Source organism: Pecten maximus, chromosome 12 (assembly GCF_902652985.1).
Source record: "Pecten maximus chromosome 12, xPecMax1.1, whole genome shotgun sequence".
NCBI lineage: Eukaryota > Metazoa > Mollusca > Bivalvia > Pectinida > Pectinidae > Pecten > Pecten maximus.
Genome location: NC_047026.1, coordinates 8,462,877 through 8,673,289, shown reverse-complemented (window position 1 = coordinate 8,673,289; position 210,413 = coordinate 8,462,877). Strand labels below are relative to the sequence as shown.

Below are 210,413 nucleotides of genomic sequence, written 5' to 3'. Positions count from 1 at the left end.
AGGTTCTATTCACACGTGCTTACTTCGGGCGAGTTTGACCTTCAACCATTTACCTTAGTTAGGCTGTTCCATCTAATGTGATTACATATGCGGATAAAAAACAACCAATCGCTACCGTGCTTTCAGCGATGCTTTCACAGATGAAGTCTAGTTGATGAGGTCAGACCAAAGTAAATCAGTGGTTGAACCATAGCCGACTTGACATCTCACTATTTGTAACTTCTCATTTTTGTACACGTTACATATAACCAAAGCGAGTTCACTCCCACCCCAGCTTCACCATAGTCTCTATAGTTTCTGATCAAACTCGCCAACAGTGATCATGGGCTCTCTGTGTCCCAGGGGAGATAACTACCGTTTATAAATGAATTTGTTCCACCAAAAAGGTCATACAGCCAATCAATGCACTACTTAACAGAATTCAAAATTCTCCACCAATTTAATTCATATACGACTTTACCTACCAGATCTACATGAACGGCAAGGTGCAGCAACAAGTGAACAGTCCTCATCTCTCCAAGGCAGTGGTGGACACTTTGGACACTGGTCACTCTGTCCGCCTCGGCATCCAAACACTTACCACTAACGGTCCTGTGTCTGTCGTCAAGGAGATCACCTATCGCCCTGACAACAAGAAGGAGGCCGTGGAAGTGGAACCACATGGAGAGGACCTTGTACGTCACCTAAACAGTTCTGATTTCCGGTCAGGAAAGAGACATATGGTACGCAAATGTTTTATCAGTACAAAGTTTTCACTAAAAATCGTTAAAATATCAAAACTTGATAGATACGGCCAACTTTATGTTTACTTAAATTTTCGTAAATATGAGTTATGCTTAAACATCTTACACTAATGACAATTGATGTAATAAGGAATTTATTAAACTTGTTGGATGATTTTATATGCCACAAGCCTTCACCCTTTATTCTTAGCGTAAATTAGCACATATATTGCACACTTGTGTATTGTGTGCAAGTATGTTGAGGTTCATTTTCAGAAAAAAAAATTAATACAAGAATTTTTTTTTTGCGTTTTTTTTTTTAATGTTTAATTTGAAACTCCATTGTAACTTAATACTACAGCATAAGAGGATAGAAATCAGTAACTTTTACATAAAAATATACTCTTATTTCCTAATGAAAACTGGTGAATTTTTCTCAAGAAAAAAATAATTAGAAAAGAAATGTTCACCATCATTGTTGTTATGGTTACAGTTTTTGGGCGTGTATGACTACGATCCCTCCAACCAGTCGCCACGCGATAACTCGAGTTACGAACTGGCTTTCCATGCTGGAGATGTCATTACAGTGTATGGCAAGGAACGTCCAGATGGCTTCTACTACGGAGAGGTAAGGGTCAATGTCGTAGGTCAAGGTCACCTACTGTTAAGCCTATAGCTAGTTACAATTTTTACAGTCATGATACTTTGTGTGTTATGGGCACATGTCCAAATATTTACATTATCAAATGAAAGGAAAAAATGATAATAATCAATGAAAAGATGAACTGTACTGGTGCCTGCGTAAAAATGTCATCCGGTCATATTCACACAAAGGAGATCACAATGTTCACTTTATTGACATTCAAGGGCAGTGATAGCTCAGTTGGTTACCAGCAACGTTACCTCGGGTGAAGGTGCATGGTTCGACGCTCCCTACCAGTGTCGGTTGGTGTTTCTCAGGAAGCTGAGAAACAGACTGGTATGTGCTGTTGTGGTTGAGTCCGTGGGCAACAGTTCAGTGATGTAGTCACCAACTACTACAAGGAGACCCCACCTCAAAATGACTCTGGCTGTTCATGGGGCGATAAACCTCGCAAACAAACAATCGCTGTCATCCACATGTAACATCATAAAGTCAGAGACAGCTAAAATATTATTTAAGAATTAAAACTGAAGATTAACAAGAAAGAGATGAATTGATATTGAAGAGTAGTTTATGTATGACCTTGACCTTTTTGTGTGTTTCAGATAAATGGCCGACGAGGACTGGTGCCTGCCAGTTTTATGGAGGAGATTCCAGTCAACAGTGCTGGTTTAAAGGTATGCTGTGTTGAAAACCTCCTAACCACTCGACCTGTAGTATATCTATATGAGGGCTGTATCTCAGAATGGATTGATACCTTTGTCTCATTAAAGTACGCAGGAAAATCAGTACTTTACATCCAAGTGTCAGGTGTGATCCTAAGTCATGGTTTTGATTTCCTGAATGAGGATCTTCTTTAGAAAGTAGCCTTTTCTGTATAGGCGTAGGGCGCAGGGCCAAGTGACCAGAGGGTTGCTAGTTGAGTCACTGCACAGACATGGTGATGTAGTGGTAGGACAAATGTCTTGTGTAAGCTGTTAGCTCTGAAATGGCAACTCAAGCTGTATGCTTCTCTGGGAGTTGGGAAAAGACATGGACTGGATGCTTAAGTCCGATAAACCATTAATAATGATTTGTGAACCGGTGTGAAAGGGCTGTGTTACTGTGATATAGAAGTATATAAAATATTAAATTATTTTTATGATTATTTTTCAAATCAACCTGTATTTTATATTACCATTCTAATCATTCATTTGGATGTACATGATAAAAAGACCCTCCAACTAGCTCACATTAATGTTGTTATTTAAGCTAATCTTTTTCTTATCAGTGAATACTGGTTCACGGTTTATTGACTGTTTAATGATATAATGCCCCCGTTTTTTTTTATTCCAGTCATCGCCAAAGTCTCCAAGTGCGTACCGAGGAGCGCTGGAGACGAAGCACGCCCACCAGCGGTAACCAGCATTAACGCCAGCTTAGTCTGGCACTCTACGAAGATAGCTGTGATATTTAACATAAATCATGTGAAAATTATGGTGCAACTACCCTAAGGGCAGTACCTATAAAAATCGCAAAATACGAAAAAATTTATAAACAGTTGTGTAAACATGTATTTGCTATTTAATTGTAAAATTTTCGCCGTTATCATTTGTAATAAACATACAAATGGTACGTATATTAACCGTTAATCTAGTGGTTTTTGTATGCATCATTATAACACAGTAGATGTTATATTTATATTAGCATGAATATGTTGTTTTTTTATACTTCCCAAACTCCCTGCAGCAAGTTAATGTAAATCATTAGTGTTTTTTGTCAAAGACGAAATGCCCAAAAGCTCGCATTAAATTAATGTCAATCAAAACAATTATTGTAGTTTTAATAATTCATCATTATATTGTTAGTACAGTATGAAATCTATTTAAACTGAACTTTTCAGAGTCAAACATATTACCCAGCTCACATTTTTGGTGGCAATACTTTTTGACAAGATAGCGAAATTTGAAAATTTGAGGATTACGGCAATTGCACTTTTCAGAATACATTTACCAGGTAGGTTTGTCAGGCCCTGGTCATGTTACACAAACATTTCTAGAGTCTACCTCAAATTCAGACTTAAACTTCACTGTTATATCTGTGAAAAGTCCAGAGGATAATGACTTAAGACGTCTTTGGACTTTTCCTTACCTACTACTGGAGTTTGAGTTGAGGCGACTCTTTAAATCTTTTGTTGTCACAGAGCTGTAAATCCCATAACATTAGATATGGATCTGTCCTGATCTCAACGGTGTGTTTAGTGTACCGAATATTGGTCAGCGATATACCTCTGAAAGTTCAGTTTAAAGAGAGTTCATTACAGACGTTGTGCCAAAATTCATTTTTTATTAATGAAAAAAGGTCAAGGTCATTCTATGGATCACATGGTCAGTAGTATTTGGGTTTTTGGGACTGTTGTCTTCAATGTTAACACGATAAACATTATCGGAAATCATCAGTTATACTAACAAGTAATATGTTTCTGATACATGTAATTATCTGAAATGTGTTCGTATAAAATATGTGAAAGTTTCAGATCCATGCAAGTTTTGGCTAGTGTCTTTGTCCATATACCATTAATAATCAGATTTAGAGAATTATAACTATTGTTAAACTACATGACCCTAGTTAACATCAGTTTGTATTATCCTCATTGTTAAACGAATATTATTGAGGTTTGTTACCTGGTTTACTTGTGATCATTAAAAAAAAATTTCGGTCTAATTAATTACTTGTACAACATTTGTATTTGTTTGTAAACATTTGAGCTGATGAAGAAATCATGGAGTTATCTCCCTTTAAATATATGTCTCCATTACATCACAATTCAAGTTTCCATAGACTTTCACTGTTTATTACATAATGATATTCCTGGTGAATTACACAGCAATACTAAGAGTGCAAATATATTAAAATTTCTACGATGCATTTAAATTCAATATTTAGTCCAACAAAAAATTAAAATGTTTCATTTTACGAATTCTAACGTATAATTTATGTTTGTTATTTATATTTTTGTATAAGTTATTGACAAAAACATGTAATGACACATTAAAATGTCTTATATCATAAACAAGTCTTTGTTTGTTATCTGTGACAAATTAAAATTTTCATTTATATAACTTCCTCATTGCCCATATGGTCTTTGCATGAGCTATTCCAGTTTAATATCTGTTCCATTGATAGGACTCAAGGTAAAAAGAAATTCTGTCCATGGTGGACATAGCAGATAATGTGACAGGGTACTGTTTGACTCGACTCACTAACCTAGGCGGTTCCTCTTTGACAAGCCAGGAGTCCTCCAGTTGGGTATATATACTAGTATTACCCCTTCGCCGAATGAGTGATAAATAAAAAAAAAAAATGAAGAAAAAATGGAGTTATGTAACAACTCTTCCCCAAACTAATCCAGACTCTGAATGGGTATATAATACAAATTTCATTATCATTCTTGTGAAAACGAAAACGGCATCAATTAAAATTACCAAGGAATATTTCACGACATAGATAACTTATGTTCCTAAAGAATGGTTTGTTTGAAGTGAAAGAGTCACGGTACACCTGATTGATGAAATTAGAGCCACGGTACAGCTGATTGATGAAAGTTGAGTCACGGTACAGCTGATTGATGAAATTAGAGCCACGGTACAGACGATGGATGAAATACGATAGAATTACAGTACAGCTTATTGATAAAATTAGACCCACGGTACATTTGATGAAATTAATGCCACGGCACATAAATTAAGCCACAGTACAGCGGATTGATGAAATTAGACCCACGGTACATTTGATGAAATAAAGCCAGAAAAACAAGATGACACAGTAATTGCGGAATTAGTACATTTCATTAGTGCATTTATTGGTCGACATATACTTTACTATCGTCAAGCTATACATCAATATAGCATGTATACAAATATACATGACATCATACACACATAACCCAATACATACACTGGATACAAATTATACAGAATATTCACAGGTTCCAGCACTCTTAAACTGTTATACAGCTTTCATACATACATCTGTATTTTACCCACATTCTTACAACCTCAATAAACTCTGCACCCATCCAAACTACAAACGAAATCACTTGCTTACAAACATGTATACATATAGTATGAACAAACTGCACACTGTAGTATGTTACCTGAAATATACCCAATGTCTAACGACACAGACATACTGGACAGAATATACACTGTTCTACGAACAATCTACCGTTCTATCACCATGTAATACCAGGTAAGGTGTTTTGTTGTATCTTATTGTTTTCAAACATTTTGTTGAAACTGATTTTCAAAGTTGCATGGATTCTTTCATTTAAGAATTTATAACAAAGCTGTAATGCATTTGTATGTCCAAATTTACGTAGGTCCAATTTACGTAGGTCCAATTTACGTAGGTCCATAGCTTATTGTTCATCTGATACAAACATATTTGTAATATCTCAACAGTTCAATGAAACTCCATGACATTTTGAACTTCAAACAACAAAATTTTTCTCTACAATTTTTACTCGTTGTAATGTCTGTCTTGTCGAGACTGTCTGACGCTATACCTGAATGACTTGTGACCTTGATGACATCAATCTCAGGTTTATGTGCCCGGTCAGTAATAAGGCTACCGAGTAATCACTTAACAATCTCTTAGTCATTTTGGTCCCGTACCACGACCTTTACAGGTCAAGGGTCAGAGGGAATACCGAACACTTTGACACTGCCTCTTTCGTCACGATGTCCTTCATACTTGTCGTCGCAGGCGAACGCCAGCAGGTAACGTTTTGGATGCCAGGCAACGGTGAACGTGGGGGATTCGCACGCAATCTCTGTAACCTTCTCACCTGTTATGATAAACACGGAAATGATAATTAATCCTTAAGTATTGTAAATGTTACTAATTAAACACGGAAATGATAATTAATCCTTAAGTATTGTAAATGTTACTAATTAAACATGGAAATGATAATTAATCCTTAAGTACTGTAAATATTGATAGATGTGGCTAATGATATCGAGTTTATTCAGGGATTAACCTTCTTAAATCCTTATATTAAAACTGTATTTGCAGTTTTTGAAAGTTTCCTTTTTTTTCACTTGGGGCTATTCAATTAAAATATCTACCTGACCCAAGGACTCCAGAATAAATCACTTCTATCCATGGTTGGATTTCCTTCAAATTAATTCTATGTATTTTATCAAATAAATTCTATGGGTTATATTTCTTTATATAATATAATTCTATAGGTCCCCTTAACCAAACCTGGAGTCCTGGGGTGGGGTAGATGTTTTACTGGAAAAGCCTTATAGGCTTCCTCTGTTAACATGCTTTGAAACAATAGAACTTTTCATTTTAACTATCAAAACAAATCACTAATCCAATGAAGCTATACTATAGTACATATTTTACAATGACTGCCGAACATGCTATAAGTATATACCTGATGAGGTTGGGCAGATCACCGACCATCCATTAACTTTCATTTACAGACAATGTTTATTTCTAACTTCCTTTAATGAGCGTATATCTTAATGTAGCTGAAGGTCACTGAAGGTCATACGTACCACTTTCCACCTCGGCAATATCTATAACCAGATCTTCAGAAGCTGAAGCCAGCAGACAGCCATCATGGCTGAAACTTAGAGTCCTAACCGGCCAATCCAATCTACAATGACAAAACACACACAGGATATAAATCAGTGTCATTAGCCATGTATCATAGTCATTGTATGGTAAAGTTTATACCAGTATGACATTGTAATATTTTATTAAACTGAGACGATATTTCCACTGACCTTGAGAATGTGCGTACACACACCAGCTCATTCGTGTCCCAGAGACTGACGAGGGCATCAGCACTTCCTGTGGCGAAGTATTTCCCCACGGGGTCAAACTCTATACAAATACAGTTGGCAGGGTGAGCCGTTAACGAGTACTGCAGCTTTAACTCAGGGTAACTGTGGAAAAATACAGATTACAACTAACATCGTATATTTAAGGAAAATAAAACGGTATGGAATATAATTTTGAAAACTTGTCACATTTCACCGAAACATCTTGTCTGGAAGACAGATTAAAAAATAATTCATGAACTGCATAATAATGACAAATTTTTCTGGATAACAATGCTTGTTAATTAGTGAAAAGAAGTCAGAACAAGAGCCCAAATGGGCCTGTACTGATAAGCTGTTATTTATAGGTCAAGTTCATATCTTTTTGAAAACTTTGTAAAGCTTTATTCCAGAAACCTATCACTCATGAAAGATATCATGATTCTAGGATCCATGATTAATAAAAAGAAGCTATTTAAGTGATTGAACAAATTTTACTTGTACAACCTTGAATATGGGTCAAGGTCAATTCTTACAATATTTTGAATGATAAGATGACATTATCAGTACGTACCTTAAGATGTGTATACTGCCTTGACCACTGGTCAGGAAGAATAGATCTCCTTCGTTATTCCATGAAATCTCGTTAACCTCAAATTTGAACTGCTCCTCTGCTCTGGACCTATGACTTCTGATATCAATAAATGTGATGAGATCATCTTTGTTGCCTACAGCTATTGTACTCCCATCGGGTGACCAACAGATGTTGATGTTTTCTCCTTAAAAAACACAATAAAAAATGCTGCACATTTATCTAAAACGCTTCGAAACTCTCTGTACAAAACTATATATAACTATACTTTATTCCTGTGTTTCTCTTCTATTACTCATTACTCAATACAAATGTACTTATACAAGGTCATTCAAGCAATATCATCATCACCTGCATTAAAACAAGCATACTGAATATTGCAATACATATTCCTTACTGGCCTTCACCAGTTATTACACGGTAACGATTTTTAAAGAAACATGGATTTTCCGAAAATAATAACGATGACCTTGACATTGACCCTACAGCCTTGTCCGAGAAATTATGATCCTTTGTAATTGTGTTAAGTTTTATCAAAATTCTTCAAGGAATAAAGCAGGAAGAGAGCTGACAGACTTCAGTGTTATATAGATACAACAATGAACATGGATGTAGGGGAAACCCATATTACCATGGCTAATAGGACAATCTACTGATCAAATCATGAGCTCAAATTCTTTTGTATAAATATAAATTAAAGCATTATCCTCGTCAGAATCGTGTACCTTTGGTGTTGACTGTTGCTACGGATTTGTTGGTCCTGGCGTCCCAGATTCTGACAGTTTTGTCGCCACTTGCGGTGACGAGGTGGTCCGGGTGTTTGGGGTGCCAACACAACTGATCAACACTGTCACCATGGCCACGAAACGTCAAGTCTTTCACCTGGAAAACAAATGTGAAAATGCCTCCTCAGAATTTACCTAACAATAAATCAAATATCCAGGTCTTCACCTGAGAAATCTAGAGAGAGCAGCTCTTAGATCTTCTCCAATAAAAGACATTTATTTACTAGAACTACCCATTATCATTAGAAACATTTGTGTTTTTACTTTATGTACCGAGTGGTTCTTTTTTTTCATGACAGGAACAAACAAATATAATTTGCTAAGAATAATAAAAACATACATTACTGTTGTCTGTTTTACAGTTACTATGTAGCCTTGGATGATTGGAAATTTCTGAAATGTCCCTGAGTTTAGGTTTTATATAGTATAGGCTTTATAAAGAGCAAACACATAAAGGAGATTTTACCAGTTCAAGTCCCCGACCAGCAAGACAATTATATTCCTTTTTAAGCTATTAAGCATCTGTATCACAGGAACTTGATACTTCCTTAGTCTGGAAGTCATAGTTCTATATGTACATGCACTTTTTGCAACTGTTGTTATAATTATATTATTGTTATACCACTCGGCTAGAGAGATCTTCTCTTTATATAAATTAGCTTGATCGATAGAGCATAAGACTAGTAAGCCAGAGGTCTCAAGCTTAAAAAAATTACAGATCCCATGTTTTAGCCCTCAGTTATTGATTTGTAACAGGAGAGGAGAAAATGTAGCGACCAGACTGGGGTTCGAACCCGGGACCCTCCGAACACTAGCCGGATGCTCTACCAATTGAGATAGCTACCTGGTCACCGATGATCGACCCAGTCCAGTCCCGCTACAGATTAGACCTCAGAGCAATACAGATATTGCGGTTCTGTATGACATTTTCGCCATTGTATGACATATATTCGCCATTGTATATATGACATTTTCGCCATTGTATGACATTTTCGCCATACTGATACAGCAACGTTAACTCACACCTGTACCATCACACCACTCAATTCTAAAATAATATAAAATTGCCGATGATCGACCCAGTCCATGTATATCATGTACCAGTAAGTTACAAGCCATAAATTGATGTCTTGAGTGGCCCCCTCGATTGTGTTATTTGTTGTTGTTTTTTATGAGGTTAACCTCTTCACAACAGCCAGGGTTATATGTGGACGAGTGTCAAGAAGACAGGTTATATGTGGACGAGTGTCAAGAAGACAGGTTATATTTTTTTTATATGTGGACGAGTGTCAAGAAGACAAAGCAAAGGAAGAAATAGCATATTAATTGGATTGGTAGACATTTTGTGTAGCCAATTTAAGTTTTAATTTATACATCATACCATGTATGGGGTACTGTATTTGACTGAACTGAATGGTGATAAAATCATCTTAAACGGTTTGCAATTGTCTATTGAAAGTATAGGTACAAACCGGTGGTTACAGAATATTAACACACACACCCCACCCCCTACACCTTTGATCACACGCAACACTATATCCGTGCTTTGTTTCCTATGCTAGCCCTACTGTTGACTCTACTACCAATCCCCGATCACCCTACCCCGATCAAACCATTTCGTGAGTGTGGCTCATGATGATCAAATTAAAGTGATCAGGAATTTACCAGTCGATCCCGCTCCAACATAAACACGCTGACAGTTTTGTCGAATGATCCAGAGGCTAGACGTCTCCCATCACAGTTCCACGCTACTGAGTGAACCTTTGCTGAGTGGGCCTGAGATTCTCTTACTCGGTTGTTATTTTGAAAATGTTTTCGCGTGTTTTCCAAGTAAGTCGCCATTTTGGAATACTAATAACTGATCCGGAGTTCGGAACAGATCCGGCTGTGTCTTTAAATTATTTATTTTTTACCTGTCTCTTTTGGTTATATTGTATATTTAACATTTACACTTAGTTAGTTAATTTTATTTCTGGAGAAAAATGATTTTTTTTAAACAAAAGTGCTGCAGTTAGTATTTTAACAAAAGGCCAAGAGGGCCTGCAATGATCACCTTTTAGTAATTATGACAAAATACTCAAAATCATATTTCAAACATTGTCCTACTTTTGAACTGCCTTTCCCAATAATGGTTCAAACTTCAGGTGGACTAAATCCTAGCTCACAGTCATTCTTGAAAAAGAAAAAAATCATCAAATTCCATTCAGGTGTTCAGGATAAGTTGGAATTTAAAGGATTGATTTGCCTCAATTTCCCATATTGGGCCATGCCCCTCCGGCATCAGGGGAGACACACACTCCATTTATAAAAAGTTGGATCTCCTTGCATAATAATTGATGATCCAGACCAAATTTCATCAAAATCCATTCAGGCATTCATCAAACGAAGTTGATATTACATACTCCAATGATCATGTTCACAACAGGCTGCATTCATACTGCATTTATGCTGTGATCATGCTGCAAATTCATAAGGGATTAAGGTCCAAAAATGATATTATACAAAGGACAATAACTCTGTAAGTTACTGTCGAATGATTCCCATTTTAGAACTCATCTGAGAAATTGTTGATATATGACTGCATACAAAGCTTCATCAAAGTCGTTGGATATTTATTCACAAAATATTGTTGACGGATTGACAGACAACCAGACTAGGTGAGCTAATGATAAAAAAAAAAGACCAAATCTTTAATTGTCCTTGTTCCGAATCTTTAAGTTGGATCATTTTGATTAATTTTTTCATGTGACCAAAATTGTCATATACCATCAAACTACATGCATATAAAACCTGAAGTTTCAAAGAAATTGATAGAAAAATGTAGGAGATATATCTCTGGACAAATTGACATACCGAAATAAGCAAAGGGCAATACCATTTGCGAAAAAAAAATTCCAGGGGGACATAACAACACAACTACATATCATGATTACAAAGCATTATACCAAGTTTCAAAAAGATTGGTCTATAAATGTAGGAGAGTTTATCTCGATACAGACAAGTTTATGTTGATGAGATGAGTAGATGGATGGACATGTACAGTGCCATACCATAATACTCATGTCAAATTTGACTGAGTATAGATATAGCCAAATTCAAATGTTTCTTGGGGAAACACAACTATATATATATATATATATATCATGGTAATTAAGCCAATGAAGTTTCAAAGAAATTGTTTTGAAAAATGTAGCAGGTGAATCTCTGGACATTAACTGAAGTTTATGTTGGACAGACAGTGGCTGTAATATACCATACTACTCCTGTCATGACGGGGCAAATAAACAAGAAAGTCACCAGATCACAGACAATCTACAACAACATAAACTCACTTGCCTTTCTGGTAGGTACTAAGCAAGAGGCCCAAAGGACCTGCATCACATTGATATTTTCAGTAATCACGGCAAAATACTCTCATTTAGTAAATATTTTCCTACTTTTTTGAGCCGCCTCTCAATCCCAGCAATGGTTCAAACCAAAGGTGAACGGAATCCTGTAGCTCTTAAAGAAGGAGAAGGATTTTAAAGTTTTTGCTATATTTCCCCTTTTGGGCCCCATCTCTCTGGTCTCGGGGGAACCACACACCTCATTTATAAAACATTGAATCTTCTCTTTGGTCAATAATTCTCCAGGCCAAATTCCATATAAATCCATTCAGTCCTTCTGTAATAGTTGTGATTTAAAAGATTGACCTCAGCTATTTCTCCTATTTCTGTCCGGCCCCAGGGGAGCCACACCCTCCTTTTATACGTTGGATTAATTCCTGTGCCTAGTGATGCTGCAGACCAAATTTCATCAAAATCCACTCAGTGGTTCAAGAAAAGTAGTGGTTTAAAGGAATCGTTGACAGGTGTCAGACAGATGGATGACAGCAGGATGTACGAGAGACGCTGTGCTATGTCATAACTTCACCGGTCCTTCAGACCAGATCAGGAGTTTAAAACAACAAAAAAGTCAACTTAAACGAATTAAGGCAAGCAGCATATTTATTTCAATGTACAGAAAAAAGGTTGTAAAACAACTCGGTGTAAGAAAAATAAATAAAAGACAGATTGTGCAAACCTAGAAAAAATAACTCTATAATATATATTGTTTTAATACATATATATCGATACATAACCTGTATCATGTGCTAATCACCCAGGACATACACTCAATCACAACCTAAAATGGTTTGACCATTTACTAAATACACAAAGAATACTTTAATAATCTACTGCGAGAAGAAACCAGCTATCTCTATTTCCATGTCTAAAATAAACCTTACTGATGGTGCTTATAACTTCTGACAAAATATTCCCGAGTTTTGTGTCTCTGGTAAATCACCTTGACTTGGCACAGATCCCACACGCTCATCACATCCTCTAGTATATCTCTGGGGAGTTATATCTATAAACAAGTAAATACAGAATGTGGGAGTACATGCATCCAAAATTTATTACATTTGTGCCTACATGTTCACTGCTCAAACAAATTACATGTTTTGATAAAAATATCATATTTTCTTACTAATACAATTATGATATTTTCTTACTAATAAAAATATCATATTTTCTTACTAATAAAAATATCATATTTTTTGTTTTACATGTACAATGTACTAAGAAAAATATGATATTTTTTGTTTTACTAATAAAAATATGATATTTTCTTACTAATAAGAATATGATATTTTCTTACTAATAAAATTATATTTTCTTACTAATAAAAATATCATATTTTTTGTTTTACACGTACAATGTACTTAGAAAAATATGATATCTTTTGTTTTACTAATAAAAATATGATATTTTCTTACTAATAAAAATATGATATTTTCTTACTAATAAGAATATCATATTTTCTTACTAATAAAAATATGATATTTTCTTACTAATAAGAATATCATATTTTCTTACCAATAAAAATATGATATTTTCTTTTTGTACTATTGGCTATGTAGAGGACAGTGGAATCATTTATCCAGTCTGGTGATGGCGCTAAGTGATATAACTGGGTCCCTTACCAGGAACTAGGAAATCACGGAGCAGTGCAAGGATATAAATAGCATATGGTCCCTTATACCTAGAGTTTAATTATACAAAAGTATATGACATGAAAATTGTCTAATCTATGGAACACCAAACATTGGTCAGAACACCAAACATTGGTCAGATTAACTCATATATATGACATTGGAGCATGTCGGTTAACTCGAGACTGGTTTCACTGAACACACATATCATAATACAGTACAATTTAGAAAATACTGTGTTGATATTGACAGAGGCTATACATTTCTATAATACATGTTAGGTCCATTAGCCAAACTGTAACATTATAGCCAAACTGTAACATTAACTTCAAAAGGTCAAATTCAAATTTTTCAACTTTTTAAATGCTAATATTCTTAGCTGGTTAAAAATTATAATACATGAATATTCATTGGTCACATTGTACTTCTATATTGGTCACGTTTATACCTGTTACGAGTTTGATTTGTCAAGTTGACATAGAATCTTAATTGGTGTGGTTACAAGATCAATATGGTTTGATATGATTATAACTATATGTTTTACCAGTGAAACAGGCATTATATATCAACTTACTTAACTTTATGTAATATTAACTTTATATAATATTAACATTATATAGTATTAACTTTATATAATATTAACATTATATAATATTAACTTTATATAATATCAATTTTTTATATAATATCACAATCAATGAATGACTGTGTTTTAAATACATAGACATAAATTTTATTATGATTGCATACTTTTAAGAGAAGTATCAAATGTGAATGCATGATTTTTATAATTGCCAATGAATATGATTTTAAAGAAACAATACTTATGTTGTTTTATATAGATGTATGTTGTAAATAAACAGACCCAAAGAAGTCACATTAATACACAAATTCATACAGAAATATATTCATGAAATTAAAATTAACAATCGGCAGTGAAAGTATACCTATATATATAAGAAAAAGAAAACTATCCTTGCAAAGGTGAATGTATAAAAAATAACAAAAAACAAGACTTTGCCGCTAGGCCTTTCTGCCCTCTCAGGCTTCTTCAGGCGGTGTGTATATATATATAATACAGTTGACATTGTGACTCAAATTTGATAATATCAATATTACACACTTTACCGCCGACATAAATAACCATTATCAGGGTGGTCTAGCTAGTACCACAGTGATAATCATAAAACCTTCAGGTGTCCGGGGCTCGACTCCCTGATCATATGTGAAAAGGTGTGGAGGTCACCTTCCCGACCATGTCGGTTTCTCTAATACTTGATCTGATCTCCTCCAACAGTTAGACCTTCCCTCTAGCCCTACACGTGTGATTGATATGTATTTTTATATAGCTTGTTGTGAAATAATTAGTTTACTGTTGTTTAACACTACACTGAATAATACAATCTGAATCGTACTTCTCTCTCAGAGACATACATGTATAAATCAACACTGTGTAAAAACTGTACATTGATCAGACATTTAGCCAGTGAAATGTACATACCGGTATCTATCAGTCGTCGGATACTCCTGGTCATTTAATTGCTCTACGCTACTACTAGTTTATCTCCGGGTGTAATTGACCATCGTTGATGAATGTAGCATGGTATAATTAATCGTGGTGAGTGGGTATTTATCCCGCTGAGGAGTGTAGTGTAGTGAAATCAACGATGGGTATCCAACGATGATATCTATCATACTCAAGTAAATGACTCATTAAGATTAATACAATTGGCTCTCAAAAATGTTTGAGACAACAATTAAGTAAGATTCAAATCAATTTAACTGAGAAATTAACTTGACAACACTGAAAATATCAAGGCAAGTGTTCACACTACTCAATACGACAAATGAAATGATAATTCAATCAGCTGGACATATGTATATGTAAAAGTATTTAATTTTAAAATAATCTTCACGTCATGGTCGCAATGTATAAAAGTTATAATACATATTGGTCCTATATTAATTTATATATATGGTCCTGAGTGGCCGGTTTCCCCAAAACAATACGAAAAACTTCACAAAAATGGAAACCAAAATTTCAACTTAAGGATATTTGCTATTGGTGGTCGGGTAGATGCACAATGGTTATACAACTTGCATTTCACCCAGGCGACCAGGGTTTGATTCCCTAATCACACATGAAAAGGTATGGGGTCACCTGCTCAATTTCTTGCCAAACAGTGGGGAAATTAAGATTTTAATTACAAGCACACATTTTGAAGTCATCTAGAGTAGCCTTATTGGAAAGAGATATGACGTTATGCGAGTCAATATAATTTTTCTCGGTAAATGTCACAATTAATTTTCACAGCTTTGACGTGACAGATAACATATCCTATCAATGACAGATCAGATATAATGAGGGAGACAAGTATTTACAAAGACAAAATTTCAATGACTTCCGGTCAACATATCTCAACATGTAACAAAATATAGATAAAATGTATTCCTCCTCACAATAGTTTTTATCACAGGAATTTCTTGAATGGTCAATTGTCCCAATCATAATACAATCAACTTATCACAGGGACTTGTCACAAACTCCATGTATACCCCAGTAATACTGTATAATATATAGTGGTGGGGATCACAGAAGTTGTTCTAAGTCCCTGTGGCAAGTCTCTGTACATTGGCAGTGATTTGGAGGACATAAGATCTTCTATCTAAAATTATTTCATTTATCCAGTGATTTTAGTACTAATCTATGTACCATATTTATCTGCCAATAAGCTTAATCTGTACGGTAATAAGCCCACTAACATATTTTGTACCAGGTAGTTCTAATAAGCCCACCCCTACACAGAGTTAAAGCTGGTGTTCCGGCACCCTGTGGTTTTACAGGAAAAATACATTAGTTGGTTTTTCTGGTTCAATCATCAATATGGAGCAAGCATTAAATAAATGCATTCCCATTAGTTAGCGTAGCCCAGAAATTCTTAACTAACCATCTACACAACACAAATATAAGAAGCACTGTTTAAATCTTTTGATCAGCATCATACTAGAAACAACAAAATACTGAATTAAGACAAATATACACAACAATGACACTTTTATATCTTATAAATTCTGTGAGTCATTTATGACTTTTCTTTAGAAATGGAAATGTGTTCTGGAGACACCCTGGAGACACCCTGGTGATATCTTGGAGGTAACCATGTGATGTTGGAGGTAACCATGTGATGTTGGAGGTAACCATGTGATGTTGGAGGTAACCATATGATGTTGGAGGTAACCATGTGATCTTGGAGGTAACCATGTGATCTTGGAGGTAACCTGGAGATCTTGGAGGTAACCATGTGATCTTGGAGGTAACCTGGAGATCTTGGAGGTAACCTGGAGATCTTGGAGGTAACCGTGTGATCTTGGAGGTAACCTGGAGATCTTGGAGGTAACCTGGAGATCTTGAAGGTAACCTGGAGATCTTGGAGGTAACCTGGAGATCTTGGAGGTAACCGTGTGATCTTGGAGGTAACCATGTGATCTTGGAGGTAACCTGGAGATCTTGGAGGTAACCTGGATATCTTGGAGGTAACCTGGATATCTTGGAGGTAACCTGGAGATCTTGGAGGTAACCTGGAGATCTTGAAGGTAACCATGTGATCTTGGAGGTAACCTGGAGACACCCTGGAGATATCTGGGATACCATTGAGACCTTGGAGGATTATTGAGGCCTTTGGGGATATCCTCAAATCCTGGGAATTACTTCAAACTCTCGAATACTAGATAAGTTGTTATGAACAGAAAGTATGGCTGATCACAGCTGGTTAGTCAGGGAGGATGGACCAGATATTTTCATGAATATTAAAAATTGATAGTAATCTTTGTAGATACTTAAATTTCCCCCCAAAAAATTGTATTCATCAATGGATGAACCATTTATGCCAGACAATGGCTCAAGTTTGTATGAACCATTTATGCCAAACAATGGCTCAAGTTTCACCGAGTCTACAATATTTTAAGGATGTGTGGTGCCTTACACAACATATACATTATTAACTTTAAAAAAAATATGCTGAAAACAATGAAATTCTTGTAACAATGATGTACTGATATTCTTCATGACAAGATTAGCTTCACTTTAGATTTTTTGAATAAGGAATAATGACCTTCAAAAATAATATTGTGTTTTTATGTCATTTGTGTTTAAATTATCTCCCTTGATTTTTAAACTGATTATGATCATGAAACTGAGGCAAATGAAAACTGTCTGACCATATCCATTCACGTATTTTCATATCAGTTTTCCTTATGTTATCGATCAAAATGTAATCATATATTAACTAAACAGACTAAACATGGTCCCAATCATCAATTTAACAACAGTAGTTTTACTAGTATCAACTTAATACGCCAGTAATTTATAAGGTAACATACACCCTTAAGTACATAACTTAATCAACATCAACAATTGAACTAAGGTAACATACATCCTTAAGTGTTTTATCCACTTTCAGTCTCACAGACATCAATAATAGTAAGGTAACATGCACCCTTAAGTGTTTTACATTCAGTCTCACTGACAACAAGTTACCAGGTTACGAAATAATCGACAAGGTAACATACACCCTTAAGTGTTTTAACAACATTCAGTCTCACTGACAACAAGTTACCAGGTAACTAAATAATCAGCAAGGTAATTTGCACCCTTAAGTGTTTTAACGACATTCAGTCTCACTGACAAGTTTCAAGGTAACAAAATAATCGGTATGGTAGGTAACATACATCCTTAAGTGTTTTAACGACATTCAGTCTCACTGACAAGTTTCAAGGTAACAAAATAATTGGTATGGTAGGTAACATACATCCTTAAGTGTTTTAACGACATTCAGTCTCACTGACAGGTTTCAAGGTAACAAAATAATTGGTATGGTAGGTAACATACATCCTCAAGTGTTTTAACGACATTCAGTCTCATTGAAATTATTGTTGAATAGTTAGTAAGGACCTTAAGTGATATACCTTCAGTCACACTGACATCAACAAGCTAACTGAATAATCAGAAAGGTAACATACACCCTTAAGTGTTAACTAAATACAAAAATCCTAACTAAAAACATTAGACCATCTTTAAGATATCATCATTGGGTGTGTTAGAGTAGAGAGGGGATTGCGGCGCGTCCACTTCCTGCGGTAGTGATATGAAGGGGATGTCCGAGTTGAGTCTGTTGATTGGTGGATAATATTGTCTGTAACACAGGTAGGCAATACCCATCCCTAGGACTGACCCCACACTCACATCTGTAAACAAAACAACAGTGATATTATCCCTAGGACTGACCCCACACTCACATCTGTAAACAAAACAACAAAGATATTACTCCTAGGACAGACCCCACACTCACATCTGTAAACAAAACAACAAAGATATTACTCCTAGGACTGACCCCACACTCACATCTGTAAACAAAACAACAGTGATATTTCTCCTAGGACTGACCCCACACTCACATCTGTAAACAAAACAACAAAGATATTACTCCTAGGACAGACCCCACACTCACATCTGTAAACAAAACAACAGTGATATTATCCCTAGGACAGACCCCACACTCACATCTGTAAACAAAACAACAAAGATATTACTCCTAGGACAGACCCCACACTCACATCTGTAAACAAAACAACAAAGATATTACTCCTAGGACAGACCCCACACTCACATCTGTAAACAAAACAACAGTGATATTATCCCTAGGACAGACCCCACACTCACATCTGTAAACAAAACAACAGTGATATTATCCCTAGGACTGACCCCACGCTCACATCTGTAAACAAAACAACAAAGATATTACTCCTAGGACAGACCCCACACTCACATCTGTAAACAAAACAACAAAGATATTATCCCTAGGACTGACCCCACACTCACATCTGTAAACAAAACAACAGTGATATTATCCCTAGGACTGACCCCACACTCACATCTGTAAACAAAACAACAAAGATATTACTCCTAGGACTGACCCCACACTCACATCTGTAAACAAAACAACAAAGATATTATCCCTAGGACTGACCCCACACTCACATCTGTAAACAAAACAACAGTGATATTATCCCTAGGACTGACCCCACGCTCACATCTGTAAACAAAACAACAAAGATATTACTCCTAGGACAGACCCCACACTCACATCTGTAAACAAAACAACAGTGATATTATCCCTAGGACTGACCCCACACTCACATCTGTAAACAAAACAACAAAGATATTATCCCTAGGATAGACCCCACACTCACATCTGTAAGCAAAACAACAGTGATATTATCCCTAGGACAGACCCCACGCTCACATCTGTAAACAAAACAACAAAGATATTACTCCTAGGACAGACCCCACACTCACATCTGTAAACAAAACAACAGTGATATTATCCCTAGGACTGACCCCACACTCACATCTGTAAACAAAACAACAGTGATATTATCCCTAGGATAGACCCCACACTCACATCTGTAAGCAAAACAACAGTGATATTATCCCTAGGACAGACCCCATGCTCACATCTGTAAACAAAACAACAGTGATATTATCCCTAGGACAGACCCCACACTCACATCTGTAAACAAAACAACAAAGATATTACTCCTAGGACTGACCCCACACTCACATCTGTAAACAAAACAACAGTGATATTACTCCTAGGACTGACCCCACACTCACATCTGTAAACAAAACAACAGTGATATTATCCCTAGGACTGACCCCACACTCACATCTGTAAACAAAACAACAGTGATATTATCCCTAGGACAGACCCCACACTCACATCTGTAAACAAAACAACAGTGATATTATCCCTAGGACAGACCCCACACTCACATCTGTAAACAAAACAACAGTGATATTACTCCTAGGACAGACCCCACACTCACATCTGTAAACAAAACAACAGTGATATTACTCCTAGGACTGACCCTACACTCACATCTGTAAACAAAACAACAGTGATATTATCCCTAGAACAGACCCCACACTCACATCTGTAAACAAAACAACAGTGATATTATCCCTAGGACTGACCCCACACTCACATCTGTAAACAAAACAACAGTGATATTATCCCTAGGACAGACCCCACACTCACATCTGTAAACAAACAACAGTGATATTATCCCTAGGACAGACCCCACACTCACATCTGTAAACAAAACAACAAAGATATTACTCCTAGGACAGACCTCACACTCACATCTGTAAACAAAACAACAAAGATATTACTCCTAGGACTGACCCCACACTCACATCTGTAAACAAAACAACAGTGATATTTCTCCTAGGACTGACCCCACACTCACATCTGTAAACAAAACAACAAAGATATTACTCCTAGGACAGACCCCACACTCACATCTGTAAACAAAACAACAGTGATATTATCCCTAGGACAGACCCCACACTCACATCTGTAAACAAAACAACAAAGATATTACTCCTAGGACAGACCCCACACTCACATCTGTAAACAAAACAACAGTGATATTATCCCTAGGACAGACCCCACACTCACATCTGTAAACAAAACAACAGTGATATTATCCCTAGGACTGACCCCACGCTCACATCTGTAAACAAAACAACAAAGATATTACTCCTAGGACAGACCCCACACTCACATCTGTAAACAAAACAACAAAGATATTATCCCTAGGACTGACCCCACACTCACATCTGTAAACAAAACAACAGTGATATTATCCCTAGGACTGACCCCACACTCACATCTGTAAACAAAACAACAAAGATATTACTCCTAGGACTGACCCCACACTCACATCTGTAAACAAAACAACAAAGATATTATCCCTAGGACTGACCCCACACTCACATCTGTAAACAAAACAACAGTGATATTATCCCTAGGACTGACCCCACGCTCACATCTGTAAACAAAACAACAAAGATATTACTCCTAGGACAGACCCCACACTCACATCTGTAAACAAAACAACAGTGATATTATCCCTAGGACTGACCCCACACTCACATCTGTAAACAAAACAACAAAGATATTATCCCTAGGATAGACCCCACACTCACATCTGTAAGCAAAACAACAGTGATATTATCCCTAGGACAGACCCCACGCTCACATCTGTAAACAAAACAACAAAGATATTACTCCTAGGACAGACCCCACACTCACATCTGTAAACAAAACAACAGTGATATTATCCCTAGGACTGACCCCACACTCACATCTGTAAACAAAACAACAGTGATATTATCCCTAGGATAGACCCCACACTCACATCTGTAAGCAAAACAACAGTGATATTATCCCTAGGACAGACCCCATGCTCACATCTGTAAACAAAACAACAGTGATATTATCCCTAGGACAGACCCCACACTCACATCTGTAAACAAAACAACAAAGATATTACTCCTAGGACTGACCCCACACTCACATCTGTAAACAAAACAACAGTGATATTACTCCTAGGACTGACCCCACACTCACATCTGTAAACAAAACAACAGTGATATTATCCCTAGGACTGACCCCACACTCACATCTGTAAACAAAACAACAGTGATATTATCCCTAGGACAGACCCCACACTCACATCTGTAAACAAAACAACAGTGATATTATCCCTAGGACAGACCCCACACTCACATCTGTAAACAAAACAACAGTGATATTACTCCTAGGACTGACCCTACACTCACATCTGTAAACAAAACAACAGTGATATTATCCCTAGAACAGACCCCACACTCACATCTGTAAACAAAACAACAGTGATATTATCCCTAGGACTGACCCCCACACTCACATCTGTAAACAAAACAACAGTGATATTATCCCTAGGACAGACCCCACACTCACATCTGTAAACAAAACAACAGTGATATTATCCCTAGGACAGACCCCACACTCACATCTGTAAACAAAACAACAAAGATATTACTCCTAGGACAGACCCCACACTCACATCTGTAAACAAAACAACAAAGATATTACTCCTAGGACTGACCCCACACTCACATCTGTAAACAAAACAACAGTGATATTTCTCCTAGGACTGACCCCACACTCACATCTGTAAACAAAACAACAAAGATATTACTCCTAGGACAGACCCCACACTCACATCTGTAAACAAAACAACAGTGATATTATCCCTAGGACAGACCCCACACTCACATCTGTAAACAAAACAACAAAGATATTACTCCTAGGACAGACCCCACACTCACATCTGTAAACAAAACAACAGTGATATTATCCCTAGGACAGACCCCCACACTCACATCTGTAAACAAAACAACAGTGATATTATCCCTAGGACTGACCCCACGCTCACATCTGTAAACAAAACAACAAAGATATTACTCCTAGGACAGACCCCACACTCACATCTGTAAACAAAACAACAAAGATATTATCCCTAGGACTGACCCCACACTCACATCTGTAAACAAAACAACAGTGATATTACTCCTAGGACTGACCCCACACTCACATCTGTAAACAAAACAACAGTGATATTACTCCTAGGACTGACCCCACACTCACATCTGTAAACAAAACAACAGTGATATTATCCCTAGGACAGACCCCACACTCACATCTGTAAACAAAACAACAGTGATATTATCCCTAGGACAGACCCCACACTCACATCTGTAAACAAAACAACAGTGATATTACTCCTAGGACAGACCCCACACTCACATCTGTAAACAAAACAACAGTGATATTACTCCTAGGACTGACCCCACACTCACATCTGTAAACAAAACAACAGTGATATTATCCCTAGAACAGACCCCACACTCACATCTGTAAACAAAACAACAGTGATATTATCCCTAGGACTGACCCCACACTCACATCTGTAAACAAAACAACAGTGATATTATCCCTAGGACAGACCCCACACTCACATCTGTAAACAAAACAACAGTGATATTATCCCTAGGACAGACCCCACACTCACATCTGTAAACAAAACAACAAAGATATTACTCCTAGGACAGACCCCACACTCACATCTGTAAACAAAACAACAAAGATATTACTCCTAGGACAGACCCCACACTCACATCTGTAAACAAAACAACAAAGATATTACTCCTAGGACAGACCCCACACTCACATCTGTAAACAAAACAACAGTGATATTATCCCTAGGACTGAACCCACACTCACATCTGTAAACAAAACAACAGTGATATTATCCCTAGGACAGACCCCACACTCACATCTGTAAACAAAACAACAAAGATATTACTCCTAGGACTGACCCCACACTCACATCTGTAAACAAAACAACAGTGATATTACTCCTAGGACTGACCCCACACTCACATCTGTAAACAAAACAACAGTGATATTATCCCTAGGACTGACCCCACACTCACATCTGTAAACAAAACAACAGTGATATTACTCCTAGGACAGACCCCACACTCACATCTGTAAACAAAACAACAGAAATTGTATTCCTAAAACTGACCCCACACTCACATCTGTAAACAAACAACAGTGATATTATCCCTAGGACTGACCCCACACTCACATCTGTAAACAAAACAACAGTGATATTATCCCTAGGACTGACCCCACACTCACATCTGCAAACAAAACAACAAAGATATTACTCCTAGGACTGACCCCACACTCACATCTGTAAACAAAACAACAGATATATTACTCCTAGGACAGACCCCACACTCACATCTGTAAACAAAACAACAAAGATATTATTCCTAGGACAGACCCCATGCTCACATCTGTAAACAAAACAACAGTGATATTATCCCTAGGACAGACCCCACACTCACATCTGTAAACAAAACAACAAAGATATTACTCCTAGGACTGACCCCACACTCACATCTGTAAACAAAACAACAGTGATATTACTCCTAGGACTGACCCCACACTCACATCTGTAAACAAAACAACAGTGATATTACTCCTAGGACTGACCCCACACTCACATCTGTAAACAAAACAACTGTGATATTATCCCTAGGACAGACCCCACACTCACATCTGTAAACAAAACAACAGTGATATTACTCCTAAGACTGACCCCACACTCACATCTGTAAACAAAACAACAGTGATATTATCCCTAGAACAGACCCCACACTCACATCTGTAAACAAAACAACAGTGATATTATCCCTAGGACTGACCCCACACTCACATCTGTAAACAAAACAACAGTGATATTATCCCTAGGACAGACCCCACACTCACATCTGTAAACAAAACAACAGTGATATTATCCCTAGGACAGACCCCACACTCACATCTGTAAACAAAACAACAAAGATATTACTCCTAGGACAGACCCCACACTCACATCTGTAAACAAAACAACAAAGATATTACTCCTAGGACTGACCCCACACTCACATCTGTAAACAAAACAACAGTGACATTTCTCCTAGGACTGACCCCACACTCACATCTGTAAACAAAACAACAAAGATATTACTCCTAGGACAGACCCCACACTCACATCTGTAAACAAAACAACAGTGATATTATCCCTAGGACAGACCCCACACTCACATCTGTAAACAAAACAACAAAGATATTACTCCTAGGACAGACCCCACACTCACATCTGTAAACAAAACAACAGTGATATTATCCCTAGGACAGACCCCACACTCACATCTGTAAACAAAACAACAGTGATATTATCCCTAGGACTGACCCCACGCTCACATCTGTAAACAAAACAACAAAGATATTACTCCTAGGACAGACCCCACACTCACATCTGTAAACAAAACAACAAAGATATTATCCCTAGGACTGACCCCACACTCACATCTGTAAACAAAACAACAGTGATATTATCCCTAGGACTGACCCCACACTCACATCTGTAAACAAAACAACAAAGATATTACTCCTAGGACTGACCCCACACTCACATCTGTAAACAAAACAACAAAGATATTATCCCTAGGATAGACCCCACACTCACATCTGTAAGCAAAACAACAGTGATATTATCCCTAGGACAGACCCCACGCTCACATCTGTAAACAAAACAACAAAGATATTACTCCTAGGACAGACCCCACACTCACATCTGTAAACAAAACAACAGTGATATTATCCCTAGGACTGACCCCACACTCACATCTGTAAACAAAACAACAGTGATATTATCCCTAGGATAGACCCCACACTCACATCTGTAAGCAAAACAACAGTGATATTATCCCTAGGACTGACCCCATGCTCACATCTGTAAACAAAACAACAGTGATATTATCCCTAGGACAGACCCCACACTCACATCTGTAAACAAAACAACAAAGATATTACTCCTAGGACTGACCCCACACTCACATCTGTAAACAAAACAACAGTGATATTACTCCTAGGACTGACCCCACACTCACATCTGTAAACAAAACAACAGTGATATTACTCCTAGGACTGACCCCACACTCACATCTGTAAACAAAACAACAGTGATATTATCCCTAGGACAGACCCCACACTCACATCTGTAAACAAAACAACAGTGATATTATCCCTAGGACAGACCCCACACTCACATCTGTAAACAAAACAACAGTGATATTACTCCTAGGACAGACCCCACACTCACATCTGTAAACAAAACAACAGTGATATTACTCCTAGGACAGACCCCACACTCACATCTGTAAACAAAACAACAGTGATATTATCCCTAGAACAGACCCCACACTCACATCTGTAAACAAAACAACAGTGATATTATCCCTAGGACTGACCCCACACTCACATCTGTAAACAAAACAACAGTGGTATTATCCCTAGGACAGACCCCACACTCACATCTGTAAACAAAACAACAGTGATATTATCCCTAGGACAGACCACACACTCACATCTGTAAACAAAACAACAAAGATATTACTCCTAGGACAGACCCCACACTCACATCTGTAAACAAAACAACAAAGATATTACTCCTAGGACAGACCCCACACTCACATCTGTAAACAAAACAACAGTGATATTATCCCTAGGACTGAACCCACACTCACATCTGTAAACAAAACAACAGTGATATTATCCCTAGAACTGAACCCACACTCACATCTGTAAACAAAACAACAGTGATATTATCCCTAGGACAGACCCCACACTCACATCTGTAAACAAAACAACAAAGATATTACTCCTAGGACTGACCCCACACTCACATCTGTAAACAAAACAACAGTGATATTACTCCTAGGACTGACCCCACACTCACATCTGTAAACAAAACAACAGTGACATTTCTCCTAGGACTGACCCCACGCTCACATCTGTAAACAAAACAACAAAGATATTACTCCTAGGACAGACCCCACACTCACATCTGTAAACAAAACAACAGTGATATTATCCCTAGGACTGACCCCACACTCACATCTGTAAACAAAACAACAGTGATATTATCCCTAGGATAGACCCCACACTCACATCTGTAAGCAAAACAACAGTGATATTATCCCTAGGACTGACCCCATGCTCACATCTGTAAACAAAACAACAGTGATATTATCCCTAGGACAGACCCCACACTCACATCTGTAAACAAAACAACAAAGATATTACTCCTAGGACTGACCCCACACTCACATCTGTAAACAAAACAACAGTGATATTACTCCTAGGACTGACCCCACACTCACATCTGTAAACAAAACAACAGTGATATTACTCCTAGGACTGACCCCACACTCACATCTGTAAACAAAACAACAGTGATATTATCCCTAGGACAGACCCCACACTCACATCTGTAAACAAAACAACAGTGATATTATCCCTAGGACAGACCCCACACTCACATCTGTAAACAAAACAACAGTGATATTACTCCTAGGACAGACCCCACACTCACATCTGTAAACAAAACAACAGTGATATTACTCCTAGGACTGACCCCACACTCACATCTGTAAACAAAACAACAGTGATATTATCCCTAGAACAGACCCCACACTCACATCTGTAAACAAAACAACAGTGATATTATCCCTAGGACTGACCCCACACTCACATCTGTAAACAAAACAACAGTGGTATTATCCCTAGGACAGACCCCACACTCACATCTGTAAACAAAACAACAGTGATATTATCCCTAGGACAGACCCCACACTCACATCTGTAAACAAAACAACAAAGATATTACTCCTAGGACAGACCCCACACTCACATCTGTAAACAAAACAACAAAGATATTACTCCTAGGACAGACCCCACACTCACATCTGTAAACAAAACAACAAAGATATTACTCCTAGGACAGACCCCACGCTCACATCTGTAAACAAAACAACAAAGATATTACTCCTAGGACAGACCCCACACTCACATCTGTAAACAAAACAACAGTGATATTATCCCTAGGACTGAACCCACACTCACATCTGTAAACAAAACAACAGTGATATTATCCCTAGAACTGAACCCACACTCACATCTGTAAACAAAACAACAGTGATATTATCCCTAGGACAGACCCCACACTCACATCTGTAAACAAAACAACAAAGATATTACTCCTAGGACTGACCCCACACTCACATCTGTAAACAAAACAACAGTGATATTACTCCTAGGACTGACCCCACACTCACATCTGTAAACAAAACAACAGTGATATTATCCCTAGGACTGACCCCACACTCACATCTGTAAACAAAACAACAGTGATATTACTCCTAGGACAGACCCCACACTCACATCTGTAAACAAAACAACAGAAATTGTATTCCTAAAACTGACCCCACACTCACATCTGTAAACAAACAACAGTGATATTATCCCTAGGACTGACCCCACACTCACATCTGTAAACAAAACAACAGTGATATTATCCCTAGGACTGACCCCACACTCACATCTGTAAACAAAACAACAAAGATATTACTCCTAGGACTGACCCCACACTCACATCTGTAAACAAAACAACAAAGATATTATTCCTAGGACAGACCCCACACTCACATCTGTAAACAAAACAACAGATATATTACTCCTAGGACTGACCCCACACTTACATCTGCAAACAAAACAACAAAGATATTACTCCTAGGACTGACCCCACACTCACATCTGTAAACAAAACAACAGATATATTACTCCTAGGACAGACCCCACACTCACATCTGTAAACAAAACAACAAAGATATTATTCCTAGGACAGACCCCACACTCACATCTGTAAACAAAACAAAAAAGATATTACTCCTATGACTGACCCCACACTCACATCTGTAAACAAAACAACAGGGATATTTATTTTTAGGTTTTCTGTGCAAGAACAGACTGTATACTGTGAACTCCCTAACAGCAGACGTCCTTTTATATAAAACAACTCAAGTCTTAATCAACACTTGGTAGATAAACCTGTTACACTACCCTTGTGGCTTTCCATAAATTCTATGATTACCATGTGACCCAATGACCTATAATCCAGCATGTGACCCAACAATTGACCTTTTGACCCTATGATGTACTTTGTGACCCCATAACCTACCAGTTGACCCCGTGTCCTACTTTGTGACCCCTTAACATACTTTTGGGTTAGAGTTAAGGTTACTCCATGACCTACTTCATGATTCGTGACTTATATTGTAACCCCTTGACCTATTTTGTGACTCACGTACGCCTTACATTGCGACACAATGACCTACCGGTACTTTGTGATTAACAACTTGATATTGTAACTTACCCTGCCAGTGATGGTGGTAGTCAGCAGTACGAGATACAGCGATCATAACAGGCCAAAGGAGGAGGCAGACCACACAACACACACGCCATGTCTGACCCCGTCCCACGACGACTGAAACACTGCAGCTTCCCCGCTACGTACAGGGCCAGAAATCCAAGGCTACTGAAGGCAACTGTAACATACACAGGCAACAGAAATTAAAACATGAGTTACTTTATGATTTTTAGCATGGTTCAACAGCCACTAGAACTCTAGAATAATAACATGAAAAGTGACTATGATGTACTCACATGAGGAGTGACCGCTGGGGAAACTTTTATACCCTTGTATTACATCCAGCTCATTTCCTGTGCATCGCAGCTCGTCGTTGAAATCACCCTCAGGAAAGCAGCGAGCCATGAAGTCTGGACGAGGCCTGTGTAGGAATGGATACACAACTCAATAATATCAGTATTATCCCGGCAACAGGATAACATAATCTTCTGTTGTTTTCCCGATTTTTTTTTCCAGAAATTAGCCTCTAAATTTTCCTTTAAAACATTAACTAAATAAATTATGACATGAAAAATAATCTATTTGGATATAATATTTCCTAACTTTTTTTTTTTTTTTAATTTTTATCTTCATCCTTGGATTTTATTGTCCTGAAATGATAACCTATTACAGAACAGAATAAAAAGGAACCATGCTTTTATGAATTCAGCAAGTTTATAAATTTAAGTGAGGTTGTCAAACTATATAAAATAAACAACTTTTCTGTGATACTATATCAACCATCCATTTTATGGCCTTCAGTTGTTTTGAAATCATTATGTATTTTAATCAAATTGTTGAATTATAGATCTCTGCAGTACTAACCTGCCCACACCTAGTTTGATACAGTTGGTGACCGACCCAGTGAGAAATACAGACAACGCTACACCTGTAATATCAAACATAATCTAGTGTCATTAGTAAATGATGTCATGTTTAAATTTAAATAAAATGTAAGATCATATTAAAAATTCACCTGGCTTAAACAGATAATTACATGCATAATTATATATATTATAAAGATTAAAAGCTGAAACGAAAAATGATTAAGAACCAACAAAGCTAGTCACAGTAAAATTCAACTTGATGTTTACCTGGTATTTGTTATACATGTATATTAACTAAAAATGTTGAAGACCAGTATCACATATTTACCCAGAAAAGCTTGCTTTAGATCGGTGATGTCCTTCTTCCACATATACATCACACCTATCACTACCATTGGCGCCCCAAATACTGTTCGCTGTAAGGAAAAGAGATATCAATGAAACTTTGAGGATAAAATTCGCTGTAAACACGAGAGATATCAATGGAACTTTTAGGATACAGTCGAGTGGAAACACGAGAGATATCATACACATAGTTAAACAAAATGGTGAAGACATGTTTGTTTGTTTGGTTAATCACATCCTGAACAGTTAGGGTTGTTTTGAAGTGGTTTTCCATGTAGTAGCAGGTGACTACCTCACTGAATAACATACAAGAGGTCAGACACATGCTATCATGACCAACTGAGGTAGAGGGTCTAGATAAGGGACACAACCATAACAGCCTATAATGGTTCCTATCTCAGCTTCCTGAGAACCACAAACCAACCCAGACTAGGATCGAAAACTCACCTCCAATATTTATCTGAAGTTACACTTGACTATACTCTGATTCCACTACAAGCTACAGTAACTCCACAAGGGAGAACAAATTTATAAACAATACAAATTTGTCACAGTTGTCTGTCAACAGGAGATACTTACCCATAAATATCTACTGGGGTAGTAACTTGGTGTCCGTGGGAACTGGTACAACCAGTACTCCTCCGGCTGGATCTTCCTCCGGAAAGGGACAGCATCATCGGAAATACTACACAACGACGAAAAGTGACTTATGGTAAACAACATACTGGTTAAATTATTCAACATTAAGCTATCCTATATTATCATTTAATATTACGAGACGATTTTGTGATATAAGGTTGTATCAGAGACACAGCCTGATATTTACATCTCTGGTTAGATAGCATAGAAATGGTACCAGTCACCACTAACTACTGTATATAACTCCTCATACAGAATATACTATTTCTTAGCTGTTTCCCAGTCTGGTTTATAAAATTGAACAGAATTTCCTTATCCTCTCCTCCTTATTCATCATCATCAGCAGATACGATAGACTGTTTTTTCTCCCTCCAACTTCCCAAGATACTAGTACATGTATATAGTTTAAATTGGCATATTACAGCATATACATAGAACAAAATAAACCTTTCATACATTACACTGTCTCAATATTGCAAAACATAAACCCAAGCGCACACGTGTATAAACTGCAGGTGTAAACTGTATTACACTTACTTTGGAAAAATAGCTGGCAGCAATTTGTCATTTCATTAACAAATTATATAATTAAATAATATGTTTGTAACCATATACGACCATGTGACATTTAGATATATCTACCGGTACGTAGTAAGATTATTTTTTTTACAAAAAGTTATCAACTACTTAATAGTATTACTTACTAAAAGAAAATTGCTAAGAAAATCCTCAGACCAATTTCAACTATAAGGGAGGTATGAAGTCTCAGGTTGGTTGTCATGGTTACAGCACTTTCTGTGACCTTGTCATCACCTGTCTTTATTCCACAAGGTCACAAGTATTACACAGACAGAGGTTGGTCACCGATCCATAGGTTCAGCTTAATTCAGATCTTTAAAAAGAAAAAAAAATGTATAAACATATTTTTCTAATTGCATGCTTAATCAGATAAAAACATCACAAAGTTCCTTGAAATTATAGATTTCTAAATAAACTTATATACACATAAATAAATAAATAAACATTTAAAGGATAAATATTCAGTAAACTAGAAAATGTCTGTAAGACCGAAATGCCCCTGCTGATGTCACTTGAAATCCCGAAACACGGTTTAGTGCTATGAAGATCACATTAGCCGTTTTTGAGATTAGCTACTTATATTGCATCAAGATGGGACGGGATGCATGTTGGGATGGGACGGGACAGGATGGGACGCAATGCTGACGGACATGCCCCATTTCTTGGTGGGGGCATAAAAAATGGTCTGAATTAATAAGAAACATCAGGTCTATTTTGAAAATTGAATCGTACCCAAATACTACCTAATCTTATTTCTACCTTATTAATAGAACTTTCAATTTTTACACAAAAAGTAAATTATCAATAAAACTTAATTATAAATATTTTCAAAAATATAATCAATTCTCAGAAGAAAAAGTTCCTGGCCAACTAAAATGGTATTAGTTACATAATTAATAGGAGGCTAGGAATATATTTTTCTTATCCTTGAAATTAAAACAAACGATTCAAGAAATTCCAAGAAGTTATGGTTTAATGTTCCAGTTCTACTGTACTAAATGTGAGGAAATTAGATAATTTTTGATACTGAGTAAAATCTGCGGCATATATAATTCTAATGTATTACACAGATCTGAAGACAAATATAATCTTTAACATTACATATGGTTTGGTTGTTACTATGCCGAAAAATCCTATCACTACATTTCGGGAGGATTCGTTTTTTAATTGGGCAACCTTAAGGTCCAGTTAATCACAGGCATTACTTGTACAACTGCCTGTGGTTTAAGTGCCATTTAACTATGATGTCATAATCATGTTATCATATGGCGATGTTTTCTATCTGAATTGTTCCATTAAAGTGACAAATTAATGGAAGGTAAACACAGGTTGCTAGCTTATACCTATAGTGGTTACAGCAGCGATATTATACTGCATTTGACTAAAGTTTGATGGTCCATGAGTAAATCCTCTCTACATAAGTTTCGATTCCCTCTTCAGTTACACTATTTAATTAATAATATGACTGTGATATAGCGCATGTCCACAATCATGTATATTGTCTTTGACAAACATTATGTATATAATGCCATGAACAATCAATATAATTACAAGAACATACAGGTTTTAATTAAAGTCAATAAATTGTTGGTAGCTCCACATTATTTATCAAAGGAATTGTCCCTACATATAATTAACTGTTTATTATATATGTTTATATTTAATAGTCATTAGATTGGAAACCATGTCATATTCTTCTCCTTTTTTAGGTTCAGTAAAGAAGAATAGCAAGAGATATACGAATATAAATTACAGATACAGTGAAACCTGTCTAATCCGACCAAAACTGTCACTCCCACATGGTGTTGGATTAGACAGGTTCCACTGTCTTCGAAATTCCTGTTGTGTCTCCCACAAAACAAGCATATAGTTTTCTTAACCTGCATGGTCTAACCAAATCACAACTGTATAATTGTATTATCATTTTAACATTAAAGTCTTTTCTATAAGCAGAGACATATAAGCTAATAATTTAACAAACTGTGTTTTCACATAATAGTCAAACGAGCATGCAGTGTTCTTTTTAACCTTAAATATCCTACCTAAAATGTATATGTCCTGTGCCGGTTAAAAAAAGGCAATTTATTTATTTTTTTATTAAAAGATTAAATAGAATTATTTAATAAAAAAATATAATTGAAAGAAAATGAGCTGACAGCTAGCTAGATGATAATCAACACCAGCAAAATTAAAATACAGTTGGTGAAAGAACAAGTTATGTAAAATAAGGTTTAGAAATATAGTTTTGCCATCGGCCTAAATGTAACTAACAGAGGCCACATTGACAAAGCGGAAATGCCTGCAGTCTAGGCCTAATTACCTGAACCACAGTGATTGCAATATATGCCAATATTAATTTACTATAAGTCAAAGCTGTTATTTATATTTGTTCAGCTGCAGACCTCTAAGGTCATCTTGTGTTTACAGTAAACATTTAAATTCCATTTACACTGTTCGCCACGGGGGATTGTCTTAAAGACGACGCCACACGTGTATGATTGTCCAAGCGTGAAACTGACCGTAGGTCAGCTTTGATCTCACCTGTGATGTGATATCCAATTTGTATCACTCGCTTGTATACAACGTGGATGTACATGCGGAAGCTCTCTTGACTTATATTAGAGTACAAATATACGAACGGCTCAGGCTAATATATGCGATAATTTAATAGTAAATAATATTTGATGAAAGATAAAATACACCCATAAGAGACATTATTCTGACTAAATATAAAATAGAAATTGCGAATTTAAAGTTTTATGAAACTTAGTTTACAAGTATATATCTTTAAATAAGTGTTATTATTAATAATTTCATTATTTATCGACTACTTTGTACTTACTTCCTCTGAGTGAAAAAAGTTCGACGACAGGTAGTAAAATGAAGCCATAATAAGTGTTTGTTTATATTCATATTCATGCGACTGTGTCAGCCTTAATCTTGACACGATGAAGCTATCCCCTAAGATAGTGACCGGAGCGTTACATTCACAGAACAAAGGTGCATGTGATTGGTAAGTTTCTTGGAAGTTGGGAATTTTTCATTGCAAATATTGCAGCAGCATCACCCCGCCCCCTGTCACATTAAAAAATAATTTACATTTTAGGTTGTTTTATTCAAAACTCATTTTGATATCCTCCTTCACTCATAAATAAATCGTATTCATTTAACCTTGAAGTTCATTATTCTTCAAATACATTTGTGAGAAAATGACATTAGATGATCATATAGATGAATGCATATGTCGGACTCCAGTTTCAGCAGTATTTGTAATATATTAGATTTAGGAAAAACATAATTCAGTTGTTAAAGAAATTTCTTTGAATTCTGTATTATTATTTTTTAATTTATTAGATTTAGAAATATTGATTAAACTAGGCCTGGTTCACTGATTCATCCTGTGTGCACTCTTTTGTCAGATGATAAATTAAACTCCTCTAGCAAGATCTCAATACAATCTTACATATTTAATAATCATACTGAAACATAGGAAATAATGTATCATGATTCAATGACTGAAGGTGTGTTGCTCATTGAGCGGGAACATGTCACCAACCAGTAAAATATATATATCTAGACTGTTTGGTTCAACTTATTAGGGTCCTGCTCAGAGTTTTAAATTTAAAACAAATTTTGAATCTGGTGTGGGATGCTCCAATACATATCAACTCTGTAACCTTTTATATGTACATAAAATATGAACATTAAAAGAATAGTGCGCTGTACATCATTGTTTGTTAAAGAAAAAAACTCTAGAAAAAATGTCCTTGAAACAGATCCTTTGGCCTTTTTTCATTAGCACATGTGAAAAGTGACATAAATATATATAAAATCTATTTATTTGGCCAGTGTCTCCTGTCACTTTAATATACCTCACCTGTAATACTGTACTATCTCACCTGTGTCCAGACACATCTATACTTGATTGTCTGTATCCATTGCTACCTTTAAGAAATTGTATCCCATCCAAGGTCAACTATGGTAAATCATATGACTCCATGCAGTTTCACATGTACATAGTATACATAATTACCTACATATCTATTTTTAAAGGTAACTTTTGGACTATGTTCAGAGAAATTTTAATGCCATTTCAAAATTTTTAAACTGCTATATAATGTGCAGTAAATACTGGTATACCAACATGTTTAATGTAAAAATTGGCAATGAGCTCGAGCATGATATGGACATTTTAAAAGCCTGGTATATATATATAAGTACATTATTACAGCTACAATAACGCCATTAGTTTGATGTACATACATGTAGGTATAATTGTATGTATACCTACAAATATCAGCACAGATTTTACCTGTGGCAGGTTTTAATTACAAATAATGTACAGGTATATATAATATAAGTGATATTTCTGGCTAGGCGATTGGGTGCCGTAGATCGTGAGTTCGAGGCCCGGTCAGGGCACGAGTCAAAAAGTTGTCTTCCTTCGTCATTTGTGTTTCTAAGCTATATCTATTTATTAGCACAATGTATCATATACACTATGTGTTGGTGATCCGAAGATAAAGATTTGAATTTCCTGTCGTAGTTGTACCGAGAGAAATATATATAATATATGTACAATTCGTATCCATGTATGTAAATACATTGTGATCCAGGTATTCTATATCATCTTATAGACGACTTCCACAATGATCATGTCAGGGTATCGGGCCGACCATCACTGCGCCATTGAAACGTTCTTTTTTAGAACGCCGATGTGGCGCAGCGGTATAGGCTGCGGATATTTCTGGCTAGGCGATTGGGTGCCATAGATCGTGAGTTCGAGGCCTGGTCAGGGCACGAGTCAAAAAGTTGTCTTCCTTCGTCATTTGTGTTTCTAAGCTATAACTAATATAAGTGATATATATACAGTCGCCTTCTAACTTCACACTGTAGGGAATTTCTCTTTAAAGCTATTAAGCGGCGGACGAGTAAGCCGAGGGTTACTGGTTCAATCCCTGATGGAGACACACTGTTCTCTTTCCTGTTACATTTAGTGCTATTTTTTTTTATGATACAAATATTTTATTCCCCCAGCTTGAAAAAACTATAAATGTGTGTATACAATTATGGCTAAGCAATCAATTTTATACACACATCCTTAATTGGTAGGAGTTGCCGGGGTTGGGGAGCCCTAGGTTGATTATCATCTCCCCGAACAATCGTGTTAATGTTATCCTCACACAAGAGGGCTGTCACACAGCAAACTGTACTTGTATTCAGTGCTGTTGATCACATGCACTCCAAGCTTGCATTGCAAGGAAGTGCTGTTAATAGGGGAATGGGAGACTTAATTGGGGATTTTAACACCTGACCATGAGTTGTTGTGAAAAGGTGTGTAAGTTTTAATTGTAAGTAGTGTACATGTATACCATTTAGCTCTTAGTGGTAAATCATATGCTTCCCACTCACGATTAAGAGTTAGACAGAATATTTAGTAGTGTTTGTAAGGTAAAAAAAAACAACGTTCATACATACAGTAGATCTTTTATTTTCCTCATGACTATAAGCCGTTATTAGGATTTTCCAAAACACAATTTTCAAAATTATGATATCAAAAGATTAAATGAATCCCACGTGAAGCCAGGACTGTCTCAAATATCCGAGTCTTTAAACATCACAGAATTTTATGAAGAAATTGAAATTTATTTCCTACTTGCTATAATTAATTCATATTATATAAGCTGATAAATTAAAGCGGTCATGTCATTAATAAGTACATTTGCAGCAGTTGTAAAGATCGCTGCTTAACACCTAGATATTGTTTATCTGCTTCATAACGAATACAGAATCTGTTAATCTCTATAAATTCAACCTCATCTATTTGAAGTTTTACTTTTAAATAATTTGTAGATTATTTGTGTAAAAAATTCTAAAAAAAAAAGTTGTTTTATAGTTATAATAAAAACACCAACTAAATTTATGTATATTGTACTTTTAATGTTGGTACAATATACTTATAAGAATATATACCCCATAACTTACATATCTTATATTTATATCTGGGACTGCCAGTTGACCCTAGACATTTCATAATTTCAAAATTATAAAAGTATGCCGGTAAAAATTGCTATGGTAGTCAGAAACATAATTTTAATGGTCTGCTAATCAAGGGTACCGATGCCCTGTTGATGATATTTTATTATCTGAATGACCAAAATCAACACGGACCCTAAATATTTCATTCTTGTTTCAGGGGATGGCAAGGACTACTGGCCTATGGCTGTCATAGTTTTGTTGTGATTGTCGATCCAAAAAATGTCCAGGTTTGTATAAGCTTGGAATCTGATTGTAGCAGGGACTTGACTGGGTCGATCATCAGTGACCAGGTAGCTCAATAGGTAGAGCATCCGGCTAGTGTTCGGAAGGTCCAAGGTTCGAACACCGGTCTGGTCTGCTACAGTTTCTCCTCTCCTGTTACAAAATTGGCGCCCGACTAAAATACCCACGGTGGTGGTATAAGGGTCTCGTGTGTCTTCGACGGCGAAGACTTGGAAAAAAGGAGGGAGGTGTGTAGTGGGACTGGACTGGGTCGATCATCGGTGAACCAGGTAGCTCAATTGGTAGAGCATGCATCCGGCTAGTGTTCGGAGGTCCTGGGTTCGAACCCCGGTCTGGCCGCTACATTTTATCCTCTCCTGTTACATGATTGAAAATAGATCTTATACTTTCAGTCTGAACAGATACATTACATTTTAGAAAATATTATCTGACAATGGTTTCTGGCCAATTAATGAAGGCCTTGGACATCATTGTGCCTGAAGTAATTGTTCCTAGTTAAACTTTAACTAGGTTTGTGTAAATAATTTTTAATTTTGTCTGTGATGTGATCTTTTAATTGTGATAAGTTTGTGTCTTGATATTTAGGAATCAAATGAAAAAATGACAATTGACTTGTACATACTATTGTATTTACTCTGCTGATCATGATATTCATGCTCATATATTTATATTTCTACCACAATACGCTGTGTTATTCCACTCTCAATTGCAAGCCATTGTATAAATGTGTCGACAGTTGGATAAATATATGTTATATACGACTAGTGGTATATGACCTTCCGGTCTTTTGATTGGTCAAGAATTTGAACTTTGACCGAGCTGCAAATGTTAATGACGTCATCAATAATCGAATGACGTCACATCACAGGGTCCCGCACGCCACCTGTACACCTTATTTGCATGCACGAAATAAGACTTGGTCACGTTTCCCTTTGATTCACGCCAATATATTATTGTGGTAGAAACAGGTCACACGACTCATGATATTTGGATATGGAATTTTTTTCACACGAATAAGTTATTTTTTAAAAGTAACAAATTAAAAGACAATCTCTAAAGCTCGTGTCTTTTGTAACTTTTAAGAAATAACTTAGTCGTGTGAAATAAATTCCATATCCAACAACCACTCGTTGTGTGACCTCTATATATTAGAAGGTCAGTAATTAGCTCACCAGTTACGAGTAGTGTGATTGCTTCCGCCGATGAGCTTTCACAATCATTGATTGCACTTGTTTTGAAATTCCCAACATGCATCATTTCAAATGTCTATCATTTCAGGTGATACAAGTCCTAGACAAACACAGGTCCAATGTAGTTAAGGTAAGTAAGCAGAAAAATCAATATTTAATAAGATGTATATTTTTAAGCCTGTTTAGAGGATATCTCCTGTAAAAATCTCATTCCCCAAAAATTATCCCCTTGGGTAAATTTATATCATATATAGCTGTATCTGACTATTTATATAAAGAATACAAAGAAAATGAGATCCAACGTCCGGTGTAGATAGTTCTATACGTCCGGTAGTCTCCCTAGATACGTCCGGTAGTCTCCCTAGAATGGATTCCTCATGGAATACACGAGTCCGGTACATAAAAAGTGTGTAAACAATAAGTAAAGATGAGCAGACAACATCCGCAGGAAGATCTTCAACTGGTTTAATGGTAACCATTAAACCAGTTGAAGATCTTCCTGCGGATGTTGTCTGGTCATCTTTACTTAATATTTATATAAAGGTAATCTTTATTTATTTTATAACAATTGCAAATCAAATTAAATCAACTTATATCAATCACGCTTGTTGGCCCGGATGGAAGTGCACGAGGGGTCTTACTGTGGGAGGAAACCGTAGAACCTGGGGGAAAACCCACGTGGTCGGGCAGGTGACCCCATACCTTTTCTCGTCCGATCGGGGAATCGAAACCCTGGCCGCCTAGGTGAAATGCAAATGTTTTACCACTGTGCCACCAGACCACCCAAAATCACATCGCCTTTTTACATCCTAAATCTAAAAATATTTTCTAAGAATGTTAAACCATTTGTAACATTAAAATTTGAAGGAAAAAAGAGAAAATTATAGAATTATGGAATGATGTATTTGTTCATTTTAAGGTGAAATGGGCACGGGAAAATTATAATCATGATCCGAGTAGTCCATACAACCTACGTCTCGTCTCTGCGGATGCTAGTGGTGTCATCGTTACTTGGGATGTCATATTGGGTCAGTCTAAAGCGGAGTTCTCCGACTGGTCAGAGACCCATACAAGGTAAGAATTTATTGACAGCATCCAGTGAAAAGATATCGCTTTGATTGGTCATTGTCTCTAAAGCCTGATTTTGATTGGTCATTGTCTCTAAAGCCTCATTTTGATTGGTCATTGTCTAAAAAGCCTCATTTTGATTGGTCATTGTCTATAAAGCCTGATTTTGATTGGTCATTGTCAAATGACAGTAGATTTTGATTGGTCATTGTCAAATGACAGTAGGTTTTGATTGGTCATTGTCAAATGACAGTAGGTTTTGAAGTGACTGGCACAATAATTTTTATCTTTATATCTTGCTGCTAACCTATATACAATATATGTTTAGGAAATTGTGTTGTGGTCGGCAATTAGATCGATGATGTCATAATTGGTCACATGACTAAATGTTGTCATAGTCTCATAACTCATGAGAAGATGGTCAACTGACCAAATGGTGACATTTTGATTATTTTTGGATTATATTCAAGGGTTCTAGATAAATTGTCGGCATTGGAAAATAATTTATCCTTGGAAATTTGGTACATATCATTGATTTTATCAGATCTGGAATGGCTGTCTAACCAGGACGCATCACATGACCTCCTTGTGGCGTTACATCCCCCGTATTCGCTGATATTATGGAATGCTGACACGGGCACAAAACTATGGAAGAAATCGTACACAGAACCACTGTTGTCATTCTCATTTGATCCATTTAACATCAGAAATGTCGCATGTGAGTCCAAACTCAATGATGAATTAATTAATTAATTAATATATGATATGTGGTGTGTATACAAGGTACAGGAAGATTTATTTAGTGTAAGTACATGTTAAACAATGAACAATAGCTCTATAGAGCTATTTCTATGACTACATATGAGAAAAAATACGTAGAGAAAATTGATAACAAAAATACAGTAATATCACAGCGTGCAAGTTAATATGAAATGAATAGAGGAATGAAAACAACAAACGATAAGAGTATGCTCTCCCTCACATGTATGTAATAAAAATAATTATTACATTGAAAAATAGTCAATTCATGTTAAATAAGATAAAATATCATGAAGTCAGAAAAAATATATAGATATCTTGAAAGATGTTATGTATTTGTTAAATTCTGATGAGAGTTTTTGCCTTAACTGTTTGGTTGTAATCAGAAAAGTGAACTCTGTTAGGTAACAAATTGTTCGGAATTATCAGTAACTAAGAAATACAGCTATAAATTAATTTAACATGTTGCATTTTCTCTAGTCCTTGGCCAAGATTGTATCGTGTTTGTGGACGACTTCTCCATCACCAAGACACCCTCTAGTAATGGCAAGAAATTCTACATCTCAAGTCCCTCAAGTCAAGGTAGGAAAGATGTTTGAATATGTAGTCCCTCAAGTCAAGGTAGGAAAGATGTTTGAATATGTAGTCCCTCAAGTCAAGGTAAGAAAGATGTTTGTATCTCTAGTCCCTCAAGTCAAGGTAGGAAAGATGTTTGTATCTCTAGTCCCTCAAGTCAAGGTAGGAAAGATGTTTGAATCGCTAGTCCCTCAAGTCAAGGTAAGAAAGATGTTTGTATCTCTAGTCCCTCAAGTCAAGGTAGGAAAGATGTTTGTATCTCTAGTCCCTCAAGACAAGGTAGGAAAGATGTTTGTATCTCTAGTTCCTCAAGTCAAGGTAGGAAAGATGTTTGTATCTCTAGTCCCTCAAGTCAAGGTAGGAAAGATGTTTGTATCTCTAGTCCCTCAAGTCAAGGTAGGAAAGATGTTTGTATCTCTAGTCCCTCCAGTCAAGGTAGGAAAGATGTTTGTATCTCTAGTCCCTCAAGTCAAGGTAGGAAAGATGTTTGTATCTCTAGTCCCTCAAGACAAGGTAGGAAAGATGTTTGTATCTCTAGTCCCTCAAGTCAAGGTAGGAAAGATGTTTGTATCTCTAGTCCCTCAAGACAAGGTAGGAAAGAAATTGCACATGTTAAATCAAATGACAAATATAAGTAGCTTGGTTTTAACTCAGATTACAAAAACAAGTATTTCCAGTAGCCACAACTAAAGGTCAAGGTCACCCATTCTCACATGTTGATCTTCTAGTCTCTCTTCTTAATCTACAATAGATTTTAAATATCAATGAATCTTAGCAAAATAATGATCCTGGTAATGATATTTCTAAACAGATTTGTAGAAAAATTGCCAGTAAAAGTTTTTGCTTACAAATTTGATTGGTGAAAATAAAGAAAGGAAAAATATTATATTTAATATTGTGTTTTTCTTTTTTGTCTTTGTAGCTACTAACATTAAAACGGAAGGTTCCAGTAGCAGTTTGGACAAGAGATCAACTTCCCGCAACCTCGCCAAACGGATGAGCAAAATGTTGGTGGGGGAAGTGTCAAGTAAAAAGTAAGAGCTTGTTATGAAAATTATAAAGGAAATGTAGAAGAGGGAGGGACCCAGGAAAAAGTAAGATCTTGTTTTGAAAATGATAGGAAATGTAGAAGAGGGAGGGGCAGGAAAAAGTAAGAACTTGGTATGAAAATGATAAAAGAAATGTAGAAGTGTGAGGGGCCTAGGAAAAAGTAAGTCATAGTTTTACTTTTAGAATGAACAAACTATTGGTGTATGTTGTTAATAAGTGCACTTCAAAATTCTGGAATTTTTGCCAATAAATTTCAGTTTACTACTATGATATAGCGTGCCCATATTGAAATTCAAATTCCTGGAAAGAAAACGAAATTTTAATATTTCTCATATAACAACATATAGCAGACTCACAAATAATTAAGAGGACAGGCTATGTTTATAAACAGAAAACTCTTACCTTAAATAGAAACTGAATCTTGATTATATATGTGTACCTATATATTTCACCTGATCTGACATTAAATGATGACCTTGACCTACAGGTCAGGAGGAGAGGAGGAGTCGGTGACCTTGAATGAATGTCTACAGCTTGAGTTCCACCGGGCATGTCGACACCATCTAATCCTGGTGTACCCTCGCGAGATCCTTCTGCTTGACCTTGAGATCAATCAAACAGTCGGGATCATCACCATGGAGAGAACAGGGTCACCATTTGTACAGGTGAGGATGTATGTCACCATTTGTACAGGTGAGGTTGTATGTTACCATTTGTACAGGTGATGGTGTATGTTACCATTTGTACAGGTGAGGGTGTATGTTACCATTTGTACAGGTGAGGGTGTATGGTACCATTTGTACAGGTGAGGGTGTATGTTACCATTGGTACAGGTGAGGGTGTATGGTACCATTTGTACAGGTGAGGGTGTATGTTACCATTTGTACAGGTGAGGGTGTATGGTACCATTTGTACAGGTGAGGGTGTATGTTGCCATTTGTACAGGTGAGGGTGTATGGTACCATTTGTACAGGTGAGGGTGTATGTTACCATTTGTACAGGTGAGGGTGTATGTTACCATTTGTACAGATGAGGGTGTATGGTACCATTTGTACAGGTGAGGGTGTATGTTACCATTTGTACAGGTGAGGGTGTATGTTACCATTTGTACAGGTGAGGGTGTATGTTACCATTTGTACAGGTGAGGGTGTATGTTACCATTTGTACAGGTGAGGGTGTATGGTACCATTTGTACAGGTGAGGGTGTATGTTACCATTTATACAGGTGAGGGTGTATGTTACCATTTGTACAGGTGAGGGTGTATGGTACCTTTTGTACAGGTGAGGGTGTATGTTACCATTGGTACACAGGGCTCGAACTTAAAGGTAGCCCAATAGTCTGAGACTAGTAGATTTTCTACCCGGGCTAGTGGTTTGAAATTCTGGTAGCCCGACTGACTAGTGGAAATCTTGTATAACTTTATTTGATCAAAATGTCGGGCTAGTAAAAATCACAGTGGCACATGCCCGACAATATTTCAATAAACAACTCACATACCTTTGTGTATTATTTATTCGTATGTTCGCTGAAAAACGATCCTCCACTTTCCGTTTTCACTCGACATGTTGCCGTGTGTATACATTAGTAAACGCCCGAGAGTTCCGAAAGCATTAAAATCATAATGAAGTCCGAGGATTCCGATGTTGAGCACATGGTAAGTCTTGGTCATGTTCGCGTTTGTATCGAAAGAATTATTAGCATCTCATTCAGGTTCGTTTTTGACAGCTCATTTTTTGACACATTGTAAAAGCGTTCGTAGTAACTGAATATGGACCACTACATTCAACGTTTTAGGAAACGGAAAGTGGGTGATCGTAATTCTGATGATAATGAGGATGAAAGCAATAAAAAAGAGAAAAAGATCACAAACGTGAACGGCAGTTCAGAGAACAGCGGCAACAAGAATGTCCGTGGGTCGAAATAGACACCACAGGACAATCCATGCAAGGTATGCATGGCCTATCCAGAGATAAGTGATCGTAAGGGTGCCTTTGTTAAGGTTTGTTTTAATATGAGAAAAGACACATTAAATGTTCATGCATTGACAGTTCAATGTCTGACAAACGTGGTCAAAAGTTAAATCCTACTGTACAAAAGAGAGTCAGTGCATTATTTAAGTGCGTTCTATGTTGCAAAGCATGGCCGACCATTTTCTGTTGTTTCTCCAAATTCCAAAACTCATTTATTCATTTTATTAATTTAAGTTATGATGTTATTAATATTATAATTACAGTTTATATTCTGATTATTATCACAACAGATTAGTTAAGTATTTACTGCTGATCTGTTACACATGAGGACACATACATGTACAATATCATGAGAAACATGATAATAAATATGTCACAATTTAACATAGATATTCATTGTTATATTTCCAATATTTTTCGGGCTAGCAACTTTCAATTTTACTAGCCCAACAGGTGAGGGTGTATGTTACCATTTGAACAGGTGAGGGTATATGTTACCATTTGTACAGGTGAGAGTGTATGTTACCATTTGTACAGGTGAGGGTGTATGTTACCATTTGTACAGGTGAGGGTGTATGTTACCATTTGAACAGGTGAGGGTATATGTTACCATTTGTACAGATGAGGGTATATGTTACCATTTGTACAGGTGAGGGTGTATGTTACCATTTGTACAGGTGAGGGTGTATGTTACCATTTGAACAGGTGAGGGTATATGTTACCATTTGTACAGGTGAGGGTATATGTTACCATTTGTACAGGTGAGGGTGTATGTTACCATTTGTACAGGTGAGGGTGTATGTTACCATTTGAACAGGTGAGGGTATATGTTACCATTTGTACAGGTGAGGGTGTATGTTACCATTTGTACAGGTGAGAGTGTATGTTACCATTTTTACAGGTGAGGGTGTATGTTCACTATTTGTACAGGTGAGGGTGTATGGTACCATTTGTACAGGTGAGGGTATATGCTTATTTTGCAAACAATTTGATAATGCCATATACATCCAATCTATATACAGGTACATCGAGTCTATATATAGTACATCGAGTCTATATATAGTACATCCAGTCTATATATAGTACATCCAGTCTATATATAGTACATCCAGTCTATATATAGTACATCCAGTCTATATATAGTACATCCAGTCTATATATAGTACATACAGTCTATATACATCTGATCACCTTTCTGCAGCTAAAGTTACAACATTTCTCAAAATAGGTGTCTACGATGTTAAATGTTGTGTGAAATTATTGTCTGTTTCCTAGGTAATGCCCCTTAGACAGCGGGATGTGATGTTTTGTTTACACGAGAACGGCAGTATTACTACGAGAGTGAGGAGGAAGACCAACGTCATCACCACTCCGGCCTCAGAAGGAGTTGGGGCCTTCGGTAAAAATATTTTTGTCTCCAACTAGAGTCTGTACTGATTTGATGTTATATTTTTATTCTTAAATATTTATTCTTTACTTGAAGTTACATTATTTGATCAAGTTGTTGGGAAATATTTTGAAAATAGAAAAGAAATAGTTGTTTAATGTTTAACTTTTTACATTTCTTGATATGGAGATTTGATGTCTGGATAGAATTTAATCATTTTCAAAATAGTTTTTGATCATAAAGCCACTGATCAACCTTTTGAAATATACAAGCCATATATATAACTGATACTGTATGATATAAATTTAAATATAAATTTGAATTTACATTCCTAAGATTTTCTCCTCTGATTTGTACAGATGACTCCCCGCCCCATGTGTCTATGGATGTGGCGTATGACATGCGGTGTCAGTCCGACAGTCTGCGTGTGACGAGACACAGTAAAGTCGTCGGCATCGCCTGCTGCCCAATGTTTGAGCGATCTGTTGTACTGATCATGACAGATAGTCGTGTGATCTTTTGGGAAATGTTGATGATGGAGCCTATGGTAATGTTACCCTGTACAGCTAGTACAATGTTACCCTGTACAGCTAGTACAATGTTACCCTGTACAGCTAGTACAATGTTACCCTGTACAGCTAGTACAATGTTACCCTGTACAGCTAGTACAATGTTACCCTGAACAGCTAGTACAATGTTACCCTGTACAGCTAGTACAATGTTACCCTGTACAGCTAGTACAATGTTACCCTGTACAGCTAGTACAATGTTACCCTGTACAGCTAGTACATACCTAATTAAAGTAATCATAATGTAACAGAGCGCATGATTAATTAAATGTTGATGATGGAGCCTATGGTAATGTTACCCTGAACAGCTAGTACAATGTTACCCTGTACAGCTAGTACAATGTTACCCTGTACAGCTAGTACAATGTTACCCTGTACAGCTAGTACAATGTTACCCTGTACATCTAGTACATACCTAAGTAAAGTAATCATAATGTAACAGAGCGCATGATTAGTTAAATGTTGATGATGGAGCCTATGGTAATGTTACCCTGTACAGCTAGTACATACATAATTAAAGTAATCATAATGTAACAGAGCGCATGATTAGTTAAAAAATCACTGCCTCCGTTAGGTATTGAACCTGTGACCTCTTTCTTACTTGTCTTGCGTTCAACCGATTTAGCTAAGTGGATGATCTCTCTAGATGAGCGGTATATTGCAACTATGGTATTTACATAAACCAAAAAAAATATTTCTTTTGTGAAATCTTTGTACATTGTATTGTTGTAAATGTTTTGCAGTTAAATTTTAGTTTTAAGTATAACACTTAAAGTGTTAGAGATTTACATGAAAAAAAGATAACTTTACCAAAAAAATGATGTCATGCCCTTGACCACCTGGAGGCTGACAGTATGGACTTGGTGGCCTGTAAGCTGGATGTGAATACTTGATTATTCCTTGTATTTAACTACAATTCAAAGCCCACCTGTATGTGATTTTATCTCGTTAACAGGTGAACACTGGCCGACACAACCACTCTCCTCTCCATACACCAGGATCCTCTATGCCAGAAGATTTATCCAAACTCAGCATAACAGAAAAACTTCCCGTAATTACAGATGTCACTCCGCCAAAGCTGTCACTCTGTGATATGATTGGACAATCACAGGTCATGACCCCAGATAATCAGGCTTTCCAGCTAGGGAAAGGTGTGGCCCTGAAGTTTGTCATGACTGGACTTATGAGTGGGGTCTCGACCCCTGTAACTGTGGTGAGGATGTGTCCACCCCTCACAACAAAAAACTGGAGTATATACCAACCTCTACTAGCTATAGGTAAGTCTATTGTCCCTCCTACATGTATTTAAATGGAAAATGAATGTTGTAAAGGTAAAATGCTGATCCTAGAGATAATTTTTTTTTTTTTTTTTTTTTTTCCAAAATAATTTTTTATTGCCAAGACATTTGAACCTTGAGATGACTGCCAGGGTTGGGACCCTGGGTTCAGCATCTGTACAAATATGTTAAGATAAGTCTCTTACGTACAACTAACGCCATGTTTTACTGCGTGTTACAGGCAGTAACAACGGGACCATACAGATCTTACACGTGTCTAGTGGACAGATCGAACGGGAGTACAGTGTACACGCCGGACCTGTCAGGTAGGTCAGATAGAACAAGATACAGTGTACACGCCGGACCTGTCAGGTAGGTCAGATAGAACGAGGGTACAGTGTACACGCCGAACCTGTCGGGTAGGTCAGATAAAACGAGGGTATAGTGTACATACCGGACCTGTCAGGTAGGTCAGATAGAATGAGGGTATAGTGTACATGCCGGACCTGTCAGGTAGGTCAGATTGAACGAGAGTACAGTGTACACGCCGGACCTGTCAGGTAGGTCAGATAGAACGAGGGTACAGTGTACACGCCGGACCTGTCGGGTAGGTCAGATAGAACGAGGGTACAGTGTACACGCCGGACCTGTCAGGTAGGTCAGATAGAACGAGGGTACAGTGTACACGCCGGACCTGTCAGGAAGGTCAGGTAGAATGAGGGTACAGTGTACATGCTGGACCTGTCAGGTAGGTCAGATAGGTGTATCTGGCATCATTGGCAAAAGTTTTTTATGTTTATTAAGAAATAATTAACGATGATTCATGTATTGTTGCAGGATATAAAACACGAACTCGTATATTTTGCAATTTTGATTAATAAATCAGGCCTGTGGCCTTCATTATTAATTTAATTGCAAAATGTCCTTGTCCTCGTTGCATATCCTGCAACAATAAACGAATCATCGTTAATTATTTCTTAATTAACATAAAAAAAACTTGTGCCAATGAATCAAATCAACTGTTTTCAAAGTACGAAATGTTGAAACACTTGTCTTGAAGTTGTATTCTATGTATAATATTGTTTGGCATTTGATAATTACAGAGGTATCGAGTGGTCAAGTTTGAAGAGTTTTATGTCCTACTCCTATCCAAACCCCGGCCAGACTGGACTGGTCAAGAATGAGCTCTTCATGGTGGATGTTTTATCTGGTAAGATGTGTGTTGTCGTGGCGACCTCTCTCCCACAACATAGCTTTGATAATGGCAGATAGAATATTTCCTTTGGGATGAGTATGCTACCAACAGTTTCTATGTCTACTTATAGAGAAGAAATGATATGCTATATTTAACAGATTTAACAGGCTTTAACTAATTTAAGATTGAAGGCCTTGGCCTGTGGCCTGTCAACATAACATGTACATTTGGTTCACTTAATATGGAGCCAGTCCAGTCATCAACATTTTAGCCCACCATCATCAGATGGTGGGCTATTCAAATCGCCCTGCGTCCGTGGTCCGTGGTCCATCCGTCCCTCCGTCCGTAAACAATTCTTGTTATCGCTATTTCTCAGAAAATACTGAAAAGATCTTTTTCAAATTTCATATGTAGGTACCCCTTGGTGCCTAGTTATGCATATTCCATTTTGAGACCAATCGGAAAACAACATGGCCGACAGGCAGCCATCTTGGATTTTGACAATTGAAGTTTGTTATCGCTATTTCTCAGAAAGTACTAAAGGGATCTTTCTCAAATTTCATATGTAGGTTCCCCTTGTTTGAAAAGTACTGGAGGGATGTTTCTCAATTTACACAGATTAGTAAGAGTAAGGGAAAAATAGAGAAAAGATCAATCTGACATGGAACCTATAAAGATCATTCAATGGTGAGCGCCAAGATCTCTTGTTACATTAGTCAGGCTATTCCATCTAATGTGATTACATATACAGATAAACAACCAATCACTATATACACTGTACTTCACAAATGGTGACAAATGTGCTAATGAAGTCCAGTTGCTGTGGTTGAACCATAGTCGACTGTTTTAATCGTTAATATAAAAAATGTTACCTGTTAATATAAAAACTGTTACCTGTTAATATAAAAACTGTTACCTGTTAATATAAAAACTGTTACCTGTTAATATAAAAAATGTTACCTGTTAATATAAAAAATGTTACCTGTTAATATAAAAAATGTTATCTGTTAATATAAAAAAATGTTACCTGTTAATATAAAAAAATGTTACCTGTTAATATAAAAAATGTTATCTGTTAATATAAAAAAATGTTACCTGTTAATAAAAAAAAATTTTTATCTGTTAATATAAAAAAATGTTACCTGTTAATATAAAAAAATGTTACCTGTTGATATAAAAAATGTTAACTGTTAATATAAAAAATGTTAACTGTTAATATAAAAAAATGTTACCTGTTAATATCTTAACCCTAACATATGTTATTATGAAAAAGGTGACTTATTAATGTAGCGGAACTGGACCAGGTAGCTCAATTGGTAGAGCATCTGGCTAGTGTTCATAGGTCCCGGGTTCGAACCCCGGTCTGGCGATGCACGTTTCCCCTCCTACTACAATAATTAAAAAAATGTTGAAAATATCCGAGCATATTTCTTTTTACCAGTTTATACTTTATAGACTTCCATAATTCCTTTGTTTTACAGGTAAGCTAACGACATTACGAGGTAACCATGACCACGAACCACCAATAGAACTATTAAAAATCTCCTACCTTAAGTAAGTCTTCTATTGAGAATTTTCTTTACCTCATATATATATATATATACATATCAGACTATCTCTGTTACTTTTGTAAACATGCACAAGTTTACTTAATATCTTTCTTGTTTAGAACTAAAAAATATATAATGGTACATGTTGCAAAGTCCCATAAGTGAAGAATTTTAAAATTGAAAAGTAGAAAATTGATTTTCCGTTAGAAATTTCCTTCGCAAATTTTTATCAAATGACTGTAGAAATGATGAGATCTAGGTAAAAAATTCCTATACACTGAGTTATAGATATTTGTACCAGTAAAGCATAAGTCTGTGTTACTGTACAAATCCTGAATATATGTTTAAACGATCCAGATATTTCCAGTTAGTCTCAAAATCAATGTTTTGTTTGTCAGCAACTAATTTCTAAATTACAATTTATCGTTAAATTTCCTTCTGTCTGACCCCCCAACAGGCAGTATTTTGTCATCTGCTTCAAAGAGAAGCCCTTGGAGCTTTGGGATCTGCGCAGTCTGACGATGTTACGGGAAATGGGGAAGAGTATCCCGCGTCCCACTGCCCTCGAGTGGTCACCTTCACACTCACTTAAGATACTTAAACGTAAACTGCTGGCCCAGAACGTGGCCGACTCTGACAAGGAAGGCGACGGGATATTCTCCTCAAAGTCCTCTGATGTCATGTCGACATCCAAAAGTTCAACTGGAGGACCGGAGATGTCTGACAGGTAAGTAGAGAAGCAAAGCATTATGGGAAGGTTCAAAGCATCATAGGGTTCAAAGGGTCAAGATTGTTTGGAGGTATGGTGGTCTATTGGTAGGATGCAGGGCTACGTGACTGGAGGGTTGCTAGTTCGAGTCACAGCACAGACATGGCGGTCTAGTGGTAGAACGCAGGGCTACGTGACTGAAGGGTTGCTAGTTCGAGTCACAGCACAGACATGGTGGTCTAGTGGTAGAACGCAGGGCTACGTGACTGAAGGGTCACTAGTTCAAGTCAGGGTACAGACATGGCGGTCTAGTGGTAGAACGCAGGGCTACGTGACTGGAGGGTTGCTAGTTCGAGTCACAGCACAGACATGGCGGTCTAGTGGTAGAACGCAGGGCTACGTGACTGAAGGGTCGCTAGTTCGAGTCACAGCACAGACATGGTGGTCTAGTGGTAGAACGCAGGGCTACGTGACTGAAGGGTCACTAGTTCAAGTCAGGGTACAGACATGGCGGTCTAGTGGTAGAACGCAGGGCTACGTGACTGAAGGGTCGCTAGTTCGAGTCACAGCACAGACATGGTGGTCTAGTGGTAGAACGCAGGGCTACGTGACTGAAGGGTCACTAGTTTGAGTCATGGCACAGACATGGCGGTCTAGTGGTAGGGCGCAGGGCTACGTGACTGAAGGGTTGCTAGTTCGAGTCACGGCACAGACATGGTGGTCTAGTGGTAGGTCACAGGGCTACGTGTGACTGAAGGGTCTCGGCACAGGCGCTGTGTTGTATCCTTGAACAAGATACTTTACTCCGTTGTGTTCCAGTCAACTCAGCTGTAAATAAGTATGTGGTAGGGCAACACAAATGTATAAGTCTGTAAAGGCTAATTTATGTTACTTAACATAAATGTTTTTAGCGATGATCAATGTGAATTAAGTGTATTTTCAGGAGAAGGGAGGTAACTCGTATTTTCCGATTACCAATAATTTTGTTGAGACACGCATGCGCAGGCAGTTTGTTTACAGTGAAAATCTGCAGTGCATGCGTGTGTAATTGGTAGCTGTTTTTCCCATATTTTTCATCAAAAGCCACCACCCACCCCTTCCTCCTTACTTCGTCTTTTCTATTTATAATAGATGCAAGTTGTATTATTAGTAATGTATATGCTTTAAAATAATGTAATTTGTCTAGTTGGCGCAATTTGTTCCCCATCTTTGTATAAAGGGGTTCTAAATATTGGTTTTCATCTGATGTAACAGATATCTTTGTACAAGTTAGTACAAAAAAGTAAAGAGGAACTTTATGTTGTCATTTATATCTTAAATAAATGACATTGTTTATGTCGTCATTTATATCTTAAATAAATGACATTGTTTCAATTTCAATCTCGGTGTCTGTTATATTTTAACCTTTATACAAACAGAGCACATCCTTGTATATTTGATGCATAGCTAAATAATTTGAGTGTAGAAAATATTTTCATACAAATTTGTAACCTGTGACTCATAGCCTCCGACCCCCTGAACCCTTTAATACAAAAATGCTGATATTAATGATGATTGACATTGTAATTTCTCTCCTACAGCACTGATCCTATTGTTTCTCTCCTACAGCACTGATCCTATTGTTTCTCTCCTAGAGTACTGATCCTATTGTTTCTCTCCTATAGTACTGATCCTATTGTTTCTCTCCTATAGTACTGATCCTATTGTTTCTCTCCTACAGCACTGATCCTATTGTTTCTCTCCTATAGTACTGATCCTATTGTTTCTCTCCTACAGTACTGATCCTATTGTTTCTCTCCTACAGCACTGATCCTATTGTTTCTCTCCTATAGTACTGATCCTATTGTTTCTCTCCTATAGTGCTGATCCTATTGTTTCTCTCCTATAGTACTGATCCTATTGTTTCTCTCCTACAGCACTGATCCTATTGTTTCTCTCCTATAGTACTGATCCTATTGTTTCTCTCCTATAGTACTGATCCTATTGTTTCTCTCCTACAGTACTGATCCTATTGGGGTACAGAAAGTCTCTCTAAAGGAACACTTCGTTTTTACGGACGCAGAGGGAAATGTATACCACTTCGTTGTCGAGGGTACCAGCTTCATTGATGCTACAAAGATCCCCGCAGAGGTAGGCCGATAATTATACTTAGCATACTCATGATTTTAGGCATCAAAACAATTAAAACTTCATTTTGTTGGTAAAATTCATGACTATCATTATTTCCAGAATTTCTTTTTTCCAGTTTGAGAATTCAGTTGAGAACAGACTTCCATTTTAATAGTGAATCAGTTCCAATATGAACAGACCAATAGATAAATAAATAAATAAATAAATAATAAATAAATAAATAAATAAATGTTACACTACAGACTTTGTATTAGGCGACAAGATCTGTGACACATTAACATTTCCCAACACGTCCCCTTTCCTGTTGTATAACACATTAACATTACCGACACGCCCCCTTCCTGTTGTATAACACATTAACATTACCTGACACGCCCCCCTTTCCTGTTGTATAACACATTATCATTACCTGACACATCCCCTTTCCTGTTGTATAACACATTAACATTACCTGACACGCCCCCTTTCCTGTTGTATAACACATTATCATTACCTGACGTGTCCCCTTTCCTGTTGTATAACACATTAACATTACCTGACATGCCCACTTCCTGTGTATAACACATTAACATTACCTGAAACGCCCCCCTTTCCTGTTGTATAATACATTATCATTACCTGACACGCCCCTTTCCTGTTGTATATCACATTAACATTACCTGACACGCCCCCTTCCTGTTGTATAACACATTAACATTACCTGACACGCCCCACTTCCTGTTGTATAACACATTAACATTACCTGACACGCCCCCTTCCTGTTGTATAACACATTAACATTACCTGACACGCCCCCTTCCTGTTGTATAACACATTAACATTACCTGACACGTCCCCTTTCCTGTTGTATAACACATTAACATTACCTGACACGCCCCTCTTCCTGTTGTATAACACATTAACATTACCTGACACGCCCCCTTCCTGTTGTATAACACATTATCATTACCTGACACGCCCCCTTCCTGTTGTATAACACATTTACATTACCTGACACGCCCCCTTCCTGTTCTCTAACACATTAACATTACCTGACACGCCCCCTTCCTGTTGTATAACACATTATCATTACCTGACACGCCCCCTTCCTGTTGTATAACACATTTACATTACCTGACACGCCCCCTTCCTGTTCTCTAACACATTAACATTACCTGACACGCCCCCTTCCTGTTGTATAACACATTAACATTACCTGACACGTCCCCTTTCCTGTTGTATAACACATTAACATTACCTGACACGCCCCTCTTCCTGTTGTATAACACATTAACATTACCTGACACGCCCCCTTTCCTGTTGTATAACACATTAACATTACCTGACACGCCCCCTTCCTGTTGTATAACACATTAACATTACCTGACACGCCCCCTTCCTGTTATATAACACACTAACATTACCTGACACGCCCCCTTCCTGTTATATAACACATTAACATTACCTGACACGCCCCCTTCCTGTTGTATAACACATTAACATTACCTGACACGCCCCCTTCCTGTTGTATAACACATTAACATTACCTGACACGCCCCCTTCCTGTTGTATAACACATTAACATTACCTGACACGCCCCCTTCCTGTTGTATAACACATTAACATTACCTGACACGCCCCCTTCCTGTTATATAACACATTAACATTACCTGACACGTCCCCTTTCCTGTTGTATAACACATTAACATTACCTGACACGCCCCCTTCCTGTTATATAACACATTAACATTACCTGACACGCCCCCTTCCTGTTATATAACACATTAACATTACCTGACACGCCCCCTTCCTGTTGTATAACACATTAACATTACCTGACACGCCCCCTTCCTGTTATATAACACATTAACATTACCTGACACGCCCCCTTCCTGTTATATAACACATTAACATTACCTGACACGCCCCCTTCCTGTTATATAACACATTAACATTACCTGACACGCCCCCTTCCTGTTTTATAACACATTAACATTACCTGACACGCCCCCTTTCCTGTTTATAACACATTAACATTACCTGACACACCCCTTTTCCTGTTGTATAACACATTAACATTACCTGACACACCCCTTTTCCTGTTGTATAACACATTAACATTACCTGACACGCCCCCTTTCCTGTGTATAACACATTAACATTACCTGACACGTCCCCCCTTCCTGTTATATAACACATTAACATTACCTGACACACCCCTTTTCCTGTTGTATAACACATTAACATTACCTGACATGCCCCCTTTCCTGTGTATAACACATTAACATTACCTGACACGTCCCCCCTTCCTGTTTTATAACACATTAACATTACCTGACACGCCCCCTTTTCCTGTTGTATAACACATTAACATTACCTGACACGCCCCCATTCCTGTTGTATAACACATTATCATTACCTGACACGTCCCCTTTCCTGTTGTATAACACATTAACATTACCTGACACGCCCCCTTCCTGTTATATAACACATTTACGTTACCTGACACGCCCCCTTTCTTGTTACAGTCGGGACTGGGCAGTATCTCGTGTATTGCGTGGAAGGGTGAATGTATCACATTCGGGGATAGTGACGGTCAGCTGTGTATCTGGGACCTGAAAGGCCGTACCTCCAGGTAACTATGTAGACATGACATGTTGATGTTAAACCTCAACTTAATTAGTATAGAAATACCCATCATAGATTAATTCAAATCAGATCAAATTAATTCAATTAACTTTAGCATCATTATACCTCAAACTTATTTTCTTTTGACATCTACCATCGAGTCAGGGGCTATAATTTTATGATGTATAAAAGCTGCTGTAATACAGAACTGAGAAGGAACTTTTTTTCACATATAGAGTGGTTGATACATGAAATAGTCTCCCAACATATGTTGTTAATGCGCAATCAATTAATAAATTTGAAAAATTAGTGGATGATCACTTCAGGGATGTAGAATATGATTACTGATATTCTGTAGTATAATATGCTTTTGCATAATGTTTTTTTTGTGAAATATTTACTCATATGGACATAGAGCGATTTAGCCATTAATTCCATTAAATCCCATTAAATTCCATTAAATCCCAATTCCATTAAATTCCATTAAATGTTTTATTTTTAGGACACTGCCAACTCATCGAGGCTGGATAAAGAAGATCAGGTTTGCCCCAGGACGTGGGAACATCAAGTTTCTGATCATGTACAATGACGGAGTGGATATCTGGGATTTAAAGGATTCTAAGGTAAGCTTCAATCAGAGGGAGCGGCCACGTAACCTCAGGTGAGGGGGCCATGATAACTCAGTCGATTAGAGTGCTGGCCATGTAACCTCAGGTGAGGGGACCGTGATAGCTAAGTCGGTTAGAGTACCGGCCACGTAACCTCAGGTGAGGGGACCGTGATAGCTCAGTCGGTTAGATTACCGACCACGTAACCTCAGGTGAGAGGGGACCGTGATAGCTAAGTCGGTTAGAGTACCGGCCACGTAACCTCAGGTGAGAGGGGCCTCGATAGCTCAGTCAGTTTGAGTACCGGCCACGTAACCTCAGGTGAGAGGACCATGATAGCTCAGTCGGTTAGAGTACCGACCACGTAACCTCAGGTGTGGGGACCGCGATAACTCAGTCAGTTTGAGTACCGACCACGTAACCTCAGGTGAGAGGGGCCTCGATAGCTCAGTCAGTTAGAGTGCTGGCCATGTAACCTCAGGTGTGGGGACCGTGATAGCTCAGTCAGTTAGAGTACCGACCACGTAACCTCAGGTGAGGGGGCCGCGATAACTCAGTCAGTTAGAGTACCGACCACGTAACCTCAGGTGAGGGGGCCGCGATAACTCGGTCAGTTAGAGTACCGACCACGTAACCTCATGAGAGGTCAACACCAAAAGGACCTTTATCTTCTGTACATAATATTGTGGTTTTGATTTAAAGTTGACGAAACTTTCAACTGTTCACCAAACTTAACCAAATTGTTTAATTTTCATCCAGCATAAAACAGACTCATTGTCTAGTGTATTACCTTTGTTAGTTGATGTTTTTATGCCTTTGTATTTGAAGCCTGAACTGACCGGGTCGGTGAAGAGTCCTCGGGATATAGCCAAAATCGTGGACACGGAATGGTGTGGGAGTGACCGCGTGGTGCTAGCCACCACAAACGGCTGTGTCTATGTGACAGACCTCAGCATGAAAAACCTTACAAGTCCTGTAATTGATTGGGATCTACCAGGTAACCTATTTAGATATACAGTGTAATAATTATTATAGATTCTGTATATTAATGTATTATGTCATATATCATGTATATAGTAGATGTTTTAGTTTACCAGTGTTTTTTTGTCAGGAAAGTCAGAGATCACATACTGTTCCAACCTCACAAACCAAGATTACTCTTTTGTCACGTGCAGAAAAGTTGAAGAATTAAAGATCAAGGATATTCCTGCAATAGAATCTGGGTTGATTAGAAGGACCCATTCCCCTAAAAAAGATCTTGTGAAAATTTCCGATTTGTCACTGAAAATTCCCAAAATAAAGGTAAATTTTCAAGATTAAATATCATATGCTTGATGTGAAAAGACCTCAGGCAATTTTGAATGAAACAAAAAAGAATGAAGGTAATGTCAATTAAGAAGAACATTAATTTGTTTGAATTTCACTTTTCTCTGTTTTCCCAATTTCACATATTGTTGCTTGGAAAATTCCCAATTCAATGGACCCTAGACCCAGACAAAAAATTGCAGGAAATCCCTTGAAAATAACGTTATTAATACTTTAACTGTATTCTTGCTTTATTATCCAGGAGAGATCTGGTGTCCGTACATGTTAACAAACAAAGCGTCCCTATTACTCAAGTATCTCTTACAACACCAGCCGTGGAATACGGAGTACTCCCTCAAACTCGAGGGTATGATGGAAGATGACGCAGACGTGCAGACAGCCATCAACAAACAACTGAATCTCCTAGACAGGTACGGTCCGACTGCTGGACAAGTGTTAGTTCACACTCCACAAACTGGGATTCCCAGGCACCAGTGTTGGGATGTTTTTATAAACTGGATAGCGATTTGAGCTATACATGTATACAATCCTTTACTGTGGTAAACTTGATGTTTTTTCTCCGTGTTGTATCTACAATAAAGTCTGCTAGTCTAGGAGTTAGTCCTGGGAAAATTATTCAGTTTTAGGAAAGCTTCTAAGTCCAAAAGTATACACCTCATACCCTTCTTATTTGGTTTATGTATTTATTAGAGGTCTAGGAGTGATGTTATGGCAAAATCATGCAGAATAAATTGTGATATTAACTTAACTTTTAACATTAGTCAAGATTTTTTTAAAGATTTTGGGGGTAAGTTTTGAAAAGCTTGTAAGTCCACACCCTTATTTGGTTTATACATCCATTAGAGGTCTAGGAGCGATATTATGCGACGTACAATTTCAAAATGACATGCTTATACATACATAAAAAATGAATGCATAGTGTGATTGTTGCCGTCGGTGAGCTTTTGCAATCATTGATTGCACTGTTGATTAGAGTTGGAAGCACAATAAATTATGTCTCCAACACAGATTGTCTATTGATACTTGTATTGGAACGGTTCTCTTTGGAAACAGGTCTTATATAACCTGTATATGTCTCAGGATTCGTCATCTGTTGGTACTCAAGTATGAATTAAATAAATAAGATTGTGCAATGCTAACAACAGAAACAATTGTATCTTAACTAATGTTATAAATATGTCTTACAAATTCTCACCATGATACATCCTAGTTACTGTTTTATCTACAGCACCTTAGATAAATTAATTTTTTAGAAATGCCAATGGCACAGGGAAGAAAAACAATGGCTTCTTTACATACTCAAGTTGTAAAAGTTCTCATAAAAAAATTTATTGATAAAAAATTGTTGTTGTTGTTACAAAAAAAAATGTTTTGGTTAAAAAATTGTTGTTTTGTTATTCCTAGGGATGTTACACAATACATTGGTAACAGTCGGTTTGGAACGGCTGAGCGCTGTCTGTTGGTGGCCAGGTATGATATACAGTGATCCTGTCACTCCATACACTTCCTAATTCACTCAAAACTATTAATGAGCTTGATAAAATCAGGACCGTGTCAGTATTAAAGATGGCTTCCTGCAAAACTGAATAATTTGTACTCTTAACTTTTTACTTTACAACTTGTGGCATCTACGCAAAGCTCATTACTTCGGCAATCCAGGAAAAATACAATAAAAATATTTTTTACTTGAAACAAAAATTAAGTGGAGAAATGCAGAATCTGATCTTAACATAACGATGATCTCTCTGTAAGGTCCATCTCCATATGACCCTGGCTCTTGTAAAAACATATTCCAGTAACCTTACAGTTGTATATTGTGTGTAGTCTGATACCATACTGTTTATTTCCATTTAGATTGTTCGGAGACGAGTCAGATTTACTTTTCTGGACAGTGGCCCTACATTATCTAAAATCAGAAAAACTACATCCAGTCAGTAAGGTTTGTATTTACAATGTCACATCTATATCAAAACTACTACCAACTAGTTTGTTGTTTGTTACTATAAATAGTAAAATTAAAATGTGAAATAAGCGACTATTATCTACTTTGTCCTGATAAAATTCTCCTCAGAATTTTGTAAAATAATTTTACTGAATACTTCTTACAAATAGTGTCCTTAACAATTGATTTGAAAGGAAATGAAAAACCAAAATAATTAATAAATGACTATAATTCCACAAGGTTTCTTAAACTGGATTTGCTGCCATATTAAAGATATATCTTGGAATTCACCATTAGTTGTTTCACACTTATTGTTAGAAACAATACATACCATATTTGACCTAATAAGGGCGCCCCTACCTTTTTTCAAGGAAATAAATCTTTGACTGAGTGTCAAAATGGTGTTCAAAAGTAATAATTCATGTGAAATATTTTGCTACTTTATGTGTTCAATTTTCTTCAGCAAATTAAGTAACTGGAACACGTTTTCGCCACATTTTGTGTATTCCTAGAGATGACATGTCACTGTCAGTGCAAAGAGCACCCAAAACTAAACACACATACAAATAATAACTTATCATCTTTATTTGAAGATAAAGTAAAGACTTCATTCTTGTTGATAAATAACTTTTGTTCAGAACAGAAAGCTAGTAAAAGACATTGTAAATCAATTATTACATATATATGTAGGTCAAAGAAAACGATGTCCAATATGATCTGGGAAATCTCACCTGTTTCTATAAATAGAACACAAAAGAGTTCCATTTGAACATAAATGGTGGAACACATGTTCTCTGGTCTAAAGATCAGCTTGCATGGTTTACAAGTTTACAGGAGTATTCAAGTGATATTTAAGCTTAATATATGATAATGAATAGATATCTTCATCTGGAATATTTTTATGACTGAATATTTTACCGTTTCCACAACCTTGGGTATTCTGCTATAAGGTATAGTCTGTTTCATAAAACTTCAGAATAACTAATCTTAATAAGGGCGCCCCCACTGTCAATTACCCGCGCCCTGCGCCCTTATTAGGTAGGTCAAATACGGTATTTTAATCGTGATGTTTTGTACATGTTTTAATGGAGATGTTTTGTACATATTTTAATGATGACATTTTGTACATATTGTAATGTTGATGTTTTGTACGTATTACATGTACTATTTTCTGGTATAATCAGATAATGTGGGTACACCAATTCACTGTTGAGCTTATCTGTTAAAATTGATAAAGTGCTAAAAAATTTTGCATTCCAAGCTAGCTACATTAGTCAGCCCTGATATTAAACCAATAAACACTAGACAATAGACTTTCTAGTAATAGACTTTCTAGACGATAGACTTTCTAGACAATAGACTTTCTAGACAATAGACTTTCTAGTAATAGACTTTCTAGACAATAGACCTTCTAGACAATAGACTTTCTATGTGATACAGGGAGGTAGCGGGAGTCGAGAGCAGGGTCGTGACCGGTACATTCCCCCGACAAAGGAGGCCAATGATCTGGTCGTCCTGGACAACCCAGAGGAGGTTGCCAAGCGACAGTTGGTGGAACAGCTGTTCCAGGACCCGCCCCTGGAGAGATACTTCGACACAATATGTAGTAACACCTCCTTCCAGGTAATCTGTTCGTAAAGAAATCTAAATAAATCTGAAGGGTTTCCTCACTGCAAATGTACAATTTTAGCTCTTCAAGGTAATCTTTTAGAAAAGACCTCTTAATATGATATGTTAAAGTTTGCATCACTATAAATATGAAATTAAATGAATGACTTCAGAATTAATTGCCAGTATATAAGCCCAGAAGTCTTTTCTTTAGTTGTATTTTCTATCAAAGGTAAATTATTTGGTTCACTGAAAAATCAATTATCGTCAGATGAAGCTACATGCCAAGATAAAATAGCATTGTGTTAGGAATACATTGATAAATTCACAGAAATATCATTTGATAAATTCAATGTTTATCTCCATTAGAGAATATCTTGTGATATTTGAAGTTCAATTCTGTTACAGAAATACCAGATTAAATCGCGTAGCCCTCAGAGAATATCTTGTGATATTTAAACTTCACTTCTGTTACAGAAATACCAGTTAGATCGAGTAGCCCTCCATGACAGTAAGCGAGCGACGTACGATCACACGAAAAAGTGCGCGGAGAACTATGTTATGTTAGGGTCAGACTGACCGGGCTGTCCAGTTACTATTGGAGACGGAACCGGAAAGTGACCAGTATTACACGGACTGTCTCAGGTAAACGTCTCATTCTCTAACAAAATGGACAGTCAGCATTTTATTTATATTTTTAAAACAATGGAGCATTTTACTACAATAAATCAATTAAATTCATAGCTCAATTATAGATACTTGACTGCTCTTATCTCCTAATGGTGAAAATTTTTCTGCAGAGCCTGCCTTGTGGCCAGTATTCGGTCATCTGGAGCATCACAGAGCACGATTAAACTTGTGGCTACCAACCTTATAGCTAATGGTAAACTAACAGGTATGTATAATCACAAAATGGCACCGATTCTAAATGATATAGCCAATTCAGATTTCTTAGCTGCACAATACTGATGGCATTTTCAAACACCTGACGAAGACAGGAAACATGTTTTTACCAGAGGAAGAAGGTGGATGTCAGACATGTTATTTAAGTAACTATTGACCAATCAAACTGTAGGAATCTGAATAACCATACCAGTTTGATAAACAAACTCCACAGTACTCTTTTTGACTTCATAGTGATAAGATATTTTACCGATTTTTTGGAGGTTAGGTGGTAAATTGTATCATAAGCACACTCAACACCTGGACACTTTGGTTTCCTCTCGTACTGAAAACGTGGTTATTTTCGCAGGGTATTGATTTTGTGATTTCGATACGTAGACTATACGAGCGGGGGTAATCTTTGCGATTGACCCACCTTCGTTTGTAGTTCGAGTTTACTCAAATTAATATCAAAATACATGTAATACATGCGAGGGGAAATTTTCGCGATCAAAACGTATCCACGTAATTAGCGTAAATTTGCCCCTCGCGTAAATTTCCACGTTTACAGTAGTGAGATACCTCACTTAGTTTAATCCAGGTGAACAAGAATGTTTATAACCTGATACGCAGTTTCATTGTTTGGCTTGAGGCAGTCAATTTCTTTGTCTTTTAATTTTTCTTTTTTTCTGCTTCCTTTTACACAGAGGGAGTTCTACTTCTCTGTCTCATAGACAAGGGCATGGATGCTTGTCGTTACTTACAAACTTACGGCGCATGGGACCAGGCGGTGTGGCTCGCTAAGGTAGGAAGTCACGTCAGTATTAGATGAATCATTGACCAACAAAAATCATTTTGAGCAAGAGCTTCTTGTTTAGCGTTTCCATATCACAATTGAGACACATTTCTGTCTTGTCTCAACTAAAGACCTGAAGCAGGATGACATTTTGATAAACCAGAGGTGCCTCGGCCAAGTTAAGAATTTGTGTTTAGATCAGCTTCACTGAAAGATTATTTACAGCTGCAATCAAATTTGGTGTAAAGCTAGAAATTTGAAGAATTGGCAAAAACTTTTTTGACAAATTTTTTGACAAAAAAAATTTGACATGGAATTTTCAAATAAACCATCAATTTGGTAACCATTGTATATTTGTTTGGCTTACTTAATCAGAATATTATAAAAGTATTGTTTGTTATGAGACTATTAGAGAGGCTGTGAGAGCGTATAATTCAGCAGAAATGTTGTTTGTTGTAGGCGACACTTGGTTACACGGACTGCTGTGAGGTACTGAAACGATGGGTGGATTATTTGTGTAGTACACAAGTCAATCAGAAGGTAGGTATTTATCACTAGGGGTAGGGGTGGGGGGGTGGAGGTGGATCTAGAGGAGAGGTGGGGTGAGGGGTGTGGGTGGGGTGGAGGTAAAGGTGAGGTGGGGGTAGGGGTAGGGTTAGAGGGTAGGTTAGTGGGTGAAGGTGGGGGTAGGGGGTGGAGCTAGAGGTGAGGTGGGTAGGGTTAGGGGTTGTGGGTTTGTGCGTGGGTGAGGTTATGGGTGGGGGTAGGGGTATTGGGTGAGGGTGTGAGTGTGGATGGGATGAGGGTTGGGGTAGGGTGTAAGGGTGAGAGTAGGGGTGATGATGTGGGTGAGGTGGGATGAGGGTAAAGATAAGGATAGGGATGTGGGTGTGGCTAGGGTTGGGGGATGAAGATGGGGGTCGGGGTGCGTGTTGGGGTAAGGGAGTAGATGTTGTTTAGGGTTTGATCACGATTGGCACTCACACGTATTGTAATAACTTTAATCCTCTGATTAATCATCTCTCTACAGAGTAAGGCCCCGTTGGTGATGTCCCTCGGCCCTGTTTGTGATGTCCCTCGGCCCCCTATTATAATAACTGTTAGATCGTAATCCTCTGATTAATTCTCTCACTACAGAGTAAGGCCCTACTAGTGATGCTGTCCCTTGGTCACTTCCCTAAGGTCCTGGAGATGTTATATGGTATGCGACAGTTCAACAGGGCATCATGTTTCGCCGAGGCTTGTATGGAGTTTGGTCTACTGGATATGACACCAGACAACAGTAAGTAAATCCTAACACTGGTCATCTAACTCTCTGGTCATCTAACTCTCTGGTCATCTAACTCACTGGTCATCTAACACACTGGTCATCTAACTCACTGGTCATCTAACTCACTGGTCATCTAACTCACTGGTCATCTAACTCACTGGTCATCTAACACACTGGTCATCTAACACACTGGTCATCTAACACACTGGTCATCTAACTCACTGGTCATCTAACTCACTGGTCATCTAACACACTGGTCATCTAACTCTCTGGTCATCTAACTCACTGGTCATCTAACTCACTGGGATGCTGTAGATATTCACTTTTCATGTACATATTTCTTCATCTTCCCATTGTTTTTAATGCATAGGATTTCAGATATTTCCTCACAAAAGCATTGTTATAAAACAAAGATACCTTCTGTATATAATGTGTAATGTAAACGTGTGAAACTCTCATTTACCTTGTACATTACATAGGTAATTAGCAACAATATAAATATGATGGCGGAAAACTACCATCAATATCTCTTAATTACGATTATGACAATGAAAGCAAAACAATGTAAGGTATTTTTAAAATCATTTATTCAGCTTGAGAGGTATTTCCCTGGAAACTGAACGTATATTTTTTGTGTGAATATCTTAGGTCCTATGACTGTAAATGTTTAATTTCGTCTGATAAAATGTAGTTTTGTATGATGCTGTTGTAAGTCCTTGTTATTTTGGTATTTAGAAAATAGTAACAGATGATAGCAGTATCGTAAGGTAGAAATATATTGTCAAATACATCTAGGTAATTTTCTTGTTTTATTTTATCCTTGAGTAAGACAGGAATTCAAGATTATTGTGAGTCAGTGATAGGATGTCATTTGAATAAATTCAAAGAGGATAGGAGAAAGTTTAATACATGAAAATATTTCACATGTACAGACTTTATGTACGCTGTCAACTGAACCTGCCAAATTGTATTAGATTCTCATCACCACAGGTTAAGCCATACACAACCTTACAGTATCTACACCACAAAGGGAGGTAACTGAGGAATTGACCAGTTGGTCCTGTAGGAATGCGGTTAATTTTACACTGTACTTTAAATGCGAAACTGTCTCATGATTACAGAGTCATTGGTGGAAGCCATTTTCCTGGAGTATGCTCGACAGCTGATCAATCTGGGTCACCGGAAAGCTGCAGAACACTACTGCAACCAGGCTGGTGACAAAGGGAAGCAACTCATGAAAGAAGTGGACATTCTTTTCTCCTGACAGAATATCACAGCCAGTTACGGGGAAAGCTACTCTGTAGAAAGTGACTATCTTCTCTCACCCTACTTGAGTCAAAATTGTTATCAGATGAACTAAAGGGAGATAACTCACAAAGGAAGACGGTATTATCCTGTTAGTCTGTATGGTTGTTCCCAAAGGGACATAACTCATCAATGAATCGTTCTTATTTCTTCTCCTGACACAAAGCTAGTCAGAACTGCTGCCATGGAAGGGGCATAACTCATTATTTTGTTATCTTTTATCATCAGAACACTGTGGCGTAATTACCAAAGGGACATAACTCATGTGGAAGGTGGAGACAGCATTGACATACACAGTAATGTTGTAAATAGGAAAGCATAATGCTGTCTATCTTCTGGAGGGATATTTTTTCTTAGTGAATTTCCAAACTATATCAGACTTGGAGGGATGTCCAGACTAATTTATGTATCTGAGGGTCGTATTTCCTTGATATGGGTTATTTCTTGATTCCTTAGTGTATAGTAACAATATTAAGATTTTATTGTAGATTTTCACAGTACCAGGTACATAATGTGATGACTCCAGACCATTGTGTTTGTATTATCTTGACTTATACTATCTTGAGTAAAACTGTATTTTACCGGGGATAGGCCCAGAGGGCTAGTTTACTGAAAATGGGCAGACATGACGTTTGGACTTTTCCCGGATAAAAAAGAGGAAAAAATTCAGCTGCCATCGTGAAATATAATATGGAAGAGGAAAGCCCAACTTACATCAATAATTCAAAAATGAATGCATTCACTGATTTTTCGTCAAAAAAAAAAATTGTTTTCTGAAGTAAAAAAAAAAAAGAAAAAAAATAGGAGTGGGCTTTTCCATTACAAAAAAAAAATTGTTTTCTTAAAAAAAATAAAGAAAAAAATAGGAGTGGGCTTTTTTCTGAGCATGAGCTTATCCCTGCTTATATTTCATAAGTCAACATGTTATGTTACAAGATATCTGACTGTGATGTCTGGGATCTGCTGGGTATGCATTACAATGGTTTAAATAGACTAATGTGAGGTATGGCTTACATTGCGGTGATATCGTTTGGAAAGTGTGACGAGGGAAACAATGTTAAAAGGGTCCATAGGAAAAAGACTGTATAACGTAGATTGGTGTAAATTATGTGTATATAAAGTTATATCTATATGTGTATGTAATTTAAGTGAGGGCTTATGTAAGGTTCTTGTGCAATAGATGTCATTTGTCTTAAAGACTGGAGATGAAATCTGATGTAATCTATTGAGTATTTGTTTGTGGGTCATGCGTCCATACTTTTCTCACTTATTTCCATAAATGCTCAACCCCTATCAGTTATATCGCTTACATATGAATATGGTAATGAATTTATCCTGTATTATCTGCCCTGTATAAGAGGGTCCACACAGGGAACAACTGTATGTATTTAAACTGCCCTACCATAGTTTGATCTAGTTACATCAAGGCCCAGGTTGTTTTCAAAGTGATAAGCTTAATCACATGATTAGTTAAAATTCATTTTTCCATCACTTCAAAAACCTGTCCGTGTGTATTCCTAAAAAATTGACAGGTTGTAGGAGACTGAAGAGCACTAGAGTTTCGTAAAAAAAATTTTTTACCAGAAATGTTTTTATCACCTTTTGAACAACTCGGCCCAGTGATGTACGAAAGTTCCCTTGTGGAACATGATTTACCAATGAGGGTCTTTGTGGGAAAACATTTTTCTTCATCTTAGATTTGTGATACTTTTTAATTAAATAGAAAAAGAAATACACTAGTATAAAAGTTTCTTTTATTTCAGTCTTAAAAATAATGAAAATTGATCTTAAGGAAGTTTTGTAGATTTATTCTACAGAGCTGTTTACTAGGTTGTCTATACTGTCAACAGTGTTCGAATGTATAATGTGCTAATATATGTCTGACATAAACAAGTGCTAATTTATGGCTACAGTACTGGTGTAGATTTATTAAAAGCTGTCTATGAATTACAGAAATCCATGATGTAAATGTTTTATGCTGCTTAGAATACATGTTTGATATTTCTTTTTTTAATAAAAAATGGAAGTAGTACTCGGTTAACATGACGAGCTTGTTTAGTCAGGTGGTAAAATGCTGATTATAGTTTTGTAAGAATATCAAATTTGACAGAGGATATTGAGAATATATTAGAGAATGGCATTTGAAGAAAAGGTGCTTATTTTAAGTGGTTAATGATGTTTGTTTACTATTGATATTTGTCAATAAAGTTTCTTTTTTAATATTTCTGATAACATTCCATTGACTTATGTTTTAAGGTTTTTATTCTCAGTCATGATTGGACCACAATTCAACATATGTTGTCTCCTTAAATCAACTTAGATTAATCAAATTGTCTTCTTTGAAATACATTTGCATGTATTGATCAATTGTACATCAAATGAATTTTTCTTGTATTAGTAGATTAATCAAATTGTCTTCTTTGAAATATATTAATTGCATGTATAGATCAATTGTACATCAAATGATTATTTTCTTGTATTAGTATATACATACCATAAGAATTTCTTAGCATATCTTTTCATTAATGAATTCTCACTGTGATGGCATATGTTGTACCTAGGTGTTGAGGGGTGGTACAGGTCAGAATTATCAGATACAAACACCTTGTATTTAGTCATTACAGAGATATGGGGACATATTTGTTCTATGTTGCAAGAGTATATCTGTATCCTCTGAGGTGTTTAATCATTGCTATATAGAAATGTATTGAAAATACATTCGTCAAACATGTTTCATTTGTTGCGTTGATAATTTGAAAGAATATTTAACAGCTGTGTTCATGTAGTAATGAATGTCACCAAATTACAACCTTACATTTTTTTTTTCGCAAAATTCAAATGGAATCGGACACAACTATAAAAAGTATACTATAATTTGTCATCAGACTGAATGATCAGTTATACTCACCAAAGAATCTTTAATTTGAAGTCAATAGTCTGATTTAATAAAGAAATATTATAGGAGCACTTGTGGTAGATACTCTTTATTCTGTGGAACAGCAGTTAAATCTGTAGCTACTGACAGATTTGTATCCTGATCTCTGTCAACTTTGTATGAACGACGGATGGCATTGTCATCATGATGGGAACTCTCTAGACTGATAGTGAGTGGCTTTATCAGTTAGTCCAGAATGATGATCGACAATTATCACTTTTCAGATTTAACCTCATACAGGACATGCTAACAGTTGTAAACTGTATTTCTTTTACAACAATTGAGAAAAAATTGAGATAACATTCAAACTTGTTGGTCTGGATTGAAGAGTGTGAGGGTCTCCGTGTCAGAGGAAACCGGAGTATGTAGAGAAAACTAACGTGGTTGGACTGATGAACCTGTACCTTTTAATGTCTGATCAAGGAGTTTTACCCTGTCTATTTATGTGAAGTTACTACAGTGCCACCTTTCCACCCTTAAATTTATATAAAACAACTAGATCATCACACGTAAATTGAAACACTCGTTTATCAAGAATATTTAGTAAAACCTTATTTTATCATGAGTTTGTGTGGAGAATTACAATATTCAGTAAAACCTTGTTATATTGCCACTTTGTGTGGAGAATTACAATATTCAGTAAAACCTTGTTATACTGCCACTTTGTGTGGAGTATAACAATATTCAGTAAAACCTTGTTATATTGCCACTTTGTGTGGAGAATTACAATATTCAGTAAAACCTTGTTATATTGCCACTCTGTGTGGAGTATAACAATATTCATTAAAACCTTGTTATATTGCCACTTTGTGTGGAGAATTACAATATTCAGTAAAACCTTGTTATATTACCACTTTGTGTGGAGAATTACAATATTCAGTAAAACCTTGTTATATTGCCACTTTGTGTGGAGAATTACAATATTCAGTAAAACCTTGTTATACTGCCACTTTGTGTGGAGTATAACAATATTCAGTAAAACCTTGTTATATTGCCACTTTGTGTGGAGAATTACAATATTCATTAAAACCTTGTTATATTGCCACTTTGTGTGGAGAATTACAATATTCAGTAAAACCTTGTTATATTGCCACTTTGTGTGGAGAATTACAATATTCAGTAAAACCTTGTTATATTGCCACTTTGTGTGGAGAATTACAATATTCAGTAAAACCTTGTTATATTGCCACTTTGTGTGGAGAATTACAATATTCATTAAAACCTTGTTATATTGCCACTTTGTGTGGAGAATTACAATATTCAGTAAAACCTTGTTATATTGCCACTTTGTGTGGAGAATTACAATATTCAGTAAAACCTTGTTATATTGCCACTTTGTGTGGAGAATTACAATATTCATTAAAACCTTGTTATATTGCCACTTTGTGTGGAGAATTACAATATTCAGTAAAACCTTGTTATATTGCCACTGTGTGTGGAGAATTACAATATTCAGTAAAACCTTGTTATACTGCCACAATGTGTGAAGAATTAATAAGAAAACAATAGTGATGATTATTAAATGTTTTATAGTAGAAACAATCATTGTACCAAGGGAATGGATTCCTAAGAAGTAGACAAGATTGGGAAATCAGTACGGTTTAGATACATAAAGGTCAAAGGTCAAAGTTGAACAACATCCTCTGTATGGGTTAACAGGGTCAATATTGTCAGTCATTTCAGGATTACCTCCCCTTGGTCACTTTTGTCAGTCATAAAGGAATAACCACTGCCCCCCTCCTCAGTCAATTTGGTCAGCCAGTGAGGACATGATGATGATGTCCTGGATTTGAGGCCCCATGTGCACTTATGTCACTGAAGTCAATTTCCAAAAGTTATTGTGAAATTTATCTAACATGTTTACAAGTACATAATGATCCCAATAGCATCTGTCAACAGGTTTATTTCATGACATTGAAACTTTTTTTTCCAAATCTACCTTTTTTTTAAAAACTTTTTTGAAAAAGAAATTATAATACAATAATATATGTCATACTTTTGCTCTGTTGAGAAATGATGTATTGGAATCACTCTGACTTGTGTTGTAACATTATAGAAAGGTGTATCATACAAAAACAAAACAAAGGCAGTCAGATTTTCTATATTTAATTAGTACAGTGTGAGGCACAATGTCCAGCATGACTGTATTATTGCATAGTAATGTACAGAGAGCACTGATTAAACCAAATAGCAAGATAATTCAAACTTCGTACAACACATACACAGAAGGGAGATAACTCATACAAACAAGGGAGACAACTCATACAAACAAGGGAGATAACTCATGCAAACAAGTGAGATAACTTCGTACACACAAGGGAGATAACGCATACAAACAAGGGAGACAACTCATACAAACAAGGGAGACAACTCATACAAACAAGGCAGGTAATAATGTATATATACAACCAAAACAGGTAATTCTTTTTAGTGTTAGCATGTAATGTAATGCCACACAACTATAAATAGCAACAAGATTCAGTCATATATTAGCTGCACTATATCATAACATCCTTTGGGCACCATTTCATGTAATATATGACTAATTTGTAATAAATAAATAATATTTACACACTAGAAATGCATTGTTATCATTGAAGATAATACTGAAGTCGGCTCCATTGTATAGTTCTGACTTACATAGTTAAGTATGTCTCTTTGATGAGTCATTCAACACTTTGGCCATACTATCACAATTTGATTGTCTTTCTACATGGGGGACACCTCACCGTCACTAGACATTCTGTCGTGGGTCTGTCGATGGCGAATCATGTTTCCGGACTGGGCGAAGCTCTTTCCACAGATGTTACAGCTGTATGGTTTCTCTCCGGTGTGAGTACGCTGGTGCTTGGTGAATGTAGAATAATCAGCGAAGGACTTGGAGCACATGTTACAGGTGTAGGGTCGCTCGCCAGTGTGTATCCTCACGTGTGTCCTCAGGGTGGAGCGCTGGTTGAAGGTCTTGCTGCACCACTCACACTTAAAGGGCCTCTCTCCGCTGTGTCGTCGCATGTGCACTCTAAGGTTGGCTTTGGATGAGAAGACTTTCTGGCAGATTTCACAGACGATCTTGGTCGGGGACGAATTCCCTGTTGACAGTCTTGGTGATGGTGGGTGGTGAAATCTCTGAAGGCTTTGGTGGAGTGATGGGCTCGGCTTTGATGGGGACGAAGCCGCTGAGGTCTGAAGAGTCTGACTTGTTGGGCGTGTCGATGCTGGAGGAGGAAGAATCCATGATGATGTCAGCGAGGTCCGGAGAGTTGTCCATCACCTGGTCAATGAGTTGTGTGAGGTACGGAGACAGCTCCATGGCGGGAGAATTGTTCGGTCGGGACAGGATAGGGCTCAATCTATACCCAAGATCTTCATCATCAATGGACAGGCTTGGCAGGAACACACCAGGGGGCGACACGGTCTCTTGACGAGGCTGGTGGGCAAATCGGCAATCTGGGAAATTCTCCGGAGCTGAGAGATTGGGTTTGCTGCTCTGGGTCAACATCTTCTGAAGCTTGGGAAATGTACCAAGGACTCTTTCAAAGATAGCTGCTCTCAGTTCGTTCTTGGTGTTGCGATGGAAGAAGTTGTCCTTGCTCATGAATGGGAAACCCTGCCCTGGCATCATCGGAGGCATGTACATCATCGGTGGGATCCTCTGGTCGGGGAGCTGTGTCGTCAACATGGCAGAGTGCTGGTATGAGGGGAACCAAGGATTGGTCGGAAAGCCAGGCATCTGAGGAGGGAACTGACCATACACACGAGGGTCGGGTCCAGGGTAGGATGGGTAGGCTTGGTGAGCCATCCTTGGAATTGGTGGCGAACTGTCCTGGACCTTAGACCTGAAAGAATAAATAAATAACTAAATAACTAAATAAACTAAATAAATAAATAAATAAATAAATTTGACAATATACACACAAAAAAACTGATCGTGTTTAGCCAAAACAAAACGATTTCTTCTTTTTTTATGTTCACTTTTGGGAAAAAAGAGTTCTTAAAGAAAGATAGACCAATTCTTTTTAACTGCTACCATCACATTCCTTCCTCTAAAAGTTTATTTTTTACAGACAGACCCCGTCTTGCGGTTTGAATGTCGAAACGTTAATTACATACAATTATCATATGTAACAGACAGACCCCCGTCTTGCGGTTGGAATGTCAAAACGTTAATTACATATTATATCTAACGGACAGACCCCCGTCTTGCGGTTGGAATGTCAAAACGTTAATTACATATTATATGTAACAGACAGACCCCCGTCTTGCGGTTGGAATGTCGAAACGTTAATTACATACAATTATCATATGTAACGGACAGACCCCCGTCTTGCGGTTGGAATGTCAAAACGTTAATTACATAAAATCATCGCATGTAACAGACAGACCCCCGTCTTGCGGTTGGTATGTCAAAACGTTAATTACATATTATATCTAACGGACAGACCCCCGTCTTGCGGTTGGAATGTCAAAACGTTAATTACATATTATATGTAACGGACAGACCCCCGTCTTGCGGTTGGAATGTCAAAACGTTAATTACATATTATATCTAACGGACAGACCCCCGTCTTGCGGTTGGAATGTCAAAACGTTAATTACATATTATATCAAACGGACAGACCCCCGTCTTGCGGTTGGAATGTCAAAACGTTAATTACATACAATCATCGTATGTAACAGACAGACCCCCGTCTTGCGGTTGGAATGTCAAAACGTTAATTACATATTAAATCTAACGGACAGACCCCCGTCTCGCGGTTGAAATGTCAAAACGTTAATTACATACAATTATGATATGTAACAGACAGACCCCCATCTTGCGGTTGGAATGTCAAACGTTAATTACATACAATTATGATATGTAACAGACGGACCCCCGTCTTGCGGTTGGAATGTCAAAACGTTAATTACATACATGTAACAGACAGACCCCCGTCTTGCGGTTGGAATGTCAAAACGTTAATTACACATTATGTGTAAAAGACAGAATCCCGTCTTGCGGTTGGAATGTCAAAACGTTAATTACATACAATTATGATACGTAACAGACAGACCCCCGTCTTGCGGTTGGAATGTCAAAACGTTAATGACATACAATTATGATATGTAACAGACAGACTCCCGTCTTGCGGTTGGAATGTCAAAACGTTAATTACATATTATATCTAACGGGGAGACCCCCGTCTTGCGGTTGGAATGTCAAAACGTTAATTACATATTATATATAACAGACAGACCCCCGTATTGCGGTTGGAATGCCAAAACGTTAATTACATACAATTATGATACGTAACAGACAGACTCCCGTCTTGCGGTTGAAATGTCAAAACGTTAATTACATACAATTATGAAATGTAACACACAGATCCCGTCTTGCAGTTGGAATGTCAAAACGTTAATTACATACAATTATGATATGTAACAGACAGACCCCCGTCTTGCGGTTGGAATGTCAAACGTTAATTACATATTATGTGTAACGGACAGACCCCCGTCTCGCGGTTGGAATGTCAAAACGTTAATTACATACAATTATGATATGTAACAGACAGACCCCCATCTTGCGGTTGGAATGTCAAACGTTAATAACACATTATATGTAACAGACAGACTCCCGTCTTGCGGTTGGAATGTCAAAACGTTAATTACATACAATTATGATATGTAACAGAGAGACCCCCGTCTTGCGGTTGGAATGTCAAAACGTTAATTACACATTATGTGTAACGGACAGACCCCCGTCTCGCGGTTGGAAGGTCGAAAAGTTAATTACATACAATTATGATACGTAACAGACAGACCCCCGTCTTGCGGTTGGAATGTCAAAACGTTAATGACATACAATTACGATATGTAGACAGACCCCCGTCTTGCGGTTGGAATGTCAAAACGTTAATTACATACAATTATGATATGTAACAGACAGACCCCCGTCTTGCGGTTGGAATGTCAAAACGTTAATTACATACATGTAACAGACAGACCCCCATCTTGCGGTTGGAATGTCAAAACGTTAATGACATACAATTATGATATGTAACAGACAGACCCCCGTCTTCCTGTTGGAATGTCAAAACGTTAATTACATACAATTATGATATGTAACAGACAGACCCCCGTCTTTAGGTTGGAATGTCAAAACGTTAATTATATACAATTATGATATGTAACAGACAGACCCCGTCTTGCGGTTGGAATGTCAAAACGTTAATTACATACAATGATGATATGTAACAGACAGACCCCCGTCTTGCGGTTGGAATGTCAAAACGTTAATTACATACAATTATGATATGTAACAGACAGACCCCCGTCTTGCGGTTGGAATGTCAAAACGTTAATTACATACAATTATGATATTTAACAGACAGACCCCCGTCTTGCGGTTGGAATGTCAAAACGTTAATTACATACAATTATGATATGTAACAGACAGACCCCCGTCTTGCGGTTGGACTGTCAAAACGTTAATTACATACAATTATGATATGTAACAGACAGACTCCCGTCTTGCGGTTGGGATGTCAAAACGTTAATTACATACAATTATGATATGTAACAGACAGACCCCCGTCTTGCGGTTGGAATGTCAAAACGTTAATTACATACAATTATGATATGTAACAGACAGACTCCCGTCTTGCGGTTGGGATGTCAAAACATTAATTACATATTATTATGATATATAACGGACAGACTCCCGTCTTGCGGTTGAAATGTCAAAACGTTAATTACATACATGTAACAGACAGACCCCCGTCTTGCGGTTGGGATGTCAATACATTAATTACATACAATGATGATATGTAACAGACAGACTCCCGTCTTGCGGTTGGGATGTCAAAACATTAATTACATATTATTATGATATATAACGGACAGACTCCCGTCTTGCGGTTGGAATGTCAAAACGTTAATTACATACATGTAACAGACAGACCCCCGTCGTGCGGTTGGAATGTCAAAACGTTAATTACATACAATTACGATATGTAACAGACAGACCCCCGTCTTGCGGTTGGAATGTCAAACGTTAATTACACATTATATGTAACAGACAGACTCCCGTCTTGCGGTTGGAATGTCAAAACGTTAATTACATACAATTATGATATATAACGGACAGACTCCCGTCTTGCGGTTGGAATGTCAAAACGTTAATTACATACATGTAACAGACAGACCCCCATCTTGCGGTTGGAATGTCAAAACGTTAATTACATACAATTATCGTATGTAACAGACAGACCCCCGTCTTGCGGTTGGAATGTCAAAACGTTAATTACATACAATGGTGATATGTAACAGACAGACCCCCGTCTTGCGGTTGGAATGTCAAAACGTTAATTACATACAATTACGATATGTAACAACCAGACCCCCGTCTTGCGGTTGGAATGTCAAAACGTTAATTACATACAATTATCATACGTAACAACCAGACCCCCGTCTTGCGGTTGGAATGTCAAAACGTTAATTACATACAATTATGATATGTAACAGACAGACCCCCGTCTTGTGGTCGGAATGTCAAAACGTTAATTACATACAATTATCATACGTAACAACTAGACCCCCGTCTTGCGGTTGGAATGTCAAAACGTTAATTACATACATGTAACAGACAGACCCCCGTCTTGCGGTTGGAATGTCAAAACGTTAATTACATACAATTATGATATGTAACAGACAGACTCCCGTCTTGCGGTTGGAATATCAAAACGTTAATTACATACATGTAACAGACAGAACCCAGTCTTGCGGTTGGAATGTCAAAACGTTAATTACATACAATTATGATATATAACAGACAGACCCCCGTCTTGCGGTTGGAATATCAAAACGTTAATTACATACATGTAACAGACAGACCCCGTCTTGCGGTTGGAATGTCAAAACGTTAATTACATACAATTACGATATGTAACAGACAGACCCCCGTCTTGCGGTTGGAATGTCAAAATGTTAATTACATACAATTATGATATGTAACAGACAGACCCCCGTCTTGTGGTTGGAATGTCAAAACGTTAATTACATACAATTATCATACGTAACAACCAGACCCCCGTCTTGCGGTTGGAATGTCAAAACGTTAATTACATACAATTATGATATGTAACAGACAGACCCCCGTCTTGCGGTTGGAATGTCAAAACGTTAATTACATACAATTATCATACGTAACAACCAGACCCCCGTCTTGCGGTTGGAATGTCAAAACGTTAATTACATACAATTATCATACGTAACAACCAGACCCCCGTCTTGCGGTTGGAATGTCAAAACGTTAATTACATACAATTATGATATGTAACTGACAGACCCCCGTCTTGCGGTTGAAATGTCAAAACGTTAATTACATACAATTATGATATGTAACAGATAGACCCTCGTCTTGCGGTTGGAATGTCAAAACGTTAATTACATACAATTATGATATGTAACTGACAGACCCCCGTCAAAACATTAATTACATACAATTATGATACGTAACAGACAGACCCCCGTCTTGCGGTTGGAATGTCAAAACGTTAATTACATACAATTACGATGTGTAACTGACAGACCCCCGTCAAAACGTTAATTACATACAATTATGATATGTAACAGACAGACCCCCGTCTTGCGGTTGGAATGTCAAAACGTTAATTACATACATATAACAGACAGACCCCCGTCTTGCGGTTGGAGTGTCAAAATATTAATTACATACAATTATGATATGTAGACAGGCACCCGTATTGCGGTAGGAATGACAAAATATCAACTAAATCTCACGATATGAAATTCTCACTAAATCTGACCATATCAAATTCTCACTAAATCTGACCATATCAAATTCTCACTAAATCTGACCATATGAAATTCACACTAAATCTGACGATAAAAATTCACACTAAATCTGACGATAAAAATTCACGCTAAATCTGACGATAAAAATTCACACTAAATCTGACGATATCATATTCTCACTAAATCTGACGATATAAAATTTTAACCAAATCTGACGATATAAAATTATCACTAAATCTGACGATATCAGGTTCTCACTAAATCTGACGATATAAAATTTTAACCAAATCTGACCATATAAAATTCTCACTAAATCTGACGATATCAGGTTCTCACTAAATCTGACGATATAAGGTTCTCACTAAATCTGACGATATAAGGTTCTCACTAGATTTGACGATATAAGGTTCTCACTAGATTTGACGATAAAAAATTATATCTGAATCTGACGATGTCAACTTCTCACTAAATCTAACAATATCAACTTCTCACTAAATCTGACAATAAAAAAATCTGAAAATAAAAAAAAAATCTAACGTAAAAAAGTTCCCACTAAATCTGACAATAGAACAAATCTCATTAAATCTGACGATACAAAGTTCTCGCTTAATCTGGCTATATAAAATTCTATCTTATGATATAAAGTTCTTATAATATACATGTCGTCATTAAGATTTAATGACATTTCCAATACTTGTGTGTAGTAATCTAAAATTATGGAGAGAAAAAAACGAATTATATTCAATATATACCGTGATATGTGATAGCAAGAACCCCTAGAACCAGATGGAGCCATGTAGGCGGTAATCCAGTAACTAACTAAATCGGACATATACCTGTATTATACGACACTATATCACTATTCACTATAGATCTAGCGAGCTAATTAATTTGTTTGTGTTTATACATGGCACTGTAGATTATATCTGAGAGAAACTGGGAATGTTTGTATTAAATATCAGACTGATATGCCATGCTATTAAATCACGTTTATATACTTCAGTACATTATCTAATTACTTTTTGTCAATCAATCTCAACCAAATGTTTCTTTGAGACGTTAATTATAAAACATTCCCAGTACTCAGATGTAAAATACAAGTCGAGTTGTTCAAAATCTGATCATTAGATGCATATTTCAATTTTCAATTTTGAAATAGAAGTATGAGCTTCAAAACGGCAGTATACATAAGCTCGAAACATAATATTATAAATTATTTTTACTGCTAATTTTACAGAAACAGAGACTTGTATAAACTGCAGAAACTAATAATTAGGATGGATTGGCGAGATTTTGTTTGTTTTTGTTTTTGTTTTTAATAATTCCGCCGCTATATCATATTCTGTGTTATCGTTTCGTAAATGATTTTAAGAAAAAGTTCATTAAATGAAATAAAATATGAATTATAGGAAAGTGGAAATGATCAGTAACCAGATTTTGAACAACATACTGATAAATAATGACAAATTATCATTGCTCCTGTTATATTTCGGTAACACAGGATGAACGATAGTTTATCCTATAACTAATATTTCCCTACCTGGTGACGGACGTCTGTGTTCCGGGGTACGGCGCGTGTGACGGGGCCAAAGGGTGTCCGATCGGGGGAGTGGTGCCGCTCAACATGGAGGTAGCCATCTGGATAAAACAAAAACACAATGTTATAATAAAATCAATTGATATAGTCTAAAATATAATTAATGATAGATATGACATTAAAGATAAAGAGATAAAGTTGATATGCGGGGAGTTGAATTTACGCGAATCAGGGAGTTTATATATGAGTTTGAATTATCAAGTTTTTTTCTTCAAATTCCTATAAGTCTGGGACCATTATATATATAGATATCGTTGTATCTGTATCGGTGTTTGTTAACAGTATTTTATTTGACAATATGTATACAAAAAGGAATCAGAAACAAGTGTCAAGACACTTATATAATGAATTTTAAGTACAACATCGCAACGTAATTAAAGAATTGTTTTGAATAAAATTACACAAAATATTATACACCAGCAATCGTCTTGTCTAATTTTTTTTTTAAATACATCATTGTATTCGCGATATCATAATTTTATCATAAGTAAAATTCATACCTTTCAATGTGTGACGAAGTTTCTATTTTTGTAAACGAGTCTTGGATTCTTCAGTTGGATTCTATGGTTGCCTTTTGGAGATCAGTTGGTTTATGACTTCAGTTCGGAATAAGTTCATTTTTTAAAACATTTCTTTGCAAAGTTTTAAAATTCCCGTCCTTTGATTGGTCAATGAGTTGACACATATCCCGCCCACATCCAAGCTGAACCATTCGGACAACTTCGTAGTTTTAATAACTCCAAGCGCCGGCAGAGTTCCGGATGTGATTTGAAGCCATGTGATTGGCCGGGGAGGGCGGAGTCATCGTCCGTGAGTCGAGGTGAGTAGATTTATGGCTTATTGAGACGTGATCGATTGTTTTCTCAGCAGATCGATAATCTCCTATTGTTTTATTGTGTCTTTGATCTCTGATCGTGAGTAGATCTCGACTAGAATCATACCACGTTGAGGGAATGTGCCGAAGATGGCTTCTGGTCTGTTTACACAAACAGTGCTGAGTGTCAATGCCGTTCTAATAGTGTTTTTATAATCAAAGATTCATTGTTCAAGTGGATTAAAACACAAACCGATTCCGGTAACATAAAAAAATATCAACTTATGATACAGTCTACACTTAAATTGAATACTTTTTTTTACAACTAAAAAGTGATAATAATTAATGTTTAAAAAATAATGACTGAATTTTGGCAAAAATAGTTTGGAAATAAAAAAAAAAAATCATTAGAATCCCCCTTCGACGAAAAAACAAACAAAAACTAAATCAAAGAAGGAAAGAAAATATTCTATGATGCTCGGGCACCTTGAATAAATTTGAATAAATAACTTTATAATGGAATTGTTTTGGTAATCACATATATAAGGTGGTTAGAGATGGAATCACATAACAATAGTCACATCAAAGTAAATTACAAACTTACATAGCTAATTAACGCGTACACATCTACGATACAAAAAATATATGTATTAACTTCAATTGAGAGAGAGAAAAATGGGAGTGCGACTTGTTTCATATGCTGTATAAGTAAAAAGAGATCTTCAAAATAACTTTAATTTGTGAGAATCCAATATCTTTTACAAAAATGTGTTTTCGTGACAGAATATGTTTATTGTGTTATATATTATATACAATTAGAAATAGTAAACTTTATCGACGATAAAAACCGTGTTTAGTCAATGGTCCTCTGGTGTCAGATTAATATAGGTGTCTTGACACTTGTTTCTGATTCCTTTTGTGTACTTAAAAATAATGTTGTATTTCGTTAAATGGAAATTATCAAATAAAATACTGTTTAAACCAGAGACCTATAGTATATAGGTCTCTGTTTAAACTAAACGAGAATGCATTGTAATTTGACAATAGACACAGCCTAGGAAAACCCTCCCTGACAAAGACAGTAGGTACAGTTGACGTATGTTTTAATGTCTGTTTTTTCTATATCAAAGTATTTCATTGTCAACACAAATAGTAAAAAAACAAGATATTTTTACATAGAATATTATCAAGATTTGGTGTTGGCAAAGGATTGGACAACAGGCTCAGTATTACAAAATTAGTATGTATATTGTAGTAGGAAAATGTTACTGTCTGTATTCTCATATAAATTGCATACATTTTAATAATCAAAGTTTTAATAATTGATAATACAAATTCAACTTGATTACTTTAACTTTTTATTATTTTGGATACATAAATACCAATAATTTTAAACAATGAACATCGTGATGTAATTCAAGTAATCCTTGATTTAGTAAGTAGTAATTAGGTATTTTGTCATTTTTTTTTCTAAATTTCATTCTCATGATAATAGAATCACAAGAAAACCTTCCATAGGGCGTGCATCCTTTTTACTACATTGTGTTTTTATTAAACCAAGTTTTCCCTGGCTCTGGCACCAGACTTGGTAATTCTAACCAGACACTACTGTCAGAATGTCTAAATCTGGTATCGGGCAAGAGGAAACTCGGGCTATTTTTTATATGACCATGTATGTTAGAAGATATCAAAACAGGAGAATCAGAATTAATATTAACATATTACAACTACATATGTAAACGTAGGAGTTTTCATAAATAAAATCATTTTAATTACTCCTGAAACGTGTGGGACATTTTTATCAGATATAAATTATTGTACATGTAGACTACTGCCAAGGTTGGGACCCTGGATTCAGTATCCGTACAAATATGTGCCCTCTTGTAAGAGGGCTCTCATTCATGACACTTTATTCGTTATAATTCCTTAATTTCAGTGTATTCATTCATCCACTCTTTATTCATTCTGTGATACAATGACAGGATTTTATCCTCATAAACATATAAAGTGTAGAGAATGACATCCATACAAAATTTGTACAGGACATATGATATAATACATGGATATATTTGTTAAGCAAGAGATTATCTTAAATATTGTTGAGTCGTATACTTATTTGTTTAATTAATTTCACAAGTGATTTCAATTCATCATCTACTACAAAATTAAAAAGGGTATTAAACTTGAATGTACAGGGTCTATCATAATAGTATGATATATATACATTTTCCTGCTTAATGGTATTTGTTGATCGTTACAATTAAATAAATCATGGAGCTCGTCTCCCACTTGGGAAATACTCACAGTTTTATTAAATGTTTAGTTATAATTAAATATATAATATTTCCATAAATATTCCATAAATATATCATCGTTGGTTTTGGAACTGTGACCAAGGACGTATATATTGATATATATATATATATACCCATGCTGCCCATAATGTATTACATAACACTAGTAAAAACGTAACAAAAAGGAAAAGATCGATGACAGTGAACTATAATGAAGAATAACAAAGAGATATTGAATAAAAATATTTAGTTAAACACATTTTTCTCGATCCGATTAAATACAGTGTAATAGATGGTGAAATGGCATGTATTTCAAACACGGTCAATATTCTCTTTATCAAGTATCGTAAAGCAACCCTGAATTACATTCAGATTCAGATTCTTTTATTTCTTTGTGTTTTTCAACACATCACAGAGACATTACAATTATGGCCAGTCAATTTCCTAGTCGTACATGCCATATTTTGAGCATTATCAGATATTCAAGATGGCCACTGACCACTATGTTCAATTTTGACATTACAAGATTGCTATATGCTATTTCCCGGAATCGCTAAAGTGATACTGTTAAAATTTGTATGGACTTGTTCTGTACGTATTCGAGTTTTGTATGTCATACTCATTCTGAACATGCATGATAGACAGAATATCTCCACTGGCGAACATGTCATGATGCACAGTCAAATTCAGGTTCATGTGACATTCAAAATGGCCGCCATGGATCCCATCTTGGAAAAAAAGTTATTAACACACTTATAAATTGAAATTTGAATAAAGACTGGACTTTCAATTTGAGTTCTGTTCGATCTACAGATGGTACCAGCTGAAAAAAAATCGCGAAAAAATATAGAATTCAAGATGGCTGCCATATTAAAAATCTTTTATCGCGATTTCTCTTGAATGGAAGATTATGTTAATACATCACTTTTGATACAATGTAAATTGGAGAAAACTGAATTAATCATATGGAAAGTTTTCATTAGAAAATAGTATTGGAGATATCTGATATTTAGGACAGATGTGATTGTCCCAAGGACCAGTGTTATTTCCTGAAACACAGAGCGAGCAGTGTGCCTCCACTGGGAATCGAACCCGCGACCCCTATCTTACTGGGCCGCCGCTCTACCGACAGAACTAAAGGTGAATTTCCTCTGGCGCGAAGCTGGAAGGCGATCGTGTAACTTATATGTACAATAGTTACACTTATAACCTGCCACACTCCCTTTTATTTTCATGTGGATATTTTCTATGTAACTTTAACCGATATTATTATTTGTATTATTTCTTATTTCATTTGTTTGTATTTGATATATTTCTATGCCGTGGAAGTCATTTTATTTATTTTTATACGTAGTGTAGTCTTCTGTCGGCCATGTAAAACAGTATATGAGAATATGCTTGGCTGAAGTGTCGATATTGTTGTTGGTGGTTGTCGGTATATTTTGTCAGTACGTTATTTATGATGCTGTACGGTCGGTTAGCTTCAGTGACCCACCTATCGACCTAATACGATACTCTAGCCAAGGAAGTCAGTGCCCCTTCTGAGTAAATCATCATCATCATCACAAGGTGAGTTGTTAGACCCATATATTGTAATACTGCTGATGAGACCGGCGGTAACACTGCGACGTCGACCAGTATGTGTCGTGTGGAATACTTGGCACACTCAACCTAAAGCGATATCCGGGACACACACGTATTTGGCTATGTAGTATCCTATCCATACTTCCGGGAGAACTTCATATCATTCCATTGATATCCAGTTCCCACCATTGAAATCGAATGTTCATGGCTAGCCTGGTTCTGATTGGATCCAGACATGGATTATCTGACCAATCATAAGGCTTCATTACTACGATCGAACACCGGATAAAGGCTGTCGGTGTTTTACCACGTAACGCGGACGATGTTTTGATTCCATTTAAAGTGAGTTCACCATAACGAATGGATGAAACAACTAATTTCAGTGGCGATATGACCTATTCATTGTGGTGATATGACCTATTGACCTATTCTTTTATGCGATATGACCTATTGTTTGTGACGATATGGCATATTCAATGTGGCGATATGATCTTTTGATTGTGGCGATATGACCTCATCATTGTGACGATATGACCTATTGTCATATTCTTTGTGGCGATATGACCTATTAATTGTGGCGATATGACCTATACATTGTGCATGGCGATATGACATGTATTCTTTGTGGCGATATGACCTATTCTTTGTGGCGATATGACCTATTTTTTGTGGCGATTTGACCTAGTCTTTGTGGCGATATGACCTATAAATTGTGGCGATATTACCTATTTTTTTGTGGCGATATGACATATTCTTTGTGGCGATATGACCTATTCATTGTGGCGATATGACCTATTTTTTTGTGGCGATATGACCTATTCATTGTGGCGATATCACATATTCATTAATTGTGGCGATATGGCCTATTCATTGTGACAATACACGAAAGCGAAGGAGCGAAAACACGATATAGCGAAAGGCCGATGGACCCTCGCCATCATAATTTCGCTCCTTCGCTTCTTTGTCCTAAACGCGAAGGAGCGATATTGGAATATTGACCCCAAAGGAACACCATATTTTTTGATACATGGATAATTATGTTACTGGATAGGTTAAATGGTAGAGAGTAACTCGGATATATACAGAGGCTGGGAAACCCCATCTGGAGATTTCCCGCCTTTTTAACCTGGAATCCTTCGTCGTTTTATTTTTAGTAGGAGTGTATGTTTATGATTTTCCGAATCTCAAGACACTATTTATTCTCGTATATAGAATGTACACGTTCCATATGTTATTTACTCAGGAAAACAGCAACAAATCCAGGAAACACATTTTCTTCAGGGACTTGCGAAACAGCAGCTGATTGGCTGAATTATTTGTGCGAGACCTTTTACCTCTAACTAGAGTTGTCGTTCCGCATGTTGTCGTTCGCGTGCACCGAGACTCTCACTCGGCACACCTCGGCCGACTCGCTACGCACCGACACTCTCATTCGGCACACCTCTGCCGACTCTCTACAGTCATCTAACTTTTGCCTTTGCCGAGACGCTCTCTAGGTTTCAGCATGTTTTTCTTTCAGCACAATTCCATCTTCTAAAAACAGAGGGCAATTTTTCGTAGCAAACTAAACAATCCTTGAAGGCTGCCATTTTGTTGTACTCCGTTTTTCCTGTATGTTTACATCTGAGTGAATAGGCAGCCGCATCACAAATGTCTGGCGTAAGCGCGTATCAAAAATCTTACACAGCCGATGTATGATGTAGGGTACCGAAATCGGCCGAGGTTAGCCGATTGCGACACTCTAAGCCTGTACACGCGAGTACCAAGTTCGACAGGAAGTGTATTATTTGTGTAAGAGGAAGGAGTAGAAATACCCTGCCCGCACTGCGGTTCAACCTAGCGACCTTTCGCTCTCAATGCAAACATCCTAACACTAGGCGAAATGGAAATTACCACTAGTCTGAGCTAGTAAGGTGACCTTATACTCTCTACATTTACACTACTCCCTCCTTCACAAAGTCTTCTCCCCCAAAGGCAACCACAACACAGGATCTTTAACTCTAAGAAAGCCTCCCAATTTGCTCTAGCTTACACTTTGAGTGGTCGACATCAAATCTGTAATAGGAAGGAGTAATGAAAAATACCTTGACCGCGCTGAGGCTGGACCTAGCGACCTTTCGCTCTCTAAGCAAACATCTATCACTATAGGCTAAAGGGAAATTCCCCTAGTCTGAGATAGTAAGATGACCTTATACTATCTACTTTTACAATTTCAAGGAACGACAACTCTGTTTAGAGAATCATATGCTATCGTTAAACCGTAGCATCGTATTAAAACACTATTTATCATATGCATGTATAATTTTTTTTAAGGTTTCAGAAACACGTACCGGGGTATAATGGACGCCGATGAGATAAAAGGTTGGATAGGTATGTGGGAGGTGAATACCATACCATGGCACATCCAGCACGTGCACGAAGCCATAGAGAAACATCCCGAAATACTGATGACGTCACCGATAGCAAAGAACAAAATCTTCGTACCTCTTTGTGGGAAGACTGTCGACATAAATGGCTGGCAGACCGCGGGAACGAGGTTGTTGGTTTGGAAGCATCAGAAAAAGCGGTGAAAGACTTTTTTACTGAACAAAACATTGAATACACTTCGGAGGACGCCCCCACTGTGAAAGACAAACTATACCGGTCGACTGATAACAAGATCAAACATTACTGCTGTGACTTGTTTCTATTTTCCGCTGAAATAGAATCTGGATTTAGTGGGATCTGGGATCGAGGCTCCTTTGAGGCTATGTTATCAACAGACCGGACAAGATATATCGAGTTAATGAAAACTCTGATATATCCGGGGGTCGGTTACTTGCTCGAGATGCCAGATCGCGATCCGAGCAAAGGTCCGCCATATTGTGTACCCGTTGATGTCCTGGAGACAGCATTCGGGCCAGGCTGTAGTGTTGTGAAGCTGTTAGAAGTGGTAAACAATCCACAAGGAATTCTTTCCGAGCCTGACGTAAAAGGAGTCAATGTTTATCACCTAAACTTTCAATAATAACAACAAAACAAAAATCACTTACGAACAGAACGTTATACCATCAAATCGTCCATTTTGCTGCAGTGGAAAACTGGGCATAGCATATAGCAACATTTTATTCTCAGAGTTGTCGATCATAACGCTCAGCAACACCCAGACCAAGATCAATCGGACAATCGGATACCGGACACTCTCCACATCCCGAAGAACAAGTCCAAATCCTCTTGCTATGAAAATGCAATACAATATGTTTAAATCCAATCAAACAAATCGGAGAAATAATGTCAAATTTGACCGAAAGGTCTATCCAGTGGGGAAAGATCCCAAACATGGTGACCGTGTAAAAGTCAACATTTTACGTAAACGAGAAAAATTAACTCGTTTACGGAAAATGCCGACCTTTCCCGATTGAGTATTTTCTCGTTTACGGGAAATGCCGACTATTTCCGATTGTATTGTATCGTTTTCCGAAAGTGTGGAGACTGACGGCGTTTTCCGATTATCTTCAGAGGTGTCGGTGAGTGTATAGGATCGACAACTCTATGAATTTGCGTTGATTTTTTTTTTTTTTTTTTTTTTTTTTTTTTTTTTTTATGTTTGTCATGTTTATTATATACTCTGCAGGGTTATCAAATTTCTGAAATTTAAGCATGCTGCTGATTTCCATATAGTTTGTAAGACCGCATCATGTTGATTGTAATTACATTTTTAAACATCAAATAAATAGTTTGGAGAAAAAACCTTATACTTTCAGATATTATCATAAAACATAACAAGAGGCCTATGGGCCTTAATGGTCACCTGAGTGCTGAATATATTTTAGCACATTTGGTCCCTGTGACCTTGAATTAGTGTTGGGTAATCGGTTGAACACGGCAACTGATGATCGGTTGTAATCGGATGATCTCGGTAACCGATTATACGATTATAATCGGTTGTTATTGATTAGTCTGTTTGAAATTAAAAATGCAAACAAAATTGAGCCAGAGAAGGCAACTGGCACTTACTTATTCATTTGCTATTTATATCTATGGGACAAAGAATGTATAATGCCGTTAAAACATCCTATTGAAATTAAATATTAACAAACTAGTGATTATAAAACTTGACAAGTTTATTATGACAAGAAAATCGCACATGATTGCAGCTTGTAAGTTAACACTTATTATCATTCAATGTTTTGTTTTGTTTTGATGTAACATACTGCGTGTATATACATTTGGATAAATATGTTTCAGTAATATCATGGTTCACTGGGCTATGAGTATCAACTAGACAACTACATTGCCTCAATGATTTTTCAATACTGAAGGGCTTAAAGATTAGAGCCAAAAATGCCCTACTCATGTGAATAAAGAATATTGAATTTTAACTGAATAGTGTCTTAAGAAATATAATTATTTAACAATTAGAATAAAAATTCTGATGGCATTATATGTATATAAACATAGGGACCTGATTAATCGATTATGCGTTGATATTGTTAGAGTATCAAAAATAACTAAATGTTACCAGGAAAATTAGATTGACCTCCATTTGACCTCAGTGTTTATCGTATCAACTACATGTACATACATTTGTATGTGTATTTGAAGAAAATAAATACGTTTCTAATAACATGAAATCTCAGTGTTTTTTTTGTAGAACCATGGCATGTCAAATGTTGCATAAATGAATAACCTGATGTTTACGTTCATTGTGTTTTCATTTAAATTGTATATTTGTCATTTGCTGTCTTGCCTGCAACGAAGTCGAAATGTCACGAAAGTAAGACTATGGCGTGACTTTTCCGTCGTCGGCGTCAAAATAATACTTATAGATTTGAATTAAGAATCGTAACCCAAAGCGTTTAAGGCTAACTTCAAATAAATTAGCATATCTATAGATCACGTGCATTGTAGTCACCATGTATAACCGTGCGTACACCGTGCGACTTCTTGGAATTTTCACGTTGGAGACGCACGTGATCAGAAATAAAAGTGTATAGACATTCTGTTAACCAATGTCTTAAAAATTTTAATCTCGCTGTATTTTGAACATATTGATAATTTTGTCTTTATTAAGGGTCCAATGTCGAGAGGTTCCCTCCAATTTTGGAATCTGATTAAGTATAGCTACCGAACAATACACTTGGTAGATGATATAAATGTACTCTACACAGCTCTAATCTACAATAGGTTATCATAATTTGTTTTCAGTTAGGTGTTGTTGAATGGCGTCCGACCAGATCCAGGGATGGCTCAACAACTGGGAGGGCGACTGCACGCCATGGCACATGTCGGATGTCCACGAGGGTCTGGCTAGGTACTACAAAGTGTTGGTAAACAAGCCTTCAGTCCAGAATAAAATATTTCTTCCATTGTGTGGAAAATCTGTGGATATCAAGTGGTTAGCTGACCGCGGTAATGAGGTCGTAGGGGTGGAAGCCGCAGAAATGGGTTTGGTGGAATTCTTCGCTGAACAAAATATTGAATATTCCGTTGAAGCTGCAGCATCTGTGAAAGGAAAACTCTTCCGGTCACGTGACAATAAAATCCGACTTTACTGTTGTGATATTTTCGATTTCTCCGCTAGTGTTGAATGTGGATTCAGCGGGGTATGGGATCGTGGTTCAATAGAGGCTCTCGAATTCGAGGACAGGAAAAGATACATTGAATTAATGAGAACTCTTATTAGTTCGGAGACGGGTTATTTGGCAGAGATTGTTGAACGTGATCTGGGTAAGGGGCCGCCATATTACGTTACTGCAGATGAACTCGAGGCTGGCTTTGGGCCCGGATGTACGGTTACGAAATTGATGACTGTTACTAAACTTCCAGAATACGCGTTTCATGTTCCGGATTTAATTGGTCTCAATGTTTTGTCCATTACGTTTAATTAAAATCTAAAAGTCTGACAACTTTTCCTTGTTTTACTTACAGGGACATTCCTTCGCTCGGACATCAGAAACATGCACGATTTCTATTGATAAAATCTATGTTCGAACAATGATTATATGAGTGTTTGTGTCCACATGTAATGAAATTAACGCCGAAATGCACAAGAAAAAGGCGTATAATGTACAAATACTATATTTCTTTGGGGTAATTAGTGATACTTCGGGTCGAATTAGGATTTTTCAGGTCTTATAATAGGGTACCCGGGGAACTTTGGTTTAGTGTAGCCGGTCGTTTTGAGCCGGGTCTGTTAGTCAAGTTATCTACACCATGACTCCAACGCTTGAGTTCCAATTCATAGTTTATTAGTCCATAAAACACCCTAAAATAACAAATAACAACAAGAAGTAAAATAGTTACAATCTCATAGTGGAATAATCCACCCACAACAACACGACAGGTGTACGCACCTGACGCAACCGGAAGCATACGCTTAGAGCATAATGAGATTCAAGAACACCTACTAACCCAGGCGTAATCATAATGACGTTACAACTACTACTGAACTATGCACATTACAGATCTGACAAAGTAGCAAGTGCGTAACGCTTATACAAACAATGACAATTTCTCATGTACATGGATATTCTTAAAAATGATGCTACCAACACAATATAAATGGAGCCCTATACAAAAAACGTACCTCTTCATTTGACGAAGAGGGCTCGACTCCCGGGGAGACAACCTGTACGATATTACAGCGCATATAAATGCTATAATAATAAAATAAACAATAATTACTAACATGTACTGGAACCGTATACTAACTACAATGTTTAATATAAAAGGCTAAATGCATAACGCCTATCAGTTTAATCAAAACGTTTATCCACACAGAATAAATAATAACAAAATGGCGGGAAATTCAAATTCTGGACAATCTTTACCAATAATTAAATAATTTCAATTAATTTATAAAGGAAATAATTGACACTCAACATATCCAAATATTACTACATACAACACAATATACATTAAACTTAGAAATTATGAAGTACTCACAGTGATGTAGATTGGTACAACACGGATACGCTAAATATATAGACGCAACATATACACGTCCACTCACAACGGTACCTAGTACGGGAGTGACGCTACCCTAAAAAGCGCGGGTGCGCATTGATCCCATGGTCACTGTACTATAAAAAATAACTCTGACCTGTCAAACAGGTTTACTTAAGCATTGAACTGTTAACAAATGGTAGTATAAAGTCGATATGAATACAATTTGGGTGACAGATAAATATAATGTCGCCCGTTAGGGCGACATGAAATATTTATCTGTCATCCCAAATTGTATTCATATCGACTGTATACTACCATTTGGTAACAGTTCAATGCGATATTTACATTCATAATTATATCTTATTTACTGTAGCTTAAGACGCGTTTAAATTTGCCGCTTCCCCTATCACTGACGTCATCAAGTTCAAATACCGGAACAGCCGAAATTTCCAGACGGAATAATATAGTCCCTCATGTCGTTATTAATAACAATCACATGAAATCTTTTTTGCACAAATTTGGCTTTATATTATATTTTATAAACGTTTGTAGATATCTTCAAATTGTTCACAATTGCATAATTTCTGATTGTTTAAAAATAAAGCCGTTTTTCGGCGCAATGATGAACTGTTACCATTTAGAAGTGATGCGGCGTTGGACGGGTATTGCACAGGGACAGACTCGATTCCTCGGAAACACTTATATTTCTATCGACTGGATTTACGTTATTTTCAGAGGAATATCATCTCTTAAATTCTAAATGAAAGTAGTCTTGACAGTAGGTGAAAACGATTCCAAGGATATTTCGTTCGAAACAGAATCCAGTCTAACCGGTCGCATCAGTGTCGCTAACTTAGCAGACGATGTTCAACTTCACAGGGGCTCGATTTTGGAGTAAGGTAGGCCTTGACATCAGTGAATAACCACATAACTATAATTCAGTATGCATACACAACCAGAAACCATGTCGATACTGCCGATTTTTCGCAAGATTTTTTTTTATAAATGCTGGACTTTCAATGTTGTCGTGTCTAGCATTTCTGACAATTCGACAACGAGCCCCTGTGTGACGACAGTGACAATTTGATTACTTCCTATAGATCAGGAATAGAGGTTATAGGCCTAGTAATTTTGTGTCGAGTCGGTCGACTCCATTTTTTCTACTATTAAATTTTACTCTCATAACTTGCGTTGCTTTATTTCTTTGTGGTGGTTTATGTAGATAAATGCTAGCATTAGAAAGCTCTCTAGGCCGAATGTAACTCGGGACCATTGTTTTGAACCTAGCAACACCTGAGGCTGTATTCCCTACATCTGACCGAATCACTGTAAATTGTAGTATACAGTCTCATTGAATACAATTTGGTTAACTAACGACATATAGGCAAATGCAACACAGAATGTAAATATATATATACATGTATAAATATAGCATACAGTACAACTGCATACACATATACATATGATAAATACAGAGCCTGTACATACACAGTAGTACAAAAATAGATAAATCTAAAAAAAATACCCAAATGTCATTAAATAATGACACTGTTAAATCGGTGTAATGATTATAAGTTTTACTACTTGGAGAAAAATGCATATGTTCCAGTAAGTTTAATTTTGACGACCTAAACTTAATTCAAACGAAGGAATGCCTCTTTAAAGGTGACTTATCTACGTCATGCAAATCTACGTTAGGACAAGGCGTTGCACTAAGTCGCAGATTATATATGCGTAAATGTATTACAGATTAGCATCCATCTGATATTGACGATTATGATTTTAATGCAATTCTTTCAATAAACAAGCATAAAAACACTAGGTTATGATCGCAATCTGTGTGATAGATGGTAAATACACACTCACAATCAATAAAATCAATCAATCAATCAATCAATCAATCAATCAAACAAACAAATCATATATTCCTCTGTTAAGAGCTTTATAGAAGGGAAATGCTTGAGTACAATGATGTACTAAAAGAAACACAATGTAGCTACATTTTATTATGTATTTACATCAAATCAAATTATTAACATTAATATTTCTTTCATGCAGATCTTCCCCGAATAATACATACGAGTTGAATTAATTTTACTTTTGTTGGGACAGCGGTGCGGTATAAAATGTCAAAGTCATGATAGATTAATCATTTTATAAGACCACGAAAACAGCACTTCTTATGTATTTGGCACTGTCAAAAAGAAATTCCTGGTATTCATCTATACTTTGTAATATTCCTTCTGGAAGAATTTTGTCGAGAAGAGTCCTTCAATAGTCCTCGTGTTACAGATTGTCAAGATAGACAATTAATGGTATACCATCAGTGTCATATACACAACACGAAAGTCAGGTGTAGCTCGACAAACAGTTTGGTTCGTTTTATTTTGCTTAACGTCATATTTAACAGCCATGGTTATTTAAGGACGTGCCTGGTTTGGAGGTGGAGGAAAGCCGGAGTACCCAGGGGGAAAAAAACAGTGACATAGTGTAAAATAGTATTTATATACAATACTTTACATCATTTCTACTGTTTCTCTATCCGCTGAGGGGAACATGCCACCAGTTTACATATAAACTTGACAATTTTGAGGTCTTTCACAGTTTTCAGTATTTTCCACAGAATGTATGGACACGTGTATGTACTATGAATGTCTTTACATCGCATAAAGTCAAGATCGTCATCAAGTCCATCAAGTCAAGATCGTCATCGAGTCCATCAAGTCAAGATCGTCATCGAGTCCATAAAGTCAAGATCGTCATCAAGTCCATCAAGTCAAGATCGTCATCGAGTCCATAAAGTCAAGATCGTCATCAAGTCCATCAAGTCAAGATCGTCATCGAGTCCATAAAGTCAAGATCGTCATCAAGTCTTTCATTCAAGAGAGCGCCCTCCATTGAATTAATCGTGTAATGTACAGTCCGTTTCCATACCACTTTTGACCGGAAGTACATATGTGTTATGTACACTTACATGAGATAGACCAAATATCGGATATAAATCCAAGCTGGTTATTGTGTGGCTCTTGAATGTACTGATATAATCTTCGCAGAAAGCTGTTTGGAAAGAGTATCTGATCCCAGGTGAATGAGCGTAGAAAGGAAGTTCCGCTTCCTTTTTTCAATTTCAGACGGCAGACAAGGAAGACCAAGCATGGATTCACACATATAGGATCTGGTGAATTTTCGGAATTATTGAATTCTTTTTACATTTGAGTGTTGTAGAACGTTTAAGCCCTGCTGGTCATTTCAGTATTTTTATGCAAAAACTCGGAACCATAAAGAAAACTTGTGGTAATGACCTCGTACACTTCTGTTGTTTTGATGGGGTTAGGCTATTCACAATCCTGTCCATTTGGTTATTAGATTAAAACAGTTCCTGTCGTTAGTACGTCCGTTAACTATGCCAGATTAATGGAGATATTAACACATACATGCTTATACATGAGTTGGAGCAAATGTTTATAATGATCTACAAATAACCCTTTCAAAAATAGACTATAGTTTTGTAGCTCGAAGTTCCTGTGATAATTTGCAGTAAACCGTACACCTAAGAATATGAAATCATTTGTCTGCATACAAGATTGTAAAATGTAAACTTTATTTAAATAACAACATTATATCAACTTATATTAATAACGTTTGTCGTATCCTGCCAAGTGATCTTATATTCTCAAAGGTACAATTTGCTGCAAATTATGAGCTCAATTATGTAGGTAAATATTGCACAATGAATTTGTAACATAATATTTAAGGCAAAAATTATCAAATATTCAGACACATTTTTATCTATGTCAATATTTTACGGAAGTGACACGTCTCCTTTTAGTTCCAGTACTCCAAAATTGTTTTGGAATTATTTGGCATATTGTGTGGAGTAACAATGATCAAGATTTCATTTAAGCGTCAAAATGTGGAAAAGCCTACAATTCTTTTTTTCTTTTTCTTTCTTTCTTTCTTTTTTTTTTATAGAAAAATCCAATAATTATAGTACTATGTGTGTGTTTAATAATCAATGATCAATATTCGGTAAATAACATCACCGGCGGTCATAAAGCGTACACTAGGGAAGGTCCAAATACGCATAGACTGTAACAAATTATCGGGTCCCTGTGTACGTATCTATAAATCGATAAGTCTCGCATTCGGCTCGATATACGCTATAAGGGGACGTAACCAATGATATCCCGTAAAAATAGCTGCATTTGTATGGGGCGCCGTTTTCACCTATTCAATCAGTGATATCACCTATTCGAATAGGTGATGTCACCAATTCATTTTTATTCGAATACTAGTAGGTGATATCACTCATTCGAATAGGTGATATCACCAATTGGAATAGGTGATATCACTAAAAAATATTCTTAAGTGATATCACCTATTCGAATAGGTGATATCACCTATACGAATAGGCGATATCACTTATGAAATTTTATTAGTGATATCACCTATTCGAATTGGTGATATCACCTATTCGTTTCATTAAGTGATTTCACCTATTCGTTTCATTAAGTGATATCACCTATTCGTTTCATTAAGTGATATCACCTATTCGAATAGGTGATATTACTTATAAAAGAGGTATGGTCGTTTTCCACTTATCCTGACCTAGGCCACCGACAGCGATAGTCTGGGCTAAAAATACAGGTAAAATATTATGTGACCCCAGTGATTCCCACACTACCAAAATAGATCGTCATGGTCCATTGGCGCACTGTGTGTTGTGAACGGATTACATGTATGTAGTCAATCAATACCATAGGAAATCAAGTTAAATTGACATGCTAAATTAAACAGAACGTTTACACTACTCATTCATGTATGCCTGTGGTTAACGCTGCAGTTCATTTACATTTTACTTTGAATGGTAAGGAGCAAATCGGTTATGATTTCACTTTTTTTATCCAAGTGAAAATTAACTAACTTAAAACTAAATATTTTATATTGAATATGCATTTAATCTTTAAAAAAAAAAATCTTTCAAATATGACCAAGAAAAATTAAATGGTATAGTTTTTAAACATAACAAAATATGAATAAGATACATCTTGGTGATTCAGAACCTTCTGGTTGCTAAGCGATGGCTCTACCATATGAGCTATACTGCCTTATAAGAATACGATGCTCATGTTATGAATTATAGTCAGTCTGGTAATTGCGAAAATAAAATATTCTATCAACTACGTTTTTTCAATTTTTCGATACCAGCGCATCGGAGGACCATGCACTTTTTAAGAATAGGATTTTAGTTGTTTGAAATATCAATTGCAATGTTTTCGCAAATAAGAAATTTTATATGTTATAAATTTAAAGTTTGTATTCAAAAACTAAGTTTTTAACAATAATTTTTTGATTTTGAAAACGGTCACCATTAGGTCGAAACAGGCCAATATGCGCCATACCTCTTTGAAAAATGTATGCTCCCCAATTCCATCATGTGTAACACGTCGCAGTGAATGTTAGGGATAACTATAGGCATTCAAAATGGAAAATCGAGCCAAGGACGACATTCTGAAGAATGTGCAAGACGTTATTATCCTTGCACAACTTTGTTGTCATACTAACGATGTTGACACCACCAAGATTTTGTGCGACTTGCAGCACTCATTGCGGTCGCTTCGTTTAATAAGAGGTCATTTGAGCGCAAACAACTACAATGATGTGGAATCAACGTTGACAGCACTTGTAGACCAGATAAACATGAAAGTGGGAATGAGGAATGGTGAACATTCATTTGCTCCATCGAGAGACTGTTTTTTTTTGTAGATATATGCATATTAATTGAAACGTTTTATTTAAAAAAAAAAAATCCAACATCTACTGTTATTTGGGAGCAGTCGTTTGTATTGATTCTAAAGTGATATCACTTATTCGAATAGGTGATATCAGATATGAAATTTTGTAAGTGATATCACCTATTCGTTCCATTAAGTGATATCACCTATTCGAATTGGTGATATCACCTATTCGTTTCTATAAGTGATATCACCTATTCGAATGAGTGATATCACCTATTCGAATGGGTGATACTAGGTGATATCACTTATCTGAATAGGTGATATCACCAAATGGGAATAAATAGTAAAACCGCGCCCCATACATTTGAGCTTACTTCAAAGGGAAAATGATGAGTGCATAACAATTAGCCTAAACGGACATAAATTGTACTCTCATATAAATTTCATTGGATTTTAATTTGCTGATTCATGTACTAAAGAAGAAGTAAACTATTAAAAATAGCATGTCTGTTCTAGAATCAATTAAAGATTTTTGAGCTGAAAACTTTTAAAATATGTCCACATTTCCGTAAACCGTGCCAATTCACACCTCATTCTTCATAAAATGTACTTGATAACTAGTAAAAGGTCAAAATAAACATTTCATATGATCCGAATCATATGCTTCTACGTTTGTTTGCTTCAGTAATGTATTTACCCACCAAAGTCAACTCTGTAGAATTATGAGTATTCAATAATTCTATAGCACGTGTAGCAGACGACTTGTAACAGTAGTATTAAAAAAAAATCCTTCCAAGATCTAGATGTCTTTGACGGGTAAAAAGCATAGCTTTAATTTTTTATATTAACATGATTTATTTATTACATTTTGGGCTCAAGGCAAAAAGTGCGTTAATTACGACTTTGTGTTAAGTGTTTTAACTATGCATCCAAATACACACATTCACCACTGACTCGGACACATATCTTACGGTACCTTGTATAGAAAGAAAGCTCTTAGATAAAATTGACAAAATATTGATCAATTCCTGAAATGTTGTTTATTCCAGAATTCTGTGAGGAGAAAAATTAAAATAAATGAATAATAATTAAAAAAAAAAATGTGAGGACAAAAACATCGTTATCGTTCATTACATGTACATTACAATGGGTAAAATCAGAGAGTTTCCGAATGAAAACAATCCTGACAAATTCATTCGCAATGTCCATAGTTTAAACAAAACGAAAGTAGGAAAATCCGTTTTCATTTGATGAAGCGGTGAAGCGGTTTATCATTTAAGGACAGGACTTTGGCCACAATAATACCTCAAGAAGAAACCTGACAATGTTATGTCAACGCTAGACGTAACGGGATAAGCTATATTCGCAGATCTACAGCGAGTTTTCTCTCCGTCAAGGCGTAGTGGCAGGTAAGTGGTGTCAGGGCAAACTCGGGCTAGAGCTACAGATGATCTAGGTACAGGCATGCGGTACATTCTATTGTGTTAATTCTTTAGGGTAATTCAATAACAATACAGGGATAATGACATATATACATGTACGTATGTAATCGTGTGGATCGTGATAGTAATTACATTCGTTACAACAGGAAATAAATCGCTATTTATAAGTGAGATGTTACGCCCCTGAAACATGTATACAAGTACCCTGCACTGCTATAGGTCTTCAGAACAAAGCCATAACTGTACATTAAAATACAGGAAGTATATTTATACAGTTTCTTTTGAAATTTTAGAAATGTACTGAGAAATTTATATGTCATACAACGAACAATAGATGACGTGGATCTAAAAATAACTCGCGACATGTTTACTTCCGTTTTGACAAACATATGTATGCAGTAGCGACATTCAGTTCATAATTAAATAATTTACTTCTAATTGTCATGTTTATATATTTTGACATGTTTTGCTGTATTTAAACACTATTTTGATTTGATTTGTCTGTAGTCTTTGATGGGTCATGAGGGAGGGGAAGGAAATGTCTGTAGTCTTTGATGGGTCATGAGGGAGGGAAGGAAATGTCTGTAGTCTTTGACGGGCCCTGTGGTAGGGGAGGAGATGATTTTGGTCTTTGAAAGGCCCCGAGGGAGGGAAGAAATGTCTTGGTATTATTAATGATTTTTTTTTTCATTTATTATAGGATATTGAATGGACTTATTTTAAAGGATGGATCAGAGGCCGGAGAATACAGGAACTCCTCCTGTGAGTGGTTTCCATGGTGATCAGAGGCCAGAGAGTACAGGAACTCCTCCTATAAGTAGTTTCCATAGAGATACTGCATCCCCTAATCCTTCATTCCAGTCTGGACATCCATCATCTTCTTTAGCCTACACATCAGCTTACCAGGGCCAAGGTTACCCATACTCTCACCACCAAGGTCAAGGTCATCTACAAGGTCAGTCAGTGGAACACCAATACTTTAAACCACAAGGTAGACTGGGTCAGTGGCATCAGAACAATCCACAGGCAGAGGCTGTGAATTATCCACAAGGTCACTTTCAAGGTCAGTTCCAGGGTCAGAATATAGGTCAGCTTCATGGTCACCATGGACCTATCCAGCAGGCTTCTCCCGAGGTTCAACTTACCCAAAGTTCAATACCAGTGTCACAGACAGACAGTTGGAAGCCTCCACCCATGAAAGGAAGAGAAGGTGTTTATCAGATAATACAAGAGGGACATCAATGGTATCCCTACCAGGAAGCACCATTACCACAGCATTCACATCCAGATCCACCAACACAAAGTTTTCCCACACAACATGGTCGAGCCTCACAACCTGTTATATCCTCACAATATGGCCCACCCTCACAACAGGGTCCACCCTCACAACACGGTCCACCCTCACAACAGGGTCAACCTTCACAACACGGCCCACCCTCACAACAGGGTCAACCCTCACAACACGGCCCACCCTCACAACATGGTCAACCCTCACAATATGGCCCACCCTCACAACAGGGTCCACCCTCACAATATGGCCCACCCTCACAACAGGGTCCAACCCTCACAACATGGCCCACCCTCACAACAGGGTCCACCCTCACAACACGGTCCACCCTCACAACACGACCCACCCTCACAATATGGCCCACCCTTACAACAGGGTCAACCCTCACAATATGGCCCACCCTCACAACAGGGTCAACCCTCACAACATGGCCCACCCTCACAACAGGGTCCACCCTCACAACAGGGTCCACCCTCACAACACGGCCCAACATCACAACACGGCCCACCCACACAACATGGTCCACCCACACAACATGGTCCACCCTCACAACATGGCCCACCCTCACAACAGGGCCCATTGTCACAACAGTGTCTTTCCATACCACACAGTCAACCCTTACAAGAGGGTCCACCCTCACAACATGGTCAACCCTTACAAGAGGGTCCACCCTCACAACATGGTCCACCCTCACAACAGGATCCACCCTTACAACATGGCCCAACCACACAACACGGCCCACCCTCACAACATGGTCCACCCTCACAACAGGATCCACCCTTACAACATGGCCCACCCACACAACACGGCCCACCCTCACAACATGGTCCACCCTCACAACAGGATCCACCCTTACAACATGGCCCACCCACACAACACGGCCCACCCTCACAACACGGCCCACCCACACAACATGGCCCAACATCACAACACGGTCCACCCTCACAACATGGTCCACCCTCCCATCATGGTCCACCCTCACAACACGGTCCACCCTCACAACAGGGTCCACCCTCACAACACGGTCCACCCACACAACATGGCCCACCCACACAACATGGTCCAACAACATATCTTGGCTACAACCAGTTTCCTAGGATGTCAGCTCCTGCCAGGTTTCTGTTTGATCAACGATATTTTTATCCAACTGAACAGTACAGGGCTAGTCCTTCTCATAGTGATGAAGGTCAAACATTTCAAGGTCAAAGTTACCAAGACCATGATTATCAAAGCCATGGCTCTCACAGTCAAGGTCAAAGTTATAAAGGTCAAGGTTATCATGGTCAGGGTTATGAAGGCCAAGATTACCGAACTCAGGACTACCAAGGTCAAGGTTATGAAGGTCATCAAGGTCAAATGTGGCCATATCGATGGCAGACTGTTCCACAGGCCTGGGGACCAAACCAGCCACAAAATTATGACTATGAACATCGTCTAAAGACTGAAACAGCTAGTTCTCAGAATGTCCCACCAGAGGGAGCCATGAGATCAGTCCCTCAGCAGTATGACAACCCAAGGAGACCAGTAAAACCCCAAGCTAGTAACCCACCTCATGGGGCAGGGAGTGGACCTGTACATACCCAGCGGCAAGCACCCGTAGAGGAAGTACAGCAGGAGAGTTCCACTGAACAGGCTGAAGACAATGGTTTGTAGTGGTTTTTTTTATCTATTCTTTCCAAGCCAATAATTACAGTCAGCTAGTGCCTCCTATTTAATTCTATTCCTGCTTAACACGTTTCCTCATAGTTTTAGATTTTTAGATATAACAAAAAATGCAAAAAAAAAAAAAAAACGAAATAAAAATTGAAAAAAAAAAATATGAAAAAAAATATTTGAGAGAAGAAAACCCCAAAATTAATGACTAAATGTGATATTTGTTTATATAGCTTTCACAGTAATTAGAAATTATCTCTTTCAGAGAAACAACAGGCCATCCATGTGACCTTCACGACTATTATCAGCGAAGATACCGTGGAGAATTACTTTGAGAATGAGAAACGGTCTGGAGGGGGTGTTATTGACCAGATGGACTACAGTGAGGAAAGACTAGAGGCCATCATCACCTTTGAGGACAGTAAAAGTAAGGTCAAGGTCACATCCAAAGGTCAAGTTTAAATAATCTGGAAACTGGGAACAATGTTACCATTGCTAAATTAGAAAAAAAGATTTTAGTATGGTTATATAGACAAAAGATTCTTGACTTTAATAATTCTTCCTTGAAAATGACCAAAACAACTTCAGGGTAGGCAGAAAAATTTAGAGTAAGTAGGATTTGCGGAAAAACATATTTTTTTTTCCCTTTTTTTTTCCTTTTTTAATTTTTAGACCTTACAGTGATTGGGAAAGTTTAATCAGGATTTCAGTGGGAAATGATTTAGAACATTACTACTTGGATTAGTGGTAGATTGACATGGAAGGTGTTGTTTAGAACATTACTACTTGGATTAGTGGTAGATTGACATGGTAGGTGTTGTTTAGAACATTACTACTTGGATTAGTGGTAGATTGACATGGAAGGTGTTGTTTAGAACATTACTACTTGGATTAGTGGTAGATTGACATGGTAGGTGTTGTTTAGAACATTACTACTTGGATTAGTGGTACAAAATGTAGATTGACATGGAAGGTGTTGTTTAGAACATTACTACTTGGATTAGTGGTAGATTGACATGGAAGGTGTTGTTTAGAACATTACTACTTGGATTAGTGGTAGATTGACATGGAAGGTGTTGTTTAGAACATTACTACTTGGATTAGTGGTAGATTGACATGGTAGGTGTTGTTTAGAACATTACTACTTGGATTAGTGGTAGATTGACATGGAAGGTGTTTAGAACATTACTACTTGGATTAGTGGTAGATTGCCATGGAAGGTGTTGTTTAGAACATTACTACTTGGATTAGTGGTAGATTGACATGGAAGGTGTTTAGAACATTACTACTTGGATTAGTGGTAGATTGACATGGAAGGTGTTTAGAACACTACTACTTGGATTAGTGGTAGATTGGCATGGAAGATGTTTAGAACATTACTACTTGGATTAGTGATAGATTGACATGGAAGGTGATACTTGGATTAGTGGTAGATTGACATGGAAGGTGTTTAGAACACTACTACTTGGATTAGTGGTAGATTGACATGGAAGGTGTTGTTTAGAACATTACTACTTGGATTAGTGGTAGATTGACATGGAAGGTGTTGTTTAGAACATTGTTACTTGGATTAGTGGTAGATTGACATGGAAGGTGTTGTTTAGAACATTGTTACTTGGATTAGTGGTAGATTGACATGGAAGGTGTTGTTTAGAACATTACTACTTGGATTAGTGGTACAAAATGTAGATTGACATGGAAGGTGTTGTTTAGAACATTACTACTTGGATTAGTGGTAGATTGACATGGAAGGTGTTGTTTAGAACATTACTACTTGGATTAGTGGTAGATTGACATGGAAGGTGTTTAGAACATTACTACTTGGATTAGTGGTAGATTGACTTGGTAGGTGTTGTTTAGAACATTACTACTTGGATTAGTGGTAGATTGACATGGAAGGTGTTGTTTAGAACATTACTACTTGGATTAGTGGTAGATTGACATGGAAGGTGTTGTTTAGAACATTACTACTTGGATTAGTGGTAGATTGACATGGAAGGTGTTTAGAACATTACTACTTGGATTAGTGGTAGATTGACATGGAAGGTGTTGTTTAGAACATTACTACTTGGATTAGTGGTAGATTGACATGGAAGGTGTTGTTTAGAACATTGTTACTTGGATTAGTGGTAGATTGACATGGAAGGTGTTGTTTAGAACATTACTACTTGGATTAGTGGTAGATTGACATGGAAGGTGTTTAGAACATTGTTACTTGGATTAGTGGTAGATTGACATGGAAGGTGTTGTTTAGAACATTACTACTTGGATTAGTGGTAGATTGACATGGAAGGTGTTTAGAACATTACTACTTGGATTAGTGGTAGATTGGCATGTAAGGTGTTTAGAACATTACTACTTGGATTAGTGGTAGATTGACATGGAAGGTGATACTTGGATTAGTGGTAGATTGACATGGAAGGTGTTTAGAACACTACTACTTGGATTAGTGGTAGATTGACATGGAAGGTGTTGTTTAGAACATTACTACTTGGATTAGTGGTAAATTGACATGGTAGGTGTTGTTTAGAACATTACTACTTGGATTAGTGGTAGATTGACATGGAAGGTGTTGTCAATGAAGACACATATCCTTCTGAACTGCCTTGTCTCCTTGTACTTTTAAGGATCTTTAGATGTAAATCTTTTCTGTTCATTTCATTGAAGATGAATTACAATAACATGCATGTATATAATCTTTTTTTTTTTCCTTTTTAATCTAGAAAAAAAGTTGTTTTTTAAACCATAATGTAATGAGACCAAACATGGAACTTTGATTGTTTTCAGTGATCAGCCGAGTTTTGGAGAAGTCCAAACATGTGGTAGGTGAAAAGAAATTGTCTGTGAAAGTTGTTACCCTGGAGAAGAACACTTACCTGATAGAAAATATCAGTCCCAGTACTGACGAGGATGTACTGGGTGATTTTCTGGTCAATCGTACAGGTGGTTCGGGTGAGGTGGAAGTGATGGTATTCCAAGCAGGAAGTGCCATTGTAAAATTTGAAGACAAAATAGGTATGATTTACTATATCAAATATTCTATGTTTGACCCTACACAGGCAATATTCCTTCACGTGAAATTCAACGTGAATTTCACGTGAAATTTTTCACGTGAAAAGGGCCAAAAGTGAAATTCACGTGAAATTCACATGAATTTCACATGAAAAATTTCACGAGAAATTCACGTGAAGAAATATTGCCTGTTTACGAGGAAACTTTTGTTGAAAAAAAACCCAAAACACTAGAGGAATGAAAGATTTATTTTTTTAGAAATGGAACGACTTTTAAAATTTTCTGGAGCAGAATCTTTGATTATGGAAGATCAGACTTCATCAGTAGGTCCGTGAGATAAGCAACAGTTTTTAGAGGCTTTAGTTAAATATATCGCCCTTCTTCCCAGAAAAAAGGTTTGAGATATGCATAAAGGCGTGGTTAAAGGTCAAATACTGTACGGTCGTCGAAAGCTGCATGAATTTCACATGAAAAATTTCACGAGAAATTCACGTGAAGAAATATTGCCTGTTTACGAGGAAACTTTTGTTGAAAAAAAACCCAAAACACTAGAGGAATGAAAGATTTATTTTTTTAGAAATGGAACGACTTTTAAAATTTTCTGGAGCAGAATCTTTGATTATGGAAGATCAGACTTCATCAGTAGGTCCGTGAGATAAGCAACAGTTTTTAGAGGCTTTAGTTAAATATATCGCCCTTCTTCCCAGAAAAAAGGTTTGAGATATGCATAAAGGCGTGGTTAAAGGTCAAATACTGTACGGTCGTCGAAAGCTGCAGCTTGGAAACTTACCTGAGGGGCTCTGTAGGAGTTCTCTCCCTTGTCATACTGTTTTGTGAACGGAATGTTGAACATTCATAACAGCTTCTCACAAAATATGCATTTAACTTATTAATACCAACAAATGAGAAAGAAAATAATAACAGATTCCTAAAAATGGTCATTTAATGACTTAAAGTTACATTAAAATAGAGAAGAAGTTAATGTTATAGAACTTCTCTGAGATGCAATTAATTATTTTTTTATTTAAACTTTCGGAGGATGGTAATTGTATAAAGTATGTAACTTTTGGAGGGTGGTAATAGTGTAAAGTATGTAACCTTTTGAGGGTGGTAATAGTGTAAAGTATGTAACTTTTGGAGGGTGGTAATAGTGTAAAATAAGTAACTTTTGGAGGGCGGTAATAGTATAAAGTATATTTGTAACTTACGGAGGATTGTAATAGTGTAAAGTATGTAACTTTTGGAGGGTGGTAATAGTGTAAAGTATGTAACTTTTGGTGGTTGGTAATAGTGTAAAGTAGGTAACTGTTGGAGGGTGGTAATAGTGTAAAGTATGTAACTATTGGAGGGTGGTAATAGTGTAAAGTATGTAACTTTTGGAGGGTGGTAATAGTGTAAAGTAGGTAACTGTTGGAGGGTGGTAATAGTGTAAAGTATGCAACTATTGGAGGGTGGTAATAGTGTTAAGTATGTAACTTTTGGAGGGTGGTAATAGTGTAAAGTATGTAACTATTGGAGGATGGTAATAGTGTAAAGTATGTAACTATTGGAGGGTGGTAATAGTGTAAAGTATGTAACTATTGGAGGGTGGTAATAGTGTAAAGTATGTAACTTTTGGAGGGTGGTAATAGTGTAAAGTATGTAACTTTTGAAGGGGTGGTAATAGTGTAAAGTATGTAACTATTGGAGGATGGCAATAGTGTAAAGTATGTAACTATTGGAGGGTGGTAATAGTGTAATGTATGTAACGTTTTGAGGGTGGTAATAGTGTAAAGTATGTAACTATCGGAGGGTGGTAATAGTGTAAAGTATGTAACTATTGGAGGGTGGTAATAGTGTAATGTATGTAACGTTTTGAGGGTGGTAATAATGTAAAGTATGTAACTATTGGAGGGTGGTAATAGTGCAAAGTATGTAACTTTTGAAGGGGTGGTAATAGTGTAAAGTATGTAACTATTGGAGGATGGTAATAGTGTAAAGTATGTAACTAATGGAGGGTGGTAATAGTGTAAAGTATGTAACTATTGGAGGGTGGTAATAGTGTAAAGTATGTAACTTTTGGAGGGTGGTAATAGTGTAAAGTAGGTAACTTTTGGAGGGTGGTAATAGTGTAAAGTATGTAACTTTTGAAGGGGTGGTATAGTGTAAAGTATGTAACTATTGGAGGATGGCAATAGTGTAAAGTATGTAACTATTGGAGGGTGGTAATAGTGTAATGTATGTAACTATTGGTGGTTGGTAATAGTGTAAAGTATGTAACTATTGGAGGGTGGTAATAGTGTAAGTAGTATAATTGGAGGGTGTAATAGTGTAAAGTATGTAACTTTTGGAGGGTGGTGATAGTGTAAAGTAGTTAACTATTGGAAGGTGGTAAAAGTGTAAAGTATGTAACGTTTGGAGGGTGGTGATAGTGTAAAGTATGTAACTATTGGTGGTTGGTAATAGTGTAAAGTAGTTAACTATTGGAAGGTGGTAATAGTGTAAAGTATGTAACTATTGGAGGGTGGTAATAGTGTAAAGTATGTAACTGTTGGAGGGTGGTAATAGTGTAAAGTATGTAACCTTTTGAGGGTGGTAATAGTGTAAAGTATGTAACTTTTGGAGGGTGGTAATAGTGTAAAGTAGGTAACTGTTGGAGGGTGGTAATAGTGTAAAGTATGCAACTATTGGAGGGTGGTAATAGTGTTAAGTATGTAACTTTTGGAGGGTGGTAATAGTGTAAAGTATGTAACTATTGGAGGATGGTAATAGTGTAAAGTATGTAACTATTGGAGGGTGGTAATAGTGTAAAGTAGGTAACTGTTGGAGGGTGGTAATAGTGTAAAGTATGCAACTATTGGAGGGTGGTAATAGTGTTAAGTATGTAACTTTTGGAGGGTGGTAATAGTGTAAAGTATGTAACTATTGGAGGATGGTAATAGTGTAAAGTATGTAACTATTGGAGGGTGGTAATAGTGTAAAGTATGTAACTATTGGAGGGTGGTAATAGTGTAAAGTATGTAACTTTTGGAGGGTGGTAATAGTGTAAAGTATGTAACTTTTGAAGGGGTGGTAATAGTGTAAAGTATGTAACTATTGGAGGATGGCAATAGTGTAAAGTATGTAACTATTGGAGGGTGGTAATAGTGTAATGTATGTAACGTTTTGAGGGTGGTAATAGTGTAAAGTATGTAACTATCGGAGGGTGGTAATAGTGTAAAGTATGTAACTATTGGAGGGTGGTAATAGTGTAATGTATGTAACGTTTTGAGGGTGGTAATAATGTAAAGTATGTAACTATTGGAGGGTGGTAATAGTGCAAAGTATGTAACTTTTGAAGGGGTGGTAATAGTGTAAAGTATGTAACTATTGGAGGATGGTAATAGTGTAAAGTATGTAACTAATGGAGGGTGGTAATAGTGTAAAGTATGTAACTATTGGAGGGTGGTAATAGTGTAAAGTATGTAACTTTTGGAGGGTGGTAATAGTGTAAAGTAGGTAACTTTTGGAGGGTGGTAATAGTGTAAAGTATGTAACTTTTGAAGGGGTGGTAATAGTGTAAAGTATGTAACTATTGGAGGATGGCAATAGTGTAAAGTATGTAACTATTGGAGGGTGGTAATAGTGTAATGTATGTAACTATTGGTGGTTGGTAATAGTGTAAAGTATGTAACTATTGGAGGGTGGTAATAGTGTAAAGTATGTAACTTTTGGAGGGTGGTGATAGTGTAAAGTAGTTAACTATTGGAAGGTGGTAAAAGTGTAAAGTATGTAACGTTTGGAGGGTGGTGATAGTGTAAAGTATGTAACTATTGGTGGTTGGTAATAGTGTAAAGTAGTTAACTATTGGAAGGTGGTAATAGTGTAAAGTATGTAACTATTGGAGGGTGGTAATAGTGTAAAGTATGTAACTGTTGGAGGGTGGTAATAGTGTAAAGTATGTAACTATTGGAGGGTGCCAATATTGTAAAGTATGTAACTTTTGGAGGATGGTAATAGTGTAAAGTATGTAACTTTTGGAGGATGGTAATAGTGTAAAGTATGTAACTTTTGAAGGGTGATAATAGTGTAAAGTATGTAACTTTTGGAGAGTGGTAATAGTGTAAAGTATGTAACTTTTGGTGGTTGGTAATAGTGTAAAGTAGGTAACTGTTGGAGGTTGGTGATAGTGTAAAGTAGTTAACTATTGGAGGGTGCCAATATTGTAAAGTATGTAACTTTTGGAGGATGGTAATAGTGTAAAGTATGTAACTTTTGGAGGATGGTAATAGTGTAAAGTATGTAACTATTGGAGGGTGGTAATAGTGTAAAGTATGTAACTTTTGGAGGGTGGTGATAGTGTAAAGTAGTTAACTATTGGAAGGTGGTAAAAGTGTAAAGTATGTAACGTTTGGAGGGTGGTGATAGTGTAAAGTATGTAACAATTGGAGGGTGGTAATAGCGTAAAGTATATAAATATTGGTGGTTGGTAATAGTGTAAAGTATGTAACTATTGGAGGGTGGTAATAGTGTAAAGTATGTAACTTTTGGAGGGTGGTGATAGTGTAAAGTAGTTAACTATTGGAGGGTGGTAATAGTGTAAAGTATGTAACTATTGGAGGGTGGTAATAGTGTAAAGTATGTAACGTTTGGAGGGTGGTGATAGTGTAAAGTATGTAACGTTTGGAGGGTGGTAATAGTGTAAAGTATGTAACGTTTGGAGGGTGGTGATAGTGTAAAGTATGTTACTATTGGAGGGTGGTAATAGTGTAAAGTAGTTAACTATTGGAGGGTGGTGATAGTGTAAAGTATGTAACTATTGGAGGGTGGTAATAGTGTAAAGTATGTAACTTTTGGAGGGTGGTAATAGTGTAAAGTATGTAACTATTGGAGGGTGGTGGTAGTGTAAAGTATGTAACTTTTGGAGGGTGGTGGTAGTGTAAGTATGTAACTTTTGGAGGTTGGTAATAGTGTAAAGTATGTAACTTTTGGATGGCGGTTAGAGTGTAAAGTATGTAACTTTGGAGGGTGGTAATAGTGTAAAGTATGTAACTGTTAGCGATGGTAATAGTGTAAAGTATGGAACTATTGGAGGGTGGTAATAGTGTAAAGTATGTAACTATTGGAGAGTGGTAATAGTGTAAAGTATGTAACTATTGGAGGGTGGTAATAGTGTAAAGTATGTAACTATTGGAGGGTGGTAATAGTGTAAAGTATGTAACTGATAGAGACGGTAATAGTGTAAAGTATGTAACTATTTGAGGGTGAGAGTGTAAAGTATGTAACTTTTGGAAATATATATATGTAATGTACAACAGCCTTTAAATGTTTTCAATTAATCATACTTAATGAAATACTGTATAGTATCTTTAGCGCAGTTTGTCATTTATATGAAATACACTCAAACCTGTCTTATTTGACCTTCCAAGGGAGACAATAAAAACTAGTTTAGTAAATAATATCGGGGTAAATATGGTCACATATGAGAGGGAGTCGCTTAAAGAGGCTTACCCGCAGACGGACCGGTAAACGGCACATCTCCGATCACTAAATAAACTTCAGTACACGTTTCTATGTGACAAAATTAGAGGCTTTCCGACTTTATTTCTTGAAAACAATTACAGAATATGTATTTAAAAGACGTTTTAAAACTCAACCTGAGAGGGAAATGTATGGAATATAACGGCAAATCTTCTTTGTAAATCGCCGCTGCCTTTGAAGTTATCACTGTGCGGCACTATGCACGCGCTTGTTTCTTTGATGTGTCAATCAAATTAGACTCCACTTCATAGCGGGGACTTATTGCGGGTTGCGATTAAATAAATAATATTTAAAAAATGAGGTTTTAATATCACTTTTCAGCATTTTATAAGGAAAATAAAATGAAAAACTTAACAATTCCAACAATCTGTCATGCGTAAAAAATCTTTTTCTATTAGCCAATTTTTCTGATCTCTCTGCGGGCAAGCCTCTTTAATTCCGGTGGTCGATAAGGCCAGTTGGACAGTATACTATCGCACATAGCATAATACTTCAGGCCAATGTGGCAATTTGTAGTGTTGTGAAAATTTTTTTGAATTTGATTTATTTTATTATTTCATTATTTTATATTTTTTTTCAAGATTTGGGAAAGCTACAGACAGCCTGTGAGAAAAAGATGTTACACAAATATCTTTTAAAAGTATCTAGAGTTGCTGAGTCAGGCTGTGTCAAGGTTACGGGACTTTCCAAGTCCCACACGGAGGACACCCTGGAAATGTTCTTCTCAAATGAGAGTCGGTGTGGAGGGGGAGACATTGAAGATGTGGAGATGATTGACAGGTTTAACATGTGTATCATTACATACAGCGATCCTGATGGTAAGTGTCACATTGCCAGGTCCCATCAGACCCTGATGGTACATATTGTAAGTGTCACATCAGACCCTGATGGTAAGTGACACATTGTCTGACCCAATCACTTTGTATCTGAGAAACAAATCTCTCTTTTTAGGTCACCTCCGACAAAGTATCAAGTGACCTATTCTAATCTCTTTTTGTCTGTTGAGAGAGAATTATTTGAAAACCAGCCAGGACAAAATCCTAAGTAGGGCAGGTGTTTGAAATTTTTTTAATTGGAATTGAAAAACTAAATTTGCTTTTGACTGCACTAAAAATATACATGTATTTTTCTTATAAATGATATGTGGATTATTTAGTGATTTAGTCTTTATATATTACTAATAATTTGGTAGTGATTAATATTCTGTTTTTGCTGTTGTAGTGGCCAGACGCGTCTGTAAGAAGACACACCTGAATGTTTCTAATCATAAGGTTCATCTGACCTTGTACTACCCCGCCCTGCGAGACCCGGCCTGGTCTGCCCCTGCCCCCCAAAAGCTCCCTGACCCCATTCAGCTACCAAACATGGAACAGGTCATACTGCAGTTTGTGCACAGTTCGTCTGTGTATAAAACACGTCTGGAGGCCGACCTTTGTGAGGTGAAAGGTCAAGTGGTGTGGGGTCATGCTGACAATGAGGTAAAAGCGGAGGTTGAATGTACATTAGACATTGAGGATAAGGATTACAGTGGACTGGTTGACAGGTGGCAGGAAGATATTGATCATGTGACCAGGAAGTTTACTGATAACTTGGATTCTGAAACTCTGACAACTGACAAGGACATAAAACTGTGGGATGCTTTCGTGGCTGAGCTGAGAGATTTACACATCAACAACCCTGAACATGTAGCCACTGTTTTACCCAAAGGAAACTTCAAGGTTATCTTAGTAGGTAGGAAAGACGAAGTCGCAGATTTAAGTGCAAAGGTCGAGGTTATGATTGAGAGAGTAAGGGAAGAAAAAGAGAAAAAGACAGAAATCATGGAAGAAAATCCATCAAAGGTCTGCCAGCTTGTCAAGCTAGGTGTTCAGGAGAAGATAAAAAATGATTTTCCTTTATTGTCTGTTACCATGGATACAGGAAATGGGCAGATAACTCTAAATGGCAGACAGGATGAGATATTGAGGGCAAAGTGTACAATAATGGAGAGGACTGGAGCAATGGAATTCCAAACATTTGACCTTCATACTGGACAGTTAGAAATGATGTCCAAACAGGAAGTTATGGATGAACTGAACAGACGGATAGAGAGTGTCAAGGAAATGGTAGCCATGGAAACCGTGCAGGGCAAACTTAAAATCTGGGGAACAAATGCGACAGATTTTTCAAAGGTTAAAGGATTAATTGAAGATTATCTGATGGAGAAAGAAATTACCTTGGAGGAGGTATATAAACAATGGTGTGTCTCACAAGATCTTAAGGACTGTTGTCAAAATATTGAAGATCAGTTTTCCTGGAAATTCCACCTGGAATTGGAGAAAAAAGATCATAAAATAGTCGTTACAGCCACCAGTGATGTATTCAAAGAGGTCGTAACCATGGTAACCAGGGCAACAGAGAATTTCCAAGAAAATCATGGCATACATGTTGAATTTGTTGATGTTATTGATGAGAAAATGGAGTTTATCAAGTCTTACCTGACGGAACAGTTAGCACACATTCAAGAACCTGATGTTAGTATTAAGCCAAGTCGTCGCGGAAAACGAACTGGTTATGAAATACGAGGGAAGAAAAAGTCAGTTAAAAAAGCTATGGACAATTTTAAGGACTTAGTCAAAACTGAAATTCATGAAGAAAAGCATACGGCTTCAAAACCTGGTGTCAAGCGTTTCTTTGGATCAATGGATGGAAAAAAAGAACTAAAATCTTTAGAAGCCTTTAATAAGTGTATCATTCATGTGGACAAGGAACCGACTTCTGGAGATCACAAAGGTCAGATGTCGAGGAGGTCACAGCTAGTTAAGAAGGCCTCCTGTGAGGTTGAAGGTGTGAAGTTAAAAGTTTTCCAAGGGGACATAACCAAGTTGAAGGTGGCAGCACTGGTGACCTGTGGCAATCCGGGGATGAAACACAATGCAGGTCTGGCCAAGGCTGTGGTAGAGGCGGGTAGGTACATAGGAAGTAATCTCACAACCCAGTCATCTCACAACCCAGTCATCTCACAACCCAGTCATCTCACAACCTGGTCATCTCACAATCTAGTCATCTCACAACCCAGTAATCCCACAACCTAGTCATCTCACAATCTAGTCATCTCACAACCCAGTCATCTCACAACCCAGTCATCTCACAACCCAGTCATCTCACATCCTAGTCATCTCACATCCTAGTCATCTCACAACCCGGTCATCTCACAATCTAGTAATCTCACAACCCGGTCATCTCACAACCTTGTCATCTCACAACCTAGTCATCTCACAACTCAGTAATCTCACAATCTAGTCATCTCACAACCTAGTCATCTCACAACCCAGTCATCTCACAACCCAGTCATCTCACAACCTAGTCATCTCACAACCCAGTAATCTCACAACCCAGTCATCTCACAACCCAGTCATCTCACAACCCAGTCATCTCACAACCCAGTCATCTCACAACCCAGTCATCTCACATCCTAGTCATCTCACATCCTAGTCATCTCTCAACCCAGTCATCTCACAATCTAGTCATCTCACAACCCGGTCATCTCACAACCCAGTCATCTCACATCCCAGTCATCTCACAACCTAGTCATCTCACAACCTAGTCATCTCACAACCCAGTCATCTCACAACCCAGTAATCTCACAACCCAGTCATCTCACAACCCAGTCATCTCTCAACCTAGTCATCTCACAACCCAGTCATCTCACAACCTAGTCATCTCACAACCCAGTCATCTCACAACCCAGTCATCTCACAATCTAGTCATCTCACAACCCAGTCATCTCACAACCCAGTCATCCCACAACCCAGTCATCTCACAACCCAGTCATCTCACAACCGTCATCTCACAACCCAGTCATCTCACAACCCAGTCATATCACAACCTAGTCATCTCACAACCCAGTCATATCACAACCTAGTCATCTCACAACCTTGTCATCCCACAACCTAGTCATCTCACAACCTAGTAATCTCACAATCTAGTCATCTCACAACCCAGTCATCTCACAACCTAGTAATCTCACAATCTAGTCATCTCACAATCTAGTCATCTCACAACCCAGTCATCTCACAACCCAGTCATCTCACAACCCAGTCATCTCACAACCTAGTCATCTCACAACCCAGTCATATCACAACCCAGTCATCTCACAACCCAGTCATCTCACAACCCAGTCATCTCACAACCCTGTCATCCCACAACCTAGTCATCTCACAACCTAGTAATCTCACAATCTAGTCATCTCACAACCCAGTCATCTCACAACCCAGTCATCTCACAACCTAGTCATCTCACAACCTAGTAATCTCACAATCTAGTCATCTCACAACCTAGTCATCTCACAACCCAGTCATATCACAACCTAGTCATCTCACAACCCAGTCATCTCACAAACCTGTCATCTCACAACCCAGTCATCTCACAACCCAGTCATCCCACAACCCAGTCATCTCACAACCCAGTCATCTCACAACCTTGTCATCTCACAACCTAGTCATCTCACAACTCAGTAATCTCACAATCTAGTCATCTCACAACCCAGTCATATCACAACCTAGTCATCTCACAACCTTGTCATCTCACAATCTAGTCATATCACAACCCAGTAATCTCACAACCCAGTCATCTCACAACCCAGTCATCTCACAACCCAGTCATCTCACAACCCAGTCATCTCACATCCTAGTCATCTCACATCCTAGTCATCTCTCAACCCAGTCATCTCACAATCTAGTCATCTCACAACCCGGTCATCTCACAACCCAGTCATCTCACAACCCAGTCATCTCACAACCTAGTCATCTCACAACCCAGTCATCTCACAATCCAGTCATCTCACAACCCAGTCATCTCACAATCCAGTCATCTCACAACCCAGTCATCTCACAACCCAGTCATCTCACCACCCAGTCATCTCACAACCCAGTCATCTCACAACCCAGTCATCTCACAACCCAGTCATCTCTAAACCTAGTCATCTCACAACCCAGTCATCTCACAACCCAGTAATCTCACAACCCAGTCATCTCACAACCCAGTCATCTCACAATCTAGTCATCTCTCAACCCGGTCATCTCGCAACCCGGTCATCTCGCAACCCAGTCATCTCACAATCTAGTCATCTTACAACCCAGTCATCTCACAACCCAGTCATCTCACAACCCAGTCATCCCACAACCCAGTCATCTCACAACCCAGTCATCTTACAACCCAGTAATCTCACAACCCAGTCATCTCACAACCCAGTCATCTCACAACCTAGTCATCTCACAACCTAGTCATCTCACAACCCAGTCATCTCTCAACCCAGTCATCTCACAACCCAGTCATCTCACAACCCAGTCATCTCACAACCCAGTCATCTCACCACCCAGTCATCTCACAACCCAGTCATCTCACAACCCAGTCATCTCATAACCCAGTCATCTCACAATTTAGTCATCTCTCAACCCAGCCATCCTTCAGCCAAGCAATCCACAATCCACCTGTTTCACAACCCAGACATCTACTGACATTTTCTTTTGTTATAAACAAAGATCTCATTGTCACGAATCTAGGTCATTCTGTGACAGAAGATTTCAGTGTGATAAAATCTAGATTTATGGAAAGACCTTCACCATTGATATTTTTTATGACAGCTAAATAATGTTGGTGTTTGATGTCTATGTATGATTATTTACTGTTTTAGGTGGACAGACCATACAAACACAGTGTGACCATCATGTTCGGGACAACGGAAATGTTCAAACTGGTCATGTGATCACAACATCTGGCGGTGACCTTGATTGTAACATTGTAATACATGCTGCTGTCACACCCTGGCAGGGAGGTAATCAAGGTGATCTGGACACCATAAAAACGGCAGTGGAGAAATGTCTACAGGAGGCAGTGCGAGGCTCTCACAAGTCTGTAGCTTTCCCTGCCTTGGGTTGTGGCAGAATTTATAAGTACCCTGCCCAAAAAACCACAGCTACAGTCGTGGACGCCATAAACAAATATTTAATTGTTAATAACAGGAACTCTCCTGTGAAGGAAGTGTACTTATGTGATGTAAATGATGATGCAATTCAGGGTTTCATAAAAGCTTTTTCCAGTGAATGGGGCTCCAAGTATGTCAAGGTGTTTGATGATCATGATCGGAGTTCAGGAAAACCTGGAGTGACAGGTATTATACTTTTATACTCACACAAATGTTGATGGAAGTATTTGTGTTTAATGTCTTGTCAGTTTTTCTTTTTCTTTGACAAAAGGGAAAAAAATCAGAAAATCCTACATCTAACAAAATTGAGGAATTGTGTTACAGGGTCAATTTAACCAAACGTTTCAATGTAGCCAAGAAAGGTAGGTATAGATGATATATACATGTAGGTCGAAGGTCAAAGGTTTAACTATAACAAATCGAAAGTTAAGAACAGATTTCACAATCATACTGCACTGCAAGTCAAATATCAAGACCAAATTTATGGAATGGAACACCACCTATAAAAGCTTCGCAAATACTACAGGTCAAAGGTCAAGGTCAAACTGCGAAATCATACTATGATACATCACCAACATTGACAGTCTACAAATTATGAAGGTTGAATATCAGAGCTAGTTATGGAAAATTACCCAGAAATTCAGTAGATCGGATAAAGGAATTAGATATCTTAACCCCATATTTGTTCTGCATCGAGATTCTCCTAAGTTTGTCAACTTGTTCAGTGGTGTATTTTTGTATCCAATGGTGATGGATGTTTGCTATTCTGGGAGAAAAAGTCTGGGTTGAGTATATTATAATAATACAGTACTTTTTATAGGATTTTCATATCTGTTTACCCTTTCAACCCTAAGAAGCTTTAGTGGACTCTGCCATCCATTCATCATTTGAAGTCCAATATGGTCAGTGGGGGTCAGCCTAGTAGGATACCTTAACCCTTTCACCCCTAATTAACTTTAGTGGACTCTGCCATTCATTCATCATTTGAAGTCCAATATGGTCAGTAGGGATGAAAGGTTTAAACCCAGTCTGCATGTACTGTGGAAAGTAGAAAAAAATTCTAACTACTGCAACACTTTGTTATGTTTTTAGCCCCCAAGGGAACTCATGGTCACATGTCTCATGCAACTGAAGATGATGATTCATGCAGCTCCCACGGCGCCACTGCAGCATCCCATAAAAGGAAGGGATGGGCAGTGAAGCGTGGACAGACATCTGCTCAAGGTCAAACAGGACAACCCAAAGGTCAAGGTCATCCCATCAGACTGGAAATAGGAGACTTGGCAAAAATGAAAGTAAGACTTAATTTAGTTTGTAATTTTAATAGTGTAATCTGACTCAAATGAAAGTTTGTAATTTTATTGTATTAAACTGAATCCAATGAAAATTTGTTATCTTAATGGTGTAAACTGAGTCAAATGAAAGCTTGTAATCTTAATGTTTTAAACTGAGTCAAATGTAAGTTTGTAATTTTAATGGTGTAATCTGAGTCAAATGAAAGCTTAAGATTTAAATTGTGTAATTATATAAACTGAGTCAAACGAAAGTTTGTAATTTTAATGGTGTAACCTGAGTTAATGATAGCTTGTGATTTTAATTGTGTAAACTGAGTCAAATAAAAGATTAAAGATACACTCCATGTAGCGTAATGGATTTTTTTCGTTCGACAGATCATTGTATTAAGGTAATTAACAATCTAAGTCTTGTTGTTCAAAAACAAATAATATAACTCCAATCATTTTGTATAAATAATTTATATATAATTACAGTAATATCATCTAATTGTGAGTCCCCACTGACTGATCTGTTGTGTTTTAGGTAGATGTGATTGTGAACTGTGCTGTCCCGACCCTTGACCTTGACAGTACTGTCATGTCCAAGGCACTCTCACAGGTTGCTGGTCAGTCAATGGAGCAAGAGTGTCAGGACAAATACCCTAAAGGGATCACAGTAGGAGATGTAGCGGTCACCACTGGTGGTCAGCTCAACTGTAAACATGTCTACCACGTCACAATACCAAAGTGGGACGGGGGAACAGGAAATGCTATCAAGGTTAGTGAAGGTCACTTTCATTATAGCTCAAGGTCATTTGGGCATATTTTGGATCTGTTTTATTACACTCATTTTAGTAGGGACCAGTAAAGAAAACTTTTTACGTCAACTGAGACAAAGTCTCAAGTGACCTATTCTAATCGCCTTTTGTTTAAAAAAAACTTCTTCTCAATACCCATATAAGATAGAAACAAATACTTTTCATAGATGGAAGGGTCTTATGGTGCTATACCGAAATTGTGAATTTCATGACCGTTGGGTCTCACGTTTGTCCCTGGGGAGGGGGTAAACTTTACTATAGTTTATGTAGGGAAATCACATTTTTGACTGTTATTTGTTGGATTGTATTGGAATTCATTCTGACTTTCTTAAAATTATCAGCATGGGATGACAACTTAATGATATGCACATGTTGGCCCTGACTGACTCCTTGGACTGATTGGTGGGGCCAAAAAGGGTCAATTAGATTAACTGAAATATTTCAAATCTCAGGTGACTATTAAGGCCCATGGGCCTCTTGTAATTAGCAGTGTTCCAATTAATCAAGTTCATCGCGTATCACTTATTTTAGGTGTTTGACCAATTAATCAGGTAAGAAATCTGTGAATGAGTTATGTCAGAAATGTCTGATATCATGATAAAAAAAGAACATTAGCTGATTGGTATGGCATTTGAGAAAAACATGTCACCATTGATCACTTAATTGTGACTTAAAATTAAATTAAATTAAATTTAAATTTAAGTATCCAGATGACTGGAACGGCAGAGTAAGCATCACAAAGGAATGTAAAAATGTTTAAAACCAATTTAAAAGAAAGATAATTAAAAAGTAATCAATTTTAATCAATCATTGATTGGATAGACAAAACTGATGATCAATCAGGAAATATCAATCGATTCCCATCACAATTATTAATGATATATATATTTGTCAGATTACTTACTCCTGAATTTTTTTTTCTTTAAATTTTCAGAATCTTGGTGATACTGTAACCAAATGTTTAAATTTAGCAAATCGTCACCAATGCGTTTCCATAGCGATACCAGCAATGGGAACAGGAAGGCTGCACTACCCTGCTGACCAGGTGGCCAAGTTGATGTATAGTTCTGTGGATAAGTTCTTCCAGAATACCCAGAATCCCTCACTACAGGAAGTACTTATTGTGGTGTTCCATAAAGACTCCGCAACAATCAAGGTAATTTTACATTAACTTTCAATCACTGTAAATATGTGACCAATTTAATATATTTATAGTACAATGTAAATATCTAGACCTACATGTACATATACATGTAGTTACATGAACAAAGCCCTGTAAGCTCAGTGAATTTAATTCATGGGGTTAAATCACTACTCTAAAGGTGAAGGTCAGAGGTGTGTGGTTTGATCCCTACCCTGAAGGTGAAGGTCAAAGGTGTGTGATTTGATCCCTACCCTAAAGGTGAAGGTCAGAGAAGTATGATTTGATCCCTACCCTAAAGGTGAAGGTCAGATGTGTGTGGTTATATCCATACACTAAAGGTGAAGGTCAGTGGCGTGTAGTTAGATCCCTACCCTAAAGTTGAAGGTCAGAGGTGTGTGGTTATATCCATACTCTACAGGTGAAGGTCTGTGGTTTGATCCCTACCCTAAAGGTGAAGGTCAGAGGTGTGATTTGATCCTTACCCTAAAGGTGAAGGTCAGAAGTGTGTTGTTTGATCCCTAACCTAAAAGTGAAGGTCAGATGTGTGTGGTTATATCCATACACTAAAGGTGAAGGTCAGTGGTGTGTAGTTAGATCCCTACCCTAAAGGTGAAGGTCAGAGGTGTGTGGTTATATCCATACTCTACAGGTGAAGGTCAGAGGTCTGTGGTTTGATCCCTACCCTAAAGGTGAAGGTCAGAGGTGTGTGATTTGATCCTTACCCTAAAGTGAAGGTCAGAAGTGTGTGGTTTGATTCCTAACCTAAAAGTGAAGGTCAGATGTGTGTGGTTAGATCCCTACCCTAAAGGTGAAGGTCAGTGGCGTGTAGTTAGATCCCTACCCTAAAGGTGAAGGTCAGAGGTGTGTGGTTATATCCATACTCTACAGGTGAAGGTCAGAGGTCTGTGATTTGATCCTTACCCTAAAGGTAAAGGTCAGAGGTGTGTGATTTGATCCTTACCATAAAGGTGAAGGTCAAAAGTGTGTGATTTGATCCTTACCCTAAAGGTGAAGGTCACAGGTGTGTGATTTGATCCTTACCCTAAAGGTGAAGGTCAGAGGTCTGTGGTTTGATCCCTACCCTAAAGGTGAAGGTCAGATGTGTGTGGTTTGATCCCTACCATAAAGATGAAGGTCAGAAGTGTGTGGTTTGATCACTACCATAAAGATGAAGGTCAGAGGTGTGTAGTTAGATCCCTACCCTAAAGGTGAAGGTCAGAGGTGTGTAGTTAGATCCCTACCATAAAGGTGAAGGTCAAAGGTGTGTAGTTAGATCCCTACCATAAAGGTGAAGGTCAAAGGTGTGTGGTTTGATCCCTACCATAAAGGTGAAGGTCAGAGTTCTGTGATTTGATCCTTACCCTAAAGGTAAAGGTCAGAGGTGTGTGGTTTGATCCTTAACCTAAAGGTGAAGGTCAGAAGTGTGTGGTTTGATCCCTAACCTAAAGGTGAAGGTCAGATGTGTGTGGTTTGATCCCTACCATAAAGGTGAAGGTCAGAGGTGTATAGTTAGATCCCTATCCTAAAGATGAAGGTTAGAGGTGTGTAGTTAGATCCCTACCCTAAAGGTGAAGGTCAGAGGTGTGTGGTTTGATCCCTACCATAAAGGTGAAGGTCAGAGGTGTGTAGTTAGATCCCTACCCTAAAGGTGAAGGTCAGAGGTGTGTGGTTTGATCTCTTCCCTAAAGGTGAAGGTCAGAGGTGTGTAGTTAGATCCCTATCCTAAAGATGAAGGTTAGAGGTGTGTAGTTAGATCCCTACCCTAAAGGTGAAGGTCAGAGGTGTGTGGTTATATCCCTACCGTAAAGGTGAAGGTCAGAGGTGTGTGGTTTGATCTCTTCCCTAAAGGTGAAGGTCAGAGGTGTGTAGTTAGATCCCTATCCTAAAGATGAAGGTTAGAGGTGTGTAGTTAGATCCCTACCCTAAAGGTGAAGGTCAGAGGTGTGTGGTTAGATCCCTACCCTAAAGGTGAAGGTCAGAGGTGTGTAGTTGGATCCCTATCCTAAAGATGAAGGTTAGAGGTGTGTAGTTAGATCCCTACCCTAAAGGTGAAGGTCAGAGGTGTGTGGTTTGATCCCTACCATAAAGGTGAAGGTCAGAGGTGTGTAGTTAGATCCCTACCCTAAAGGTGAAGGTCAGAGGTGTGTAGTTAGATCCCTACCCTAAAGGTGAAGGTCAGAGGTGTGTGGTTAGATCCCTACCATAAAGGTGAAGGTCAGAGGTGTGTGGTTAGATCCTATGGCTCAATTTTTGTTCCTGAGGCTTCAGGTGCTGTCATAGTTTTGTCCTTGGGTAAAACCTCATCTTGTCTGATTTACATGTGTGATGAGTCACCTGTATGTTGTAAGTGAGGTAGACACCAGCTACTACAAGGAGACCTGTCTCCGTCATGATTAACCTGTGCAGTAACTCGGTACACAAATCTGTTTATGACCTCGTTCTAGGTTTGTGCATGTTCTTCCTCAATTTTGAATGTTATGTATCTACATACTGTTGTAACTATATCAGTTTGATTTAAGATTTCTGAGATGATAGCTACATAGTAACTTGTTTTGCTTTCAAACTTACAGTGTAATTTCATACTGTTGATGATAATTAGCATATCCTAGACATCAATTACAATATAAATTCATTTCTCTATTTGTATTTAACATACATGTATCTAAGATTAATTTTGAAATTCAAATTGAACCTTCATGTAACATATGTTGATGCTTTCTTTGTGACAGGCGTTCCAGAACGTATCAAAAAATTACAGTTCATCAGGTGCAGCTGCCTTGTCATCTGGTACGTTCTCCTAATTCTTCATTATTACGTCAGCTGACCGGACAGGTCAGGATTACCTATAGTCATTCTGCTTTGTCCATCGTCATGATAAACTTTTCACATTTCAAACTTCCTCTCAAGTTCCACTGGTTGGATTTTGCTGAAACTTGCCTGAAATGATCATGAGATGGTCCTGACCAAGTATTGTTATTTTTCGGGTCAGTCTGAAATCCAAGATGGCCGCCATGGCAGCTATCTTTAAAAACACATTTAAACTTCTTCTCCAGTTCCACTGGTGCCATTGAGCTTGAAATTGGTGAGGATGTCAAGGAAGGGGTGCCAATAAAGTGTTGTTATTTTTTCAGCCTTGTAGAATCCTTGACATTGCTGCCATGGTGATTATTTGTAACATAATTGCGCAATCATGGTTTTCCTGAATAACACCTATTTCAAACTTCTTATAAAAAGTTCCAAGAGATTCAGCTGTATGGTTGTAACTAACCAGAAATCAAAATTAAGATTTTAATGACGATGGCTAATTTTATTTGATCGCATTTTCCTGAGTTAAATTTTGGTCCTGGTTGTCATTATTTAAAAGGAGTGTTATGATAATGTTAACAATGAATCAATACACGAGGACAAACAGATCATGAAAATAATTCAGTTTAAGAGGGCTGGTTGATACAGGCCCTCTGAACCTCCTGTTATTAGGAGAGTGGTCTATACAGGCCTATTGGACCACTGGTTAGAGGGGTGGTTGATACAGGCCTTCTGGGCCTCTTGTTAGAAGAGTGGTCTATACAGGCCCTCTGGGCCTTTTGAAAGATGGTTGATATGTACAGGCCCTCTGGACCACTGGTTAGAGGGGTGGTTGATGAAGGCCCTCTAGGCCTCTTGTTAGATGTGTGGTCTATACAGGCCCTCTGGACCTCTTGTTAGAGGGGTGGTTGATGAAGGCTCTCTGGGCCTCTTGTTACAGGGATGGGCAAATAATTAATGAATGACTAACATGCCTTTCATTTACAATAGGTGAGGATGATATACAGGAAATGTTTGGTAAGGTCAAGGTCACAGTCAGCAAGGGTGACATCACCAAGGAGACGACTGACGTCATTGTCAATGGTGTTGATGAGAGTTTAGATCTAAGGAAAGGTAAGAGTGAATTACATGGATTGTTGTGGCCTTTCTGTGTTAGTGTAATATATATATACTCTGTGGACAAATATACATGTACAGGAATAAACAATTTTTTAGCACCAGGTTGAATAAATTGAACATGTTGTGAATATCAAACAAATGTAAGGACTGTTGGAACCATTGTGTCATATGATGGACAAAAAGAAAAAAATGAAAAAAATAAGAATGATTGTATAAGGGAATTGCTTTTGTTTATTTTAAGGAAAACTATCGAGAGCTGTGCTGGCTGCTGCTGGGATTTGTATACAAGACGAATGTAAAGACAAGAGTAAGTCACAGACGAATAACAACTGCTTGACCTTGAACTCCCATCATTGCATGAACTTTTTCCCTTTGGTGCATAACCTTGACCTTTTCCCTTCATTGTACAACAAATACATGACCCTGTACTTTCCATTTATTGCACAGCATTAACATTTTTTCTTCCTTCCTCCTCTTCCTCTCAATGTATGACCTTTTTCAGTGTATGCCTATGACTTTGACTTCTTTCTTTCAATGTATGACCTTCAAGTCTTTTGTTTAGTGTATAACCTTGACTCCACCTCTCAATGTTTTAATTTAATTTCAATGTTATCAAAATGCAAATTATTTCTGTCTCTCTAGCAAAGGTTTTTTGCAATTGCCTTTTATCTGGTTGCATGCATGGATGAAGGTTTACAAATCAAAGTTTGTTGAAAACCTTGCCTACTTTCACTTGACAGAGGTCAAATGTGTATATCTTTTTTTTAATTAATAACTTCTTTTTAACAACTAAGAGGCCCAAGGCCATGATATTGGGCCAGTAGCTTGATGGGATAAGGGATTACAAAGTTTTTTCTGAAATGAATGTTTTTGACCACCTTTCAAGGTCACTGGGGTCAAACGTATCAAAATTTTGAAAAGACTTCATCTCAATAACCAAAAGGCCCAGGGTCATCAAATTAGGACTGTGGCATGCTATGATAATAGATCGAATAATTGTTCAATTGAATGACCTTGACCTGTCTTCAAGGTCACATTGGTCAATTGTGTTAACTTTTAAATTTAAAACCAAAACATCAACTATCGTTATATATCACTATGTATTTCATAACTCAGGTGACCAATAAGGCCCATGGGCCTCTTGTCGCTATAAAAATGATATTAAATTCATCATTTTTATTCTGAAAATTGAAATTAGAGATTTGATTATTTTGAATTCCAATCTGCAGATTATGACATGTACCATCATGGCCTTGTACAAACATCAGCTGGTAACCTCAGTTGTAAGGCCATCTTCCACATCAAGACGGAGAAGCAAGCCGAGGCCTGGGAGACTGCTGTTTCCAAGTGTTTAGAGGAAGCAGATGTGCTGAAATATACATCTGTGTCATTTCCAGCTCTTGGAACAGGTATGTTAAATTTGATGCTTGCATCACTAACAAAATCACATAAATCTGACCCTTCTGTATGGCTTCTTGATTATAGATTTTTTTTTTCATTTTCTTGAGAAAAGCCTGGAGTCCTTGACTCCAACAGATCTAAGAAAAATATTGGTACCTATAATGTACATCCTTGATACAAACGTTGATTATGAGTATACTTGTAATGTCGTGTTATGGGTGTCAAATGGCAGCAGAGGTATTAATGTCTTACAGACATTGTCTAGTAAATTTACAGAAAAAATGCAGTTCACACACAACAAAGAAAAAAAAATGGTTCTTAAATATAATCAGGTCACAGTAGCCTTTGATTATTTCAAAACCAAAAGTCAATACTGAGTGGAAAATTTCCAATACATTTTGTAATGGACATATCTTTTCACCATATAAAGTTATCAATAGATATCAAATCTCTGGTTCTGTTTTTCAGGTCTCCAACACTGTCCCCCGCAGGATGTTGCAGCCTCCATGATCAAGGCCATCAAGACGTTTTCCTCAAGTGCAAGTCATGTACAAGAAGTCAGGATAGTTGTCTTTCAGAAGAGCATGATCAATCATTTCCTGTCTGCCCTAAAACAGAAGTCCGGATCTGGTGGAATGTGGAATTTGATAACGAACAAACTTCCAGGTATCCTTTTATCCGACTCCAGTCACCCCAAAAATATTAAGTGGTGTGGGTGGTATGTGTTTAAGCCTTTTCCGGGATATGTCCATTTATATTAGTTAAATTTAACATGTGTTTTTTATCATTCTAATACCTTGTTTGACAGAATTTAAGTCTACCCTATAAGAACACCCAAATCTGAGAAAGTTGACGGGTGCTTTATTAAAGTGCATTTAAAAATTTCTTACCTGACTGATCTTCCTTTTTTTTTCTCTCTCTAAAAAAAACCCCCTCCATTATAATCATTTTTAATGTACCCGAATTAGCATGTAGGGTTTAAAACAACACAAACAGTGGTCAAGGGACCCTGGCATGTCTGTGTATTACCCGGGCTTTCGTCGTAACCAATTCGTATTAAGTGGGTAAACAATATAAGCATATTGCACACGGTTTGCAGGGGATTTGATTTTCATTTGTATAAAGCGAGTTTTTGTATTATCAGAGTTTGTATTAAATGGGTTGGACTGTATTTACATAATATTCTTTAGTTTAAAAATGCTATTCTACTATTATTTCCCAAAATTTATACTACATTATCACATTTGGATGTATTTGTTCCAAATATTGTAATATTTTATTTGAAGGTCTTTTAAAGAGAAAAGAAGACCACTCTCAAACATGAAGAGCAGGCCCAGGCTGATCAACATGACAAGGTGACCTTCAGAATATGGGCACAGTCCTCATACAGAGCGGAAAGTGTCAAACAGGAACTCGACAAGCTGTGTGACAAAAATTGTATGACAACTGTCATAAAATCCTCTCCAGACATCATTCAAAAGCTCACAGGAAAACAGGTAAAAAGTTATTCATAGTTTACAATGTATTTTTATACGGCCATCAATTGACAGACATATTATGGTATGGCGTTGTCCGTCTGCCTGGAGTAAACTTTGTTTGTTCAGCAATCTCCTCCTACATTATTCGAACTGTCAGATCTCTTTAAAACTTGGTAGGCATTATAAACCTGATATAAAGTTGTGGGGTTTTATTCCACTGTTTTGGTAAAGGTTATTGTCATTTCTTATTTCAGTATTTGATTTTCTGTCCAGAGATCTCTCCTAAATGTACATATTTCGACATATTTCTTTGAAATCTAGTAGGCTTTATAATCATAATATATTGCTGTGTTTCCTTAGAAAACAATTTTGATATGATTTTCTTTATAACAGTCATTGCTCTTTCTGTTATCTGGGTTTTTTCTGAGGTTTTTTTTGGAGCTGTAAATGGGCCCCATAAGTCAAATTCCCATAACTTGCAGTTTACTCCTGAAAAAGTGTTTCTCAATTCACAACATTTTTCCCAAACCAATGAGAAAAAGCCGTACTTATTCCTAGTGATACTGGAGACTGGAGATCTCCTAAAATTTTCTATTGATTTCGTTAAAACTTGGTAGGCTTTTATAATCAGGATATCAATTTGTGTTTAATGAGTTGGAAACTTTTTTTTTTCTTTTTTTCTTTTTTTTTTTTTTTTCTTTCTCTTCTTTTTCTTTTTTTTCTTTTTCTTTTTTTTCTTTTTTTGTCTTTTTCTTTTTCTTTTTTTTTCTTTTTCTTCTTTTCCTTTTTCTTTCTTTTTCAAAAAAAAAGAAGAAAAAAAGAAATAGTAAAAAGGAAAAGAAATAAAAAGGAAAAAAAGAAGAAAAAAAAAAGGAAAAAAAGAAGAAAAGATAAAAAAAAAAGGAAAAAAGAAAAAAAAAGAAAAAGAGAGAAAAAAAAGAAAAAAAGGAAATGGAAACTTTCCGTTAAACTGAGCGCTGACTTTATAGTGAAACTTGAGATTTATAACATTTATGCAAGCTTGTCACTCTGAAGGTGATTTTAATGTTATTTCAATTCAAGATAGTATATAACACTTTATGGCATTGGATTGGCGTACATTGTTCCATCCTGTTGTACTTGTTTAGAAAAAATCATGGAGTACATTGTACTTAGATATTTCAAAAAGAAATTATTGAAGTTTGTTGTGTATAGTGTACTATCCATAAACTTTCTCACAATTTTTGACATTCTCAAAACCCCTAAACTGATTAATAAAAAAACGAAGGAAACCTCCATGCCCAAATGTCAACAAAAGGTCAACTAAATTTGTGAATGTCATGGTCACTCACGGTTCTGTTCCTGACATAGTGGACTTAATCAAATCGGCTGAAATTTCAACAGTTTTCTTTTTCAGACCCAGATAGCCAGATATTTCAAAATCGAATACTATCAAGATACAAAAATGTATATATTGCTCTAGGGCTGCGGCTTCTGAAAATTACTTGTTTATATATAGTTACATTTTGTGTATGTTCAGTTGGAATAATGCAAGCATCGATTAGATTAAGTACATGTATATATACACTGATTTCGACAAAGTATGATACGATGCTTGATACTGTTATTATATAGTTAATAATTTTTCCTTTTTATCATTATTTGAATTTTAACAGAAAGACTTTTTGGAGAAATGTGTTGGTAGAGGTGTTCAGGTGAAAATTGACATGAAAAAAGGGGAAATAACTCTTCAAGGAAATTCTGAGGATACCACACAAGCAAATGTCAAAGTACTAGAGTACCTTCACAGCTCAGAAAAAGACAAACTGAAGAGAGAGAAAGCTATGACCTTGGCCATGTTGGTACAGTGGAGCTACAGTATCAAGGGAAAGAAGAGAAAATTTGACCTGACCTTGAATGAACAACTAGAATCGGCACACAAGGACAAGAAACCAGGGATGGAGGTAAAAGATAGACAAGGACAGAAGTATTATGTCGACTTTAAGAAAATGGAGGAACATGCCTTAAGTAACCCGTCTGAAAAGTTCCCAGTGGAGAGATTAGTTAAATCTGCGGACGGTGGCAAAGGTATTACCGAGGAAACATCACAGCATGTTCTCTCACCGAACCTTGGTTATCAAGGAAACATCACAGCATGTCCACATTCAAATAATTCTCACCAAACCTTGGTTACAGAGGAAACATCACAGCATGTCCACATTTGAATAATTCTCACCGAACCTTGGTTACCAAGGAAACATCACAGCATGCCCACATTTGAATAATTCTCACCGAACCTTGGTTACCAAGGAAACATCACAGCATGTCCACATTCAAATAGTTCTCAACGAACATTGGTTACCAAGGAAACATCACAGCATGTCCACATTCAAGATAATTCACACCAAACTTGGTTACCAAGGAAATACTCTTACAGATCAACTAGTTTATATATATATACTTTCTTCTTTATAATAGGCCCTCGGCGAATTAATAATTGACCGAGGAGATCGTTTTCACAACATAACCATATTTATTGTTGTTTATACCCACTAAATTTATTGAACTGTTCCATGTTCTATGTCTATATGTGATCGTTTGTAATTTAATTGTGTCTTGATAAAGGGGCAGATTGACAATTTACTTGTCTGTACTGTCGCTATTACTACATGACAAATTTATACATACTTCCTTCTGATGTACATTACCATGGTAACAATCATCAGATCAGAGTGTACCTATATATATACTTATAGATAAAGTGTAGCTGATATGACCCTTTGATTTGATTTCAGTTTTTTATGTTCTCAGTGTTCATCAGAATGACTGAGTGTAATCATCGCGTATACGATCTGTAAAGGATCGTGATATACGAAAATATATTCAAATATAAACTTACCTACCCAAAGTAACCCAAAGACAGAAGACCAATTGTTTCATAAATAAAAATCTTATTGTCCAATATTCCAAAAAAGATATTTCTTAACCTGTGATGAAAACTAGTAATTATTACTATAAATCTTTCTTAATTTTTAAACTTCCACTATCTATTTTACAATTTTAAGATGTAAGTGTCACTAATATGTTTCAGTCCCCGATACATGGACGACGATGAGCCAAGGTCAACTTGTTGTGTCCGTTTCTCTTCCAACCACGGACAAGGAGTACATCAGAGTCAAGAGTGAGTTTGAGAAAACAGCCGGCAGAGCTGTCAACATCATTAAGGTAAATGGCTGTATTGTATGTTGTAACCATTTAAAAAAAATGTATAAATGGCATTGTTCCGAATATGTGCTTGACAATCAATTGATATCCAATAGGTTTAATGCAAATTATTAAATTTATTGCAACATTCTCCGCATCAATATTTTGACATTTCCTATATATATTTTGCATTTCTTCGGCCCATTCCTATGTATAAAACACTCAAGGCCCTTGACATTTCTGGTGAGTCCTTTAAAGACGGAACAGATCTATGATCAAGTTTAATCCACTTTAGTTCTTCTTTTACTCCCAATATGTATTAAAAGATGTTCATGTCTTTTGTTTTCGCTTTTTTTTTCCCTTCATTCTGACCTAGGTCTATATCTGTGAACCAATAAGGTTATATAATAGTAAAAGTAATTTTTTTTGTGTAGGAGATACCAATTTAGGTATTTAATGTTAGTTTGTATGAACGAAGAGTTTGACATATTCCCTTTACCTGTGTTGGTTTGTGTTTCTCGGGAACCTGAGAAAAAGCCGGTCTGTGCTGTCATGATTCAATGCTCCCTATACCCTTATGAATTTGCAGCATGATCACAGCATAGATGCAGTATGAATGCAGCATGGAATTGCAGCATGAATGAAGCATGGATGCAGCATGATGCCTAATTTACCTCACTATATATTCTTACTATATACCCATGGCAGTTTGTGTTTTTGGGATGCTAAGACTCCGTCCAGTCTGTGATGTCCTGGTTGTGTCCTTGACCTGCAACGGGCCTCCAGTATGTTATGCAGTGAGGTAGTCACCAGCTACTGCAGGGAGACCCCCGCCTCAAAATGACCCTGATTGTTCACCGGGTGATAAGCCCAGCAAACAAACAAATATTAAAGAAGTAGGATCAGGATATTATTTTGTGTCCTAAATCTTCTTGTTTACCTTGTCCTATTTCCCTGGTATTTGGGGCCACGGTCGGCGAGTGGTTAAGGTGTCCCAACACTTTATCACTAGCCCTCCACCTCTGGGTTGCGAGTTCGAAACCTACGTGTTGCAGTTGCCTGGTACTGACCATAGGTCCTTGGTTTTTCTTCGGGTACTCCGGCTTTCCTCCACCTCCAAAACCTGGCCCGTCCTTAAATGACCCTGGCTGTTGATAGGACGTTAAACAAAAACAAACCAAACCAAACCAAACCCCTGGTACTTCGGTACTTGAGTCTTTATGTAAATCTGTATATCTATTGATATTTTGCCCTCTTTTAATCGATTTTGAATTTGAATGATGGCTTCATTATTATGTTGGTCTTCTCTATTTACTTTACATGTATTAAAATCATAATAGGTCTTAGGGTAATAAAATTTGTTTTGTTTTAAATTTAAGATATGTATTGATGCTATAGCTGTTTGTCGATGTTGTAGAGATTATTTCCTAAAAGTTTGAACAGGTGTTGATTATAAAGTGTTTTTTTTTGTTATAGATACATCGGGTACAGAACAAGGCTCTGTATGTTCAGTTTGCAGCAAAGAAAACAGAAATAACTGCGAAAAACAAGAAAAACCCAGAGAAATGGCTTTGGCACGGCACGAGTGTTGATGTCATCAAGAAGATAATTAATAATGGCTTCAATAGAAGTTACAGCAACATGTGTAAGTATACTGGAGCCACATACTTCCTCTCTGTGATGAAATGTTAATGGGTATGTCAATTATAACTGACCAGTTATTTTGTCATTAAATTTTCCTATAGATTGGATTAATTGGCTTTATTAGGTCATCTGACCCAAAGGGTCAGGATGACCTATAGTCATCGTGCTTCGTCCGTCGTCGTCCGCCGTGCGCCGTGCGCCGTCCGTAAACTTTTTCTTTCAAAACGCTACTCCTCCTTAACGCTTGGGTGGATTATTTCCAAATTTGGTTTGAAGCATCATTGGGAGAGGGCAATCATATTTTATATAAATGAGGCTGGTCTGACCCCTGGGGCCAGAAGGGCGGGGCCCCAAAAAGGGAACTTAGGTGAATATTACTATAAAATCCTACTCCTGCTTTACCCTTGGGTGGATTACAACTAAATTTGGTGTGAAACATCATTGGGGGAGGGCGGTCATATTTTATATAAATGAAGTTGGTGTGACCACTGGGGCCTGAGGGGCGGGGCCCCAAATGGGGAACTTTGATGAAATTTTGCTATAAAATCCTACTCCTCCTTAACCCTTTAGTGGATTTCAACCAGATATGTTGGGAAACATCATTTGGGGAGGGCGGTCATATTTTATATAAATGAGGCTAGTGTGACCCCTGGGGCCTGAGGGGCATGGCCCCAAAAGGGGAACTTTGATGAAATTTTGCTATAAAATCCTACTCCTCCTTAACCCTTTAGTGGATTTCAACCAGATATGTTGAGAAACATCATTTGGGGAGGGCGGTCATATTTTATATAAATGAGGCTAGTGTGACCCCTGGGGCCTGAAGGGCGGGGCCCCAAATGGGGAACTTTGATGAAATTTTGCTATAAAATCCTACTCCTCCTTAACCCTTTAGTGGATTTCAACCAGATATGTTGTGAAACATCATTTGGGGAGGGCGGTCATATTTTATATAAATGAGGCTGGTTTGTCCCCTGGGGCCAGAGATGCGGGGCCCCAAAAGGGCAACTTTGATGAAATTTTGCTTTAAAATACTACTCCTCCAAAACCCAAAAGTAGATTATTACAAAATTTGGTGTGGAACATCGTTGGAGGAGGACAATCATATTTTATTTAAATGAGGCTCGTCTGACCCCTGGGGCCAGAGGGGCCGGGCCCCAAATAGGGCACTTTGGTGGATATTTGCTATAAAATCCTACTCCTCCTTTACCCTTTGGTGGATTTCAACAAGATATGGTGTGAAACATCATTGGGGGAGGGTGGTCATATTTTATATAAATGAGGCTGGTGTGGCCCCTGGGGTTAGAAGGGCAGGGCCCCAAAAGGGGAACTTTGATGAAATTTTGCTTTAAAATACTACTCCTCCTAACCCCCATAGTGAATTATTACCAAATTTGGTGTGAAACATCATTGGAGGAGGACAATCATATGTTATATAAATGAGGCTGGTTTGACCCCTAGGGCCAGAGGGGCGGGGCCCCAAAAGGGGAATTTTGGTGAATTTTTGCTATAAATCCTACTTCTCTCTAACCCTTGGGTGGATTAATACGAAATATGGTGTGAAACATCCTTTGGGAAGGGTGGTCATATTTTATATAAACGAGGCTAGTGTGACCCCCGGGGCCTGAGGGGCAGGGACCCAAAAGGGGAACTTTGGTGAATATTTGCTGTTAAATCCTAATCCTCCCTAACCTTTTGGTGGATTACAACCTAATTTGATGTGAAACATAAGGTGACGGCAATCATATTTTTTAATGAGACAGGTCTGACCCCTGGGGAAAAAAAGATGGGGCAAAAGGAGCGCTTAGGTTAAACATTTCTTAAAAATGCAATTCCTCCTTAATGCCTTAATTGATTACAACCATATTTAGTATGAAACATCATTGGGGAAAGGCAATCCTAATTGATATAAATTTGTCTTGTCTGACCCATTGAGACAGAGGGGCATGCCCCAACAATGGGAACTTGGCTAAAATTTTGTTTTATGATGCTGCTCTTCCTGGATAAGCTAAATGGATAAAAACCAAATTTGATCTAAAACATAACTGGCTGAGATAAATAATTTATGGTAATAATGCTGGATTGAGGGGTGTGTCCCTGCTGTAAGTGTAAGTGTTTGTCAGATGACTGTTAAGGCCCATGGGCCTCTTGTATGAAATTATTTTGTTGTGTTAACTATTGGTTGTCATTGTTTGGAAATTAATGTAAATTAGATATTTCAGATATAATTGTTCATGTTAATATGTATTTTTAAAGACTTATATATTGATTTATAAAAAGAAATAATTAGGCATTAATACTTGGGCTTTAGAATTTTCATTGATTGTTTTGACCGCTAAACAGAATTTTTTTTTAACAATTTACACCCATATAGTCTTCAGTAAATTAATAAATAAATAAAATTACCATTCTTGTTGAGATCAATTCTCACCATTTTTTAACTTAAGAAGATATCTACAATTTCAGTTTCGTTAACAATATCAATATTTATCTGAATAAACTTTTATTGACTTAGATGGATTAATAAATTGCTGTTTACAATATTTGATTGATTGAATTTAAATGATAGCTATTGTTTATTAAATGATTGGTAAGGATATCATTAAACCATTAATAATCAAAATGCCTTATCAATATGGATCTGGTTAAACTATTGATAACTACAATGGTTTATTAGCTCACCTATGCCATGATAGAAAATCTATCGGCTATCAATTTGGCATCAACTTTTTCGTTGAAACAAATTCTTCTTAATAACCAAGAGGCCCAGAGACCTGATATTGAACTTGTAGTAAGATGGGATGAATGACCTTGACCTGCATTCAAGGTCACAGGGGTCAAATATGATGAAATCTGACAACAAAGAAGCCCAGATACCTGATATTGGGCTTGTAGCATGTTGGGGTGATGGACTCCAAAGCTTGTTCAAATGAATGACCTTGATCTTTATTCAAGGTCACAGGGGTCTTTACTTCTTCTCAATAATTAAGAGGTCCATGCAGAGGCCATATGTTGATTAAGATACATGCTGGAATGAATCACTAAATGATTTGTGTAAATAAACAGCCCCCACTAAAAATAGGAACAGTGACCTTGACTTTGACCTGAACACCCTGAAACTCGAACTTGATCTGTAGCTACTCATACTAAAGTTACATACCAACTTTCACCAAGATACCTTGAAGCATGATTGAGAAAGATTGCAGAAAACTGGTAGAATGGACTGACAGACAGACGGATGGACAGATGGATGGACAGACGGACAGATGGACGAGGAGAAAACCTATAGTCTCCCCAGTTTTATCTGTCGGGACCAATTATCACTTTTAGGCTGATATATACTCTTCCAGAACTTGTTCCCTATCATTTAACGGGGTTGGATAAGAGGAACGAACATCTTTCAGATTATATAAACTGTTTTATTTATGTTCAGGATTCTAAAGGGGAAAAGGCATTGAATGTTTAAACTGCTTGCCATAGATCATTGAAAATTTTGCCATGCAAGTCATCAAAAACTTAAAATTCTTAAAAAATGATTATGTACCATTTCAGGTTCAATAGGGAACGGCGTTTACTTCGCGGTGAATGCATCTTACTCCCTTGGTGGTTACTGCAAGCAAGACAGCAATGGTGTCTTCCACATCCTTCTGACTCAAGTACTAACCGGGGAGTACTGCGGGGGCCAGTCAGGTATCAGGGTGGCGCCCTCTAAAGGGGGAGGTAACTCTACAGATACCTATGATTCTGTGACAGACAACCCAGGCTCACCGTTAATGTTTGTCATATTTCATGACAGCCAAGCTTATCCTACCTACCATATTGAGTTCAAGTGACAGTTGCCATTTTTACCGAATATTATGTTGCAAGAGCCATGAACAATATTGAGTGAATTTGTCCCAAGAGAAATTCATTCAGTGTATCCAAAATATTTATAGATTATACTGAATTAAATGTTCTAATTGATTTGTTGAGTTGATAGGCTCTAGTCCATACTTTACAACAATTACCAGTTTATCAACTTGTGATATGTGGGATTTTTTTTGTATGAAATGGTCCATTTGAAAATGGTCCCTGTTTGAAAATGGTCCCTGTATGAAATGGTCCCCATATGAAATGGTCCCTGTATGAAATGGTCCCCGTATGAAATGGTCCCTGTATGAAAATGGTCCCTGTATGAAATCAATATATTTGTGTAATTTCGTGCAGAACTGGACAGAATTTCCTGGTGACCATGTGCAGTTCAGCCATCGGGATGTATGTGTTCGATCATGCATGTGCAATATTAATTAATAAGATACAATTTCTGGATTTCTTGAATTTCTCTCTACATTTATATTTGTTCTTGTAAGGTATAGGAACATTAGAAAGACAAAATTTGAACATCCAAACGTTTTACTTTTTCTCAATTAGACAGAGATATATAAAAAAAAAATGAATGGACTCTCTGCTCCCAATATGAAGGAATAAAATGAATTGATGAAATGAAGTCATCGGATCATGACAATGCTTTATGCAAATGAATTTTGTTTTTTTTAATGTTGTGCCATATATACAAATTTTATTTTATTATCAAGCGGAGCTGTATAACAGTGTAGAGAATTATAACTTTTTACTGAATTTTACTAAATGAATATTTATATCTTTAAATTTTTAATTCTGAAATAATTGAGATGAATTTGGAAATGTTGAAATCAACATGATAAATTCAAAGGAGATTTTAAATTTTTGTAGCATTGTGATCCTTTAAATAAGAAAATTTAATAAAGATATATATATGTATACTGTGTCCATATGTTTGAGAACGCTGATGTTATTAAATTGTGCTCTGTCCGTGTGTTAATACATTCATTCATCCGACTTCTGTTTCTGAAAAGTAATTCCAAAACTGTATAAAATAACTTCACAATACCTGGTGCAAACATTGATCTAGTGGTGCCTTTTTGGTACGTAGTATTTTGTATTTTTGATAATTTTCCAGTAACCTAATTTGGAAACATCTCGTAAAAATCCTTAATATTACCGTTTCCGAAATATAACTCTAATATTGTTTAAAATAACTTCAGGAAACCTAGAACATGCATTACTCTAGTGGTGTCTTTTGATATGGAGTAGTTTGAATTTTTTAGCTCACCTGCAGGTCACAAGGGGTCAAATACGCTAGAATATTTAAACAACTTTTTCACGATAACCAAGAGTCCCAGAGACCTGATATTAGCCCGGTAGCATGCTGGGATGGAAGACTACCAAATTTGTTCCACCGAATGACCTTGCAAAGACTACATTCAAGGATACATGAATCAAATTGGTTAAAATCTTTAAATAACTTCTTCTCAATGACCAAAAGGCCGGGAGACCAGATATTCAGAATTATCATATGAACCAAATAAAATGTGCTGTGATCGTAATTTTACGCAAATATTTCAAATATAGATACAGTGGAACTTCGTTAACTCGAAGTCGACGGGACCACGAAAAAACTTCGAGTTATCCGAGTGTTCGAATTAAGCGAGTTATCGTTTTTGGTGAAAAGTTTGGTCAATATTTGTCAACATTATATAATCATTATAACTTCGCTCTGTCGCTCATCAGTTTAGTGTGAAGACTGGTCAATACATGTAAATATATATGTAATGTTTCGTTATGTCACTTGTAATTTGGTGTAGTTTTGCCGATATAAAGTCACGATAAAGTGTCTTTCACTTAGTCACTTCAATAACGATCTGATGTGCAAGTCATGTTTGCAAAAGGTAAACGATAAAACGGAATTCGACAAAATAACAAGTTATTAATGTCAAAACAAATAACCGTTTAAGTTTAACACAGATTGCATACAAAACGTAACAGAACCATTACCTTTTATTGGACATATATAAAATACTGTTTGATCGGCCTACTTACTTTTTATTGATAACCGCGCCATTTCCATGTGTATTAGCACCGGAAGTTGGGCTGCGCATGTGCGTATAAAATGTTACTGTAACTGAGTTGGCGTTTTATCCGATTTAATAGACAGCACTGACCGTTACAGTTGTACTCTGAACACCTCAGCAGTAATATATGTATACAAGTATTTATAGAATTCTACCAATATGCTTGATGATGTATATACAAATTGGACACATGCTTTGTTTATATTTAAAAAGTCAGTCATGTAGGTAGGATTATTTTTATCATTATGTTATTCTACACTCTTATTATAAAAATACATCGCAGAAGTTTTCTGTGCAGAATTAGAGAGCGTTCTATGACCTATGACTGGGTTGTCTGTAATTCCCTTCCAAACGGGGAATTTTTGTAAGACGAAAATAGTGTTAACAGTTCGAATATAGTATTGGTAGGTAAGATGATATATAAGATGTCTGTATCACAGGGAACGTCCCATACAGGTGTAGGTATACAGGTAGGTAATATATATATATATATATATATGGGGCAAAGAAGTAATTCAATATATATATATATATATATACAGTGTATCTATAAAAAAAACAACAAAAAAAACAGACTTTGCCACAAGGCCTTTCTGCCCTCTCAGGCTTCTTCAGGCGGATATACTATATATCTATATACTGTTATGATATGAGTGTCTAGAAAGATATGGTCACATGTTATTGAATACAGCCGAGTATTGAGAATGCGCTTTTATTAAACATGATGTGAAAAAGATCAAATGAAATAAATGATGATAAAATCAATCTACATGTATTGTTAATGTATTCTGATTTCAGCATGTTTAAATTAGAGTTCTAGAAGGAACACTAATTATACAAGATGGTTTATATTTTCGAAATGGATTTAAAAAATCCCTTGATGTGATGAAGACGCTTATCATTCCTGAACACATGGTCCGATATGTCTTGTACATTTTCCAAGGTCTCCATCCACTTCTTTATTTATGTTCATATCTCGTCCCAGCTTTATCGCTTACCTGTCAGAATCACTGCTTTAATTACACTACAGTATTTCCTCGGTGTTTAAGTTAATTTTACTGACAGTTCCGGTCGTAAAGATAACTTTTAACGTTGATATTCAGTCAGAATATGAAATGTCATTGACAGTCCTAATATCAAATGTCATTGACAGTCGGAATATTAAATGCCGTCGACAGTCATAATATGAGATGTTAACATTTCACACACACAAGATTTGATTCTGACAAACCTGTCAGAGTTGTGTCCCCTAGAACACAAATGCTTACATCAGATTAAACAGCCGACACATGTTCAGGAACCTTTTCGACGTTTAATTGTTCCCCGACCTTGTAATTTATGGACGATTAAATTATCCACGTATTAAATTTGAGAGATATTTAATCATTGTAATTCTGCCACTATTTGCGTTTCGGCTGACGATCCCATAATCCGTTAGGTAAGCGTCCATTTGGATGACAGCGTGATGGTTATCTCAACACACATTGCTTTCCCGAGTCCATTAAAACCATTTAGGATAATTTTAATATTTCTCATGAAGCTACTGTATATCTATAATCCCTTGTATTCATGCTGATCAGACATTTCCTGGCCTCCTGGTGTTGAATTACGAGACTCTCATCTAATTAGATTTGTCCCTGTTTCACAGAGCTCGTTCTTCACGTGATATATTTATTAATTGTGTCAGTTCCGTCATGAAATTACATATGGAACGCCAGTCAGGGATTTATTTCACGAATTTAATTTGATTAAAATCAGATTTGGCGACCTCAGACGATAGTAAAAAAAAAACCTTTAATATAACTTCGGTTGATTTGTTTACTTTTGTATGCTGGATTTATCGCCCCGTTAACAGCCAGGGTCATTTTAAAGCGGAGTCTCCTTGTAGTAGTTGGTGACTACCTCACTGCACAACATACCGGAACCTTGGTTCTCAGCTTTCCGAGAAACACAAACCGACACGGCGAGGGAGCGTCGAACAACTCACCTAGGGGTATTCAGCTTCAAACACGTGGCGCCGTCTCTCTAACCGACTGAATTACAAAATATGTCGGCCTCCACCTGGAATAAAATACTGCGGTGTGTGGTCCGATTCCTATCCGAGGCGGTTGGTATTTGTCAATCTTAGTTCACGGACCGCCTTGTCCTGTTGTGGAAATGTCCTTTGGCAGGACACTTTACCCAATATGCCTCTAAAAATGTGCGACGGACTGCTTATGTGTTGTGAGGTATTCACCAACTACTACAAGGAACTACCCCTCACAATGTCCATTAAGGGGCCGCGGTGGCCGTGTGGTTAAGGTGTCCTGACACTTTAACACTAGCCCTCCACCTCTGGGTTGCGAGCTCGAAACCTACGTGGGGCAGTTGCCAGGTACTGACCGTTGGCCGGCGGTTTTTCTCCGGGTACTCCGGCTTTCCTCCACCTCCAAAACCTGGCACGTCCTTAAATGACCCTTAAATGGCTGTTAATAGGACGTTAAACAAAAACAAACCAAACAATGTCCCATGACTATTAGCGTGACGGTAAGATAATAATAAAAACCAACAAACAAAACAAACAAACTTTTTTTCGTTCCTAAACTAGACATGCTGTGTTACTGAAGGTCCTCAAATACCGCGAGAGTTCGTAAGAACGATCCAGCCAGTTCTATCCCATAATGCTTGTTATTCCAAAATATAATGTAGCTGGAGGTGTATATCAAATGTAGTCCTGTCGAGCGTTCAGTTTGTACTACTAATGGAAATATATTGTGAACACTTAAAGTTAGAGCTTAAAACCATTCATTTTGAATACGACAGGTAGATTTGACGTCTATCAAAGCGAAACTAATTTATAACAACATTGGTACCATAAATTAGTAAGAAAAGTTTCGCTTCGTTCCGGTGACAGATAACTACATCTACTAATTTAAAAAGACTACATTATATGTCACAGGAATATTATTATTTATTACTTTTATGAAGTTGGTAACGGTTTTCACTTGATGAAATTGTCTTCTCTTTACACACGTCTAAAACTTTACGTATAATTTGGATTCGGCATTAATATCTTTATTATAAGTATGGGCATTAAGTGGCGTGCTAATTATGAATGGAGTGTGAATTGTGATGTTTCGTAATGATGCGATCAACATCAATGTACTGAAGTCCCATGATTCTCAACTTCGAATGTATCTTAGGGTTGGGGCAGTCAAAGAAGGAAGCCTTCCACCGGAAGCGGATGTCGCCTTGGGAAGCAACTGATGACATGAAGGTCAATCACACATTGCAAAAATCAAAGGCTCTACGCCTGATATTGTCCATCTTCTTAACAATAAAATCCTTGAAAGACATCATGAGGAAATCCTAGGTTCGGTGTGTGCTACCTTTCTGATCGTGGGGAACAAGTCTGGAAACTTTTTGGAAATGCTCTGCGTGAAGAAACACAACTTAAGTTAAAATGGACACGTGAACTCCTTTGTAACCATCAAAGGTCAAAGGTCATTTCTGGAACTATTGAGTGACAGACCGCTTTTGGTAAACAAAAATATTGACCATCGAGGTGGATAAAAAGATTGGATATCTGTATTGGTCAATACAGGATACGAAGCAACTTTACTACACACGCGACAAAACGAGAGAGAAAAAAGAAGAATAAAAATCCATATGTTCAGTCAAGAGATGTTATGAGAAGAAAAACAACTCCACAATTTTTGAGATTCATTTTTATTGTGATGCAGCAGCACATACGCAGAAACAACATAAATTATATCAAAACTAGATATAAAAATTTATTGGAAAATAAACATAGCCGCTCTGCTGAGGAAAGAAACATCCTCTTAAATTCATCAACAGTCATCTTTGGTAAGTAAACATGGCCGCGATGTACTCTCGTTGGAAGTTCCAGGTCTGGACGCCCGCGATATCAGCCCCTCGAGTTTGTTAATGGGATGATGCGAAACCGCTTATTTTGCGTTGTTTTTGTAGTTTAGAGAGTACTTTACTTGACAGCTCGTTGCTAAGAGAGTTAAAGAGTACTTAAAATGGCGGCCGGTTGATTGTTGTATCAATAGACGGAGTAGATGGCTCAGTCGGTGTAGTCGTTCGTGTGTAGTAGGCGATTCAGCAGGGACAAGATCTCGTGGTCCTCCTTTCCGGAGTTTACATTGCACTTGTTGTTATAGGAACATGCATCTGGAAAACATGGCGACAAATACACTCGTCAGTCTGGTAAAGGGTGGGACGTTACTGGTGAAAAGGTCAACAGGCGGTTACTAGGGTGTGTTCTCCATTTGCCCACTTTTTTTAGAACAAAGAAAAGTGTATACATAGGAGAACAATGGAAAACCAATTATAGTCAGTTCCATAATAATTTTACCTGTGTTTACCTGTATGATTTACCTGTGCTAAAAAGTGGGCAAAAAGAGAGGTATATTAATGTACCCGAGAAGTGGGGAAAATAACACTAAGTTATAGGTTTTTTTTTAATTTTATCATTTATTCGTGAATTTAATTAACATCAGCTTGGATAACGACCGGAATTCTCTTTACATAAACATAGATAGTAGATAGGTAAACGAAATTTAAATGCTGACATAAATTTTGAATTGTACAACATCAAATGAAAATACATCTTATTACTTTTAATATTAAACATTAATAGCTTTTAAACAATTTTTTTTTCATATAAAGTACTGTATATTTAAATATAAATACTTATAAACAGGTACATTGTACATTGCGCATCATAAATAACAACAAAATAATAATACTGTAATCAATGTGTATTTTTTCCTATATAAAGTACTGCATAAAATTATACATGTAGCTACTTATATCTTATAGTTCCTTATAGGTATGAGCCATGTAGCACAGGTAACACAGGTGAAAATCACAGGTAAATCACAGGTAAAAACAAGGTGAACTACTTTGAAATAGACTATAATCCCTATCACAACATTTTCCCCATATTGTGATTTAAAAAGGTGGGCAAATGGAGATACAGCCGTTACTAGGAGTACAATGAGAGAGGAAATTACACGTGGAAGGATTGTACAATGAACTACACATTTCACAGTACCCTTAAATATGAATTAGACAGACTATCTGCCGAATGATAATTCTACAGTTGCACCCCATAGCTGTTAAGTTTTCTATGGCGTGGCAGTGATATTAGGGGCATCATATACATATGTAGTTATTACGGGTTTCTAGAACTAGTCAGTGATGTTAGGGACCCATATAGTTGGTTTAAGCTTTCAAAGACTGACCAATGATATTAGGGACATTATATAGCTGTTTAAGCTTTCTAGAACTCGTCAATCATTTAAGGGACCCAATATAGTTGTTTAAGCCCTTCAAAGACTGGTCAGTGATATTAGGGACATTATATAGCCGTTTAAGCTTTCTAGAACTAGTCAGTTATAGCTATTTAAAGTTTCTAGAACTCGTCAGTAATGCCAAGGACGCCATGCAGCAGTTTAAACTTTTTAGAACTCGTCAGTGATGTTAAGGACACCATATAGCTGTTTAAGGTTTCTAGAACTCGTCAATCATGTAAGGGACCCCATATATAGAGGTTACACAACGAGTGGTTGTTGGATATGGAATTTATTTCACACGAGTAAGTTATTTTTTAAAAGTTACAAAAAGACACGAGCTTTAGCGAGTGTTTTTTGCAACTTTTAAAAAATAACTTACTCGTGTGAAATAAATTCCATATCCAACAATTTCGAGTCGTGTGACCTGTTTCTACCACAATAATATCGGCTTGAATTAAAGGGAAACGTGGCCAAGTATAATTTCGCGTATGCAAATAAAGTGTACCGGTGACGTCCGGGACCCGGTGATGTGACGTCATTAGATTATTGATGACGTCAATAACAATTGCAGCTTGGGTCAAAGTTCACCGTGTTAGCCAATCGAAATGCGTACAGAGTTTATACCACGTGTGGTATAAACAGATTGTTAATCAACGGCTGTAATGATTAACTGATGGTCTGAGAGTTGAATAACACAGGGTATTGTGGTAGAAAGTTGTTTAAACTTTCAAAGACTAGTCAATTATAGCTATTTAAAATGTCTAGAACTCGTAAGTAATGGTATGGACGCCATATAGCTGTTTTGTGATGTCAGTAACGTTCGAGGCTAAATATGTTGAAGTTCAGAAGGAGAGTCGGAAGACTCAGAATGAACAGCTGAACATATGTTAAAGAGGATTTACACGAATTTACCCTCAGTTTTTTCTCACGTGAAATTAATTATTTCTATCTTTCCTGGATTGTCTAAATTATGTGCGTTATTACCAGATTTGTGAAGAAACTCGCAGTATAAGTAATAAATTGAAAAGAATTTATCTCAAATAAGGTACCCGCCTAGTTATACACAATCATGTGATTAACTGATACCCATAATGCATAATGTAATGAAGCATTGACACGTGCACTGTACGTACTACGTGCTTTGTGCAAATCAGGGAGAACCGCCCACCTCACCCCCGCGCAACGTGGCTTTAATTGAAAGGGAAATCCAATTTTACTCCACTAGAAGTTTCGGTAAAAACAAGAGTAATAACATATTGGTCACAGTTGACTCATTCTAAATTAAGTAAAATGAATATTAAACTGTATAAACTTCTTTGTTATTGTCATCATTTTGATGACAAACCTGTTCCTTACATAAGTTTTGTTAGAAGTTAAATGAATGTGGGGTGAGTTACTTATGGGATATACAATATTCTTCTGAATGTAATCCAGTATGGCTAAAACATGTTAAGTTAAGACTTTATGACCAGTACTTACAGAAATGGCAGAGTGATGTGCACAATTCCTCAAAGGCTATATGTTATAGAATTTTTAAGGATAATTGTAATTTTGAAAATTATTTAGATATTTTACCTGATAAAGATAGAGTAACTTTTTGTAAATTTCGCACTACTAATCATAAATGTATTGTTGAAACTGGCAGATGGCACCAGATTGAGTATAAGGAAAGAAAATGTCCACATTGTAATGGTCTACAAATTGGTGATGAATTTCATTATTTACTTGAATGTACAGCGTTATCTGCTCACAGAATTTTATATCTAGACAAATACTATTGGTCAAGACCAAATATTATTAAATTTAACAAACTAATGAATATGACTAATGTTAAAAAACTTATGAAAATGTGTATTTTTATCAGATTAATTAATAACATGATTTGTCCTCCTTGATAATTAAGAATGAAAATATTTTGTTGTGAAACTGTGTCATGTATCAAATACGAACACTACTTTAATTGTATATATTATATTGTAAATATGTTTTTCTCTATACATGATATCAATATGTGAAAAGAGAATAAAATGAATTTGAATTTGAATTTGAATTTTAACTTAAGAAGAAGAGGTATTGTTTCATCTATTTATTGATTTATTTATCAATCTTTGAAGAACAGCATTTCTGGCGATCACTACTTCTGGTTATACTGTTTAAACTATGATTCCTCTTTGCAACACGAACAAAATACAATGGACTCGTTTTTCGTTAAATGTAGGAGCGAACATGAACGCCTGTTGACATATAAACATATTAAACACCCCCTTATTTGAAGGTCAAACATAAACTCACATGCGTCACAACAAAGGCCCTCTGACACACAGTTGCCTTGTCCCATACTGCCACACGACGATCCTCGTATTAAGCATGGCTCGGTACTGTCGTCCTCTTTCGAACATACTCGGGATTCTTCAGTGCCCATCAAACATCCGAAGTCACCACAACAGGTACTCGGACCGACACATTGTCCCCGCATACCCGGTCCACAGGAGGCGCACTGAAAACCGGAAGTAAAGAGACAACTGTAAATAACGGAAGTTACTTTACATTAAACAATTTTATTGCCAAAATAGAGACAAATGATTAGGCACAATTGTTTTTTTTTCAACTTATAGACGCCCTCTCCGATCATACAAATACATAACATGAAAACATTGAGATAGGTTTAAACATATAGAATATCTGATATAGACACAAGTTCGCAAGAAAGAGTACAAGAATACACATTAAAATATATTGCTGGATTCGATGTTTTTTTTTGCACGTGTCGGAACACAAGAGAGTTTAGGTCTACAGAAAGATCTGAATTTCCAAACAAGATATGTTCTAAATCTAAAACCAAAACAAAGGCGTTTAAACTTTGAAACATACTTAAATCTTTCAAATTCATACAATTTGTATTCAAAGAAAAAGTGAAAGGCATTTTCGCAAGGATGTCCACAGGTGCAAAACGGATCAGTAATAAGATTTACTTGATACGGATCATATTTGAGAACACTACATTTGTTCCTCAATCTAGTATGTAATGAACTATCAGAAATAGACAGCATAATGGCCAATACTAACAACTGGATCAGAGGTTTTTCATAAGGAGACATGGCCAGATAGACAAAAAAAAAAAAAAACCCCAAAAAACAACTATAGAACAACTATCGGTACCAACATATATCAGATAAAATAATGATTTGGTTTTGTTTTATTTTGTCTAACGTCCTATTAACAGCCAGGGCTAGTTAAGGACGTGCCAGGTTTAAAGGTGGAGGAAAGCCGGAGTATCCGGAGAAAAACCATCGGCCTACAGTCAGTACCTGGCAACTGCCCCACGTAGGTTTCGAACTCGCAACCTAAAGTAATGCATTTCACGCGAAAATTGTTTGGAACTCTTCATTTGGAGGCTCAAAAGCTGACATACCATTCTACAAGTCTACCAATCACACATGAATACTATGTTCGGTCATTTCAATCAAGCAACGATGGTAAGATACCTGAAAAATATCATTTACTGTGCCTTTCGCTTTGTTGCACTGTTAGACTACTTTCAGTATTTGACCATTCCTGTTCACTAGACCGCGCATCGGCATGTCGATATCACAGTCTACATTATCCGCGCATGCGTGACATATCGAAATCCTTCCGTGAAGTCGTACATTTTGATAGATCATGGCCTTCATTCTGAACTTCATAGCTCCACGGAGAATACACACAGAACACATCTCTTTATAAATTATAGAACAATGGGACTCCGGATCTTCTGATAACAAAATATGTAGGATCAATTTATGCAAAAGCTGATTACAGTGGAACTTCGTTAACTCGAAGTCGACGGGACCACGAAAAAACTATCCGAGTGTTCGAATTAAGCGAGTTATCATTTTTGGTGAAAAGTTTGGTCAATATTTGTCAACATTATATAATCATTATAACTTCGCTCTGTCGCTCATCAATTTAGTGTGAAGACTGGTCAATACATGTAAATATATATAGGTAATGTTTCGTTATGTTACTTGTAATTTGGTGTAGTTTTGCCGATATACAGTCACGATAAAGTTTCTTTCACTTAGTCACTTCAAGAACGATCTGATTTCCAAGTCATGTTTGCAAAAGGTAAACGATAAAACGGAATTCGACAAAATAACAAGTTATTCATGTCAAATCAAATATTATATGTATATTACTATCTATGAAGCATGTCCACAAACAATATTCATTTTTATGTATTATATAAAATAGATTAAATATGTAATGCTTTAACATTCGAAAATAATGTGTCTTACAGTTGAAAAATCAGACTGTACTTGTGAAGATGACTGCTACAGAATCGGGAAAGGAACACACCCATGATGGCTGCATGTCGTATGAGGCAACCGTTTGTGCAGTAGGAGATCAAGAAAAGGTGGTTTTTCAGGGGTTTCCCTCAATTCATCCTCATTTTTACCTCGGATCATTGTATGTATGCCTATTAATGTTTAAAATAGTCACCAAAATCCATGCTGACCTACCCAACCACCATCCCAACTTAAGTCCAGGACCTGCCTCTCTTTTGTCTTACTCTAAGGCAGAATCGGATATGAATAAGCAACCAAGCTGACAGTACATGTATTTTGATTTTTTGGGGCGAGCCAAGGCCAAATGACGGGTTTCTTGAAATTCAAACTACGGTTAACTACGGCTAACTACGGTTAACTACGGATAACTACGGTTAACTACGGCTAACTACGGTTAACTACGGATAACTACGGTTAACTACGGATAACTACGATTAACTACGGATAACTACGATTAACTACGGATAACTACGGTTAACTAGGGATAACTACGATTGACTACGGTTTACTGCGTCTAATTAAGGTTAACTACGTGATATGTACTCTACAAGGCTGTGACCTCGTAGCTGGCGAGATGCGCTCTACAAGGCTGTGATCGTATGATTGCCGAGATTCGCTCTACAAGGCTGTGACCAAATGGTTGGCGAGATGCTCTCTACAAGATTGTGACCCAACGGTTGGCGAGATGCGCACTTCAAGACTGTAACCCTATGGTTTGCTCTCTACAAGGCTGTAACCGTATGATTGCCGATATTCGCTCTACAAGACTGTGACCAAATGGTTGGCGAGATGCTCTATACAAGGCTGTGACCTTATGGTTGGCGAGATGCTCTATACAAGGCTGTGACCGTATGGTTGGCGAGATACTTTCTACAAGACTATGACCGTATGGTTGGCAAGATGCTCTATACAAGGCTGTGACCTAATGGTTGGCGAGATGCACTCTACAAGACTATGACCTTATGGTTGGCGAGATGCTCTCTACAAGGCTGTGATCTTATGGTTCGCGAGATGCTCTCTACACGACTGTGACCTTATAGTCGGCGAGATCCTTTCTACAAGGCTGTGACCTAATGGTTGGCGAGATCCTTTCTACAAGGCTGTGACCTTATGGTCGGCGAGATCCTTTCTACAAGGCTGTGGCCAAATGGTTGGCGAGATGCTCTCTACAAGGCTGTGATCGTATGGTCGGCGAGATTTCATTTCAACAAATTTTATTTCTCAAAGAAAATAATTCTGAAAGAAAAAGGATTGAACAACAGGCATAGCCTATGTAAGTTCTCTCCATTTAGTAACAATGAGTATATACATGTTAACATCATTCATATAATATATAATATAGTGAGATATCAGTTAAGTAGGGACAACTCTGAGTCGAGTATAATTAGTCGATTTTATTTAATGTATTTCATCCAGTTTATTTTTAGAAAATTTCAAAATCCTGTAACCAAAACAGGATTCCCTCCGCCTATGGGATACCGACCAGTATGGTCGGCGAGATCCTTTCTACAAGGCTGTGACCTAATGATTGGCGAGATGCGCACTTCAAGACTGTAACCCTATGGTTTGCTCTTTTAAGGCTGTGGCCGTATGATTGCCGAGATTCACTCTACAAGACTGTGACCGTATGGTTGGCGAGATGCGCCCTACAAGAGTATAACCGTCTTGTTGGTGAGATGCGCCCTACATGTCTGTAACATCATGAATGGCGAGATTTGCTCGTCAATCCTTATTTGATATTTTCGGCGAGCCTAGTTTTGATTTATCATCAAAAAGCAGTTGAATATTGTCATAACTTTAAACTTGGAAGAAAGTATATTAAACGCAATAAATTTCACAGACGTTTAAAAATCTGTACACCATTCAAAGTCAATATAGAAGACGGCAACGTTACATCATTCCTAAACAGATATCAGTATTCTGGGAGAGTGATTAGCTTTATCGATGTTTAATGATAATAGGCATTGTAATACTCATAGTCAATTACAACGCCATAAAGCAGGTGAATACATTTTTATTGATGCTACAGTGTATGTAGATTTCAGTCATAACGACAATTTGCTAAACACTCCTCACAAAACCAGAAACACAGCGATTCCATCCAGTTCCGGTATGATTAGTGAATGTAGATCGGAAGAAAGGTACAGCCGCTCCTGTTGCATGATGCGTATGAGGCGACTAAATTTGGAATTTTATATTTTTGCGACATTCCATCCTTATGTCTACCTCGACGCTATATCACGTTCGCCCCTGTTAGGACATCGCCGGATACCCACGGTTGACTGCACTACAATTGTCACCCGTGGGTCAACTCGGTGGAAAATCCTCGTTTCAATGGAGGCTATTTGATTGGTTCCGTCACATTTTCCTATTGGACTTTCAGCCAATCAATTTGAAGGTAATATACGATTTATATAAGCTGCATATCAACAACAGTGGGCGAAACTATATTGTTACGTGTACTCTTTAATAGTTTCTCCTGTAAAGAGTTTTTTTTCTTAAAGAGTTATGTTGATTGGTTTCTATTTATAATGACATCATTGAAACAAGGATTTTCACTGAGTTAACCCACGGGTGATAATTTTAGCGTCACGTAGTGCAATTAACCATGGTATCAGACGATGCTGTTAGGAAAGCTATTGGTTGTGTCCCCTGGTCGTGTCGTATGAGGAGACTATGGACTGTGTCCCATGCCGTTTAAGGAAGGCTATGGGTTGCGATCGCGAGCCGTGTGAGGAAGGCGGCTGTGGGTTGTGTCCCGGGCCGTGTTAACAAGGCTATGGGTTGCGATCCCGAGCCGTGTGAGGAAGGCGGCTGTGGGTTGTGTCCCGGGCCGTGTTAACAAGGCTATGGGTTGTGTCCCCGGACCGTGTGAGGAAGGATATGGGTTGTCACCTGACCTGTTGCTCCATTCTGGACTACTTAAAGTAGTGAAGGAAAAAAGTCTGGTATATTCCGCTATCAGTATAAAGAACTTTGTGTGATTTAAAACGATAACAAAATTACTTAGATACGAGCAAATAAACAAACCTTTGAACCTTGTTTTGAAATTCAAAGTATGTTCCTGGTGAAATTAATGTTTAATTCGAGACCTTCTCATTTATATTTTTGATTGGCGAAATCAATTCTTAAGACTTACAAAATAAAATAAAAGTACTTAATCATGCTTGAACACCTCCAATTTCCTGGATCGATTCAGAGAGTTTAAAAATACTATCTGGCCTAAAAAACAAATGACCAAAAGCAATATGTGAATTAGAAACACCAAAAAATAAACAAATCCGATCGATTTCCGGAAGTCGCGGACGGCCGTGACATTAACTAGCTGAGAAAAAAGCATGTGCGATTCGATTTATTGGTTGAAATATCTGTATCTAGTGAAGGTTAGTTGATATCGGCAAGCCTCACATCCGGGTTACCGTGGACACAAGTTACCGTGGACACAAAACAGTAGCCAGGTTACTGGGTAAAGCCATGTAACACCGGCATCTGATTGGGCCTGACTGGGTACAGCGCCACCTATACTGGACACGTGACGGAATCAAAAGTAAACATCGTCTGCAATGTATCTGGCAGCAAGTTGACAGGTATGAACAGTGTGCATTGATTAAGTAGAATAACTTTAATCATGTTGTTGCCTCAAAGCTTTAATCAAAATTAATTCCTTTGGAGCGTCTGTTACAAAAGAGTGATCATAAAATTAATGCATACATACAATTTTATCCGAACGCACTGGTTTCAGGAGATGCCATTACATAGAGTGTATTCCGAACATTCCGTTGATACATTTACGTATGTTATATAACCGTTTGAAAGCCGATTTTTTCTTTCAGAAAAAAGAAGTAAGTTTGCATTCAAAATTAAACTGATATATGAAACATGAATACAATAAAATAAGATTTCTGTATAAAACTCGATTCCGGAAGTTGTGTTGGACCAATAATCGAATTAGAAATTTATCTAATTATACTTCAGTGTGTCACAGACAGAGCGCGCGTCCCACGTGCATCACAGATGCTCTAAGTAGTCTCTGTAGGGCATCTTCAACCTTGGTACTATTACACGAGACATACATACTGTTAAAAGGATTGGCCCGGGGGGTCGGGTTACTGTCTCCTAGGGTAACCCGACCGTGCGAGAGTATTTAAAATGGCTTCCTCCCTACTCCAGCTAGCTCTACCACAAAATCTTCATTTACAGACCATACCAGTCGGGGATTGAGAAAAGAATACGTTTGTGTTTTGACAACGCCAATGTATGGAAGGCGACAAAGTAGGGACAACGACGGTCCCGGAGATCTGTAGAGGTATACAGGGACGGACAATGACGGTCCCCGGGGATCTGTAGAGGTTTACAGAGATAATGACGGTCCCCGGGATCTGTAGAGGTCTACAGGGACAATGACGGTCCCCGGGGATCTGTAGAGGTCTACAGGGACAATGACGGTCCCCGGGGATCTGTAGATGTTTATAGGGACAATGACGGTCCCCGGGGATCTGTAGAGGTTTACAGAGATAATGACGGTCCCCGGGGATCTGTAGAGGTCTACAGCTAGGGACAATGACGGTCCCCGGGGATCTGTAGAGGTTTACAGGGACAATGACGGTTCCCGGGGATCTGTAGAGGTCTACAGGGACAATGACGGTCCCCGGGGATCTGTAGAGGTCTACAGGGACAATGACGGTCCCCGGGGATCTGTAGAGGTCTACAGGGACAATGACTGTCCCCGGAGATCTGTAGAGGTTTACAGGGACAATGACGGTCCCCGGGGATCTGTAAAGGTTTACAGGGACAATGACGGTCCCTGGGGATCTGTAGAGGTATACAGGGACATTGGCGGTCCCCGGGGATCTGTAGAGGTCTACAGGGACAATGACGGTCCCCGGGGATCTGTAGAGGTATACAGGGACAATGGTTGCAGGCTTGGATGGAAGGTATTCAGTGATATATAGCATAAACATCGAGTGACATGTCTTTTCGGTAACAACAACAACAACAACAACAACAACAATAACAACGACGACGACAACAACGATGACGACGTCGACGTCGACGACAAAGTGATGTAATGTTAACGTTGTGAGACTTTGATACAGAATGAAAATCACCCGGAAACTCGGTGGCCTTCATGGACTCGTTTTTCTATTCCAATTCTTGTATTTCCTTACAGCCATTTCCCTAGCTTATTTATTACACTGAACATTGAGGTACTTCCGGTAACACGTGATCAGCTGAAGGTCCCAAGCTTTACGACAAATTAAGGAAAAAGTCATAAAAATCTTACAGTTTTTTTTTCCATATTGATCACTTTGGGCGTGTAACGTTTAGCTTGAAATATCATACCTGTTTTTTTTTTTTTTTAACTAATTTAAGAATTTTGATAGAAGTTAAAACACTTTCTACGTGTAGTATTATCAATAGCATGAACTGGTTCAATACAGCATGTCATATATATATGTAACGGAACTGGACTGGGGTGAACGCCGGCGACCAGGTACATCTTCTGTAGCTCAATTGGTTGAGCATCCGGCTAGTGTTCGGAGGTCCTAGGTTCGATCCCTCGTCTGACCGTGCATTTTTCCTCTCCTATTACATTTCATGTCATTTATAAACGAAAGAATGCTCTATACTAAAACAAAGTAATCAATATAAGTCTCCATTCGTCATTACGAGAAAACTTAGTCGTAAATACGAATTAAAAAGTTTACTTCATGTGGCACTAACCGGTTTCCGTACCATTGGGGTATATTTTCATCTAATACAACACTGGGTTCTGACTATGAAAATCTCCTGTGAAATTATATCTGGATATATCAAGTACTTTATCACTTTATACAGACAAAAACAGTGTGAGAGATTACACACAGACCCGACGGTAAAACAAAGAAGTCTTAACGTATTAATGTGAATGAATTTAACGAATCTTGACGAGGTGTCACGGAAAATGGCGAGCTGTCACGAAAATTAACGAGGGTGGCGCACGAAACTTAAATGGTCAAGAAACTCAACTTTTAGAACATTCTATATTTTACCATGCAAGTTACAAATCTCACTTCTTTCTTTTTTCTTTTTGTAGGAGGACCTTAGTGGCCTAACTCTGTCTGGCAATTCTGGATTTTTTAAGAGTTTAATATCTGGAGCAGAATTTAAGTCTGGTTAACTAATTTTACTTCTCTCTATATCACTTCTTTCTATTTTGTCCCAATTTAAAATCAATCAACTAGCATTAATGATGACAGACCTGTTTTCCCCACTGAAACACGGAAATCAGGAAACACTACCATCATATTATGATTGCTGTCTCCTCGTCAGTGATGTATCGGTGTACAACAGACCAGCAACCTTTCGATTTCTGTTCATAGTCATGTGACATTCCAAACATGCTTGTTTTACAGGAATATGCATAACTGATTGCGTGTTACTTGAATTCCGAATCGGCTATTAAACTATATAGAGCGATCTATCAGACCAGATTTGTACGGTGGACGATACCATGGTTCGTGTAACACTCGACCATTATTTCAATTTGCCAGACTTTGTCTGCTCAGAAGACCATTGATTTTTTTTCTCTCTATAGCACCACTCCTTCAATTCAAACGAACTTGAAAATCTTACCAGGGGTATGCTAAAACTAGCAATTAAATATCGTATATCGTGATTAAGTAAAAAAAACGACTTTAATTGAGTATCCTTACGGAAGCTTTTATCGCATTTCAAGGAGTTAAAGATGAATGATTATCTCCTAAAATCACGTGCGGATCCCACGAGACCGACATATAAATGCTCCAGCTTCAAATTTAAAACGATTCTCTGTACCCGTATATTTAACTGAGAAGGTCGAGGCATTTTTTTACCCTGGATAAGATATCTATTATATTATAGAGTTGTCAAATAACTATTTTGTTCCGCGATGCCATATAGACATGGACTCTATTTATTTTACAGGGCGTATTAAACCTACAGCTGTGTTGATTCGTGACGTCAATGTGATATTATCCACCCGCAGAATACCTCTGACGGCCATATTGATGACGTCATGTAACCGATATGACGCGCATGCGCGATTGACAACAACCATAGTCTCTATTTATACTATCAACTTATCATGGTATCTTGCTTCCTTCAAAATATGCCCACGGGCGAAATTCCCGCCCCTAGGGACTCCGCTATGAACTGTATTCATACACGTGGACCTACTTTTTTCAAATTCAAACACAAAAATGGTGCCTGTAAGTAGCAGTAATAAGTTAAAAATTAGCACGGACAATTTTTGTATTAACGAAAAATTTCTGTGTATCAAGAAGTAATAAATCGAACTTCTTTTTTATGTTCGTTGTGGGAATACACTGGTGAGTCATAAACAGAAACAGATATTTTTGCTTAAGGCTTATATTTATCTGATATGAAGAGGAGTCGGTTGTTGTGTTTGTATTTGACAACGTAATACGGTAAACAGTGACAGACTTAGTTGATTTGTACAGCCTTAGTCAAGCCCTTTCGACCTTCCCATGACCTTTACCGGTGTTTGCTGTGACGGGTTGCCCCATTAGGAACCAGAGAAACGGACACTTGCCAGTATGTTAATCCTGCGTCATTGCGCTGTTTACTGGTCCATTGTATAGATTCCACGCATGACGTCATTTTATCACGTGGTTGTTCTGTAAGTATCCATCCTCTTCGATAAAATGAACAGTAGAGACAGCAATCTATATAGCTTGACTTCATCGTTAATTAATCTGGTATATAGGATTAAAATGACGTCATTTACGTCACTTTGCGAATCACGTGATTATACCAGATGGGTCACAGTAAAAGGGGACCAATGGAAAACGGCTTCAGCCATTTTTCTATTATTTAGAGAAGTATCTAAACTACGGAATTATATTAGTATGGTATTGACTATACTGATGTTTCTAACATTACGTTTATGACCTCATAACCATTGTGACATCACAATATCCCATTGTAAAGTTCCCGTTATCATGATTAATATAAATCGAGTCCACCCTATTGCAAACAAGTTCCATATATCTGATATAAAAATTATAAATCCGGGCAATTTGCAATGGCATACCACGTGACCCCGGACCATTTTACTCTGGTTCTTGCGTGGAATGGCGTCATCAGCAATTGGATTTAAAATAAAAGTACAGCTATCTTTGTTACAGATAGTATATATATATTAAACCATTGTTTGACAACGTTACAACAGACATATTGTTTCGCACTAAAGGGTAGTTTCAGACGAATATGTCAGCACAGCGCACGAGCGGGCCTCGAGGGGAAATACAAACCTATCAATCATATCAGAAACTGACAGGAAACATACGACAGACTGTTTACAATATCAATATACCCCAAGTGGACGATTTACTCACTTTGATGTCCAAACGAACTACTTTCGTCGATGTGCGTTAGTATTTTATAGTGCTTAGAAATATACTCTTGGGTGACAAGTACACGTTTTGATCGGTGACATTTTAATTCGTGTAGTTGACATTTGGAAGAACAGGTTCGATTTTACGCGAGGGTGAAATGATGTTGGAATAAAGAAAAAAAGAAAAATAAAATTTCAGGATGCGATTTTCTATTTATCCAAACGTCAGGAATACATCAAAATAACATCAAAATAACATCAAAACAACATCAAAATAACATCAAAATAACATCAAAATATCATCAAAATAACATCAAAATAACATCAAAATAACATCGATCTCTGTTTGCGTCTTAGATGAGAGAGACATTATCAACAGACGAGTCTAGAGTCTGTAACAGGACTGCTGAGTTCTAGGAACAAGATAAATTCAATTAAATATTAATGTAAATATCGGTGTATCTCTCCCCTGGACGTCAAATTTGAATATCTAAAAATGCCCCACCCCAACACACACATACGGTCACTTTTCGGAGCCTACCCCCAACCCCCACCCCCATCGCACACATATGGCCACTTTTCGGAGTCACTTCGATATCCAAATGATTGTTTGTAATATGCTTTGTTTTTCTATTGTGAGAGATGTTAAATGTTGATGGATGACAAAGTCACCAATACAACACAATGTTTCGAGGGATGTATGTTGAGAAAATTATATTGGAATTAATTGGCATCATACAAGTTTCATCGTGAATATTCAAAGCAAGTAACAAAATACGTAGATTTCGTTGTCACTCACCCGATTCACATTTTGACAACATTACCTGGATTTTACTTAACATCGAGTGTATATTTGAAGTACAAATCTATCTACGAAGTGGAACCACGTGATAAACCCATCCGAACCACGTGATGTGATTCTTCGTGTCCTGTCCCTAATATTGTACACGTGATTTTTTTTCTCATAATTTGCCCACGTTAAATCTCTTTCTTTCTGTTTTCGTATTATTAAAGTCTTTGAATATTTTGACTGATTTTTAAGTGGTCTGGATCACGATTGGTTAGATGAAGACGCAGTTATGGCCAATTTATTGTCTCGTCCAATCGCGTCACCGCCTGTTGATAATGTATATGTGGGAGTTAATCGAGAATTCTTTTTGTCGCTTCTTCTTTTAAGACTGATATTTCAGCGGACAAGAAACGGATTTGAAAGTACACAGACGGAAGGTTAACACCTTAAAAGCAATAAACTAAAGCACATTCATGTCAATGGGGATGCAATTTTACCTTTAATCAAAAAGGTCACATACATGTTGCTACAGATATGTTCGTGAAAAGTTTTTGTGGTATCTTAAAGTTGTTTTTATATGATTTAAACAATAAAGATGATATGACTGGTAGGTTTGCCGATTTAATATTTCCAGATTTTGGCAATGAAATCGCAGATAATGAAATATTTAATGTCATAAATGTTAACAAGTCGAATAAACTACCTACGCACTCGATAGTGAATCACCTGGTGTGATTTCCGGTCATGGCCATATTACGGTGACAGTAGTCCCGAGTTTCCTCTGACCCTGACACCATGTCTGGTGTAGGGCCAGAGCACACTTCTATATGAAAACGTAGAATTCTCCGACATCGTTTAGCATTTAGTCCCAAATCAATATTCTATATTCCGTCCGTAAAGACCCTCACTTTACGCGCGTCAAAATTCCACATTGTTGACCCGCCATTTTGTAAGTGACAGTACAACTAACTCCCCATATTGGAACGCAATGGACAGAAAAGACCAAATATCAAATTATTGTGTTTTCTTCTTATATAGTTTAAATCAAGAAAAATAAGCTCATTATTTCTAAAAACCTGTTTTATCTAATACAAGAATAATTATATACAAGATAGAAGCGGTAAAGTATATGGAATTAAATGTTGTGTTTTATTTTATTTTCGATCCATAGTGGTCTGATTAGGGTGATATGGCCGCCCGCGACCTACATGTTCAGTGATATGGCGTCGAGTCACAAGGGTGAAATTTTGAGCAGTGTAAAGCGAGGGTCTATACAGACGGAATATAACATCGATTTGGGACTAAATGTGTGTTTTGGGGTAAATAAATATCTCATTTATCCAAAAATGTAAGGTAGATGTTATGTCACGCCTGATTTTATTGTGTTTGCACCAAAATCTTAGCAACCCTAAACGGTGTTGGAGAATTCCACTGTAGTAGTGCGCTCTGGCCCTACACCAGACATGGTTCAAATTTAACATTCACATTAAACAAACAGGTTTAAAGAAGGAACAAATGAGAGATAACAGAATTTTTATCTTATTAAAATGCAATCATATGTTTGAGAGAGTCAAGATAATATCTGCTTATAGAAGCACAGTGAGAATACATTGTACTATATATGTCAATGTAATGGTCTTTCTTTATCAAGATTGGCAAAAGTGACAAATCAGGAACAGAACGTGTATTTACATGAAGATGTTCATTAATAAAAGGAGAGTTAGACCAGGTGTCTCGAAATGCTGAGCGTCTTCTGCGTCATCGACGACACCCGCGATGAAAATCTAGGTCAAATCCAGGTCACGTTCTCTAAATGGGAATAGAGGCAATGGTAACGGAACAAACAGGTGCATAAACAAACATGTATATAAACGGGCTTTAAATATCTCGATTTGATATCGCGCGAAAACATACAAGTGAAGAGCCTTTCCCACAGAGAAACCCGCATCTCTTGAACTGCAATGTAGCATTAACACAATATCTGGTCCTCATATAGTAAACATAAAGCAAAACGTTCCAATTTAAAAGATAAATAAATAAGTAAATAGATAACGTAAAAACACAGGAAATCATCACTCTATATTTAAGATGATGCTTGCAACAAAGAGTAATTATGATTGAAAACAAGGCAAAGCTGCTCTATATTTTTATACAACATCAAATGTTGCTGATTAAAGCAATTACCACCCTACAATATCCAATCTTCTAATTTTACCTTTAAATTAAATGTTTGTTTGTTTGTGTGTGTAATTTTCCTGGATTGTCTCAGCTATGAGCTATGTGTTAAAACCAAATTTATATTTCACCAAATTTACGTCATGTTTGATGTGATATGAATGGGTTTTTACGTTATTTCTCTAAACTATGAATGGTACAGCTTGTTGTTTCCTTCGTACGACACATCATACAAAAGGTGAAAATCGAAAGCTCGTAAACCTGTAAGCATGTCCTGCACGTGCCTCATGTCACTAAAGAGTACAGAAGAAAAGACAATCCTAAACTGTATTTTTGTCGTCCCTATTTTTGGACAGTTCATTAGAAAGTCTCTGAAACAAAATGCCATTCTACTGTATTGAGTCTTGGTTTATTACACAATTACGTATTGACGGTGCACGTTCCACACTTCGGGAAAATGTCTCATACATTGTCGGGTATCATTTTGTCACGTGATTGTCTGTTTTCTCGACCTCACACACGGAGTGCGCCTACGTCAGACGGATACCGATTAAATCCGGAATAGAATCTTTCCATTTTGTTACTTATACTGCGATTTACTTTACATATTTCGTATTAACACCAAGCTCGTAACTGCCCCGCCCACCATCATATTTTTTAAGTAACTTACAGTCGTATATGCAATCACTATTAAGTTATTTTGTTTTTCATTTCATTTTTATTAATTAATTACATTTCTACGCAGTATACGATGGATGATACTTGATGCATGTTTGTGGGAAACAATACATACATTGTCGATGATGAATCATTATCAATTACAGATTTCAGATTTTTATTGATCACTCAGACACGCATGTGTTACAAGAGGTCAAACACATACAGCAAATTTTATACATTGCGGAACACAACAAATCTCATACACTCTTTATATACAGAACACGCCGATCACTAACGATCAAACTTTGGAAAACATCTTTAAAATTAGGCTAAAATTGATTATGTATTGCAGAATGGTATTTGCTAAGTTACGTAACAAGGTCATACAAAATCTGAATCATTACAGATTAATACTTCTACAATGTTTGGAATACAACATTCCAAAATTGTTCTAGTATTAAGTTCTTATACCACGATTCCGGGTAAAGACTTATTCCAGTATACAAGTAAAGATCACAACGACATGGACAAAAGGCGCTGATAAGCACACTGTGTGTTATTTTGTTAAATCGCCGATAGTTGATTGAAAACTACAACCCGGCCACATATTCGTGTAGAATAGGAGAACATGTATTTAAATCTATAATACACACGACAAGGTAATGATACCGTGAGGGATATCTGCTCTATCGATAACTCCTGATGTATACCGTCTGTCAATGCCCGGCCCCCCGGGGAGGATGGCGTGTACAGCCACAGGTATCAAAATACCCCGCCCGTAACACAATGCTTCACATCTAACTGGAGATAATTAATGTTTTAGAGCAACAAACCCAGATATTATTTGACGGTCTGTAAGGTTTAGATAGCATTAGTTGGTCATCTGCTGCATCAGAGTATAAAATGGGGACTCTATACACGGATTTAGCAGGGGGTCCCCACGTCACAGCTCTAAAGGAGACGAATGGCCATATAAACCGCTGGCCATTAAGCGGGGGAGGAAACAGTTTTCACAATTTAAACTAATTTTGAACAATTAACGGTCTAAAATTTCGTACTACTGACACAATGAAAGGATGCACGTCTTTTTTATGGCGTACATGATCAATAATTTTGCAATTCTGATGATTAAAACTTGAAGGTTGTAAAGCGCAATTGGCAAATTGAACCCCCTTAATATGTAATTGTTGAAATATTATACTGCTTTCAAGATAAACACATACTTGAAGTGGTTGTTTTATCTAAAATAGTAGATAAACTGGCTCTAGTCTTATAGGTAGTTTCCTCAGTAATTAAGTGTGCTTTTGCTATTTTGATACTGCAAATTAGTTATCAATCTTTTTCATATTTTTTTTTCATGAATAGTACAAACGACAGATGAAGAACATCTTTTAAATAATCAAATATGTCATAAAATGGGTATAAACCTTCATTATACAGCTGTTTAATCCTTCAAGGATTAGCCAGTTATACCGGAAACCGAGACTGTTTAAAATGCATTCTGGTATTTATTTTCACTCTATATGTTTAATGATATGGAGGACGCTTAACCTTTAGAAACACGTGGTCATATTCTCCCTGTATTTGTTCAAGGGTCTCCTTGCAGATTTATAATTTTCCCCTTTAAAGGATTGCGAATTAGAATTATGTTTTTATTTGAATGTCGGTATTCTATGTTATTTTATAAATCTAGGGGTATTTCGGGCGAATTGTTTGAAAATAGAACAGCTAAAGTGTAATTCTTATATGATGATAAATGAAGTCGAGTCGAGTGGAAATTATCACGAGAAAGTCTGAGAACCATTCCTCTTTACCTACCCGTATTTGATATAAACAGGAGAACTATTTTGATGGCGTCGTAATATTTCTGTAAACAATACCGCAGGGAGTTGTAAGCTTCCGCATCATTGCGGCGTTTTTAAGCTGATGAGAAGTTTGGCGATAAAGTCAGATTGATAAGCAATTGAAATTTAATAAAATGAAAATATTAAAATTGTTATCGAATACACGTTTTGATAATTTATATACAACTGCTAACTGGGCAATTCAGAATACGAAAAATTTAAAAGAATGTATTTTGTCAATACAAGAGTGTGCAGTAAAACTCTAAAACTGTACGTAGAATGAAGTGAACATGTCACCGATATACGGGAGCCAATGTGTTATCACAATGTTAATGGCTTTTATGACTTTTGAAATGATCTCGTAATATTCAGTACAACTAAACGTGAGTTATGGAAGGTGGATATAGGGGTGTGTGACTATTTGGGAAGGGAGGGCTTTTATCGAATAAAGCTTAATTATTTGTTAAATTTGTTAAGTAAGAATTAAGATAGATACACTATTAAACAACGGTTTTAAACTACTTTCATTTTGGCCCTTAATGACTCAAATTGTTGATAGACCATAAAACAATTCAAAATTAAGCCAATCACTTTCTCAAAGTATTGACAACGTGTCAGATATATCCTTGCAATATTAATTTCGTGTATATATTCTAAAGTGTTGTTATGGCCACTTTGGAATCCAACACCCTGGCTATCTTGTCGTCGGCGTTAATGAGCCGTATACCTGCCAACTATCCATTAAAAGTCACCTCTACTAGAAGGCGACACCTAGCGTTTTACCCTCGAACCAATCCGTGAGTGATCGAGTGTCGCGATAGAGCGGGACTCATATATCATACTGTGTCATAATGACGCACTTCTGATAAAGTCAAACACTATTTCAAAATCCATTTCATATTTCATAGGCGAAGGATAAAAAGTATGGTTTACTTCCGGTGAAGGGAGGCCAACCGCGGTTAATATTGGCAGCATATGCAAGATAGCATGATAATGAGAATTCATTTTATATAAACTAGATATTTAAATTCGGCATTATCGCAATCCGGTGACATGATATTGCAATTGTCAAAAAATGAATCGGACATTGTCTACTTCCGGTGACAAGGTACTGCAATTGTCCAATGCACTAGCGAAGTGAACATCGCCCACTTCCGGTTGTTTTGATATCCGCTTTGGACATTGGGGACCAGATATCGTAACTATGCTAGAGATCGTCGGTATAGAAATACCTAATGCTGCCGAGTTATTTATGAATATGCTTTGTCGAAACCTACATGTCATGTTTGAATTGATTCAAAATGTAACACGGTTCAAAATATGTACTTGACATTCCTTTTAAATAAAACATTGAAAATTTATGCAATTCAAAGAATTTTGGAACAATTGCACGCTCTATCTATATTTTTTACTCCTTATAGAAGGAATTAAGCAACAACAAAAGTAAAACGGGCTCTGTCTTTCCTCAACAATTCAGTAAGAAATATGTTAATTATTTATGGAGTTTGTAGATACTAGCAGGAGGGATTGTTTGTTTTCGTCCTCTAGACAGTCTATGTAATATGGAGATGTGTCCATGGATATCAAATGTCACTATATCATGCTTTTATAGTGTCATCATACTGGAATGCCATGCTTGGACGAGGCAGTATGACGCGCCACCTGGCCACATTATACCTAGAAATGGTGAAGCATTTTTTGCCGAAAACCCGACGCTGAACGCCGACCACAGAACAACAACTACAGAATTGAAAGACATTAGTTGTTTTCAGTCAGGGAAGGAACACATATTCTTCCTCGCTTGGCTGGATGCCTAGAACTAAAAGGAAACTAAAAATGTAGCTTTAAAGCGGATTTCCAGAGTCTCCAGGCAGATGATACAAAAATAAATGGTCAGGTCTGCAAGGGATTCTCACATTAGTCACCTCTTACACATTTAGTTGGTAAGAGCATATGACATGTAGGGTTGGAGTAGACGGGATAGTCATTGTCCAAGTGTTAAATCACCTAGTAAGATTTACACGTATTTATCATACAGCAATAGAAAACCCAAAACCTTTGATTTGCTAATCACCCAGCTGTGCTATATTTAGATTTTACTTTGCGGGTAATATAAGGTAACTCGCAGGCAATATAAAGTCGAGCGTAAAGACGGATACAAATGTAGACACCACAACAATGGCGGAATCTGTTTCGTTTGCCACACGACAGATGACAAATAGATAAATAAATAAATAAATAAATAAAATAGCAACTGTTATTTTCATCAAATGCTTTGTTGAATAAAATATGTTGTTGATTATTTCATTTTCACTAAAGTTTTCGTTGCATTTTGTGTGTCACTTAGCCGAATTTAGCGTACATAGGCGAAATGCCTCGATTATGGCAAAACTTGAATCGTCCTTGGATTATTTGAGAAATAAGACTGAACTTTATTGTCCTAGTGCTCCAGAAACTAGGATCAATAAAAGAAATAATTTTTAAATGTCTACATTATTTCCTGTTAATTCATTTTTTATTACGAAAACACATTTTAAAGCAATTAATTCTGGCGGGATTAGTTTCCTATATCGATGAAAAGTAAATCTAAACCAGAACATTAGACTGGAAATACTAACTAGTTCATCAAACTGTCGCCACGAATAAGTTAACAGCTTTCATTAAAATGTTTTTGACAATCCATAAAATTTAAATGCTTTGTCAGGCATAGATACATTTTCGTCAAAAAGCTCACAGTCCTCCGCCTACGTGAATTTTCGTTATAGATTAAAATAGTTTTACAAGTAATGCCGATACTTCTCGTAAAATGTGTGTCACGTGTTTGAGATTTTTAATTGGATGACTGACTTAGTGAAATTAATAATGGGTTATTTTGGCTTCTATTAATGAGTTATTAACGTAATTTTTTGATAATAAAATTAAATGAAATGGAATATGGATAAAATACATGTACCACCTAGAGGATATGGAGCCGATTGTTCAACTAAGGTATTTAATGTAATGACTGAAGAAAATTGAAAGGATTTAAAAAAAAATAATAATGAAAGTAACGGTAATAACGCCTTGCTTATTTAATAATAGTTAAAGTATATGTTGGTGAATCAGGAATATTCTGGAACTTCATCACAGATACATTTTATTTCATCCTTTAAGGGCTCGGCAGTGTTGCCAGTGGTCGTCAGGAAGCGTTGAAATCTAGATGTTAGTCGATGGATATTGATTCAAAATTTTAACTGTCTATCGGTTTTCAGTCTTTTCTATCGAAGGCATACAACTTCATGTACGTATCAATTCCTAAGTTTGAACATATTATGTGTTTGATGGCTGGTTAAGGTCATGATATCGGGATGTTCAGATACACGTGTTGAATCGAAATACTTTTTAATATTATGTAAACACTTCATAAGTCTGTATTTTTAACAATATGTTTTTATTGAGTTAATATTATGAATAACTGGTTGTACTCCAAGCAATCTTACATCAACAACAGAGAATACCGACATGATAACGAAATCGCGATTCGAACTCGATCATTTGATTATTGAAAGACTGGTTTACCGCCTACATGACTCCGCCCGTTGCTAAATTTTGTTCCTTAACTAAACACGGTGTTCTGTTCAAAATGTATTTACTTTTAGTTAATTAGTTAGTTACTGGTTTACCACCTACACGACTCCGCCCGTTGCTAGTTATTTCCCCCGAACTAAACAGTGTTCTGTGGGAAATGTGTCTACTTTTTGTTAGTGACTGGTTTACCGCCTACATTACTCCACCCATCGCTAGGTTTGTCCCCCGACTAATGACAGTGTTCTGTGGAAAATAGATCTATATATTTTCAATATATTCATATATTCCTAACACAGGTAGTTCTGATCTTGTTCTATTTCTATCGATTTCTTAGGAACACACCCTATACGGACACGTGACGTTTATACGAACACGTGACGTTTATTCGAACACGTGACATTTATTGGCGGTGTTGTGTATTAAAATCGGGATGAGGAGAAATGGTTGGTGATAAACAACAAGATACAATCAAGACACCTTTGTTTGAATGAGGTGTGGGTGGCAAAGAACAATACAATACAACAATACAATAAATCCGTTACGTATCAGATTTAATGATGTATAGCTTCCTGAGGTGTTCCTATTAAAGTAAACATATCTATTGGAATTTTGGTTTTGTTTTATTTTGTCTAACGTCCTTTTAACTGCCAGGGTCATTTAAGGACGTGTCTGGTTTTGGAGGTTCAAGTTCAAGTTCTTTATTGACTTTGAGTCTTCCGTCTCATCAGTATTATATACATGTACATACATTGTAATATACAAATTTTACATAACATTGACATCAGACAAAACAAACAAAAAAACATTAATTCGAGTTGTAGGAAAGCCGGAGTACCCAGAGAAAAAAACACCGGCTTACGATCAGAACCAGGCAACTGCCCCACGTAGGTTTCGAACCCGCAACCCAGAGGTGGAGGGCTAGTGATAAAGTGTCGGGACACCTTAACAACCCGGTCAGCGCGGCCCCATTTGCTTTCATAGAGTACTAGTATACAGATCCCATGGTAGTTTACGCACAATGTATATTCGAGGTTTCAAAATGAACTTAAAATGTTCTAGTCCAGTAGCAAAAGGGCTGGATGGTCTTAGTGTTTTCAAAATTATCCAGTATTGGTAAATCAAAGCCAACGACAATTTTTGATGAAATTGAACAAAATGCAAACTTAAGATTGTTTATTTCCATAATTAAATTTCATGTCCCGCTGGGCTCGAAAGAGTTCGTATTTGTTAAAGAGGCTTGCCCGCAGAGAGATCAGAAAAATTGGCTAATAGAAAAAGATTTTTTACACATGACAGATTGTTGGAATTGTTGAGTTTTTCATTTTATTTTCCTTATAAAACGCTGAAAAGTGATATTAAAACCTCATTTTTAATATTATTTATTTAATCGCAACCCGCAATAAGTCTAATTTGATTGACACATCAAAGAAACAAGCACGTGCACAGTGCCGCACAGTGATAACTTCAAAGGCAGCGGCGATTTACAAAGAAGATTTGCCGTTATATTCCATACATTTCCCTCTCAGGTTGAGTTTTAAAACGTCTTTTAATTAAATACATATTCTGTAATTGTTTTCAAGAAATAAAGTCGGAAAGCCTCTAATTTTGTCACATAGAAACGTGTACTGAAGTTTATTTAGTGATCGGAGATGTGCCGTTTACCGGTCCGTCTGTGGGTAAGCCTCTTTAAAATGTAGAGGAAAATCAAAATAAACAAATGAGGCTCCAACAAAAGGCTCCAACAAAAGGCTCCAGAACTCCTTAATACAGTGCGAAAATGTGTCTGGTGTTAACAACGTCACCAAACGAACACGTGTTTGAAAGAAAAGACAAGAGAAAATAGTTAAGGAATAAACAACATCCGAGAGCATATCTAGGAAAACTCGTTATTTCCCTATTTCCATAGTTTCCATATTTATCAACGTCCCTTCAGGCCCTACAGGTAGGGCGTAAAGAAGGGCGCAAGAATTGTACCTGCTGCCTCTAATGCATGACCGAAAGAGGTGACTAAATTTGGGATATTAACTTTTCTCTTCTTTCTAGCAAGTTTGTTCTCCTTAATGTCTCCCTTGACAATGCCTCACTTTTGGCCTTTGGTCGAGTGTTCGCCGCTGTGAGAAAGGCTTTGGGTTCTGTCCCCTGGCCGAGACATATGAGAGTGTAAAAAAAATGGTAGTTGCTTCTCCTGCTTAACGCCCCATATGGACCAAACTACCGCGTGATGTCACTAGCATTACTGAAAAGTCCTCGCAGAACGGAACAGCTGTATGGGGTTCCTAGCATCACTGACGAGTCATAGAAGGAAGTAACAGTCACATGTTACAAGTTAATGTTCGTGTTTACTATAACTACTTTTATATTTGACTGTGTCATTCATCCGTGTGTATTTATAACAAGACTTAGTCGTACCGGCTATATACCGACTTATTCTAACTACAGGTGTAAGTAAAAAATATATATCCGTGTGTGGTACGACGTCAGACATGTCTTATTTTTGTAGATATGCTCAGTGGTTTCCGTTTGCCCAACCATAGCTCTGATGACGACACTGTGAGTTAAGCCGAATTTAACCTATGGGGGTGTCGTCGATAACCCACGTGACGCCATTATCCTTGTACTTTTTCAGGGGTGCAATACAATTCTAATTCCGTTATTATGTCGGTATGCTGTAGCCATCGAAAGCAACTCGTCACAGAACCATCAATTCTATGATGATGTGTTGCAAATTCGACTCTCTTTTCTTGTTCATATACAAAATCACGAAGCTTTGGTGTCTTGTTGTTTTATGTATACCTACTTAACTTATATTTGCTGTTTAGCAGCATGTTCTGAATTCTATTTTGTATTTTGTTTTCCATTATTTATAACCCAATAGCCAACAACCTGGACACGAATGGAAGACTAAGCCAGAGGATGGACAAAATCCAAATGCTACTGCGTTTGGATTCCAGCTCAGAGTCGTTTAATTCTTCTACTGTTCTAAAATAGAATAGCAATAGGAATCCAAACTGAATCACGTCCCGTAGCTCCCGACCTCATTGTCGAGTATCGACTGTGTCACGGTAGACAAAGACAGTGATAAACTCGATCACATTTCCTGTGTGCAAGGACAACTAGTCTTGGTTGATCAAGTAGAGTTGCCGAGTGGTAAATGTGTCGCGACACTTTATCACTAGTCCCTCCACCTCTGGGTGGCGAGTTCGAAACCTACGTGGGGCAGTTGCCAGGTACTGACCGTAGGTGGGTGGTTTTTCTCCGGGTACTCCGGCTTTCCTTCACCTCCAAACCTTGCACGTCCTTAAATGACCCTGACTGTTAATAGGACGTTAAACAAAACTAAACAAGCACACAAATGGTTGATCATCAATGAAACCATACATTTCCAATGTTTCCAGAGACGTAACACTATAGTTAGCCAAGCTTCTGAATTAGAGTCTTCACCAGTTCCAGACAATGATACAGAGCTTCATAGTTTTTACTAGATCGCCAAACTTTACAAGAATCCCTATAAGCAACGCTAAACTGTTTAATTCAAATATGTCGTTTTTTTTTTTAATTTCTTACCACCATCGTCGTTAAATCACGTCACTATGCATCGCGTTACACTTTGTATGACACAAACGGAATCAATGAACACAAGACAATTTAATAGTTTTTAACTTACTTTCTCATTTTTTTAAAAAACACACCACTTATCAAATCCATACACTGGTATGTCTCATTTCAAATTGAATTCGCTATAAATGAATATAAGTTTTCTTTGGAGCAAATTTTCCTGAAATGAATGACAAACAAAAATTATTCATTTTGGGGAAGAATCATGACAATTGCGGAGTTCTGGTTTAAGAGTATCTCTTTCAGATTGTCCTCTCATGATAATGTTTTTTTTTGTTTCTGTTGTTTTTTTGTTGTTTATTTTTTTGTTTGTTTGTTTGTTTTTGTTTGTTTGTTTGTTTGTTTGTTTTGGTTCGGTAGATAGTTTTCCGCGGATAAGAAACAACAGTTGAGTTTATGTTTGATTATCATTGACTAAGTCTGTCAAATAGATTGTGAAGTTATCAAATACCAATAACTATCACGTCAACATTTTATCATACAATTATAAAATATATTGTTTTCAACACAACTAATGGACCGAAAAAAAGTTAATTTACACCGGATATTGCCACTACACGACAAAGGAGAACGTGCCGAGCTGTCAAGGTCGACATTCGATGTCACTTCCGGTGTTCCAGCAGTGCAATGAGACATTCATCATGATCGAATCACGCGCTTTAAAATGATGAGCGTGTTTGTTGCCAATAAACGCGGGCGTACACAGTTAACTACATGGTGAATTAGTATTATTTTGTAGAAATAGATAAATTAGAATATCGGCCATTATTGTATCTAATTGTCTACAGTACATGTTAAAGCGAGACGAAATGTTTGGATCCAGAAGCATGCTCGACTATATGTATGCATGGCTCTCATCGAAAGCATGGATAAGGAAAACGTTTTTATTCGGATTTAAAGATAACAAACCTTTGAAAAATCAACATTTTGTGATCAAACTGAAAGTTTCGTTTAACTGGAATTACTAAGTATTGTAACGTAACTAATCTTACCATTTTTCATTTTATTGCCTTTTTTTTATAATGTCGCAATTATTGTAACACAAATCATTTTGTTATTTATTCCATGGTTCGAGCGATCTTTTTTCTTTATTATATATCACAGTCACACTCACGGTATTTTTTGTAATTTTTCTAAAATATCCGATGACCAGGATCAACCTGACTGATAAAATAATTGAGTCGTTAACCTGAATTGTTTAGTCCAGCATTTGTTTTTACTTGGTTTGACTGTTTTTACTATTGTACCATTGTTTTCCCCATAGGTTTGGGCGCTAACCTAGTCCAGCATTTGTTTTTGCTAGTTTTCACTGTTCTACATATCTATCATTGTGTATTTCCGCTGGTTTGGTGGCTAACCCGACTTTCTATAATCCAGCATCTGTTTTGCTAGAATAATTCAACAAACCTAGGTGAAAAAACAGCTTCACGATTCAGAATGATAAATTACTGAATTCCTGTTTAAAAATCCCGATTTTTGTCTCGTTTTATAATCCCTCGTGTTAAAATAATGCAAAAGGTTTTTTCATTTTATTTTTTTCTCACCGTTATCTTCATGTCATCAACACAAAGTCGAGTCGGACACCTTAAGAGATATGATGGGTTCTTATCTTACACTTGACATGTACACGGCGGAGATATTTGGACAGATTCTACCCGCCAACATGTACATATCGGTGTATTTGTTTGAGACTTAACTCCCTGCTGGTGATCTCGAGCGACATAACTGTGGATGTTGTACCCAAGTACAATGGTGAGAACAAGGATTAGTACGATAAACTGTTTACAATGCACTCGACTATAACAGGTAGTCCAAACCTGGCTGACTTAGTCATATCTCGACATGTAAAGCTCCTAAATAAACATCGAGTGTTGATCAATAGTGAATGTAAACTAGAATATTTCATCATTCTACATAAACGTACTTTATTTTTTTTTTTCATTTATTTTCAAAAAGGAAAACAACAACAACACAAATAAGTAAAATAAATAAATAAGATAAAACGTGACGAGTTTTTAACCAAATATTTACAGATATTACAGTAACTTTATGTCCGTACACGACTTAATTTTAATTGTTTGATTGACACACTTTGGATGTGAGCACGCGCCTGTCTCTCAATTTTCTGAATTATAGATGTGCAGTCTAATACCTGATTGTTACCTGTTAAAACTCTTTTAATTGTACGGACAGAGATATCAACTTAAATAAAACATTTTTCGTTAATTCAAAAACCCATTTTTTCCGGGATCACAAATCCCCTGTCCAAGGAACATCAACCTCTGTCCCCGGGAAACATAGATATATTTCCCCGGGAGTATTATCCATGTTTTCCGGGAATATCAATCATTCCCCCACCCCCAGGAAACATAAATCAATTTCCCGGAAATATTAACCCCCGTCCCGTAAAATATAAATGCAGTTCCCCAGGAAACCCCTTTCTCTAGGAATATCAATTAATTAATTCCCCCATCCCAAGGAAACATAAATCCATTTCCAAGGACACATCAACCCCTCTCCCCGGAAAATATAAATCCGTTTCCCGGGAACATTAACCCCCGTCCCGTAAAATATAAATCCAGTTCCCCAGGAACCTTGACCCCTCTCCCCGGAAATATAAATCCGTTTCCCCGGGAACATTAACCTCTTACCCCGGGGACATAAATCCATTTCCCCGGGAACATTAACCTCTTACCCCGGGGACATAAATCCATTTCCCCGGGAACATTAACCTCTTTCCCCGGGAATATAAATCATTCCCCCGGCCCCCGGGAACATTAACCCCCCGTCCCGTGAGTATAATTTCCCGATGACGTTTCTTACCTCGTGCGTTGCTCGTGACATCATTCCCATGCTCCTCTTTCCTCCGGGTGGACAGTTCCTTATGAAACATGCTCTACAGTCAAGCACGAGCACACACAACATCACACATGCTAAACACAGCCGAGTGGATACATATATTCCCCATTCCATGTTTGTAGTATGTGAAAGTTTTGTCAGTTTAAAAAAGAACCCAATAAATTCTACACGGATGATTTGAGTAAAATCACCTTGATGATGGACGTCCAATACTAGACTACGAAGTCAAACTTTTCGTCACAGTTAAATGATGCACACACCTGCACGTAATATAACTTCCTCACCTGTATTTTATTTCCCCACTTTTCCCACCTGAATTGTTTTACCAAACCTTTCCTGCAGTTCTATCAGGTAATGTTCCTTCTTTGTCGTCAGTTTAACAGCGTTCAGTGCGACGTGAACGGCGATACAGCGGACGATGGCTAGCAGGGATGACAGATTTTGGGGTATATGTAGTAACTGGAGGGACGGATCGATAGGCCTACCTTAGACTCAACGCCTCCTGTATAACTAGGTACGTGTAGGAAGAGTCACGTGACATGGGGACATTTCGTCAGATAAGGACACAAGGATTGGTCCTTGTCAGTCGTTTTCCCTAGGACACTTTATGTGATTGTGGTCACAGCCAGTTTTAATTTCTCTCTTGTCTAATGAAAACAAAGAAACTCAACGAATATGAATAATATAACACACACGCTGTATATTAAATCGCGTTTTATGAAAATAGTTTGATATGTTTAATAGTAATAACATTTCTATGATTATTGCGACTTATTTCCGTTTGTGCTGATCAACTACAGCTTTGTCTTTACCCGGTAGATACATTTCTGAACATATGTTCATTTTTGTTGATACTGTAAATCACTTATATTTGGCATATAATTTATTTTCGCGTTAATACGCGAGGAGAGCCAATCGCGAATTCAAACCCTCCTCGATTATGTATACGAAAATAACACCTTCGGATTGCGACCAAGCTACCGGTCACCGATATAGGAGCCTCTCAGAATCCATGAATCTAATCGTTCACCATTCGCGCGTTTGGCGTGTCATTTATAGATCAGCGTTCAGGATTTTTTTTTTGTCTTTCGGTTGTTTGTATGTACATCAATAAACCTTGGGCTATTTTACTTTCCATCGTCAGCTGTAAGTATCTCCGTCTCATTTAATTAACTGAAAAGTATTTATGTTGCTATAAGAGCTATGTGGCTTCCTCGATATGTCATTTGATTGGCTAGGAGAAGGAAACTGCTCACCCATTGGCCAATTACCTGTAACTTTCTAATTTCTAATTTATGAGTTCACATAAAGTACCTGGACGATCTAGCATAAGAGCTTATGAAGTGTTGAATTTACTCAACGTCTTATTTCATAAGAATCGAAAAATATTACACGAACGCGGGTATTAGATTATATTTCTCATATAACTCGGGGAACCGCTAGCGACGACGGATGGAAATAAGATATTTTCTTTCCTATCCTGCAACGTTGGATAGCATTTCATGCGCGGAGTAATCTGTATTCAAGGGGGGGGGGCAACTTTTATAATGTCGTCTGCTTGTGCTCTTATCTATCAGCCGTCTGATAACGTCGTGTCAGGTTTAAAAAGTTGGATTTTGCTGAAGAAACACTTGTCGTATTTATCTAAGAATATGCCGATATACCTACCCGATAATAAGATAAGACAGTTATTTGTCCGACAGTGCCAAAGATCCTTGGTTTTTGGTTTGTTTTTGTTTAACGTCCTATTAACAGCCAGGGTCATTTAAGGACGTGCCAGGTTTAGGAGGTGGAGGAAAGCCGGAGTACCCGGAGAAAAACCACCGGCCTACGATCAATACCTGGCAACTGCCCCACGTAGGTTTCGAACTCGCAACCCAGAGGTGGAGGGCTAGTGATAAAGTGTCGGGACACCTTAACCACTCGGCCACCGCGGCCCCACCAAAGATCCTTGGAATTTGTTCCATTCCATCTATAGGTATATCTGGACATGTCTATAGTATTTACAACTTTATAACACCTTTTCAGACGTTCTATAAGAAATCAGCTCTTTAAATTGTAACTCAGAGTCTATATTTGTGCAGGGTTTAAATGATTGCCGTTATCGACGGAACTACATTCGTCATTCTAACTAGAAAACCAGTTCCTGATTCACACATGATTTTACGGACGCCATGAAAGGGCATTTTTAGCTACCACTTAATTGCTAGTATTTATTGGTTTTTACCTATGATTTAAAAGACACTATCATCACTAATTTATTACATTGCAATAATCATTCATTATAATGCAATATTCATCATCTTTTGTTTATGTTCCGTTGTGGAGTACCGCCGAATATTCAATTATCTGGAAACTGAAAGTCCATTTTTGTTATTTCCCCCCTGATCTGTTATTAGTTAATACCTATTTATCCTACGTCTGTTTCACAATTAGTATGCTCGCAACAGTGTGTTATTGTTTTTGTTTACACACCGCGGTATGTAACTACTTTTAAAGCCTTCGATTGGTCGTTTCTGACCCACCAATAAATTTGATTGGATGATATCTGGCTACTTTTACCACTGCTTGTTATGTTTCTTGTCGTCTGTCAATCAAAACAATGGCCACGTATTCCGGATTTGGCGGCGGTCAGCGTTAGTGTAACTGGATGAGAGGGATATCATCAACCATTAATGAAACAAAATTCGATGAAAGTAAAATACGCAAGGATGTGAGATATCGCATTGAACATAACGAAATAACTTAAACTGACTACCCGTGATTTTCGATAAGCAGTGGATCCCAAGTAACACTGTCCCTAATCGTAGTCGTTTGAATTAAACGTTCGTGAACGACAAAAAACACAGTTTCTAATAATTAATTTTACCTCAAGTGCGAATTAATATCCCACGCACAAAATATCTGTTCTACTCTCGTGACAGTTAACCGATAAATGTAAACACATTGACACGCGCGATATACACACATCGCTCCCCAATCCATTGCGGTTTCCGAAATATTACGTTGAAGTAGATGGTGCCTTGAATGAACAAATCTTAGGATGAACTGTTAGCATCACTTTAAACAATGATAACAAACCTACCAAGTTCAGGAAAGTACCGATAATTAATTCTGAGAGTGATTAGTCTAATATGCATCTGTGACATTTGACTTCGCGGTGTCGTCTTTGAATATTTGAGCGGAGTCATTAAACAAGTGTTATATTAACAAAACTCCATTTTGTAAAATTACTTATTTTACAAAGATATTACAATATACCTTAGCTGTTGATAGGACGTTAAACAATATTCATAAAAACCATCAGTAGTTCAGCTAAAAAGATGTATTTTTCCTTCATTACGAACTATATTTTTTCGCGTAGTGATTCAGCTCACAGAATTTAGATAATGCGTGAAGAGAATTTGAACTCGGTACTTTGTAGGTATAGGACATATCATGTTTATCTGACTCTCGTTAGTAAACTTTAAAATCTACAAAAGACGCTCGCTGAAGCTCGTGTCTTTGAAAATTAACTAATTCGGCTAGGTCATATAACACTAGTGGTTTCTCGATATCTTTAACCAACTGTCAGCACGTTTATATAAACGGCCACGAGTGGAATACTACGGCGTATTGTGGTAAAAATAGAGGATATCTGCCAGTGTCTTCAGTAATACCAAAATATCAAAACATCAGCCACACGAGAAAAATGTATTTAGTATTACCGAAGATACTATCAGATTTTTCGTTAATTACATTTTATAGCAAAATGTACCGAGGCAGCTCAATCTCTCCCAGAATTCATTGCGGTCCCCTGTCAACGGCTCACAAATGTATGCCAAATCGTGAAAAGATAACATCTGCTCGATGTACAATTATAGATTTACCACACCACGAAATAGCATGGGAACATGTTGAAATAACTAAAGTATTTGTAAATATTTGAGGGCTCATCGTGCCATATACTTGTTTACTTCCGGTGACTGGTCACACCACACTTCCGGTTTATCGACGTCAAATCATTAACACTCATGATCGGACGGTATAATATCATTGCGCAACGTTTTGGTGACATGACGAATGATATCACCTGCCAGGAGTTTAAAGAACAACGGGATTGGTTCTGTTTAATGTCAGAATAAAACAAATAGCAAAATCAGATCTCGTGGTCGTGCATGTCACGTGATCTGTCACTTAATTCTAACAAGATAAAACTCTTATTTCGCAACCATGATCACTTTTTTTTATGTTTACAAACACTTTTTGTTTAAAAGAAGAAAGGTGTAAATATTTATTGACCATGTATGAAACTACTCGCTGGCTTATGCATTTCACAATCACGATATTCCTCCCGGTCAAAATCTGAATCCAACACACCTTAACCATATTAACTATGTGATTCTTTACAGGCTAAAGTAACAAGGGCGGAATAAGTATTTCAACACCATACTTGTTACAATCCAATTTTTGCACTATATCATAAAGGTATTTTGTGTTTCGATCCCTAACATGATATCGAAAACATAAAATGATGGCTTCTGCTTCACAAACACGAAAACTCGGGGTTTAAAAAAATCCACAAACTGAAACATCTGCGATTCCAGAATTCCATCATTTAATATTATACTTCATGTCAGACTTTTATGCCGTTTACACAATATAAAGTCCCTTTAAAGGTTTGAAAGTTGGTAAAGAAATGAGAAATGTTTGATGGTACATGGATCGGCGTTTACAACAGACAATCACCACACACTGTGTACGATATAAGATAGTATACAACATTCCCTACAATAGATAGACTCTAGTAACGACCATGATAGCGACATGGCAGGCACTAAATGGGTTAATCTGTAAAATGAGTGTTAAAGCGTCTGGTGAGCATGACTGATATATGACCGTGGGGAGCTCTGGTGGGTCCAGGTCTCTGAAATGTTTGGTACAATCGCATTATTTTCCATTCACCTGCAATACATCGTCGGTCCTACGAGTCTTCTCTGTGTTGTACTCGTTTGACCCGTGGGGGCACTGGCTTGAAAACCTTCGGTTTGGCATGAATATTCATATTTTTATCAACCAATCAAATTCCTTCTTATCAATGAAGCTCTTCTTTGTTTGGAAAATCTTAACGGTATACTAAGATGGCTGTGCCGATGTTTTCTGACATTTGACAGACAAACCAACAAACATATAAAACGACGATTCTGATTGGTGAAGTTTTCCGTAGCCATTTTGTACGGAGCCAATCTGATTACCGGATTTGGTATATGAGACTTTCTGTGCCAGGCCCCCATGTAATCAATATATACAGTATATAAGACTGATCATGTGGATAACGACGATGCCTGCTATAGTTTTGACATTACATAAACTTCCGTAAGGTTTATCAAATACATATGTATTGAAAGACTGACCACTGACAATCTCATTCTAGCAGTTCTATTGAAAATATGCAAACACATTTCTATTCAAAATTAATAAATATGTTATTGAGTTGAGTCAGATATATAAATTGAAAAATAAATGAATTTCTCTCTGAAGACAACATGTTCTCATTTTTTCAGAAACAATTACTCTTTGTTCTCTTTGTTCTCTTGTTGGAAAAAAGGACAGAAGTGTAACTGTTTTCTAGTAGGGACACTTTTTTGTATATTTGATATCTGATTTTTTCCTAAATTCGTGTTAAAAATGAAACGCACGTTTTTTCAAAAAAATAAAATAAAATGCCTGATAAACTCTGCTGGTGGTCTTTAAATGACCGAGGTTTTCCATTAACCTAAAGTGACAGCTTACAACTTGGCTCTACGTTAAGCGTGAATATTTCAATTCCCCAATGGTTAACTTTCCATTTCTAGATAGTAACACACTACTGATGAAAGAATCAACAACACAAGGTTTCGAGAGATTTAGGTGGATGGACACATTAGGGTAAGTTGTATGATCCACATCATGGTCTCATTTGGAACTTTGTGGGATATAAAGTCAGGCATGTTCGATGTTTGTTAAAGTGACTAGTGGTTCCGATGTCACCACCCTATTTATCTCATTTTTGAAATGCGACTTTACCCGGAATATCCCTAGAGAAACAGGCGACGCTTACCCACACGGAACGTCAATTCCCCCTTTATCTTTTTTTCAGGGGTCCCCATACAAATCTATATTTTTACTCGTATTTCGACATCGTTTTATCAATTGTAGGCTTTTATTACGTTTTCGTTATTATGTCGGTATTGTCTATTTTTTGTAAGTCCTTATGAATTGTGACACAGATATTGATAATGGTTAGTGACGCCTTGTATAAACACCTGGAGGGATTCAAGAGCGTTCTTTGGTGAAAAGAAAAAGTGCGAGATTTCATTCGATATGTTGCGAGATTTCATTCGATGTCTGATACAAAATCTGCCGACGAGGTTAAAGACTAATCATCTAGGAATCTGAACCGATCGACGAGGATGAAGAACTAATCGGCGATGAGACTGAAAACAATTCTCGACAAGGAGCATAAAATACTTGAAATTGAGGTACGTGAAATGAAGTAAACATTTATTTGAACGGTAAAGCAGGATTTTAAACGCGTGATGACCAAAGTCGCCTACACTTGTGAAAGATGGACGAGAAGTTTCGTATTGTTTGCTTTAGGCAAAGGAACTAATAATGCAGAATAGAATCCAGCGTTGTTGTTGCACTACGCAGGACCGGAAGTGCAGGATATTTTTTCTATGCCCTACCGGTCGGCGAAGGCGAGTCAATTTAAAACAAAACAAATTATGCATTAAACAAACATTTCAAAGGGAAAATAAACATCCCATACGAACGCTTCTATTTTACGGCCATAGGTCAGAATTATGACAATATGGACATGCAGTTTATCACAAGGCTACAGAGTAATGTCAACAAGCCAGGCTGTGGGTTTGTTGACGCAGACGAACAAATCAGAGACCAAATTCAATCTAATTAGAATTAGACTTGTAATTTCCGCTCCTCTACGATACTCTACGATACACTGCAATACAAGTATCAGTATTGCAGTGCATTGTAGAGTATCGTGGAAAAAACGGATATCACAGATACAATTTTATTAAGACTGGGACCAAAATATAAAAAAATGCGGGAACGAGGGAATTACTTAATGTTGGAACTACTTCAAGAGATAGCCAAATCTCTAGAAACGTTGGAAACTCTGACGAAAAAAATGAAAATAGCACAGGCTAATCAGTGCAGTCTAATGAGCGGTCATTCACAGCAAGTACAGGTCGTGTTTGAGATACTTCAATGTCCTGCGAGAAATAAGGGGTGCATATATTGGACATTTCGCAAAGAAAACCGAAAACACAAAACCAACATTTCAAAACAAGTCAAAGAACACAAAACCAACATTTCAAAACAAGTCAAAGAACACAAAACCAACATTTCAAAACAAGTCAAAGAACACAAAACCAACATTTCAAAACAAGTCAAAGAACACAAAACCAACATTTCAAAACAAGTCAAAGGGAAGTAACTCTAATGATTTTGGTCGGGTATTGTATTGTTTAACGTCCTACCAATAACCATGGTCATTATGGACGCCCCCCCCCCCCCCGTATGCGAAATGCATGTGTGTAGTGTATGTGTGCGTGATTTGGGAGGCTGTTGTGGTATGTTTGTGTTAAGTCTCCTTGTGATAGAATGTGATGCCGACTTTATAGTGCTACATCACTGAAACATACAGTTGAAGACATCCAGCGGGACACCCCACCAGATCACATTATACTGAAAACGGACGAACCAGTCGTCCCACTTCATAATGTGCGTTTAGCTAACTTTAATGGAAGATAAGAATATACCTACAAATATAGTAAATCTGGTGGTTCGAACTAGGTACATAGTAGTCGGCGTACCACCCCATCAACAGATAGATGATGAAATTGATGAATAAATTACAATGTCAATCTACAGATGTGGTTTAAAGTCAATGTGGATAAACTTGTCGATTTTACTTTGGACTTAGAGCACCTGTTAAGATAGTAGACAAACAGCGGAATGAACTCAAAAGAAAACAAAATAGTGTGCAAGTCCGAGAAAGCACAGAAGAAATTATATTCATATGGAGCTTAGGAGCCATGACCTCCCATTGGAAGAATGAGGGAAAATTCCAGAGACAGAGACATTTATGTTGTAAGGTGAGAGACCAGTACTGTTGCGGAGAAACACTGCAAGGGAACTGGGATGGTCAAAACTTGACTGTGCATTGAATACAGTTAACACGAGGAGCATAATATGCTTTGAACGGATAGGCAGACGGAATGATTTTCCGGTACCAACGGCTGTTGTTTGGTATAAAGTCTGCCCCTGAACGGTACCAATATGTCATTTTACAGACATCTCCCGACATTGAGGATACCGGACGACATAGTTGTATATGTCTAGGACAGACAAAAACATGACAATCGTCTATACTGTGAGGTTTTGAGAGAGGATTGACATTAAATAGTAGGAACTGTCAAACGGGGCTCGGTGAAATAGAGTCTATGGGTGACACGTTATCAGGTCAAGTTATTGGACCTACTGGAGAAAGAGTCCGCCCTGTTGTTAACAAGACATCACCGAAACCCTTCACACATTTTATTTCTACTCCATTCATATTTTTATTGAAAAGAAGTCAAATCAGAAACGAAAATAGTCATCGCGCATTCACCCTAATTGCGCATGCGTGCACCGGTTTGGCTACGAACAATGTATTCCTACGCGTCAAATTTGACATTAAGCACTTGCAAACGATGTTATTGTTAGAAAGGTTATATAACGAACAAACACAGGAAATGTAAATATATGAAACTTAGGAATGATTATCAAATGCTGAGACATTAAAACATTTTTCAGTGGACACCCCCGAAACAATTATCGTGATTGATGCAAGCAGTGGTGGTATCGTTTCTTCAAGATGGAAAGGACAACAACTTTGCCATACTACACATGTTATCGTTTCCAGAACACGAAGAAGACATAAACTTCCCGTGAAGTTAGCTGAGACTACGTCATGGCATAGTTGTACAAGTATATATAGTTTTTTTCGGAAGCAGTCATTCCTGATGACTACTGTACATTACCAGCCAACAGCTACTTTAGGTCGTGTTTTATTTCAGGGACAATTTCAATTGTCAAGAGACTTCGCTAAAATGTTTCTTGTTAAATTGTTTAAAGGTTTGTTACTGTTCATTGTTTAAGAAAGGGGGAGAGTAACGGGCCTTAAATGGGCACATAGAGGGATTCCAGAGAGTTCTTTGGGGTCATCAAAAGTGTGAGATTGAATTCAATGTGTTGTATTATTCCCTTCGATGTCCGATACCTCCTTGTTCGATTGAAATTATCAAATCTCAAAATAACTATATTAAGACGCTTACGGTAGGATAAATACACCTCAAATGTTTTTGTTGATTAATTGTTTAACCACCTTTTTGGTCCGTAGCATCACTGACGAGTCCTTGAAGAACGAAACAGCTGTATGATGTCTGTAACATTTCTGACGAGTCCTAGAAGGACGGCACAACTGTATGATATCCATAACATCACTGACACTTGCTAGAAGGACGGAACAGCTGTAAGGTGTCCCGAACATCACCAAGGAGTCCAAGAAGGACAGACCAGCTGAATGAATGTCCATTGCCTCGGTGAGGAGTCCTAGAAGGACGGAACAACTGAATGATGTATGACGTTTAATATTTTCTGACTTCGTATAGTATTTTTTGGCTGCTTGTTTTATTGTTTTGCTACGTGTGATATTTCCTTGCTACGTGTGAGATTTTCTGACCCCCCCCCCCCCCCCCCCTTTTTTTTTGCTACGTTTAGTAATTTCAAGTCTAGTCTTTTATTTTTTTGTTTTTGCTACGTGTAGTATTTTTTGACTACGTGATATTTTTCTGGATACTTGAAGCATTTTTGTTTGTCCCTGTAGTAACATATAAGTTATAAAGACTTTAATTTCAATAAATTCCTATAAACGACCAGGACGAATGATGACCCACAATGGTTTTCACTAACACTAACACTAGGTTATAAAATGATAAGTTATTGATTTTTAGTTCGTGATTTTTTTCCAGAACTCTAACATTGGCGATATTTCTATCGTTTCCGTCGGAAGCCGAAAAGAATCGCAATAAACTTTGTTTCTCATAATCAATGATTTTTTTCTGGTAAAAACTATTTTGATAATTTTGTTTTGGTTTTAATTTTCCTGTTAATGACTTTCTTTTTCGTAATGACTCATTGAAAATGGTCATGATCCTCTTCGACATTAAACTATCTTCAACATTTTGAATTATTTTTTCCCTATTTTTTTGCGAAGGTTTCCTTCGTTTCGTGCACGTAGGTAAATCGATTTTATATATTTGAATGTTGTAGGTGTCGACGGTTTTGTTTTAATAGTGCATAGTCACAAGTAAGGAAAATACTCAATAATTCATATAATTATGTTATATTTATGCAATAATGTTTTAAATATGCCAGTTTAAAATCAAACTTAATACATCACTAATAATTAAAAGGTCCGATCTTGTCCGTGAGCCACCCGATTCTGCCCGATCCTGTAAATCGTCTTTTGGTCCAGTGCGCGCAGTGAGTTTATGTGGAAAATACTCAATAATTCGTATAATTTTGTTTAAATTAAGCCATAACGTTTGAAATATGCTCGTTTAAAATCAAAATAAATGCATTAGCATAGCCGAAACGGTCCGATTCTACTCCGATCCTGCCCGATCCTGTAAATCGTCTTACCGCAACAGAATCTTCCGTATTTAGGAAATGTTTGTTTGTTTTTGTTTAACGTCCTACTAACAGCCAGGGTCATTTAAGGACGTGCCAGGTTTGGAGGTGGAGGAAAGCCGGAGTACCCGGAGAAAAACCACCGACCTACGGTCAGTACCTGGCAACTGCCCCACGTAGGTTTCGAACTCGCAACCCAGAGGTGGAGGGCTAGTGTTAAAGTGTCGGGACACTAGGAAAAGGTGTGTTTACCCTGATGTAAATAAAACCTTGTTCTGTTTGTTCCCTTTTGTTCCGTTGTTTTCCCCTGTGTTCCATTGTGCCTCGTTCCCGTGTGTTCCGTTGTGTTCCGTTACTCTCTTGTTCCCTTGTTCCGCTAGTTTGGACCACATGGCCTAGAGGTAGTCTATGGTAATGATATGCCGTAGTTAAACAGATATATCAAAGAAAATAGCGAAAATTCTGATAATGTAATTACTCTCATATATTTTGTTTTAATAAAAAAAATAAATAAAAAAAAGGTCTTTATTTGGAGTTGAATGTTTTAATGTCTGTCAGTTTGAAAACTGTTCTAACAAATATATGGCAATGATACAAATCAAAATCGTTTATTTTTTTTCTTTTCAAATATAATTAGTACCTTTTCTTGTGTGTGAACACTGGCACGGATAGTTGGTTAATATCAAAGTTGGCGACCTAAATCAGACGGTGACGTCACAACAACTGGAGGCAGTTATATAAAAAATTTTTTTGAAATAACTCTAAAGTTATTTTCAGCCAACATTCTCACGGCAAATGTGTGAAGATGTTTGAACGATTTTCTGTATGTTATCTAACCTCTAAACGTGTTGTATATTTGGATTTCTTTTCATCTGAACCCTTCATCACTTTACGTCCGCTTCTGCTATTAAACACTTCTATATACATTCTCAGAACAACCTGCTATGGTTGTAAATCAAGGGTTTGTCTATCTGTGATTTTACTAAATCAGCATGTTAGTTGCAACAGAAATGTAAGCATGCATAACGTGCAGAACAAAAAGATAAATAGGAATTTCGTTTAATCTGCTTCTAGTTCTCCTGTGACGTCATCATCTGATTTAGGTCGTCAACTTTGATATTAACAGGACGTACTTGTTTTCGACCCTGAATACCTGACGTAATGTTAGTTTTTATGTACTTAAGACTTGTCCGGTTAAAATTATAATTCTAAGGAGTGGTAATGTACTAACGACACAAATATACACTGATTGTTCACATATATTTCCATTATCTGTAAAATGACTTCGAACCAGTCAGGTTCTCAAATTATCAAGGTCATAAACAGTCAATGTCATAAACAGTCAGGGTCACAGTCAATGTCATAAACAGTCAGGGTCACAAATTATCAAGGTCATAAACAGCCAAGGTCACAAACAGTCAAGGTCACAGTCAATGTCATAAACAGTCAGGTTCACAAATTATCAAGGTCATAAACAGTCAAGATCATACACAGTCAGGTTCACAATTTATCAAGGTCATAAACAGTCAGGGTCAAAAACAGTCAAGGTCATAAACACTCAGGGTTATAAACAGTCAGTGTCATAAACAGTCAGGGTCATAAACAGTCAGGGCCACAAACAGTCAGGGTCATAAACAGTCAGTGTCATAAACAGTCAGGGTCATAAACAGTCAGGATCATAAACAGTCAGGGTCATAAACAGTCAGGGCCACAAACAGTCAAGGTTATAAACAGTCAGGGTCACAAATAGTCAGGGTCACAAACAGTCAGGGTCATAAACAGTCAGTGTCATCAACAGTCAGGTTCATAAACAGCCAGGGTCACAAACAGTCAGGGTCACAAACAGTCAGTGTCATAAACAGTCAGGGTCATAAATAGTCAGGGTAACAAACAGTCAGGGTCATAAACAGTCAAGGTCATAAACAGTCGGGGTCATAAACAGTCAGGGTCATAAACAGTCAGGGCCACAAACAGTCAAGGTCATAAACAGTCAGGGTCACAAATAGTCAGGGTCATAAACAGTCAGGGTCATAAACTGTCAGGGTCACAAACAGTCATGGTCATAAACAGTAAAGGTCATCAACAGTCAGGTTCATAAACAGCCAGGGTCACAAACAGTTAAGGTCATAAACAGTCAGGGTCATAAACAGTCAAGGTCATAAACAGTCAGTGTCAGAACTCGGAACTGGGACCAAAACCAATATTCTTAAACGGAACTCGGAACTGGTTCCGAGTTCCGTTTATCTTTAACGGAACTCGGAACTGGGACCAAAACCAATAAAGTTAATACATAGTTTTTCAGTTTTTCTTAAACGGAACTCGGAACTGGGACCAAAACCAATAAAGCTAATATATAGCATTTCAGTTTTTCTTAAACGGAACTCGTAACTGGGACCAAAACTCGTAAAGCTAATACATTGCAGTTCCGTTTTTCTTAAACGGAACTCGGAACTGGGACCAAAACCAATATTCTTAAACGGAACTCGGAACTGGTTCCGAGTTCCGTTTATCTTAAACGGAACTCGGAACTGGGACCAAAACCAATAAAGCTAATATATAGCATTTCAGTTTTTCTTAAACGGAGCTCGGAACTGGGACCAAAAGCAATAAAGCTTATACATAATATTTCAGTTTTTCTTAAACGGAACTCGTAACTGGGACCAAAACTCGTAAAGCTAATACATTGCTGTTCCGTTTTTCTTCAACGGAACTCGGAACTGGTTCCTAGTTCCGTTTATCTTAAACGGAACTCGGAACTGGGACCAAAACCAATAAAGCTAATACATAGTATTTCAGTTTTCCTTAAACGGAACTCGGAACTGGGACCAAAACCAATAAAGCTAATACATGGTATTTCAGTTTTTTCTTAAACGGAACTCGGAACTGGTTCCGAGTTCCGTTTTACTTAAACGGAACTCGGAACTTGGAACTCAGAACCAACTTCAGGCTCCCTGGCAATGATACAAATCAAAATCGTTTACTTTTTTTCTTTTCAAATATAATTAAAATCCTATTAGTACCTTTTCTTGTGTGTGAACACTGGCACGGATAGTTGGTTAATATCAAAGTTGGCGACCTAAATCAGACGGTGACCTCACGACAACTGGAGACAGTTATATAAAACAAATGTTTTAAAATAACTCTAACGTTATTTTCAGCCAACATTCTCACGGCAAATGTGTGAAGATGTTTGAACGATTTTCTGTATGTTATCTAACCTCTAAACGTGTTGTATATTTGGATTTCTTTTCATCTGAACCCTTCATCACTTTACGTCCGCTTCTGCCATTAAACACTTCTATATACATTCTCAGAACAACCTGCTATGGTTGTAAATCAAGGGTTTGTCTATCTGTGATTTTACTAAATCAGCATGTTAGTTGCAACAGAAATGTAAGCATGCATAACGTGCAGAACAAAAAAAGATAAATAGGAATTTCGTTTAATCTGCTTCTAGTTCTCCCGTGACGTCATCATCTGATTTAGGTCATCAACTTTGATATTAACAGGACGTACTTGTTTTCGACCCTGAATACCTGACGTAATGTTAGTTTTTATGTACTTAAGACTTGTCCGGTTAAAATTAGAATTCTAGGGAGTGGTAATGTACTAACGACACAAATATACACTGATTGTTCACATATATTTCCATTATCTGTAAAATGACTTCGAACCAGTCAGGTTCTCAAATTATCAAGGTCATAAACAGTCAATGTCAAAAATAGTCAATGTCATAAAGAGTCAGGGTCCCAAATTATCAAGGTCATAAACAGTCAAGGTCACAAACAGTCAAGGTCACAGTCAATGTCATAAACAGTCAGGTTCACAAATTATCAAGGTCATCAACAGTCAAGATCATACACAGTCAGGTTCACAATTTATCAAGGTCATAAACAGTCAGGGTCAAAAACAGTCAAGGTCATAAACAGTCAGGGTCATGAACAGGCAGGGTCACAAACAGCCAGAGTCATAAACTGTCAGGGTAATAAACAGTCAAGGTCATAAACAGTCAGGATCACAAATAGTCAGAGTCATAAACAGTCAATGTCAAAAATAGTCAATGTCATAAATAGTCAGGGTCCCAAATTATCAAGGTCATAAACAGTCAAGGTCACAAACAGTCAAGGTCACAGTCAATGACATAAACCGTCAGGTTCACAAATTATCAAGGTCATAAACAGTCAAGATCATAGACAGTCAGGTTCACAATTTATCAAGGTCATAAACAGTCAGGGTCAAAAACAGTCAAGGTCATAAACAGTCAGGGTTATAAACAATCAGGGTCACAAACAATAAGGATCATCAACAGTCAGGGTCATGAACAGGCAGGGTCACAAACAGCCAGAATCATAAACTGTCAGGGTAATAAACAGTCAAGGTCATAAACAGTCAGGATCACAAATAGTCAAGTCAAGGTCATAAACAGTCAAGGTCATAAATAGTCAGGATCACAAATAGTCAGGGTCATAAATAGTCAGGGTCACAAACAGTCAGGGTCATAAACAGTCAAGGTAATAAACAGTCGGGGTCATAAACAGTCAGGGTCACAAACAGTCAAAGTCATAAACAGTCAGGATCACAAATAGTCAGGGTCATAAATAGTCAGGGTCACAAACAGTCAGGGTCATAAACAGTCAAGGTCATAAACAGTCGGGGTCATAAACAGTCAGGGTCATAAACAGTCAGGGCCACAAACAGTCAAGGTCATAAACAGTCAGGGTCATAAATAGTCAGGGTCATAAACAGTCAGGGTCATCAACAGTCGGGGTAATAAACAGTCAGGGTCATCAAAAGTCAGGGTCATAATTAGTCAGGGTCACAAACAGTCAGGGTCATCAACAGTCGGGGTCATAAACAGTCAGGGTCACAAACAGTCAGGGTCATAAATAGTCAGGGTCACAAACAGTCAGGGTCATAAACAGTCAGGGTCGCAAACAGTCAGGGTCATCAACAGTCAGGGTCACAAACAGTCAGGTTCATAAATAGTCAGGGTCACAAACAGTCAGGGTGATAAACAGTCAAGGTCATAAACAGTCGGCGTCATAAACAGTCAGGGTCATAAACAGTCAGGGCCACAAACAGTCAGGGTCATAAACAGTCAAGGTCATAAACAGTCAGGGTCATAAACAGTCAGGGTCATAAACAGTCAGGGCCACAAACAGTCAGGGTCATAAACAGTTAAGGTCATAAACAGTCAGGGTCATAAACAGTCAGGGCCACAAACAGTCAGGGTCATAAACAGTCAGGGTCATAAACAGTCAGGGCCACAAACAGTCAGGGTCATAAACAGTCAGGGTCATAAATAGTCAGGGTCATCAACAGTCAGGGTCATCAACAGTCAGGGTCAAAAATAGTCAGGGTCACAAACAGTCAGGGTCATCAACAGTCGGGGTCATAAACAGTCAGGGTCGCAAACAGTCAGGGTCATCAACAGTCAGGGTCACAAACAGTCAGGTTCATAAATAGTCAGGGTCACAAACAGTCGGGTTCATAAACAGTCAGGGTCATTAATAGTCAGGACCACAAACAGTCAAGGTCATCAACAGTCAGGTTCATAAACAGCCAGGGTCATAAACAGTAAAGGTCATCAACAGTCAGGTTCATAAACAGCCAGGGTCACAAACAGTCAAGGTCATAAACAGTCAGGGTCATAAACAGTCAGGGTAATAAACAGTCAAGGTCATAAACAGTCAGTGTCAGAACTCGGAACTGGGACCAAAACCAATATTCCTAAACGGAACTCGGAACTGGTTCCGAGTTCCGTTTTTCTTAAACGGAACTCGGAACTGGGACCAAAACCAATAAAGCTAATATATAGCATTTCAGTTTTTCTTAAACGGAACTCGTAACTGGGACCAAAACTCTTAAAGCTAATACATTGCAGTTCCGTTTTTCTTAAACGGAACTCGGAACTGGTTCCTAGTTCCGTTTATCTTCAACGGAAATCGGAGCTGGGACCAAAACCAATAAAGCTAATACATAGTATTCCAGTTTTTCTGAAATGGAACTCGGAACTGGTTCCTAGTTCCGTTTATCTTCAACGGAAATCGGAGCTGGGACCAAAACCAATAAAGCTAATACATAGTATTCCAGTTTTTCTTAAATGGAACTCGGAACTGGACCAAAACCAATCAAGCTAATACATAGTATTTCAGTTTTTCTTAAACGGAAATCGGAGCTGGGACTAAAACCAATAAAGCTAATACATAGTATTCCAGTTTTTCTGAAATGGAACTCGGAACTGGTTCCTAGTTCCGTTTATCTTCAACTGAAATCGGAGCTGGGACCAAAACCAATAAAGCTAATACATAGTATTCCAGTTTTTCTTAAACGGAACTCGGAACTGGACCAAAACCAATCAAGCTAATACATAGTATTTCAGTTTTTCTTAAACAGAACTCGGAACTAGACCAAAACCAATAAAGCTAATTCATAGTATTTCAGTTTTTCTTAAACGGAACTCGAAACTGGGACCAAAAGCAATAAAGCTTATACATAATATTTCCGTTTTTCTTAAACGGAACTCGTAACTGGGACCAAAACTCGTAAAGCTAATACATTGCTGTTCCGTTTTTCTTAAACGGAACTTGGAACTGGTTCCTAGTTCCGTTTATCTTAAACGGAACTCGGAACTGGGACCAAAACCAATAAAGCTAATACATAGTATTTCAGTTTTTCTTAAACGGAACTCGGAACTGGGACCAAAACCAATAAAGCTAATACATGGTATTTCAGTTTTTTCTTAAACGGAACTCGGAACTGGTTCCGAGTTCCGTTTTACTTAAACGGTACTCGGAACTCGGAACTCGGAACTCGGAACCAACTTCAGGCTCCCTGGCAATGATACAAATCAAAATCGTTTACTTTTTTTCTTTTCAAATATAATTAAAATCCTATTAGTACATTTTCTTGTGTGTGAACACTGGCACGGATAGTTGGTTAATATCAAAGTTGGCGACCTAAATCAGACGGTGACGTCACGACAACTGGATGCAGTTATATAAAACAAACATTCTCACGGCAAATGTGTGAAGATGTTTGAACGATTTTCTGTATGTTATCTAACCTCTAAACGTCTTGTATATTTGGATTTCTTTTCATCTGAACCCTTCATCACTTTACGTCCGCTTCTGCCATTAAACACTTCTATATACATTCTCAGAACAACCTGCTATGGTTGTAAATCAAGGGTTTGTCTATCTGTGATTTTACTAAATCAGCATGTTAGTTGCAACAGAAATGTAAGCATGCATAACGTGCAGAACAAAAAAACGATTAATAGGAATTTCGTTTAATCTGCTTCTAGTTCTCCCGTGACGTCATCATCTGATTTAGGTCATCAACTTTGATATTAACAGGACGTACTTGTTTTCGACCCTGAATACCTGACGTAATGTTAGTTTTTATGTACTTAAGACTTGTCCGGTTAAAATTAGAATTCTAAGGAGTGGTAATGTACTAACGACACAAATATACACTGATTGTTCACATATATTTCCATTATCTGTAAAATGACTTCGAACCAGTCAGGTTCTCAAATTATCACGGTCATAAACAGTCAGGGTCACAAACAGTCAGGGTCACAGTCAATGTCATAAACAGGCAGGATCACAAATTATCAAGGTCATAAACAGTCAAGGTCACAAACAGTCAAGGTCACAGTCAATGTCATAAACAGTCAGGTTCACAAATTATCAAGGTCATAAACAGTCAAGGTCACAAACAGCCAAGGTCATAAACAGTCAGGGTTATAAACAGTCAGGGTCACAAATAGTCAGGTCATAAACAGTCAGGGTCACAAATAGTCAAGGTCATAAACAGTCAGTGTCATAAACAGTCAGGGTCATAAACAGTCAGTGTCATAAACAGTCAGGGTCATAAACAGTCATTGTCATAAACAGTCAGTGTCATAAACAGTCAGGGTCATAAACAGTCAGGGTCACAAACAATCAAGGTCATAAACAGTCCGGGTCACAAATAGTCAGGGTCACAAATAGTCAGGGTCATAAATAGTCAGGGTCATAAACAGTCAGGGTCACAACAGTCAAGGTCATAAACATTCAAGTTCATAAATAGTCAGGGCCACAAACAGTCAGGGTAACAAACAGTCAAGGTCATAAACATTCAAGGTCATCAACAGTCAGGGTCATAAACAGTCAGTGTCATAAACAGTCAGGGTCATAAACAGTCAGGGTCACAAACAGTCAAGGTCATAAACAGTCAGGGTCACAAATAGTCAGGGTCACAAATAGTCAGGGTCATAAACAGTCAGGGTCACAACAGTCAAGGTCATAAACATTCAAGGTCGTAAACAGTCAGGGTTATAAACAGTCAGGGTCATAAACAGTCAAGGTCATAAACAGTCAGTGTCATCAACAGTCAGGGTCATCAACAGTCAGGTTCATAAACAATTATGGTCATAAACAGTCAGGATCACAAATAGTCGGGGTCACAAACAGTCGGGGTCATAAACAGTCAGGGTCATAAACTGTCGGGATCATAAACAGTCAGGGTCACAAACAGTCAGGGCCATAAACAGTCAGGGTCACAAATAGTCAAGGTCATAAATAGTCAGGGTCATTAACAGTCAGGGTCATAAACAGTAAAGGTCATAAACATTCAGGTTCATAAACAGCCAGGGTCACAACAGTGAAGGTCATAAACATTCAAGGTCATAAATAGTCAGGGCCATAAACAGTCAGGGTCATAAACAGTCAGGTTCATAAATAGCCAGGGTCACAAACAGTCAGGTTCATAAACAGCCAGGGTCACAAACAGTCAAGGTCATAAACAGTCAGGGTCACAAATAGTCAAGGTCATAAATAGTCAGGGTCATAAACAGTCAGGGTCATAAACAGTAAAGGTCATAAACAGTCAGGTTCATAAACAGCCAGGGTCACAACAGTCAAGGTCATAAACATTCAAGGTCATAAATAGTCAGGGCCATAAACAGTAAAGGTCATAAACAGTCAGGTTCATAAACAGCCAGGGTCACAACAGTCAAGGTCATAAACATTCAAGGTCATAAATAGTCAGGGTCACAAATAGTCAGGGTCATAAACAGTCAGGGTAATAAACAGTCAAGGTCATAAACAGTCAGGTTCATAAACAGTCAGGGTCACAACAGTCAAGGTCATAAACATTCAAGGTCATAAATAGTCAGGGCCACAAATAGTCAGGGCCACAAACAATCAAGGTCATAAACAGTCAGGGTAATAAACAGTCAAGGTCATAAATAGTCAGGGTCATAAACAGTCAGATCATAAACATTCAAGGTCATAAACAGTCAGGGTCACAACAGTCAAGGTCATAAACATTCAAGGTCATAAACAGTCAGGGTTACAAACAGTCAGGGTCATAAACAGTCAGGGTCATGAACAGTCAGGGTAATACACAATCAAGGTCATAAACAGTCAGGGTCACAACAGTCAAGGTCATAAACATTCAAGGTCATAAACAGTGAGGGTCACAACAATCAAGGTCATAAACATTCAAGGTCATAAACAGTCAGGGTTACAAACAGTCAGGGTTATAAACAGTCACGGTCATAAACAGTCAGCGTAATAAACAATCAAGGTCATAAACAGTCAAGGTAATAAACAATCAAGGTCATAAACAGTCAGGGTCATAAACAGTCAGGGTAATAAACAATCAAGGTCATAAACAGTCAGGGTTATAAACAGGTAAGGTCATAAACAGTCAGGGTATTAAACAATCAAGGTCATAAACACTCAGGGTAATAAACAATCAAGGTCATAAACAGTCAGGGTTATAAACAGTCAGGGTCATAAACAGTCAGGGTAATAAACAATCAAGGTCATAAACAGTCAGGGTTATAAACAATCAAGGTCATAAACAGTCAGGGTTATAAACAGTCAGTGTTATAAACAGTCAGGGTTATAAACAGTCACGGTCATAAACAGTCAAGTGACAGTGTACATACCGTACTAGTCATTTGTCTGATGAAGGTGACAGTGTACATACCGTACTTGTCATCGAAACATCACATCCATTCGTTATATTACAAAATCCTTACATAAAACAACTACATACGACTGTAGGATGTGTTAGACACCAGGTCCTTTTCATGAGACATTCACAAGCATTAACTGAGTTGCTGTTTACATGGCAAACATTTTGTGTTCCTGTCTTTCAAGTTTATGATTAATTAAAATAAATATACCTGTCCTGGTGTAGTTGACCTTCACAGTCGCTCTAATTCGTAAAGAAAGAGAATCATAACGATAGCCGAAAGATCTCCGGATTTACTTCTGATTTGGTAGTTAGTAAACATCCGGTTTAAGCGTTGAGCAGTAAGAATTGAACAACATGAATGAGTTCCTATGTTTATTTCTTAATCATAAAGTCACATACTGGCAGAAAACGAAATTGGTTGAACAGTTTTAATGGACACCGATAGTGACGATTGAAAGGAGATTCGGCTTTGCGACTCTTTTTTGTTACGTGCATTTTACCTGAAAGGAACTTCAGTCGTCGGCGCGAGCTGAGATCGCAAGTATAAGAATAGGTACAGGTAGCTGTTATAGGCAAATATACATGTAGTAAATCGTGTAAGCAGTATAAATGGTCTACAGGGAACAATGGCGACATCTTTATGCGTCACTCTATTTCTTTCATTGTCGCTCATTTTCTGTCGTGTATTTCCCGACAGTAGAACTCGTCAACACCTTACGCGAGAAGCTTGACGCCGATAAAGGGACCGTTTGTTATTCCCGTCTATACAGGTTTGCTGAAATAGTCACATTACTGTCGAGACTAAAGTTGGAAACACGTGGACTTTATAATTCTATCCAAACATAGCCGTTCAGACTCCAATATTATAGTTCCTGTGCGAGGCGTCCGCAAAACCATAATCTACCATCTTGGATCCGAATATTAACTTATGATATAAAATCAAATGTTTTTGTTTTTAAGGGATTGGAAGTGCGGCACTGAAACGAGTATGAGATTAAAAAGCACGGATTGTGGGTGAAAGTTATTGGAGTTCTGCGTATAAATGTTCTACGCTCATAACCAACCTGGCGATACATCATTAACACCCGTTTGTCTGGTAGCAATATCCGGTGTCAATAACATATACATATTTACGTGTATGTCTGGTTAGTCGGGAAGGGTCTGTCAAAACACATTGATCAAAGGAGACGGACATGTAGCAATTTTGTTAAAGCTGATTCGACTACAGTTTGAGCTCGTGTCTGTTTTTTTCTGCAATTGCTCTGCAGTTTCACTGTGTAACCGTACCAAACAGAAGGGGAAATTGTTAGACTATAATTCCGTCATTGATGAAGTGATACAAAGAACAATGTTCGCGACGTGTCGTAATTCAAATTGATTTAGAACTGTGTTTTTTGCCGAAGACGGTCGCCTGAAGTAGTGACGTCACAAGTACAGATCTAATTGACTGCACGAAATTTGACTTTGGAATGAAACAACACTGTTACAGGTTGAAGATAAGAGAAAGTTCAATTTTAAACGGAAATATAGGTATTAACGCGCGTTCTTTGTTGTTTTTTACAATCTATGCAATTTCTCCCCGGGGTCGCCTCACTTATTTACAATCTACATTTATATAGAGTCAATCCACGGGCTATATTGTCCTCCCTTGGTCACTAAAAAAATAAAACATAAAAAAGTCATATTGTCTACCCAATGTCAGAAAAGCTAGTCGACTCATCGGAATGTTGTTAAAAGTATAATAGACACCAAATTTGACTCATTCAGAACATACACTTTTAAAATTGTAATAAACTGATTTAATACTGGTAGATATATTTTAAACTTTCTGTATTAAGGCATCTTGTATTAGGGCGCAGGGGTATGTCTAGTCTCATAATTAATAGACTCTAACTGCTGTCATTTTTGTCTTTATGTCTAGATATCAAACTGTAATTTATTCGCATTTACATCAACATACTTATCTGCATACATGTAATTCAGGTATTGTAAAGTCTCATGCATTTGGCGTGGAAGACTGGCCATAAAATATTTCTATATGGATAATAATGGGATGTTTCGCCACTTATCATCATCAACTCCAACGATTTGATAAGGTTATTGTCACCTGCTTTTAAAGCATCACGTCTTCTCACGCCAAATGCATACTATGTATAATGCTTGGTTTGGTTTGGTTTTATTTGTTTAACGTCCTATTAACAGTTAAGGTCATTTAAGGACGGACTCCCGTGCGTGCGACATGCATGCGTGTGGTGAGTGCGTATGCGTTTTGGGAGGTTGCGGTATGTTTGTGTTAAGTCTCCTTGTGATAGGTCGGAACTTTGGCCGATTTATAGTGCTACCTCACTGAAGCATACTGTCGTTATGTATAAAGAGTTTCGATCAAAACTCGACTGTTTTGCCTGAGCGCGCAAACCAACAACTCATATTTTATCGCAATCTGCAGTGTCCTCACGAATGTCACAGGGTAAGATACCAATCCTAACGTTGAAATTCGCACTGATAATATAAGACTCTATCATATGTGGTCATGTAGGATAGGGATATTCCACCCGAGGGGTCACAAAATGTGGTAAAACCCGAGGCTCCGCTCATTCCCCAACCTAAAATATGCAAAAATAGGCACTATCTGTCGATAGCTTTCTCAGATAGACGCCATTTTTTCTCAATCCAAACTTTTTTTCTACTGCATATAATAAAAAAAGAACAGCGCCAATCGATTTACCATACCCCATATATGCAAACGTTGTTTGCTGTTCTAAAAACGAAGGAAACCATTCATTTCCACAGTCTAACGTTGTTTCAGCAGCCATGTCATTGCAAGCGAAGCCAAATCACTTGATGTCGGCCAAGCTAGTGTGTCCTTTCGCGTGAAAATATAGTTCCATGTTTTATTAATAAAAAACAATAAAAGAACGTGTTTTTTTTTACATAATCTATATCATAAATAAAAAAAATATTATCTGATTACATATCTTAATTCAATGTATTGTTGAAATGTTTAAATCATGGAGTATAGATAGATCTACTTTCGGTTCGGCGACCTACTTTTGTATCATTGCGCGCGCGTGGCTATCCTACACCGGAAGCGAGGTAATACACACACAGCAAGCATGGGTGTATTTACCTGGACAGACCAGTATGATACCGGTAGGGATGAGAGAAAAGAGAAATATTGACTTCTTGGCTACCTTCCAGATCAAAGGAAATAACCACGGACATTTTGGAGATATCAAATATTCTATCAAAACAGAAGTCTTCCTTTACTCTATGTTTCACCTCTCTAGATGATGCAGATTGTAAAGCCTGGACAGGCTGGACAAGAACACCGTTTCTAGAAATTCTTTCACATTATTCGTTCTCTATTGACACTGGTCTAGAATCCTTTCACATTGTCCGTCCTCTATTGACACTGGTCTAGAATCCTTTCACATTGTCCGTCCTCTATTGACACTGGTCTAGAATCCTTTCACATTGTCCGTCCTCTATTGACACTGGTCTAGAATCCTTTCACATTGTCCGTCCTCTATTGACACTGGTCTAGAATCCTTTCACATTGTCCGTCCTCTATTGACACTGGTATTTACACTCCACATCACGAGGATACACTACTGTTGTTCTGGGTAAAATTGAAGACGGACGTATGGAAACACTGTACAACTCTTTTAAACATGTCATTTTCCAGTATATCTGGAGATCAAGAGAAAATATTTGGAGCACAGCACATTGCTCTCCGAAGCATTTTTGGCAAGCGGGCGACTGTCATACTTGACGATACATATATCTTTATTCCTGATCACAAGCTCAAGAGAATCTCATAATGTGGCAATTTAAAGCGGAACTATTTGAAGCTCATGAGCATAGCCGTACATGCCTGTTATATTCTGGTCTCAGTAGAACCTTTACCCGAAAGTGATAATGATGACAGATTTTCCTCGGTGCACATTTTACTTTTGAAATTACGTAGCAATAGTGTCAATCAATTTTAATTACTTTGCACAAACCTCCTTATTACCATTTGGGCAATATGTTTTATACTGCTTGAAGATGTTTTGAGCTTATGATCACTGACTGCAATAAAAACGTGAAGGATTTTGAATAAGAACAATTTATTTTTACAGTAAACGAACTTTCATGAAGGTCAAAAATAGAACTTCAATTGACCTTCATAAAAGTTCGTTAACTGTAAAGAAAATTGTTCTTATTCAAAATCCTTCACGTTTTTATCCCCCCCCCCCCCCTAATGTATTAAAAAATGTAGCTTCCTGCTTTGCATATATGATATATAATATGTTATTACCAGCCAGCTTATAATTAATTTTCTAAAATGAATGAAGAAATGATATTGTAGCATTTTTCCCAAAAGATTTTTTTTTTAAATTTTTTTTTTTAAATTTTTAAATTTTTGGCACAGAAATGGCGCTATATTCTTGCATATGTACATGTATGGACTTGAATGCCTAACTATAAACGTCGGACTTCGGAGGCTATCAAAAGCACATACAAGCTATCGTATAGGCTTCTTAGGCCATTTTGAAACCCCACCTTTAATTTTCCCAAAAATAAATTTCAGCATAACTGTCGGTATTTCTACATACCAATCTATCTTAAACTTTAACGTAAGTGCTTACTAATAAATATAGCTGTTGGTCGTTCTCCTACAGTTTTAAAAAAGCTAATAATTATAATTATATGCACTATATTATCACTCAACACAAGATGCTATTTTCTTTTTGGTAAATGAAGAGACCAAGCCCAGGAAATGAGTGTATACCGATGATTCCCCAGGACGAGGTAGTTTTACCTCTGCCACCTGAGCTTATTGGTATTATGCTAGCTTTGCTATTTTAACACTAAGTGATATCCTACAGTGCAATCAGGAAAGCACGTGCACTCTGGTAACGGCGTTAACGGTAATTATTTTGGACTTTAGGAGAAAGTCATACAGAAAGTCTTACTGAATGTATATCAGAAACGTTTCCTTTTTAATTAAAGCGTTATGTCATCGAAACATGTCTTAATCTAATGCATGTTTTTTTTTTTTTTTTTTTTGATTTTCTTTAATATATGTTTTTATGTTTTCCCAATATTCACTACCGATTGTATATGTCGAGGGCTCCGGGCTGATCTCTCATTTGTCAGGTGCCTCTGGAATACACCGTAAATTTAGCGGGCACGAGAAATTTTAGAAACGAAGCAATTCTACTTTGTTACAGACGACAGTGGAACATTTGAACAGTTGAAAGTAAGAAGTGTGCTAGAGCATCACTGTACAGCTGGCTCTGTTGGCTGATACCATTCGTATGACAAATATGTAAAATCTAATGTACAAGTGTGTTTAAACAATGAGGAATAACCATCTGTCTGACTCAGTCTGTCTATGTGTCTCCTTCCTCGCTGTCTGTCTGTCTGTCTCTGTCTGTCTGTATGTGTGTGTGTGTGTGTGTGTGTCTCTCTCTCTCTCTCTCTCTCTCTCTCTCTCTCTCTCTCTCTCTCTCTCTCTCTCTCTCTCTCTCTCTCTCTCTCTCTCTCTCTCTCTCTCTCTCTCTCTCTATCTCTCTCTCTCTTGGTTGCTTCACAGAGGAAATAACTCTGTCCCGTGGGAGCCATTTTTGTATATAAATAGAAGTCGAGTGTTATGCGCATGCGTGTGTTATAAATTAAAATAACATCATTGGTGAATTTTTAAAAAAGTTGTTTTTATCATTATTAAATGTGTAGATAGCATTTTTATAAACGTGTGTTCACAACTTTATATATATATTAAAGGCACTATTGACATACAACAGCAATTCCACCGACGCAGATCTTATACAGTACAGTAATCATCTTCAGTCGAATATCGATTTAACGATTTCGTAACCCTTTATAGATTTCTACAAAGAAATGTCAGAATCGACGTCCGGCTGAAATTGAACCTTCGCAAAACATGAAATCACAGGAAATTGGCAGAAAAGTCAGGACGTAATCACCAATAAAACATAGCACGCGCAACTTACCTGTGTAACTTACCTGTGGAGGTTCTGTCCAATGCAGCTAATAATGCAGATGATCAGGTAAGAATGAAACGTAAAACGGAAAGACTTAGATGATGACACAAGCCAGGTATTGAACACCCGGATAAAGTCAGAATAGCCTTATAGCCCTGTATCTAGGTAGATAATCCAGATACTAATCATATCCAGGTCAGACAGGTCATATGGCAGAACGCTCTCTCTGATACATTACATATCATATAGCATTAGTACAAAATTCATATTTTCCTGCTGGAAGATTATCTAAATAAGAAATTAGCTTTGAACTTTTTATGAATTTTGAAGAACATGAACACATTATATGAAAAAAGGGGTGGGGGAAGGAACAAGAAAAAAAAACAAAAAAAAACAAAAAACAACAAAAAACAATACAAAAAAAAAAAAAACAACTAAAAAACCTCAAAAAACCCAAATGAATCTGTTCATCATCTACGTATAAAATCTTCGTGTGAGGTAAAACATTTCCTTTACCCGATATGGTCCGACACGCCACACCTTCCTACCAACCAAAGCCGTGAAAAACAATGTCAATAGGAGAAATCTAACTCATATCAATATCCACACAGGACAGATCGCATAAAACGAGGGATTATCGAGATATACATCGGTACAGAGGACGCTGGTCAAGTACAAGTCACATAAGGGTTCCGGAAAGGTGGGCGTTTTTCATGTTATGTCACACTGTCATACTCGCCGGTTGTAACGTCACTTTTGATTGGCAGATACAGCGGCGTAATAATTTCTAAGAGAAAAGAGTTCATCAATAAACGTAGATTTTTACGAGGATTGTGTACAGTAGATTGAATTGAAAGTGTTAACTTAATTTTTGTTTTGCTTTTTGTTTTTTTGTTACTGAGCTACATATATGTATATAAGAAACGGAGTTTACTCTTATCATTACACCGCCAGGAGCTAAAAATCAAAGGTTTTGATAGGAGTAATGTTATGATATCAAGTTTTGGCATAATCAAGTAACGAGCCGAGTCCGCACTAAAACGCAGTTCATAAAAACCTTCGCATTCATCTCATTGACTGATTGTAATACTGAAGGATTATCGACTACGGTGTTATAGGGACTAAATGGCTAGATTTTCACTTAAATAATATATAAAAAAGGGTATACGATTTAAAATGATGTAAAAAGTTATGCACTTTATGTTAATTATACATTTCAAAAGTGTCCATAACAATTTGTATAACAATAATGAAAAAAAAAAAAAAAAATATGAACAACCTAGTAACTATTTCATATTATTATTTTTCGATGTGTGTAAACAAATACCTATGCGTACCTATGCGCATGCGCGATGCGGGAAATTGTAAACATCATAACAAAGATGGCGAACACCCGATCTAAGTGGAAGGGTTCTGAATCAGTTTTAACTGAGAGCACGAAGAGACGAAGAATCGAGAACGTGATTTTAACTTCACAATATTGGGAATATGTCTAAGACAATGTGCATGACGGATTCCCTAGTTTGTCAGGTCGTTAATTAGTCAGGCTCTTCTTACCAACAAACAGAAAATATAAGTTTTTGTATGCAAGGTTTCAAGTTTAGATGTCTTATCAACAAAGAACAATTGTATACATGATGAAGGTCGATATAATATATAATGCATTGCGTTGACATCGGGATTAACAAATATTGACTCGATTTCAATTCGGATTTAATCTGCTATTTTTTTAACCCTAATGACCTATTAAAAATCCATTTTGAAATTCTACGCATACTACTGTCGTTTTCCTATTCTCCTGAGTGGTCATCCATGGAATCACGGATACAAAAACAAGTTCTCACATGGTAGACAACTTTTTTCAAGAGTCGCAAAATCATATAACGATGAATTTAGACTTTAAAAGCAATTATCAAATCGACCCACATCCTTAGTGAATATTATTTTTTAGAATTATAATTTAATGTATTAGCCTAATCGGAAAGAGTCAATAATTGTTTAAATCCGGAATATGCATATTATGTATAGGACCTGAAGATAACATTATTTTATATTACATTTAATCTATAGGGCCCTGATTCGGTATATCATGTATAGGGACCTTATATATAGTGCACTATGACCTAACTCCGTATACTGTGTAGGGGCCTGATATACATGTATAAGATGACATCCATTAATATCACACTTAATGTAAGGCCCGAATTCGGTATATCGTGTATACGGACCCTATATCTAGTGCAATCAGACCTAATTCTGTATACCAAATAGGGGCCTGATATATAAAATAACATCCATTAATATCACACTTAATGTAAGGCCCGAATTCGGTATATCGTGTATACGGACCCTATATCTAGTGCACTATGACCTAATTCGGTATACTGTGTAGGGGCCTGATATATAAGATGGCATCCATTAATATCACACTTAATGTAAGGCCCGGATTCGGCATATCGTGTAGGAGCCCTACGGATATACAATATATTTTGTAGGGATGGAAGAAAGCCGTCAATTATATACATACTATACCTCAGGCCCGAAATCTGTATTTTGAGTAGTAACAAACATTTCACATCCAGTATGAAAATACTTTAATCCAACAGAGGGATAAAATCATGTCAATGTGTTTTATGTTTCTGACAAATTTAGATATTTCATCGTAAAATTACAAATCGTCACGAACTTGAAATTCCCAAGCGTCATGCATACAGGTATTATATATCTAACAATGTATACCATGGACTGTAGTATACCAGATTACGTTCACCTGCAAGTTCTGTACGTGTTCAGCTGAACTCAACGACGACATGTTGCGTCATCAAATCATATTCCCGTTAAAATATCGCTTGTTATCGCCGCTTACGAAATTGCCGCTAGGGGCTCGATCTACTTCCCATAGCCCTTGTAGCAAAAAAGATAAGCTAGATTTACCGTGCGTTTTAAATGGCAATTTTATTTCTAACTTTTTATGATTTAGATCACAGCATGTTCATGACGCATGATAAACCTCTGTCTTTCTCAGCTGTGTGATTTACTTTTGGAAGCTGTGCGTCGTTTCCTGTCACCGAAACCTGTTTGATATCTTATTGATATATGCACTCACTTTGTAAATTATGGATTAACATTAAAATTTAAGTTTAATTAGAATGATGTTGTTGTGAGTTATCAATGTAAATAATCACCCAACTGGTTCATCTTGATAATTATCTTAATTGAAATCGAATGGTACTCGTAACTCAACATTAGACAAAATTGTCTGTCAAGAGACATTTTGATAATTTATTGTCAGTTTTCAGATTTAGATAAAATGTAGGCATGCACTCTTAATTACCATAAAACAGGGTAGAGACAACGAACAATTACGCTGATTAATGACCCGGATGTCAGTCCGGGTTGTTATAGTTCAACCACCAGCTCCATGACGTCATTCCAGAACGGTGTCAATATAAACGGTCCACTGATTCTGGAATAGATCAGCTTTGTGCCTATTACATCCCATTGCTGTGCATTAAGCAGGAGGGGAGAGCTATTGTCCTCTTAAATGTTTGGGCATGCCATGGCCCGGTGACCTTTCCCACATGAGCGAACGCTAAAGCTGAACAAGAAAGAGCGACAGTGTAAAAGGAGAGGATGTGTCAAGGGGGAGGATGTGTCAAGGGAGAGGATGTGTCAAGGGGGAGAATGTGTCAAGGGTGAGGAAGTGTCAAAGGAGAGGATGTGTCAAGGGGGAGGAAGTGTCAAAGGAAAGGGTGTGTCAAGGGGGAGGAAGTGTCAAAGGAAAGGGTGTGTCAAGGGGGAGGAAGTGTCAAAGGAAAGGGTGTGTCAAGGGGGAGAATGTGTCAAGGGTGAGGAAGTGTCAAAGGGAGAGGATGTGTCCAAGGGGGAGGAAGTGTCAAAGGAGAGGATGTGTCAAGGGGGAGAAGTGTCAAAGGACAGGATGTGTCAAGGGAGAGGAAGTGTCAAAGGAAAGGGTGTCAAGGGGAGGAAGTGTCAAAGGAAAGGGTGTGTCAAGGGGGAGGAAGTGTCAAGGAAAGGGTGGTGTCAAGGGGGAGAATGTGTCAAGGGTGAAGGAAGTGTCCAAAGGAGAGGATTGTGGTCAATGGGGGAGGAAGTGTCAAGGAGAGGATGTGCCAAGTTAAAGGATGTGTCAAGGGAGAGGAGAGTGCAGAAGGAAAGGGTGTGTCAAGGGGGAGGAAGTGTCAAAGTGAGAGGATGTGCCAAGTGTAAGGGTGTGTCAAAGGGAGGAGTAAGTTCAAAGGAAAGGGTGTAGCAAGGAAAGGGTGTGTCAAGGGGGAGGAAGTGTCAAAGGAAAGGGTGTGTCAAGGGGGAGGAAGTGTCAAAGGAAAGGGTGTGTCAAGGGGGAGAATGTGTCAAGGGTGAGGAAGTGTCAAAGGAGAGGATGTGTCAAGGGGGAGGAAGTGTCAAAGGAGAGGATGTGTCAAGGGGGAGGAAGTGTCAAAGGAGAGGATGTGTCAAGGGAGATGAAGTGTCAAAGGAAAGGGTGTGTCAAGGGGGAGGAAGTGTTAAAGGAAAGGGTGTGTCAAGGGGGAGGAAGTGTCAAAGGAAAGGGTGTGTCAAGGGGGAGAATGTGTCAAGGGTGAGGAAGTGTCAAAGGAGAGGATGTGTCAAGGGGGAGGAAGTGTCAAAGGAGAGGATGTGCCAAGGTAAAGGATGTGTCAAGGGAGAGGAAGTGTCAAAGGAAAGGGTGTGTCAAGGGGGAGGAAGTGTCAAAGGAGAGGATGTGGCAAGGTAAAGGGTGTGTCAAGGGAGAGTAAGTGTCAAAGGAGAGGATGTGTCAAGGGGGAGGAAGTGTCAAAGGAGAGGATGTGTCAAGGGGGAGGAAGTGTCAAAGGAGAGGATGTGTCAAGGGAGATGAAGTGTCAAAGGAAAGGGTGTGTCAAGGGGGAGGAAGTGTCAAAGGAAAGGGTGTGTCAAGGGGGAGGAAGTGTCAAAGGAAAGGGTGTGTCAAGGGGGAGAATGTGTCAAGGGTGAGGAAGTGTCAAAGGAGAGGATGTGTCAAGGGGGAGGAAGTGTCAAAGGAGAGGATGTGCCAAGGTAAAGGATGTGTCAAGGGAGAGGAAGTGTCAAAGGAAAGGGTGTGTCAAGGGGGAGAAAGTGTCAAAGGAAAGGGTGTGTCAAGGGGGAGGAAGTGTCAAAGGAAAGGGTGTGTCAAGGGGGAGAATGTGTCAAGGGTGAGGAAGTGTCAAAGGAGAGGATGTGTCAAGGGTGAGGAAGTGTCAAAGGAGAGGATGTGTCAAGGGGGAGGAAGTGTCAAAGGAGAGGATGTGTCAAGGGAGAGGAAGTGTCAAAGGAAAGGGTGTGTCAAGGGGGAGGAAGTGTCAAAGGAAAGGGTGTGTCAAGGGGGAGGAAGTGTCAAAGGAAAGGGTGTGTCAAGGGGGAGAATGTGTCAAGGGTGAGGAAGTGTCAAAGGAGAGGATGTGTCAAGGGGGAGGAAGTGTCAAAGGAGAGGATGTGCCAAGGTAAAGGATGTGTCAAGGGGAGGATGTGTCAAGGGTGAGGAAGTGTCAAAGGAGAGGATGTGTCAAGGGGGAGGAAGTGTCAAAGGGGAGGATGTGCCAAGGTAAAGGATGTGTCAAGGGGAGGATGTGTCAAGGGTGAGGAAGTGTCAAAGGAGAGGATGTGTCAAGGGGGAGGAAGTGTCAAAGGAGAGGATGTGCCAAGGTAAAGGATGTGTCAAGGGGGAGGATGTGTCAAGGGTGAGGAAGTGTCAAAGGAGAGGATGTGTCAAGGGGGAGGATGTGTCAAGGGCGAGGAAGTGTCAAAGGAGAGGATGTGTCAAGGGGGAGAATGTGTCAATGGGCGGATATTAAATCCGTTTCATAACGGATTGATATATTTATGTTGAAAGAAGCAAGCACACCTTTTTTCAACACGTTTTTGTAGATATGATAAAAAAATGTTGAGACGAATTTTGATGAAGTTCAGAATCAGACGGTGATGGCCATTATTTCCGATTTTAAAGAAGATTTAAAAATTTATGATTAAAAAATCACACACATTTTTTAGAATTAGATACAATAAAATCTCGGTTATACAACTGGTATTTTGTTTTTATGTACCCGGAGTGGTTCTGAGGATGTCAGGGAAATCCCACACCACGCAGGTGTACGCGACTTCATAACTGATTTACGACAATAATTTCTTCAAACAGACGAGCATTAAAGCTTGCTCGCGTTATTGTATTTTTAATTTGATCAAATGCATTAGTATAATGATCGTCACGTGCGGAGTCAGATTGCTCATCATCCCCTTCTTCAGTTAGGATCCCTAGGGAGTCAAACATGGCGGAATCTATTATTCAACAAGTCCAGGCTTATTCCGACCCACCACAGTAAAATTAAATCATTGCCGATATGATCACATGAGGTTTGTGAGTTAGTCGGGGTAGGTATTGCATTTATCATCGTGTATCGTACAATCAGGCCACGACAATGATTTCTGTGTTAGTCGGGGTAGGTATTGTATTGTGTATCGTACAATCAGGCCACGACAATGATTTCTGTGTTAGTCGGGGTAGGTATTGTATTGTGTATCGTACAATCAGGCCACGACAATGATTTCTGTGTTAGTCGGGGTAGGTATTGTATTGTTTATCGTACAATCAGGTCATGACAATGATTTCTGTGTTAGTCGGGGTAGGTATTGTATTGTGTATCGTACAATCAGGCCACGACAATGATTTCTGTGTTAGTCGGGGTAGGTATTGTATTGTGTATCGTACAATCAGGCCACGACAATGGTTTCTGTGTTAGTCGGGGTAGGTATTATATTTATCACCAGATATAATATATAAGGACACAGTTTTAGTGACTGATGCGTCTGGACATCATACCATACATTATATGATAAAAATGATGAATTTGATATTATTTGTATACAAATTGATTTCTCATTTCTGAGAATAAAACAACAAGCATTTGCATAAAAACGAAACAAAAGCAAAATGAAAAAAAAAACAATAAAATTACGAAAGAGTGTTACTGTAATACAACAGTGTTTTCTGCCCGTCAAACACCACCAAAAAACGAATTTATATTTTGCATGGCCTTAGTTTGAAGAATTAAATATAATGACAACAGCCTATTATGTTGTGGGAATTCGTAGCGTACTAATTAAATTATCTATGTGATATCTAATATAACTTAATAGTCACAACTAAATTGATTATACTCACGTTCGTCCCATGAATATCACGAACAGGCGATGAACTTTACATGCGGCTATTGTAACGTTTTGTTGGGGTATGGCGGAGAAAATTATACAGAATTAATTTTGCGTTAATTTTCGCAATAATTTCAGATTGTTATCAGCACATATCGGAGAAGGGTGACTGGATAAACAGCGGACTCTGCTATGGATATTGAATAACACACTAGAAAAACACCATCGATAACAAATTTATTGGTTTATGGAAAAAAACACTATGAATAACTGCCATATCAGCAATACATCTTAATTGACGGTTCATGGGTGTGGAATAACGGCACGTGATGAAAGCCGACCTAATGAATTTAGCCGTCTCTAATATACACTGTATAATAAACAGCGCACTGATTACTAATAGTCATTGGCAAGTGTGGCTGTTCCGCTTATCGGACCTGATGTAAATGTTTGAAAAGTACTCAGCATTTTTATCTGGTGACGGATTTCCACAGTAAAGCAAACGAATAAAAATGATAGTATCATGTTTTTCTCGGCATTCAGAATTTTTTTTATTGTTGTATCCATAATTGGACGTTATCCTGCAACTGCCACACACGTACATGCATGCTTTATCTGTCAATACGATTCACGTTAATTTGTTTCCCACCTGACGGGACTACTTTCAATTTGACCCTGAAATTTGGCCTGAACGACTAAATGCTACGTCGTAATCGCAAAAAGAAAATCTTTTTTTTTGTCGTGAAAAACTATGGTATATTTCCATACATGATTTAGTGAAATTTAACTCTGATTTACATAAAAAGCCTGGAACTATTTTGCAATTGTGCAATAATTGATTCGTGGTAGTTAATACACACACACGAATATTTTCCTGATCGATTCACTCGGGGTCACTCACACACAAGAAAGGTAAACAAAACGGAAACTTGTTTGTTTTGAATGTCGTCAACTTGTAGAAGACTTGTATTTTATTCGTCATCTCGGCCTTCCCAAGGCTCGCACCAAAATAAACCTTGTATTGTAACATACTAGCCATGTATTATCCATATAACATACCTTGCCCGTTCGACTTTGTAATAAGTCAAGTCGTAAGACACACGTGTACTGACACTATTGTGACGTCACCAATGAAATATGACGTCACACTTGATATTAATGCAAGTGTCGCTGTAGAGAAGAACTTATCGTTCTAGTCGAAATTCTTCTGTCTTATATATAGAAATGAACTTGTTCACTTTTCATCTATTTATATGATATATGATCAATTGAACTCGTTCGATAATTGTATATGACACTCGCCAAAAGGCAAATTGAAGTGATGTTGGGCAAAAATGCTTGAAATCTAGAAGGTCAAATTATCAGAAAGAAACAAACGTAGAGGAAGATTCCATCTGATAGACAAAATTTAGATATTGAAAAACATTTTTGAATCAAATTCGGGTACATGGTTTTTATCTGATATCTACAGTATTTATCACAAAAGCCACCTAGTGTTAATCACCTTAAATCACCTTAAAGGTATTTTGTCTCAATAGGAGTTATGAATAACTGGCTAAATCTTCGTCTGGATCATGAAAAAAAGTTTTAGGAAGATACCTTGGATTTGATGACAGTGACAGGTCTCTGCAGACACCAAGTCATCAGGGATCTTGCTTCAAACAGATATATATTTTTTGGGAATGAATATTTTTTGCGACAAGTGTTTTCTTCTTTTTTTCTTTGTCTTTCTTTCTGTTTTTTTTTTCAACGACTTTTTCTTATTCGTTTGTAGTGTTGCATTGTAGCCGTTTGAGGGGTTTGGCTATAACTGTTGGTCTACGGTGTACATGGACGGACATGTTTAGACTACTCTCCTTTATTCCAACTTTCTACATCGCTACCAAAGACTTCATTATAGGCCTCCTTAGATGTGTTCCATCTACTAACACCAACTAGTGCCAAATCCTCTTGTCATTTTAGACAAATAAACATGTTTAAACTGAAAACTAACCAATGACCATCTCCTTCATATTTACTCAACACAATGGAGGCGTCCTTGGCACCCCGCCGACAAACTGATGATGGTTGCTCTTCTACTTAACAGTTATTACAGTACGGAGTGCGTGTCGGGCAGAAAACAGGGAAATAACTACTTCCGGTCGCCATCATTAAACTTCCGGTTTAAAGTAAGATCACGTGGATGGTCAATGACATATATTGATGACTGTTATCATGAATTTTATGACGTGGAATTTATTTACATACTTCAGTATCAGCGACGCCATAGTACTTTAAATTAACTTTTTTGTTAATTATTATTATTATTTTTTTTTTGCCTCTAAGGAGGTCACCGCGAATAAGGTGTTGGAAAATATCGATGATTTTGAGTATTCATTAGTGTCCAGTTTGACAAGCAATATATTTGCCTTAAATCCTTAGAATAACCCGGTCTACAGGTCATATTGGACAGAGTGATGATATACATACATGTATATGTATATCAAAACTAAACATTTTTCGGAACCTAATGTAATGTATAATTTAATTATGGATATAAATAATCATTTTTTTTTAAAGATACTGTCATATTTTACAGTTGTTTGTCAAAGAAAATGGCATCAGAAGAATAATATATTTCTAATTTGAAAACGAACATTTTTTCATGAAAATTAATGATAGTCTTAAAATTATCTACCATTTGGTACACTCGGAATATCTCGGCTGATTCTCTACGGTCATCTAACAGGTACGGAATCGGCCGAGTAGTTACGAATGGAATTTGGTATATACTGCAAATTCCAATGTAAATGCTTTCTTCGTAAAAACAAAACAATTGTGTATATATATTCCAACTGTAAATGTAAACGAGACGGAATACTGGACTTTAGTCAGCTATTAAAAAGCTGGGCTAGAGTTGTGCTCTGCCTTAGGGGGGGAGGGGGGTTACTGCAATGGTTGGATGAAAGCTAGGCTGGTTCCCGGCCTCCCATGATCAACATTCTGTCATTTAAAGAAAGACAACTCTTACATTCAGTCAGATTTAAATTTAAAGGAGAATCAATAATGACGACTGGCAGTCTGGTCAACATTTGAAGGGACTCATGAAGTCTGTGATAACGACCAATATTGATTAGAATGAGAGAGAGAGTCAGTGAGTGTGTGTATGTAATGGTGAAAAAGTTCCGGTCGATAAGATTATGTGAAAGTTATTCTTACACCAAGACATGTTTATATCTGACCAATTATAAATAACAATATATATAGATACATATGCGGATTGATGTACTTTGTTTTCGCTTCAGTGTGGTATTGCTATTTTGTGGGAACATGAATTATGTTCAAACGTGAACATAAAAGGTATGGCTAATGCGGAACGTTCAAGCATTAAAACTTTCGATACGTTTCAGGGATATATAAATAACAAAAAAAAAAAAAAAAAAATCCTAGAGAATTGTTAAATCAATTAGATTTTGAACGAGATATCTGAAGCTTATTCAAGGCCAGAAAAAAGTGCATGTTTACCAGATTCTGTATGATCTTCACTGTATTTGTTCAGACTGAAGGCCCTTTTTTATACTGTATTTTTTCAGATTAATGACCCTTTCTACACTGTATTTTTTCAGATTAATGACCCTTTCTACACTGTATTTTTTCAGATTAATGACCCTTTCTACACTGTATTTTTTCAGATTAATGACCCTTTCTTGACTGAATTGTTTAGATTGATGACCCTTTCTACACTGAATTTTTTCAGATTAATGTCCCTTTCTACACTGTATTTTTTCAGATTAATGACCCTTTCTACACTGTATTTTTTCAGATTAATGACCCTTTCTACACTGTATTTTTTCAGATTGATGACCCTTTCTACACTGTATTTTTTCAGATTGATGACCCTTTCTGTACTGTATTTTTTCAGATTAATGACCCTTTCTACACTGTATTTTTTTCAGATTAATGACCCTTTCTACACTGTAATTTTTTAGATTGACGACCCTTTCTACACTGTTTTTTTTTTTTAGATTAATGACCCTTTCTACACTGTATTTTTTCAGATTAATGACCCTTTCTACACTGTTTTTTTTTTTTTTAGATTAATGACCCTTTCTACACTGTATTTTCAGATTAATGACCCTTTCTACACTGTTTTTTTTTTTTTAGATTAATGACCCTTTCTACACTGCATTTTTTCAGATTAATGACACTTTCTTGACTGTATTTTTTCAGATTAATGTCCCTTTCTTGACTGAATTGTTAAGATTGATGACCCTTTCTACACTGAATTTTTTCAGATTAATGTCCCTTTCTACACTGTATTTTTTCAGATTAATGACCCTTTCTACACTGTATTTTTTCAGATTAATGACCCTTTCTACACTGTATTTTTTCAGATTGATGACCCTTTCTACACTGTATTTTTTCAGATTGATGACCCTTTCTGTACTGTATTTTTTCAGATTAATGACCCTTTCTACACTGTATTTTTTTCAGATTAATGACCCTTTCTACACTTTTTTTTTCAGATTTATGACCCTTTCTACACTGTAATTTTTTAGATTGACGACCCTTTCTACACTGTATTTTTTCAGATTAATGACCCTTTCTACACTGTTTTTTTTTTTTTTTTTTAGATTAATGACCCTTTCTACACTGTATTTTCAGATTAATGACCCTTTCTACACTGTTTTTTTTTTTTTAGATTAATGACCCTTTCTACACTGCATTTTTTCAGATTAATGACACTTTCTTGACTGTATTTTTTCAGATTAATGTCCCTTTCTTGACTGAATTGTTTAGATTGATGACCCTTTCTACACTGAATTTTTCAGATTAATGTCCCTTTCTACACTGTATTTTTTAGATTAATGACCCTTTCTACACTGTATTTTTTCAGATTAATGTCCCTTTCTACACTGTATTTTTTCAGATTAATGACCCTTTCTTCACTGTATTTTTTCAGATTGATGACCCTTTCTGTACTGTATTTTTTCAGATTAATGACCCTTTCTACACTGTATTTTTTTCAGATTAATGACCCTTTCTACACTTTTTTTTCAGATTTATGACCCTTTCTACACTGTAATTTTTTAGATTGACGACCCTTTCTACACTTTTTTTTTCAGATTAATGTCCCTTTCTTTTTCTGAATTGTTAAGATTGATGACCCTTTCTACACTGAATTTTTTCAGATTAATGTCCCTTTCTACACTGTATTTTTTTAGATTAATGACCCTTTCTACACTGCATTTTTTCAGATTAATGTCCCTTTCTACACTGTATTTTTTCAGATTAATGACCCTTTCTTGATTGTATTTTTTAGATTGATGTCCCTTTCAGTACTGTATTTTTTAGTATTATATGCTGTTAACCCTACCTATATAATTAATTATAGAATTTAATTTTGCTTGTAACAAGCATTTTCATTGGCTCTAAAACTTATGTTATCTTTCATAACATAAATAATGACTGTGACGTCAGCGGAGTAATCGTTGTTCACGGGATTTTGTATCTATCGATGTGTTTTTAAATATCTTGAGCAAAATAAACATGTTAAACTTAATGAAAATGGTTCTTATTGTTGTTGATTAAATTATAAGGGTTAACTGTAATATTTTTTTTACGCTATTGAGCAATAACACACAAAACTAGGGTGTACTCTTTTCATAAACCGCTTCGCGGTTTATTCAGAGTACACCCCTGTTTGTTGTGTTATCGCTCAATAACGAAAAAAAAAAATATTACAGTTAACCCTTAAATAACACTTTTACCCCTGGATAAGGGAGTATAGATTTGGATATCAGAAATTGTAGTAAGAACTGAGTTTAATAAAGTTAAAAGGTCTTTGATACTTAACGATTTTCTGGTAACAATAACGAGTCAATTATCAAATGGCTATACAATGTGTAAATGAAATGATCTAGCTTTGAAATATATTTGACTATTTAAATGCACCTTACTATTATCACGGTTTCCATGTGATTTGATTGGATGTTCATGGAGCGTCTACTCTGCTGGATATCAGGCAGCTGTTAGCTTGGTGTGATAAATAAGGAAAGGCAGATGTTTGAAAAATGTCGCTTAAATATACAGTCTAAACCAAACTCTGGTTAATTTCTGAATCCATTAGAAAAGGATAATATCGACATAGCTCAGATTTTAAACAAAAACAGCATAGTATCCATATGACGTCATATATAATACTAGATACTTTAATAGAGGAAGGAGAATGTTTACATTTCAGGGTTTAGGAAATATCGACTAATTCCATCAAACTCTAGTTATGACGCGTTACATTTTTTTAACGTTAATAATAATTCTCAAAAATTACATCAGTGTTTTTATTTAACCGTAATAGAGTTTCATACGGAAGAGCATTAGGGCCATGAAGCAAAAAAAATAAATTCATTTTTTCGTGTTAATAACTCGAAATTTCGACTTACTAACTCGAAATTTCGAGTTATTATCTCGAAATTTCGAGTTAGTAAGTCGAAATTTCGAGTTAGTAAGTCGAAATTTCGAGTTATTATCTCGAAATTTCGAGTTAGTAAGTCGAAATTTCGAGTTATTAACACGAAAAAATGAATTTATTTTTTTTGCTTCATGGCCCTAATGCTCTTCCGTAGTTTCAAGAATCAACTTCTCGTCATCATTAATATTTCTAACGAGTTCTTCTTTAACTCTTATGATAGTTCTAAAATACATCTTCCCAAAAAGTATATTTACAATACGTTTTCGCTACGTGAGCACTTTATTCCCACATTAAAATAAAAGCTGAATGTCTAAATTTTGTCCCAGTTTTCCTAGCCATTAACAATGTGATCTAAAAATTCTCTTAATCCATCCTAACTTAAGAGTTTCTATTGCCAATTTAAATACAATCATAATGATTGAGTAAATATTTAAACGATGTTACTGAGAGATACCAACACTTGATATGA

The 210,413-nt window shown here is 37.3% G+C and overlaps 8 protein-coding genes across 8 annotated transcripts; 4 read left to right on the top strand and 4 right to left on the bottom strand.

Annotated features, from left to right (window-relative positions):
• Positions 1-5,173: 5,173 nt before the first annotated feature.
• On the bottom strand, positions 5,174-10,439 carry LOC117339145 (THO complex subunit 3-like). The gene is made up of 6 exons (XM_033900564.1): positions 10,224-10,439; positions 8,499-8,655; positions 7,756-7,960; positions 7,146-7,307; positions 6,915-7,015; positions 5,174-6,193 (listed from the first exon to the last, which is right to left on the bottom strand). The coding sequence occupies exons 1-6, from the start codon at positions 10,398-10,400 to the stop codon at positions 6,036-6,038; spliced, it is 960 nt and encodes a 319-aa protein (XP_033756455.1). The 5' UTR covers positions 10,401-10,439; the 3' UTR covers positions 5,174-6,035.
• A 2,078-nt stretch (positions 10,440-12,517) lies between these two features.
• Positions 12,518-34,328, bottom strand: LOC117339146 (phospholipid phosphatase 5-like). Its single transcript, XM_033900565.1, is given in 9 exon segments — positions 12,518-18,816; positions 29,293-29,395; positions 29,397-29,464; positions 29,583-29,707; positions 30,151-30,214; positions 30,481-30,568; positions 31,077-31,182; positions 31,841-32,028; positions 34,257-34,328. Coding segments are annotated over 8 exon segments (813 nt in total). The 5' UTR covers positions 31,918-32,028; positions 34,257-34,328; the 3' UTR covers positions 12,518-18,634.
• Positions 34,329-34,561: 233 nt separating this feature from the next.
• LOC117339087 (WD repeat-containing protein 11-like) lies at positions 34,562-68,503 on the top strand. Its single transcript, XM_033900467.1, is given in 31 exon segments — positions 34,562-34,728; positions 37,912-37,981; positions 39,276-39,317; positions 40,107-40,247; positions 40,249-40,261; positions 40,800-40,973; positions 41,495-41,596; positions 42,513-42,624; positions 43,128-43,305; positions 45,887-46,010; positions 46,358-46,545; positions 47,523-47,844; positions 48,086-48,170; positions 48,948-49,054; positions 50,521-50,593; positions 51,047-51,316; positions 53,299-53,428; positions 55,936-56,042; positions 56,538-56,658; positions 57,472-57,640; positions 58,211-58,379; positions 59,374-59,439; positions 59,824-59,908; positions 61,352-61,534; positions 61,997-62,086; positions 62,088-62,164; positions 62,320-62,414; positions 63,109-63,206; positions 63,657-63,737; positions 64,335-64,479; positions 65,589-68,503. Coding segments are annotated over 31 exon segments (3,825 nt in total). The 5' UTR covers positions 34,562-34,663; the 3' UTR covers positions 65,732-68,503.
• A 3,157-nt stretch (positions 68,504-71,660) lies between these two features.
• LOC117339088 lies at positions 71,661-79,814 on the bottom strand. The gene is made up of 3 exons (XM_033900468.1): positions 79,598-79,814; positions 79,041-79,138; positions 71,661-72,543 (listed from the first exon to the last, which is right to left on the bottom strand). The coding sequence occupies exons 2-3, from the start codon at positions 79,136-79,138 to the stop codon at positions 71,766-71,768; spliced, it is 876 nt and encodes a 291-aa protein (XP_033756359.1). The 5' UTR covers positions 79,598-79,814; the 3' UTR covers positions 71,661-71,765.
• A 3,837-nt stretch (positions 79,815-83,651) lies between these two features.
• LOC117339085 (probable thiopurine S-methyltransferase) lies at positions 83,652-89,674 on the top strand. Its single transcript, XM_033900464.1, has 2 exons — positions 83,652-83,774; positions 88,977-89,674. Exon 2 carries the CDS (start codon positions 88,991-88,993, stop codon positions 89,657-89,659), a length of 669 nt encoding a protein of 222 aa, XP_033756355.1. The 5' UTR covers positions 83,652-83,774; positions 88,977-88,990; the 3' UTR covers positions 89,660-89,674.
• On the top strand, positions 86,105-86,812 carry LOC117339086 (probable thiopurine S-methyltransferase). Its single transcript, XM_033900466.1, is given in 2 exon segments — positions 86,105-86,294; positions 86,297-86,812. Coding segments are annotated over 2 exon segments (666 nt in total). The 5' UTR covers positions 86,105-86,128; the 3' UTR covers positions 86,797-86,812.
• Positions 89,675-98,602: 8,928 nt separating the features above from the next.
• On the top strand, positions 98,603-134,680 carry LOC117339764 (protein mono-ADP-ribosyltransferase PARP14-like). Its single transcript, XM_033901479.1, has 19 exons — positions 98,603-100,832; positions 101,106-101,267; positions 103,628-103,855; positions 109,933-110,169; positions 110,573-112,297; positions 115,026-115,502; positions 116,409-116,611; positions 117,135-117,368; positions 118,343-118,564; positions 121,282-121,339; positions 122,348-122,470; positions 122,718-122,783; positions 123,706-123,885; positions 124,346-124,543; positions 125,177-125,373; positions 127,011-127,422; positions 128,426-128,559; positions 130,015-130,183; positions 133,732-134,680. The coding sequence occupies exons 1-19, from the start codon at positions 99,218-99,220 to the stop codon at positions 134,010-134,012; spliced, it is 6,921 nt and encodes a 2,306-aa protein (XP_033757370.1). The 5' UTR covers positions 98,603-99,217; the 3' UTR covers positions 134,013-134,680.
• Positions 134,681-139,798: 5,118 nt separating this feature from the next.
• On the bottom strand, positions 139,799-170,154 carry LOC117339816 (conopressin/neurophysin-like). Its single transcript, XM_033901526.1, has 3 exons — positions 169,589-170,154; positions 143,705-143,909; positions 139,799-140,285 (listed from the first exon to the last, which is right to left on the bottom strand). The coding sequence occupies exons 1-3, from the start codon at positions 169,736-169,738 to the stop codon at positions 140,179-140,181; spliced, it is 462 nt and encodes a 153-aa protein (XP_033757417.1). The 5' UTR covers positions 169,739-170,154; the 3' UTR covers positions 139,799-140,178.
• Positions 170,155-210,413: the final 40,259 nt, after the last annotated feature.

Bases quoted from the DNA above. Each gene is read 5' to 3' on its own strand.
- LOC117339145 (XM_033900564.1), bottom strand. From the start codon at position 10,400: ATGGCGACTTACTTGGAAAACACGCGAAAACATTTTCAAAATAACAAC. The intron at 8,656-10,223 runs GTAAATTCCTGA...TTTGTTTTCCAG, and splicing joins TGTTGGAGCGGGATCGACTG to GTGAAAGACTTGACGTTTCG. The intron at 7,016-7,145 runs GTCAGTGGAAAT...TTGTCATTGTAG, and splicing joins TGTGTACGCACATTCTCAAG to ATTGGATTGGCCGGTTAGGA.
- LOC117339088 (XM_033900468.1), bottom strand. From the start codon at position 79,138: ATGGCTACCTCCATGTTGAGCGGCACCACTCCCCCGATCGGACACCCT. The intron at 72,544-79,040 runs GTAGGGAAATAT...TTATTCTTTCAG, and splicing joins ACACAGACGTCCGTCACCAG to GTCTAAGGTCCAGGACAGTT.
- LOC117339085 (XM_033900464.1), top strand. From the start codon at position 88,991: ATGGCGTCCGACCAGATCCAGGGATGGCTCAACAACTGGGAGGGCGAC.
- LOC117339764 (XM_033901479.1), top strand. From the start codon at position 99,218: ATGGTCGAGCCTCACAACCTGTTATATCCTCACAATATGGCCCACCCT. The intron at 118,565-121,281 runs GTAATTTTACAT...TCTTTGTGACAG, and splicing joins AAGACTCCGCAACAATCAAG to GCGTTCCAGAACGTATCAAA. The intron at 122,784-123,705 runs GTAAGTCACAGA...TCCAATCTGCAG, and splicing joins AGACGAATGTAAAGACAAGA to ATTATGACATGTACCATCAT.
- LOC117339816 (XM_033901526.1), bottom strand. From the start codon at position 169,738: ATGGAATGGGGAATATATGTATCCACTCGGCTGTGTTTAGCATGTGTG. The intron at 143,910-169,588 runs GTAAGAAACGTC...TCCGGTTTTCAG, and splicing joins TGTCACGAGCAACGCACGAG to TGCGCCTCCTGTGGACCGGG. The intron at 140,286-143,704 runs GTGAGTTTATGT...CATGTTTTCCAG, and splicing joins GGGCCTTTGTTGTGACGCAT to ATGCATGTTCCTATAACAAC.